The 288,358-nt window shown below is 45.2% G+C and overlaps 2 protein-coding genes and 1 long non-coding RNA gene across 7 annotated transcripts; 1 reads left to right on the top strand and 2 right to left on the bottom strand.

Moving 5' to 3' along the window:
- Nucleotides 1–21,703: 21,703 nt before the first annotated feature.
- On the top strand, nt 21,704–61,979 carry LOC144937653 (glycine receptor subunit alpha-2-like). 5 transcript variants are annotated; one of them, XM_078865035.1, is made up of 10 exons: nt 21,704–22,582; nt 27,210–27,340; nt 45,242–45,309; nt 48,140–48,363; nt 49,579–49,661; nt 50,194–50,331; nt 53,424–53,638; nt 57,385–57,531; nt 59,154–59,282; nt 61,379–61,979. In XM_078865035.1, exons 1-10 carry the CDS (start codon nt 22,512–22,514, stop codon nt 61,649–61,651), a joined length of 1,479 nt encoding a protein of 492 aa, XP_078721161.1. In that variant the 5' UTR covers nt 21,704–22,511; the 3' UTR covers nt 61,652–61,979. The 5 variants fall into 5 exon arrangements, with proteins under 5 accessions (XP_078721161.1, XP_078721162.1, XP_078721163.1 ...); XM_078865036.1 differs by lacking the exon at nt 59,154–59,282; XM_078865037.1 differs by lacking the exons at nt 21,704–22,582; nt 27,210–27,340 and adding an exon at nt 43,363–43,371.
- A 46,816-nt stretch (nt 61,980–108,795) lies between these two features.
- On the bottom strand, nt 108,796–123,467 carry LOC144937503 (uncharacterized). Its single transcript, XR_013637751.1, has 3 exons — nt 123,390–123,467; nt 116,452–116,643; nt 108,796–108,832 (listed from the first exon to the last, which is right to left on the bottom strand). It is a non-coding gene; the product is annotated as an uncharacterized LOC144937503 (long non-coding RNA).
- A 14,267-nt stretch (nt 123,468–137,734) lies between these two features.
- Nucleotides 137,735–262,139, bottom strand: LOC144937652 (FRAS1-related extracellular matrix protein 2-like). The gene is made up of 24 exons (XM_078865034.1): nt 256,718–262,139; nt 244,724–244,813; nt 206,956–207,102; nt 201,629–201,859; nt 199,416–199,541; nt 193,312–193,563; nt 169,520–169,669; nt 162,323–162,532; nt 159,290–159,487; nt 156,933–157,097; nt 155,848–156,030; nt 155,241–155,371; nt 154,504–154,662; nt 153,687–153,990; nt 152,830–152,961; nt 150,542–150,873; nt 149,774–149,966; nt 146,033–146,137; nt 145,050–145,177; nt 144,010–144,144; nt 142,579–142,705; nt 141,568–141,755; nt 139,801–139,947; nt 137,735–138,803 (listed from the first exon to the last, which is right to left on the bottom strand). Exons 1-24 carry the CDS (start codon nt 261,789–261,791, stop codon nt 138,231–138,233), a joined length of 9,480 nt encoding a protein of 3,159 aa, XP_078721160.1. The 5' UTR covers nt 261,792–262,139; the 3' UTR covers nt 137,735–138,230.
- Nucleotides 262,140–288,358: the final 26,219 nt, after the last annotated feature.

The following is a 288,358-nucleotide window of genomic DNA, read 5'->3' as shown; positions in this document are numbered from 1 at the left end:
TTATTACTTCCCGTCTACGTGACTTTACCGAAAGAACCAAGAAGATGAATCCCTGCAGTCACGAAAGCTTTAAATCGAAAAATGGTATCTACCAGTGACGTTGTGCTTTTTTTTAAATGACTGCTGTGAAATAAACGCGTGGTACCTTGAATCGCGCCTTTGACCGTTTAACTTAAAAAAAAAGAATCGAAATGACCACTGCCGCGCATTTCAATTCCCCTCGCTGTATTATCCTTTCAACAAGATAACTTTAAATGTGAATACGCTGTTCAAATATGTCCCAGTTCATATGCTAACGTTGGGTCGTTGGGCCGATGGCTGCCCAACCTCGCACGTTCACGGGGTTCACAATATGCAGCAGAGGATGATGCTGCCGTCAATGGCAATGCACATGAACTAAACCACTTTTATTTTATTTTACCAGGTGAGGCCCACTCAGCTGTATAGCTCTTTCTCAGAAGCGACCGGGCCACGGAATGATCGCTCAAAGAAGTGGCTTGTCACGTGGACATTTACATCGACCAAATATTCTAAATACATTTTTCTAAATTTAGAGGGAAAAAAACCGGAGGACCTGGAGAAAAATCCACGCGACCACCTGGAGAACATGCAAACTACACATATACAGTAGACGTCAGGATCGAGATGAAACCCACGAACTCGTGTATACCCTGGTGAGATCGTTAACATCTCGCCACCGTGGCGCCCACATGCCCCCCCCCCCCTTTATCTCCAGGATTGACAACAACTTTGCTCATTTAACGGCCAAGACTCGAAGTGGCGCTGAAGGACAAGCGACGTGAGCCTCTTCGTCGTGGCTGGCAAAGGGCACGCGGCCTCCCCTCGAGACAAAGAGAGAGAGAGAGCGCGCGCGCGTGTATCGATCTGGCCGCATGCTCCCTTCCGCCCACTGCAGAGGACCATTGCCCTGCCGCCCCCCACCCCCAGCGCCCTCCGCTTGTCTAAACAGACGTTTTGTTGATGAAGACAGAAGAGGATATTAGAGAGTGACGGTGAGCTCGTTTCACGTGCGCGTGCGGGGGCGCGCGCGCGTTCGTGGCGCGGTGAAGTCGGCAGTGGTCGCGTTTCGCGCGCTGAAGCTTCGAAGCCGGAGACCCGAGTTCGATTCACGCTCACGGCCAACACCGGTGACGAATATCTGAGACGGTCCTGGGCCTCTCCTAGGTCGACTCAGCCTCAAATGAGTACATGGTGTGGTGTGTAAGCATCGTCACTCGGGAGACAAAGGCGGCCAGGCGTGGTGCTGGCTACCGACCAGATCGTGTGCCGTGCCGAAATCCATAGGTGCTCGCAAACAGCACTTGCCCCAACAGTCTGTGAAGGCAATAGCGGGGGATCTTGGTCTCGTGTGTTTGTGTGCGGGGAGCGGTGATGCAGTGGTGAGAGCAATGCGCATACGAACCCCGGTGGACTCGAGTTCGATACCCGCTCACGGCCAGCGACGAATATCTGAGCCTAGGGCCTCCTCTGGGTCGACTCAGCCTTAAACGGGAGTATCTGGTGCAATGTGTACACATCAGCGCTGGGGAGACAAAGGCGGCCGGGTTCGTAGCTGCTCGCTCACAGCAAGTTGCCACCAACAGTCTGTAACACACGCGCGGTGCACACTCAGACGCGCGCGCTGGGATCAATTCATCATCAGCAGCTGCCATGGTTGATCCACCGCTGGATGAAGAGCTCCCAGATCCTGCGATGAAATGGCGGACATTAGGAACCGGGCAAAGGATAAAAACATTTTTGGTGGAAAGAAAAGGGAGGACGATCTTTTTGTCACGTCTCTGATTTTGGAACGATATCTGGTCGCTCTCCGAATGTTGACTGCTGTGCGTGTATTGTAGATACAGCAGCACGGCATATAGATATGGGTTCAAAGTGAATATTGTGTAAAGTAGATTTGTTTACTGTCGCTTGGGTGTTGACCCTGTAACGACCCACCGGCCGTCTTATCGTGCCTTTTGATCATCAGATTTTTCGCAATTTTATTTTTCATTATTTATAATCATAACATGTACTTTTCAATATTGACCTTGCTCTTCCTGTAAATAGTTAATAAAAACAAACCATCGGGGAAAGAAAACGTCCTCGTTTTGATTCGCTCGTGTTTGTTTCAAATATAAACATCGAGTGTGTCACATACATAATCGATCTCTCTGCTTAGATCACGACTGGATTCAAATAAACGACGTCAATTTCGCCGATGATGTTGACTACCTCGCCTGGTATGTAGGAGGTCGTGGGCTCGATTCCAACGCTGACGCCTGTGTCAGTAGCGTAACGAGTGTGGGGGGCAAGGGGTGCCTTGCCCCCGCCTGGTGGCCAAAGCTACGAGTTGGGTGCCCCCTTGACAACCACCAGGAGAGAGGTTTTCAACAACAGTGTGAAATATATTTCATTATGATGAAATCCGCATCAGAGCGTCAACAGGCAAAGCCAAAATATGCACCATATATTGAAACCACTGGAGTCTGAGCATCTTCAACGGAAGAGGTGTAGGGAATAGCAAAACGACACGAACTCGTTCTCTCTCTCTCGAGAAAAGCCCTCTCTGGTCGTGGCTAGGAGACATTGGCATTTGGACCAGGAATATAGACCAAAGGGTGCAACTATTGAAGGCAAATGGAGAGAAGCACACGACTGATAAATAAACGCTCACGGGTTCAAAACCAACGTTTTTCAAGAATATATTTTCGAATCTTTTTTTTGTAAGTTACAGAGAGCACACGAGACGAATATTGTAACACAAAAAATCGAGCGGTTACTTTTTTTAATTTCGTAAACACACGAGAAACAGAAACGTTGAAGGATAACCAGAACACCTGCTGCCTACCTCTAACCCTGATAGTGGAGTAAGTAGCGTGGTGAGTAACATAAACCCGGGCTCGAATCCTGACACGTTCCAAACTTTTTTCCCCAAAAATGTTTTTGGTTAATTACGCGATGACGCCACGCGCACGCGTGACGTTGTGACGTCACTCGTGCGCGATGACGTCGCCGAGTACACGTGACACTACCACGCGCAGTGCGATCACTGCTCCGCTTCGTGTGAGGACGCGGTGGTTCGAAGCGTTGGAGCGATAGCCCCGGAAGCCCCGCCAAAGTTTTGCGCGAGGTTCAAATCCCGGCAACTGCAATTAACGAATAAACTAAAATGGGGGGACAAGGCGCGAAAAACACAGAGAAGTGGGAAACGGTGGGTGGCGTTGTCTGTAGATAGGAAATGATAGCCAGACATTCTTTGGCTGGATAAGTTGGCACTTGGCAAAGACATGAATAAAGCTTTGGAGGATCCTGGTTACCCCTGAAATAAAGATGGCAATGTGGTGTGTGTGTGTGACCTCGAAAGGAACGTGAGAACGATGAGATATGGCCCAAATAGAGAGTAGCAGGAAGAAGATGTTTCGTTTTGATAACAAAAAAAATTGACCACTAGAGGCGCTGTTTCACCACTAGGCGGCGCTGCTTGATTCAGGAAACCCGTTGAAGTTTTATTTCGGTGCTTCATCAGATTAGTGGAGAAATCCTGTTTCGTTCCTTAAACGCCTGATGAAGCTCGTTGTAATTACTGTCGAAACGTCGGACTCGGATTGGAAATGTTGTGGCTTGGCTCTCCAACACACCGGTGTACTCTACCAGAAGCGAATTGGCATGTTCTGTTCACGTGACAAACCTTACTAATTGGCTGTGTCGGGTGGTGGTGGGTTAAACGAAACTAATTTACGCGATCTAATCCACATCAAGAACCTATGTTTTAGATGATATTGGTCGCGAAAACCTACTATTAAATTGGCAATATTGTTAAATATCCCATTAGACATTACCTATCCAACCAAATACAATGCATAGCAGTGTGACATCTTCGAAAGCAACACGTAATGCGGCCATACCTTACGCTTAAAAATTCGTTAATTTCCTAAAAAAATACACGTTGCTCTGGAATATGTACATTGTGCTTTCCTGTAATAGTTACAAAGAATAGACATGTAAACATAGTGCACATCGAAACAAAAAAACGTCAATGTTTTCATTTTGATCTTTTAGTGCACATTACAAATATTGAGGCGTTCGATATCTAGCAATGATTTCCTTTCTGTGTCCAATGCTTAGGATGCTTATGGGTGAGGATATCAGGCATTTGATAGCCTCTTCCCCTTCCCCAAACCTAAGCGATTTAACAAATTGTCACGATTCATCGTAAATAATCTGTCGTTCAACTACATTTTTTTACACTCTCATTTTCACAATTTGCTGTCTCGTCTGCAAGATTTATCTTCGCCCCCATAATTCTTAATGTAACAGCATATAGCAACAATTTCAGACCTTTTGTCGCTGTTCGGATGAAAGCTTTCCCACGCCGTGTCTGCCCATCAATGTGTTGTTTGACTATACTTCATCAAGCTGGTCACCTTGGGATACTGAATGGAGAGAGAGACCAATGGAACCGTGACTCACCATTCATGTTCACCACGTCTTGGAATCGAACTCACGTGACCCGGTTCAGAGCGTCGTGTAATTACTGGCACATAGTTTGCATGAATCCTAAATAATTGATTGATGCAAGCACGTACCGTATGCTTTAAAAAAAAGATTTTAGTCGGCAACTCTATGTATGCATCGCTACACGCTTGACAAACATACAATCTGATGAAATTCTGTTGATGTGCACACAAAGACAAAGATCCCCGTATAGCCTTTAACGGTCTTTTGGGGCGAGTGCTGTTAGCGAGCACCTAAGAAGGCCGGCACGGCACACGAGGGGGTGGGTGGCCAACACCACGCCCGGCCGCCTTTGTCTCCCTAGTGGCGATGTGTACACACCGCACCAGGCACTCATTTCACTGGGTGTTGGCCGTGAGCGGGAATCGAACTCGGGTCGCCGGGTTCGTACGGAAGCGCGCTAACCACTGCGCCACCGCTCCCCCCCCACACACCACACACAAGCACACCCCACACACGTGGAGCTGTGCACGTCATCTACACACCGGTATGCGAGCCATACTCTGGCACACCACCACCTCGGCACTGCATGGGAAGACTCGCATTCTCTGCATGCTTTGCCCGGCTACTCATGTGCCCTCTAAGCCAGGCCTCACGCAGACATCACAGAGCATGCGCGCCATCCACTCCGGCTTCTTGTGGTTTCATGGAAAAGCACTGGCAAATACTATCCTTGCGCATGTTGGCACACTTGTATAGTCAGGAGTTAAATGCCAGGCCAATGGTCGAGGTTTGCTCGCCAACACGAGACGACTTGGAAAAGCACCGAAGCATCACTGTGAACCACGATCAGCCACGATCAGCCACGACCGATCTACTCCTGGATGAAAAGAGCATCCGCCAAGCCGTTATCATTTCAACTTGCGGCCCGCGTCGTTCACAGTCCGCCCAGCCCCTGCACAAGCAGCTGATTTCATCGCTTCATCTCCGCGGTTATCGTCCCATTCCTTGTCTGTCTCTTGACCACCGGGCAGCATCCCCTTCGACTAGCGCGCCGTGTCCTGCCAAAGCCCAATGACCTTTCTGTAAAAAAAAAAATTGTGACAAAACACGAGCCCGGTACAAGACACCGATGAACATTGCAGGGGTGTGGGGGTGGGGGGACAAGATCCGTGAGAATTCCAATTCGGCTCGACGGGACCGGACATAGCGGGGCCGGGGGTGGGGGGGGGATAACAATCATACGAAGAGGGAAGAGGAGGCCCACAATTGCCTTTTTTGCGTGGTGACTGAGGCGACGCGCGGTCCTGTTGCATCGCGTTGTGCCCCGCGTTCTCGCGCCGTCAACACGAGCTCAGCCGGTTGTAGAAATCACGGGGGTAGAAAGAAGGATGGGGGCGGGGGGGTTGGTGTGGGGCTCGCTGCCCCAAGGAAGCCACCGGCCGCCTTAAATGACCTTGATGAAAAGTCAATAAGATTTGTGTTAACCAGGGAATGTTCTCTAATCCACCATGATCGCTTTTCTGTCTATCCGGCGTGATTTCCGAGTGTGCGTCACTCTTTGCACACCTTTGAGCTCGCGTTCCGCCGATGTCTCTGTTGCAGATTAATTTGTCGTCACGTGTAACGCGCAGTCGCCTTTGTATAGACCACGAACAGCTATTTGGCTCGGTGGGGATTTGATGCAACCATCACGAACCTTAATCATCAAAAACATCTTTTAAAAATATAAAAACCATTAAGGGAGAAAATCTTCATACAAAATGTATTCACGTGGCACAATTATCAAGCTTGGCAGTCACCATAGTTACGTAACGTTTATCGTTCAGGCTGTTTCCTCATTACTGATCGTGCTGATGATGTGAAGGCTTTTAATCATAACGCTAATAAATTACAGCCCTGTAACGACCATACCTTTGGCGGGGCTAAATGACATGGGCATAGGCGCAGGCATAAATTTGTTTGAAGGCAATAATCATGAAGGGATATTAGCTGTAGTGATCTTAATCCAGTATGGGCCATTTTATGTAATTTTCTGATTTGCATTTCAATTAAGCTTCCATTATATTGTATAATCGTAACTTTCCCATACATTAACCATCCCATTTGCGACTTGCCCAAAGGTACAATCGTATATCATTCAGATTTTAACGTCGCTTTGTGTGATTTTACTGCTCACTCCGCGTACGTCGTGTGACCGAGAAACCCACTCAAAAATGATCACGAATCATTTATGAGATCAGCTCATGAAACTTGAATTACGAATGCTCCCACCGTTTCTTTCCCCCTCATTGCACACTGCCTGCTATTTGAAAGCTGAGAGACTCAGCTTGCTAATAGGTCGCTCTGCAAAATCGGTACGCTCAGGTAAGCGGCATGATATTTTTTTTTTGCGTCGACATTTAAACATTCATGCGAACTAAAGTAGCCTTTGACCATACAACCCTCATCCCGCGCTGCAATCTCCATCAACATATTCATTGCACCTCTTCCAACTTCAATCCTAGTTAATTTCTAGCCTCCTGGCGAGTTCGTCGATGCTACCGTGGTGATACTGGTTAGAAAATTTGGACTTGCAAATGCAGCAACATATACATGATATAACGGGTACACCAAAGTTAATCGAACGGCAGGTCACGTGTTGTGGGGTATTGTGTGGATACTCCCATCCTCTTCCAAGATGATTGGCCTGCGTGGAAGAGTAGGCCAAATGTCCTCTGGCAGAGTGGCTCTCTATAGTGGAGGCCCTTCTGCCAGAAATGAGATGAGCCAGAAACAGGGGCTTCACCTTCACCTTGTTTTACCTGTTGGCTTTGCGCTGTCAGTTTAGGATGGGAGAAATGCACCGTGGGTTTTATAACTTCCTTGAAACAACTGTGATTAAGTGCGGTAATAGGATAAACCTTCAAACGCATTTTTCGTCTAAGATTATCACCGATTTTTTTGTGTGCGTGTGGATTAATTCACGGGCGAATTTATCGCCACATCAATGAATGTCTAAAACCGAATAACTTAAAATACAACCATTCATCCTGATTGCGAGTTGGATGGGTGGGTGTCATTCACCAGTAGCTTGCCAGGTATTACAGGCGTAGTGCTGCGAGGTGGCCACGGGATGGCCATGATGAGATTCACTCCCTCGCATGCGTGGGTTTTCTCTGGGGCTCTCCGGGTTTCCGTCCGCGTGCAACCAAACGCTCACTCATGGGGTTTGGCCAAACATCCCAATACAGGCCTCTCCTAAAAAAAAGGAGCCTTAAGACTAAATGAGGCTTTCCTTGATAATGAATTGCCAATGTTAAATTGTCATGACCGCAAGTTGTTTAGCCTGGATTTCATTGTGGAGCAGTGTCGCTTAAGTGATGAGACTTGGGTTCGAAAGCTTCTAAAAATATCCGAGAGAATGGAACAAAACCCCCAACATGGCATTAGAAGGGGGACACGTGCAGTTAAGCACTGACACGAGTTAAATACATTGAGCTAACTGATGAGAAGTTAGTGGGTTTCGGCAGCAACTCACTGCTCGAAGGGATGATGCTGGTCATCGACATGAACAACAGTGGCAAGCCATGTCAGGGAATGTGCGGAAATGACATTCGCAAAGGAGATGGAGTAATGAGATCAGCTCGCGGGCTGGTGCTAGGTGTAACGCAGGACAGTAGGAGGTTATGACGGGATCGGGGAGGGCTTTCATCCAGCAGCGGATGGACCACGGCTGAGGAGGAGGTCCAATAACGATTGTGTTTTAGTTCTGGCATTACCAGAAAAACTAAAAACCATGCGAGTGTATTGCCACGTAACGACGGCTATTTTAAATGCTGCAATGAAACTTGGTCATGGAAAATTAAGCTTCCATGGACCACTAATACGTGACGATACTTTATTGAACCACAACAAAAATGCAAAAAATGTATTTGTTAAAAGTTCTAATTGCGTACGATTTTAAACAATGTACGATTATATTATTTGTTTGATTGATTTTTAATACACGCGTTTAACTTGTGTTTATGTTGTTGGCCTTTTAAATGAAACCTTCATTCACGCTCATGGCACAGCTGCTCAGACACGCTCAATTGATTTACCTGTCACTTGCTAATTGCCCGTTCTCGTTCAGCTTCCCCGTTTGTCTTGGCCTTGTTAACACGCTGCCGTCAATGCGATTTCGGATTTCTGACCACCACCGTTACCTCTGTTTGCAGCCACCACCATCACCACCACCCCACTCTCCAATAAACATTGCTGGCGGTATAAAACATTGAATGCCTCCAAGGCACGACGCTCGCATATGCCACGTAAGAGCAATCCAGGGAGATCGCCCTTATAATTGGCATGCATCGTGCATCGTTTTCCGATGTCAATTTCTGAGCGAGGGCGACATGGTAATGTGGGGCCCTCTATCTCACCCTTCCCCCCCTCCTGCCACCTCAACCCCCACCCCTCGTCCTCCCCCCTTCTCTCACCAACCCTCTAAGCACCATGGGTATGAGCCGTTGACATTTTCGGGAACGAGCTACCCAAGGAGGGAGTATCCCACGCGCGTGTCGCTTCCTGCTGCCCTTCCCGCCCGTGTCTTTGACCCTGAAAAAGTTAATTGCGTTTAGCCCTTGCTATATTTGCCCCGCTGTAAAGACCATGGGCACACGGTCAGGCAGTCAACGGTTGTTGGAGATGGGCCCCCAAACTGGTGTGGAGCCGTAACTTACTCCGAGCGACGTAATAATCGGTCGTTGCTTTCTGAGCTTGAAGTCTTTTTTCATGTGTTTTTTTGGTGGAATTTTTTTTTGCCTTCCTGGTCCTCTTTCTCCACTCATTCCTGCCTCCACTCACTCTCCACTCATTCCTGTCTCCAATCACTCTCCACTCATTCATGCCTCCACTCACTCTCCACTCATTCCTGTCTCCAATCACTCTCCACTCATTCCTGTCTCCAATCACTCTCCACTCATTCCTGTCTCCACTCACTCTCCACTCATTCCTGTCTCCACTCACTCTCCACTCATTCTCCGCCACCACCCTCTTTCTCCACCCATTTCTTTCTCCACTCATTTCTGCCTCCAATCACTTCCCACTCATTCCTGTCTCCACTCACTCTCCACTCATTCCTGCCTCCAATCACTCTCCACTCATTCCTGCCTCCAATCACTCTCCACTCATTCCTGCCTCCACTCACTCTCCACTCATTCCTGTCTCCACTCACTCTCCACTCATTCCTGCCTCCAATCACTCTCCACTCATTCCTGCCTCCAATCACTCTCCACTCATTCCTGCCTCCACTCACTGTCCACTCATTCCTGTCTCCACTCACTCTCCACTCATTCTCCGCCACCACCCTCTTTCTCCACCCATTTCTTTCTCCACTCATTCCTGCCTCCAATCACTTCCCACTCATTCCTGTCTCCACTCACTCTCCACTCATTCCTGCCTCCAATCACTCTCCACTCATTCCTGCCTCCAATCACTCTCCACTCATTCCTGCCTCCAATCACTCTCCACTCATTCCTGCCTCCAATCACTCTCCACTCATTCCTGTCTCCGCTCACTCTCCACTCATTCCTGTCTCCTCTCACTCTCCACTCATTCCTGCCTCCACTCACTCGCCACTCATTCCCCGCCACCACCCTCTTTCTCCACCCATTTCTTTCTCCACTCATTCCTGTCCTGGGGCCATCTGCACATCCACTCGACAAGGGAAAGGCACGGGACCTGCAACCGCTCGCTCACGACACTCCTGGCAGAACAGCCTCCACCAGAGGGAGCTACAGAGAGTTTCTCTCTCGGGTCTTTGAGCTTCGAGTACCCACGATTTACCCCACAAAGGGGACATTATTAAGAAACGTTCACATCGTTTCCACTGCCATGCCGAAGGTTGAACCCACACTCTCTGGCGTGCGTGTCCAGCGTGCTACCCGTTACACCACAGCCGCTAAAGTAACACAAGTAAAAAAAACCCAATAAAATAATTCTCACGACGTTTCGGCAACAACGCAAGCAGCCGTCCTCGTTGTGGCCGAAACGTCGTGAGAATTATTTTATTATGTTTTATTTTTATTATTGTATTATTTCCCTTCTACGTGACTTGACCGAAAGAACCAATAAGATGAATCCCTGCAGTCACGAAAGCTTTAAATCGAAATAAAAAAAACCCATTCAGACCTACGCCCCATGACAAACCGACCAATCGCAGGGTGTGTGGAGGTCAAAGTTCACGTAACGATAGAGCCTACACACAGAGTGGGAGCGTTTCTAAAACGCCATATACGTTGTTTATGCTTTCACGCCCGAATGTTGTTTACGTAACACCCTCACCCCGGTAGAGGCAAGTGTTGGACGGGAAATAGCGCGTGTCCGTGCAGGGTCGGATCCATTAACATCAACACACGTGACGTGGTTATAAGCAGAGGCCCACGGCTCACTGGATCTCATGAACACTTTTTTGAAATGACGCCCCTTCGCACTTTTTCTTCTGAGCCTGTTGTCTTTGTCCAATGCAGTCGTCGTTGCTTCTTTGCCACGATGTCCTTCTCTCACCGAACATATCGCGGAGTTTTTTTTAAATCATTTTTTGTTGACGCCGTTTCGAGCGAGTAACCTCACACGGATTACAACAACACAACATTCGTGTTTTCTTTCAAGCACACGACTGTTGGCCACGCGTGCACGCGGGTGCGTGCGTTCGGGGTGCGGTAGCCTAAGAGCCGAATGGCTCACAGGGTAAATCCTAATTAATTAAACTGAAACTGTAGCGGTTAGCGCGCAGCACTACGAACCCGGCCACCCGGGTTCAATTCCCGCTCACGTTCAACATCAGTGACGATTATCTGAACCGGTCCTGGGCCTCCCCTAGGTCGACTCAGCCTCAAATTAGTACCTAGTGCGGTGTGTAAGCATCGCCACTCGGGAGACAAAGGCGGTCGGGCCTAGTGCTGGCCACCCACGCCCTCGTGTGCCGTGCCGGCCTTCATGGGTGCTCGCTAACAGTTCTTGCCCCAACAGTCGGTTCAGGCTATACGGGAGATATTTGTCTTTGTATACATATATACACGGTGGCCAAAAAGTCAAGAGCTATTTAATTTATTTTGACAAATGTTTAAACTGACTGCCATTAACGTTCATGCATGATGCATGCATTCTCTTTTCAAATGAGTTTGGGACCTGTATTACGATTATTGGTCTAATTTGTGAACCTCATTAATTATGTTTCATCTCAATTCATTCGTGGGGGTTTCTTGGTTGAGCTTTGTAAGAGAAAAATAAAAATAAGACTAACACAAAGAAGAAGTCCATTAATAATTATAACGGGTACAATGTTAGCTTAAAGAATAAACTCTAAAAATGCTTGAGTGCCAGTATTAACATATATTTTATGACCCTGTGTGTCCTGACCTTTGGCACACCCTGAATAATCGATGAGTGTGGCCCATCCGCATTCGAGCAATTGGCAATAATTTTTTTTGCTGTGTGAACAGAGCTCCAAAATTGAGGTCAGCACCCGGGTATGATTAATTATAAACTACAATTACATAATATAAATAAATATAATGAATAATAAATCTGCATTCATAATAATATTGCAGAGAGTGATGACTTCATTATTAATAGGAAGTTAATATGCACTTTTTATAATTGCATTTTCATAAGCTTCATTAATTCTGAATAGAAGTGGTTTCAATGTTGATGCTTGATTTCTAAACAATTAGAAACAAATAACTGCCCTAATAAATGAACAAAAATTAAGCTGCTCACAGAGAACGACTGTTAGCATTCATGCTTGTAAAATTATTCCTATTGCGGTAGTTATTTAAATTTTTATCGGGCTGCCTATATTGAAGACATATGGCAGAGGGACACATCTGGAAAACACAGCAGAGTATCTGTACCAGGGGCCTCTGTCGATGGCGGACTGGAACCACATTGATTCAACACAGGAGGTGGACGAGAGAAGGTTTGAGCACTTTTGGAAATGTGAACTTCGTCGTGAACATGCCCAAGGAAGAAAGGTTTTAATTATTGCGTGCCGTCCGATTATGTCGGGTTTCAGAAACATGGCCCGCTTACAAATGCAATGTAACGAAAGCCGAAGAGTGCACAAGGAAGCATGGGAATATGCAATTTTTCACAAGAAAGGTTTTTCTTGGGTTAGGACGTTAGGTCGCGTAAATATAAATGTTGTCGTTAACCCACCACCACCCGACACAGCCAATTCGTAAGGGTTGTCACGAAAACAAAACGTGCCATTTTGTTACTACTTCAGCACACCGGTGTGTTGGAGAGTAAACCCACAACATTTACAATTTGAGGGTCAGGTGGTGGTGGTGGTGGGTTGACGACACATTTATATTTACGCGATCTAACCGAAACATCTTTATTATGAATAATATTGGTCGCGAAAGCCTACGTGTTAAACTAGAAAGATGCATGTTTGTAAATACGGAGACGGAAACAGGAAGGCATGGGTTAGAGCAGTGGCTCTCAACCGGGGGGTACGCGGACCCCTGTGGGCACGTGTCAATGCCCCAGGGGGTACGTGATGTGATTTATAAACGTGTGAAATTATATCACACGCGAGAGTCATTGGTGGATAATCATGCATGAATCTGCCGATATAAAATAACGACGATACATTTTAAATCCATATGGTAACCTCGAACAATATAAAAGACCTTTCTAAACTCATTGATCGTAAACAATGCGGTTTCCAAGAGTAATCAGCGAGCGCGAACACATTACGTCATTCGTGCAGAGCGCCCGTTGATTTCTATTTATTCGTTTGCAGTTACTCGCTCGTTATGATCCCTCGCAAAATGGTCAATTGCTTAAAATATTGAAGTTCATTATTCATGCGGTTATTTCTCGGAACCACGTTGGGTCGGCTGCAACAAAATTCAACAAGGCGGGTACAGCAGCCTCAAGAGGTTGAGAACCACTGGGTTGAGAGAGGGGTGCGTACGGTTAAAAACATCCAAACTGTGAATAAGATTAGGGCTTGTCCAGAGGACGTCACTCGAAGGAGGGATGATGGCTGACGGTCAACAAACATCGTGGAGTGACGGCCAAGGGATGGAACACCCACCGAGGAGAGGGAGTCATGGGATGCTCCACTTCAAGGAAATGCGAGATGCGGTGGTCGTTGGTGAGGGCTTCACCTAGCAGTGGTTTGACCAAGGCTGCTTATGTGGCAGCCTAGTTTCTTTCAGCATCGCTGGCTGGCTGAACACACACACACTCAAAACACACGCACACCACTGCCACACATATGTGTGCACAAGCATATTAACATTTAAAGAAGCGAACCATTGCGGGATGTTTATGGAGGATACAATTATTCATGGGCAGCCATGGTCACTCCACTGCTGGATTTAAGGGTTCCCCAAGCAACTGCCATCCGATCCTACGATGCATTCATTAATAATGAATGCGCAAAACACCTTCCCACGAGCTTGGGAGGATAATATTTACAACCAAAATAATTCTGCTTTGCAGCAGCATGATCTGGGCGCGTGACCATGTCAATTATTTGAAGAAATAAAAAAAACCTGCCATATTTGTTTTTAATTGTCTAAAAATATGAGCGAAATGGACATCACTTTCGCCAATACCGTGAACTCCACGCGTCGATTCATCCACGCACGTTGCACACCACGAGACTTACTGTTTCGTCTCATCCACCCTCTGTACAGACACCGTGACCGCAGGGGAATATCCTCTGCTCTCTTCATCTTCCCTTGCAATGCTTTACTTTGGAGCTCTCTCCCAACGTACCTCACCCCATGTTCTTATAACCTTGTTCAGTCAAACAAAGAAAAGCCGTGTCAACTCATTGTCTTTTACACCTTCAATCGTTCCTGCCTGTTGTCTTTGGGCCCGTGCTCAGCGTTACAGGTGTGTAGTAGCAGGTGTGTAGGATTACACTGCGTGAAATTGTCACCCGAATTGTGCTCCCTGATTGACGTTGTCACCCAGAGTGAACAACTCACGTGCAGGAAGGGTCAGCCTCCGCTGCTTGTGTTTGGATCCGTCATTGTGTCGTGTAGCTCCACCTCCACATGGTAGTTCTGGCCAGGGACTCGCCCATCACCTGCAGTGTTGGCCAGTGACTCTAAACGGGCGGCACGTGGTGGTAATGTACACCAGGGCCCACCCATTGCCCTCCAAAGACGGTCACTGCATCGCGCGCGTTCAGATGCGCTTCCGCAGCCGTTTGGAACGCTCTTCCTTCCGAAATTAGGGGGCGACTGGAGCTATGAACTTTTAAATCGAGATTAGAAACTCATTCCTTTAGAACTGCTTTTTTGTGTTTGGTTTGTTGTCCTTTCCCCGCACCTCCGATTAGCACGGTTGGCTACGTACGGTGCGAAAGAAGTTCTATCGGTAAAGTCACGTAAGTTTAAAATAAAATAAATAAAATCACGACGTTTCGATTGCAACACAAGCGTCCGTCATCAGGTGGGAAAACCACGGCAAGAAAATAGTTTTTCCCACCTGATGACGATTGCTTGTGTTTGCAATCGAAACGTCGTGATTTAATTTAATTTTTTTTTATACCTACGTGACTTTACCGAAAGAACCAAAGAGTATGGATCCCTGCAGTCACGAAAACTTCAAATCTAGATTAAAATATCTAATTCGCCAAATTCGGAATATAATAAGTAATAACACGATAGCAATATAACCATGATGTTAAGGGTAAACACAAATGCGTTTATGGACAAACAGGGGAGAGACCATACACGGATAAAAATGTCATGCTGCGGAATGCTTCGATGTTGTCTGGCGGCCGAGTCGCTCTTGAAAAAGAGTTTCTTCTTCAGCTCAAAGGGCTCGACTCGGGGGAGTACAATTCCGTGACTCTGATAACAAGCGACATCAGCGGTGCCGAGTGAGAGCCGGGAGAATCTCCAAATATGGAGGAACTCGCTCGCTCGTTTCACAACGGAGACTCCAAAAATCTTGGAAGCATCCATCCCTACGCAGGGCATCACAACATCCCCCCCGCCATTCGCCACTAAGTGGCAGTGACGTCACCACGACGCTTGTGCCAGGCCATGTGCACCTTGAGGCCACGTGAAGTGTCGAACGCCCGCCGGCAGGTCACGGGGCAGACCCAGGTGCCACGGGTCGACTGACTGAGATGACCGAGATGACTGGCTGATGCACCACCTGTGCCCCCTACTGTGCCAACTTGCTGTCCTTTAGCCACCCGGCGCTCCGCTCGTTGTTGTGAGCGTCGCTCCTCCGCCCTTCGTTGTTGTTGGAGGGCGACTGCCTCCAACTGCCCAGTATCGTCCTTCACGAGCCTCCTCCACCGCACACCCTCCACACACACACCCCCACCGTTTATTGCCAGTAGAGCAGTGGCATCCTTGGCTACATCAGCAACCATGGAAAACAACAATTATAACAATGCAAATCATAACGAGAGATGATACCCTTACTTCGTTAAACACTTGGCAGAGGGAAAGAACCGGTTGCTCTAAAAAGCAAAGATCGATTTGGTGACACGGCTGCGTTAACAGAGGCGTAGACGCACAACAGCGACGACAAAGAACGCACACATTCTAATATCGGCGCTTTAAAGAGACTGTTTGACTTTTAAACAACTTTTATTGCCGCCAGCAGCAACAGCACTGGAGGCGATTCCGATCTGAAATACACAGTCACCAGCAAAACAAATAAAACAAACACGATACATCCACGCGCTGTGGAGCTAGATGCACCGCGCACAACACGAAATAAAAGTCACGTGGTGGTGGTGGTTGTGGTGGTCATCGCCCACGGCACGCCGACGAGCGAGCGCTTCAGAAGGTGAACACGAGGGTGCCGTCCACGCTGGTACAGAGAGGGGCTTGTCCGGCTCCCCAGCGTTCGAAGAAGACGCGCTGCACATCACCGACATGTGTGTGGTACGGTTTGATACAATGGTCTCCTTTCTGTGTAAGTACGTGTGTTGAACTTCTTTCGCACCGTACGTAGCCAACCACGCTAATCGGACAACAAAGCAAACGCAAGAAGCAGTTCTAAAGAAGTGAGTCTTCAATGATCTTCACAGCCCACGAGAGGTCCAGAGAGTTATCGTCAAATACAAGAAAAGGGGGCTGATTCTAGATTTGAAGCTTTCGTGACTGCAAGGATTCATACTCTTAGTTCTTTCGGTAAAGTCACGTAGGAAGCTTGTGTTGCCTCCGAAACGTCGTGATTTTTATTGTTTTATTTTTATTAATTTTAATTTCATTTTTACCTACGTGACTTTACCGAAAGAACTAAGAGTATAAAAAAGGGGGCTGATTGAAGAGTATCTTGCCGCGGGGCTTGTGATGGTTCCAACTCAGATGGATGTGTCGTTGTGTTGTGTGAGAGTCACGCAAACCCAGCTCCTGCACGCCGGGTTCACGGGAAATCCTTTTGCCAGTAGCAAAATATGAAAATAGGTTTTTCCCCTTTTATCTGGCCAAAAAATACTCTGATAATAGATGCATTGTCTTTGAAACTGATTGGTCCACACCAGAGACAGCTTTCTTTTGAGCCTCGTCTCAAACAGTGTTAGACCAGCTGACGCCAAAAGGCGTACTCTTTGGACCAATCAGTTTCAAAGACAATGCGTATATTATCAAAGCGTGCTTTTTTCTTTGCATTTCTACCACAAGTATTGTGGTTCATGCAGACATGATTCCTTGTAAAAGGTTTCAATTTGCTGTTTCAACAACTTAACACAGCTGTTTTGTTGCCGGATAAAAGGGGAAAACAACCTATTTTCGTGCCTTGCATCTAACGGTCGTGTTTTGTGCACAACATCTCTGTGTATACACGCAACAAATTACACCAACGCGAAGCAGTTTTTTGTTGTTATCAAAAGCAATTCCCCTACTACAGGCCTTCATTGTGCGGGGTTTGTGTACGACACGTCGCATGTAATTATTAAAGTGCGTGACTGATCCTAGGATGACCCCAGAATTCACAGGGACAGATCCCCAACGTGATCAAAAATGGCCAGAAGACATCACCTTGGTGATTTGTTTCACTGTGGGCGACAGCAACGTATAATTATCTCTCTGTGTGTGTCTCCATGTCCCTCTGTGTGTATCTCCATGTCCCTCTGTGTGTATCTCCATGTCTCTCTGTGTGTATCTCCGTGTCCCTCTGCGTGTATCTCCGTGTCTCTCTGTGTGTGTCTCCATGTCCCTCTGTGTGTATCTCCATGTCCCTCTGTGTGTATCTCCATGTCTCTCTGTGTGTATCTCCGTGTCTCTCTGTGTCTATATCCATGTCTCTCTGGGTGTATCTCCGTGTCTCTCTGTGTGTGTCTCCATGTCCCTCTGTGTGTATCTCCATGTCTCTGTGTGTGTATCTCCGTGTCTCTCTGTGTGTGTCTCCATGTCCCTCTGTGTGTATCTCCATGTCTCTCTGTGTGTATCTCCGTGTCTCTCTGTGTCTATATCCATGTCTCTCTGCGTGTATCTCCATGTCCCTCTGTGTGTATCTCCGTGTCTCTCTGTGTGTATCTCCATGTCCTTCTGTGTGTATCTGCATGTCTCTCTGTGTGTATCTCCATGTCCCTCTGTGTGTATCTCCATGTCTCTCTGTGTGTATCTCCGTGTCCCTCTGCGTGTATCTCCGTGTCTCTCTGTGTGTGTCTCCATGTCCCTCTGTGTGTATCTCCATGTCCCTCTGTGTGTATCTCCATGTCTCTCTGTGTGTATCTCCGTGTCTCTCTGTGTCTATATCCATGTCTCTCTGGGTGTATCTCCGTGTCTCTCTGTGTGTGTCTCCATGTCCCTCTGTGTGTATCTCCATGTCTCTGTGTGTGTATCTCCGTGTCTCTCTGTGTGTGTCTCCATGTCCCTCTGTGTGTATCTCCATGTCTCTCTGTGTGTATCTCCGTGTCTCTCTGTGTCTATATCCATGTCTCTCTGCGTGTATCTCCATGTCCCTCTGTGTGTATCTCCGTGTCTCTCTGTGTGTATCTCCATGTCCTTCTGTGTGTATCTGCATGTCTCTCTGTGTGTATCTCCGTGTCTCTCTGTGTGTGTCTCCATGTCCCTCTGTGTGTATCTCCATGTCCCTCTGTGTGTATCTCCATGTCTCTCTGTGTGTATCTCCGTGTCTCTCTGTGTCTATATCCATGTCTCTCTGGGTGTATCTCCGTGTCTCTCTGTGTGTGTCTCCATGTCCCTCTGTGTGTATCTCCATGTCTCTCTGTGTGTATCTCCGTGTCTCTCTGTGTCTATATCCATGTCTCTCTGCGTGTATCTCCATGTCCCTCTGTGTGTATCTTCGTGTCTCTCTGTGTGTATCTCCATGTCCTTCTGTGTGTATCTGCATGTCTCTCTGTGTGTATCTCCGTGTCTCTCTGTGTCTATATCCATGTCTCTCTGCGTGTATCTCCATGTCCCTCTGTGTGTATCTCCGTGTCTCTCTGTGTGTATCTCCGTGTCTCTCTGTGTGTATCTCCATGTCCCTCTGTGTGTATCTGCATGTCTCTTTGTGTGTATCTTCGTGTCTCTCTTTGTCTATATCCATGTCTCTCTGTGTGTATCTCCGTGTCTCTCTGTGTGTATTTCCATGTCTCTCTGTGTCTATGTCCATGTCTCTCTGTGTGTCTCTGCATTTTAATCTATCTCCATATATATGCGTGTGTGTCTTTGTGTATATCTCCAAACATGTGTGGGGAGCGATCGTGGAGCGTTTCGCGTGCAGCGACACAAACCCAGAGACCCGAGTTCGATTCCCCGCTCACGGCCAACAACAGTGATGATTATCTGAACCGATCCTGGGCCTCCTTTAGGTCGACTCAGCATCAAATGAGTACCTGGTACAGTGTGTATACATTGCCACTTGGGAGACAAAGGCGTCCGGGCGTGGTGCTGGCCACCAACACCCTCGTGTGCCGTGCCGGCATTCTTAGGTGCTCGCTAACCGCACTTGCCCCAAACAATCGGAAATTATTGCATCTCCATGACGCTCTAGTTTGCATCTCCGTATCTCTATGTGTGTATCCCCATATCCCTCTCCATATATTCCTATGTGTATATCTCTGTGTGCATGTCCATGTCTCTGTGTTTCTCCGTGTGTGAGCGTCTCTCTCTCTCTCTCTCTAGCCCCATGTCCCTCTCTGTGTGTGCTTCTCCACACATTACCGTTCAGTTTTTTTGCACGCAAATTTCCAAAAATAGGGGACAATCCACATGCATGTGAATCCTTGACATGGCGTATTTCTTACAGGACCTGGATATACAATAAAAACATATCTCACTGGACGCTGGGGAAGCTCGCTGGTTTGCAGAACGCAAGGGTCTTTGGATACTGATTTGTCCAAACAATGCATAATACATGGCGTTGCCGAAAAGTGGAAAGTGCTAAAAATCGACGCATGCACCGTCGGCCTCATTAACAAATGACAAATCACCGGGTTTCCTTGCCTGCAGGCTGAAGCAGTTTTTTTTCTCTCTTTTAAAAAAAACCCAAAGGAAATGCAGTCTATGCTGCGTCAGCAACCTGTGCTAGGTTGATAGGAATTGATATACAGTATAGGGAGGAATAGATTTTTATTCAAGGGGTGAAGACAAATGACAACTAGAACGTAGCGTCTGCGTTCTGAGGAGGAGTGCGACGATTGTACAGCGAAGAAAAGGAGCTATCCACCAAGACAGACGCCAGATTCCACGAGACTGCATCCCCTGTTCCGCGGATAAAGATATAATTACTCTTCGAATTGATTTGCACCCAGATATATTTGTGGGTGGTGGTGGTGGGGGGTGAGAAATGACAAGTCACGATAACAATTGCTCATACCGTGTGGCGTTGCGCGACTATTCGCGTGTTGGTTCGAACTGTCTATGCGCCTTCTATTTTCTCAAGCGAGAGCCATATTGACATATTTCTGGATGCAATTGTGGGCCGTGGGAGTTACGTGTGTTTTTTTTTCCACCATACTTCACCAGGCTGATCGGTGCGCACCGGTGAATACAATGCGCGTTTATAAGTCGTCATGTATATGCTGCACTGCCCTCTGCTGCCCACGTCGTAACGCCATCGGCAGCCGATAAGACCTGTTAATTGTATTGATGGGCATCCCTCCAAATAGTGCGCAGGTGAAACTCCGTGCCAGCTCCTGAGATCTGAAAAGAGATCAGGCAACCTGGTCGATGTCGTGAGACGCGAGGTTGATTCGCGCCCCGTAAGGCAGGCTCAGCATGTAATTCCTCATTGCTCTCAGTCTCGTTAAACGCTTTACGTACACGCAGTTGTATTCCCACCGTCGGCGAAGCGAGTAATTCAGTGTAGAGTAATGTTAAAGTCGATTTAAAAAAAAAGCCCAGCACGGAACATATCCCCGTGTAACCATTTCAACCTGGCCAATTGCCGTTAGCGAGCACCTATGAAGGCCGCTACCCCTCACGAGGGAATGGGTGGCCAGCACCACGCCCGGCCGCCTTTGTCTCCCCAGTGACGATGTTTACACACCGCACCAGGTACTCATTTGAGGCTGAGTTGACCGTAGAGGAGGCCCAAGACTGGTTCAGATACTCATCAAAGGTATTGGTCGTGAGCAGGATTCAATCTCGCGTCGCCGGATATGTATTGTGGTGCGCTAACAAAGACAAAGATCCCCCGTGTAGCCTGTAACAGACTGTTGGGGAAAGTGCTGTTAGCGAGCACCTATGAAGAGGGGGTGGGTGGCCAGCACCACGCTGGCCGTCTTTGTCTTCCCCATGCTGATTAACGCACACAAATTCAGTACTGTACTCATTTAAAGCGGAGTCGACCTAGGGGAGGCCCGGGACCGCTTCAAATATTGGCCACTCTTATTGGTCCTGAGCGGGAATCGAACTCTGGCGGCCGAGTTCGTAGTGCGGCGCGCTAACTACAGCGCCACCGCTCCCTCTAACCACTAAACTACCTTTGCGCACACCCATCCAAGCATGGGTATGACAGCTTTACACGCGCGCGCACACACGCGCACTTCACATTTGAAGATGCGATCGCATAGGCAACGCACTTGAAGGCGCTGACCTCAACAACGTAACACAACCACAACAACAACAGTCTGCGTGTGTGTCGCACATGCTCGCACCGGCGGGGGGAACACCACTCGCATCTGTGGCTCGCTGCGAATGGCCCCTTATTCCTCGACTGCACGGCAGAGGCGCTCCACATCAGGCGTCACAATCACGACTCCAATTGTTGCCGCCAGTGCCCCCCCACCCCACCCATCGCCATTCCGCCCCCTCGCCACTCATTCCACCGCGAGAGCAGCGGGCAATGCAGTCGCAGGAGTGCGACCACCGACCGTGTCCCCTTCTCCTCGCCCCTGCAGCGCGGAGCTAGAGGAACAACCCCCTTCTCGTTTCAACCCCGAGCTCCGAGCACGGCTGGCCGTACGCGCATCCTCAACCCACTCGATGCATCTCGGCGGCCGACGAAGTCTTGATCGCGCCACTCTCGCCAGCGACCCGCACCCTTTGCGAGCACGCCAGATGCTCGGCTGCGTTTTCTCTTTGCGCCTCGTCTCGTTTGTCTTCTTCGTCTTCTCAGCATCAGCAGCAGCATCAGCAGCGGCAGCGGCAGCAGCAGCAGCAGCGTCAGCGGCTGTGATCCGAAGCCCAGCGAAGTGCAACGGCGGTGCCGAGGCGAGCGGTCGGATCACGCGCTCGGTCGGCTGGGGTGGACATTGCATCGCTTAAGAAGACTCATCCTCTGTTGTTCATCATCATCATCGCTGCTGCTGCTGTTGAATAGCATCTCTTCCTGCGCGCATATGTGCAGAAGAATCGCTCCGTCCCCCCACGCTGTGTGTGTGTGTACACACACGCGCGCACGTGAACAATACGATATGATATTATAATGTACAGCGCATCATTAAGGGCACAGCAGCGTGTTGCTATTAATTAATTATTATTATTATTCCCTTGCCGGGCGTTCGAGCGGACGGGGGTATAAGGAGGAGAAAGAGAGAAGCGAGAGAAACCCGGAGCAGCAGCAGCAGCTTAGCAGCGGCGTTCTGTGCATACCGGTCGCCCAGCCTCCGCGGTCAGAGTCGTTGGTCGCATTGGCGATACGGGATGAGTACGGCGTCGATCCATGCTCTGCTTACGTTCTGCCTTCTCGTCATCGAAATAATTACATGCGTCAGGTACGTTCGTCATCGTGCATCGTCCGGTCACCTTTTTTGTGTTTTTTTTTCCGCAAATGTCACTTGGCCAAACTTGGGTGCCCATGGACATGCGTTTTTGCGGTATGTGCGTATGTATGTTGAACTTCTTTCGCACCGTACGTGTGTGTGTGTGGAGTGAATAGACACATCGGATCTGTTTTGTTCTGCTCTTGGTCTATCTTTTGATGAGATTGTATCGAATGCGCCGGATTATATCTTCTTCCAAACCAAAAAGTCCCATCATCGCATATGAATTCGGCTTCTCAAATTGCATTTCCCTTTGCGCTTCTGTGATTTCGTCTTCTCTGGCCACTTGCGCGATTACCGTACCTCGATCCACAAAATCCGTCTCGCTCTCTCGCTCCTCCATGCCCATTGAAGTCAACGCGAAATTGTTTCGCATGTGCTTACATTAATGCTTGAACATAGCACAGCACCGAGCAATGAGAGAATTGCGCGCTATGGTGAGCGCAACATTTTTTTTTAAAGGGCCGCGCGTTACAGCTGTCATCCGCTCTTAAGCCGCGACTTGTAGCGTCGGAGAGGTCAGGATGATCTGACTGGTGAGACTTGGCGGTGATTCCTAACTTTCACGCGTCAGCCCTTCGCTGATTGTGGTTATCGGCACGTGCAGGACAGCTGTCGGCGTGATCAATCTCATACAACGCAGACTGACAGCGTGGGGATACGGCGGATGTCATTGCCGTCGAGGAGATAGGAAATGCATGCGTGCCCAGTGTCCTCGTAGTGTAAAATCCAGCACGTGTATAAAGCAGCATTCGAAGTAAGGTTAAAGTGAGCGATATTTTTCTGTTTTTAATCTCCAAAATTAAATTGCATTACAGGGACTGCTACGTAAAAGAATTGGTCGTAATACAACGTAAGTTTCGTACGCTCGAGTTGAATTCCATTAGCGACAGACTACAATGTAACAAGACTACAAGGTATTAGAACAACAACAACAACAAAAACCACACACACACTAAAGTTAGTTTGTGCACACACACACGCCGCGTCAAGTAAACCTCCAGAGTTCAGAAAGCGTGGAGGCGTCGACATTGAGGACGATCCAAAATGTCGTTGCCGTTGTCGTAAATGATCTTACGCGTAAATAGTTCGTTTTTTGGGGGGGAATTCGCAGCGTCAATCATATTGCGAAGTGTATTTGAGTATCGTTATTACGTTGACTCCATTAGCGTGCCACGAAGCCAAGGCGCCATTTTGACATGGGGTTTTTTTTTCTTTCCGTTCGCACTGAGTGAGCTGGTGAGACAAAGACAAAGGTCCCCCCGTGTAGCCTTAACACACTTCTGGGGCAAGTGCTGTGAGCGAGTAGCACCTATGGAAGGCCGGCACGGCGCACGAGGGAGTGGGTGGTCAGCAACACGCCCGGCCGCCTTTGTCTCCCCAGTGGCGATATTTACTCACCGGGTACTCATATGAGGCTGATTCGACCTAGGGGAGGCCCAGGACCGGTTCAGAAAATCGTCACTGGTGTTAGCCATGAGCGGGAATCGAACTCGGCTCGCCTGGTTCGTAGCGCAGCGCGCTAACCAATGCGCCACCAATCTCCACGTTCACACACACACGTTCACACACACACACACGTTCACACACACGTTTACCTACACGTTTAACACACATTTATGAAAATACACCAACACACGTAACAGCAACCGACAACAATCGCCATTGATAACTAAGTGGCGGTGACATCCCACGGGCTTGTGCCAGGCTAGGTGCACGTTGAGGCCACGTGAAGTGTGAAAGGCTGCATGGCCGTAGGTCACGGGATAGACCTCGGTGCCATGGTTTGACTGACTCAGGATGACTGGCCGAGGCAACAGCTGTGCCTCTCACTGCGCAAACTTGTTGCGTTTTAGCCGCCTGTTGCTCCGCTCGTTATTGTGAGCGTAGTTCCTCTGCCCTCGGCTACTTCTGGAGGCGGACTGCCTCAAACTGCTCGGTAGCGTCCTTGACGAGCCTCCTCCACAGAGGCCGATCTTGACACCGCTGGTATACCAATCATCGGCACGTCCACTCAGCTCCATATCCTTCTCGTATCACATCACTCCATCGCTTCTCTAGCCCGTGCCGCGCCCGTTTAGCACCCTTTATCCGGCCAAACAGAAGCTGCTTGGGCATGCGGTTGCTGGGCATGCGCGTTCAATGACCCATCCAACGCAACCACACACACACACTCTCCGACACACTCTCTCCAACTCCTCGATAAGATGTCTGATTAATACGCACATTAATGAGCACATGCACGCGCGCGCATGTGCTCATTATCGGAGAATTGCCATTTCTCCTGCACGTAATTGAGACACGAGTCTGTGCGTGTGCGTGCGTGCGTGCAAGAGCATGCAAGAAATGTGGCCGTATCAATATGCGAGAAAAGAGTCGGGGGATGGACGGCATGCTCTACCGTCAAGCTCCATTAGCCGTTATCGCCGCATGTGGCAGCTATTTTGACAGTCTGCTGTCTTAATAGCTTAGCGGGGGAATCGATTCGGGGGAGAGAAAAAAAATCCACGTGCCATCCAACGCAGCGTGCTGTCTGTGAATATACACACACACACACACGCGGAATATATATATGCGAAAAGCGGAACCGATAGACTGTAATGGAAACTGATGTGGCTGTTTAAATTCTAGCTGAAAGTGAGAGAAAGAGAGAGAGAGAGACTGGAATGGATGGAGGTCGGTGTGGGGGCGTAGTAGGAAATGCGATTGTGCAGCAAGCCAGCCAAACAACATCGCATACGCGACACACCAGGCAAGCCAGCTCGGTGAAGTATCTAAGCAATACGCAAGTTAAACTATCTGGCACAAAACCTTCCTTCCACCCCCCACACCACCCCCACCACGTCCACGATGCGAGCTTAATAACATTGCTTTATCATCACAACATTCGTTGCTCGAGGCTGCAGAAATCTTCCACCCTTATTAACAAACAAAAAAACTCATCTGTGTATCGGACACCAGAGTCTCTGAAGGCGCTCCCGTGTGTGTTGTTGGACGGGAGGTGAGGAATGACGTCCTCTCCATCGCCTTGGCTGTAAACGCGTAAGCCACCAGCGGAGTGGGAGATGTGCTGAGACGTGCTATTCGGACGCTGCTGGTGATCTTTCGCACGGGACGGAGGGTCGCGGCTCACTGGATAGCAGTTTGGTGGCACTTTTTGTTGTTGTTAAATCAACCAAATTCGCTCGTGGCCCTGTGAACGCGGGTTCGTCGTGTACATTGCGCGTGTCCTCGTTCGGGCGCTGTTGTCAATCCACTGCTGGATGAATCCCATCCCCCCCTCTCCCCTTCCACGTCGCGTTGGTCGTGGGGTTATTTGAGCGTAAATGTTAGTTTAACACGTAGTAGGCTTTCGCGACTAATATCATCCACAATACAGGTTTTTTAGGGTTACATCGCGTAAAATTATACATGTGTCGTTAAACCCGCCACCACTTGACACAACCAACAAGTAAGGGTTGTCACGCAAACAGAACGTGGCCAATTCGTCATTAGCACAGCAACACCGGTGTGTTGGAGAGCCAAGCCACAACATTTCACAATCTGAGCACGACGTTTCGCCAGTAATTACAACCAGCTTCATCAGGCGACAGCCAGATTTTTGGAGAAGTCCACCTGTATGTATTTAACCACGTTGGTCGGAGTCGGTGAAGACGGGGAGCATTGCCTTGGGAGCATATAAGTGCAGTACAACAATGCATTTTGCTGCACTGACCGCTGTTGCCAAAGACATAGAGCCTCACGGCACCGATGGCAAACCTGTTTGTCACCCATCCAAGCAACGTCCAGCCTTCCCAGCTTTGGCGAGACCGGCAGCAGTCTGGACGATTCGGTCAGCCTGGTCATTAGCGTGTCACGTAACGTGCATAAGGCCGATCCGTCATGTAATGTGCGCTCGGTTATTAAACTAATTTACAACAACAACAACAAAGACGCCGGATTTACGCGGATGCAAGCGAGTGACACTGTCAATCACGGCTAAGCTGTTTCACTCTGAATCTCAATCACTCCCAAACAATGCATCAACGCTGGAGAAATCTACTTTGGGCGAAATGAAGCAGTCATCAGACGACGATTTACGACCGAACCAGCCTCGGCAGACGCCCGTATCCTCCTAGTCACACATCCCGGCTGGGTTCATGATTGATAAGCTTACTGAATAAGTAATGCGTAACGGAAAGGCATGGACAGCCCTAAATCCAATCGCTGTTCACGGCTACTTAGAGCGCACATCGAGGTTCTGAGCACCACACTGAGATTAAAACGACGTGGGGCCTCCCCTTGTTCTCCTCCTTCATCGGTTTGTGGACCTACACGGATGTTGCATTGCCTCTGGGCGTGCTCCATGGTTCGTCGTCGTTTCCATTTTTAGATTTGTCAAAAAAAAATTGATTGCCCCTTTCTCTGAATTTCTCCCCCCCCTAGTTTTCTCCCCTTTGCGATTCGTATTTCGTGCTTGTCTCGCCATTTCACGTGCTTGGAGATACTGCACTGTATTTAAGAGCCGCATAAGTGCGAATTCTTATCCCTAACCCCTTATTTGTGTGTGTCACCCCCCCCCCCCCCTTTGTAATCATAGCTTGGCGCAGCCCCGCCTCGCTGGCCCTGCAAAAACACCCCAGCCCGTGCAGCTCTCTCCGTCCGATTTCCTGGACAAGCTCATGGGGAAAACATCCGGCTACGATGCTCGCATCAGGCCAAATTTCAAAAGTAAGGACGTCGGTTTGTCTGTGTGTGTGTGTCGTACAAATGCTGATGATGATGCTGCTGCTGTTACTGCTGGGCACCACGATGACCAGCTGTTAACTACCTCGCCTGGTATGCAGGAGATCGTGGGTTCGATCCCGACCCTGACGCCTGCTGCTGTATATTTGGAGTTTGCACGTTCTCCCCTTGGTCACGTGGATTGTTCCCCTCGTCCTCCGGTTTTTCCCTCCACATTTAGAATCAACATGCGTTGAGAGTATTTGGCTGCTATAAATTTCCACGTGATAAGCCACTTCGTCGAGCGATCATTTGTGATAGCCAGGTCGCTGGTGAAAAAGCGCTATACAGCTCAGTGGGCCTTACCTGGTGAAATAAAAAAATATAGTTAACTCGTAACTTGGCCCTGGATAAGGGGGCTTGCCAGCCAATGGTTTATTCTAGATTTGAAGCTTTCGTGACTGCAAGGATTCATACTCTTAGGTTTTTCGGTAAAGTCACGTAGGTAAAAAATTAAGAATAAAAAAATAATTTAAATAATAATATTTATTTTATTTCTATTATTATTTCAATTATATTATTATTATTTTTTTACCTACGTGACTTTACCGAAAAATCTAAGAGTATGAGCCAATGGTTTAGCCTTGCAGCGAGGAGCTGTCCATGGTTCTGAAACAGCTGCGCAGGCAGCGTTAAGGATTAAACATGAAAAGCGTTGTTTAAACGACAGCGGCACACGCCCGTGGGTTGATTTCAGCTTTTGAGAAAGCGAATATGGGTTGTTAGACATGGCCCAAAGTATGTACTTTCACTACCTTCTGTCGAAAGCTAAATGCGTTTTACTTACACGGGAATATTTCGCTGAGACTCGAGACTTTCTTTTTTCAGGACGGTCCTGCTTTTTCAGATGTTTTAGCCGATTCAATACGTGCTTGTGGGAAGGGAAAGCGGAGTATCCAGATGAATCTCACGACACTGCCTGATGTACAAGAGAATGTTATTGTTTAAACAATTGATGGCACAATGGTGTTTTATTATGTATTTCATCAGGAGACCAAAGTTAAACTGTTGTGACATAGGGACAGTTTTCCATAGTTTCAAACATATTTGTAAGTATTTTGTGTTGTGTTGGGATGTAAAATCTTACAGATACACAATGGGACATAGTAATATCACTATGGGTCATATATTTGCATTTCATTATAAAAAGGCACTTTGGTAATTCACCATATACATTATCAGGCAGCTGTAGGGATTAAAAGGCTGACTTTATGGCGACTGGCCCTTTGGCAAGCAAGCTAGTAGCTAAGTTATTTAGTCACTATTATTAAGACAGCCTGGTTTGTGATTGGACGAAAACAAATATTTGGCCATGATATGCCTGCGTTAATAACTAGACAGCCAAACAATGTGCGGCCATGTGAGATGTCACTAGAAAATGCAGAACATTCAAACAATTACCTTTTATAAGGAATCATGTCTGCATTAACCACAATACTTGTGGTCAGAATGCAAAAAAAACATACTCTAATAAGAGATGCATTGTCTTTGAAACTGATTGGTCCACACCAGAGACAGCTTTCTTTTGAGCCTTGTCTCAAACGGTGTTAGACCAGAGGACGCGAAAAGGCGAATAGCACAAAGACAATGCACTATCAGAGTAATGAGAGCTTGGGCAGAGCATCTACATCATGGGACATTAATCATGTATCGGCTTGGCAGTACAATGCTTCCTTGATTGGGTTGAAAATCGTAGCAACATTACATCTAGTATGTTAATAAACGGTGGGTACTGAGTTTATCCACAAATGTGAAGCTAATTTCAAGAAATAAACTGAAAATGTACACTTTCGTTAAAGTTTGGCAGGAGTAAACCAGAATATTTACTCATGAACTTGTATCTAACTATAATAGTCACCCAAACATAAATTATACGCAACTGCAAACTACACTAAAGCAATAACTTTCACTGCCAAATTGGTCTTTACTTTGTTTTATCACAATGTACCATCAAACAAACTTCCCTCATTGCCAAATGTATTCTCATTGCGAATTAATGTCCACAGTTTGTGAAACTGAATTGTCATACCAGCTTTTATAACACCTGTTATCCACCTGTAATTCCAAGATGTTTCCTTCAAAATTATTTAATGCTTTGGCATACGGTTCAGAAACACGGTCATTCACACAAAGATAAATGGAACAGTGAGTGAAATGTTCACAAAAGAGCACGGGGTCACGCACGATTGGAATTACACTGAGAAACAGAAAAATGAATGCATGGATTAGAGGCCATACACAGATTTAATGTTGTCATTAAAACTGTTCGGAGAGGTACAGTAAGTGAGCTTGCGCAGGATGACATCACGAGAAGGGATGACATCCAATGAAGCGCAGCGAGGGAGTGGCCGCCGATAGTTAATCCACCGAGGAAATGGAGCGATTAAATCAACTCATGTACAGGTGCTATGTGAATTATGACATCACGGGGTCGTAAGATGTGATGATGGCGTGGGAAGATCTTCATCCAACAGCGGATCGTGCATGGCTGATGATGATGATAATGAATGGTTTAAATCCAGAGGCGCGTAGGTGACAACCAGTAGCTGCTATTGGGGTTAAACTAAAAACGTTGAAAGGAGAAGTCCTTCATGCCACTCAAATAACTTTAACGAGGACATCGACAATTGGTAATAGTGTTCTTTCAATGACAACCTTCCTACCGTAACATATTTAAAAATCGCTTGAACGGAACCTTTTCATCATTGCAAAGTTATTGCAATTGTACACCACTCGACTGAAATTATTTTAATAGGTTGGGTATGTTTCTGAAATGTCAGAGATGAAATTCACTAAAGTCACATTAGTCAGCCAACCAGAAGGAAACTCAGGCTAACCATGGTAGATCACTGTGCATTTATAAAGTTATTCTTGAGTTCGCAATAAGAAAAGAGTCTATGTAATCTTCTCAGGATGTAGTCCTTAAATATTGGTTCGTAAATGCTGCTTAATATTTATAGTGTGGATATTTTACCGTGCTTTCATGAGACAAGATGATGATTATGGTGATGCTTATGATGATTACAATTACAATGTTTATGATGATGATGATCATGCTACATTGATGATGATGATGATAATAATGATTATTAACAACTGTACCAAATAACCTTTTATTGAACAATAATGATGATGTTCCATATGCAGCTTTGCAAGATAAGTCATAGCCATGTAATAAATAATGCTATTGATATCGAACGCATTTGCAATTCTGAAATAGCATGAAATAAAAAAAAATTCTGCCTTAGGCTTAATTAGATCACATTTTTTTAAAAGCAATAAAATATGCAAACGTTTCTGTGTAATTGACACTTTGCAGTTCTATGCTAGGAGCCCCTTGGCGGAGCCAAATGCGGTGCGGTAATCGAGACAGAGCTGAGACGTTTGATAATAATTTTAGACATCTATCACCAGCATGCACTTAATGCTCAACCTGCCGATCACAGGCACACCTCTCAGATGCCGTTTGGCATCTCATTAATTTAGCGGTGCCATTTGAGTGAAAATGTTCAGAGTACATTAGGACAACCCCATCGTTTCAAACTACCATTAACTGGTCAATTAACAGACTGCACTATGCTTGTAGATGCAACTGGTACATTGCAGGGCCAATTGTGAGTCAGGTCATCATGCGAAATTTGTTTCGCACTGCATTATTCAGTTTAACACGTAGGCTTTCGCGACCAATATAATCCATAATAGAGATTTTGGGTGAGATCGCATAAATATAAATGTGTGTCGTTAAGCCAGCCACCACCCCACAGGGCCAGTTTGTCGCGTAAATCAAACATGCCAATTCGTTACTAGTTCAGCACACCGGTGGGTTGGAGAGTAAACCCACAACATTTACAATTCTCGTGCATTATGCAGTTTACATCTTACGTGTATTTGAGATGTTTAAATATGCAGAGCGATCAATGTGTATTTGCGGGTTGCATTTTATGCCGTAATTATTTAAGTTCACGGTGGCAACACATTTACAATGATTATGCAACGCATTGAGGATTACTTTGTGCAGGTACTGCGGTTGTAAATAATCACCTGACTTAAGTAAACATTAATGACACAATTCTATTCTCTTACATTCTTTCATGAATTGGTTTTGATGTTAATTGAATACATGAAACTGAAACAGAAAACTAAACAGAAATAACACTTCAAAGGCGCAATTGCGACACTGCTGGTGGAAATGTCTCCAGTGGAGCAAGCTCGAGAGAGACCCCCTCCACAACAACGTCAGAGGGTGTTTTGGCCTACTCTTCCACACTTGCCAGATGTCTCAGAAGAGGTGGAAGTGCCTACACTTTACCCCACCGCACGCGACCTGCCCATCGATTAACCGTGGTGCCCACATGTATTATGCTGGGCGGGCACAGAAACAGGGGGTCGCTTGAAGGATTCTCCCAATTGTTTCAACTACCGTGCCGGGAGGTAAAAAGTCCAGCGTGCTCACCATGACACTGTGGCAAAATAAATAAATAAAACATATTGCAATTAGCAACCCTTTACATCATATGCTTGTCAATTATCAAATGTTACACACGTACACACACTCAATTACGGGCAGAGGGCAGTGCAGAAGAAAATAAAAACATTGTTGTACTATACTTCTATGCTCCTCCATGTGGTGCTGCCTGCCTTCCTCTGACCAGCTTGGTGTCATGGGGGTCTCATAACGCCCACGACCCGCACAGCGTTGGGAGGTCATCATCCAGCAGTGTTTGACAAAGAGCTGCACACGTGCAGTGTGATGTCCCGTTTCTTAGGCATCACATTATGCACATCTATCTATATCAGTTCTTCAGCCAGTGTTTTATATGGCAAGACCGATATATGTTTTTTTTTCATTACATATAGCTGCACATTTTATCGAGTTCAGAAGAGTGACGATCTGAGTGGACACTCACGAGGATATGAACTAACATCCCTATCTTCTTGGTTCTTTCGGTAAAGTCACGTAGAATGGAAAAAAAAAACAATAAAATAATCGGTAAAGTCACGTAGAATGGAAATAATAAAGTAATTAAAAATTAAGCATAATATATTAATTAAATAATTCTTTTTTAATGCTTTCTTTTTATTATTTCCATTCTACGTGACTTTACCGAAAGAACCAAGAAGATGAATCCCTGCAGTCACGAAAGCTTTAAATCGAAATTTAACATCCCTATGGTTGGGAGCCTGTGCTCAACCCAACTAATCTGACCCTGCCTTTCGTGCCATTAACATCCATTTCAGCAGATCGCATAGCAGGAGAGCATTACACATTCTTACAGTGTTGACAAAAATACATAAAGTGGTGTTAATTGCTTTCTTTGTTTGACTATGACAAGGCTATGATGAGTAACTAATTCGTAATTACACGCATTTGTTAATAACAACAACATCTGATATCGTCAAGCAAGGAGCATGAACCCATCACGTGAACTCTGGTCAACCTCGCAGCAGCTGTTGGCTAGCCATCGCTTCTGCGGCCGTCTGGAACGCTCTTCCTCCCGATATTCGGAAGCCACTGAAGCAATGCACTTTCAAATCGAAATGTAAACTCATTTCTTTAGAAGTGCTTTTTTGTATTTAGTGTCGTGTCCTTTACTCACTCTTCTGATTAGCATGGTTGGCTATGTACGGTGCAAACGAAGTTCAGCATACATACACGGTAGCAGCTTACTGCAGTGTGCATTGGTAAATCATATGCTGACAAGAAAGCAAAAGTAACACTGGTCAACAAAAGACAATTTTTTTTCTGGCTGGACTTTTGCAGCTGTTTTAGACTAATTTAAGGGTGCTGATTCCAAATCTGATCTCAGATTTGCTCTATCACATCTCATTTTTATGCTATCGGCATACCCCATTTTCATTGATTTTACCTGAAATTAACTCTGTCACTTATGATTGCAAGTTGTTGCGAGTCAGTGACTGCTTTAGTGTTAAAATATGGTGCTGTGTTTTTAGGATAGTGTGTTTATAATATCATTTTATGTAGATATCCACATCTATTTAATATTTTTCTTCTGCAGTTTTTATTGAAAATGCAATATTTGATATCTCAAAAACCTGATGTGATAGACAAAAACTGATGCCAGATTTGGAATCAGCACCCCAAAGTTACCTTATACCCGTTGGAATACCTTATGCCAGAAAAAGTGTGTTGACCAGTGCACTCTAGACTTTGCTGCTACACTGAGTGGTAAATATTATTGATTTATGCCCAGAGATTGCATATACATTATCACCAAGGTGGCAATACTTTTTGCCGAGACACATGGCGACTATTAATACTATAATAAAGATGCAATCAGTTACGTTTTGTCTTGCTTTTTTGCCTTTTTCACAATGTTGTTAAAATTTTGCTATGAAAGTGTGGTTCCAAAATTGTGAACATTACCTTTGGAAATCTCACAAAGCAGAGCCGTCACCTATTTCAGAAATATCCGTGAAAGAGATTTTTCAGAGGCCTTCTCTAAAAAGCTTTCAAAGGGCCTTTTAAAATCCTTTACAAAGTAAGGACAAAGACAAATATCCCCCGTATAGGCTTAACAGACTGTTGGGGCAAGTGCTGTGTGCGAGCACCTGTGAAGGTCGGTACAGCACGAGAGGGGGCAGGTGACCAGCGCCACGCCCGACCGCCTTTGTATTCCCAAGCGGCGATATTTACACACCGCAGCAGGTACTCATTTGAGGCTGAGTCGACCTAGTTAAACGTTCCCACACACTCATTATTACACGTTGTTTTGTTGTTGTTGTTGTTGTGGTGGTGCAATAATTGGTGGCTGGCTGAGACCATCACTTCCCTCGCAATTGAGAAATTGGTTAAATCACAGGTGGTGGCTTGGATTCAAATCGACGATCTTATCAGTGCCGGCTCACTGCTTAGATTTCCAAGCCAGCAGGCTGCATCGCGTTGCTTTCTTGATGCCGTGCCACGTAGAGGAACATTCATATTCATTTGGTATGTTCAGTGAAATGCAATGAGCAGGCACGAGGTACGTCGCCTCTGTAAACTAACGGAAGTGTTCGCGGTAGTTTCACACTGGGCAATGTAGAAACATTTGATCACATTTCGTTTTTTTTCTTTCCCATAGACAAAATCGTTAAGCGCCCGTGCTTTATCTCCGCACCGTCAGGAACAAATCCCAGGCAGATTTTGAAAGATGTCGGCCTTGAGGCATTTTCAGTGTGCACTGAGTAAATCTGCACGCGAATGGAAATGATTGACTCGTGCGCGGAAAGATAGTCTGGAGTTCTCTTCTGGCATCTGGGTGTTAGAAGCACAGCTTTACGCCCTCATGGACATAGGAGACTACTATATATTGCCGGGCTGGGTTGTTGGTGTTGTTGCCGTGTGATTTTTTTTTTATCACCACCACATATTCCCCTACCTCGCATTATCGTGCGACCTCTTGCAATGTGAAAAATCCCATTTGAGCCTCTTTTCGTGTCGTAGAATGGAAGCTGGCAACAGCAGCCTCCTTTATCTTCCAGGCTCCTTCAAGCACCGTCTCACATATCACAATTCAACACAATAACAGCGAATCATGAGCGGCACACCTTTGCACATCCAACACTCGGGAAGGATTAACATTCAGGTGAACGTATCTCCCACCCCCCCGCCCCCCCCCCCCGTCTGTTTAACCACATACATGGGGAAGATTTGTCTCTGTCGCCCCGGATTATCACACACCACCTGCTTTTCATGCCTATTAAAATGCCTGCAACAACAAAAAAAAACCCCACCTCTAATCAGTTGTTTTCTGGCGAGGGCTAATGACTGCTACTCCGACTTAATTATTGCATCCGCAATCAGCGTGTGAACTCCATTTGCCAAACACATCTCAGTTGGGAAGAATGCATATTAGACAATTACCACTTGGACATCTCTCGCGGTGGCAAGGTGCCCCAGTGGTGGGAATAATTTAACTTTGTAAACACATTTTTGTTCAAGCTGGCATCACTGCAATGAGAGTTGAATGCGCGTGCTGTGCCTGCTGATGGCTTGATCAAAATATAAACGAATTCTATGAGAGTGCTATCGAACAAGAATGTGGCTTCGGGCTGTTTCTTTCGCAGAATAATCTTAAATTGTTCAATACGCATAGTTTATGGTGCACTTAAAAGCACAGTACTGGCTGCGTTACGGTCGTTGGCAGAAACTTGTACGCAGTCAAGACAATCAACGGTGATTCGCTGCTCAGATGCATATCAAGCCAGTGTTTATCTGTTGTATGTAGCCCTGGAGCAGTGATGCAATTTCGACATTTCTATGGCAGGGGTGAATCTATCCCCTCCAAGGGACTTCTTCTTTCGTGTGGCTGATGTAGACGCAGAGCAGCAACTGCAATAAAGCATTCAGGTGGTCAAGCCAGACAGCTGGGATCTCTCCTTCGTCTTTGTAGATCAAGGCATTGCGTTGCTATATGTTGTATGGTCTGTCCTCGATGACCACAATCGTACACTGGAGCGTTTTTTATTTTGCATTTGTGCATTAGGTATCCGCGTCTGCAGCCATGGTGTGTGCGGTGAATGCGGCTTAGGGTGGTCCGTGAGCTTTGTGGAAGATCAAACCCAGGGAGATATTCTTGCGTTGGGTCTCTCACAAGGTGGTGTTTGTTTGGGACAACCACTCTTGACTTGCTAACAAATTGGGTCTCATTTTATTGACCCCCAGAGGGTTGATTGGTTGAGTCGACGACCAGTCAGGATTTGAACTCTGCAACCTCTCCATTGCGAGCTGCTCGCTCTCCCGCCAGGCCTCTTCCATTCGCAGCAATCACCCCTGCACGGGAGTGGTACATTCCAAATTAATTCGTTAACTCTTGCACAGTCACACGTGGTGTGGCCGCACAGGTAAAAAGGGCATTTAGTTTGATAGCTTTCAATGGTCTGCGCTGCCAACGTGGGAAATCAAACGTCTGCTGCATGCAGTGAACCGTTACGCACCCCGAGTGTCATGCGACGAAAATATCGTGATAACAACTTGAGAAAGGCCAAGAGCAAAACTTCTGCCCCGTCTGTCGGGGTTAGCAGCCCGGAAAATAGTTCAGCGCCTGGCACCAACCACGTGCAGGATACCTCTCGCTGTCGCCGTGGCGACGACACACGTGGCGACTCCGGTCTGCCAGCAGAATATTCACCAGAGGTCGCAAACGGGTTTTGATTCCTTACCCGTACCCGTACCCGGCCGCACCAGGGTCGCAAACGGGTACCCGTACTCGGCCGTACCCGTACCCTACCCGTACCCGGCTGGGTACGGGTAGGGTACGGGTATCGGGTACCTGATTGCGACCTCTGGGATGAAGCCATGTTGCAGGCGCGGGTGGGTTGATTCTAGGAACTTGAATTGTGAGAAGAGACAAGACGTTGGGAAATGAGTTACAAACGGTTACTCACCAGTGACTCGCGGTCTACCCGTACCAGTTCCCGGCCGCACCAGGGTCGCAAACGGGTACCCGTACCCGGCCGGGTACGGGTAGCCGGGTATCAGGTAGGGTACGGGTATCGGGTACCCGGTTGCGACCTCTGATATTCAGTCACAAATACAGCGTGGGCAGTAGAGGGCGGTGCATGGAAAAAAAGGTCATTGCTGTACAGTACTTCTATTCTCCCATGTCTATGTGGTTCAGCTTCACCAACCCACGCTGATCAGTGTCGCACAGGATGGTCTAGTTAACCCTGACGAAGAGTGCAGCGTAGGGAGGCCCTCATCCAGCAGTTGATTGGCAAAGGGCTGTACATGTATACCCTAAGGAATATATGAGTTCACTAAAGTGAGTGAATGCGCTAATTGCATCGATTTAACAGTATTTAAAGTTAAATCGTCAAACGTTGTCTTCGCTAGAAAATGGGCACTTTGTGAAAACTTGAGCGGTTCAGTGCGAAAAGAAACAAAAAGTGACTTCATTAAATATGGATTTAAATTAATTAGCATCCGTAATAGGTTAAGGAAACATAAATCAATGACAAAAAAGATCATCTACATACATGCATAAATTAATTAACACTCGGGAAATGGGGCGTATCAAATGCACAGCATAGTGACTGTCGTCAAAATACTGTATTTCTTGTACTGCGTTATAATGCTTACAGAAACGATTTGAAACCTAAAAAAACTTCGTTTTACCGACTTGTAAACACATTCATTGAAGCCCTTTTCATTTTTTAAAGAAAAAACTGAGACGAAATTATATATGCGCCGTTTACCTTAACCAGCGCGATCACTCAAAGATTCCGTCTCACCTTTTCCACTGTGAGGGCAAATTTTGACACAAGGTCTGCGCCTCAATATGGGATGGACAGTTCACATGCAAATGCGCATTTTTTTCCCCCACTCCTGGGTGTTTTTGGATGCCCTTTGAACACAAGCAACGTGCTGGGGTAACTAAATCTCTTCACCCAGCCTGCTATAAATTGCCGGTTGCATCACAGAGTCGAGCCAAGTCTGAGGAGGGCTTCTGAATACATTTCTTGAGTTTTATCCCTCCATAGATCGTGGGTTCAAATGCCGCCTGTATAGTTGGAGTTTGCAAGTTCTTCCCGTGGTTACGTGGATTTTTCTCCGGGGTCCGTCGGTTGTTCCCTCCACATTTAGAATCAACATCACGCGTTTAGAGTCGTTGGCTGTCGCTATACATTGACACGTGATAAGCCACTTGGTTAAGCTATCATTTGTGGCCAGGTCGCTTCTGAAAAAGAACCATACAGCTCAAGGGGCCTTGCCTGATCAAATAAAAAAAAATTGTTTGTAGTAGTTCGCTCAAGGCACTGCTGGCGGAATGGCCTCCAAAAAAAGGATATCATGGGAGCCCCTCGAGAAGGTGTTTGGCCTACTCTTCCACACTCATCAGACGTCCCTTTACTCCACCACATGCAACCTTTCATGTGGTGGGTGGACAGATGTGGGTTGGATTCTCGAAATTTGCCCCATTATTTCACCTCCCGCACCGGGAGATTGAATCGAACTAGCACCCACTCGATTGCACGTCCAGTTCATCGCTAACATTTTTACACCATGGCAGTATCCCATTAATACCAAAATGATGTTCATAAAGCCTATGCACCACACTGGATTGTGCCCATGCTCATTGCTGATTTCGATCAGTGATGAAAATTACACTTTTTTTACGGCTTATGTTTGTGTCTCCATAGGAGAACCATTTATCACTACCCACAACATCTCCAGTTAAGTGGGGTCAGCCCGGATGACCATCGGATTGCTTTAGCGGGGGCCGCTGTATATTTTGTTTACAATTGCAATGGATAGAGTGGTGGTGCAGCGGTTAGCACGCTGTGCAATGAACCTGCCCACCCGAGTTCAATTCCCTGCCACAGCCAACATCGATGGCAAGGGTCATCAGAACTTGCAATGCCTCTCCCCCCCCCCCATTCACCAACATGCACTGACCAGTCTTGTGAAGTATACCTACAGTACTATAATCACCCAGGAATGTCCTTAACGCTCGTGACGTCACTCCACGTCGAGCAGCCCCCCTCATTAATATTCATTAGCAGGTGACGTCCTCCAAATGGACACCCCCCCCCCCCACGTTATTATTACCTACTATGAGCCAAGAATGTCTTTGTGCAACGCTCGTGACGTCACTCCACGCCGACCAGCCTCATTAATAATCATGAACGTCGTGAGAATTATTGCATTATGTTTTATTTTTATTATTTTATTATTTCCCTTCTACGTGACTTTACCGAAAGAACCAAGAAGATGAATCCCTGCAGTCACGAAAGCTTTAAATTGAAATCATGAACAGGTTACGTCCTACCACATCGAGCAGCCCCCTTCATTAATATTCATGAGCAGGTGACGTTCTCCAAATGGACACCCCCCCTTCCATTCATAATAATTAGCGGGTGACGTCACTCCACATGGGGGGGCGAGGCGCCTCCTCCCCCCTCCTCGGCGTCAACTCACAACCCTCACTACAAAGACAGAACCCTCACGTCACGCGATCTCCATAACGCTGTTGAGATATCAAAGTAAAAAGGACGTCGTGATGAACAAGGGATTATAACCTTTACATGAAATAGGTCTGTGTCACCGCGCCCTTACAAATTGCACACGCATTGATGCAATGAATATCACGTGGCGGTCTGTTTTTCGCTTGCAAGTTTCAGATCTACTGCAATACACCCGTCCTTGGACGGGCAAAAGGCTAGTGCTAAAATAAATATAGGGTGCTTCAAACACTCTTTGACTTTTTGAAGCTATTAACATTACATTTGTTATCATGTCACTGTGTAGTATTATCATTTTTTTTGTCCATTAAAAACGATAGTCCCATGTGAGTGTTAACATTTTTGGAAGCACCCTGTACATGACCAACACGGCATGGGTAGGCCTTCATCCATTGGTGGATTGAGACTGGTCAGAATATATGTTTTTGATGAGTTTTGCAAGCCGCTCTTTGTCTAATCTGTACAACTGGAGGGTATTTGTTTTTGTTGTCACGTGTTCTCAGTCCACTGCCTGAAATGCACAATTTGTAATAATTGTATTTTTTAACATGTATTTATTCATTTCTTAAACATCTGTGGCGAGCAGGGTAATTATAAGAGTTGTTAAATGCTGTTGTGGTTTTATTTACAGATAATGTGGCGTTACACGTGCACTGTTGTGATCTTGTGTTCGAAGCGTAAACATTAATTTTGCCTTCATCTGTACTTGTTTGTGCAAAGATAATAACAATTTATCATATTAGCAAACAGGGAATTACTATCCATAATAGAGGTTTTTTGGGGTTAGATCGCGTAAATATAAATGTGTCGTTAAACCTGCCACCATCCGAAACAGTCAATCAGTAAGATTTGTCACGTGAACAAAACGTCGCCAATTCGTCACTAGTTCAGCACACCGGTGAGTTGGAGAGTAAACCCACAACATTAACTATTCGAGTTCGATTTAAAGCTTTCGTGACTGCAGGGATTCATCTTCTTGGTTCTTTCGGTAAAGTCACGTAGAATGGAAATAATAAAATAATAAAAATAAAACATAATAAAATAATTCTCACAACGTTTCGGCCACAACGCAAGCAGCCGTCCTCAGGTGGAGAACAGGTCTGTCGAGAAGACAGAGTCTGATTAACAATTCGAGTTCGAGGTTTCGCCAGTAATTACAACCTGCCTCATCAGGCGACAGGCAGAGCTGTGTCGGGTGGTGGTGGGTTTAACGACACATTTATATTCATGCGATCTTACCCAAAACACCTCTGTTTTGGATAATCTTGGTCAGAAAAGCCTACGTGTTAAACTGACTAACATCTATCGGGAAGTATTACTCAATTATTGGTTGTCTGATGCTCTTGCGCCCACAGATGTAAGACAGATCAGTAATTCTAAACGATTCTGCTGGAATAATAAAATAATAAAAATAAAACATAATTAAATAATTCTCACGACGTTTCGGCCACAACGCAAGCAGCCGTCCTCAGGTGGAGAACATGTCTGTTATTTCCATTCTACGTGACTTTACCGAAAGAACCAAGAAGATGAATCCCTGCAGTCACGAAAGCTTTAAATCGAAAGATTCTGCTGAAGTTTAGTAATTGGTTGCATTGCGAGCCAAATAGTGGGGGGCTGAAGGGTTGCTTATTATTTAAATGTAAATTAGTTGCTTTTAATTTTAAACGTGGCAGAGAATGAGTCAACACTGTTAAAATTATGCCTTTGTCAAACTTGTGGTTAACAGGTGTCAGTGTCAGTATAAATAGCCTTCAGTGGATTTGAGGATTTATCTTCAAACACAAAACTACGAGAGGTTCAAGCCGACTGTGACATGCGGCAGACTAATAATGCTGGCCGTGTTTGCTCTGCCTTGCATTGCATTTTAAAACAAAGGCGTTCCTCAAACATCAACAACCAGAGAGAGAGAGAGAGAAAACACAGAAAAGCACATATTCTTAGGTTTTTTCGGTCAAGTCACGTAGGTAAAACATTAAAATTAATAAAAGAAAAATGTTTTACCTACGTGACTTTACCGAAAAAACCTAAGAATATGAATCCTTGCAGTCACGAAAGCTTCACATCTAGAACAGAAAAGCACCCTTACTCTGATCAGGTTGTTGTTACTACCCAGATATATATTGTCTGCTTTTGTTATTTATATTCTCCACTCACATGCTAATGAGCGTATTGAGTTATCCTTTATCATATTAGGGGATGTCGTGGTGGCGATATATTGACTACCTCGTCTGGTATGCCAGAGGTCGTGGGTTCGATCCCGATCCTGACGCATGTATATTTGGAGTTTGCATGTTCTCCCCGTGGTCGCGTGGATTTTTCTCCAGGTTCTCCGGGTTTTTCCTCCGTATTTATAAGCATGCGTTTAGAGCATTTGGTTGCTATACATTTCCACACCATAAGCCACTTCGTTGGGTTATCATTTGTGGCCAGGTCGCTTCTGAAAAAAATAATAGCTACGTAGTTCAGTGTGCCTTACCTGGTAAAATAAAAAAGACGTGTGTTTTTAGTGTAAACAAAAACACGTTTGCTGGACGAATTCCTGCCTGTATTCCTGCCCGACTGGCTGGCGCGCTGTCAGAACGTACGTGCGCGGCGGTGACGTCATCGTGCACATCTGCGTGATGACGTCACGCGAATCCCTGTCCATCGAGCTGGGTTCGTGCGTAGCGCGGCTGGCTGAGAGGGGGGGAGATGGAGGGGGGGAGATGGAGGGAGGGAGAAAGGGGGGGGGGGGGTCTTTTAGCGTCTGTCAGTTTACCGACAATGATTCAAGGCAAGCCCGACTCTGCTGATGTAGACATTCTATGTCGAAACCGGTCCAGAGTTTTGCTCGCACTGAATTGATGTTCCTGAAATTTTTCATTCCCAGCAGGGGGGAGTGTGGCGCTGATGGGTTGCATAAAGAATGCTTGCATTTTTTAGGTGGATAGATATATTGCGGAGATATATTGGCTGCTTATCTATTGTGTTATCAAGATGATGTTCTTAGAAGTCCCAAATGTACACGATCAAAGCAATCTTTATTTGAAGCTTTCGTGACTGCAGGAATCCATACTCTTTGGTTCTTTCGGTAAAGTCACGTGGGTATAAAAATAATAATAGATCACGACGTTTCGATCGCAACACAAGCAACCGTCATCAGGTGTGAAACAAACACAGCAGGAGGACTGCTGACGTTTCACACCTGATCATGGTTGCTTGTGTTGCGATCGAAACGTCGTTATTTTTATACGTATGTGACCTATTTTCAAAGCACTTTAGTACGCATGTTTTTTTTTACCACAAGTGTGTGTGGTTAATAATTATAATAGGTGTCTAATTGGTATTTGAACGTCTGAACACTTGTATTATTCCCGGAAAGGGTAAAGCCTATTCTTTAGTCATCATTTTTTGTCAAGAAAAGTTTAGAACATTTCAGTCAGTTTTAACATTTTCCACAGTTCTCAACGTAAATATGTTTTATGCTTTCCAACCGCAATAATGCATTAGGCTTGTCTGTCTATCTGCCTATCGCTAAAGTGAGGTCATGATAACTATTGTAACGATGATCCAGTGTGATACAAACGTTAGTTTAAAGTTGTGTTCACATTAGGGACCTACCAGTGAGAAAACTGGCTTTAAAAAAATCAAGGATTTGACAAAATCTCGGGGACACAAATCACGTAAAAATTACGATTTGCAAACACACATAATCCATCCATATACATGACTTGTGTTCCTTATTTCCTTAATAGAGAAGGTTGTGGTGGTGGTGTTTTAGACTATTCTGTCTCGTTCAAGTCAACATGGAATACGCGCTTCGGACAGTGGGAATCGGAAGTGTGCCTGCGTACTTTGCCTGCCACTGATTTCACAGGTTCACAATGCCGTTCTGTGCTGTCCCCTTTCTCATTATAGCGCCCATTTCCGTGCCGAGTGTTCCACGTGTCTGCCATCCAGAGTGTCCGCTGCATGTTCATCCATGGCCAGACGCTGACCGCCGTGAAGAACGGTACATTTCATTCCACGCGGTGAGACACAAAGCGTTTAATCGGAGTCTGCTCGTGGACATCCCACCCTGTGTACGCTCCTGACTCAATGTGTTTCCTCGTTTTTGTTACACGGAATGCCTTCCCTTTCTGCTTTGCGCGTCCAATTCTTTAAAATAATTCATACGGTCGTTTGTTCATTTCCCTCCTTGTTTGGATGTATTCAATTGTATACATCATCTCACGCCACTCGATCGATGAGTGCGGAGGAAGCCAAGACCGCATCGGATATCACCTGCCACTGGTGTTAGTCGTGACTGGGAATTGAACTCAGGTGTCCAGGTTCGTAGAGCAGTGTGCCAACCGCTGCGCCACTGATCCTTTCCCGTTCGGCAACCTGCACTGTGTGGTGAAATACGGTCAGAAAATCCGATTTGACCGATACAAGAAGGGATGGCCTTCATCTAGCAGCGGATTGACAAAAGGCTGTAAATTATATGCTACTATTATGTTATTTAATTATTTAGATTACAACTTCAAAGGATTTCCAAAGTTGCTACATTTTAAAATAGGTGTTTTATTAGCGACTGAATTTTTAAAGAAATGGTTCACAGTTGCCTTGTTAATATAATTCAAATTTATATATATATGTTTTTAATTAACCTTCAAATCGGGCACCTTGGTGGCAAGGGATGTTTCTCCGGGTCCTTCGGTTTTCCCCTCCACATTTATAATCAACACGCGTTTAGAGTATTTGACTGCTTATACATTTCCACGTGATAAGCCACTTCGTTGAGTTGATATTATTATTTGTGATCACCAGGTTCGCTTCTGAAAAAGAGCGATACAGCTCAGTGGGCCTTATCTGGTAAAATAACAAAAAACATTGTTTAGCATAGTTAAATTCCTTCAGCAATGAACAACTTGGATATGCTATCTTTACTCCTGAACCCACTGCCCTCTCTCTTCCTCCTGCATAAATGCAAACGGGTATTTATTCAAAACGCTAGAGCTGATAAAGAACGCCCATATTTCATGAAGGGACAGATACAGACAGATTTCTGGAACTTGGTCAGTCCGACAAAGTTCCTTTTTGCCGAAATTTTAAATAAATGTTTGGCTAATTCCAGCAACAGATTGGGGAAACCTACCATTGGGTTGCAAGCCATGTCTGCGGCGCCAATCTATCTGCGATTTATTTGGAAATCATAACAACTCGAAAAATTTCCGTTCTAGATATCTGCCCTCGCCATGCCGACAACAGCACGGCTGTTAAAACTGCGACGGAATTGCACCAAAGTGTTTTTTTTAAAGCAATTGTCTGTGACAATCGCAAGCCTTCAAACAAAATCAGGTGCCGTGTATTTCCCTTTAGTTTTCACGGTGTGATTTTCAATTAATTCCAACCACAGGATATTCAACAGCAACAGACGCAGTTGCATTAAATTTGAATTCATACATGCTGGATTTTTTTTCTTTATTTCTACAATCAAATGGACGAACGCAAGCTCGTGTTCAAGCACGAGTTTTGCAACGGCATTGGCACCTGCCTCATTTTGTCTTCTTATTGCACTTCGCAGGAAACCCTGTAAGTGTCACTTGCGATTTTTTTTTTCATCAACAGTTTTTGGATCCATCACTGAAACTGCCATGGTAAGTTCAGGCTTGTCGCGTGAAAATGGAAAAAGCTTTGACGGAGACCAGTCGGCGAGGCATTTGCGCAAGGAATACAAAGCTCTGCCGTGTCGGCAGACAGGATGCAAAGTATCGTGCAGATGAGCAGAGACGAGTGGATTTGTGAATTTTCCAGGGAGCAGTCTTCGCCGAACCCGAATGCCTTTTCCTGATGGCCTCCGTGTGTCTGAGACGTGCATTAACAATGACAATCCTGTGCCTATTGTTTCAATTGCAGGTTATCCAGTCAATGTTACCTGCAACATATTTATCAACAGTTTTGGCTCAATAGCAGAGACTACAATGGTGAGTGACGCGAACATTGAAACCATCGTTTTACACATTAATTTACCCATCGTCAAAATCTGAAAATCTTTTCGAATGTCGTCCCTATGATTTGTTTTTTTAGCCACGCATGAAAACATTTTTTTTTCAAGAGCCCTGATACTTGTGATAATTTACATAACTGACTCACCATCACGTTTGCCTGCCCTGCTTTTGACCTTCGCATGCAAGGAAATCATCGTAATTATATATACAAATGGTCTTGGAAGGCCTGTGTGGAGTATGGGTTATAGCATATTGCATTCGCAAATTAAATATAACATGTTTTAAGTTTAACTTTAAACTTGCGTGACTGCAGGAATTCATATTCTTTGGTTCTTTCGGTAATGTCACGTAGATAGAAAAATAATAATAACATTTAAGTGAATAATTTATTTTTTTAAACCACTAATGCAGACTGTAGCCTGGTTCTTAATCGGAGTGAGTGTACTGGTAGTCTATAATGTAGACTGTAGCCTGGTTATTAGGTTTGGTGAGTGTACTGACAGTCTATTATGTAGAGTGTAGCAATGGTTAATAAGCTGGGTAAGTTTACTGGCAGTCTATAATGTAGACTGTAGCCTCGTTATTAAGCTGGTGAGCGTATTGGCAGTCAATAATGGAGACTGTAGCCTGGTTATTAAGCTGGTGAGTGTACTGGCAGTCTATAATGGAGACTGTAGCCTGGTTATTAAGCTGGTGAGTGTACTGGCAGTCTATAATGGAGACTGTAGCCTGGTTATTAAGCTGGTGAGTGTACTGGCAGTCTATAATGGAGACTGTAGCCTGGTTTTAAGCTGGTGAGCGTCTACATCATAGACTGCCAGTACACTCACCGAGGTTAAGAATCAGGCTACAGTCGACATTAGTGTTTTTTTTAACTCACATTAATTGTATTATTATTTTTCTATCTACGTGACTTTACCGAAAGAACCAAAGAATATTACATGTTTTGTTATAATCACTTATGACACTGCAAACGCAATTAATTGGCATTTGTTTGACTTATGACATTGATGACATTTTAATTGCAAATCATCAGCAATTACCTGGTTCCAAAATGATTCAATGCCTCACATAAATAAAAAATAAGTTTATTTTAATTATCCAATGGTGGAAGCTCGATGTCATTTGCGGGCAACAAGAAATAATTCTTCCCATCCAGATTCATGAAAATTTAAAGATGTTTCTCAATGGAGAGGGATTGTGCTTTGCTTGCTTGTCATTCTAACGCCATGCGGTGCAGCCATCACACCTCGTGATGTAACAGTGTTCTTCGCTAATTATCAGAGGGGAGCCACTCCCGACAAATAAGACGACATCGGTGTGAGAGAGCCGCCACACATTTGAAACCACACGATGATGATGGGTAGGGGGGTGGGAGGGTGTTTTCACATTCGTGTATTGTTGGGGGCCATACGTCACGGGCCGATCTGAAGGTCATCAGGGGTGGTTACCAGTGCGTCTTATAATCAGGAGGATATCATATATAGCTGCTGACGATAATTCGAGATTTTGTATTAAAACAATTTAAGTACATTGCAAACATTTGCATTGTGAAGTTGAAACTGATCATTATAATTATTTAATAATGAATGATATCTTCATTAAGGATACCCTCTATATAATTTGCTATTCCCCAACCCTTTGCTTTGGCTTTGTGTTTAAATGTATTTCAAGCATTTTCCCATAACCTCCCTGCCACATGACAATCAAAGGCAGTGAACACTTACATCTTTCATTTCATCCGTCTCGACATCATTGGGGCTTTAATATATTTGACCGATTAATGAATCATGGAGAAGGCATCAGATGCTCGTGTATTGGTTTTGGCTAGACGGTCGTGGTAAGGCTCGCAATCATGTCACGGTCTGTTCAATAGCGAGTCTTGAACCGTTTCTGAAATATCTGTCTCGCAAGAAGAATCAAATCGGCGGTGGGTTAAACAGGCAACGTCATGCAAATTACTTGGCACAACACAATGCCATGCTTTCCTTCTGTCAGTCAATATTTGCCACTTAATTAAAATTAGAGGGGGGGGGGGGGGGCGAGGGGGGAGGAGCAACACGTGCTTTATTCTGAGACGTCACAATACCATTGTTTATTTATTGTATTGCAGCGCAGAGTGAATTTTAAATGCAATTTGTATTTGGTAGCAACTGCAGACGTGCACACACAGAGTGTCAACAAGGCAATGAGCCATCAGCCATCTGGGCAGATAATGGCTTTGAATTTGTATTGAAAATGCGGCTGCAGGCCTCGGGCACTTGACAATAGCAACAAGGCCAAGTATTTGCCCAGGCAAGCCTCACACTGAAGTGCCCAGATTTGATTTTGTTTTGTTTAAGAATGTTCGTGCTAAATTGGGATATTTGGCTGATTCCGCTAATCATTGTGTTGGCTTCACGTGGCAGGAATTCAGAGAACCTGAAGAAAATCCGTGCACACCACTCAGCACTGCCATTTATTGGCCACCTTGCAGATCCATGCCTACAACACCTGACATGCCCTGGTGAACACCCATCCGAGTATTCACCAGGCTCATCACAGCTTAGCTTCAGAGATTGGATGGTAATGGGCACATTCAGATTCATTTTACTGCCGGAACTAGACAATTGCAAAGCGTCCCCGTAACACAGAGGTGGCCCTTAATTGTAGACCTCCCACTGCTTCCCCATCACCCTCACCGATATTTAACAGCCCCTAGAATGTGCACGGCGACATTAGCACATATACGCCATGCAGGTGTTGCACGCAGGGCCGTAATGAATTCTCACACTCGGTCTCTCGGTGTTCCCCTTCTGCGCGCAAGGATTACCGGGTCAACATTTTCCTGCGACAGCAGTGGAACGACCCTCGGCTTGCGTACAGCGAGTACCCCGACGACTCCCTGGACCTCGACCCCTCCATGCTCGACTCCATCTGGAAGCCCGATCTGTTTTTTGCCAACGAGAAGGGGGCAAACTTTCACGAGGTCACCACTGACAATAAGCTGTTGCGCATATTTAAGGACGGGAACGTCCTTTACAGCATAAGGCAAGTTTGCCCGTTGTAACGACACGGCCGGTTTAACCCTCCAAGTGTCAAACGCTTACTTATTCACCCACGTAGCTTTTGCTTAATTCTAGTTGCTAGGTACAGACGCGCTACTGCGGCCGTCTTGAAACGCTCTTCCTTCCGATATTAGGAAGCCACTGGAGATATGCACTTTTAAATCATCATCTAGATTAAAAACTCAATTCTTTAGAACTGATTTGTGTGTTTAGTTTGTTGTCCTTCCCCTACGCACCTCTGATTAGCGCGGTTGGCTACGTACGATGCAAGATAAGTTCAACATACATGCATACTGAGTTAACACAGTTGTATATGTATGGTGTGAAAGAAGTTATATATAGATACATGTACATTTGTAGGGTGGAGCCGGTGGCACAGTGGTTAGCACACTGCACTACCAAAGTGGTCACCCGAGTTGATTTCAAGTCACGGCTAACATCAGTGTCGAGTGATATCCGAACTGCTACTGCCAGTTCCCACCCTCCTTCACCAACCCGCACAGAGAAGAATGATGAAACAAAACACGTGACTGACAAGGCATTGATAAGCCTTCGTTCATTGGTGGATTTAGAATATCTGGAATTTATTATTATTCTATCACTGTTGTGTTTGGGCATTTGTTTATTTTTTTTGTGATAGACACCTGTGATGCCATGCCGAGATGAACGGCCTCCATTTTTAATCAATGTAAATAATTCACTTATAACCAGACGAGAAGATCATTGCTCCTCTGAACGTGACACTAATTGGTGGAATAACGACTACGCACGTTTCATTTTTCTGGCATCGCAAAGAAGGCGATTCCACCATTTGTGCATCTTTCTGCAGAGAAGTCTTAGTGGGGAAGTCTGAAAACTCTTGTGTACTACTTCTCGAAATTTAAGTGTGGATAACAATACGCGTGGCTCGGTGACACACCGCACAAGCCGCTCGCCATGGGGACTGCGATAAATTAAAGTAACTAATAGCCCCGTGGCATGCGAGGCGAAGCAGTGACAGCATCGCTGCGAGATTTGTGCGAGCGGAGGTGAAATCGTTTAAACAAATGAAGTAAAAAAAAAGATGATGGCAATGACTGAAGTTGATTCAACGCTCTCGACATGAGCACGAGACGGGTGCGTTTGTGCTGCCGGGCGGTCGTGTCACTCACTAATCGTGGCCGCGTCGATTTTTTTCCACTTCGACCCACCGTTGCAGACTGACGCTAACGCTGTCTTGCCCGATGGACCTGAAGAATTTTCCAATGGACGTCCAAACGTGCGCCATGCAGCTGGAAAGCTGTAAGCATCGCGGTGACAAAGCAAGCGAAACAAACAACAACCAAAACAACAACCATAACAACAACATAACAACAACCATAACAAATCATAACAACAACAACAACCATAACAAACATAACAACGATAACAAACCATAACAACAACAATAACAAACTATAACAACAAACATAACAAAAAACATAACCATAACTACAAACATAACTCTAGAGTTGATGATTTCATTGAGTTGTTTTCATTTTAAATGTATTTTTTACCTACACGACTTTACCGAAAAAACCAAAGAGTCACAACCATAACAACAAACATAACAACAACCATAACAACAACATAACAACAACATAACAACAACTATAACAACAAACATAACAACAAACATAACAACAAACATAACAATAAACACCGCTGCTTCCCTCCCCCCCCCCTGCACAATTTCGGCTGAACAAGCGACGTCTGAGGGTTGGTAATGTTTTCGCTATGCCATGTGTGTCGCATGTAAAAAAAATCTGTATTCTGCCCGTGTTCACCCCCACAGTTGGGTACACAATGAATGACCTCATTTTTGAGTGGAAGCAAGAGGGGGCAGTGCAGGTCGCCGAAGGGTTGACGCTTCCCCAGTTCCAGCTGAAAGACGAAAAAGATCTCGTCTACTGCACAAAGCACTACAACACAGGTATCCGTCCGCCTTTTGCTCTCGCTCTGTAACTGTTTCGTTTGTTTGTCTGCATCGGCGAAGCGTTCGATGGATCGGGTGGGATTGCAGCCTTAACACGGTGGTTATTCTTCTTGGTTCTTTCGGTAAAGTCACGTAGAATGGAAATAATAAAATAATAAAAATAAAACATAATTAAATAATTCTCACGACGTTCCGGCCACAACGCAAGCAGCCGTCCTCAGGTGAAGAACATGTCTGTCGAGAAGACAGAGTCTTGAAATGCCACCGCTATTATGATAATAATGCTTTAGGACTGTAATAAATTATGTTTTTTTATATATCAAAGAGTTTGTGACATCGGGTAATAGAGGAGGACCATCGCTGGGTCTTGACAATGCCTCAAATTTGTACATTTGAAAAACACGGCCAGAAATAAATTGATCGAATACATTAACAAACATTCTCCGTGTGTGCGTGCGTGTCCTGATGTCACGTGCACTCACAACTGCAGCCCTGCACTGCGTTAGGCAGAACTCACTTTCCGAACTGCTGCTCGCAAATTAATAGCCATTGTTGTTATAAGCCTGGGGGCCGTCCATAAATGACGTCACGCGTCATTTTTGCCCCCCCCCCTCATCACACGGCGTCACAAAAAGTCAGACCCTCCCTCAATATGACGTCACAAAGCTCTACCCCCCCCCCCCTAATTTTTTTTTTTTAACATGCCTCAAATCGCTTTAAACTATTGTTATTGTAGTGCGTATTTAATGTGGCGCTTCACTCTGATGTTGTTGGAGAAAACATTCATTAAAACGTCTATTTAATTATTTAATTAGAACGTGTTGTCTATATTTATTTAAAGTTGCGCATTTTGTTGTGACGTCACATTTCTCAAACCCCCCCCCCCTCGTCACACATCGTCACAAATATCTGACCCCCCCTAGGCGCGTGACGTCATTTATGGCCGGCCCCCTATAACCAAATCACCCAGAATGTGCCCGATTGCCGTTAGTGCTTGGATGAGCGACCGCCATGCATAACAGCTGCTATCGACTGCTGCAAGAACAGCAGCGACATCAATTGTTGTACTCTACTTATATACCCCCCCCCCCCCGCACACGTATATACTTCATGACTCGAGTTGGCAAAGGATGGCCCAATAACACCCACAACACGCACTGCGTGGGAAGGCCTACATCCATCGAGCGCATTGACAAGAAGGTCGCAACATGCACGCGTTGCTTGTAAACTCAATGTGAGCAACTGTAGACCCATTGAAGAATGATACTGGTAGGAACCACCTGGTTCCACAAGAGATTATTGTGTTCGTCCGTCGTGCATCCAAAAATGGGAGGGGTGGGGCTTGGTGGAGAGGGGAGGGTGGGGAGGGGCTGGGTGGGGAGGGTGGGGCTGAGTGGGGGGTGGGAGGGGTGGGGCTGGGTGGGGAGGGGCTGGTCACTCCGTGGTGCCCTTATAAAACTCAACGTTTAACCTACTCACGCCGGCTTGTGCCCGCCCTCACAGTCGGGCATATTTGCGGAATACACCACGCCGCCGTTGACCCTGGCCATTGACCGAGCAACCAAACGTTCCTACCAGCTCCCTCCGCAGGAATGTGTTAATCACGATAACAATAGATCTCTCCTGTGCAAGGTATTCCAGGGACAAATAACAAGGATAATGACGGGTGTAAGGGCAAAACAATGTCGTGCGCGTGATCAGATGATGCGAGGCACATGCTTAGATATTTATACGGATGGCCATATCTCGTTCGTCGCTGTGTGCTGTTCCAGGGGGCGGGGGGGGTTTGTAACGTGACCTTTTCCAAAAATGAAGGCGTCCGTTCACAACGCATTAAGATGCGTGCAATAATCTAACAATGTTGATGGTGCCTTTACAAAGGGCACGGAGCCACGGAGGTTATTTTTTTGAATTAATATTTTATTAAATTCATTCTTTTTACGTACCATTCACATTCCGAGGGTGCGTTGCCCAATATGAAAAATGCCAATAGACTTTAGCATGAGCATTGCATTTATAATTGAATAGCTATTGAGCCATTCCATATATATATGTGTGTGGAAACTATGAAGCCGATGAAAAATACATTTATGTCATTAAAGCATTTGACAGTTTTATTATCATCATTTATTTTTCCTACATAAACATAATAAAATATAGATATGCAGTGATATTGTAAGAGTAAATGGAGAATTAATATTGTCTTGTATTTTAATCAGCCTTGAGTAGACCCCTCTTGACTCACCTGTTAAACTGTACAGAATCTAATTAAAACCACTCTCATTAGAACACCATGCATTGTTCAAACACGTAACAGTTGGCATTAACAGTGTAATCTTGAATATTAATCTGATACGAATTAGCGTACGTGTACTTTCCTTCGTCACGGGAGATGTTTATTAAACCCAATTCTGTGAATGTATCATCGTAAAAAAATGTAAGGATTAACCTGAGTTACGTAAGAAAAAAGTCACGATTCTATTTCAACAAAAACATATTTCTTTGCTTTTTCGAGTAGAATTAATTTTTTTAACGATGTATGAGGCTCAAGCGATGTGTTGCTAATTGAATTGAGGTGATGCGTTTGGCTACGTACGGCGCGAAAGAAGTTCAACATACATAACATGCCAAATATCGACTATTTAGGCTCACGATGCGCAAGGGTGAACCTAACATTTAATACGATCTCAGCGCGCAGTCAACTCTCAATACTTCGGGGTAATTGGCAGGTGGGAGGGTTGGGCACCAGAAACAACAACAACAACACCACAGACAATTACAAAACCTAGGAAAATTTGGCAACGAAAAACGATCCATTTCGTCTACCCACACGGAACGGATGGTGACGAGAGAACATCCACGTGCCCGTTGTTTATCGATGTAAAGTTGTGACGTCACGGACCCTCGACAAGTGAGGAGCCGCTTTTAAACGGCACAAAGTTAATCCGCAAATCGGATAACCCGTAACAAATAGAGCTTTAAATTCTAATCTTAATTGCCACCCGCGCTAAGTAGTTAGGCTTATCGCTCGCTACGGTTGAACGAACGGAACCTCCCCTCCCCCCCCGCCCCACTCTGCTCGCCACCAGGCAAGTTCACGTGCATCGAGGTTAAGTTTCACCTGGAGCGACAAATGGGCTACTACCTCATCCAGATGTACATCCCCAGCCTGCTGATCGTCATCCTCTCCTGGGTCTCATTCTGGATCAACATGGACGCGGCGCCGGCGCGCGTGGCGCTGGGCATCACCACCGTGCTCACCATGACGACGCAGAGCTCGGGCTCCCGCGCCTCCCTGCCTAAAGTGAGAACGAGGGCCCGTCGCCCGAAACGTCGCCTATTATATCCATTTACTTGTTGTTCCCTCTAGAGGGAAGTGCTTAAGGCGACGGATGCCGCCGCGTGTTTTGCTCGACACGCTTGCCGCCGCCGTGCGCGCAGCTGCACGAGTTTTGGCTCGGTGACGATGGCACCTCCCTTCGGGGAAACTCGGCCTGAAATAATAACGTGTTCGATTTTAATAACGGAGAGAGGAACTCAAAATTTGCCGGGTGTCTGTGATTGCTGCCAACGTTATTGCTGGTGTGTGCTGTACCAGCTTTACCAACTTGCTGTTCGGTAACAGCACTCGTCTCAGCAGCCTGCACGGAAGAAGAAAGAAAACCCCTGTGATCCTTGTTTTTGTGTTGTTGTATCTCCTCTGTGTGCGTTTGTGATCGTGTCAAGGTGCTTTCGCGATTTGATAATGCACTAGAATCCATCAATCAGTTTTCATTCCGAGTTGTACAATACCGGTGGCGTGCAATGTCCACAGTAAACTTGTTGAGCATGCTGAGAATCATGCTTGGGTTGACAACGAGAGACAAGGCGAAGAGAGTGGATGGATTAGAGATCATATGCAGGTTAGATACATCACGTTGGGTAGGGCATTGCACGAGAAGGGATCTTGGCTGGTGGCCGAAACGAACGACAGTGGCAGCCATAGGAGGAGACAAATCTGAGAGTACCGTCACCGTGGCGATGGAGCGATGAACTCAGCTCCTGTGCAGGTGCTAGACGGATCGATTTTTGCTTTGCAAAACCATGATATGGCAATGGCTTTGGGACGCCTTCATCCATGGCTGATATACTTGTGAAGTATCTCCACTTACGCAAATACTGTAATCAATTAACAACATTGCGGAGAATAAAAATAACATAAATAAGCAATGTCTCCCACACATGTCCAATACCACATTGAAATATTTCTAACATCAGTCGCACAGCCTTCTGGGAGGGCATGGTATCAGCAGCATCGTCCTCAAGACAAGTTAACTCTGAAGCAGTTTCTTCACCAACTAGAATCGTACCGAGAGCAACAGACTTGCCTGAAACAATTCTGGTGAACTGTCGGTCTCATATCCAAGTAGCCTTTTGCTATGATATGGGTGACAGTTCGACACTTCTAGAAGGCCGTCTGGCTGATGGGTTGTTTAAGAAATGTATATTGTTTATGCCAATGGACATGTGAAGAAGAAATTGTGTCCTTATTTTGTTTACGTATAAATACATACACAAACATTAGATATTTTCCTCAACGGTGCTAATGAGTGTTGTGAACTTGGACTCATGTCGTAAAAAAAATGGTCCTTGCTTATAAAATTGGAAGTTCATCAGGGTTTGTTTAAGCAACCCTGGCTGATCAGGCACTGCCAACGTCTGCTTGTCTCAGTAATTATCAGCTACAATTGGATTAACTCGGTCTTAGAACAAGTAGCTGGGTTGGCGAGACAGGCAGCTGGCCCATAATTGCTGTTGGCTATCACCGCCCCGACTACCTATTGTGTGCGGGGATGAATAGTCCATCAGCTAACACCGCGTGCCTCTCTGTGGCCTCGCCAAACCGACGAAGGAATATGTTTATTTTTTATTTATGGCTTAAAATAAAAAAAAATTAACCCGTATAAATCCTTTATATGCGTGGTATCGGTTTTATTTTATTATTCATTTCTGTTTTTCTTGAGTAAGAGTTTCATTTTTATAACATTGGTATTTTAAATTAGATATGAAATTTTTTTTTCCTATAAAGTGGAAAATTTTGGATTTTTTTTTCACGAAAATAAATTGTCACGCACAACGAGTCTGTGTGCAAAATGTCAGCTCGATTGGATCACGGGAAGTGGGTAAAAAAAGGACCGAAAGATATGCACGGTCGTAAGCAAGCAAGCAAGCAAGTGAACTTAATTTAAAGGATTTAAAAAGATGTCCTCCGATGAGATAAACCAATGCAATTGTACTCGTGTAGGTGATAGGTCGCGAGATATCATGATGGCATTCATCCAACAGTGGATCGATCATGGCTGATGATGATTCTTTGACATTTTAAACAATGAGGTGACATTACGTGGTGATGTTGCATTAGCAGTGTTGCATAAGCACAACTAACAAAAAAAACTATGACCAAACACTGTTAATACTCTTAGTTACTAAATTTTTGTGGTAATTGAACGATTTGTCTGATGCTTAAAAGCTACCATTCGGTATCTATTCATATGCCTATTTATATACTGGTCACCATAAAACATCTTTCAAATGTATTTCTCACCAGGCCCACCAAAATATTCTGGTAAATCGCCTGACGATGCTAGATGTATTTACCAGCGAAACGTCGTACAACTCAATTTATAAATGTTGTGGATTTACTCTCTAACACACCGGTGTGCTGAAGGAGTAACTAATTGGCGCGTTGTTTACGTGACAAACCTTACTGGCTGTGCCGGGTGGTGGAGGGTGACGACACATTTATACTTACGCGATCTAGCCCAAAAACCTTAATTATGAATAATATTGGTCGCGAAAGCCGACGTGTTAAACGTATTATCATCCACTCTATTTCTCTGCCCTCTGTTTGTGTGCTATGAGGAAGGGCCGTTGCCTGAAACGTCGCCGATCAAATAGATGTTTTTTCTTGAAATGCGAGTGTTGTTGACGAGTGTGTTTTATTGTTGTCAACTAATTGACGTGTACTTCGAGTAAGGTGACAAGACCGCACTCTATTGAGTACATTAAAATACCGAATTCGATTTTATCAAGCACCGACTTTTCTCGTGTTGAGGTCAATGTGAACGATTAGGAGCTTGTTTTGAACACTGTGTATCTAAGAGTAAGGCAGAGAAGTGTTTTATGCAACGATGTGCGGATTTAGTTGCGCTCCTATGAATATTCCCGTATGAATGTGAGAGTAAATTAGTGGCCCTAAAACCCATAATCAAACGCAAATTGTGCTCCAATCGCAGACGTAGATTCAATCCCACTCAGGCGCTGAAGCTCCTCTGTAAAACTCTGCATCAGATTGCAAATTGTAATGGCGCGGAAGAAAATAAACGACAGGGTTTGGTTAAGGTGCGTGAAGTTCTACAGCAATTTTGCTTTTGATTGCAAGTTACTGTATTCCTCAGATGATATGATGCACCTATTTCCACCGTTTTAAAGCAAAAGTTCGGCACGTGTCTTACAATCCGCGACCAGATGTGCGTAATTGTATTGACACTGGACACACGTGTGTCGTTGGGGTGCGCGTTAAATCCTGCAGCATCTTCTGATCTGCAAACTATGAAAGTTTACGCACCGCGTAAGTCTCAGCCTGTAGCTCCATTGTGCCCTGTGGCACCGATCACAGGCCCCCATATTGGAGGACCTCCAATTACAATTGCATACACACACAGCAACAGCTGCAATTTCACATTCAGGTGGTCAAGCCGGATGACCGTGTGTCAGGAGCAGCGGAGTGTATCGCTGTGATGTCTCCTTCGTATTCGTGGATCGGGCATTGCGTAAGACATGTTGTACGCTCTGTCGTGGATGACCGCAGTTTCACAACGGAGGGAGAGAGTTAAAAAAAATCCCTTTTGTGCATCAGGTATCCGCACCCGCCCCGGTTACGTTCGCACGCGGTTAGGCACATAGCGCTGCACGCCAACAGCCACGTGCCACAGCGACCGGTACCGCCGCGACAAATGACAACGCCCCGCTCGACGATGCCCCCCCCCCCTCGCGCCTCTTCCTCCGCAGGTCTCCTACGTGAAGGCCATTGACATCTGGATGGCCGTGTGCCTCCTGTTCGTGTTCGCCGCTCTGCTCGAGTACGCCGCCGTCAATTTCGTGTCGCGCCAGCACAAGGAGCTGCTTCGCATCCGCCGCCGCCGGCAGAGGAATCAGGTGGGTGGAGAAAATAAAAAGAGAAAATCGACAAACGCCGCGATCCCGATCAGCGTCATCAGGCAGCGTGGTTGCTGCTGTCCATTTGCAGGCGTTTGTGGGGGCGGTGGAGCTAAGAGGGCTCCCCCAGTCGCCCCCCCCCCACACACCCCCGCGTGATACTTTATCCCCTTGGCTGTGACTCTCATCTGCAGTGATTTGTGAGCAGAGGGGAGTGGAGTTGTGTGTCTGACACGGGGGAGCGGAATAACGTGACGGTCGGCGGTGTGTGTGTGGACACTGCTCTCTCTCTATGGATATTTGGAAACACAACACCACATTCGTGTTGTCACTGATGACCTCCTCAGTCATCTTCATGCATATCAGTGCCAGTCATGCTTGACTCACTACTTCTAGATTTGAAGCTTTCGTGACTGCAAGGATTCATATTCTTAGGTTTTTTCGGTAAAGTCACGTAGGTAAAACATTAAAATTAATAAAAGTAAAATAAAATAAAAATCACGACGTTTCGGAGCTGTCGTGGCTGTGACGGTTCCACCTGAAGACGGAAGCTTGTGTTGCCTCCGAAACGTCGTGATTTTTATTTTATTTTACTTTTATTAATTTTAATGTTTTACCTATGCGACTTTACCGAAAAAACCTAAGAATTTGACTCACTACGTTTGATTCGAAGATGCTGTGTTTAAATACGCCACCCCGTTACCTTATCACGTGGGACATTTGTAAATTATTACGATAATTATTACGTTAATTATTTTCTAAGATTGACCTAACCTCATTTAAAATGGTAATTATTTGGATAATTATCGGCTGTTTTTCCTGCTTATTTTAAAACACCCGATAGAACACAGCAGTATTTCGGCGATCAAAATAATTAATTGCCATCACGGAAGAAAATACAATTGTAACATTTGGACGCGTTCACTTGTCATCGGGCTCATTCCTGCTTTACATAAACAAAAAAGAAAATTGTGCTGAGCACGATTCCAAAAAGGTTCGCAAAGAGCCCTAGCCACCCTCCGTCTGCTCCCAGTGTAAGGTGATGCGATTTCGCGAACGACTGTTGTCTGTGCTGTCTCTGTGCGTGCGTCCGTGCGTGCGTCCTGTGCATGTTTGTGTGTGCGTCCTGTGCGTTTTTGTGTGTGTGCGTCCTTTGCGTGTTTGTGTGTGTGTCCTGTGTGTGTCCTGTGTGTGTTTGTGTGTGTGCCTCCTGCGCGGGGAGCGGGTTTGCGCGCCGGTTCAATATCCGCTCACGGTCAACACGAGTGACGAATATTTGAACTGGTCCTGGGCCTCCCCTGGGTCGACTCAGCCTTAGACGAGAGTATATGGTGCAATGTGTACACATCAGGGCTGAGAAGACAAAGGTGGCCGAGCGTGGTGCTGGCCACCCACCCCCTCGTGTGCCGTGCCGGCCTTAATAGGTGCTCGCTAACAGCACTTGCCCCAACAATCTGTTAAGGCTATACGGGGCGGGGATCGTTGTCTTTGTGACGTTTCTGTGCGCGCGCGCGTGTGTGTGTGTGCTTGCCATCTCTTTAACATTCATGCCCTCTCCTCCCCGCCCCGACACGCCACGCACACAACGGACTCCCGCAACGACCGGCCGGGTGGCCAATCAGCCCGAGCAGGGACTGCTTGTTCAGAATGAGGGCTTAGAAGCCGTCCGTCGAGTCAACGGCTTAAGGAGAAGCGATCCCTCTTATGGGACTTCGGTTCAAATCTACCAGTCGGGCACACGGGTGAAAAAGGTGCCTTCCGAGCTTGATTTTTTTTCTCTCTCTCTCTCGCGCGGTTTAATTGGTTATACGTGGACGGATGAATAGTGGCGTTTCAAAAACGCCCCCATGTTTGTTTAAACTGTTGCCCGTTTCATTATTGCAAAGGTCACGCCGGTTCCCTGTGCAAGAATGAAACTATCTTTTCTGTCCCTTATTTTTTTTTTGTGAATGTTTATCCCAACAACACGTCTGCTCTTTTTGTTGAAATTATCCCGCGACGTGTCTGGGCGGTGCGCTGGTGCAGCGGTTAGCACGCGGCTGTATCAACCTCGTGACCCATGAATGTATTTCCTGGCCATGGCTAACATCAGTGGCGAGCGACATCTAAAATACCACTTCATAAATTTCCACTGACCATCACGGTGAAGCATGGTCAAACAACCCCCATGATCGACACAACATGGGGGAGGCTTTCATCCAGCAGTGGATTGACAAAGGGCTGCGATTTGAAATTATATTAATTTGCATCGTATTTACAGATTTACAAATCGCAATGTCCCCATACTCAACATGTTGGGTGGTGCTCATCTCTGTTTAGTCGTCCTGAGCCTTTGGTGGAAAACACACATTTCCCATGGCGGAGAATGGTCTATCCCGTAGAGAATGGTACACGATGTATCCAGCGTCAAAGTATTGACGGGATAAGCCGATCCCCGACAGCGAGTTGAACCTACGTCGGTCTAGTTGTGAGTCGGGCGCTCTGCCACAGAACAGTTTGCTGGAAAGCCATTAACCTGACGCCTGCATGCGATGCCGTGACACAGATGTCCGTGTTTACCCCCTGTTTCCTTACCGCTACCACATCCTCGTTCTCCTCCTCCTGCACAACTGAACCTTGTCAGCGTCCCGTTGACCCAGGCAGTCATTCGCGTTGCGGTGGCCCACGTCACGCCTCTTCGTCGAACGCCTCTTGGCAAACGCCGGACACAGAATGCTCTTCCCTCCGCATTTATCCCCCGTTGGCTCGCGCGGTGTGTGGCGTTCCCCGCACCGCCCCTGAGCCGTGCGAATGCGCCACGCCGACTCGCTGTGTGCATGCGACGTGGGCGGGATATTCTGCAGGGAGTGGGGGGGATGTGCCCTGTGTGTGCATGCGGCGGGTACAAGGGAAGGAGTGTAATTGAGACTGCCTCGAACTTGGGGCTTAATTGTTTACGATTAGTCTCGCGTTCAATGTGAAAATGTTGTTACGTAGAAGGCACGAGTTGTGGCTGATGATGATGATGATTTATATTGTCAATTCGCAAGCCCCTTTTGTTTTCGCACATTGTCTTCTGCCACTCTCTGCCAGGCCTGATACGTACCTCGTACGTGGTTTGGCATCAGTGTTTAAAAGTGGTAACAACGGCTGAGTAATAACACATCCTCGGGTGTTATATCTCTAATGAAATTCATTGTCATGCATTGTTCAAAGAGACTTGCACCATTGTCCATTTCTCTGAGTTGCGATCAGCTGGCAGATGCAAAGAGGGTCTTTGATTTAAGCCATTAACTCAAAACTGCTTGAAAATATTGCAATGATGAATTTATTTAAACAGGTTTTTTTTATTGACATCTGGCATTCTATGGACACATTTCTCTCCCGTAGAGTGTTTCTCCTTAACCTCAAGCTTGAGCCGCCGAATTCGATAAGATCTAAACAAAAAAAGTTGTTTCTAGATCACACTCGCTTTTAATAGTGAAACACGTGGGTCGACTGCTTCGTCCGGGAGAAATGCTTTCATGTTGTAAGAAAGTGAAAGGCAATCAAAGGGCTTTAAGTTAATTTAAAAGTCACACCCGCCGACCAAACGTTAGGATTAGTTTAAGCCCCAAGCAAACAATGTCATATGCGGTGAGTGTCCGTGCATTTAATTTTAATATTCTCCTCTCTGGGAATATTCACGGTCCTCTTGTGCAAACAAAACATGCTCCAAATGTGATGGTAAGGAACGATCGTGCGGGTAAACGCTTTGGCTTTGACGCTACCGCTGGATCAGAACGGCCTCATAATTGAAACAAAAAGCGTTACGGCAGCGTCAATGTTTTCGAGCGACGATAAACCTGCAAAACGTTTTCATTCCCAGGACGAGGATGGCCGCGAGAGGGGCTTCAACATGTACGGCATGGGGCAGTGTCTGCAAGCCAAAGACAGCGTGTCAGTGAAGGGGGTGAACGCAACCAACGCGGCCCCTGCACCGGCGCCCACTCAGGATGCCATCAAGAAGAAGTTTGTGGATCGTGCTAAGCGCATAGACACCATCTCGCGTGCTGCCTTTCCCCTCGCCTTCCTCATCTTCAACATCTTCTACTGGATCATCTACAAGGTCCTCCGTCACGAGGATATCCACAAACGGTAGAGACGGTGAACCCCAGTGTGCAATTGCCAAACGAACAAAAAAACAAAAACGACGACAACAAGTTTTAACTCCCCCCCCCCTCTCTCTCTCCCTCACAAGAACATCCCGCGCAAAGCTTCACACCAGAAACCCAAGATTTGCTCGCTGGCCCTGCAAGCATCCTGCACTCCAGATTGACGTTTGGCAGAAAATGTTCACATGTGTCCTTCAAAGCCCCGACCAACAACAAACGCACCCTAGAAAATACAGAGATGATGCTGATTTTGAGAGAGAGAAAAAAAAAACACCCGGCCAACTGTCATACTTTCTTACAAGAATCAGACGAAAAGACTGTTCTCTAATTAAATTGATAGTTTTAATTGCAACACAAGTGGCTTCCAGTACCAGTGTATACGTGTCTGCTGCTGTTTTTGAGTATCCTATACAGCTTTTTAACCTTGTGAATGTCGAAGCAGTGATTTTTCAGAAATATTTCCAACATTCCAATTCCAGTTATTTGTGAGAAATAACACACATACAATGAACGGTAGCGGTGGGAAAACAATCAACGTCAAAGTACAAAATGCTGAAAACCTTCATTCCAACAACGAGATTACTGCAATAGTAACACTTTTGATTACTGTGCTAAAAGGTAGGGGTTTCGTAATCACATTTATAGTTCTATAGTACGGTCAGATTAACGATGATGACAATGATGAAACAGTATTATTACTGACGTATTACTGTGCAAAAAAAGTTAAGGGTACCGTTACAGATTTGAAGCTTTCGTGACTGCAAAGATTCATACTCTTTGTTTTTTTCGGTAAAGTCGCGTAGGTAAAATATGAAATAAAATCAATGAAAACAACTGAATTAAATCACGACGTTTCGGAGGCAATACAAGCTTCCGTCTTCAGCGAGAACCGTTACAACCAAAACCACTGTATTAAGTGTATGATAGTGATTTTCTGTATTACAGTGATTTTGGTTGTAACGGTTCCACCTGAAGACGGATGCTTGTGTTGCCTCCGAAACGTCGTGATTTAATTGAGTTGTTTTCATTTATTTGATTTTTTACCTACGTGACTTTACCGAAAAAAACAAAGAGTAGGTACCGTTACAGTTCTGGGGGGGGGGGGGTCCCTTCCGCAGACAGCAGAGAAACGGCACTTAAAATCAAAGGGACAACTCGGTCCACGATGGTAGACACGGGCCAGGGATTACGATTGTGGTGGTGGGCCACATTTACAGCTCCCATTCGTTGTCGCACGATGGGTGGCTTGGCTTGAAGCATGCGGCCGGGCCGTGAAGTTACCAACCGTCACGCCAGGATCCCGGCGATGGTAACAGAGGCTGTGACGGCGCGCTGCTGGTAATGCGTCTGATGCTATCTGAACAAAATCCCAGCAGCGTTGGCCTCTCCACCAGTGAATGAAATGAGCCTAGGGCCAGGCAACGGCTATATGGTGATCTGTTACACAAGCCATTTTGAATGCAAAAAAAAATACCCACGCTACAACAAAATCAATTTATATAGCATGGTGTGTTTAAAGGCAACATTTTCAAAGGTTGAAAACTAAACAAAGGTTCTAAATTACACTTTTGTTATTCATATGCGATGTTTTGAACCTCCATTTTTCCCAAGTTCAACCTTTGAAAATGTGGTCTTGAATTCCTTTTTTCCAGCTATTTCAATGGTATAACCTTTTCTCCCTGTGCTGGTGTAAATATATGCCCCGTGTTTTGGGTAGTGTCCATTTTTATACACGCTTCACTTTTCTAGAATCAGCCGTAGCAGTCAGTCAGTCAGTCATCTCCATGTCATTTGAACGCCAAACACGTACAGTACTTCAAACGGTGTTCCGATCCTGTACAGATTCGTGATTCCGCGTGGTGTGATAGATGGAAAACGTACGGTATCCTGCATTACTTTCCCGTCGTCTTTTTTTCCCCAAAGTCCAGCACTGGGTTGTGCACTGCGTTTACAGAACAGGAACACAACGGATGTTCCGGCGACCGGCTCGGCATCGCGATATCCGTTCGGTGGTCACAGCTTCATCAATCTCGAGCCCAGAAACTTCAGCGCACAAACGACAGCCGGGAGTTTGCCGACCCTCTAATATTTAAAGTGCCAACCCCCCCCCCCCAGAGCGATTTCAGCGAAGTCCACCGAGAACACTTTAACATGAGCCACCACAGTGTATAGAGCACATCGATTGTACCATCGTAAAATTTAATTTTGAATGTGAATGACGAAAAGCTTCGGTAGTTGCCTCCCACCCGTACGCCGTGGCCACCGCAAGATAAGCGAGTGGTCATTCGTTCATTTCAAGGTTTCCAATGTGACGAAGAAAACGATACGAAACCTTTTCAAAATTGTAGTTTTCTTTGGCAGAGTCGATCAGCCAATAAAAGAAAACGAATTGGTGACCATTAAGACAACGTTCTCAAAGATGAAGCACAATTCGACGGAGTTTTTGTTTGTGCAACTTAAAGTTAGAATCAACGAAACTGGAACGGTCAGTTGTTTAAGAATAAAGCGTTATTTTAAATTCTGTTTAACTTTCGAGCCCTGCGACTCGATAAAATTAATGATATTAACAATTACAGGTATGTGGTGATGAGGGGAGCGGGGACAATGGATTATTTATTGTACATATGGCTACGTGGAAAATGTCAATGTTGGTAAATATTTTAATATAAGTTCATAACGTGGGCCACGGGTTCCTGACCTGGAGGTCGCGACCTTAAAAATGAGGTCACGGGAGATCACGAGGGGCGGGGGGGGGGGGACTCAAGATTGCGCGCAGAATAAACTGGGAAGGGAATTGAAATGAGTAATTCGATTTCACGTTGATATGGAAAATGTAAGTCGTGGCTGGGTGACTCAGAGGGATAATGCGGCGTACTGGGCCAGCTCCAGTGCGACTTGGGGTCTGGTCCCAAGGGAGGACTCATAACACCATTATTGCTCCCTCTGTCCGATAGATATTTTCTTCCCATTCATTGAATGGTGTCAGTCCAGTCCCTGCTGGCCACATGCAAAACAAATAAAGAAACCCCAAACAATTCTAACATATTACGGGTTTTCTTGTTAAGTTGCAATATTTTTTTTTATAGTAATAGGTTTTTACCCTTTCAACTGGTACAAAAACTGACACCTTTGTACAAGGCATCTTTATTATCATTATCATCATCATTAGCATATCATTATCATCATCAGAGTTATTTCTTTTTGTTTGCATTTTGACTGCTTGTGTTGTGGTTATTGCAAACATGATGCCTTGTATAAAGGTGTCAGTTTTTGTACCAGTTGAAAGGGTAAAAACCTATTACTATATTTTGCCACTGGTAAAGGAGGTCTCATAGTGTATTATTTTTTTACCCAGGTAAGCGCCGATCTTCTACCTTTTGCAATGGAAACATGGGACCTGTTGAGGGGGGGGGGCATTTGAACTCTGACCTTGCAGCATGAAAAGCAAATGCTCATCCGGAGACAGTACAGCATCACACAAATCCTCCTTAGTCTACGTGAGTTTATATGAGCCCAATGCACAAGACAGTGGAGGAAATTGAATGGAGAAATGTGGCTAAAGTATGAAGCACCTTGACCGAGGGTTGCCACCTCTGTGGTACAAATAAACAGGATATAATATAGGAAAACATATCTCATAATGGGCAAATGATAAGTGTTATATTGTTGTTATGCAACTGACGAAACCAGGACTTTTAATGTTCTTGATAGACTTACATATTTCCTATGACTGGCATGTCAACAAGAAGACAATCCTGGAAAACGCTGGGCAGGTGGCAACCCTACCTTGATTGGTAATCGAACTCGGCCACGATGACTTGCGAGTCCAGTGAGCTAAATCATTTACACCACAGTGGCTTCTCGTGCTCTCTAAGCCGAGTGAATAAAAATGGTCTATTGATTCGGCATTAGGCGTCTTGTAATGCCGGTATCGGAGTGAACTGGCAAGCCGCTACTCATTGTAGTGACCTGACCTCCTGTCCCGTGGTGAGTGACACACGCTGTCAACAAATAACAATATGGTCGGGTGAATATACGCATTATTAAGGAAAACATTTGTGGGGGAAATAATTGTCAAGAAATACACTGAGAGCCGGAAGCAACAGTTTTGTTTTACTGGTATCTGTACTCTTTGATGTGGTTTTTAATTTGGTTTGTGCAATTTTTATTTGTTTTTGTTACGTCTTAATCATTCACTTTTTTACATGTACTTTTTTTGTATGTACATTGCTTTGGGATGTCTTGATGTGAAAGACGCTTTAGACTACAGATTACTACCATTATTTTTTCACTTCACTATCGAACAATAGAGCCTTTATTGGGAATTAGGGCCAATCGCGTAAAACATTTTCAAGTATTTATGACACATCTGGCAGCTCACCACCATTGGTTGATGCAAGCTGACTGTTGAGGAGACACTGAATGTCGACACTGGCTCAGAGTTTGCTTGTGTTGAACCAATTCTGCTGAAACGATAGAATGCTGCATTGTTTTTGGTCCAACGGCCAAAATGTCATACAGAGATAGAGACAAAGATCACCCGTATAGCCTTTACAAACCGTTGGGGCAAGTGCTGTAAGAGAGCACCTATGAAGGCCAGCAAGGCACACGAGGGGGTGGGTGGCCAACACCACGGCGATGTTTTTACACACCGCAGCAGGTACTCAATTAAGGCTGAGTCGACCTAGTGGAGGCCCAGGACCGGTTCAGATACTCGTCACTGGTGTTGGCCGTGAGCTGCACTCGGCTTTCCGGGTTCGAAGCGCAGCGTGCTAATCGTTACGCCACTGCTCCCCACTTACATACACACGCAATTACAGACACATGCTGCAAATGAAAAGGTTATTTACAGTTAACATGGCTAATCAACTTTCAAAGAGGACCGTATTAGTCCTGCGTAGGTGTTAACGGTTGTGCTTTACGACTCTCCGTCATGTTGTTGGATTTTGCATACTGCGCTTTGTTCAGCGCGATGTCCGACGTTTTGCTCCACGTGCTGGGAGCATCTGCAGGAACTGAATTTGGTACGGCCAGAAGAAAAAAAAACGCGTTAAAGAGGACTGTACTGTGATACATATAACAACAAAATTGCATTTGCTGTATTCATGAAATTGAATGACATGATTTTTTTGCCGAGACAGAGTGATTGCGAGGGAGAAAAAGGAAAGCAGTTGGTTAAAAATATATATTTATTATAAATGTAGCAGGCGGAAAAAAAAATACTTTTAATGGAAAAAATGGGGGTCGCGCTGGGATCTGCAAAGGCCACACGATAGCATGCATGTAATTTTCATGAATAAACCTGTGTATACTTTTGCAGCCTTTTAATTCATAGTTGCTTGTGGGGAGGCGAAGGAGGAGATACAAAAATCAGGAGTCGAGAGCCAAAACGTAACTTTTTTTTAAAGATGGAAACTCACATGTAGGGTCATTGGCCATAAATGGATACTTTGTCCGAATTTAATTTAACTGTAATGATATGTCATTATGAGTGGAATAATTTAATACATTGGTATATATATCGAAAGATTTTAATGCACTGTAAAATGCATCACTTACTGGAAGTGTATTGTATAGTGGTGATATGTTTTGCCGAAATTACAATAAAAACAAATTGTTGACTAGATTCTATTCCATACCCTAACCCAGTGTGTTTGCATCGCCCCCACCACTGTATTTGTCCATGCGCACCCATCTTGTCAATCCACTGCTGGATGAGGTTCCTCCCAACGCGTAAGCACGTTGTGGGGGCCGTTTGACCATACTTCACCGTGTTGGTCAGCGTGGGTCGGTGTAGGTGAGAAGCACGTCAGTTGGAGCATTGTAATGTTTTTACTTACAGTAGCTCAGCTTATTGGAGAGTATATTTAGTACACTGATGATACTGATGTAGTTTAGACTTTAGTTTTTTTAGGTGGTGGTTTAGTTTCTGCAGCTCCATACTATTAACATTCCTTCCCTTTATTAATGCTAACCCTACTCCCTCCCTTTGATGCTGCTCATCCTGCATAATGCACGGGCATATTATGACTTTGAAACCTCCCGCAAACCTCCTACGCATTCCACAAGTAATGACTAATCCCATATCTGCATTTCCCATAAATATGCTAAATTCCTATTGATATGCAAATTATTTTGTCAAGGCGCTCTTCCCCCTCCAACCCAGCTTAAATATACGCTCCAAGCCTGGTGGTGTTTCTTTCAGACGCTGTCTTTCCGACAGACCTGTTCTTCACCTGAGGACGTCTGCTTGCGTTGTGGCCGAAACGTCGTGATAATTATTTTATTATGTTTAATTTTAATTATTTTATTATTTCCCTTCTACGTGACTTTACCGAAAGAACCAAGAAGATGAATCCCTGCAGTCACGAAAGCTTTAAATCGAAAGTTGGAGCATAGTTGAGCACAACAACGCATTGTGCGCGCTGCAGTATGCTGACAACGTAGCTCTGCAGCGGTTACCAGCACCCGTGTAATTCGTGGATGTGTTAATGCACATCTGGAATTAACGTGCGTTAATCTGACAGATCACCTGCTATTTAAAAACGAAATAGGATGATTTATCTACAAATCTGGCTGTCGGCTGGATGATGCCAGTTGTAATTACTGGCGAATCGTCGTACTCGAATTGTAAATGTTCTGGGTTTACTCTCCAACACACCCATGTCGTTGTACTCGTACCGAATTGGCATGTTTTGTTTATGTGACAAACCTTACTAATTGGCTGTGTCGGGTTTAACGACGCATTCATATTTACGCAATATAATCCCAAAAAACCTCTACTATGGATAATATTGGTCGCGAAAGCTGTAAATGCATGGAGTGGGCAGCAGAGTTGACACATTGTGATTAGTACAAACGTACTGATAGTGCTCTTCCCTCACAGCTACAGCACAGATCGCATATATATATAGCTGCCACACCACTTACACACCTGCCATTATTACCCGGTGCTAATTCGCAAAGGTCTTCAACAGGTTTGCCGAATAAAAAAAAATCCACGTGATTTTCTTCGTTTTGTTCTTACAAGATACCCATTCCTATATATGTAAAATATTATTCAACCATGATTTATTTCACTAAGGAGTCCATACGGGCTCCGGATTAGTATGTAAAAAAGTTATCTCAACGCATCTGTTGTTGGCACACGTAACAATGCGCCAAGTGCAGTCGAAACTCCCCCATGTAACGATTATATGGGCTGATAGTACAATTAGATGGGCTGATAGTACAATTAGATGGGCTGATAATACAATTAATTATAGGGGCTGATAATTAATTAGATGGGCTGATAGTACAATTAATAAGATGGGCTGATAATACAATGAATTAGATGGCTGATAATACAATTTATTATAGGGGCTGATAATACAATTAATTATAGGGGCTGATAATACAATTAATTATAGGGGCTGATAATACAATTAATTATATGGACTGATAATATAATGAATTACATGGGCTGATAATACAATTAATTAGATGGGCTGATAATACAATTAAGGACAGGGGATGGTGTGACGAGGTGTGTTGAGGCAGCATCAGGAATCTGCTGCTCATGCCATTCCCGTGGCAGAGTGGCCGTGTTGGAACGGCTGCAACGAGGTGGAAAAAGTGTAACCTGTCACAAGTGCTGTCGCCCGGCCTACTACTGTATTATTAGAAAATGTCCTCTTTTTTTTGGAATGCAGCTGTCCTGGGAAATCTGCATGTCTTCTCGAGACATTAAAAGTCCTGTTTTTTTTTTTGTCAGTTTCGTAATAATGCACCGCTCAAGACGATGCGTTTGCGCGTAATTCCCGCCGCTTCGCGTGTTTGCGGAGTGTCATTCCGGTGATGTGTTCAAGGTTTTTTTTTCGCGCCTCAGAGGTGGCAACGCTACCGCTCACAAACAGCACATTACACTAATATTAGAACCAACCACAACCAAAATAATACTAATAACAATGATGGTAGCTTATTTACCCGAGAAAGCATGAGCATCGAGATTGTTTTTCAAGAAGGGCCTTTATTGGGTTGTTTGGTTAATACGATGAATGAGTCAGTTTAACATGTAGGCTGTCGCGACGAATATTTTCCATAATAGACGGGGTTTTTGGGGGGGGTTTCATATCTGTTGTGGGTTTACTCTCCAACACACACCGGGTGTGCTGAACTAGTAACGAATTGACTCTACGAATTGGCTGTCGCGTTGTGGCGGGTTTAACGACACATTCATACGTACGTGATCTAACCCCCCTAAAAACCCCTCTATTAACGATGAATATTTTGCCATTTGGGGACGAAAGCGGAGTGTACAGAGAAAATCTATTCTTACGAGGGCGTGACACCCAGTACTGCGAGAGCTTTGTTACCTCGCAGCCCCATTGCCTACAAAACACTTGGCAAGCCAATGCAGTCACCCATCCAAATGACTAAACCTCGATTAACCCTGTTCATTTTTGATTTAAAGCTTTCGTGACTGCAGGGATTCATATTCTTGGTTCTTTCGGTAAAGTCAAATCGCTGTCTGTGGTGCTGACGTTAGGAAAAACCGCCACTTTTTTCAAATGTTCTTGCTGTGGATTTCACACCTGATGATGATTGCTTGTGTTGCAGTCGAAACATCGTAATAATTTGTATTGTTTTATATTAATATTATTATATTATTTCCTTTCTACGTGACTTTACCGAAAGAACCAAGAATATGAAACCCTGTTCATCTTTCCAAGATCTAACAATATCGGGAACATTTACAGTGATTTGGTCATACATCTACGCAATGAATGAGGCTCAGCATTTTTGTTCCAGACACTCAAAACTTGACAGGATCCAGCCTCGCTGGCTTGCCGTCAATCGCTCCCTCCGCGTGAACATCGATTCTTACTTCAAAGCGAGAGCAGGTGCACGGACAGCCGCTCTCAAAGGCGCAAACAACTCGAGTGAGCATGCCGGTTTTCCGCGAGAAACTTGCCCAACCAACAAACAACTCTCTCTCTCTCGAGGGCTTGCTACGGGGTCACGCTGGCGAAGGCACTGATTGCCCGGCCGACTGTTCTGGGAGGCTGTTTCAACTCCACGAGGGGGAGGGGGGGGATTTCTGCCGCTTCTGTCTGGCTGTCGACCCATCTGTCCATTTGCGGCGATGTGCAGGGGGCCGTCGTCGGAGAAGATTGGCATCATTACTGGCTGGAGGTGAGTGAGGGTAGGAATGGGGCAGGTTCGCTGTAAGGTTGATACAGAGGGGAGTCGGTTGGCTTGAGGGCGAGAACGCGGCTCCCAAAGTTGACCCTCCCTACCCCCTGGCCCATTTCCTTCACTGAACGCTGCAAACAAAGACAATGATCTCTCCCCCCCCGTAGCCTTAACAGACTGTTGGGGCAAGTGCTGTTAGCGAGCACCTATGAAGGCCGGTACGGCACTCGAGGGGGTGGGTGGCCAGTACCACGCCCGGCCGCCTTTGCCTCCCCAGTGGCGATATTTACACACCGCACCAGGTAATCATTTGAGGCTGGGTCGACCTAGGGGAGGCCCAGGACCGATTCAGATAATCGTTACCGGTGTTGGCCGTGAGCAGGAATCGAACTCGGGTCGCCGGGTTCGTAGCGCAGCGGCGCTAACCGCTACACCACCGCTCTCCAACGCTGCACACACACACAGACACACACACACGCGGTGCCACTGATGTTCTAAGCATGTAAGAGATCCGAAGCACAGTCTGAGCATTCGGCTGGGGAGAAGCAAAACAGAGCACTCCCCACTCCCCTTGGGGTCGAAATGGAGGGGGGGGCAGTTATTTTGCTTTATCTGCGAGTTTTGTGATGACATATCACACAGCATGTTCAACATTGCCCCCCCCCCCCACTCGCCCGCGCCCCTGTCTCATTGTTCTGTAATGTTTAGTTACGCTGCTTTGAGTTTTGCCTCTTTGAGCCCAAAGGCTAGATCCTGAATTTACAAAAAAGAGCATTTTAGTCTGTTAGGATAACGCGCATTCAAAACCACATGTACCCAAAGCTGACCACTTTGCCATTTGCAGATGGAACTTTTTTTTTTTTCGCCCAGTAGGGCATCACGTTGTGTTGCACGCATCACGTCGTGTTGCTGGCATCACGTCGTGTTGCGTGCAACATGTCACGAGCCGCACGGGCCCAGAGTCTTCGCTAAGTCCCAAGCATTATTGCGGTGATACGAAAGCCCATTGGGATCCTAGGATGGAATGGTCATTATGAATGTGAATTATTATTAAAGACTGATGTTACATCTATGGTGGGACACCCAGTTGCTATCTCACCGCACCCGATGGAATTCTACGGAAAGCAGGGAGGTTGATATTCATTCCAGTCACTCGATCGTCGGCTGCTACCACGGTTACTGTTCCCAGATAGAGGCGAATTGATGAGGCCTTCACCCAGTAATAGATGGACCACAGCTTATGATGATGATGATGATGAATGCATAACAATATTATGGTGCAATCACTTTAACTGTGGATCAGTGATGTTAACATACAGAAAGGGCAACAGACATGCAAGAACACTGGTTAACACGCACACACCAACATACACACAGCCTCACGTGAACTTTGTCCACATTCAAGGCAATCACGAACATGTCTCCTGACGAAATGACACGTTTTCTGATGTGACCTTCAGAAAAAAATGGCTATTATAATTACTTGCATATGTTGTATTGATCTTCCATAATTTATAACGTGCACAGCGATATAGAGCGCCGTGTAAACGTCTTTCGTTTTTATTTATTTTATGAATTATTCCTCCTTACAATAGTAAAGTCACGTAGGTAAAAAAATTAAATTAAAATTAATAAAAAATAAACAATAAAAATCATTGTTTTATTTTTATTAAAATCATTGTTTTATTTTTCTCATTGTTTGATTTTTATTAAAATCATTGTTTTATTTTCATTGATTTTAATTTCATTTTTTTACCTACGTGACTTTACCGAAAAAAACAAAGAGTATGAATCCTTGCAGTCACGAAAGCTTCAAATCTAGGAATTTTCAATATCTCTTGCATGGCGTACAATTACCGTTGCTCAACACTGGAAATGGAGCATCTGGATTTGTCCTCTGTATTTCAGGGACGTGAAAATCGTGGCACTTTACAGCTCACCGGCTTAATGGCTGTCCCTATTGGGCTGAGAAAATGTTAGAGTCTATTGTTAGTTACGCTCAACTGAAAGGCTGATTTAAATTCCCACTATATTGATCGGATGTGAGGGAAGGGCGCTTGAATTTGGCCAGATGTATTAGGAACGCAATCGTCAGTGATTAGACGTGTGGAGAATCCAAGGAGAGGGAGAGTCATGCTGGGATAGCCCGATGGCAGGGAGCACGAGCTCGCATTTTGTCGGCCAGGGAGAACCGACTTCAAATGTGCACTGACTTCCAGGGGAATGAGATACATCGACTCATTCCTCTTCAGAGTTAAAAGGTTTTACAGGAGGAAAGAAAAAAGACACGCTGCCGACTTTGATACAAATAGTTGGCAAGTGACGAAGCAGATCTCTCCACCACTACAGAGGCGGTCGTATAACCGCTTTCATTTCCTTGATACATTGATTTCTATGACCTGTTATTGTTAATAATAATGTCAATTTGTGACGCGTCGCTGCACAGTATTTGCTCATTCTCGAACAGAGCGAACGACTCAAGAGGCACGAGGAACCACAGCCAAGCAGGAAGGCAACAGCCACGCGGTGACCGGCGCTAACAATTGTCCAAGCTCTGCAGTCCTCCATCTATTACGATGTTTTCAGGCAATGAATAGCTTTGCGTGCGGGAGGAAACTGGAGCACCGGAAGTAAACCCCCGCATGCGAGGGGGCAACGCTGTATCCCATACAGATGAGATACGAGATACCAGTTCACATTTTTGCTGAACTGCATTTTTATGGCTGGCCAGAGTAAGGCTCCTCCTCGTCACCCACAGAGGAAGGGAGTTTCACAAAAACGCGTTCCGTAATCCACCAAGCCCTCCCCTCCACAGTGCTGGATTAGAGGCGTGTGCCACCACCTCCAGGTTGACTCGCGTAGGAAACAAAACGCAACAGACAATGTCCCAGAAAGAATTACAGATATCCTCGGACAGCTACCTCACTCACCTCGAGGACGATCCTGGGAAAACCCGAACAGCTAACTCAACTCGAGCAGATGCTGGTTTGCGTGATCTTTCATTTTAAAAGTAGGTGAACAGACATTGCAAGAAAGTATTTTTTCCTATAATTGCGCACCTTGGTATTTGTTATGTGGCTTTGATTTAAAAATGTAAATTGCTTCCTCTGCCCAAAGTGTGTCAATACCCTGTGAATACAGCCATAATAACGATTGCTTGCACGGGATTCGTATTTTATTTATGACATGAATATGAATACTCCAATTACCACATCTAAGTATTCTAGTCCTTAAATCAACAAACTTCAATCTCACGTGTTGACACCCTCTTCAATTTCTTCTCTCGAGGATTTACAAATATTTAATTCCGAGTGGCACCTTACTTTCATATGGCATCATATTGTACGATTTTAAAAATGTATAAAGGCAAAGGTGCAGCCCTGCAATGGCCGGCTCATGTTACTGCTGGCAGAAGGGCCTCCCTGAGAGCGAGTTTTAGAGACACCGCCCCCCCCCTCTGGAGGGTGTTTTGGCCTACTCTTCCACACTGGTCAGACGTCCTGGAACAGATGGCATTACCCACAGTTCACCTCACCACACGCGATCGGCCAATAAACCAACTGCGGTGTGCGAACTTACACTGCTGCGTGAACGGAGGCACTAGAGCAGTGGGATTGGGGGGTTTGATAAAACTTTCCACAAATATTTCAACTGCCCTGCTGGTAGATTCGATCCAGTGACCTCTGCAATGGAATTCCAGTGACCTCTGCAATGGAATTCCCACTTGATACAGTAAATTTAGCTGTGACGGTCCCACCTGATGACGGAGACTTGTGTTGCCTCCGAAACGTCGTGATTTATTTTTTTATTTCTATTATTATTTATATTATGTTTATTATTTATTATTTATTTTTTACCTACTTGACTTAACCGAAAAAACCTAAGAGTATGGAATTCCAGTGATCCAACCATCACACCACGACCGTCATCCCTGAACGGAGAAATACTGGGGGGTGCGGTGGGGTGGTGGGGGTTGTTGTTTTTGAGAAAATATTCTCCGTGGCTGTGTCGCAATTGCCCAGACACCACTGCGCCAGCGAAAAATAACGCCAGCGCCAGCAGTTGCTGCCAGGCGACCTGTGGTCTCAGCCAAAGAGTCCGAGCTCGCCATAGAGAGAGAGAGTGCCTCTGTCTCAACCTAATTACACATTCTGAAGAGAGAGAAAAAAAAATACCGCATAGCCACAATCAAATTGCTGTTGAAGCTCGCTTGCCATTGCCCCCGACTGACCGCGCAAAAGCAATCTTGTCAGGTCGTAAAGAAATACAGAAATGTGTCTTGGCGGTGGCCACCGAGTTCTCTATCTCGAAGCCGCGGCGTTTCAATGCCGTTCGCAAACCACGACACGATTTGAATTGACAACGCGTTCAAAAAGGAAATAACGCAGCCGTGCTCTGTAGCAGAGGAGGGAGGCACGGGTCAGATTAAGGAAAGTGTTTGGGGGGGCGGATGGGGGGGGGGTGAGCGGAACCGTGAACATCAAGGTCACAGGAGGGGGTAATTACATACTGCAGGGCAATTATTTACAGGAATATAGGACGAGTTGTGGTCGCGGTGGGAAGGAGGGCGAAGCGAATCACAATTCAGGAGCGGAGGAGAAAATTAGTCGTTGAGAAGAGACGAGCATTTTTAGTCTTGCACCTGAAAAAAAAGTGAGGGGAGTGATGGAGGGAGTCGGGAGTGTGGGTGGAAAAGCGGAGGAGACATCCCAACGATGCACATCGAGGAGAAGGGTCGTGCGGACAGGATTGTTGTAGGGGAAGAGCGGGCAGCCCTCCGATGTGATTTCGGGTCTGCGCCGTGCGTTCGTTCGGCACGGCGGCCTTGACGCGTCTCTTCAACGTGCTGGCAAACTTGGGTCGGGAACGGAGATCGGTCTCTCTATTCAGCAACGCGTCTTAGCTCGCGAGGAAGCTCCCGCTCGGCACGCCGAGTGAAAACGTCGGACACTGTGCCGAAAGGCGAACGGAGCAAGCTGAAGGGACGCCGGGCAGAGCTGGAGAGCAGCGCAACGGTGGAAAAATTCGCGCAGTGAGGGAAGACTTTGGTTGCTGGAGAGCGAGGTGGAATGAGGTGAAAGAGACACAGAGGATCGTGGAGATGGTAAGAGAGGTCTCAGCGTCGACCGCGTGTGCAGTGCACGTCGTGGGGAAATGAGAACATCCATGGAAGTGTGTGAAACATTTTTTTGCACGAGGTAAACACGCTCCATGAATGTGGGACTCATCACAATTGTACTTGCCCACCATCAAATCAAGATTGTTTGTGTTTTGGGCAGAACCAGAGTGCACCATTACATACACACTACCAATTGTGACAAACCACAATGAAGGTCCCGACTGGTTGAATTAAAATATTTACGTTTAGTAGCGATAAAAAAAATGATTCATGTTAAAACGCACCACGGGTATATCATTGCAATGACAAAGCAGATTTAATGTAAACACCCCAATGTACAATTGGAAGGTCCCTTTTGCGGCTCTAATAGGGAACAAATTGGACACTAATTTAGCAGATTTAGTATTATAGTGCGATAATATGTATGAAGTCTCGAAGCATATTACAGTTGCACACGTCGGGATGTGTTAGATGTAGACAGAATACATTTGACAGGGCACTAGTAGCTACCGTAATTACTTCCTGTGGAAGAAAACAAATGATTATCGGAGTCCACAACTGAACATTTTGCATATGGTTACATTTTTCATGAATCTTGAACATCAGTCGTTTTCTAGAATAACACAGTGTCCCATTTCCTTAAAGAGAACAAATGGATGTTTTTTTTTAGACCGCTGCATGGGCATTCATTAATCTTTGATAAAATAAAAAAAACACATATAACTAAAAAGGTGGATGAAGATACAGAGCTCCCAATTGTTTTGTGCTTGTGTCCGGCCCAGCCTTTCTTTAGAAACTGATTTTAATGGATTTTGGCCTCAGGCTCTTAGGCGCAAGATGCCAGATATTGAGCCTTCTCCTTTTCCCAGTCGCATTCTCAGCCACAATGTGTATTTACACGGGACAGTATATACAGTGAGAGGCAGCTCAAGTCATTATCAAGAGAAGAATGAAACGCCAACCCAAAGATAGATACCGCATTGGATCTTTACCCACAGGACAACTGATACAATGGGAGCTGACGCACGTAAGACAGACGCGAGGAAGACTTCGGAGCAGACGGGAAAGACGTAAGAGCATAGACAGAGACTTGGCACATTGAGATCCAATGACAACAACAGCGGAAGCGGTGAAGGCAGTGGGAGATCACGAGCGGTGGAGGAAAGTGAACGCCGACAGCGCATAATGCTTCCTGATTGGAATGAGATTTTGGAATTTCGGAATGCTACGTCATATTCGGATTTCCTAAAACGTTCACATCACGTGCTATAATGTACAACGTCTTGGTGCCAGCAACAATAGTCGCATCGCCGATGCCACGTGACACCACCTTTTAGCGGGAAAGGCGCAAGTGGCATCTTATTCGTGACATCACTTTGTGTCTTCAAATCAATCAGAAACGGAACAAAATCTTTGGATTATCCCAAAGTTGGTGTCTAGGTTTGAGTTTAGAATGTTTCTGATTATGCCGAAAATCGGCAGCAATACACGCACGTGCATTAAACGGCTTGTTTTTAAATATGAAAATAATGGACATGCTGTGACTAGCATCCATGGTTTATTCATGTAAACATATCGTGATTATTGTCCTTTGTTCAGTCATAAATTAAGTAATATTTTTTATTTCATATATATGTTTAGGTACCAGTGAATCGGCGCTGGTATTTAATCTTTGGCCAAGGCATGCGTTATTTGTAAGAGGCTGTCAGCCAAAAACGTTGTCCTTTCAACTGCCAGCCAAATGGTCATAATACGAGGCCCTTAAACGAGCCGTAGGCTATACTAACAGATGAGAATGCATTGGTCAGATAGCTGCCCTTGTCAGCAGTGAGAAATCAAAATTCCCCACGAGAAAAATTAATGATGCTGTCATCCACATAACAGCTCGAAGGCTGAGGGTAGCGGAGAGCTTCCAGAAAGTGGAGTCATCATTTGCAAGCAGTAATTTTGGAGGAAACGGTTGTGGTTTTTCAAAAAGAAAATATTATTATACAATGTACCACTGCAGGCTAACTGCAGTATGAATATAGTGTAAGGCCCTTTATCAATGCACTGCTTAATGAAGCCATCCCCCATGCCGTGTCTGTCGTGAGCAATGTCTGACCATACTTCACTTTACTGGTCAGTGAGGGTTTGTAAAGAGGGTATGTGGGAAGGCCGGGACTTGGTCAGATATCAGCCAAGTATTTAGCCAGAAAAGCCTCACCGAGTCTCAAAACTCCCATTCAAGTGACTCCTGCAATGGGAAGTTTGACCAATGCCAATAATGAGTATTTGTCTGAAGAAACCAGAGAAACTGGAGAAAACCCCACAGATATGATGGGGTGACACTCAACATTGCCATCTGCTGGCCACACCTTGTAACACCACACCTACAACACCTACAGTGTGTTGAACTTCTTTCGCACCATACGTAGCCAGCCGTGCTAATTGGAGGTGCGGGGGAAGGATAACAAACTAAACACAAAAAGCGGTTCGAAATAAATTAGTTTTCAATCTGGATTGAATAGTGCATTGCTACAGTGACTTCCTAATATCGAATGGAAGAGCATTCCAGACGGCCACAGAAGCGCATCATAAAGTGCACGATGCAGTCATCGTTTTTGTTCGATGGCCAGCCACAAGCCGCTGTGAGGATGATGACCGCAGTTCGCGTGATGGTTTATCTACGATTCTACGGTGTTCCTCCCATCCAAATACTAAGCCAAATGTTTGCCCAAGCATCGCTGTAGAATAGACGCATGCATTTGAATTCACAACACCCAGTTGAAATACACTTTAAGTAGACTGCATAACGGTTTTGACTTGAAACAAATCACCTGGAGCTGAACCACTCGGTAAAATGTCCACGGCTATTTCAAGCGATTTTTCACAGATCTACTTAAAAAGCGAAATTATTACCAGTGCGCATCAATCCCGGGCACGATGCTGATATACATATATATGAAAATGTTATTTTATTGTTCTATGGTCGACAACAGCAATTCGCATCGTAAAATACTGCCTGGTGTGTGTGTGTGTGTTTTTTTTGTTGTTGCTGGGTTTGTTTCTGTTTCCTCTCCGATGTGTTCTCTGCGTTGTGTATCACGTGATGTTCGCCACGACGTCCAAAATGCCGCTTCCACGTATGTCTGCACGAGGGCTGAAATGATTCGTAGGGCGTTTCTTCGTCCTGAAGACGCTCCCAGCACGTCGGATCGAAACGTCGGACATCGTGCCGAACAACACGTGGTACACATTGAAAAACGCATCAGAGAACTGCGCAGCACAACTGTGAAAACCTAACCGAGTAATTATCCTTTCTCCATCCTGCGTTGGGTAAACAACGCGACATGCACACAACAGTTGGGGGGGGGGAACACCTATATAAGAGGTGATGTTTCAAGCAAATCCTTTTTTAACAGCACACAGAGAAGCCAAGGGGTTGTGTTGAGTTGTTTTGTTGTTTGTGAACCATTGCCAAAGCAGATTCACCAAGTGATTGATACAATAGTTAGAGAATTCCGCATAGCCCAGTCCACCAATGCAGGAATGCAGGATAGAGATACACTGAGTGTGCACGGCTTTTGTTTTCGAAAGGCCGGGAAACACGTTCACAGTTCTATTCATTACAGCAGGTTTAATTAAACTGCCACATTTACATTTGGCCAACTATTAGATTCCACTGAATACCTCTTTAACGCACCAGAGAACGAAAGCTCCAGTGAGACAATTCACATAAACTCCTGGGACGCATTCAAAATTTTCAAACGCGGATGCCTCATTGCATCTCACCAACTACCTTCAAGACCTCTCTAACTCAGGAGTCGGCAACCGAAATAACAATGAGAGGCTTTTTTTCTTTCGAATTCGGTATAAAAAAGGATTTAAAAACAAAGTTTTTCACTATAAATCCTTTATATGCGTGGCGGCTAGAGTCCTCTCGTCCTCTGGCTTGAGATGGCTGCCACCTATGGGTCAGATGATTGCCTGCCACCATTAAGCAATTGGTAATTAAATATAAAAAACAAATTTCCTAAAAAGTGTAAAGTTATGGAAAAAAAAATTCACAAAATAAATTGTCACGCACAACGAGTCTGTGTGCAAAATGTCAGCTCGATTGGATCACGGGAAGTGGGTTAAAAAATCGACCGAAAGATTTGCACGGTCGTAAGCGCGCAAGCAAGCAAGCAAGTGAACTTATTATAAAGGATTTAAAAAAAGACTCAATATTTCAAGAGGCGCGGTGCACGTGGTGATCACGAGACCCCCTTTGTCGAGCTGAAGGTGACCCTTGAAGAAGGCCAATTAGCCGAAATATTGAGATTGTACTATATTCTAGATGATGGTAAAAACTATTCTAATACTAATAACTTGTTAACCTGTTGTTTCATACATACTGTATAGATTTATCAGTTTAACACGTAGGCTTTCACGACCAATATCCATTTATGCTGCCGAGTATAAATCTATACGAATTCGTACTAGTAACGAATTGGCATGTTCTGTTCACATGACAAACCTTACTAATTAGCTGTGTCGGGTGGTGGCGGGTTTAACGACACATTTTTTTTTATATTTGCATGATCTAACCCCCCAAAAAAATCTGTATTTTGGATGTATATATTTATACTCGGCAGCATAGATACACCATTGGTGTAAATGCTTACCCCGAGCTCTCATACTCTGATGGTACATTGTCTTTGAGTTGTGCGCCTTTTGGCGTCATCTGGTCCAACCCATGTGAGACTAGGCTCTAAGGAAAGCTGTCTCGGGTGTGGACCAATCAACTTCAAGGACAGTGCACATTATCAGAGTTATGTTTTTTGTTTGCATTATGACTGCAGGAATTGTGGTCTATGTAAACATGACTCCTTGTAAAAAAGGTGTCAGGTTTGTTGCCAGATAAAAGGGTAAAAAACCAATTAGCATAGATACACTTCAGTTCGTCAATGGGTATGTTGCGTGTGGTCGATAAAGTGTGGGTACTCATTCCTCTTCCAAGACTTCTGGTCAGCATGGAAGAGTAGGCCAACATACCCTCTAAAGGGACACTAGAACTCCCTCTAGTGAAGGCCCTTCTGCCAGCAGTGGCAGGAGCAAGACATTGCAGGGCTGCATCCGTAACACTTAACTTTTTTACATTCATTTTAACATATTTTGTGAAACCGCAGTAGTGAAATTCAATATATTCCTCCAAGGAGGCTCTGAGAAAGGCTGTAATGTGATTTTTAAAAGCCATATGGCTAAAGGCATGTCTGGCGCCTTAATTGTATTTCTACTTGCAGCAGTGTTATTCACAAGTGTCAGACAACACACAAAATTGAACAGCAATTTCCTGAAGCAGTGCATTATGGGTCTCTTGTTTTCGGTCACCATCAAAACGAATGTCAACAAATACGACCAACTGACTACCGCAATGATGCAGCGATAGACAAACTGTGGACTGGCTTCACCCGCATTAGCACTCATCAGCACAGCAGTCACCAATGCTCAATGTTTTCCATCCTGCTCTATCATTGTTACGATGGGTTTTTTTGTTTCTCTCCCTCTCTCATCATTTACAGATGTTGATATGAAGCTTTCGAGACTGCAGGAATCCATACTCTTTGGTTCTTTTGGTAAAGTCACGTAGGTAGAAAATAAAATAAATCACGACGTTTCGGGCGCAACACAAGTTCAAGTTCACTTATTAGGTATAGCCCTGTGAGCCATTCGGCTCCTGAATCGGGTGCAACCGCAACAAAAAAAACATGAACAAAAAAATATCTTAAAGTGAATATGGGACTGAGTGCAAACAGAAAATCCAAGAAAAGACAGCAAAATATTGCAGAAAAAACACCGTACACCAACGCTGTGTGCAAAAATCCCAGTGGGATGCAAGTCTAACAACCAACAACAACCACAAGACAACTTAGATTAGGGCCATCAGTCTAACTCTGTACTACAACAAACAAACATGGCTAAACCAATACACTTTTCGAAATCACCAAAATAAAGGGTCCGTCATCAGGTGCTTTCCCACAGATTTGATCGGGGTTAATCTCCAACCACGTGTCCACCAGCCTTTGGTGCCGAGGCACTGTTGCTAATTGAGAGCAAGACTTGGGGGAAATTGTCTGAGCAGGGATTCACCATTCTGGCGAATTGCCCGATGATGCTGGATGCAATTACCAGCGAAACGTCGTACTCAAAAATTGTAAATGTTGTGGTTTCACGCTTCAACACACCGGTGGGCTAAAGCAGTGAACTATTTGTCTTTTGTCAACGTGACACTTTTTTACTGATTGGCCGTGTCGGGTGGTGGAGGGTTACGACACATTTATAAATAACGCGATCTAAACCCAAAAATCGTTGATTATGAGGGATTCACTTGCCACAGCAGTCGGCACGCGTGCGATGCTGCCGCTCTCTGCTTCAGCAGGTGCGCCTCTCACAGGGACCGATACAATTTCCTCTTTACGAATTGCAATGGAATGAATCTAAGTGTTAATAAAAAAAAAGAACTGGTGGTACTGCATTGAGGAAAGAGGTCATAGCGTAGCGTGTCGGTATGAATATCGACTTTTTTTTCCATTTTCCACAGCCGAGAAAATTACATTTTACAAATGTGTAGAGCTCGCAAATGGTTTACTGCACAGAAAGTAATGTGCGTGTATATGCCGTACAGTATGTTCCCGCAAAGTAAACAATTATGCATATGCATGGTTATGTGACATTTTCCTACTTTTTCCTTTTTGCGTTGGTGTTGAGAATATATTATAGCGCAGGATTTTCATCTGCAACCTTTGGGCAACCGTTCGACCAATGTGGCCAGTTTTCAAAATCTCAAGTTCTTAAAAGCATCAATAAAAAATATACAATTCGTCCATATTAGATCTTCTTTATGTGAGTTTTCATGCCCCGAAGTTGAAGAAACACAAGCAGAGCCTGCACATTACAGCTTTCAACCTTGGTTGGAAAGCGTAAAAAAATCACGAGCTATGCAAACCTAATAAAGCAAGCTGAATGAGTACAATTCCAACATGCAGCAGCGATGAGTATGATGCACTCCTTGCAGGGATGTTGCTCAAATAACATGAGGCTCTGCTGAAGGACTCCGGACGAAATCACAGACTCTAAGGTTGGTATATCCTCCTAATTGTATACTCAGACATTCCACACACACAGCTCTCGGCAAAAAGTGAAAGTTTTGAGGTGTTGGCATTCATTTATTATGGGCCTGCAAGAACACCACACAAGGTACACAAAGCGGCGAGCTTAGCTCAATGTAACGAGCAATGGTGGTGAAAGTGCCTCTGAGAGGTTTTGTCAAATAAATGCCCGCTTATGGTAGCTGGGACTGGGAAGGCAGCATTGTATGCAGGAGGGGAAAAAAAATCCCAGAGGGTGTGAGCTGGCATCTCTCGTTCGCTTCCAGAATGTCCCTACGTGCTATCACAGTTTTGGAGAGTCGTTGAATCACATTCTATTGCATTCACACATCTCCACTCATTGCTCTTACCTCATCATCCTTTTCCCAGAAAAACGAACCATTATGGGAGCAATGGACGTCCTCTGAAATGTCCCTTTTCGACCAGTTTTTGTTTTGGCAGAAAAAATGCCGATGATTCCATTGTGAACAATGGGGACAAATTGCCAAGGCGCAGTTTTTTCGGCTGTTTTTTTTCTCTTCCACCAAAATGTTCTCCCTTTGCTCCCTCACACTCCAAACCCCAATCAATGTTCATATTCTATCTCATCCCTCAAACACACCTCGGCTCACCCTGATCACATCCCTTAGAGCTACGCTCCCACTACAACCCCCCCCACCCCCAATCTATCTCCCCAGAGCCTGGCCTATGAGACCAACTCCAGCCGCAGCCCATTCATTATCCCATCTCACACCACGATCCCTCCAAGCGCATCCGTAGCTGTGAGACGATAGTGCCAGTACATTTGCCCACATGCCAACGGCGAAGAAAACGACAATAACATTGGTGAATATTGAGCAATAAACTATTGGAATTCATTGCAAATGTGTAAGTTGCAATTGAAAAGGCAGTATTTAGCAAAATGTGAAAGGAAATTCATCATTTTAGTTTTGTTCAATTGGCAAAACACATATAAGGTGAATAAAGTGTTCGTCTTTAACAATATACGTAATAATGATGCTAACTTTGCCAGTTTTGGAAAAATGTCTTAATTTTATTGTTAATGAAAACTTCGAACATTAAACACAAAATGAAATGGTTCATTCAAGGGTAAATATGTTTTTCCTATCAAATATGACAAATTTGTCATCTAATTTCTGTTAAAAAACTTCATAAAACCAATAGATATGAAAATAAAAAGCATAAAAGTCAATCTTGACTTAAAGCTTTCGTGACTACAGGAATTTTTTTTTACCTATATATGTGACTTTACCGAAAGACCCAAAGAATAGAGCATAAAAGTCGTTTTTTAAATTAAAAAAATAAAATAAATGCTTAGTTTAAATTTTAACAAAAAAATTACACTTTGATAAATTTGTCATGAAAACGTTTTATATATATGAGAATTTTTTGGTGTACCAAAATGTATGAACAACTTTTCTTTTTCCTAAAAAGCTAAATATTTGTCAACTTCATTTTTTGTATAACAATGTAGAAAATAGATAAGCATCATACAACTTCCATCGCTTTCAAGAGAAGTATTTTTTGTTGTTAAATTATCGAGCGAGAAATGAAAAATATGGAGAAAAACATTCTTGATGAAAAAAAATATTCCCATTGTGTGCATCATAACCACATTACATGAAAATAAAATCACAACTTTTTCATTTAGTTTTGGGTGAAGAATAATGTTGGTTCTATGACGATGTTAATGCACCCTGAAAAGTGATATGACATTGAGCAATGACACGAAATGAGAATCTCGATAAATGGTATATTCATGCATTGCAGTAATTGCACGCTACCTTAACCTTTAAATAATTCACATTTTTCCGGCAATAATAGCCATATTTCTTTGCCGGGTGGAAAATAAAGTACTGTACATGTCCTTCCGTGAAGCTTCATACGTAATTTATGAAGACGTTTTAAGGGGTTTGTGGTTCTATGCAAAAACAAAGCACACACACAGTTTATGGATGTTGGCTCGGTGAGTATTGGGCGAAACCCAAGCCCTGCCTCTGGGCTATTGTGTGTTGCATGAAATGGCTAGGAAATTCATCCATACTCTATGCAAAAGCGAGAAACAGAGATTCATTGAATGGGACACAGGGATAATTATTTTGGTTTGTCATTTCCTGCCAGTACAATTGTCTTAGATGTCTGCAAGAGGGTTTTGATTTTATAATAGACCTTTGCTCAGTAATGACTATATCCTGGAAGACAGTTTGCTACAACATAAAAGAGACCACAACCTCACCAAATACCAGAAGGGCCTTTGAATAATGAATAATACTATTTTGAGTAATCATTAATGTTCACACAAAAGCCTTAACTAGGCCTCAAGGATGTTTTGCAGAATGGTTGTGTTTAAGAATTGTCGTGTTTGAGTTGGATTATGTGGGGTGCTGTGTCGTTCCTATTTTTCAATTTGCGAACTTGTGTTTTCATTTGCTTATCCAGAGGTTGCCAGTTGAAACAATGCACGCGTTTCCTAAATCCCATCATCTCTGTCCATCCAGCAATAAGAATGGGTAATCGATGGGCATGTTGTGTGTGTGGTGGGGTAAAATATGGATGCACCCACTTTGTCCAAGATTTCTAGGCCGGTATATAGAAGAGTAGGTCAAAATACTGTTTAGATCTTCATTGAGTAGAGGTCCTTCCAGCAGCAGTTACGTGAGAAAATAATTGCAGGGCTGCACCTTTACCATTATACGCGAGTTCCCTCTTTTATTAAAATGTGATTCAGTGGACCCTTTATGATTCTATCATTGCCTTCCACAACGCATTGAGATGCAGATGCTGTGGCATTTAGACAATTTCTAAATAAAATGTATCATATCAAGAGGACCCTAAAATATAAGGATGTAGCTGATTAAAACTTACAATCGCTTGCTGCTCTACATGGGCATGGGTACAGGACGACAGGGAACAAAGAGAGAACTAAGCTGAGAAAAGAACAGGAAGGAGAAGTGCTAGATTGGATAGCTGTGGGCAACGGGAATTAGGAAAATTATAAAGATCCTTAAATGTGGTTTTGTGAGATTTTGAAAGAGCAAGACTCCATGAACAAAAATCAATTTCTTCAATTTATTGTGTACCTCTCATCATCATCATCATCCAACTATCAACTGCTGGGTGGAGGTGTCCCCATGCTGTCACCATCGCTTATGGTATCGCGATGGAACTCACCATCAATCTCGAGCACATGAGCTGATTTCATTGCTCCACCTCTGCAATGAAATCAGACCCATTATTATCCTCTTATCACACGTATATAAACTGTTCACGGAGATCATTAGGGACAGAATAACAGGAAATGTAGAGGCCACCCAAGCACATCGACAAGACGGGTTGAGAAAAAGATGTATTCAACATCAATTGCAGACATACTATCAATCATATTCTGTATAAGACTATTGAATATCACATGCCATTATACGCAGCCGTTGTGGACTATAAAAATACATTTCACTCGGTATAAATTGATGCTTTCATCCAAGCTCTCTTGAATCCAAAGCCTAAGTAAAAACTATGTTTTAAAGCGATGAGATGTTTTTTTGTTTGTATAAGTTGTTGTTGCAAAATTAGAATGGCCATATTTTGATCGCATGATGAAAGTGACCAAATACAAAAGAGGAGACGAAAATTTTCCAAAGTTAATCACAGCGACGTGAAAATATTTTGTGCAAAATCTAAATTGAGAAGTAAAGGTACGAACCATAAAATTTAGAAAAAAGTAACGATGTCGGATTTGGAAATGACTTAGTAAGTTGTACTCTTTTGCATCTCAACGATGGGGCTATTGTGATAATGCAAGCCAATAAGTATAAACAATAATCAACGTTTATTTTTGTTCCGTTGCTTGAAGGACCCTACATTTGTAGTAGAGCGTTTTTAAAAGTTAGCATACCAGAATTTAATAACTTTCATTGAGCGATGCCATGACAAAAAGTACAAATGATTCCCCCAAAAAACAGGAAATAGATTTTTTCAAAATCTATATAGTAAAGAGACAGTTTTAATAAGCTTCCATGAAATAAAAAGTAAAAGTGCATTTCAAGCCGCTTTTGGAATGCATAAATAAAATACCCACTTTTGTAAAAAAAAATGTGGGCAAAAGAAGAAAGCTATTACTATTCTTGGTTCTTTCGGTAAGGTCACGTATAAGGGAAACAATAAAATAATAAAAATATAAAACAATACAATTCTCACGGCGTTTCGACTGCAACACAAGCAATCATCATCAGGTGTGAAAAACACAGCAGGAAAATGTTGCAGTCGAAACGTCGTGAGAATTTTCTTGTTTTAAATTTTTATTATTTTATTGTTTCCCTTCTACGTGACTTTACCGAAAGAACCAAGAATATGAATCCCTGCAGTCACGAAAGCTTTAAATCAAAATTCAAAGCTATTACTGTGAAATAATTTTATTGCGATATTCACGCTCTTAAAATTGTACGTGTAAACAGGCATCGGTCTCTGATTCAAACGCTACATCCAACATTTACCGCGGGGAAAAATGCAGATTGCGTGCAAAAAAAAACTCGCGCAATACAAATCCCCGAGTCTTGTTCACACCCACGAAGTGTGCGAGAGAGATTTACGAGTCAATTTTTTTTAGCGCGAGCTCACTCAGCCGGTTTCTGGGTTTGTCGTGTACGCAGCTTGATTAAAGTGATATTTTTTACTCATCTGAAGGTGTCACACCGCAAGACTCCAGCACAATCGCGTTTACAAATAAATTCTTGCGATGCACATTGCAATCTGTACGAAAGGGATGCCCTTCTCTTTCGCGTTGCCCTTTTTTGTTTTGTAGTTATTGTTTTCTACCCAAATTCAGTTTTCGGGACGCGCGTTTCTCTCATGGCTGAATGGCCGCTTTGATTGCAATTCAAACAGATATTGGGGAATACAATGCCATTAGTTTGAATCAATGCACAGTGGTATTATATGCCTCGCTGCATGTAAAATGACATCCTCTCTGCGCACGCAACAATAGCTAAATAATAAGCCCTCTGGCATTACGCCAAACATTATCACAATTATCATACTGGTCGCGAAAGCCTACGTGTTAAATTATCACAATGCTGTTTATATATTTTTGTCTACATAAAGGAAATCCATTTTCAGAGGTCATTAGGAACCCTGGCAACTGACCTGTACGCTCATTAGTCGTTTGAAAGAGTTTCCGCAAAAAAAAATGTCCATAAAATATCTGCCGGATAAAAGCTGCTATATTATACTGCAAGGAGAAAAGAAATGAAAAAAACCCGTTGTTCAACTTGTCCCTTTAATGCCGTGAATGTTGCGCTCTCAGGCTGTCGAAGACCTCCTCATACTGCTCTTCCTTAATTGTGACATTCGCTACAAAACCAAATGCCTGCTCTACGACGGCCAAAACAACAACACCCCCCCCCCCAAGACTTTTGCACAACTCCGACCAAAACTCACCATTCGCAAGGCAACAAAACAAAAAGAGACCGCCTTTCATTTAAACAGGAAATATACGTAAAATAGCTCTTCCATAGCATTCACATTGGATGTGGCACATTTGTATTATGCCCTTGGCTAAAATATGGTTGAAGCATCTGCCATAGATAATTACAGAATGCGAATAATGTTGGAGGAAGACTGATAGCAAAAAAAACGTACCCTGGTGCTTTTCAGACAGCCTCACACACTGACATTTTCAAGGCAAATTACTGCATTGAAGTACCAATGATAATTGTGACACCCATTTTGTTGAGCTGTTTTTATATTTGTAATTAATGAATACATTTGTACTGCTAACACCAACACACGGAGCTTCTGTGCTATTGGAAATAAGTGGGTGGCTTCGAATAAGCATAATTGATCACTTTAACCAATGCAAGTGGAACTATAAACTTAACATCAGATCACAAACAGAAAAGAACCACACATTGAAGAAAACATCAGTAATCATAAAGTCGAAGAAAACTAAACATTCCATTCCTGACAATAAATAAAAATCCTGAACATTCATCGCTAACACTGCCCAAACCTGGAAAATTATATAACACGCGACGTTTCAGGCAATCTTGACTTAAAGCTTTCGTGACTGCAGGAATTAATATTCTTTGGGTCTTTCTGTAAAGTCCGCTTATGTTGCGATCGAAACGTCGTAGTTTTTTGTTATTTTGTAATTTTCTTTGAACCTATCTACGTGACTTTACCGAAATACCCAAAGAATATGTTTTCGGCAATATCCCTCCTTTATACCAGAGAATAAAGATCATTCCCAGAAACGTGGCTTGTTATCTATATTTTTAGGGCAGTTTTTAACGAATGTGAGTAATTGTAATTTGTGCTTGTACACGACTGCAAGTGCAGTATTAAGTTTTATTTGGTGTCAATTTTGAAATTCGTTAGTGATACGTTCACGGATTATAAAAACACAACAAAAAGTCGCCATATCATTGCACAAAATCGCAGAATTAGGCTGAGACTCGACACTTGGGCGAGCAATTTAGAATGTAATGACCGAGTGATGGCCCTCTGGATGCAATTGCATGCAGCCTTCGACTAGACAGAGTGCAGTGCCCTTCATTGAGAAACACAGAGAGACCACATCAATCAGGCACGTAGCTTGCAAATCGCCAGCTGCCTCTTAATCATCATCTCCTGCTCAGCTGTCCACCATGCTGCCCCCTTACCCCCCCCCCCCACAGCCAATATCCTCCCACTACCAGCAAGCGATCCAGAGACTCATCGCTCAGCCGTCAAGAATCCACGGGCTTCGTTTATTGCCGCGTGCCCGGAGATTGAACAACCAGCCGGGTTAATAGATTGTGTTTGTTTTAAGATTTCAATCCGAACCTTTTCACTCATAACTTGTCTTCGCCATAATGTGGTTGTGTGCAAGCAACAGCAGACTCGCCACCCACTAAGATCAGGTGACATAAGGCTCGGTGCAAGAACTGCTCCTTACGCAGTGAATTCCGTATGGGGTGGTAATTCGGCACTGCTAGATTAAGTCTAATCAGCATTTGTTTTGCCAATTTATTCTTTCGCAAATCGAATTTTTTCCCCTTTTTTAATTTCCGCAACTACATTTTCCTGAAGGGCTAATGACGCGAGTGGGAATCTAAAATTGCCATAAAGTTATCGTGTGCCACTGAAACAAAAACACTCGTCCAGATAATTGCTTTCTTGGAAATTGTGCAGATTGTCAGCCTGAAGTGCCGCCATCAGTAACTACGGTAGTGCATTTTAAATAAGTTAGCGGACAATTCGCTTCAACATTGGACAGAGGGCCACGCAATAAGCTGCACTTAAATCGCGAGAGAGAAAAAAACGCTCCCACATTTTGTCCGTTCGTTCGTTTCTCAGTCCGCTTTGTCCTGGTGACAAGCGTGTTGAGTAGTGGAAGTCCAGACCTTCGTGTTCCTGGCGACAGACTCTAGCTCTGCACTAATATACACTACTATACATTACTATACACGACACTACTATACACTACACTATACACTCCTATACACTACTACTATCGGCTATAGACTACAACACTATACACTACACTATACACTACTATACACTTCTTCTATAGGCTATAGATTACAACACTATACACTACTATACACTACTACTATAGGCGAGAGACTACAACACTATACACTACACTATACACTACTATACACTACTAAAATGAATACAAGACGGGTGAAAAAGGTGAAAATATTCGAACCGTTGTAACATCGGTCAATACAATTGAGAGGATGCAACACTTTGTTTAAGACCCATAATAGAGGTTTTTGAATTACATCACATACATTTAAATGTGTCGTCAAACCCGCCACCACCCGGCAGCTAATTAGTAAGGCCTGTTACATAAACAGAACGTGGCAATTCGTTATTAAATTTGCACACCGGTGTGTTGGAGAGTAAACCCAATACATTTACAATTCGAGTAAGACGTTTCACCAGCAATTGCAACGAGCATCATCAGGCGACAGCCAAAGTTGTGGAGAACTCCTATTACGGTCTTAAAATAGAGGGATACATTTGATATCGTCACCTGTGAGCCAATCAGGGTTAATGTAAGCCTAGTGCTAAACTGACTTTGTTTACAATTGCCGCTGTGTGAATACTGCATACCACAGATTAGTGCATTCTGAAAGGATGCATCTGGGTTTTCATTCATTACAATATTGGTATTGAAAACAATTTATACCCTTTATCTACCTACTGCTGGTTTAAGGCTTCATCATTCCTCGGGGTTAAATATCGTAATCACAATGCAAGTCAGCGCAAGTTCATGAACGGGGGAGCACAGAACAAATTCAAATATCACTTGCCGCCGATGTTAGCCACGGCCCGGAAGGAAACTTAGGTCGCCGGGTTTGCAGCGCAGGACGCTAACTGCAGCGTGAGCACTGGATAGCACAGACGGGTACACTCTGAAATAATTCATCCGGGTTTTCATTAGGGAGCTCATTTAAAGCAACAAGCTGTAATCCTGCTGGGAAAGAAATGTGGACTCATCACTTCAGGGATGGGCGGCTCACCTAATGAATGCTGACCTGGCAGGGAAGGTGCACACGTCACGTGCTTCCGTGACATAGCGGAACACAGCCAATATTTGTTTGCATTATATCCAATGTGGGAAACATTCGACCTAAATGCGTATCATGAGAGTGCAACACAATGTAGGCTTCACAACCCACGTGGCTTATTTTCGGGGTATTTGTTTTTGCACTTGAAATGATTTTCTGGTAATGGCTTAAGACGCCCTTGCTCTGGGCTGACATTGGCCGACTGTAATAAAACAACGGGATCATTCTAGATTTGAAGTTTTCGTGACTGCAGGGATCCATGCTCTTTGGTTCTTTCGGTAAAGTCACGTAGGTATAAAATAAAATAAATTAAATCACGACGTTTCGTCATCAGGTGGGACAACCACAGCAAGAAACAATTGCTGAAGTGTCCCACCTGATGACGGACGCTTGTGTTGCGCCCGAAACGTCGTGATTTAATTTATTTCATTTTATACCTACGTGACTTTACCGATAGAACCAAAGAGAACGGGATCACTGATTGCATTCGGATTTTTCCTCAATTCGAATCGAGGTGTTTAGATTGAGATTCATCACGTGGTGAACACTGATTCAATTTCCTTCGTTGTTCTTGGGAACTTTCCTCGTGTTTTGTTGAAAATAGGAGCAACCGAGGGTCACGGTGGTTAGCACACTGCACGATGAACCCCCGGGTTACCCGAGTTCAATTTCCAGTGGCCTTTGCCTGCTAAAATAAAACAAGTTCACGTGTATTCTATTCGTGATTTTCTCACCGTCCCTATACTTTTCATTCTTGTGGTGTTTTTGTACTGTTTTATTGTTGTTGTAACTTTCCGACACCGTGTCCCCTCCTGGACATCTGTGAAAAAATAGCTTAATAGGTCATCGGATTCCTCCTGCAGTCAAAATAAAGATTATGAATCTGAGTGATATTTGAAACGGTTCAAGGGCTCCTCCTTCACCAACCGAAACCGACCAGCGTCGTGAAGTATCATCAAGTAACCCTCATGACTGATACGCCGTTGGTAAGGCCTTCATCCTGCAGTGAATTGACGTGGGGCAGACATTCAAACATTGTTCTTTATTTCGAAATATTTTGTGAAACATTTAGCACTGGAAAAAAACTAGTTAGTTGATGAGATAGCCAAGCAAGCGCACATTGTCAAACGTGAACACGCCAAATCACGAGAACGGAGGGAACGCGCGCATAGATCAAACAAACTGCAACAAGAAAAGAAAAAAACAGGCTAATCTATCTGTAGTGCTGTACTTTACGCTGACAACTTATTTTTCCGTCGTCACTTTATTTTCATCAAACACTTAGAACAGTCCACAACCAAGACTCCAGCGCGTTCTCTGCTCGCTCGCCGCACTCCGCTGGCCTCGCTCGCTCCGTTCCCTCCCTCTCTCTCTCCGTCTCTTTCTCCCCTGACTCTCCTCTCTGCTTCGCCCGTCTCGGCTTCGACCGTCTCGCTCTCCCTCTCATCTCCTCCGTTTCACTCCGACTGTCTGTCCCTCTCGTCTATGTCTCACTCCGACTGTCTCTCTCTCTGTTCCCGTTCCACTGCTAGCCTATCCTTTCTCACATCTCTTCTTCTTCTCCTGCTCCACTGCTACCCTATTCTATCTCTCATATCTCCTCATTAATTTCCAATTAATTAACCGGCGTCCCCCCCGAGGACCCGAGCCCGCCGGCCCCGCCGCCACCTGCTCCCATCCCCAGACTTACTGGCGCCACCTTGTCCCTGAAAACAACAACCGGCCAATCACTGCCCTGCATCCCATAATTACCTAACAAGCCGTCTCTCTCCGGCCGCTTGTCCTGATACGACCCCACTGTCCATAACCCACACGTGTTTACAATTTCCCACCTGGCGCGCGTTAATCCACTACATATCCACAATAGACGAGTCACTCCACATTTTACAATTTCAAAGGAAAACATGATTTGCTCCAATACACACACTATACATTCAGGAGCTAATGTGAATTTTAGTTAAAAGAAAATACTCTCAACAGCCAATGCTAATGTGCAGATGTGCCACTTAAATGATGCATGTGCATAAGTAAGCATGCGTCGGTCATATGCGCACGCACCAGAAAGGCAGAAGCATTGTTATTATTACTGGCAAGCTCATCAAACGGCATTGGGTCTCTAACGTGTAAAAACTATTCCTTGCCAGTCTACATTTAATGGGAAATTGGGCATTATGAATGACATTGACATCTCTGAAAGAGCTTTAAAGCCCATGAGATTCCTCCAGTATAAATATTGTGACTGTGAAATAGCACCATCGCTCCCCTCCCTCGACACACAACACACGTACTTATGTGTATGCAATGCCTTGTGTACCAGCCCTTGAAAGTGTACACACACCCTCGTGAGCTTGGGCTTACTTGTAACCTCGCCGAAATGCCACCCAGAGCGGACTTTTGTGTGGCTTTGGTTCACTTACCCTGGCAGGCTGTCATTCAGTGAACGGAGGTAGGGATAGCAATGCCACTAAAATGATTCACTTCTCAGCAAGTTGACGGACTCATCATTTCACATTCGTCTAAAAGCTGCCGCCTTCCATTTAGACATGTCCAAATAAAAGCGTTGCACATCTGCGCCCTTTGTAACTCAGCTGGGAGTTTTTTTTCTTTCCTTCTCTTTATCCAAAAGTCACAGGCCAATAATTCCTCGTGCCTGAACGCGTGGCAGCGCCTTCCCATCATGCACCAGTGGGTCCTGAGCCAATAATGAGAATTGCACATTCACGTGGCGGGAACCGATCCCTTCAATTTCAAAAACCCCAAAAATTCAACACATTCATCAACAGCGCTGCCCTTAAAATGAAATTATATAATGGACGACATTTTGGACAATGGCTCTTCTTCATAGCAAAGACATAGTGGCGAGATATGAGTGAATAATAGTTTAAGACTGTGCGATACACCACGGGACCTTCATTGAAATATAATTTAATGAATGATTCCAGATGAATAGTGTTAAATTGGCATTATAACAGTTACTGATGAGTGGTTCATTATTAACAAACCCTTCAAAGAGTCAAACAGTGTAACCTCATTTGTAAACAATGTAACCTCATTTGTAATGAATTACAACTACAATTTTCTTCATGCCAAGTGCAGCTCAGTTCTGAGCAGGTGGTGTGTCTATGTATGTATTTGTAAATGTTTTTACTGTAGCGATATAACAACCAAAGTGGCACTCTGGGAGTAACACAGCAGCTGTGGATTTTGAAAACTCAAAGAATGTGAAGCAAATTAACAAAGAAGCAGTGGATTTCGCCTTAGCCGTTCCCTTTGAGGTGGTTCTCATTTGCGATCAATGCGAACTCCAAGGTGCCCAAGCGTAAGCGTGATGAAGCTATACTAAGAACTAAAATAGTATTTTTTTTTCACCACGCAAGGCTCACTGAGCTATGCAGCTCCTTTTCACAAGCGTCCTGGCTACAAATGACAGCTCAATGAAGCGGCTTCTCGTGTGGAAACGCACAGCAGCCAAACACTCTGAACGCGTGACGTCGATTCTAAGTTCATTTATTAGGTATAGCCCTGGGAGCCATTCGGCTCTTGAATCGGGTGCAACCGTAATAAACAAAAAACAAAAACATGAACAAATGCGGAGGGTGAGAAAAACTGGCGGACCCGGAGAAAAATCCACGCGACTACGGGGAAAGAGACACGCAAACTCCAAATATACAGCAGCAGGCGTCAGGGTTGGGATCGAACCCACGACCTCCTGCATACCAGGCGAGGTAGTTGACATCTCCTAGCCACCGTGGCGACACGGAATCAACCTTTCACGGCACGACGGTGTTGTGATGCAGCACCAGGAGGCCTGCCCGTAGACTTCCTTAAGCGAGCTTGAGGAAAATCACCATTCTCTGCTGGGGAGGGTTTAATGATACTGACGACACTACTGTGGAAATCCGTTTCCAGGTTGACTTCATTAAGGGGGAGAGGGGGATTTGGGGCGTACGGCTAGAGAAGTCAGCTAATGCAAATGCGCATGAAGGATGATGTTTTGAGCCTGTACCGCGCAGCATTGCTGAGCCATGCTGCCGAAGCCTTCATATTGCGGTTAATTGGCACAGACAAGCATGTAGGAAAATACCTGAAGTGCACGATATCGTAAGATTAATAATAAAGCCTGCTTTAAATGTACAATAATGGGCCTATTAGGTGGAAGTAATCGACTGTAGCCTGATTTTGCACACGCACAAAAAACACACCAGCAGGATTTCAAAACCATGGCTTAAGGTTCTATGCCACGGCTCAAATTCGCCAAAAAGAAAATAAATTACCCACAAATTGTTCAACGTAAACTAAGCACATTCCACGGAGGTGCTGACAAATGATTTCAAATGAGATGCAACGTCTCGGTAGGCCAATTAAGCCTAATTATGACTGTAATGCAGGAATATGAGAACACACGAAGGCGGGGCAAATTCACGTGGGATCACATATTTAGCTTGCTGTTTAAACGCAACAGTTCAGCCTAAGATTCATCGTTGCTTGCGGACCCACAGGGTAAAATTCCCTGGCTGTGCATTCAGATAATGTGGGGGTCTCAAATAAGCAGCCGCTACTCTCCATCCATCTCCCAGGTCCGGTCTCTAATGACAAAGTTGTTGGGCCACCGTGCTGCCACCTGAGGTTCTGATCTCCCTGCACGTTGCCTGCTCCTGAGCATCATGGATCAGCGAGCTGTGTGGTTGTTGAAGTCTCCAGGGCAATACCTCCTATCCACAGCCCTATCACTCGTGACTACTCATATCTACGGCAGCTGTAGTAGGGTCCATGACAACTCCTAATATCTGCCACCCTATTTTTTTCCCAAGCGTTCAAATTTGCATTTGTGTTCACGTTAACGTACCGCTTATGGTACTGTCCATGCCGAGTTAATTATAAAGCACTTTTACATGCTATTGAGCTTACATCGAGACGATTGTTTACGTGTTCAATCAGTGAATATATCATCGTATATGACATGGATTATAAATATGGGTACTGACAAAAGACATTTTACACCATTGGAACCTCATTTGGCAGTAAAAAATATGATAATTGTTTTTTTACCCTTCTATCTGGCAACAAAACTGACACCTTTTTTTAGAAGGAGTCATGTTTGCTTAGACCACAATACCTGCAGTCATAATGCAAACAATGGTGCATTGTCTTTGAGTTGTGAGCCTTTTGGCGTCATCTGGTCCAACACCATGTGAGACTAGGCTCTAAGGAAAGCTGTCTCGGGTGTGGAACAATCAACTTCAAGGACAGTGCACATACATTATCAGAGTTGTGTTTTTTGTTTGCATTACGACTGCAGGTATTGTGGTCTATGCAAACATGACTCCTTGTAAAAAAGGTGTCAGTTTTGTTGCCAGATAGAAGGGTAAAAAAACCAACTATCAAAAGACATTTTGTTTTAAAAACCGGAAGGTGTTGCAAAAGAAGCGTGGAGAGAGATGGATGTTCGGAATTCGAGAGCGGCAGGGAGAGGACCGCATGCATTCGAGAACGTATGCAAGTGAGAGAAGTTGTATTGGCTGTTACGAAAGATGACGAGGGCTTGGGCAGGACACACACGACGGGAAGGGAGGGACGGTGGCTAGTGGTCGTGACTCATGGCGTGGGCCATCGAAAGAGAGGAATACGCTCGCGAGGACATCCGTTGTGCGGATGGGTCATCGAAAGCAGCTCGCGTGCAGGAGAACTCGACAGATTCTGTATCACAAGACCGTTAGACATTGGCGACAGGCTTCATCATTCAGCAGTGGATAAATCGTGGCCGATAATTACGTGAGCAAAAAATTTGTTTTTAATGCCCGATCTATTTCAGTATTTCATTCACACGAGGTATACCAGTATGAAGAGCGGTTGTTTTAAAAAATCTCACATTGACTGAAAAGTTTAAATTAAGAGTTTGTGCTACTGTATGCCCTGGCAATAAGCCAAGGAAGGTCCAACAAGGTTAAAGGCATAATCGCTTTGAGGATGGCTAAGACGGTCCCTGTTGTTTTTTTAGCTGCTGGCAATTTGCACCAAAGCCGTGAAGTTCAACCCCACCCACCCTCCCCGTGTCACAGCAGCACACCGCAGCGCAGCGCAGATGTGACCCGCTCGCCAGCACGCGGGGAATCAAACAGTTGCTGGAATAGAAAGGGGCCTTTGGAAGGCTTACCGAGTGAAAATTATGCTGCTGTGCAACGGCGCAAAACACAACAAAAAAACACACTCGCGCACGCACGCGCGCGCATACAATAACAAAACGGCAATTTGAACCAATCCAATGAAGAGGAGAAAAAAAAGTCCACTTTGTCAAATGCATTTCTTGTGGATGCCATTCAGCTGACACGATATCTAATGCAGCAGTTCTGCGACGCCAGCTCATGTGTAACACAGCCGTTCGCGTCTAACAATCGGCACACATATATATATGCAATGTGCACTGCCTAATGGAAAGGCCCGATAATGTATGGCAACTGGGAACAAACCTATGGCATGGATTGGGAGGTTCCTCTCGCAAAATGAGACCCTCTTGCGCGTCTTGAGTTGAATCCTCGTTGAACGAAATAATGAATTTGAAAATGTTTTCTCCCATTTTAGTGCAAGTGATGTTTATAATTTTTCCGGTATGAAAAAGAAACATCGTCTGAAACACTATGAGACCTCCTTTACCAGTGGCAAAATATAGTGATAGATGGACCAATCAACTTCAAGGACAGTGCATATCATTATCATTATCAGAGTTGTTAATTTTTGTTTGCAATTTGACTGCTTGTGTTGTGGTTATTGCAAACATGATGCCTTGTATAAAGGTGTCAGTTTTTGTACCAGTTGAAAGGATAAAAACCTATCACTATGATGACGGCTGCTTGCGTTGTGGCCGAAACGTCGTGAGAATTATTTTGTTTTATTTTTATTATTTTATTACTTCCCTTCTACGTGACTTTACCGAAAAAACCAAGAGGACCTATCACTATCGTCTGAAACATCACCTGTGCTCATACTCTTAGGTTTCGTCGGTAAAGTCACGTAGGTAAAAAATATAATTTAAATTAATAAAAGTAATAATATAAATAAAATAAAACAAATTTTACCTACGTGACTTTACCGAAGAAACCTAAGAGTATAAATCCTTGCAGTCACGAAAGCTTCAAATCTAGAATCACCTGTGCTGTACATTTTCCTCCTCGGAGCAGTCTCATTGACGAACGCGAGTTTTTCTAATTTGTGCTCGCCACACCGGTGTACGTTGAACTTCTTTCGCACCGTACCTAGCAAACCGTGCTAATCGGAGGTGCGGGATTGGGGCGGAACAACAAACTAAACACAAACAACAGCCTCAATTGTTTTGTTTTAATTCAACTAACAGCTGTGGTCATTTCGGTGGCTTCTTTAAATCTTGCAGGTGAGCTGTTTGACAATTAGAAGCGTCTAAATTCATACGCTCCTCCTGGCCTTCATCAAAGCACCCGGTGATACTGCATTGACACTGGTGTAACACAAACTCAACACATTCATCAATAAAACCGCTTTTAAAGGAACAAGTTCAAGTTCATGTATTAGGTATAGCCCTGTGAGCCATTCGGCTCTTGAATCGGGTGCAACCGCAACAAACAAAAAAACAAAAACATGAACAAGAAAACATCTTAAAGTGACTATGTGCAAACAGAAAATCCAAGAAAAGACGGCAAAATATTGCAGAAAAAGCACCGTACACCAACACTGTGTGCAAATATCCCAGTGGGATGCAACAACAACCACAAGACAACTTAGATTAAGGCCATCAGTCTAACTCCGTACTACAACAAACAAACATGGCCAAACCAAAAAACTTTTCGAAAATCATCAAAATAAAGCCATAAAAGCAATGAAACAGTGATCATAGGAACTGTGACCGAATTTTCACAATAAACGACGTTAACAACATGTACTACCAAACCCTGCAGCCATAGCTGGCTGCATGAGTCACTCCACAACAGCAGGAGCATCAGTCGGAGTGTCAACATTTTCCAATGCACATTTAAGATCGGCACACTAAATCAAAACACAGGTCATACTTTGCAGAGATCATCCGGAGCGAAACATTTTATTTTAGGCCACTAAATTGCAGTGGCAGCTCTGGGTGTACAACTCCTCTAGAGCAGTTTTGAGTGAAGATCTCATAGGTAGTGATTCAAAAATATACAAATGACGTTTCGGGCAATGGCTCTTCGTGTGCTATGAAGGGCATTTAACCGAAATGTTCGTGTGTTTCCTTGCTAAATGCAGTGCTACTGAGAAACGTGTTGGGTGTTTGTTATTTACAGATTAGATTGTTGCAACGTCAAGATTTTTTAAAAGTTACTTTCGGGTGTTTGTTATTTACAGATTAAATTGTTACAACGTCAAGATTTTTTTTTTCCAGAGGGGCAGGAAGATTTACATGGGGAGGGAAAGGGGTGGTGATGTGAAAAGTGAACCAGCATACAGCAGAGTCTCGTTCCCCTATGACGCGGAAGCCGTGCTTGCGAAGAATACCGCGTTACGGGAAAATCGCGTTCAAGTAAATATCGGGGTACGCACACAGCCCGCGATAACACGTGGGATGCGTAACACAGGCGGAACAAAGACCGAGGCGCGTGGGTAGCATCTAGAAGCATCCAGCAGCATCCCGATGCCTTGTGCGACGCTACGTGGAGGCAGCCGCACGACCGCTTATTCCTACTCTTAGATTTTTTCGGTAAAGTCACGTAGGTAAAAAATAATAATAATAATAATAAAATAAAATAATAATAAATGAAAATAACTAAATTAAATCACGACGTTTCGGAGGCAACACAAGTCTCCGTCTTCAGGTGGGACCATCACAGCCCAGACGGAGACTTGTGTTGCCTCCGAAACGTCGTGATTTTAATTTTTTATTATTTTATTATATACTTTTTACCTACGTGACTATACCGAAAAAACCTAAGAGTATGAATCCTTGCAGTCACGAAATCTTCAAATCTAGACCGCTTATTCCTACTCGCGCGACGAAGTTCCGTCCACTCGATCGCGCGATATCCAATTCGCATCCGCAACATAAACATGTGTTCCCTAACACATCAAATCGCGTTATATCTAATTCGCGTTATAAAAAACGCGCTTTATTGCAGAACAGACTGTACTGAGGGAAGACCAGAGGCCGTGGGACATCGTCAAGTTGGACAATGTCAATGAGAAAATAATCCTACAGGAAAACAACTTACACGCAGTGTGCAATGAAATCGTGCCTTGCAGAGTTGCATTACTGAAACAGAACAACACGAGCAGGAAGGAACGCTGCAAAAAAAAACATCTCAAGGTCAAATCACCTTCCAGTAGTGAAAACCACATTCCTCGTTCAAAAAAAATCGACAGAAAGAAACTAGTCGCATTTGAACGATTGGTTCGAATGGGTGTATTGCGAGTCTGTTTACATCAGAAAATCAATCGATGCTGTGTGAACATAAAAAAAAGTCTATAAATGCATTCAACTCCAAATTATTGTCGCATTTTAACAATGCAGCACCGGGCATACTGGGAATTTGTTCGGTGAACTTTAAACGGGTTAGACACACCGGTTGCGGGGGAGATGGGGGGGGGTTAAAGAAACTTGCACCGCTCTCATTCACATGCCGCACCGGGAGAACGAACCGGGCGTCGAGAAAAGTGGGCGCTGGAAAAGGGAGAAAAGGCAAAAGATAAGTGCACAAAGTTTGAATGCTTCCTGTTGCTAAGCGCTTGCCCAGCGGAGTTGTCACCACCACCGCGTACACATCAAGGGTGTGTGCTTTTCGCTCGGTGGCAGGCGTCTCCCGGATCCCCGCGGTGCACAGCAATCGGTCGATTGCAAAAATCTTCGTTCCAATTTTTGGAGCAACAGATGGAAACAAAAAACATATTCTGAGCGATTGGCAATGCGTCATAGAAAATGTTTCCACGGGTGAGATGAAGTGCCCGTTTTTTTAGGAGACGGTTATCCAAATTACACCAGCTAAGACACGTGCAGTTTGAGAAAATGTCCACGTCTAATGATGGGAATAATGGTAAAGTGCGGGCTTATTGAAGCCAGCTCTTGATAATCGGCACGTTTCTCAGCGCATGAATCGTGTGTGTCTGCAGCAGTAGCAGCCTGTAGTGTAGAGCTGCACAGGGCACGGGCATGAACCGCGAAATGCACCATGTACCCCCGCATAGAAGTTTGCCCGGTTAAATCCGCTCCCCTCTCGTGATCCACCTTTGAACACTGACACCATTCGCTAAAGCAGAAAAAAAATCGTCTGGGGAATAATATGTTAAGGTAAAGCCGTAATGCAAAATGAATGACCAATGGAAAGCAGCTTATTTAAAAAAAAAACAAAGTCGTCATGCGTGACCCCTCAACCAACAGATCCTCGACATCGCAAAAGTATATAGATGTAAATGTTACAGAGTATACAAGGACAATGACTGAGTGTGCACATAATTTATGATCCAATTTTCAAATGCTCTCCGGTAAATAATTACCTTGATAAGTAATAGTGATGCCTTACGTACGTAAACAAAACCACTTCCAAGTTACAGAGGGACTACAGTTCCACATCTCCGTGAGGCTGGAAATTGACAAATGTGAAGTCTGGCCTGTTTTCTATATTAAGCGCCACCGTTCAATACATTTCAGAGATTAATTTGTGCTGCTTGGGTGCTCCCGATGCATCACGGCACCCTGTCCCTCAAGGGAACACGGCAGCAGACGCCAGCAGCCGCTAGTGTAGGTGAGTGTGATGCCTTCCACCAAGCCCCATCACAAAATTAACAGTGCTTGCCCCGAAAAAAAAATTAATCTTCAAACAGGCAGCAACGTAATCCAGTGGCTTTTCACATCGAATTAATTTGTTTTCATTTTATTATGATTTAAATATATGCGATACAGGGGGTCAACTTCAATTAGAACAATTCTTCTACGGTCATATGGTTTTCATTGGTGCATTTTATGGCATTTTTAAATATCATGTCTCATGGCAAAGAGGGCCTCCTTTGCACACAATAATCTCACATTTAATGCATGAACCCCCATCATCAAGCATTCAAAACAGCCTCTAGTGCATTTGCAGTAAAAAAAATATACGTCCCAGAAATAAAAACTGGTGCATTAATTGCGATGGCCTTTAGAACAAAAACAAAAAACATTGCAATTATTTCAGTGCAATTCCAATGACCACGGTGACAAAAAACACCTGCAGTCCCGTAATCTCGCATTCCACAGCCATTCATCCCAGCCAGAAGACATCTCTGGTTTACGCATTAATGGCAGTAATGCCGGCCAAGGAACACCAGTAAATCTTCGGTAATGTGGCATGTGTGCTGGTGTAGAGCTGCAGCTATCCTAGCCACTGCTGGCGAGAGAGGAGGGGGGGGGGGAATTAAGGAGGCACACGGAATGTGTCTGCCCTGCATACAAAGTGCTCCGTTTTTTTGTGTTGCTCTCCTTCCCTCAGTGTCAGAGACAGGCAGCGGCGGCGACATATATGAATCACACCTACAACATTCACGCTTTAAAAAATATACATATATTCTGAACGTTTTCACATCATGCTACTACCTCACATTGTTATAATAATTGAGTGTGGCGTGTAGATTACTGTTTGTGGATATTTTTTTTCCCCTGCACTATTTAACTGCTTATTTTTATGAAGACAAGTGTGGGGGGTGAGTGGCACAGTGGTCAGTTAGCACATGGGGGCACGGACGAGGCAATCTGACTTCAACTCCTGACCATGGCTATCAGTGGGGAGTCACATCAGAAACAGTCATGGGTCGGCACATTCCCCCCACCCCCCACCACCTTCAACAAACCGTACAGACCACCATGGTGAAGTATGGTCAAACGGCAACCCCCCATGGCCGAGACAGCATGAGGGAAGGGGTTTCATCCATAACATTATTAATAAGATTGACAAAAGCCTGTATAATGATTACGATTAGAAAAATTTATTTGAGATTATTTTTCTACCTACGTGACTTTACCGAAAGAACCAAAGAGTATGGATTCCTGCAGTCACGATAGCTTCAAATCTAGATTGATTACGATTAATGGTGATATAATTATTGGTCATCGTAGGAGAGCTATTGCATTGAAAACCAATGCCCAAACTACTTTCTAATGTATCTGACCAAGTACTTTACCAACATACTTAAAAGAATTGCTGTATGGGAAGCCGCCCTCACACAATCCGCATGTTTAAATGGGAAGGAATTCATAAAACATTAGTGAGCGCAGCTATGCGAAGGGGGAACACCCCTCCCCCCCCCGCAATATAACTGGTGATCTATCTAATTATTCTGGTCACAGCTGAATGGGATATGAGCAATAAGTAAGTCAACGATGTAAACAAAACCTGTAAATTAATTTACTTATACGTAAGCTTCAATGGGGTGTACTACTAACAAGCAAAGTCTATTTTGGAGCCTGGAAACGCATGCCAATGACGCACGATTTTTTGTATACATTTTAAAAACATAGCCAATAGTCAATAGCCAATAGAACAGCCAAAAAGGTGAGCTGGCATATGACGTCGCAAATCTGACCGGCACACGTCGGCCCAGACCAATGCTTGGTGTAATGTCATTCTGTGCAGATGTTCACATATTCGCCTATACCTCAGCGTCCAGCTCGTCAAGATATTCAACGACGTACAGCCTCGTCTCGCTTAGCGAGCGCTCTTTCGACCGTAATTCGCGTTAATTCAGACCCACATTTTTTTTTCTCTCTCTCCCCAAAACGAGCAAAAATGATCGCTTGGCGAGCCGAGACCCGATCGACGTCGGGGGGGTGGAGGGAGACACTGGGAGTGGGGAGTCCGCAATTTTCGGGGTAACTGGTAGATGCGCGTGGATGTCGGATAGGGCGCGACCTGGGGAGCGTTGCCCTCCCCAACAACCTTTCGGGATTCTAGATGTGAAGCTTTCGTGACTGCAAGGATTCATATTCTTAGGTTTTTTCGGTAAAGTCACGTAGGTAAAAAAATTAAAATTAATAAAAGTAAAATAAAAATAAAATAAAAATCACGACGTTTCGGAGGCAACACAAGCTTCCGTCTTCAGGTGGAACAGTCACAGCACGATAGCTGTATATTAATTTTAATTTTTTACCTACGTGACTTTACCGAATAAACCTAAGAATATGAACCTTTCGGGAGACCACTCGCCATCACTCGGCATTTCCGTCCCAGGGCGTCCACGTTTTGTCGTGCGCCTCTTCCGAGCTCCAACAGGCTCGCATCGTAGGTCTTCGTCGCATTGTTCCGCTTTTCGAGCGTTAGTCCGGATGGAATTGCTACCTCTTTCCTCCCCGCAAACCTCCTTTCAACCTTTCCGTCGAGGAGCCAGTGCCCGATTATCGTCGTAGCAAAAGTAGCAGCTACATATGCTAAGGGCTCCGCGCTAAATGCTTTCAAGCTATCTATTCCGGTTCAGTGATTCTGCACTTGCTCTATTGCTATAGTACTATACCGCCTTCAACTTTTATGGACTGGGTGTTTAAGGTTAGCGATTTGTCGTATTATCTGGCTGTATAGCAAATGAAAAAAAATATTATTTTACTATTCAAATTAAACATGTGTTTTAATGTTTTTTTTATTTAGGGCCCCTTTATAACATCATGCTACAGGCCCCGCACTAGCTTCATCCGGCACTGCGAGGAGCCCACGTGTTCTTCCCACTCGGGTAGCCGGTCTCGACTTGATCGTAGTGGCCGGCGGAGATGAAGCCTTTGGCTTTATACCCAGGGGCACCTCTAACGCCCGGAGATACGGAGGGGACAATTCTCCTTGGCCTAGCCACGAGGTCATGCTCGAGTCGCCGCCCCTGGGCCTGAGGGGTTTTTGCAAATCGCCTCTGGGGGTTCCGGATGGAAGAAAATGAAACGGGTGGTGAGGCTCACCCTTCGAGCCTCCAAGGTTGGGGAAAAAAATAAAGCTTTTTAAAAAAATGCTGAGTGGTGCACTTGTTTTTTGAGGGTTGTGTTTATATCCAAGTAGCTGTACGGAGCGGTCCGCCCAGAGCTGCCCACTCAGACAGAAGTCCGTGGCTAGTGATATTTGAACCAGCGGACCTTGCTTGGCCTCTGCTGCTCCCTCAACCCACTAACGTCTTAACCCTTCAAATCATATAAATACAGGGCCCCTGAAAACACTGTGGTTCTTCATGTGTGGTGTTGAATTTTGATGTGTTGTTGTTTTATAACATGTGTATTTCTCACGTTTACAAAAAAAGTTGTTCAGGAGTGGAAGATTTTGGGGCTGAAAATAACATCAGCTTTTACCACCAGTCAATGTAGAAACGATGATCGCTTAACTGCTTACCGAACAAAGTTCGCAGAACGTATGCATGTGTATTAAGCGTGACAAACCTGTACTGTATTTCTGTAAACGTTTAAAGCCAACATTACGCATGATACTCTGCTCACAAAATGTTTACGAGTACTTCACATATACATTTTCAAACGAATGTAAAAAAAAGCAATATATTGATTTATACAGTTCGAGGACCCTTATGTCTAGCATGATATAATTAGCATGCGCCATAACTTCATCAAGATTTGATGTTAAAACGTCCCAACTGTAAGGAAATTACTGTGTGTGTTTATGGTCAATTAAGTCGTGAAAAGTCTGAAGCCACAAATTCACTTTATTGGTCAGAATTTGATGAATACATTAGCATGCAGACATGTGTTTGTAAATCTGACAATCTTGTCAGTTTGTGGAGGGTTATTGCCAATAATTTTGGCATAAAACTACCACGTGGTCGAACCCCAAAAATAATGTATTATTTAGTGGCTACAAAAGCCTACGATAACAATCTGAGAGGTGGGGATTACACCTATAAAATTACAAACATTCTACAGAGAAACCAAGATGGATATCTAACAGTTAAACTGGACCAAATCTGATACATCTTGAGAAAAAAATATTTGGTTGAAGTATTTTCTCCCCTTAGGCTTCCCAAACACAAACGTTTTAATATTATGGCATCACACTGATAGCGCAATTGAAATACAATTAAGGAAAAATATACTTTGTTATTCACTCAATCTGATAAATGTTTTGTGTTTCATGAGCTCATCCGAGAAACTAAATGGTAAAGGAACCATTTAAAATCAACAAATAATTTTGACATCACAATCTGGCTAACAATTCTGGCTAATGCCACCTCCAAAAAATGTTAATAGTACCTTGACATTTGAGATGAAAAAACATCCGACTTACAGCTTTTAGCGCACGGTTGTTTTGTCTATTCTATACTTCAGGAGTTAAATGCCAACGGTATTTCAAAGAAATATCTGTCTCTGTATCTCCGTGTAAGCAAGAGACGGATAGACACATACACGGTTGGCTACGTACGGTGCGAAAGAAGTTCAACAAACATACGTAGACACACAACGCAATAACTAGCTATCATTCGCCACTAAGTGGCGATGACATCAACACGATGCATGTTGCAGGGTAGGTGCACTTTGAGGCCATTTGAAGTGTCGAAGACTTGCTGACAGGTCACGGGACAGACTCCGGTGTTCAGGGTTGACCGACTGGGAAGAATGGCAGATGTATCACCTGTGCTGCCCACTGTGCCAACTTGTACTTTAGCCGCTCGATCCACAAATGTCTATCTGTATCACTGCTGCCTGTCACACGGTCACATTTGCTCAAATCTATTTTGATGGTGATTGAAGACAAGAGGGCCGCCAATGTGCTTCTTCAGAAACTGCCGAGAGCTGTTGGTATATTCATAGAGGCTGTGTTCATTCAGACGCTGTCTCCCCGACAGATCTGGTCTTCACCTGAGGACGGCTGCTTGTGCGTTGTGGCCGAAATGTCGTGAGAATGATTTTATTATGTTTTATTTTTATTATTTTATTACTTCCCTTCTACGTGACTTTACCGAAAGAACCAAGAAGACATTTCATAACATTGACCGTATGGGCATTTAAATAGTGCAATTATTGTGTTCCGGACTTACGAACCGTTCGAATATGAACTCGTTGGACTTACGAACGGGTCTCAGGAACGAATTAGGTTTGTAACCCGAGGATTGCCTGTACTGTATTTAAATGCCCAGTCTGTGTTGTGAAATGTGTTCAACAAAAAAGGGAAGCATTGTTCAACACATAATAATATTGTACATTTGCATGAAAAAACATAAGTGTAAATAAAAAAATAAATGAAGTCACATGAATAAAAAAAACATCACAAGGTTCAGGACCGGTTCAGATAATCGTCACTGGTGTTGGCCGTGAGCAGGAATCAAACCCCGGTCGCCGGGTTTGTGGCGCAGCGTGTTACCTGCTACACTACCGCTCCCCACTTTCACATACAAGATCCCCCGTAAAACCTTAATAACAACAACCGCCATTCGCGACTAAGTGGCGGTGACGTTACCACGACGCTTGTGCCAGGCCATGTGCACCTTGAGGCCACGTGAAGTGTCGAACGCCTGCTGGCAGGAGGTCACGGGGCAGACCCAGCAGGTGCCACGGGTCGACTGACTGAGATGAGTGGCTGATGCACCACCTGTGCCCCCTACTGTGCCCCCTACTGTGCCAACTTGCTGTGCTTTAGCCACCCGGCGCTCCGCTCGTTGTTGTGAGCATCACATACATTCACTTTCACACACACGTGCGTGCGGTGTGCACAAACATGCACACACATCCACACTCCCAGCGCGAGGCTGACTCATTACCATTGTGGAGGATCGCTCCACTGAATAAAAGTTCCGCGGTTCAGTTTGCAAGTTCGAGTTTTAAAAAAAAATGTTTTATGGACACTGGTCCATAAGCGGGGGTGTTCGTAAGTCGAGGACTGCGTGCATTCTTTCCCATAGACATATATACGAAGATAATGTATTTTGTTTTTTATATTCTCCACAACAAGGTTCATGGTTATTTTGAGCTGTAACTATTGGTTGCAAGATGGCAGTCCTATGCTATTGTCTAAGTGATGCATATGCGTTTACAGTGTCAGGATAAATTATCCAGTACCCTGGCCGATAAACATTTATCTTCACTCCTTCCTTATGACGACTCGTACAGGGCGGACTGCACAGCGCAGCTCGCTTACAAAGTTGCAGACTGCTCAGTCCAACCAATTCCTGTGCTTATCACTTCCCATTCTTGGCCCAGTTTTCATCAGGCAGATGGGACAGCAAATACTGGGGCAGCTCCAGGCTGTCACGCTAAAGGAGGCGGGGGGGGGGGGGCAAAGCAAACAGACAGACTCATTAACACGCAGGTCCATCAATTAAATCCAAATCGCACGGTGCTCTGATTATTATTAGTGGCAGGGCCTCCCGTGTTGAATGAGGGAATGGAACAAGTCATATTTTGACTTCAGCAAAATTGGGTGCTGCAAGCAAGAGGAAATTAGATGCCTACCGGCAGTGACAATTTAACACGAATACAATCACAACATAGAATCGTCATTATGAACACATTGGAATTCATTAGACCATCCTACAATATAAAAGGGGCCGTACGTGTATTTTGATCCATGAAGTTCGATTCTCAGCCATGGCAACATAAGTGACGAGAGATATCTAAACGTGTACCACTCTCCACCACCACCACCACCACACCCGTACTGGTCAGCGTGGTGAAGTATGGTCAAACAAAACCCATGACTGACATGGCACGGGGGAGGAATTCAGGTAGTAGTGGATTAACCCGAAAAATATATTGTGAAATATTTGACAGTGTGGATTTTCTAGAAGAATGCTGGTTACAATTAAATATCAGTTATAAAATGGTAGCACGTACTTAATTTGGAGCTTTCGTGACTGCAGGAATTACTCTTTGGTTCTTTCGGTAAAGTCACGTATAAAGAGAAAATAATAAAATAAATACTAGCATACGACGTTTCGATTGCAACACAAGCAATCATCATCAGGTATAAATGAAATAGAAACACAAATCTAGTATACTTCGATTTGTGTTGCAATCGAAACGTCGTATGCTAGTATTTAATTTATTATTTTCTCTTTATACGTGACTTTACTGGTAGCACGTAATTTGTCTTTAACACCAGTACAACATGGCCTAGTCCTGAAATGATGCTACAGGATCACTGATTAAATGAATGTTTGGTCTCAACTCAAATATCAATAACTACTTCCCCAAAATGCACTTCATATAAGCACATTTCCTCTGGACGCAATAAAATGTCCTTCAATCATTTAATTTATCCCATGATTTAGCTGTCTTGTTCAAATACCAATCAATCAATCGCAGTCAATCTCCCCGATGTAAAAAAAAATCCTCTTAAAGTTGCCGCCACCACCCATAATGCATGGCTTTGGACTCCCCACCTTTCATTCTGTCAACACCCCTGAGGACACATTCTTTCATTTGGACATACGATGAAATCCACAGCACAGGAGGTAGCGTTTATGTTACATGTGAAGGTCCCACAGTACAAGGTTGCCAGGCAGCTCATGTCTGATGCATTGAGCCAGCATCCGCTGATCTCCTATGTTTAAATCCACGATTAAACCAGGGTTCATGTCTGCCACATGGTGAAAGCAACGTGTCAGGAGGAGATGGCACAAAGTGTGGCGGGGAGGGGCTAGAGGTGAGCTTTGAATAGTGAAGTGCTGAAACCCTTCAGTCACATTAACTAGTTGGATTCCAAATTAAGATGCTGAAATTAAGCTATTTCAAAATAATATTACAATGCCATTCATTAATCCAGGAAGGCGTAAAGTCTCAATAATATTTTTTCAAGAGGGTCCTGCATTTGTAAATGTTGTCAATTCCACTTTAAGGAATGTTTTGCATGCAGGGGGAGAAACCAATACAATTGGATACATTTTTGTTTTATTTTGCCAGGAGTATACCATTCAAGGGTCCAGACGTAATTACAAACCCGCATCCACAGGCCACTTCACAACCCAGTGGGTTTGAAAGTCTCACACCTGTCAGTGATTCACCAACCCACGTCTCCCAAATCATTGGATTCCATTTGGCGATGCGGAGATCTCCCCGGCAATAACCGTGCACCTAGCGTAGGAGGCATGACGGCACTTGACCACCGTGGCAATAACCATTCACTCGGTCACGGGACAAACCGGAAATAAAGACGCACACAGAGCAACATTGCCTCATGCCTCTATCGTGCTTTGGGCTACGAATAACGACCATCGTGTAGGTGTGTATTTCTACATGATAAACTAGCCCTCATTGTGATGTGCTTCTTTAAAAAAAAACATGTCGACGTTACGTATGCAGGACATGCATCGTACGATACAAAAAAATAGCAATTGTCTAAATTCGCAATAGCTTAGAAGCCTTACACTTTTTTATTTTTATAAAGAGGCAGGAGGGTAATAGAAGTGGAAAGGAGAATGTGGAGGGGAGGTTTTATAACTCAATACACGCAACAAATCAAAGTGCTCGTGCAATATGACAGTCGAGAATGTAACTCGCAAGCAGGGGTTGTTTGTAAACACCAATGCAGATGCTTATGAACATCACATTCTACTCAGAAAATGTCAAACTCTGCAATGCATACATAAGGCATAGCATTACCTAATGATGACCAAAAAGCAAAGGACGAGAGTGATTCTTTGTCCAGAAATTAGGCCGAATGAGACGCTTTAGAGCAAATGCCACTCAAACGATGTCCGCAAAGCATGTGTGCGGGCGCCACGGGCCCCAGTTGCAGGCTGCTTGCGCAACACCCATTCCCAGCAGGGTTTAGCGGTACATTCCGAGGCGCTATTACCATCTGCACAATCTTATGGCCGTGTTGTAATTAGAAAATGTGTCACTGGTCTGCCACTTAAATCTCAAGCCATGCCGTTAATGCGTATGGCTGGAAGGCCTGGAGGGAAGTGGGGTAGCCTTTAATCACACGGCAGCCACACGTCGCCCAAAACATTCTACATGTGGCCCATGAAAATGATTAAGTGCCAACTGATGGTCAAAATATGGGTAAGCTGTAACAATACAATTAAGAAAATGTTCATATCCTAAAGTCGCCTTAACCAACTCTCATTGACCAGCGTAGTGAAGTATGGTCAAATAATGCCCAGGACTGACACGGCGTGGCGAGGACTTCATCCAGCAGTGAATTGACAAAGGCCTGTAAATTATCTTTAAAAGCACTGTGTTGCAAAATATGTCTAAATATAGCACAGTTATGCTTTTTATGATTAAATAATTTCTGTCCCATTTGCCATAGTTTGTATTATTGATATTGCTCCTGAGTGCACAGCAATTACTAAATGCAGAAGCACTACAATGGCCATGTTTAGTCACGAGTTGTCCACAATAGCCTTGCAAAAGACAGCTCGATTATGGAACACGTGTGCATTTTCTGGTACATGGGAGTGGTGTTAGCTCTTGCGGCACCATTTATCAATTTCTTTCATTTTCAATGGATGCTGCTGTGGTGTAATTGTTACCACGCTGTACTTTGCATTCCAGAGGTTGCTGGTTTGATCTCCTGGGGCATGGCAGTTCAAACAATGGGACATGCTTCTTAAATACCCCCCTCTCCACTTCTCTATCTACCCAGCTGTAGAAACGGGGTACACACCAGTCAGTTGCTCAGCAGGTCGCGCATGCTGGTGGGGTTAAAGTGTGGGTATTCCCACAATGCTGCTCAGCGAGGGCTGGTCAACGCAAACTCGATGACGCAATTGTCTCTTGGTTTTATTATGGCAGCTATACGATGACACATTCCTGCGGAGGGAGCTGGTAGGAACGTTGGGTTGCTCGGTCAATGGGCAGGGTCAACGGCGGCGTGGTGTATTCCGCAAATATGCCCGCCTGTGAGGGCGGGCACAAGCCGGCGTGAGGAGGTTAAACGTTGAGTTTTATAAGGGCACCACGGGGTGACCAGCCCCTCCCCACCCAGCCCCACCCCTCCACCCAGCCCCTCCCCTCCCAGCCCCTCCCTCCCCACCCAGCCCCTCCCTGCACGACGGACGGACGGACACAATAATCCCCTGTGGGCTGGTGTAACCAGGAGGTTCCTACCAGTATAACTCTACAGAGGGTACATTTGTAAGAGTAGGTAAATGTAGACTGCAGAGGGGCTCTTTAGAGCTCCCTCATAATCAAGGCCCTTTAACAGACCAGTGGCATAAGCAAGCAAGTACAGGGCTGCACCTTTACCTTTTATTTTCAATAATCCTCACGCAAAACTGCTCTGGATAGCCTTATACCAGTCTATAATTGTAAGGCTTACATCTCATCCATACAGATGTGAGCATTATAACGAGGGTAAAAGGGCACCTTATTGGTTACATAAAATGTTTAACACGAATAGCAGCTATTCCATTATGCATGGCTTCATGTAAAGTTAACTTAAGGCAATCTGATGTGCGTGTGTGTGTGTGTGCGCGTGGGAGTAATTGAAGCGAGGCTTTTTAAGTGCACCTACGTGCGTGCGTGTCCGCATGCATGCGCACGCAACAGTGTGTGGGCCAGCATACGAGCAATCTCTGCACCTTTGCACCACGCGCAGAGCATGCAGGCATGCGAGCGAGCCACCACATATTTGTACGCGCACAATGCAATCCAGCTGACCAGCTGTTTTTAACCAGGAGGAACTATTTGTATCGGTAATGTATTTCCCATCGTATGACTAAAAGATTGCCACTTTTGCGTAGAATGGCCAAATATCAATTATGTAATATTAACATACCAAATTATTACAACTTGTTTACATGCTAATTTCCACTAGATTTACAGTTTCAGACAATCTTTTCACAATGTCTACCTATCATTTTTATTTATTCACGCAATTACTTTAACTGTTCATGAAACAACCTCGTCGTATGATTCTGCACTTGGCCACAACCTAAAGCCGAGTAACATCTTCACTGAGGTTTCCTCCGCGAACCGTATGGTTTCACAATTTAGTGCCGGCTCTTTTTGGTCGCCTTTCACACGTGGGATTCCCCTAAACTTAGCGATCCATCCCCACAAACATAACAGCACATCGTCTTATTCTCACGCGCGCACATTGTCCATGATACGGGAAAACAAAAACACACACACACTAAAACTACACAACTGTACTACACTGGTGAAAATAAAAAACATAAAAACATATTTTATTTTATACCTACGTGACTTTACCGAAAGAACCAAAGAGTATGGATCCTTGCAGTCACGGAAACTTCAAATCGAGAATTATACGACACCGACTAATGAGGTGGAGTGGTGGCACAGTGGTTTTCACACTGCACTATTATGAACTCATCAATCTTGAATTTAATTGCCCTACATAGCACCCTCCTCCTCTTCATAATTACATCTTAGCTACTTTCTGGCCACCTTAGATTCCAAACTTCCAAGTTACTTGTCCTATCCCTCCATGAAATTCCTACCACCATCCATAAACCAATAAACATCTTTAACTTATAATGCACATTTCTGCCCCTATGCCCCTACTGGACATCTGTGACAAAGAGCTTCATAGCTCATCGGATTCCTCCACTCAAAATAGCGATTCTCAATCCGATTATGAAATGGCTCAAAGTGCTGTAAATGACAAAAACTACACTCCCAAACATGGACAAAATCCAATAGAAATAAAGTACAGGCTGATAATAATATTGACTACACTCACAATACAGATGAAATGAGAAACTATGATGAAATTACAAATGGATTAATTCAAAGGCTAGACAATTATTTTCTAGTTGTTTAACAAAAGTCCGAACCTCTCTGACCAATAGAGTAACACGGACATTAATCCTGCCTCAAACACCCATCGCTTACGTAACTGCTAAAGTTGACCTCTCTCTAACCTTTCAAAGTGGTTTATGCAATACATCAACGAGGAGCCACAAATGAATACATCTCTTGATCTCCCTGTCATGAATCCATGTGTTATGCACAAAGTATGCAAAGCATGATCTGTGTTTTGATTTACTGCGCTGATCTTAAAGGTGCATTGAAAAATGTTGATACTCCGACTGATGCTCCTACTGTTGTGGAGTGACTCATGCAGCCAGCTATGGCTGCAGAGTTTGGTAGTACATGTTGTTTACGTCGTTTATTGTGAAAATTCGGTCACAGTTCCTATGATCACTGTTTCATTGCTTTTATGGCTTTATTTTGGTGATTTTCGAAAAGTGTTTTGGTTTGGCCATGTTTGTTTGTTGTAGTACAGAGTTAGACTGATGGCCTTAATCTAAGTTGTCTTGTGGTTGTTGTTGTTTGACTTGCATCCCACTGGGATATATGCACAGGGTTGGTGTACGGTGATTTTTTCTGCAATATTTTGCTGTCTTTTCTTGGATTTTCTGTTTGCACATAGTCACTTTAAGATGTTTTCTTGTTCATGTTTTTTGTTTGTTGCGGTTGCACCCGATTCAAAAGCCGAATGGCTCACAGGGCTATACCTAATAAATGAACTTTGAAAAATAATAAATGAACTACTAGCAAAATACAGAAAGGCCTCAAAATTATAACTGCCTGCTAATACTGTAGCTGTAAAGTGCACAAAACCCATCCCTAACCACGGTCATTAATGTGATCTTTGGAACGTACATGGAACAAACTCTCGACTCAAACGTAATTAAAACGCGCGTGCTGATATCTAGATCAATGTCAACCATGATCAATCCACTGCTGGATGAAGGCTTCCCAAAATCATCGCAATCTGTCATGCTCCCATCGTACAATCCACTGGACACTTGCACACGACCCAATTCCATCGCTCCATCTCCACATCGGATATCCCCTTGGCTTGGGTGCATTTCCCTCCCCTTGGGCTGCCACCGCATCATTATTCTCCACCACCGGTCAGCCATTGTCTCTTCTAACGACGTGCCCTACCCCAAGCCCACTTGTCCTAGCAGTCCAAAATTACGCATTTAATTTAATTTAGCTAAATACAGAGGGAAGCGCATGTGATTTGCATCAGACAGCACGTGGAGCGATCACAGTAAAGACGAGGTGATGAGGGAATGGTGGATGTGGCGCAGGGAGAGTGTGGGAAATTTACATAAATATGTCAACATTTTTAATTGACCATGTACCCGCAAAGAACACTCACATTACCCACTCCGCATTTGTGGTTCAAGCACGGATATCTGGCAACTATTTCATGCAGACACGGGCGACACACGTCACGGGCCTTCTAATCACAACCCTTCATCCTACCTGTATTTAAAAAGGCCTCTAAGACATACACTTACTTCAAGATAATTAGCACAGCATCCAAGCGCCAACTTTCACCGAATTCGATTTACGACGATTCGTTATTACGTCGGTCATAATTTAAGATTTTTTTCACGGTTTATATCTCGTTTTATTCGTTATTACGTTCGATGACCTGCAGGGAGAGGAATAAGCTCCCTTATACCCTTTCCCCCCTAACCCTCCCAGTGACCTCTCCACCGCCTTCGGCGCAGCATCATCTCGCACGACGTGCAGCAGTTCCTGGTGAGTGAATAACAACGTACAGTATTTGTTTTTTAATTATCCGTCCAGTTATTCTCAATATTTACGCATGAACATATCTTAGTTGTGTTGCAAAGTGTAAGTTTAGTAAGTTTTAGGTCAAAAAATATATTTTTTTAGGTATGCATCTTAGGCTATAATGAGACCTTATGGGAAAATGTTTTGGTGTACAGTAAACCCGGGCATTATCACCACGGTTTTCCGTATTTGAAAAAAAATAGTGCAGTGTTATTCGAAATTCGCGGTTGTCGTTTAAATATGCGTGGCCGTACCATGCTACTAACCCAACAGGGAGTTGTGGTGCACGCCCATACACAAAACGAGGCAACGACAACCGACGACGATTGACAAAGATGCAAAACTTGCATGCAAGTACCTTCACTTGGCACAGCACGTGGTCCGGCTGGGCGCGGTAAGTGTCGAGGCTGTGACCGACATGGATTGTAAAGGGCACCATCAGCTTGTCGAGCAACACCGTGCGGAGCGCCAGCAGTTCAGGCATGTGTCGAGCAGCCAGATGGAGGAGTGCCGAGTGGCTGGGGCGCATCGTCCACACCGTCGCGCTGGCCTGGGTCACGAGCAAAAAACAAAAGACCCCGAGAAAAATTGTACCCAAGGAGGCGTAGCGCCGACGAACCAGTGTTGCCCATCTAATCACCGCCACACAATATTTCATCACGTTGCACCTATGAATATCGGAATACATTTCTATGATTACATCTCATGCCCTGAAGACCTGTTCACAACATCGCAAGAAGATTTTTATTAATCTACAGATACAACTCCGGACTCTCGACTTTTCTTCCAAGATTCCTGCGTAGCGAGGAGGAGTAGGCAATAATATTTTTTTCTTGGGTTAGATCGCATAAATATGAATGCGTCTTTATAGCCGCCGCCACCACGCGAACACAGCCAATTAGAAAGGGTTTGTCACGAAACCAGAACACGCCGATTCGTTACGAGTACAGCACAACGGTGTGTTGGAGAGCAAATCCACAACATTTACAATCCGAGTAGGCCACAAACCTGCTCGAGGGGCTCTCTAGAACTGCCTCTGGTAGAGGCCATATCTGTGCGTAGGGCATGAGTAAGGAATTGCAGGGCTGCACCTTTACGTTATTTTTAACACCTACAGCCCTTGCCAATTAACTGCTGGATGAGGGGGCATTGCCACACTGTGTGGGCCAGAGAGGTTATTTGACCATACTTCATTGACTATTATGGTCAGTGAAGGTTTGAGAAGTCATAGATGTGCCATCGTAAACGTGCATTACATCAACAGACTTCGCAGCACTGCCCTTAATTATGAAGTGTAACATTAGTGGAAGGTGGGGCATAGCAAGTGATCACTCCACTTTTTAAGTATTTGGCATCAAAACAGTTGCTGTTCTACTTGAATATTGATGGCGATCTGCCCACACCACCAGCAGTGCTCATAAGTGTGGGACATGCTTTCACGTGCACGTACAGGCTTTAACGCGCACGTACAGCTTATCACACAGTACCCCCTTCCACATGCCAGTAGCGCACAATAACAAAGCACTGGCCAGTGTTGTATCTATTGCCCAGAGGGGCACAGTGAGTCTGTGTAGAATGCAAGCAAGAGCCACAGAGAGCATCGTTTGTTTATTGTTTTCATTTAAATGACAGCCAAAATGCATTTAAGAGCGCACCCAGTGAAACAATAACGGATGATTGCAGAGCCCGAATAACAAAGATTCTGCGAAAAATGAATAGGCTTTATCCACTTGCCGGAGACGATAAACCATATTCTTTTTTTCGTCTTGATATTGGAAAAAAGGGTCCCATAAATTAACAAAAATGCACGCAGGCAATGGGCAAAAAAAACCACGCACGCAGGCATCGTCAAATTGTTTTGCATGGCCTGCGCTCACTGTAATATATTAAGTATTTTGTACAACGCAATATGCTATATTAGATTAAAGTCCCCAAGGATGCAGCTATAAATTGCCAGCGGATAGTTTACTCATGGCGGTTAATATTTGTGTCCATCTGTTTAATTAGGGGTTTGGGATGTTATCCTCCTCAGTGTCGCAAACAACCATCGTGATTGTGTTTCATGATCTATGTTCTTATTACTGACGCGATTTCATGTGCAGTGGTTAGCACACTGAACACGTGATCCATTCCAGGCCACAGGTGACACCAGCGTCAAGCGATATCTGAACCATTTCTAAGCACCGTCTACACTAACATATCCTGACCAGCATTGTGAAGTATGGTCAAATCCCCATGACTGAAAAGCATTGGGAGGCCTTCATTCAGCAGTGTATAGATAAAGGTCTGTACAATGTACCATCATGGAATCATGTTTTAGTCAAGTCAATGACTGAAACAAAATTTAACCTATTCGTATATTATCTGTCCTTTCGTGCATAGCGCCATGAGACAAATTTGAAAGGCACCTAAATGAGTGAAAATTATTTTACGGGTAAATTCATGTCAGTTTTAAACTCTCTCTGGAGGGAATTTGTTTACATTGAGTCACAATGTGTTATCACTTTACTTGACCATATATTTTACGAGACCAATATTCGGTAAGTAACTTTTCCAGGTGCAGTACTGAATTTCATTCTCTGTATATATTTTTTATTGCTGCTCACGTATACGTGCATTCGTACTCTTCACAAATGAAGTACCGTCAACTCAACATAGAACAATAAACCAGTCACAATAATTACGAGCCAGGCACTACCACTATAATGAACAGGTAGACAGTTGTCAACATACTACCACGGGGCAATGTGATTCCAGCAGCCTTGGTAATGGTTTATGTGCTTTGTTGTCCCATAAAGATGCATTTCAATGACCTATTCCTCCCTCTGCCGCTCAACCACTTTCTGCATGTGAAAATACGCACATTGTTTATTTGTGGAAATGTGCACCATATAAATGGGAAAAAGTACACTTACATCATTTAAACAAGAAATCAAACGCAGGCCTATTCCGCACAAGAGATATCAATGACGCCATATACAAAAAAAGCATGATATGTAATGGTTTGGCTGGTTCTATATAATAGGTAAGCAAAGTCTTCATTCATCAGACAAGGGCAGGTTCCCTCACACAGTCATTCATTCAATGTGAAATGATCGGCATCACCTTGATCAGCCAAATGAGTGGGTAGGGGTGCTCATAGGGTGCACGTATCAAGTGTGGCCATTAGAACTGATGCGAGTTGCGTGAAAAATTACCAGTAATTCTATTAATGCCTTGGACCAACATTTGGCATGCGAACTGTCAAAATAGACACCGACTGATGGCGAATCAAGGTGGAGTTCAGTGCATCCTTTATAAAGAGCGAGGAGGTTTATCAACATCAACTGCATAACTATTTACGAGGGCACACAAAGTCTATTTCTAGGTTAACTTTGAATGGAATGTTTTTTTATAAACAACGTAAAGCTTGCAAATGACTGTCATGACCAGGTCCTTTATGGGCATAGAGGCTTAAGTGCATAGTTACGATGGGTCCACAGATAGCTTACCGTGTTATGCCTGCATGTAAGAAACCATACGTGCATTTAAATTAGGGTTTCCATCGCTAAAAAAGCAAGAGACGAAATCATTGTGAGGCTATGTATCTTTAAAATGCCTTATTCAAACATTTCTGACGACTCATCATATTTGCTTTTGAACTATCCAACCAAGGACATTTACTTTGACGAGTCATCATGAAAATGTAATGCAACTGTTTAACGTAATTACATTTTTTAAATGTCACAAAGGGGACGGCTACTGAATAACTTAGATTATTTTTTGCAAACCGCTCTTGTGTACGCTTCAATAACATTCCTGCATCAAAGAGATATCCCTAATCAAAGCGCTGCAGAGGATGCCAGATATTGTTTCCTCTTCCGATCAGTAGGAATTCTAAAAACACGTATTAACTCGACGGCCCTTTTCGCCATCGTTAATTTTGTGGGGGAAGCTCTTCTTCCCCCGCTAGCACACTAATGCATGCCGGGTGAATCTCGGAGTGGCATCATGGATCTATAATAATAAAGGAAATAAATTAAACTTCGGTTCTGCCACTGCGGCAATGGGCTGACGGGGGCCCGAGCAGTCAAATTCACCCCCCCTCCCCGCCGCCGCCCCCCCCTGGGCTGCTCTGCTTGAGATTGGCTGCCTCTAAAGGTCCACCAGCTGAAAAGCAAAGGCTACAAAAGCCTCAGCGAGTGCCCAGCAATATAGCAGAAAAGCATGCAATGTTTACACGGCGCAGCTGCCATTTAGCATCTTGGGGGCAAATATACAAATGCACCAAAAACACACTTTTGTTGCAGAGCGCCATGCGCTCTATGCATGCCATATAGGGGATGCATTATTTAGCGTGTCCATTACACCGCGCACGGACTGGTTTTCGGCGAGTGTGTTTGTGTGTATTCATTTCTCTTTTAACTAAAGGTACAAATAACTACAAATCCACGTGTACTCATCAAAAGATAATGGAACAAAAATGAAAATCCTATGAAACGTAGACGCTCAATATTACACGTTTAAAAACGAGACTTTAAAATAAACATTGCGCAAGACGCGCTCCAGTATTGTTTATGGGTCCCTGGATGTGTCAATTGCAGTAGTCGGAGCGTTCCTGCGCTTCGTGCAAGTCAAACGGCAGCGGAGGAATGAGTCACTACAGAGCTTTGCTGTCCGAAACATGCAGCCTCGCACGAAGCTTTGCGCAAATCTGTTGCTGTACACGTTGGACTCAAAATGTGAACGAGAAATGAACGACACATGATACACACGTCTTAGGAAGCCTATTGGAAGACGGTGCGCCAGCGGTGTAGCACTCGTTGCCAAGAGAGCGGAATTGTCACAAAAGGGACAAATATACAGTGAGACAGAAGAAAACGAAAGTTAAAAGGTGCCAATTATTATTAGGATTCTGTGTATTAATGAGGCATGGCCGTGTGTGTGTATACTGAAAGGCACTAGAATTGATGTGCACATCCCTTTTCACCCTTAAACATCAAGGTCAGTCATTCTGTATGCCTTTCATTCAAAGTATTTTTCCTCTTTACGATGAATAATATATTAACACAGCCCGTTGTCGACCCATTACGGGACGAAGGCCTCTCCAATCCGTGTTAATCAAGGGGGATGTTTGACCACACATCTATCTGCACGCTGATCCATGCAGATTGGTAAAGTGAAGGGGGGGCCTGTACCGGTTTAGATATTGCTCGCCAGTGATGATAGCTGTGGCAGGAAATCCAACTCCGGTAGTCGGGTTCAAATGGCACCGTTTTAACCACTTTGCCACAGATCCCGATTTCTCGTTTTCTTTACTCGTTCAGGAAAATCATTAAACATATTTAAATTGTGCTTCTTCAAGTCATTAGCTATTTCTGTTGCCCCATTCACTCATGTATTATTCTCTTCAACACGTATGAATGGTAATTTGAAATACACTATATAAATATTTAAATGACAGTTTTGACACGGGATATTATATAAAAACGCATCATGAAAACAAATTCCGCTTTGAAAAACCACAGACCTAGATTAAATTTACACTTTGTTGAACGAGGTTAAAACTTATATTCTTGGTTCTTTCGGTAAAGTCACGTAGAAGGGAAATAATACATGATACACACATCTTAGAAGGTTAAAACTTAATCTTCGGATATAAAATTACATCATCCTTATGACAAAACAAAACACAAGCATTTACATTAACAGCACTGTTGCAACCTCTGCAATGTGTGTTCACCGTGCGCAACACGAAGCAATATTCGGCATAAAAATAAGCCACTTCCCAATGGAGGGAGACTGCAGGTATGGATAAGTCTTGTGACTTCCAATATTGTCAAAGGATGAGTGCATTCAGGAGCCAAACAAGGCTGAGAAAGGGCTGGTTTCTTTCTTCAAATGTCAACGTGTAAAAAAAAACAAGATGCCTCAATGTACCACTATTGTTGCCAATGTATTGTCAAAAACACTTAAGAGATCACGGGCATAACTGACTAGAAACATTTTTTTGGTCGAATATTTCCATATTTGAATGGCGGATTTCATTGTTAGACATCTGCAAGCCTGTCTGAACATTTCACGGTATAAATTAAACCATGTGCATTAACATTTAGACACAGATACCACGCACACAAACAGCAGAACAACACTGCCATCTATGGGATAAGCCACACAACTTAACCACGTGGGACAAGGCTGTAAAAATATTCACCTGTCCAGTACAGTATGAAATTGTCATGTTTACGATTTTAACCTGAAATGATCCTATCAGATATATTACCGTATCGATGGAGGCTGTCTCACACCATTGCCATGCCTCGCAGTCTTGCAATAACATAATCCATTTCGGTAATGGGTCATTCCATGTCAACTCAACCACAAGTTCCCACTTAAAGATTTAGACGTGGCTTACAATTTGTGGGGTGGAAGATACAGATAAGGTATGAAACAAGGTCAATTATTTAAGCTCAGTGATCCAATATTTACTGCGCTACATCTCCTTTAGTAGAGGGGTGGTAGGAGCACAAACTTGGAAGTGTCTCAATTTGGAGTGATGCTAAGGATATTAAATGGTATTTAGAATGACAGTAGGCCGATAAATACTTATGAAACAGATAGGCTGTTTGGGCTTCTGTACAAGTCTTGCAAAAATAAGCATCAGAGCTTTGGTATCAATGTGATACTGTGGACCTTAAAATATGCCAAATTTCCAAAAACATTAAGCAATTCGAGTGATTGTTCCTTCTAAAGGAGTAGACATGGCTAGAGCTTGTTCATAATGTAGTTGCCTTCTTCTATGCAGCTCTACAACCCTCTACCTCCTCGTCCGATGTGTTGACCCCACAAAATGGCTTCAGGATGAATATCAAACATGGCCATAAAATTAGAGGGGCTAAAACCTCCTTGTGGGACATGAGCTACCAAACCAAGCTTTAGTGGGGTTATAGATGATGTTTTGAAGGACTGTGCAAACCAAAAGTTACTTCGGACTCTGTCCCCTTCATAATTTATCCTCCATAGATTATTGCATCAACAGCTTGGCGAGGATCTCCCCACACCGCGTGGGGTCTTGTGGATTATTTGACCATATTTCACCATGCCGATCAGTGCAGGTTAATGAAGGCAGAGAGCATGGATGGGTGGGGGGTTGCCCATCCAAATACTATCCAGGTTCAAGACCTACGTCGCTTCCGAGATAAGACAAGATTTAAAATGATTTGTTCAAAGGTTTAACCGAGCCACCGCCATTATATTTACAGCATGCATTTCACTTTTGTCCCAATAGAAATGCGTTCGTGGTGTTCTTGCCCTTACCACGCTGTATGTCTGAAAGGCAGCAGCAGGAAGTCCGAGATGGTGAGACAAACACTCGGGCAGAAGCCTCAATTTGTCAGGCCACTTGCCACCGGCTTCCTGCTTGCGCACGATGACATCTGCAATCTACTCACAAAGACAGCAAAGGCACAGTCCGTTTCAACAGACAAGCAGAACACAACCAACATGATCTGCATATTCAAGTAGGTGGAAGGAGACCTATTTTGGGGTAATTTTAATTAATCGAAGCAATATCACCCGTACAGTATTTCATCACAGCATGCAATATTGATTTGTAAAACGCAGCATATGATTTTTGCTTGCATGCAGATGCTTTGCAATGAACCCACTGACACAAAATCTATGTTACGTGGCCTCATTCAGAAAATATGCAACACGTGTAACAGCAATGTTTACCAATAGGTGTAATGTCAGTAATGTTTTTCCAGTAAAACAAGATACAAATCTTAAAATGTATTTTTCCATTTGCATTTATTAATTATCAAGACAAAATGAAAATCATTATACCCAATGTACTTTGTTCTAAATTTTTACCAACTTGTTGAAAAGATTAGCATTATCGATTACATATGTAAAATGACTCACCTGTGTGTCAAAGACATTGGCCAGTGATGTTTTGTATTGGTGGTAAAGACAGTCAGACAAAAATCTGCAGTCATGAACCACCTGAAAATACAAATGTTGCCATTACTTTATACAAACCATAAAAGCAAATCATGTTGTAGTGTAAGTCTATGGTTTTAACTTGTATACCATATACCCACATTATATTACACATTTGCATACTCTGACATGTTTGTTTAAATTCATATCGATCCCAGGGATTAACCTCAAGTCAGACTTGATGAGCTAACAGATTTAATGTGAAACCAGAGTGATCGATCATTGAAATGCCGTTCATGGCTGGCTTTGAGACAATAGAGCCAGAAAATACAGACCAAAAATATAACCTCGTGTTAGCATGACTGAAGAGCAGGTAATGGAGAAGGGAGAGCAAAATAATTGCCAGCATAAGAGGGACATCTCTTAGATCAAAGTAGGTCATGCTGAAATGGCTGGATATAAACATGCTTACAGCACACCACATGGCAGTTATAAAAAAAAAAATGATGCATGGCAAATCTTAGCTACGGTAATTACTTTACCATATGTCAACGGATATTAAGAGGAATAGCTTTTCAGATATCGTAATATGACATGCCATATCAAATCATGATGTCCTCTTAAATGGATAATTATGTTTTTATCAGCAGTATCATGGAGAAAAGATACCCAGTCATTTCATAATCCCGTGACTCTTTCAATAGAATTTAATGAACGCAGTTAACATAGAAAATATCATGAACCAACTCGAATCCAAAAAAAGTCTGAGCTATATGTTAAGAATGAGAATTAGTTAGAAGAAAAGTATCCGCAGTGAAATTCAGAGACGTACCATATTCTCTAGATTACAAGACATTCAGAAAGATAAGGTGCACACCAAACTTGTGCATGGCATCAATAAAGTTACAATAAACCCCTAATATTCGTGGGGAATACGCTCCTGGAGAACACAGCCAGCACTTAAATCCTCAAATATTAATAATGAAGGCTTGAGCACAATATGGTTAGGGGACATACACATACATTGTGTTTAAAAATCCAACCTATGTAAATATTAAGGAATACATATATTGTATAGTACATAGTGTTATTTAAGTTACAATAAATAATGATGAATATACACATTTTAAAGTGCAAATGTCAATAAACAGCTATTCTATAGAACGTAAATCCCCAAAAATGTGAAGGAAAGCAATCGTGTGCAAAGTGTGGCAGACAAAGGCAGACTGAGGGAGAGTGTCACATGGGCAACTTTTGCAGTCTAATAATGTATCCCACTCCCATGTCACTACTTCTTGTCGGGTAGTAGCCTGCTACGGCCGCGAAAATATGAAAATACAACCCCCGCAAAAGTAAAATGGCAAGTCAATAGAATTCATCGCGAATAAGCTAAACCGCGATTATAAAATCCGTTAATATTAAGGGTTTACTGTATATAAATCTGGTCACATATACACACCTACTACCTGATTATGAGATGCATCCTAAATTTCACATTAAAATACAGGGGGTAAAAAAGTGTCCAAAAAACCAAGTAATATTTCGTTAATTATGTGTTCGTACTTGGAAATATGTTCCTGCTCAGAACACAAACCATTGATATAGTCTGAAATTTGATTCAGTTTTGAGGTTAGGTATTTTGTGACTCTTGAACTTTAAAATTATTCCATTATCTGCAGATAAGTACGTGCTCCAATGGGGTGAGCAGGCCAGGGAGTGTATATGAAATGGAATATACATGATAATTGGTTCTTTACCCTTCTATCTGGCAACAAAACTGACCCCTTTTTTACAAGGAGTCATGTTTGCATAGACCGCAATACCTGCAGTCATAATACAAACAAAAGAACATAACTCTGATAATGTGCACTGTCCTTGAAGTTGATTGATCCACACCCGAGACAGCTTTCCTTAGAGCCTAGTCTCATATGGGTTGGACCAGATGACGCCAAAAGGCACACAACTCAAAGACAATGCACCATCAGAGTATGAGAGCTCGGGGCAAGCATCTACACTATGGGAACCTCATTTGCCAGTAAAAAAAAAAGGTAAAGAACCAATTATCATATTTTTTTTTACTGGCAAATGAGGTTCCCATAGTGGAATATACATATTTTAACTATGGCGACGAACGCAAAGATTGTGATATTTTGCATGTATGACATAAGCAATGAAGATTAAGTGTTGCAACGCTGAAGATTTAGTTTAATATTTATGCTCAGATTTCTCACAACTTAAATGTTTCACGGACAAACACTCTTGAAGCGTACCTTTAAAATTGCCTCATTTTCCAAAATTCTTCGCAGGCCAAAATCGAATGCTTCGTAACCGAGAGTCAAGATATCAAAGAGGTAAACGGTCTCCTTTGTGGACACCTGTGTACAGAAGTGATTCGCCAACGTTAACAACTTTGTAATTTTGGGACTCGTTCAAAGCAGAACATCATGCAAATAAAGCTCAGGCAGAAACATTACCAACCTGAAGCCAGCACAGCTTTCCAAATCTGGAAATGTTATTTCCATTTAGCTCAAGGCTAATCACAGATGACTCACTCAGGTTCTGGATCTGAAATGAATAAATGCGAAAGCCAAAGCACGTCACATGTTAAAGGGTGGTGCATAAACACTTGACAGCTACTGGCATTGCAGAAACAGGAAGGGTCTCATTTGTATCTTTGCTAATCAGGAGGTGCAGGAATAATAGGTGGCAGATGATACATTAACATATTGATGTGTTACGAGTGACGAGCACAAAATGGGGACATTGGGTGCAATTTCATCGAACCAAACACCAACCACAATGTACATGGGTCTACCCCTTACTGCGTCCACAGGCATGTTCTCCAAATATAATGAAAGTGCACAAATTTAAATCAATAAAATGCAATTAGTGTGTTTATACCCCAAATGAAAATACCTATTGTTTCGGATCTGTCTGCATGTGCATTAATAATTAGTCATGAAAACCTGCTAATTAATGTATAAGAGCTGCATAAACCCATGTCAGAAATCCGATTTACGAGGTTATCAGCTGCAAGAGTAAGATGATACTGATATGTGCAAGGAGTAACTGTGTTAGATTTCAAATACAAATCATACTTTGCATTAAAGTTTGAGTAACTCCCCAGAATTTTTTTTTCAAAACAAACATCACACCAATGGAATTGCTATTTTTATAAAGATGTACTCTATGTATTTTAAGAAAGTTTGTACAACTATCTATTAATGAAACATCACTTGCAGTAAAACCAAAGCAGCTCATGTGACTTACAGCTGATCCAAACTTCTCTTGAAATTTGTCAATTAAGATGTAGTTCACAATTTTCCCTGACATACATTGGAGGAGAAAAAATGGTGGTTAAAACAAATACACCTTAAAAAACAATACACAATCTCAGCACACCAATGGTTTACAATAAACGATAACAGAGCAATTGCTATTACATTCAAGACCGTTTTTACAATGCTCATTTTAACTGAAGATTACTGCAATTTAGTTGGTATATTTTCTCAAGGGAGTTGTGGAAGGCATATAAAATTATCCAGCAGAAATCAAAAATTAAACAAAAAGGCAAAATAATGCGATTCATTGAATGCACACTAGGCCCATACTAAATATATTAGCAGAGGGGGCATCATCATACTGGGCCCTTCACAAGGTGTGGCCAACTGAATTGCAAACCGGTTGTGACGAGAAGTAGGATGAGTCATGAATTAACATTGTTAACTGATGAAAGATTGTCATACACGACCCTACTTTTTTTTTGGGGGGGGGGGTCGATTAATCGAGCACACCCCATTCTGCCTTTTGAAGGCAGGAAACCCCCTACACGCCACACCCATTAATTCTAGATTTGAAGCTTTCGTGACCGCAAGGATTCATATTCTTAGGTTTTTTCGGTAAAGTCACGTAGGTAAAAAATTAAAATTAATAAAAGTTAAATAAAAATAAAATCACGACGTTTCGGAGGCAACACAAGCCTCTGTCTTCAGGTGGAACCTGTGACAGTTCCACCTGAAGACGGAAGCTTGTGTTGCCTCCGAAACGTCGTGATTTTTATTTTACTAATTTTTATTTTTTACCTACGTGACTTTACCGAAAAAACCTAAGAATACGCCACACCCAGCGTGACATGGATGATAAGAATGGTACAAAGTTTTACCTAATTCGTCCCTTCCGGTGGCAAACATGTACATGTTATTGCCAAATAATTTTGTTATTCCATTAGTCAAGTAATTGTACCGATAATCGGTAATGTATTAATTTAAAAAATCAGATGCAAAGCTCTAATAATAACCGACCATCTTTAAACCCAAGTCTACTGTACACAACGTGGACTACGTAGTCAAAATTACAACAAAAATCATGACACTCATTCTTGTTAGATGCGATCACTAAATGTCTGACTCAATGCAAAACGAATCTCTCACCTGGAATTCTATTACAATATCTGTCAGGCTTGACATTTCCACTTGAAACACCAGCATCAGCTTTCTCAACTCCTTGCCTACTCATCGAACACACATGGGCAATTAAATAAATGTACGCAAACAATTATTACTAAGACAAGGGTGTACTGGAGTTCAATGTTTGTTTTCCCTTTGATCAAATGGTCACAAAACGGTGGAATTAACACGGCGTTCCTTACCGTCTGCAGGCTTTCGCCGGATTTTCATCCAGAAAAGTAACTGAAAATAAGATCAACACAAATGGCATGTTTATTGCTGTTTATTCATACATTAAAGGCCTGTCCTGTACAAACTCGTGTGCGTCATCGTCTCGAGTCTGCATTACACCGCCGTTAATTGTATTGCAGTACATGTGTTGAGAGTTAATGTTCTATAACCTGGACTGTTTGTGAAAAAACACCGGTTGCAGAAGTGGTTAACTTTACAGTGGGCAAAAATACTGTACTGTACCAACAAGCCATCAAGCTTCCCCACCACGATACAACACATCTGTCAACCCATACGGTTTACCCCGTATTCTTGTACACGAAAATTGAGTTTTCAGGTCCATACGGCGCACGGCCGTTTCAAAGAGGGCAACAACAAACAAATTGTGTCCGTTTGTGTTTCTCCCTTGTGATGGGACTTTGTAGGAGGAACGTTGAGATTTATAAGGAGCACAGGGTGACCAATAAGGTCTGAATTGGTCTAAGGTAGGGCACTGACAAGGGGTTGACAGGTATGCTACATCGTCTTGGTTCTTTCGGTAAAGTCACGTAGAAGGGAAATAATAAAGTAATAAAAATAAAACATAATAAAATAATATATTATATAATAAATATTAATAAATAATAAAATACTGCATATTTTACATTATAAAATAAAAGATAATATTTTTATTATTTCCCTTCTACGTGACTTTACCGAAAGAACCAAGAAGATGAATCTCTGCAGTCACGAAAGCTTTAAATCGAAAGGTATACTACAGTACAGCAAAACGTATCAAACCTGACACGCTCAACCAGTTTGATGGGAGAAGCAGGTTAGCCCATTCTCCTCCGGACGGTATGGCAAAATAGTGACAATAATTGGAGACATTGGCCTTCTCCCATGGCAAGCCTGCCTGCCTGTCATCAAGGGCACCCACTGCCACGTGTCAGCAGAAGCCTCTGTGGCACGAGGAGTGATACCGACGATTTGCCTGCCTGGGTTTTGATATCTGCGGCGCCGTGAAAGGGCTCTGCTCAACAGGTCTTGAATTGGCCCAAAGGTCTCCGTCCCTCTGTGTGTGCATTGCAGCAAGACCCTGCCAACAGGGTTGGGCCCTTTCGCTGGGGTGGTGCGTGGCATACAGACGATGCCACTTGGCGGCAGCGGTTTTTAAGGACACTTGCATTCTGCAAATGATGGAGCTACTTTGCTCGCTCAGCTTCAAATACACACGCTAAATAAATAAATCAAGGATATTGGAAGCGGTCGTCACGAGTGACAAATTCCTATGAGCTATGAAATGAGAGCAGAATTGCGGTACAAATCCAGAAGTTTTTGGCAAATGCGTTGATATGACCCAAGCAATTGTAATTTATTGTAATTTATCCGATAATGAAATCATGGCTAACATTAAGCCAGAAAAAATTCATCCTATTTACCCACACTGACAAATATGGTGAATAATGGTCAAACATCATCGCAAGGCATGCTCAGTGAGGCCGTTTCTTCAGAAGCGGATTGGCAAAAGGCTAAACATTATTCAGGATTACTATTTGGAGTTCTGTATATCTAACAAAACGAGTTATTAGATTAAATAGTAACACTTTACATTCCCATTTAGTTTACCCAATAACCGAGTCATTAAATTCGTGACCATATTTCAATTCCCCAATAATTCGTTTGGGACTGTGTGAGATTTTAAACATCCGTTTCAGTCATCTTGGTAGCACTGTGGTAGCTTAGAAAGGTTCAGAAAGTCCTGGGCAGACTTACTTGAAGATATCCCTTGTCCATCCAGCATTTTCAGCCCAGGTAATGCCATTTGAGCATCGCCGATGATCACTGCCAAATATTACACACATCCAAAGAAACTATTTTTTAAAAAATCATCAAAGTTTTAGTGGTGGCGGGCGGGCGGAGAGACTTTGATGTTGTTACATTATGCACCAGGAAGGAATGTGATTAAGTAGTGGTAAGATTTCATCACCAGCCATCATTAAAAAAAAATGCGATTTTGTGAACGCGTTTAAAAAAAAAACCCACTCGAAGCGCAAACAAAACCACCACTATTAAACGACGGCATAACGTCGCCAGATGAAAGTAAACATCCAACACGTCCATCCCACACGTAGCAATCAATCGGTCTTGTCGTTACTTTAAATAAAAAGACAACAATAACAACGAGTAGCGACCACGTGCGCGACCTTTTTGTTTTACTTTCTGTCAACCGTCCGCTCATCGGGGCCGACTTTACACAACCGCTTACGTTTTAATAATAATAATATACGGCCGAGTTAATCGATGCAATTGCGTTTAATGTGATTGAGATGCGGCGGTGGTAACACAAACTTTACCTTCGACTTTGTCGAGAGTCAGCGTCTTGTTCGTCGGATCGATGGACTTAATGGTGCCTCGAAAGCGAACGTCAAACTCCACCACGTGGACTCGCCGCTCGAGGCAAGCTCCAGCCAAGGCCTCCATCGTGGCGAGAATCACGGCGGCGAAGATAATCGGGCAGCGACAACAACAACGACGACGGAATGTGTCCGTCGACAAAAGGTGGTCGAGAGGTACGATGAGCAAAACGCCTGCCTAGCGACGCTCGCTTACAAAAAAACCGCGGTCACAATCACTCGCTCACTCCGTCTGTTACACCCACCCACCCACGGCGTGGTCTACACACCAACAACAATAATGTCCACACGAGCCACCTTCAGCCACGTGTCCAGGGCACCGCGGCGATTCGACGACGACGTCACCGCCACGTGCGTGGCGCGTGACCGTAATTGTGTCCGTCCATACTTCACCACTCTGGGCACTGCCTGGGTCGCGCGCCTGTGTGTGTGTGTGTGGTGGGGTAAGCGTAGGAAGTTGGCTGTGTAGTGGACGGTGGTCCGGATGTCTTGTGACACCCCCCCCCCCCCCCATTCTCCCATTTAAGTCTTAAAATGTATTTGCTGGACTCATACTTTTTAAGCTTTCGTGATTGCAGGGATTCATCTTCATGGTTCTTTCGGTAAAGACAATGTGGATGTCGGAAAGACAGACATGTTCTTCACCTGAGGACGGCTGCTTGCGTTGTGGCCGAAACGTCGTGAGAATTGTATTTTATAAAGTTTTATTATTTTATTATTTCCCTTCTACGTGACTTTACCGAAAGAACCAAGAAGATGGACTCATACTCTTCGGGTTTTTTCGGTAAAGTCACGTAGGTAAAAATAAATAATACAAATAATAGAAATAATAATATTAAAATTATGATATTATTTTTTCTTTTTACCTACGTGACTTTACCGAAAAAACCCGAAGAGTATGAATCCTTGCAGTCACGAAAGCTTCAAATCTAAAATTATTTGCTGGACGTCTGTGAAAAAGAGCTTCATGGCTTGTCGGATTCCTCCAGTGTAAATACAGATTCTGATTGAAAACATAAATGTATATGGAAAATTAAACAATTAGGGGTCATCTAGACCACCCTGTATACAGTGGCTTTTGCTGCACAGCCCACTAGCATAATGCTAATTTGGTTTTACAAATTAACTCATGCTAATAATGTTATTGTCCTGTGTGACCTGAGATCGATTATGAGCCACGGCTGACATCAGTGGCGAGTGATATCTGAATCGATCCTGGCGCAGGGCAAGCGCGGTGGGCCCTCATCCAGCAGTGGAGTGACAAGGTTATCAATTTTGATTTAAAGCTTTCGTGACTGCAGGGATTCATATTCTTGGTTCTTTCGGTAAAGCCACGTAGAAGGGAAACAACAAAATAACACAAATATAAAAGAATACAAATTCTCACGACGTTTCGACTGCAACACAAGCAACCATCATCAGGTGTGAAATCCACAGCAAGAAAACTTTTTTCAATTTTTTTTTAAACTTTTTTCAAATTTTCTTGCCATGGATTTCACTCACCTGATGATGGTTGCTTGTGTTGCAGTCGAGACGTCGTGCGAATTTTTATTGTTTTATATTTGTGTTATTTTGTTATTTCCCTTCTACGTGGCTTTACCGAAAGAACCAAGAATATAAGGTTCTCAATGTTAAGAGTGGGGTTTTATTTCTCTCGAAGATGGAAATGTAAAAAAAAAATTGGGGGGTAGAATCGTATCTACACTGTGGATTACAAACATTACGCAATCTTGTCTCCTAAGTCCCAATATCCCCCATTTTAGTACCGACAGATCTCAGTCTCTTGAATTACTTTCACAAAGTCTATGGTTTTACCAAAACACGTTTATTTCACTACAACACCAAAAGTTTTCAAAGTTATCAGCCCCGAGAATGGTGAAAGTTGTAGTGTAGCGGCTAGCGTACTCCGCTACGATTCCTGCTCATGGCCAACACCGGTGATGATGATCTGAACCGGTCCTGGGCCTCCCCTAGGTCGACTCAGCCTCAAATGAGTACCTGGTACGGTGTGTAAATATCACCGCTTGGGAGACAGGCGTGGTGTTGGCTACACACCTCCTCGTGGGCCGTGCCAGCCTTCCCAGGTGCTCGCGAACAGCACTTGCCCCAACAGTCTGTTAAGGCTATACCGGGGATCTTTGTCTTTCGAGGTATGGTATGGGAGGTGAGGAACATCAACCTCCCTCTGGGCCCTTTACTGCCACTCAGTGCACTCAGCACTCCTAATGTCTGGCACCTGACGAGGCTTTAGGTAATATATATCTCCTAAACGTTTTAAACTCCTGAACCCCAGCGCTTGGCACCGGTTAACACGGGGTTTTTTTTTCGTGTTGTGTCAGAATGTAGGCTGCAGCAATTCTGGGGGTGAGCCAAAGCCATTGCTCTTGATGTCAAGGGAGGATTTAAAAGTCATCGTGGGCAACCAGCCTCTGTCTTCCTTGGGACTGTGTTTCCAGTTACTGCAGGGATTAGTGCTGTTAATACATCTTAACTCCTGTCAAAAGTATCTTGAGCATCAACCAGGTGGGCTTCCATTTTGGCCATGGCATCTGTATTCAGTTTCTTGCGCTGATATGTGGAAAATAGGTTCCAATGTCCCATCAAGATAGGTGCATTTTTCCTTGACCTCGCAGTGGCATATGACACAGTCTGGCATGCAGGCCTAAGTTGTTCCAAGTCTTGCCACACTCGAAAATAAACATTGGGCTTCTCCTTCAGACACTGCATGCCCTTGCAGATTGTGAGACCCCTCTGATTGTCCTGGCAATTGTCAACATCCTCATCAATGATTTGCCTGCTGTAAGTCCCATCCATGTGCACTCATGTGACGTGTCTCGCAACCCAAGCCCTCTGCATTTCCAGCCTAGAGGCCACCCGTACCAATAACTGGACTACTGTTGATGAGTATTGCTGTAAGTGGATACTTCAGCCAAGCAAATCTCTCTGTCTTGTGTGTTTCACCTACACAATACCAGAGCTGTGCAAGAACTTGGGGTATATGACTGAGCAATGATGGCATTGCAGCAATCGGTGAAATGCTTAATCCTTGATATGCAAAGTGAAGTAAAAGCAAAGGTGTAGCCCTCTAACTCCTTGCTCACACCACTTGGCAGGAGGGCATCCACAAGGAGTTCTAGAGTGTGATTTGGCCTACTTTTCCATGCTGGTCAGGCATTAGAAGAGGTGAGAGTATCCACACGTGACTCCACCACACGATCCACTAACTGGTGTACCCATTCTACTGATGATGCCCATTAAATGACTTGAATTATTTGTGAGTGCTCTTTGCAGACCAGAGCAGATTTATATCACCGTAAACATCTACTCAACCTATAAAAGCACTATCTCTCACATCTCTGCATCGGCAATATCCAGTGCGTACTCTATTGCATCTCGGGGCAAATGTCACACTTGGAATTTTAATGGAAGCGAACACTCCAATATCCAAAACCGTGCAAAAAAGATACCGAGGATCATTTGGCCATCATATTACCTCTACGTTGTATATTGACTTGGCAAGTCTGCATATAATCATTGGTACATACCTGACCTTGACACTGCAAAACTTGTTTAGGATGAAGCGGGGTTGATGAAGAATAACGTATTTCAAGCTCAGGCTGTAATGCAAACTGACTGACAGAAAAAAACACCAGCACTGACAATATACTGGGATGTGCCTCTTTTATTGAAAAGTGGTTGTCCACAGCACTGCACATCAGTGTTTACATATGAAAACATTAACAAATACTGTACTGGCAAATGTGTACCAGTAAGGGCAGCGAAATAAAAAGAAAGTTCTTATTTTCATGATAAATTTTCAGTTACTTAACCGTATACAGACCGACCCCAAGCCAATGTTATTTAAAAGGAATAACCAAGGGATACCTTTATCTGTTTAAGTACAAAACAAAAGTATGTTTTCTTTTCATTTTAATAATTACTGTATTAGCCAGATACCACATTAGAATATAATAATATACAATAGCAAAAAAGAATTGACACGAAAGTCCAATATAAAATGGACATGTTTAAAAATACAGTATTTTTAGGAGACAAATTTTAACAATGTGGTTGATGTGAAATTATCAGGAATTCACAACAATGCAATTCGGCGGCTAAACGGCACTTAGACAATGTTAAAAATAGCACCATTAGAATCGCAACAATTGTATAGTTTTCGTTTTATAAAAAACTTACAACAGTGAGGTAAAAAAAAGAGAGCTAAGGTCAGTTGTTATTGTAACGCTTTCTACTATGTTCAAGCTTTTTTGTTGGAAGAAAAAATTGTCAGATTAAATCTAGGTGACAAATAATATATGTTGTCATGTTAAGCAAGTGCATTAAATACAGTACAAAGTCGCATATCCGACCATCACATCCACCGTGACCAATCAACCGCCCAGACCCAGTGCACCATTTAAGTGTGCCTGATGTAGCTGTCACTTCATATCGACGTTCACAACGCAGACCTTTCCACATACGATGATTACATTCTTCTTAATCTCGTGTACATTTATGAAGCAAGGAATCCTCCCACGTTTAAAGCAGTCTGCGCTTTATTTTCGGTCTAGTAACCTATTAGCACACGACGCAACTGACAATTCCTACAGATGTTCACCTATCCGACTTCTTTACATATCCGACCTCTAACTCAGTCCCCAGCGAATTGGATATGTGACGTTGTACTGCAGGTGATTTTAGTACTTAAGTGAACACACCTTCAAAGGCCAGCACCAAGCATGACTAAATAATAATAGCGTTGCACCCTTTGTGCCTCATTTGTGATATTTGGAGTTCGGGTGCAGCCTTAGTATATTTGAGACCATAGCAAAAGGCCATGAATGGGGTCTCAGATGCTGCACATACAAACTACATGATACGTGTATAGCACACTGCACGTTATATTGGCATGCCTATTCACAATTTGTGAGTGCTTTAGAAGCTGTCATACGTTTAAAGTTAGAAAGTCTATTTTTTGTCTATCCATGCCTCCACGAAGCACGAGAGAGAGCCCCTCTTAAAGGTATTTGGCCTACTTTGCCAAACTGGCCAGGTGTCTTGGAAGCGATGGGAGTCCCCACACTTTCGCTCACAACAAACGACCTGCCGATCGACTAACTGTGCTGTACCCATTTAAACTGCTGGGCGAACAAATGTGGAGGATGTTTGACAAAGTTGCCAATCATTTCACCATTTGGATTGATTATAAATCCAAATTGTAATTGCATGCAACTTGGGGCCTTCATCAACGGTGGAACTTCCCTTTGAATGCCTGGTCCGATTCACATGTTGAAAAAAAAATGCTTTTTTTGTCAGATGTTTGGCAAAAAAAACGTGCCAATCATTGTCTCTACTGCCAAAAATACAATAAAAACAACTTGCCATAGCGATGTGTTTCAATGCTTTCGTCAAGATGCGAATGTGGGCCGAGGCTTTATTCTAGGTGAGATTGGTGGTGGTGTACACCACGACATATTCGAAACTTTCCATGTAAATGTCAGGGGATAGACAGATGAGCATGCGACCATCGCTTGCCGATGAACCCTTGTCATGCTATTCTACCCACGGCTATTAGGCCACCAGGAAGAAATGGACTGAACGTTTGTAAGAGCCCTTTCAAAGTAGAAATGCGTGTTTAGTTTCATGGAGAACTTAAACAGTACAAGCTTGCTGACCGTGGGATGGTTGGTTTGATATGGCATTCGTAAATTTCCCTTGGGTAGATTAAAGGTTTTTTTGTTAATTATTCACATAAACCTTATAGTATAGTTTTTTTTGTGGATGGCTTAGACGTGTATTAATATTGCACTATAAATGACAATGCTTTACGCCTCTCGACATTAATTATTTAAAAACCCAAAAATTGTATTTCTCATTAATCAAGCAAACTAATTAGCCGATGGTGCATGTCATCAGTCTATCCCTTGTTCAAAATGCTTCAACAGTAAGCCATTTGTTAACGTGTTAATAGCACAGGGTATTAAGTATAAAGCAGCATGCTTTGCTCTGTAATTAATACAGTATTATCACAAATCCCTCAGATTAAGAGACGGCCACAGTGAAACTAAATAATATGCAGTGCTTATGTTCACTTGGGTCAGAATCATAAACATACTTTTTTCTTATTAATTAGCTACGCACAAGGCTGCCTAATTGCCAGCTATTTATCGAAAACAAAAGGTTCTAATTCGTCATGAATTAGTCCAAGCATGTCATTATTACAAAGAATATGTGAAAATGAGCCAAAAGCATTTAGCCTCATTAATTCTTAATTCTCTGTCGAAATGGATTATCACATTTTTGCAATAAAGCCTTTGGACTGCATAACAAGAACTATTAGCTGTCACCTTTCAGATGAAGAAAAGAAAACCAAAGGAAAGTGAATGTTTTGGAAGGTTTAGAAAGAGCCCCTACAGGTCACGTGAAAGATTGCCTCTAAATTCCAAAGTTTAAAAGACGTCGTAAGATCTCATGACTGCAAATACGCATCATGTGAAGTTCAAGTTAGCGGCAATGCATTTTCTGCAGTTAATAGCCATGTGTATAAACATTTTGTTGACTTGTGGTTATAGAAATTCAATCTTTTTTTAATGAATCGTATTTTAAAAAAATGTAAGTTTTCAGTAATGACTCTGATATCGTTGTTTCTATGTGGTACATAAAAATGTACTGGTCTCAGACACGTACAGTTTTAAAAAATAGAATAATTTGCGCAGTACTTAAGCTTAATTTTCAATGCTTGCTTTTAAAAAGATTTATTCAACTCCACTTCTTATTTCACTTTGTGATGGCTACTTCAGTTTTACCATAGTCTGGCTTGCAAGATCACTTACATTTTTTTTCATTTACACATTTAATCGTGATTCCAGCAACTGAGTTGTATTTGTCATTTATTTAGGACACGATTCAAAGAAACGGTAGTTATTCCTGAAAATTGCATATTGCAATGGTTTTGTAACATCTTTTTAACAGAATAAAAATACTGTCAATATATATTACAAACGAAAAAAAAAGGAGGGGAAAAAAAAAAAAATCAGACCCAGCCATCACCTGTGGACAAAGTCTTATAAGTATAGCGTAGCGACCCAAACAAAAGTGCAGCGGGGAATGGGGGGGGCCACAGTCGGCGGACGTGCTGATGACACTCAAACTTCCGAGCTGTCAGCCGCCCCACAGGCCTGCTTGGGCACCATGGGCTCGCTGCTGCCATTGCCATTGGCCACCGCCTCCTTCTTCATCTCCTTCTTCCCCTGCCGCCGGCGCCGCATCAGCAGCACGACCGTGAGCAGCACGCACACGGCCAGCACCAGCACGGCCAGCACGGTCACCACCGGGGTCACGTTGCCCGGCGGCTCGCGCTCCGACGGCGCCAGCTCGAAGGTGCCGTCGGCGGGCGCGCCCCCTCGCTCCGTGTTGACCCGCCGGCCCGAGCGGTCGAGGACGATGTGCTGCATGTTGGTGCCGCGGTTGTTGGACGCGCCGATGTCGAGGACCAGCGGCGGGGCGTCGTGGCCGCCGGCCGCGTCCCGGCGCTGCCTCCGCTGCTGGGACGCGGCCGCGAGCATCTCGCCGGAGCCTTGAGCGGCGTAGGCGGCACCGGCGGCCACGAGCGAGTGCTGCGCGTACTCGACGCTCCTCTTGCCAATGCCGCGGTTGGACGAAGCGTGGGAGCGCACCGTGTAGATGGTGTGGATGTACCACTCGCGACCCGCTGTCACCTGAGCAGGGCACGTGGAAACACAAGAGCGCCCGGCAAATACACTTTTCGTCATTAAATTATTGCTTTGGCCAACGAGTGATGGTAAGGAAATGTAATTGTCACACATGCTGGATATGGTGGCTCAATGAAAGCAGCATCATTCTGCCATGTGATCGGCTGCAAGGTTAAGGGAAGAAAAGGGGCAGAGGGAAGTGTGACTATAAAGGAAAGGGAGTGAATGCTGATAATGGTAAGAAGTACTCGTGGATAGTTTAGGTATTGACACCACACAAGAAATTCATTTAAGCCTGTGTCGACGTAGGGAGACGTTTTGATATCAGTCATGAATGTTAGCTGTGGCCGGGAATCGAACTCAGCGCACTGCGTTCATTGCACACTGCGATACCCCTTCCAAGGGCTGGATTATGACGTGCTGGGGCCCTGTATATGTTAGTCATATTGGAATAAAAATAACCGTTTTAGAGAGTTTTTGTCCCCTATCTTCTTTATTTTTCAACCGATTGCGTACAACTTAAATCTTCGCATATTTTTTTGCACTGCGAAGTGCCCCTCATAATGTGAGGCCCTCCTAAGCTGTAGCTTACTTAGCGTATGCCCACATCCAGCCCCAACCCTTCACCAACTACTCGAAGCATGCAACAACAACCGTCATTCGCCACTAAGTGCCAGGCTACATGCATACAAAGATAAAGATCTCCCGTACAGCCTTAACAGACTGTAGGGGCAAGTGCTGTTAGCGAGCACCTATAAAGGCCGGTACGGCACACGAGGGGGTGGGTGGCCAGCACCACGCCCGACCGCCTTTGTCTCCCCAGTGGCGATGTTTACTACACACCGCGCCAGGTACTCATTTAAGGCTGAGTCGACCTAGGGGAGGCCCAGGACCCGGTTCAGATAATCGTCAATGGTGTTAGCCGTGTGCGGGAATCGAACCCGGGTCGCCAGGTTTATAGCGCAGCGCGCTAACCGCTACACGTGCATGAACTCGCACTGACCTGGAAGAGAGGGGAAGAGTCGACTCGGAATCCGTCGGATCCGGGCTGTCTCACCAAGGGCAGGGCCTCGGGGTCGTCTGCAGCCAAGCGAGCGTTGAACGGCACATTGCCGAACGAGTGCGCCTGTGTCTCGGGCTGCGCTTTATCCTGAGAGAAAAAAAGATAGAAAAAATTAACTCGTAAAAACAAAGTTTTTCACTATAAATCCTTTATATGCGTGGCGGCTAGAGTCCTCTCGTCCTCTGGCTTGAGATGGCTGCCACCTATGGGTCAGATGATTGCATGCAACCATTAAGCAATTGGTAATTAAATATAATATTTTTGTCCTAAAAAGTGTAAAATTTTGGAAAAAATTTTCACGAAAAGTAATTGTCACGCACAACGAGTCTGTGTGGAAAATATCAGCTCGATTGGATCACGGGAAGTGGGTTAAAAAACGACCGAAAGATTTGCACGGTCGTAAGCAAACAAGCAAGCGCGCAAGTGAACTTAATATAAAGGATTTAAAAAAAACACCACCACCATCTATACTATTTTTTATTTTACCAGGTAAGGCCCACTGAGCTATACAGCTCTTTTTCAGAAGCGACGTGGCTTTCACAAATGATAGCTGAACGAAGTGGCTTATCACGTGGAAATGTATAACGGCCAAGTGCTCTAAACGGGTGTTTCTAAATGTGGAGGGAAACACCGGAGGACCTGGAGAAAGATCCACGCGACCACGGGGAGAACATGCAAGCCTGCGATTGCTTGCTCAAGTCACTGCTACCGAGCCTCGGCTAGAAATACATCTCGAGATGGTGTTTTTGACGATTGTTCCACGCAGGTCAGGCGCCTTGGAAGAGGTGGGAGTAGCCACACTTTACCCCACCACACACGACCTGCTGATTAACTACCTACTGTGCACCCATTTGTACCGTTGGGTGGACAGAGGTGCGAGATTCAAGAAGCGTTCATTGTTTAAACTGCCGTGCCAGGAGATCGAATCGGCAGCCTCTGGATTTGTAAGCAGTGTATTCAGTGTCTCTGGGACCTTTTTATGCCAGTATCAAAATAATGAAAGAATTAAAAGAGGCTTTACCTTTTCTGGCAATAAAACAGGTGCTAAGATGTTCAAACATCAAATAGATATATTTTTTGCAATGCACCAGGTCTGCATTAACCACACGTACTTGTGGTCAAATATTTTTTGTAGCAAAATGTTTCGTGGCAAAACATGTTTGTGGCATAACATCCAATCATTTTACTTTCGTTTAAAAATATTAAAATCTGAGCCATTACTGATGATTTTAATGACACTTCCAATATCAATTCTACCTTTCATTTAAATGAGTTAAGAATTGTCCCACGTGTAATCCACACACATCTGGTGAAAGCACTTCCCTTTTGTATGCAAATCTTCGTTTGCACCGTACGTAGCCAACTGTGCTAATCGTAGGCGTGGGGGAAGGACAACAAACTAAACAACAAGCTGTTCTAAAGAGATGAGCTTCCAATCTAGATTTGAAAGTGCACAGATCCAGTGGTGTCCTTATATCGGAAGAGCATTCCAGACGGCCACACTACCCCACTTTGGAATTCCCTCCTATGATCTCCTTCACTAAATTTCTTATAACCTTGCTCAAATAAAAAAAAGGGATTAACTCTTATCTCTTACACCTTCAACGGTGTTGTTTGTTGTTGACCCCTTAGCATTTTGGGCCTTTGGTCACTGTGTTCAGAAACCGTGATAATAAAAATAGATATCATTGCCCCCACATTCCATACCAGGATCTTGAAGCGGTAGAGAAGTGAAGGGGAATCAGCCAGGCAGCCATATTCCCGGTTTTCGGGGAAGTACTTGGGCACGTATCCATCGGCACCAGTGCACAGAAACACCTTCTCGATGTTGCAGATGAAGGAGTCCCCCAGGTTTTGCACAGGATCCACCATGACACGGCCGTAAACTATGGCACCTGTGGGGGTGAAGCGACAGCGCTGGGTGGGTCAAGCGAAGGAGCTTCCACCTGAAAAATTAAATGCCTGTCGTGATTATTCCATTCGTCATTTCCAACTATCACCGCCGGCCTTCATCAAAGCAATGCTTGGGCGAAAGCCTTTCCGCAAGCCATCGCAATCTCTCAGTGCCGCAATGTAAACAATCTACCCGGCACCTGCACACGAGCCGATTTCATTGCTCCGTCTCTGTGGTGGCCATACTCGAAGGCACGTGCTCGCCCCTTTGGCTGCCACTCTGTCATCAGTCTCAACCACTTGGGCGTCACTTTCCTCTCTTATGCTCACGTGTCGATGCTTCCGCCTTCACCAACCCATGCACAATCAGCGCGGTGAAATACGGTCAAATAAACCCCCACGACCTGCATGGTGCGAGGCCCTCATTCAGCAGCGGATACACAAAAAGGGTGTACGTGCACATGAGGGACATCACAAATATGTGCTCTGTTTAACACCTAGGTTTTCGCGACCAATATTTTTTTCTGGGTAGATCGCATAAATCGCTTGATGAAGCTGGTTGTAATCAGCAGCGAAGCGTCGTACTCAAATTGTGCATGTTGTGGGTTTATTCTTCGACACACTGGTGTGCTGAAATAGTAACTAATTGGCACGTTTCGTTTACGTGACAAATCTTTCTAATTGGCTGTGTCGGATGGTGGTGGTGGTGGGTTTACGACACCTTTATATTTACCTACGCGATCTAACCCAGAACACCTTGATCATGAATACATGGTCTGTTGTGGTCACTGCTAATACTTAAATCCTCGTGACCCCGCTAAGTACCTTCAGTGAAGGCCACATCGCTGCCCTCTCCAAAGCCCATGGAGCCATCAGATATCCAGAGGGCCTTCTTAGACAAGAGGAACATGAGCGTGTTGAGGCTGAACTCTGCTGCCACGGGGTCGCTGACCTGCAAAACGCACGTCAATTAAACAACCTCGTTAAACAGCCACACGTGTACTCGAACAAAAGTAAAGTGTGAATATTTTCCCGAAGACATTCTGCGCAATATTTAGACCAATAGGCCTTCAGGAATGGCATTAGAAGGTCCAAAGTAGGACATGGATGCATTTTGCCTTCATGAGAACTCATCTTTAAGCCATACGAGGAGAGTTACAGGACAGAAAACACAACTCAGCTGCACAGTTTCAACAAATAAAATGATGATTTAAATATTAACACAGCCAGAAATAACTCTTGCAATATCTCAACTTACATTTTTAAAGTGCAGTCAAAGCAGCCTCTGCTGTAATAACAACTCAGCCTCCACTGTTATGGTAAGACATTTTGTTAAGACTGTAGCTCCAAGCACGCCAGGGCAGAGTTAGATTTTTTTAGGCGCTTCTTTGGGATTTGCGCGTCAAATGTGACCATTTCTCTGGATTATAAGACGCTCCGGAAAGTAAGGCATCTCGAAACTTTAAAAAAAAAAATGCGACTTCCCTGAAAATCAGGAAACAGTCGCGTAAAATATAACCAAAATAAATATAGAGGGAATGCCAGGGAATATAAAGTGCATCTTACAATCTGTTCAAGACATGTGCGTCTGATGGCAATAGAGTTGTCGACTAGCCAGTGCCAATATTTTATCTGGTCACACGTGTACCGGTGAAAGTGGCTACGAATGACAATGAAGGCCACATACAACCCCCCCCCCCCCCCGAACGTTTTCTTTAAAACACGGGAAACGCTTGCGTCACAAAGCGGTGAATAGGGTAAACGCATTTCTGACTAAGGGGCCGTCCATAAATGACGTCACGCGATTTTGGACGATTTCTGACCCCCCCCCCCCTTCGTCACGCGACGTCACAAAAAGTCAGACCCCCCCCCTCAAATATGAAGTCACAAAGCTTTGCCCCCCCCCCCCCCCAAAAATATAACATGCTTCAAATCGCTTTAAACTATTGTCATTGTAGTGCGTATTTACTGCGTCGCTGCACTCTGATGTTGTAGGAGAAAACATTTATTTAAAAAAGTCTAGTTAATTAAGTAGAACGTGTTTTATATATTATTTAAAGTTGCTAATTTTGATTTGACGTCACATTTCTCAAAACCCCCCCCCCCCTCGTCACACATCGTCACAATTGTCTGACCCCCCCCCCCCCGCCAGGTGCGTGACGTCATTTAAGGATGTCCCCTAAGGCAACGAGGTGATGGTGGTTAGAGGAAAGTTCGCGCGCGTCATCCGTTGCGGTCACGTGACTGGCCTCGCACCTGCTGGAAGCGGATGTCCAGATCGAAGGTGAGCGGCTCGCGCGGGTTGCAGATGATGGGGATGCTGTACTCCTGGCTGGGCGCCGAGGTGCACGGCACCAGCTTGACGGTGTACGTGCCGGAGTAGTCTCGCACCTGCGCCGATAAAGACGAAGAGACGCCGACCCATCAATTGGACGAGAGCCCTCCGTTATGGCCGTGAGCTTGATGGGAGCCCGTGGAGGCTCGAAACGCCACCTTCGCAAAAAGGTAATCCCGAGAAAATCCTCGGGGAAAATTGACAGCGGAGGCAACCGAGCGCCGGCTGGAAAAAAAAACTGACGCCAAAGTGTCGACACGGAGAAAGTGTTTTTTCGCTTCTGTAAAGGGTAATAAGTAAATAATGGAGACGCGATGAGAGGCGACTTGATGTATTCTCGGCATGCAGTCTAAGAATACATTGTGCTACGAGCTCAATATGACAAATCTATACTTTGAAATCACGTGTGTATTCAACAATGATAACTCAATGGTAGCATGGCAACGGGCAGCGCTTTTAAGCTGCTCGTAGATGTGTTCATACGCGTTCCATCTTCGAAAATCTTTGTGGGCATTGAACGCCAACGGCCTAGACATATTTTTTTGTAAGGGCAGTTTCCTGTTGAGCCGTTATGATATTGCACGTGGTTTATTGATAATTTACAGCTCTGGTTTGAGATGATACAATTAGTATCCATTTTAAATCCATGGAACCCTGAACTAAGGAGATCACTCACCAATTCACGATGCAAATAAAAAACACACATGTTTGTGCATAATGAACAAAACATCCCACACACACACAAAATACAGTTGAAGCCGCGTTTCAATATTTTTCAGATTTGCAATGTCCCTGCTTTTACTCCGGTAAACTAAAGACGAAAAACAGCCTGCAGGACACACGCTCTACTACGGCAACGACGACCCGCAGGGTCCTGCTGCAATGCCGTGCCAAGTGCGACGATCCGCGCGTGACTGCAGTGTGACAGATTATCCCACGTGTACGTCCGCGCCGCCCTCACCGCGAAGTCGGAGATGAAGCTCCACTGCTGCTCGGGCTGGTGGTAGGAGGGCTCGCTCCGCACCAGCGACAGTGTGAACGTGAGGCCCGGGTGGTCCGCCGACATCACCATGGAAGTCAGAGGTGTACCTGGGTGGAATTTGTTGGAAATAAATGAATAAATGATGCTTCAAATGTAAAGGAGACACATTTTTACAACGTGTATATATATATCATCATGGGACATCCTTTGCCAGTACCGAAATATGAGAATAGGTTTTCCCCTTTTTTCTGGCAACAGTTGTTAAGATGTTAAAACACAAATTTCTATCGTGTATATATATATATTTTGTTATCGGCCGAGCAACACTGATTTAGGTTGTCGTAATCAACAGCTTAATAAATTAACTTGAACTTGAGCTTGTGTGTGTTGACATCACAGTTGCGGGTTTCTCAGACTATCGTCGGCTCGGGGGGCAATAAATCGAGTAGTCAATTAACAGTGGGTTCATCATCGTTAAAACTGGCTCCTGCCATGGGAATGTGGAATTGCCAGCGCTTGTTTGGTTTAACCTCGACAATTATCTCTCATCTTGCACCGTATGCTATATAGCACTTGCATGCACGACAGTCTTTCGACAGTCAGTGACTTGTAACACAATCACATTAACATACAAAGTAGGGTTGCCACCTCTAAGGTGTATACGACGGTATAAAAAAAAACAGGGCATATCATGGGAATAAGAATATCTAACAACACGGGAATAAAGGAGAACTGAATGTGCTAGCATTGCCCTGCATGATGTATTCATACGCTACTGACAAAACCCAGAAGAGATGTAATGCCCCGGGGATAGCTCGCACAAAAAGAGGACGATCCCAACAGGACCAGCAGAAGGCAGTCACCCTGACACAAAGTAAATGTAGACATGGCGCAGCCTTTGCGAAAGCTGCAAGTGCGGCAGACGTCGTCCTACTTTGCTTTGACTCTGTGAAGGAGTTTACCTGGATGGGCCATCACGTACTGGCCTCGGAATCGTGCCTCGGTGCGGAAGTTCACCACCAGTCGCCCCTCTCCATTGATGCGCATGCTGGTAGGGTACAATGCGCCTGAACAGCACACGGACACGCGTGTTCACATGTGAAATACAAAACGATTTTTTTTTCCCCAGCGCGGAAGTTGAAACAATGTTGCAAGATTCTTAAATTCCCCCCCCCCCCACCTCTGGCCACCCAGCATGTCGTGGACAAAAAGTGTGGGTCACTCGCATTTCTCCCAAACTGTCTGGCTACTATAGAAGAGGAGGCCAAGACACTCAACTACATTTTTTTTCAGAAGAAACCTGGCCACAAATGATAGCTCAACGAAAGTGGCTTATCGTAACGTGGAAATTCATAGCAGACAAATGCTTCTAAATGTGGAGGGAAAAACCAGAAGACCCACGGAAAAATCTAAGCAACCACAAGGTGAACATGCAAACTGCAAGTATACAGGGGTCGGGATCGTACCCATGACCTCCTGCATACCAGACGAGGTAGTTAACATCTCGTCACCGAGTCTAAAGACTCTTCCCCAGGAGGATCCTGCACTAGGATGTTTGGTCAATTGCACTGACACATGTCTGCCTCACGTTTGAGTTATCTTCAAGCTACAACATGAATATTTAATGTGGTTCATTAATGCATGTAATACAAATATGTTAATTAACAAACCTTAATGGAATGGATTTGATAGCTGGAAAATGTGCCATTTTTCACAAGTTATAAACGATAAATGTTGATATAATGGACAGGTACAGGGATAGAAAAAATAAAACGTCCCTAGTAATTGTAATTTGCTGACAATGGCTTGTGCAGTGGTGGATGAAAACAACCCACTCTCTGGAGGTACTATGAATGCACAACAGGATGCAGCTCGTTGCTTCTCCCAACATTAATTACAGACAGCAGGGCATCATAACTACTGCGTGAATGCAATTAGAATATCAGGTCAGGTAAGGTTGTGAATTGCGTAGACACGAATAATTAAGTGCATTGCTCTAAATGATAAACAAGCCATCGATGTGCAGCTGTTGTTGATTTATTAGTGGCATTTATAATATCTAATGGATAGAAATGCCTGTGACTGACTGAGTCTCCGATGTAAATTGTAATTATTTTCTAGAAAAGCTATGAAGTTGAACATTGCAAATACAGTAAAATCTGTACAAAAACAATTTCTAATTTTAGACCATAAGATGGGTTGTTTTACAGTTCTAATTCTTTTTTTAAGTTTCGTGTTAAACATTTAACAATTAAATATCCCCATCCTCAGTTAACACAATGTACCTCCCATGGAGTGTGACACTAAAGTTGCTATAGAGTGGGCAACGTTGGCTACCCATTACGATTCATAGTGAATACAATTTAGCATTGGACATTACAGTACAATGTAGAGATGAAATGTGTTGTATGTATGATCTTGTTTGGTTATCGGTTGGGACGACCATCTTGGTTGCACTGCAACCGTCATCATAACCTAGACAATGTCGATGCATGTCCCAGGAGAGAGTGCTGAAACCCCTTAATTTGGATAAATTCCAGCTCTGATAGTTCAAATATCGGCTTCACTGTCATGCTACGAACAATACTTTCACATGCAGAGCGGGTGTAAAACAGCTGCCCCGTGTTGTGTGGGTCAGGGGTCAGTTGAAGGGATCTCAGTGGTAGCTCTGTGATATTAACTTGTGTGGTCAGTTCTTTAACGTGAAGGGTTGCATTGCTCTTTCAGCACTGCTCTATGTGGAATGCAAATTCATTCTTCATCTCCCGACATGATGCTCAAAGGGCAATCGGGATAAAATTGTGAGAAAATAACGAAAAAAAGAGGAATTCCAAAAAAACAGTGCAACCACCATCGTTGATGTGCGACAATAATGCAGCATATTCTTAGGTTTTTTCGGTAAAGTCACGTAGGTAAAAATTTAAAATAAAAATAAATAAAAGTTATTTTTATTTTGTTTTTATTTTACTTTTATTCATTTTTCTTTTAAATTTTTACCTACGTGACTTTACCGAAAAAACCTAAGAATATGAATCCTTGCAGTCACGAAAGCTTCAAATCTAGAAATAATGCAGCAACCGACGCGGCATCTTAACGCAATGCAGCGCTTACAGTGGCGAAATGGAGCCATGCTGTGGCTTCATTTAGAGAATGCAGTGTGATCAGCCCATGTGTGGCCCAAAGGGCTATTGTCAAAATAAGCTGCTTTGGAGATTCAATTTCAAAAATGCATTGAACGACCCACCGCCAGTGGAGGAGTCTGGGTTGAGTCAAGGGGCTGAAAGAGACTTGAGGTTTCCGTGAGCCCCGGGCAAGAAACCACTTAAGGGGCCCCCAGCAAGCGCATAACATGTATAATGAAGCCGTGGGTACCCAGCGAAGTTTCTCCAAGTCTGCAACACTATGTTTATGATTGGAGTGGGAGGAATCCAGGAATTGAAAACTGACTGGGTGGGGCCACGCTTCGGGTGATTAACACAGAGTCGGGCGGAGATGACCGGGTGTGCCGAGAAGTCAGAGTGTTGGGGTCCTGGGCACAAATCCGCGCGGCCAATGACTTCACAAAAAAATCACAACACTGAATCTGATGTGGATAAATTCAAGCTCTCTGAATGCAAAACATTTGGTTTGACTGTCATGTGGTAATTTATTGGCAGGGTGTAAGCCCCCGACTGTGAAAGGAATAAAGTTCTATGCAAGATCGGTTCTGCACGTGACATTCTCCAACATGATGGGCAAATGGGGAGCGCTGCTCTGCGAGATTTCCGCATGGATTCTTTGTCTCATGATGGTGCCAATAGTACATTTGGAATAAATTAGAAAATATAATCAAATATATAAAAAAACATGAATCGCAGTAAATTCAGCCCATCATCCTCCCAGGGTCGGCAAAACAAGTGCCACTCTGTGGGAAGATAACAGTGATTGTGCTGCAGACACACGAGGTCTCGTCATGAAAATGTGCAATGAACAGTGGAATGAGTGACTCCGGGCCACGAACAGCAATGAGTGTTTCTCCAACGCTTGATAGAACATGGAGTCGCGTTAGATTTTAATCACTGCGTTTAACCTATGACTGCAAGTAAATGAATCAAAGCTCTCCCGCCATCTATGTGACTGCAGGGGTGAGTCAGACTCCCTGTGTCGAAGTAGCCATTTAGGGAGCCATCAGTGTAGTGCTTAGCACGCTTCGCTCCAAAACCCTTCGACCTGAGTTCAATTCCCGCTCACGGCCAACATCAGTGATGAATATCTAAATAATTCCCGTAGGTTTACTCAACCTTGCATGTGTACCTCATGCACCATTCTAGCCTTCATAAGTGCTCGCTAACAGCACTTGTCCCAACAGTGTGTATGTGTGCATCTATGTTGAACTCATTTCGCACCGTCCACAGCCAACCACGCAAATCGGAGGTGCTATACGGAGGTGGCTTTACGGGGATGTGCATGTGTAGGGGTGTCAGGGGAAGGATTCCCACCAATAGGAGGGTTAGTGAGAGGGGTGATCGAGGAGATATAAGGGGAGAACGGGCGGGAAGAGGGGGGCCTTTGGCAGGAACGAGATTGGGACGGCTGGGGACAGGTGTGGATGTGAGAAAAGGATTAAAAGACGAAACCCCTGCAATCTTGTGTCGGCTCTCCTCTACACATGTGTGCGGAGCGATCGCTCCCTCTGTCGATGCTTTCCGAGGACACTCGTGTACCTTGCAGCTCGGCCTCAGGCGGACTGCCGATGCCGTCCTTCCACAGGATGGCCGTGTCGTAAACGAACGTGAGCCTCATGTCGGACTGCAGGTCGAAGTGCTGCCAACCTCCGACGCCGACGGGCGAGTGGAAGACGTAGGAGACGTAGAGCGGCACGCGCAGCGTCACGTACGACTGCACCAGGTTCAGGACCTGGACAGGGAGGGACCGTTGGTGCAATGGTTATGTAGCACACCGGACATAAATCACGTGTCATCGGCTCAATCTCCTGGCGTGGCAATAGAAACGAGAGGACCGTAACCTCCACTCCACCCAGCGGTTTAAATGGGTACCCTGCAGTTAATCTAAACTACACTTTAGACTTTACCAGGTATGGCCCACTGAGCTATGTAGCTCTTTTTCAGAAGCGGCCTGGCCACAAATGATAGCTCAACGAAGTGGCTTATCGCGTGGAAATGTATAGCAGCCAAATACTTTAAATGTATGTTGTTTCTAAATGTGGAGGGGAAAACCCAGACAACCCGGAGAAAAATCCACACGACCACGGGGAGAGAAACATGCAAACTTCAAACGTACAGCAGGCGTCAGGATCAGGATCGAACCCATGACCTACTGCATACCAGGGGACGTAGTGAATCAGACCACGGGTATTGTTCTGCGCATTGCGCACGCGCAGTAATTACGAGGGCGGCCGGTGGATTCGAACCGCGAACCTCGGCAACAAGCGTCGAACACGCCAGCGCAGGGCCCGAGGTCGCCGCCCGTACCTGGCCGTCGGTGCCGATGCTGCCCCCGCACTCGGTGAGAAGCTCCGACATGTCGTAGAAGGAGACGAACTCCCAGAGGCACGCCTCCAGGTTGAGGTTGCGGTAGAAGCGCAGCGTCGCGGCGGAGCGAAGGCCCGCGCTGTACTGGTACGGCGACGTCTCACCGATCACCTCGGGGTTCTTGGTGGCGTCCGTCAGGAAGCCGTGACGCGTCTGTAGCTCGTCGTAGTCCACCAGGTTCGAGCACTTGTGGTTGCCGACGCGCGTCCCGTCGGGGCTCAGCGTCAGCTCGAAGTTGGAGAGGGCCCTCGTGGAGATGACCGGCAGCATCCCTGCCGAGGTGAGCGAGGCGTTACAGGTGCGTGGCTGCAGCCGTAGGAGCCGTCGTGTGATTTCTAGAGCGACGTGAAACCCGTCGACCTGAGTTCGATTCCGGGCCGTGGCTAACACCAGTGGTGAGTGATGTCTGAACCAGCGTGGCCACTCCTGGGAATGGTGTCGTGATGCCGGTAGATCCAGCACATGACGTGCAGCTCAACTGCTTTTTGTGGTTGTGTTGTCCTTCCCCCGCCCCTCCGATTAGCAGGGTTGGCTACGTATGGTGCAAAAGAAGTTCAACAAACATACGTACACAGGCCCTGCCTTAATGTAAATGTGGTAAAGAAATAATTTGGGGACCCCATGAAAATTATTCTCAAGTAATAATTCTCTAGGTATTACTTGAGAATGCCATTCTCAAGTAATTTTTACGATTGTCCTGCATGCGCTCTTCGTTGTATTGCCGCGTTCGTATCGCGCGTTGCATGGGTTGATGTCCGACGTTTCGCACGACATGCTGTGCTGGGAGCTTCTTCAGGAACTGATTTTAGCTGTTCGCATTCTCCCTCGATCGGTCTCAAGGGTTGGTGGCACCAGCAGCAGCCGGCAGCGATGTAACATCGAGAGAAAACGAGCTGCTCAATTCATATTCTTAGGTTTTTTTTTTCGGTAAAGTCACGTAGGTAAAACATTTAAATTAATAAAAGTAAATTAAAATAAAAATCACGACGTTTCGGAGGCAACACAAGTCTCCGTCATCAGGTGGGACCGTCACCTACGTGACTTTACCGAAAAAAACCTAAGAATATGAATCCTTGCAGTCACGAAAGCTTCAAATCTAGAATTCTGCTCAATTCAGTTCCCGAAGAAGCTCGCAGCACGTGAAGCGAAAACGTCAAGACATTGTGCCAGTCACGTGACTCGTGTGTTATCCATTGCACCTTTGTTTTTTGACATTTCTGGCAACTTCCCTCAGAGCTTCGTGACCTGGGCCACCAATGTGATTGCCCGCCCATAAAGCCAGGCCTGGGTCGACATCGGCAGGGATTTCTTAACTGTGGGCCATGATTCTCCAGGGCGTCAACAAGGTGCCTCGGCAGGGGTCATGAGGTGAACTTAAATTGAGCAGTGGATAAAAAAATCGCATCATAGGGGCGGTTTATGTGTGTAAAATATCTCGCAGTGACACAAAGCTTAGGAAACAATGGTATTACGCATTTTGGTTGTATACAAAAAAAACGGCAATCAAAGTTAATAGCTTGAAAAATATTCACACATTAAAGCAACACTTTAATTAGAAGTAAAAAAAGATATATTGTAATTTCCTTTTCATGAAATCTAAAAAGCGGTATTAATAAAAACGTGAAGAGAGCAGCTCCGCTCCGTGGCACTCATTCTAGCTCAGCTTGTCGTTTACGGCGTTACAGAGGGCCTTCATAAAAAAGCATTCATATAATCTTTTTTTAAGGACAAACCTGCAAAATGAATTAAATTCATGCAAAATAATGAGGTGGTATGGCTTGGAGCATATGCCACTGTCAATTCAAACCGCAAAGCACTCCGTAGGGCAACCGAACTGATGGCACCGTGCTATTGAATTTTCGAAAAAATTAACCCGTAAAAACAAAGTTTTTCACTATAAATCCTTTATATGCGTGGCATCGGTTTTATTTTATTATTCATTTCTGTTTTTCTTCAGTAAGAGTTTCATTTTTATCACATTGGAATTTAAAATTAAATATGACATTTTTTTCCCCTAAAAAGTGGAAAATTTTGGAAAAAAATTTTCACGAAAATAAATTGTCACGCACAACGAGTCTGTGTGCAAAATGTCAGCTCGATTGGATCACGGGAAGTGGGTTAAAAAACGACCGAAAGATTTGTACGGTCGTAAGCGCGCAAGCAAACAAGTGAACTTAATATAAAGGATTTAAAAAAAAATGTGTTGTTGTTGTTTAACGGTTGCATACCGTCAATGTGTGGCATCGTGACGGTGAGCTTAATGAGGTTGGGGTAGTCGGGGTCCTCCGGTCCTGTGTAGCGCAGTTTGGCCGTGAATGGCTCTGCCCCCACTGCTCCCAGAATGCGAGGCTGACAGAGGCCTGGGGGCAGAATGCAGTGGGAGGGAGTGAGAGGCATCGGTTAGTATTCTCTCCGCGCAGCAAACGATGTAATCAGACCGCGACTAGCATGAAGCCTGCCTGCTTAAGACTTCACCAGTGCCCTCCCTGCAACTCCTCTGTCAGACTGTGCTCAATGGGAGGTCGTTCATTCTTTGCTTGTGCCTCCACTGTCTGACCTCATTGCCTTGGGCAAAACGGCTTTTGCATTTTCGCTGGGTGGTTTTCATCGCCGGGGTTTGGGTTACCCTTCGATATACTTGTCTGGTTTTCAATAGGGATAGGTCCCTAACGGCAACACAGCTTTTATTTAAAAAAAAAAGTTTCACTTTCGTTGGATCGTCTTTACTAGCGTTATGATGACACCCACCCCCCCACCCCACTCCAGACAGAGCAACACACTGACAGAGGGCTATCAACACTCTCAACCGTATCCGTGCATTACAAAACACACCTTCCTTCCATAGCAACACAACTTGACAATAAAGCTTCAATTAAATCGGGCCATCTGTTACACAAGAGTTATCGTGACCCCCCCTTAGCCCTCACCCACACTGCCCAGCTACGCACGGACAGACGAACCAACGGGACCCGTGCGAACGCATTCGCGGATCTTTGACCGCCGCCGCCGCCGTCGGAGAGATGTCAGAATAAAAAAAAACCTCGCGATCGGCCACGGGACGCGAACCCCCCCCCTCCCCGCGCACCCTCGTCGCCGCTGACGGTGACGACGGTGCTCGTGAGCTCGAGGCCCTCTTCGCCGTCTCCGTTGACGGCGCGCGCGGAGCACTGCACGCGCGAGCCGGGCGCGAAGTAGACCGAGTCGAGCGTCACGATCTTGGTGGACGTGAAGAAGGTGTTGGCGTCGACCTCGCGCATGGGGCTCGCCACGCCGTCCGCGCCACTCGGCGCGCTCACCGACCAGCGGTAGCGCGTCAGCGTGTCGTTGATGTTCTCGCTCGCGCACAGCGAGCCCGTCTTGTCGTAGTCCGAGTACTTGGGGTTACAGGCCTGCGGGGCGGGCGGGCGGGTGGGCGAGAGAACGCGGGGCGAATCGTGACACGTGCGGCGGTGCTGCTGCCGACAGCAGCAAGGACAACCTTCCTCGACTCACGGGACATATGCGTACACTCGCAGGCCATTTCACGAGCAATCAAGAATTGCATGCTGCATTTAGGTATTGCATAGTCATTTTATCGACCCCCCAAATTGTCAAAATCGCATACTAAAAATCTAAACCATCCGCGGTATGTTGGACAAGTCAGAATCAGAATATTTATCCTGGAGAAATCCGATGAGCTATAAAGCTCTTTCGCACAGATATCCAGTAGGGGCGAGTCAGAAGAGTACAAGAAATGATAGCAGCGTCTTTAGTTTGTTGTCCTTCCCCCGCACCTCCGATTAGCACGGTTGAATACGTACGGTGCGAAAGAAGTTCAACGAACATCACAGGTCAACATAGATCGTCGTCGTCGTGATTGTTTAAAGCCCGCCCGCCCGCTGCGGCACGAGCGTCCGGCTCACCGTGACACAAACGATGGGATACCCGGCGGGCGGGTGAGGGCTCTCCCTGGTCCTGGCCGTGTCGTCGTAGAGCAGCAGCGACACGACGTGCGGCACGGACGGGAACGTGACGTCAGCCATGCTGTTCATCTCCTCGATGTACACGATGGCCTTGTTCATCTAAAGCGGAGTGCAGGAATAGGGGGCAGGGGTGTGGGCGGTGGGGGACATCCCAAACGTGACCGCTATTCAACAGCGCCGCTGCGGTGTGATATTGTTCATCTCGGAGAAGTGATCTTGTGCACGGGTGCGCGCGTCTGCCTGTGTTCGTGCGCGGGGAGCGGCACGCGCGATATTGTTCATCTCGTAGAAACATTCTTGTGCGCGCATGCGTGTGCGCGTGTGTGCATGTGTTTTTTCGTGTGTGCGTGCGGAGCGGTAGTGTATTAGGTTAGCGCGCTGCGCTACGAACCAGGCGGCTTGAGTTAGATTTTCTGCTCACGGCCAACACCAGTGACGATTATCTGAACCGGTCCTGAGCCTCACCTAGGTCGACTCAGCCTCAAATGATTAACCTGGTGTGGTGTGTAAAATCATCGCCATTGGGGAGACAACGGTGGTCGGGTGTGGCGCTGGCCACCCACCCCTTTCGCGTGCAGTCCTTCTCAAACAGCACTTTCCCAACAGTCTGTTAAGGCTATACGGGGGATCTTTGTCTTTGTTCGTGCGCGCGCGCGTTTGTCTCTGCGCATCGGCACCTGAGTCTCGGCCACCATGTTCTCATCGGGCTTCAGGTGGACGGTGAAGGCTTCACGCATTTCCCGCACCCCATCGTACAGCACCTCCACCTCCACAAAGTGCTCTCTGTCGCCCTCCTTGAACTCGATTTCTGAGAAACGTTTCAACAGCGACGCCGCTCACATCAAACACATTGATCCCATTCCAGTGGCTCCACTGAAAGGCATTGGCCTCGTTATCTCCTTCACCTGAAATATCATAGATGCCGTACATATATATATAAAAAAATTATAGCCTATAAAATAGAAAAACCGGATATCACCATCCTCAAACAAAAAATATTACAACATCAAGGAGTGAACTTTAATTGTTTTTTACTATATCAATGATTGAGCTTACTTTTTTTCATATATAACATGCTATTATTTAACGTACACCCTTCTGAGTAAGCAATCGCAGTGTATGCCACTGCGCAATGCCTCACCCCACCAGCAATTCAACGCATTTTCTCACGATGACACGGTCGTAGTTCCATTCGAGAGTCGATCCCCGCTCCCTTTTTCAACAGCGGGGGGGGTGGGGGAGTGTGGGGCTTGGGGGGGGGACGAAGCAGGGGGGGGGGCGCACCCTCGGAGATGGGGTGGTAGTCCTCGCCGGAGGTGGCCGAGCCGTCCTTAGTGTGCACGCGCACCACCGACAGCTTGGAGACGTCGCCGGTGCGCACGACGGCGATGCGCACCATCGCCACCTGCCCAGCCTCCTTCGGCTCGTTCACGCTGAACTTGGTTTCCGCGAACTTGATGATCGGCTCTGAGGAAGGGAGCGCCGCGCGTGGTCGTGAACATGCGCGCGCGTCTGCTGTTCGCACAGGCGCGTGCTGGGGGTAGGGGTTTGTGAGCGTTCACACAGATTTCAGCTTTCTTGTTTTCTTCCAGTTGAGTGTGCGCAGTCATGGAAGCGTACCGTGTTAGCGGAGCGAGGCATCCTCTACGGCTCCCTCTCGACGAGGCCCTTCCACCAGCGGTGACGTGAGCGAGCAGTTGCAGCGCTGTGCCTTTTGCCAACGCCTTTTATTTACGCTGTGATATGGGAATGACCACCTCGGTGCGTGTCGGTGAGTGTCACGCTGTTTTTTGTGAATGGGAAGGATGGGCACTTGAAAATACTCGTTCCCATTGTCGAAGTTATTCATGAATACCGCGCTAAGACCGATGGCAGTGGTGAAGCATATTCGCAGCTGTGCGTCTGCCACAGTGTCAACGCATTTTCCGATACGTTTAATTAAATGTAAAAGAGGATGTCCCTCACCCGCACATCAAATTAGCACGGTTAGCTATCGAACGGTGCGAAATAATCTTGACTTTAAGCTTTCGTGACTGCAATAATTCATATTCTTTGGGTCTTTCGGTAAAGTCACGTAGATAGGTTCAAAGTAAATAACAAAAAACTACGACGTTTCGATCGCATCACAAGCGTCGGAATTTTTTGTTATTTTCTTTGAACCTATCTCCGTGACTTTACCGAAAGACATACACACATACATGCGAATGCGCTAGAATTTTGTGCACGTGCGCGTGAGTGCGTTCGTATGGCAGCGCGCAAATGTGCGCGCGTGCATGCGCGTGCGCGCCGAAGCACGTGTGGCTGCGGGCACCGTTGCGTGCAAATGCGTGAGGGGGAGCCAAACAATCTGTGAGGGTCTGTGGCCTCACTGTCAGCGTCGTCCTTGATCTTGACCAGGGTCTCGTTCTGCTCTCCGATGGAGGCCCCAAAGGGAGACTCGCTGCGCGGAGAGCCCAGCACCAGGCGGAATTCCTCCTCCTCCTCGTACTCCGTGTCGTCCGCCAGTATCACCGTGCAGGGCTTCTCTATCTCGCCTGCAAGACAATGAGGATGACACACGCTATTTCTCCGGTCACGTTGTTACGAGCATTTAGAAGGGATCCCTGTAACTCGCGTTGGAAATTTCGGGGGTCTTTTTTTTTTGTTCGTTCAAATACGACGTATATGATGACGGCAAGTGAATGACTCAAGGGATCAGCGGAATTTCAATTGCGACATTTTACGCACCGTACATCAAGCACGCGAATATAGGGGGAGGCAAAAATTATCTCTCGTTATTTTTTATGGCACATTCAATCAAGCAATTTCAGCGGTGCAAAAAATAATAAACATGGTACATCATTTTCGAACCCAATTTCCTCTTGCTGTCACATAAATGTTGAAATATGCAGTGTACTTTCTAGCTGCAAAAAAAAAACCCCAACACTTTAGCAATTTCCACAGCTCTATTTTTACGAGGGATTTCTGTTGTTGTTTCATATCTAGAGTCAACGTTAATAAAAAAAATGTGTCTTCTCCTTCATTACTTTTATATTCAAGAGAACAACATCTATAGATATATGGCGGTATGATTTAAAGATGGGCCGGTGGTGCGGTGGTTCGCGCGTTGTGCATTGAAACCTCACAACCCGAGTTTGATTCCTGGCGCGCAGCTACCATCAGACAGCACTGACGGTTGCGATATGTGAACTCTCGCCAATTGGCACTGATCGGCGTGGTCAAGTATGGTCAAACAACCCCTAAATTGGACATGGCATTGGGGAGACCTTCACTCAGCAACGGATTGACAAAGGGCTTAAAATTATTACAGAATAGAAATGTTAGAAAAGGTACAGGCGCAGCCCTGCAGTGTATTGTTCACGTCACTGCTGGTGGAAGGGCCTCCACTAGTGGGAGCTTCTGAGAGCCCCTTTGAGAGGGTATGTTGGCCTACTCTTCCACGCGGGCCAGATGTCATGGGATGGGTGGAAGCACCCACATTTTGTGCCGCCACATTTGACCAGCCGATCGGCCGACTGTGATCTACGTCACGTGATTTAATTTATTTTATCTACCTACGTGACTTTACCGAAATAACCAAAGAGTATGGATCCCTGCAGTCACGAAAACTGCAGATCTAGATTGTGATGTACGAATTTGCAGCGCCGAGTGGGACAGAGGTAGCCGGCGGGGGAGAAGGGGGATGAAACGGGATCTGCGTATTGCAAGTCCGGTGCCCTAACCATTATACCTTGGCAGCATCTTATATAATGTAATACAGCAATATAAATATATAACAAGACACACCTTTGGAAAGAAAAGAGGAATAGTTGAGTAGTAGAGGGGGGGGGGGAGAGGAGGTTGAAATCAACAAACAAAACAAAACCGAAGTACGCTGGTACAGGTTTGGAAGATCAGGCTGTGGTATGCGAAGGGTTTGTTTCTAAATCACGAAACCGTTCCGAGGGAAAGGAGGCCGCATCATCAGTCAGTCGTCACCGCTCATCCATCGGCCCCTTAGCTCTGCATGGGAGACTCCCAGGCAGGAATGTAATCTCGAAACGTGCAAACTCTTTAGCACACACGCAAAGTCAAAGTGCACGGACGGAGCGGTGTCGCTTGCACGCAAAGTTCCTCCGCCGTGGGTGTCAAAGGCCAACGTTGGTGGCCGATGGGGGGGACGGTGGGGGGCGGGGGAATAAATCAATGATAATTATTCGCCCGTCTGTGTCGCGGGAATCGATCGCGAGGCAAAGACCGCACCACCGCAACGGGTCGAGAGTGCCCTGTGAGACAAAATGGGTTTTAATGGGGGTGGCTGGGGGGGTGGGGTGGTCGGGCGAATGCACATTGATGGGCTATTTTAAAATGTCGGGCCGCGGGACATTAGCTTGCTCACGGCTCGAGGTGCTTTCTCAGCAGTGCGATTCATCATTTCGGCTGACAAGACCCGCGACCCAAGCTAGTGCGAACATCCCCGTCTGCGCGGCATGAAGACGGAATATCGCCTTGCATGCATATAGATGTTGATTCTAAATGTATAGGGGAAAACCAGAGACCACGGGGAGAACGTGCAAATTCCAAATATACAAGCGTCAGGGTCGGGATCGAACCCGCGACCTCCTGTATACGAGGCGAGGTAGTTAACATCTCGCCACCGCGGTATTGTCGGGGGCCGCACGTCAGGGTCACCACGGGCCTGGCAAAGAAGGACGCTCACTGCCCTACGAACGAGCGCGTCGTGTACCGGGCAGGAAGGTGACGACGGAGTCGTCCGTGTTGGGCCTCTCCTCGAAGTCCATCATGACCTCCGCCGTGCCCTGCCGCGTGAAGCAGCGCACCGTCGACTTGTAGCCGACGTCGCCGCTGCGGTACACCACGGCCGACACCTGCCCATCGTTCTCGTTGCTGGTGTACAACGGGTCCTTGAACTGCACTTTGGGCACTGCGCGGCAAGGGGAGGCAGGGGGGTGGTGGAGGATTGGGTGCGTGGGGAAGAAATGTCGGTGAGCGTGGTTAACTGTGGGATGGAAGCACGGGGCTGCCAGGCAAGAGTAGGCGAAGAAGCGTGGAGAGATGCAAGCTTGGAATTACGTTCATAAACAGAGAGAGGGAAACCCATGGGTTTTGAGAACATTTACACAAGTAAATGACATAAATTCCATCTGTTCACACAAAAAAGAAGTGGGCTAGAGCAGGACATCTCGTGGGAAGGGATGATGCGTACGTACAGTATGTTGAACTTCTTTCGCACTGTGTGTAGCCAACCGTGCTAAATCTGAGATACACACGTACATGATGGCCGGTGGTCAAGGCTCACGACAGACTGGCAGCCAAAGGAGGGAACACACCCGATAGGCGACCCACCGAAAAGATCGGCCAAATGAAATCGGCTGGTGTAGAGGTACTAGTTGGCGACAAGGCCGTAGCCATAGAGTCAACATTGGGGGGGACAAAATGTTCCAGGGGGTCTTGGGATCTCCCCCCAGAAACAAAAATCTAAATTTGAATACGAATTTCCTGCCTAAAATATACAAAAATTCACTAACACATAGGATAGATTTTTTATTTATTTTTTACAATGATGTCGAATAGTGTGGGCTGGGTGGGGAGGGGAGGGTGGGGAAGGGCTGGGTGGGGAGGGTGGGGCTGGGTGGGGAGGGGCTGCTCACCCCGTGGTGCCCTTATAAAACTCAACGTTTAACCTACTCACGCCGGCTTGTGCCCGCCCTCACAGTCGGCCATATTTGCGGAATACACCACGCCGCCGTTGACCCTGGTCATTGACCGAGCAACCCAACGTTCCTACCAGCTCCCTCCGCAGGAGGAATGTGTTTTAATTTGAGCGTACGAGACCCTCTTCAGTTTTTCACAACACCTATCTGTGTAGAATAAAGCTGTAAAAGTGGGTCACTTCAAGATTGGGATACATAATCAACAAAAACACGACTTGACTAATATATGATTTTTTGTTACGTTTTAAGGCAGCACTAATGAGTATTAACATGCAAGGCATGCACGTTTTAAGACAAATGGTAATTGCTCAAGACAGCTTCCCCTACGGAGCAGTTTAACGTTGTTAACGCCCAAAGAGGGAGCTTATCTTGCAGAGCCCATCAAAACGCGAGTTTGTTTCATTATTTAATGTCAGCTACGTAACCTGATCAACTTTAATTTGCACGCGCACGAAATGCAGCTGCGCGTCCTTAATATCGCAGCCGCAATTAACTTCGCGCGCGCGCTCTCACTCCGATTCGGGGGAAACTCTTTGCAGGCCAGAGGTCGCAAACGGGTTTTATTCCTTACCCGTACCCGTACCCGGCCGCACCAGGGTCGCAAATGGGTACCCGGCCGTACCCTACCCGATACCCGTACCCGGCCGGGTATCGGGTAGGGTACGGGTACCTGATTGCGACCTCTGGGATGAAGCCATGTTGCAGGCACGGGTGGGTTGATTCTAGGAACTTGAATTGTGAGAAGAGACAAGACGTTGGGAAACGAGTGACAAACGGTTACTCAACAGTGACTCACGGCCTACCCGTACCCGGCCGCACCAGGGTCGCAAACGGGTACCCGTACCCGGCTGGGTACGGGTAGCCGGGTATCGGGTAGGGTACGGGTATCGGGTACCCGGTTGCGACCTCTGTTGCAGGCACAAAGAAACCCTTCGGCGATGGCGCTGCGGCATTGGGGGATGCCGCATTCGCGCTCGTCTCCTCGTATCTCCGTGTCCCCCTTGCCTCTGTCCTCGTCCCTGGTTTACTCACTCGCAACATCTCTCCCGAACTCGCCATTGTGCCGTTTGCCTCCCTGCGGTTGCGTTTGATTCGCGCGCATCGAGTGCGGGCGTAGACGACATGCCTGAGCTTGATTGTTTTTGTTTGTTTGTTGTGCTTATTCCACTGAGGTCGAAAGCGTTGAGGCATTAGCTCCGTCGCTTGGTCCACAACGGCGAGGCACTGCAATTCTTGTAAGCGCCGTGCGGTGAGAATGAACCCGCAGTGCTACGTACGCATTGCCGCTGGGGACTTCTTGAAAAACTGCCCGAATTGACGACAGAGTTTCACAAAATGTGAAGACAACAACAACAACAAGGACAACACCATCGTAAAGGGCATTATTTGGAAATGTGCCAACACGCTTTGACCTCCGCACGGGTTGCCAAATTGACATCTGTACTGCGAATTAAATTCTTCCGAAGACGAACACACGTTGAAAAGCGTTAAGAAATCCATGCGTGTGCAATATTCTTTGGTTATTATTATTATGTTAAAATTGTATGCGTGGCAGTGTGGAGTGAGTATGCCCTGTGGTCATATACTGCACACCACTAATAGGGCTCTGTATGAAAAAAAAATTTCCTCTAAAATTACCGAGTCAACGAGTGAATAAATCAATGAGTGAATGGATGGACAAATGCAACACGATACAACGTGGACTCATAATGCATCTAAATGCGAATGCATTTAAAGATGCTGCAAAAACAGGGGGAGCATACATGCATTATATATATATGTGTTGAACTTATTTCACACCCAATGTAGCCAACCGTGCTAATGGGAGGTGGGAAGCCCACATCGTGTGCTTCATGTGAGCTTTTTTAAAAATAAGAACAGGATAGAATTCTAGTCTAGGGAGGCAATTTCGATCACCTGACACTTCACAGAGAGAGAGAGAGGAATAGTCAGCCAAATGCAAATTGGGGGCAGGGGTGGTTGGAGGTGGGAGGAGGGTGGGAGGAGGAGGGTGATGATGATGATGATGATGCGATGCTGCTCACAGTCGGACACCGAGTCGTTGATGAGGACCGTGGTCTTGCTGGGCTCCCCGAGCACGGCGTTCATCGGCATGCGCAGCACCAGCTCGAAGTGTTCCACGCCTTCCAGCACCGGCTGGCCCAGGTCGTCGAGAATCGTGACGCGCAGGGTCTGCATCGTGACGCCCGGAGCGAAGTCCAGGTTCCGGCTGATGCCGACGTAGTCGACACCGGCTGCACCAAGAGAGACGCAGCGTTAAAAGACAAAGCGTGAGATTTCATCTCCTCCCCGACGTGGCGTTCTCACTCGGTTCGGGCAGCGGTGGGGGGGGGGGGGCTTTCCCCATATTTTACCACCTCCCACCACCTCCTTCACACGACCCAGTTGCGTCGTGAACGTCTTCCGTGAATTGCGATCGCCGGTCACGCAAGCCGCGCGGCGTACTGCATCGGGATCACGTTTTGTTGCAATAAAAACAAGTATAACCCGTAAAAACAAAGTTTTTCACTATAAATCCTTTATATGCGTGGCGGCTAGAGTCCTCTCGTCCTCTGGCTTGAGATGGCTGCCACCTATGGGTCAGATGATTGCATTGCACCATTAAGCAATTGGTAATTAAATATAATATTTTTGTCCTAAAAAGTGTAAAATTTTGGAAAAAATTTTTCACGAACATTAATTGTCACGCACAACGAGTCTGTGTGGAAAATGTCAGCTCGATTGGATCACGGGAAGTGGGTTAAAAAACGACCAAAAGATTTGCACGGTCGTAAGCAAGCAAGCGAACTTAATATAAAGGATTTAAAACACACAAAGCGTGAGATATATCTACGGTGGAGGTGTGTGCGGTTGTGCTGTACAGCCACCCACGGTGTGTTTGTGGATCGTATCGCATGTGCTGTGAAGGCACGAGGTTTCGACCCACGCGCTGGAGAAGATTCTTCAACATGCGGTGCGACCCGCAGACACGTTGGAGAGCAACGCAAACCAAAACACTTCTCGTCATTGGTTTGATGGCTTTTCTTTTTTGATCGTGCAATAAATAAGTGGAATCTCTCTCATGTTTGTAAATCTCAAAACTCATTTCAGTTGGATCTGCTTAGTGCCTGCAAGAGAGGTTATCTGTTAGTGCCAAGTGTTGGAGATTATAAGTCAGCACATTATTGATTTCTCGCTGGGCTGAGATGTCTCTGCGCAACTTAGCTATTAAACCTCTCGAACAAATTGCCACTGGGAAATATTTTTCACGGCAATATTCTGGTGCCATGGGGCATCTGCAAAAATATGTTTTTTTTGTCATGTAATATTCATGATTTAATTTGAAACGTGACACCAGAGTTATCTACGAGGCAAGGTGAATAAAATAAGAAATGCAATGCATGTCTGTGTCTATGAATCTATGGTACAAGACAAGATGACCACACCAATGAACTCTGACCCAAAAGAACGTCCAATCATTTTCATGCCAGTATAGTAATGTTACAATATTTGCCTTTAATGCCTATTTAGCAAAGAAAAACGTAGTGTTTATACTCTCACGCTTTAAACGATAGCATGTAAATTGTGAGTAATCAAATTAATTTATTTCACTTGGAGCTAAATACGCATCAAAGGTCCATTACAAAAAATCTAAGTCTGATTAATTTTGGGACCTCATTGACTCATTTATGCGCTGACATTTCTCCCCTCTTCATATTGGTTAGACATTAATACCGCTGTAGTCTCCATCCAAGTAAGCGCAATGGACTTGCAATCCAGAGGTCACCGGTTCGATTTCATCTCCCAGTGTGCCAGTCGCATAAATCGAGACGCCACAGTTAGTAGGCCTCATGTGGTGGAATAAAGTGTGGGAACTTCCACCTCTTCCAAGACATTTGGCCACCATAAAAGAGTAGGCCAAAAATACCCTATATAGGACCTCTCTGGAGCTTTCTCCTTCTGAGCCCCTTTCTGCCAGCAATAAATTGTGGGGCGTCACCTTTGAACTTTTTTTGCTATAAGGTGAACGTAGTTGTAGATAGAACCGGCTTCACCTCAAACGCCATCCCGTCACATTAACCTCTCTAATCCCTCACTTTAACCCCTGCACGCAGAGACAAGAGGGCGCTGCACACTGTGGACGGGATTGTGCAACATAACACGGAAAATTGTGGCCATGTTTGCATGCCTATTCTCACGGGCCCATAAAGAGGTATTAGTGCAGTGCACATTGAAGCGTGAAAATCTGTCAAACAGCTGTTATTTGCTTAAACAGCCAGATCATGCCCACGTTTTGCAATTTTTTCGCCACTGCTCCAGGAAAAGGGATAAAATATTTAGTTAGAGTCACGTTCGTGTTCAATGGGTAGATGGGTCAAGGTGCAGCCCTGCAATTGCTTGCTCACGCCACTGCTGGCAGAAGGGCTTCCACTAGAGTGAGCTGAAGAGGGACCTCTTGAGGATACTTGGCCTACTCTTCCACACTACTCTTGGAAGAGGTGGGAGTACATACACTTTACTCCAGTAGCCGATGCTATATCTACTGTATATATGAAAGGAATTGGTGGTTATGCCGATAAGCGACGTGTAATGTTGTCCTCACTGAAAACCTACGACAAATAATATGAATAACAGCTATTTGGCGAGGAACAACCTCACTGAGTCTGAGGACTCGTTTTTGTTTTGAGTTGAGTCCTGCATTGGGATGTTTGGCCACTTCCATGAGATGGAATATGTGCGATCTTTTGAATGCCCCCAAGAAAACCCACACGATGGGATGAAGCTCCAAAGTTCCAATACAGATAGATTCGATCTACCGAGAGAAAAAAAAAACACATGCGATCTATGTGGACTGAGACCACTGATGTACTCTCACTGCCTATGACACATGGCATGCTAAACTAAACTATAAACTATTTTTTATTTTACCAGGTAAGGCCCACTGAGCTATATAGTTATTTTTCAGAAGCGACCTGGATACACGAATGATAGCTCAACGAAGTGGCTTATCGCGTGGACGTTTCTCGCAGCCAAATACTCTAAAGGCATTTTGCTTCTAAACGTGGAGGGAAAAAACGGAGGACCCGGAGAAAAATCCACCCGACCACGGGGAGCGAGACGTGCAAACTCCAATTATACAGGGTTCAGGTTGGGATTGAAAACCCACAACCTCCTGCATACCAGGCAAGGTAGTCAACGTCTACCCTGCTCGAGTTGTCCCCATCCAAGTACTCGCCAGGTTCAATCCTTCACAGGATTCTCAGATCCCCGAGTCATTGTATGCAGACAACTCGGACGACTGCATGTGTGGTGGAACTAAATCTACGAGGTATGACAAGTAATGCGTTCATAAAAGCAACAGAGAGTCTCTGTTTATTCCGGAGGAAGTTTTTGTTGTTACTGTTCCTAATTTATTTGGCCGAGATATAATAATTGTTTGTTCTATAACGATGATAGAGTACAAATGTGTTTATTCAAACTGATATGTTGCCACAATATATTACGATATTGAAAACAGTTAAGGAAATGTTTTTAATTTATAACCAAGCACATTTGTTCCAGCGTAGCTTCTGGCAAAAATTGTTCAGTAGATTACGGTTATATTTCTCTGTTCCATTTCACGTGTCAATGTCTTTTCACCAAATCTGAGAAAGTGGCACTACACTGTCATCGCTGACCTGAACAGGTATTTCAACACGTTTCCATAACATGTAACATAGTGCGATAAAAAAAGAGGGCCAGATCCTTTCCCAAACAAACCATTTCAAATTATTATATGTACTTTGGGTTTATCAGGAGATTACCTGTGAAAACCAATGCCTTTGAATAAAGAGGCTGGCCACTTTACAGAGCCGTGTTCTGCGCACATGTGAAACTGGTGACGTCATTGCTGCATTACTGAAGGTGGAGAGCAGTTGAAAAGATACATCTCAGTCCACATGCAAACTGGAACCCCAAGAATGAAAAAAATGCTCTCTTTGTGAACGATTCAGCAAACAAACTATTATTTTGAGACGTAATATTGAAGCCATCACTTCTCCGGCGCAGTCGTGTTTTAGCATACTGCATTCAAAACGCACTGCGGTTAATTTATGTTTTAATGAACACGAGATTGATGAGGTAATGTATTTTAGATATATTCGGTGCTGACGAACTTTACAGAAGTAAACTTTACAAATAAAAAGTAAACCTTCGAAGCTGCAATGTATTCATTGATGCTCATACAGTACTTGATACAATAAGCCAAATCTTTACACGTAACTGTTGTTTTACCTGTATATGCAAACGTCACCTGTATTAACAATGACGCATGGTACGATGAAACTGTAATGACGAAACAATGTAACCGGGCGTTGTCATCACAAGAGCAGTTGTTTTTTGTATGTATGAGAATACAGGTTCTGTAAAAACAAAGTTAAATTTCCAAGTGTGCACGTAGCATGCCCTTGAGCCAATCACACTTATAAAGGGCAATGTTTCGTGAAGTTAAGTACAAGCGAGTCATTGTACCCATTTGTTAAATGGTTCCAGCTGGTTTTAGCTAATTCACATTTGTTTACCAACTTAGCTGGGTAAGTAGGCTGTAATGCAAGGCTTTCCTTCCGTTATTCTTTTTTTCCACAACACTTTGCTGCGTTCGGTTCGTTTTGAAGCCTCGCTGCTGCCAATGTTGAATTCCCTGCCAAGGAAAGCACACCCATTGAACCTAACCAGCTGCAACGGCTACCTCACGATCACGTGGGGGCACATAGGACTAACCGTTCTTTTGCGCGGATGTCAACGCTTGCGACGGCTCTATCGTGTATGCCCGAGGAGGACAATTCTCTCCTGGCATTGTGATGCACCGCAAGAAACAAACCGTAGCCTGAAAGGTCACCACAGATCAAAGAGGGCTTTTTTAACCGGCTTCGTTGGGAAGTTGGGATTGTGGTCTGGGATGTTGAGAACACTACTGGACTCTAAATTTTGATTTCATTCTTCACCTGAGGACGGCTGCTTGCGTTGTGGCCGAAACGTCGTGAAAATTATTGTATTATGTTTTATTTTTATTATTTTATTACTTCCCTTCTACGTGACTTTACCGAAAGAACCAAGAAGCTACTGGACTCATTTATTTGTTGTGATAACTTTTTGCTGTTGTTTGTGTTTTTTTGTTTTTTGTGCCATTTATTAACTTGCTTATTCATTTTTTTTTGCTCGGTGTTTTGGTTTTCAATTGCTTTGTCAGTGGCTGTATATGGGATTTGGCCCTTATATATAATTAATGTACAGCATTATGGGATGCTATTAGCATGAATGACGCTATATAAAATGAAATAATTAACATTACTATTACCCTGGAAACGTATTTATCCTACAATAAATACATGACCAAAGTGCCTGCACATTTTCACATACACTTTTCCTAAGTTCGGCTACACCGTATTTTCACAATATAGTTCAACATTTCAATCGAACAACTTATTTATTGAGCAAAAATATAACACTTGTATTTCATCACGTGGCTATATGAATTTCCTTCATTCACAATTCGACCACAACGCCCTGCAAAATGTTCCACACCACTCCCGGATGCCTAGCACAATGGATTGTCTCATCCCGACACTTGTGATTAACCACCGCACTGCAGGCCAAGACATTTCTCTTTCTGCTTCTTCTGTCGAAAGGATCGACTCCGAAATCCCCGCCCATCGTCTCTTTTGACAAGTTATCACAACCTGGCTCGATTCAGGAAACGTATTCACTCTTATCTTTGAGCATCTATGTCACCTTGTTTGTTGATCCATATTTGTTTTTTGGTGAGGCCATGTATTGGTTTAATGCCAAAATTCTTGCAATTAACCCTCCAACACCTGACTAGTTTGTCAGCTTTACAAACATCATTTATACGTGCCGATTTATTGATTTAATGCTGACCAATACAGCTCTTCAACGGTGGCTGAAAACATTTCATTGACGAAATTTCACACCAATATACCATGACGTTTCGCTCAAACTGCTTTCAGCAGTGATGGGCAACCCACACGAGTCAGAGGGCCACATTAGTGGCCCTCCTTGACATTGTGCTTGTGCACTAATCGTGACCCCAGGGAAAAGCCTAAACACACTTAGACCAGGCCGCCACGAGCGGCTCCACGGGATGGATGCGACTCGCGGGGCCACAAATTGCCCACCACCGGCATTGAGCTTCTTCATTTACTGCACCCGGCAATGGCATGAAATGGCATAAAACAACGTGGTCTAACCCACAAATATGGATCGTAATTATTGACTCAGAAATACATATTTTATAAATACCTTCTGTATTGCTGGCCGCTTGGTGCTTCGGGCCTTTGGGCCTTTGCTCAGCAAAATAGAAACAAAATCATCTCTTCGTACTCTCTCGATGTACGTGTCCCCTATTGTTACACCATCTTGAGATTGCGTGCGGATTTTGGACGCTCTATGAATGGTGTCGTCACGATGGAATCCGTGAAGTGGGCGCGTGCGACGGATGGATGCGAAGTGCGCTTACTCACCAAGGCACGGCTTGCCTGGCAAAACAATCTGGAGGCAGCTGGAGAAATTTGAGACACGTGTGGTGGCAGATGCAAAGCGGGCATATTGGGCACTGGAGGCTACTCCTCCAGACACTGAGCAGATTCACGAGCGCCTTGCACCTGCGCATGCCCCCGTGGCAGCCTCTACAGGCCGACACAGGTGTGTGGCGCTCATTATGAAGCCCCCGACATTTTTCTCGTTGGAATAACTCTCACATATTTTCTATAACCGAATCGCAAGATGCTAATGTGCAAACAACTGAGAAGCCAAACGTTAGTACGAGGATTTTTTTTTACTTTGGCAGTACATTTTGCCATCTGAATATTTCAATATATATGAAATTGGTTCGTGTAAAGTAGGATTGACATTTAGAACATTGGCTTTCTTAGTAAGATATCCGTACTTGTATCAGAACAGTGCTTCAAAGGATTCCAAGTTACTTAGAGCAGATGCGATCAATGTTTTCAATGTGCAGTTTATGATCGTATCTTAATTGGCCTCACCTGGTAAAGAATTTTTCTTTTTTTTAAATCAAGCGCCGTATTTTTGTTGCTTTAGGAAAAAGTGGGAATAAATAAATAAAAAATCGACGGCGTGTTTCACCGCTCGCAAATCGATTGCGCGCCTTCGCGAGACCCTCCTTTATTTCACCGTCCAATTTCCCATCGTGGTCGTGCGTGACGGGGTGCGTCTCGTGTTACCCTCGGCCGACACGGGCTCCGTTTTCCGCGAGCGGACGGTGACGGTGGCCGTCTTGGAGAGGTCGGTCCCCGTGCGCCACACGCGCACCTCCACGAAGCCGGCGCTCTCGTCCACGTGATACTCGACCTCGCCGAAGTAAAATGACGGCTCTGCGATGGTCAACACACACGACACACAACACGAAGATCCCCCCCCCCCCGTTAGAGCCTTAGTAGATGGTGGGGTGCACGTGCTGCTCGCGAGGGCAGCAGCTATGAAGGGTCAGCACGGTACGCGACGCTTATGGGGTAGTGGCCAGCACCTCGCCCGGCCCGCCTTAGTCTCCCGAGTGGCGATGCCTACACATCGCAGCCAGGCACTCGTTGTTGAGGCTGAGACGCCCTAAGGGAGGCTCCAGGACTGGTTCGGATAATTGCCAGCGGCGTTGGCCGTGAGTGCAAATTGAACTTGGGCCGCAGAGTTTGTAGCGCGGCGTGCTCACCGCTGCACTACAGCTCCACCAAACACGGACCACAAGACCAACCTTGTAACAACTCCTTGTTTAAGGGCCGGGGGTATACAACAACTCAAGGGGGTAATGACGGTCAATGGTTAAACACTCATTAAACAAACTTGGGCATGAAACGCAAAACGGAATAAGAATCGGTGTTATCTTTTTTTGTGATACACACACACACCGCATCGCCTATCGTGCGTTCTGCTGCAGCTCTCGTGCCCACCTTGACCTCTTCGAGGGGACGGCGGCTGCGGTCCCCGTCACCGAACTGCCACCGCTGCTAAACATTGCGTTCCACTTTTAGGCTGGGCCAACATGATGTAGACTAAAAAAAATTAAATGAGACAGGGGGCTCATAAGGACACGCTCACAACCCTTACGTAGCCGGGCGTTTCCCGCGCAGTGAGCCAGTTTGCAGCGGGCTGATGCTTCGATTAGCGTCGCGAAGCGTTATTGCAGCATGCGACCAAAACCGCCCAGAATGCGCCCAATGTCGTGAGATCTCCTTGTGAGCTTGCGCGCGGCTGAGGCTGCTGGATGGCTCTTGGGATGGATATGGCCACCAGTGCAAGCCGCGCTGTCAAAGGCGTCTGCAGGGATGATGCTACCTGGTGGTCAGCAGCAAAGGGCCTTGCGGCAAAATCCACCGTTGTACTGCACTTCCTAGCTCCCCACGTCTATTCATTCCTCACATGACCTAAATGAGGCTTAAGCAGACACTCATCCAGCAGTGGATTGACCATGGCTGCTGTTCTATTCATTCATTAGTTCATTACGATGACGACTAATTAACAGGCTTAATATTAAACATTACGCCTATTTAACACATAGTATTTCGCGACCAATATTATTCATAATATAGGTTTTTGGGTCAGATCGCGTTATTTATAAATGTGTCGTCACCCTCCACCACCCGACACGGCCAAACAGTAAAAAATGTGTCACGTTTATTTTGTCCTTTGAAAACGTGACACATTTTTTTTACTGTTTGGCCGTGTCGGGTGGTGGAGGGTTACGACACATTTATAAATAACGCGATCTGACCCAAAAACCTATATTATGAATAAAGCCTATTGCAAAATATGAAACATGCATTTGTAATGTAGGGTGAAGTAAATACACCAATGTATTTGCAGAGTGAAACTGAAGCCCGATTAAGATAAAAATGCATGGCAGGCCCAAAGGAAGAAGGAAAAACATAATAATATTAATAATAAAACATGCTCCTTCTCGCATTGCGTTTTACCTTAATAAGCCATTCGTGGTTCATGACACACGCAAAACTTACACTAACAAATCTCGATCCAGTGACTTTTTTTTTTAAACTAAACAAGCAACTGTGGAGTCGCTCCTCATAAGGTAACAAGATCGGGGACAAGGAGGCGTCTGCCCGTAAACACGCGGGGCTAAAGCCCAGGCCGCCTCGCCACACTCAGATCACGGGACGCGCTCGCTGGTTACCGCTTAAGGTTGTGGCGCACGGAGGAACACGTCAGCTGCTGTTGAAACATCAGCTGACGAAGATGTGCAAATGGGGCTTTGTTTTTTTACGATAAGCAGGCACTCGAGGCTTTCACTCTCCCGCACGGGACACCGTATTCTCCGGATCATGACGCACTTTTTCCTCCGATATTTTAAAACAAAAGTTGAGGGTGCGCGTCTCCATGACCCAGTAGGTCTGTGCACGTAAGAGTGACTGGATTTGTAGAGTATAGCTTCATTGACACTGGGCACAAGTTTGGGGTGAGGCTTACTTTCAATGCATCTTGTAATCTGGAGGATACGGTCACAGAAGCAGCGATGAATAAAGTCTCATGCCAAATTGTTTGGAGTGTTTAGAATTGTTTTCATTCAAGGCGCAACGTTGTCTCAATTTTGGAAAAACGGCAGCAGAAAATTGGTTCAGAGACGCCGAGTTATGGGGGAACGTGGTTAGAACGAACCGCGACGTCTCGCTGTATCGGTACAACGGTGGACAGATAATTGTTTTTTTACCCTTTTATCTGGCAACAAAACTGAGACCTTTTTAACGAGAAGTCATGTTTGCATAGACCACAATGCCTGCAGTTAGAATGCGTCATCTGGTCCAACCCATGTGAGACTAGGCTCTAAGGAAAGCTGTCTCGGGTGTGGACCAATCAACTTCAAGGACAGTGCATGCATTATCAGAGTTATGTTTTTTGTTTGCATTATGACTGCAGGTATTGTGGTCTATGCAAATATGACTCCTCGTAATAAAGGTGTCAGTTTTGTTGCCAGATAAAAGGGTCAAAAACAATTATCATATTTTTTACTGGCAAATGGTGGACAGCTTCATGTTTTCGTGCTGCCGGTTTATTTCAGAACGGCATGAAATTGTGGATGCGAGTGGCTGGAGTTAAGCACCACTTCAGGCTGCCGCTGCCATCGAGGTTGTTAAAGAGCCAAATGGAAACGTTTGAAAACGGATCTGTTGTCGCATCCTCTGAAGTAAAAAAAAAATGCAATTGGTGATTGTGTACAGTTGTAATGGGCCAGCTAGTGGAAATTTGATGCTGAGGATAGCCAACACCTTTGGCTTAAGGTGCAGGTGAGTTTTGTGACCTCTAAGTATGAAGGAATTTACTCGTAAACGTCAAGGAAGCTCCAGACCACGACATACACTAAATATATGGGTCGCATAAAAAGGAATTCAACCGCGCTTTGAAAACCCTTTAAAATGCATTGCTTTATGGTCCGCTCTGTAGAATTCTCACGGCTTCATTGTGGAATTTGAGCTCGCCTCTGATGTAACGAAACACGAAGGCGAAACAACCAAAGAAAATAAACTGGAAGAGACAGCGTATAACTAGGGCATTTATTAAATGAGGATCGAGATCATAATGATTAAATTATTATTAGAGAGGCGAATGAGAGCACTTTTGGCACACTGAATTGGAATATAAAGAGCTATATTACAAATGTGCCTGAATAAGAAATATTTAAATCGTTTAATTAAACCCACGAAGAAATATGGTTCATAAACAGGGACACTGTAAAAGAGAATGAAAGAAAATCCAAAAAGTGCGCAAAGAAGCATGGAGAGTTAAGCGCAGTTGGAAGAGGAACACGTGGATCAGGGAATAAACCGAATTTATTGACATCATATTTACCATTTTAATTTGGGAGCTTTCGTGACTGCAGGAATTATTCTTTGGTTCTTTTCGGTTAAGTCACGTCTAAAAATAAAATAATAAATCAAAATAAAACAACACATTACTGTAATGTGTTGTTTTATTTTGATTTATTATTTTATTTTTAGACGTGACTTAACCGAAAAGAACCAAAGAATCATATTTACCGTTCAGGAAAGTCAGTGGGTTGGGCAGGACAAACTGCTCGTGGAGATAATAGCCAATGGCAGCCACCGCTAAGATGGAGAGGATGACCATCGCAAAGAAGGAGCGGGAATTGGATGGATTGTGGCTTTGCAGGACCACGAGGGATGGTGACAGCGAGGTGAGGCCTTCACTTCAGTCGTGGATGGATCATTAACAACGACGTTGACGATGATGATGATGATGGTGGTGGTCAAGGGACCGTCCTGCTGTAGAATATTACCCAAACAACACCTCCCGCAAAAAAATTCGAGCGAAACGACGGCACAAGAACTTGGGCTCGACTAAAAAATTCTGCAATTTAAAAGCTGAGCAACGCGATGCCTGGCAGGTTCGTGTCTGCGCGATTGTCAGCAAAGGTGTTACCCGCGCTCCAGCTATCCGATGGTATTCTAACAACAACAACAACAATATTTTTCAAACAGAATATTTAACCGTTACATTTATGGTGTCCTGCTTTGGAGAAGGAGGCAGGCAAGGAGCCTCAGCTCGAGTGCGAGGGTGGCGATTAACGATAAGCATGTCGCCCCCAGCTGTGAAGTCAGGCCACCGCTGTGCGGAAATTCAGGCATTGCTCATGAGCGGCGGAAAGACCTCGGAGGGCCGGATGCGATTCCAGTATTCAAATTGTGTTTCGATTGCCGAAATCAGTCGTGTTATGACACATCGTGGAATTTGGTGCAGCCGTGCATTGCAGTACTAGTCCACTACTGTAGGAGGCAATGCAATGTAGAAGAAACAGCCAAGCGCCCAGAGCATTTGTATTAATAAGGACTAGATTCTCCAGATTAAAATACACTAATTTGTCCCCCCCCCCAACTCTCCCCCCGTATTTTTTAAAGTAAAAGTTAGGGGTACGTTTTATAATCGGCATAAGACATTGCCTTCTGGAATAATTGTTTTTAATATAGTTGTGCACAATCATTGCTCGTTCTCAATTGCATTGCTGAATATTACCACTGAGAGGTTGGTAATGTATTGAATTCATCTTCTGGCAGATGGCTCTTGATAGTACGATATTCTCCTGATTATGTATCACACTATTTTTCTCAGCAAAATTACCACGAAGTTTGGGATACATCTTACTTTCGCGAGTGTCTTATAATCTAGAGATAATGGTAAAAAAAACTTCTACAGAACAGGATGAAGTACCTAATTTTCTGGGACAAAAATATTTCTAATAGCTATGTTCGCTGAGCGAATTGTTCTCAAAATTATATTGAAAAAAATACTTCGCCTTATTGAATGCCACAAGCCTCAATTATACAAATTCAGCATTCTCTTCTCAGATGGCTGGAAACAGACTCAGTGCATGGGTACACAATCCTCATTCAAAGCCATGTCACAGACGAAAAAACATAGTTGATGGCATTAATTCCAGTTTCCGACAAAATACAGCGTTGTTCTTTGTAGTTATTTTATAGTCCATAAGTGATACACTAACCTATTTGTCTGAATACTCACATTTTATAATGTGTGCATGCGCTAAACCACCATGCAACAGACAACAGCAATAAATAATACATTTCAACACGAACCAGAGCTCTGTTTGTAAAGCGTTGTCAGGATAAATGTTTTCCGTTGGCTTCCATCTCGACTTTTACACGAGTAACATTGTGCAGAGCTGATAATTATTATTCCCGAATCCCGGATCTCTCACTTTTCTTCCCATGGGTAATTTCAGTATTAAATCGTGTGGGCGTTGTCATATCGGTGAAATCCACTGCTCAAGCGCAATGCTCCGTATCTGTACGTTTTTTTGTTTGTTGCAGTATTTCTGCAAATGTAGGTAATTTCTTGAAATCATGTGCAGGCAAACGCTGCGTGGCCATGGCTAACATCCCTGGTGAGTGATGTCTCAGCCGCTACTGATCCTGAATCAGCCTGCACTGACCAGTGTGGTGACGTATGGTCCAGCACCCCACATGCCTGGAGAGGCACCTCTTCCAGCAGTGGATTGACAATGGTCTATAAATTATCACTTAATTACAATAATAACTCATTCCATTTGTTGTAAATCCATAGCAAAAAAGTGAATAAATATAGGAGTACAATTCTAATACTTCGACCATGCAGAACACTATGGGATGAATAGAATGCAAACAAAAATATTACAAATAAGGGATACAATCACACCAAGCTGTATATTAGCTCATTTAGTAGAGCGGTGTATACATTTCATTACGTAGACGGGACTGATAGGATGCAACCATGGTGTGATGGTTAGCAAGGAGGAGCACTTGTAATTCAGAGGTCACCAGTTTCGATTCGATCCCCCAGCGCAGCAGCTGAAACAATGGCGATGTTTCTTACATTTCAACCTCCCCAGGTCTCTGTCCACGCAGCAGTATAAATGGGTTCACCAGTCGATCGGCAGGTCACGTGTTCTGGGGTAGATATGGCAACACACCTATCTCTTCCATGACACGCATAGATGCATGTTGAACTTCTTTTGCACCGCACATAGCCAACCGTAATCATCAGAGGTGCGGGGGAAGGACAACAAACTCAACACAAAAAGCAGTTCCAAACTGACATCTGCTCAATTTGAAAAAGTTGACCAAATACCCTCCACAGGGGCTCTTTAAAGGCCCTGTATTGGAGGCTGTTCCACTACCAGTGGGGGTAAGCAAGAACTTGCAGGGCGGCACCTTTACCATTGCCCTACGTGGGGATTCTCAATCTAAATACCGTCAGTGAGATTTAAAGTCCCACATTATCTGCATTCACACCTGCACGCCTCACACTGGGACTGTCAGGCGAGGCACGTGTGTGTAATTAACGAAGGAATTCTGCTTTGGCTTTTATCATCCATGCACCCCTTGTGAATCCATTCCTGATTTTTTTTCTTTCCAAATTTTTTTTTCAATGCGAGTTAGACAGATGGATATTTTAGTGCAAAGGCATCACGAAAATGTTCACGTTTCCAAAAAATATATATATAAAAAAAATATCCAAAGCACAACGGAAAATAATTTAAGCCTGCAACTATTTCATGGGGTATTTTGTGTGCGGTCGTGCTGTATAGGTCTCCGATGTGTTTTTGGCGTCGTTCGGGAACGTCTGCTGCTTCGCGATGAAGTTAATTTCGGAATTGAATTCAGCACACTGAAGAAGCTCCCAGCATGCCGAGCGAAACATCGGACGTCATGCCAAAGAACAACTGCCACATGCTTTTGCGAAATCGCTCGCAACGTCGTAAAAATGTAAACGGTGAGTCTTCTATAAATACTGGATTATCATCATCATCATCATCACCGTAGAAATTTAATAAAAATTTTCACATGTGGTCGTGCACGCTAACGGGATATTCCTTTCCTGACCGGGGGCTGGAATCTTGCGCGTGCTCCTGCGGTGCTCTCACGGGAGCGAAATAGAAGTCCGCCGACGCTAAAGTGGTCCGCGGCTGTGACGGATTTAAACAGTTCCAATATTTGCACAAAGAAGTAACTGCTGGGATTGCTTTCGGCTTTCACCGGCGTTGACCGTGATACCCGTGCGCACAGCCCTCACTGCCATAGCAACCCGCCTCTATTTGCCCCAAATAACGCGAAACGGACGTGATTCTGGCTCACGGGAGGGCAGGCAGGCCAGCCAGCCAGCCAGCCCACTGTATGCCCGAACATATATACGGTGAGATCCCGTGCCATCTTTCTGTCTGCGTAGTCTCGAGGAAGAAGAATGTGAATGTAATGCCAAGACACGAGCCAGTTGCTGTTTGGTCGTCAAAATAAATAAGGGCTGTTATGATTCTCAGTTTGTGGTCGCTATCCTCCGCTTCTTTATCCTTGCATCTCCAAATTGCTATGGATTATACATTTACACTTACGTATCTGTGCATTTATGTCTCTCCTATTGTGCGAGATCAACACTCCACGGTTCATTATACACATTTTGCTGTCTATTACCGCATGTCATCATTTCGCATTTTATTTATTGTACGTATTTATATTACATTGCCATAGTTACACAAGGAGACACACAAAGGCAGCCAAGCACGACGATTGTGACATGGCGTGCTTAAGAATATTGACGCTTTGCAAGTGATGTTTGGTGTTCGATAATTATTATAATAATTATTAGTCCTGTAACTCTCCATCCCCATCGTGATATTCTAGGAACGATAAAAATTCGAGGTCACGATTCAAGAATCAATTCTTATTTTCCCTCCATTATGGGGAATGAAGCAGCCTTTAATGGCAGTAGGGGATACGTGAACCAATTACAGTCCAGTACATACAACGCATCAACAACATCATCATCATTATCAGCCACGGTCCATCCACTGCTGGAAGAAGGCCTCCCCAAACTGCTGCCATCCCATGATATAGACCAGATATATGAATAAAATAGAATACATTCTTACAGAAAAAAATCGATATTGTTCTGTGTTACGAGCAATAAACATGCTTAACCGATTAAACCACATCACCCCTAACGATAATATGAATTGGGAAGCGACACTTACAAAACGTCAAACGCACCTGCCAACTTACTTTTACGTCATTTTTAATGCACGTGGACAATGCGATGCATTTTTAGTATTTCCTTGAGCAAATATGCGCATTCCTTCGTATTGACATATCTATAAAATACCAACACAGAGACCCGGGAAACGCCATCTCCTCCGCCGGCTTATGAGATCTCGTGAGCGTCAATCGCAGCACAAGCAAATGCCAACATTTGCTAATCGAATCTCGCAAACTCGCCAAGGCGATGATATTGGGAACTATTTCTTCCTGCGATAAGCGAATGTAAATATTTACGGGTGATGTGCGGGTTACCAGGGTGAGTAAAAGGGGTCCGAAAAAATGAACTTCGGGCAAATTCATCATCATCATCAGTCCCCTAACCCGCATGGGCCGTGGGGACTCGTTAGCTTTCTCCACCTCTTGCCGCGGCGGTCTTTTTGCGATCCGCACGGCACCCGCTTGCTCATCTCCCCATCCGAATGAAATCGTCAGCATTTTGCAAAGATGGTTTTACAACGAATGCATGTTTCGGTCTCCGTTGTCGTAGACAAAGAGAGGGCTCGCAATTGGGACGGCTGATGGCAGTCCGACCGCGACCTTGCTTCAATGACCGCTTATCATCGAGTTTTTGCCCCAGGGTTAAAATTCTGCAGGAGAATGAGTAAAAGATGCCTGGGATTTTTTTATTTTAATCACGTGATTTGATCTTCTTGGTTCTTTCGGTAAAGTCACGTAGAAGGGAAATAATAAAATAATAAAAATAAAACATCATCAAATAATTCTCACGACGTTTCGGCCACAACGCAAGCAGCCGTCCTCAGGTGAAGAACAGGTCTGTCGGAAAAACAGCGTCTGAATATATAACCGCCACGTAATTTGAGTTTCTGCCCTGCATGTTAACTTGGAAGACATAACAGTGTGGTTCAACTTCATCATCAGCTATGTTACCTAACACATGTTTTTTTATTCTTATAGTGCCATGCAAGAGTTTCAGGATGAAAGTCACAGAGATGACTGTCAGGTGTATTCTTTTCCCACTCTAATTGTTTCCGCCCATGTGAACTATCTACGTGAACAAGTAAACGTAGCTTTGAAGAGGTAATAGTTAAATATCAAATGCCCTTATGAAGATGACTGCCCAAAGTGAAAAGGGAAAATGCGATACAATTGTAAGCTGTCCTTGTGGCATGCTGCAACATGCCTCGGACTTCCTGGAATGTGACTTTGTTCAAATTCGCGTGCAAAGTCCCTGACACGAAAAAAAATATATGTGTGCCAGCGTTATGCTCTGAAAACTACAGGCTTAGTGAAGCAAAAGCCACCCACTTGTGGCTTTGTCCAATGAACGTGATGTGCCAGCATCTACATCTCTTTGAATGCAGGGCCTCTTTCACTCGTTGCAATTATCCACCGTGGATTCGACCAGCCTTGCGGTGTCATTTGTTAAAGGGCAGAACTAGAAAATACTAATAATAATTAACTACAATACACAGCTCTTTATCAATACACTTCTCAATGAAGATAAGCCGATAGCGTGTTTTGTCATGGGGGTTGTTTGCCGAAAGGTCACCACGTTGATCCGCGTGGGTTCAAGCGGATGCCTAAGCGGGGGGGGGGGGGGCCCGTTCAGATACCACTCGCTACTGGCGGGAGCCATGGCCGTGATTTGCACTCAGACACCGGGTTCGCAGCGCGATGCGCTGGCCAACGCATGACCACTCCGGCCAACCATTACCTAACTATGCAGAACATCCTAGCCAAGACCATTAGCAGAGCTCTTGACACAGAGAGCCCGATACCTATAGATGTAGCGTGCCAACGTTATGTTGTCGATTCTATTTTTACACGAGACGTAGTCCCAAGCAGGGGCGTGAAGAATGCGTGCTCATTACGAAAGCGTAATTAAATGTTACGGTAGACATTTGAAAGCGTCGCGCGGGTCTTTCCAAAGTTCATCCTCGTCGGCATGTCTGTCACTGGGGTTTTAAAAAGGGAGGAGAACGGTCGGCAAAAAATATAGTCGCCACTTTTGCCAAGGGGCTAACGAACAGATGCGGGTATGAGAGGGCTGTGGAGGGGAGGTGGTTGTACGTGGGATACGCGCGTGCCCTCCGCTCCTCATCATTGCTTACCGTTCCGAAAATAGGGGGCCCATTTGCATCGTACCAACGATTGAACGTGTTGCCATTGGTGGCACAGACCAACAACGATGATAATCGTTGACACTGCATTTTTTAAAGAACAAAAAAATATATATACACGTTCAATCACCTGCTCTTTCTGGTAACGACGCTCTGTCTGAGCAGGGCCAGGAGGCACAACAGCTCGTTAAAAACGTTAAAGTTGGAGATGAAACTTTAGAATGTACGGCCTTAGAAACACCGCCCCCCCCCCACCGCCTCTCCGTCTTTATTGTCTCAGAGCCTCAAATAGTAAAGTACGACATTCAACTGCAAGTGATTCCATCTATCTTCTATAGCAAATGGCCATTGCGTGAAACATCAGCCTACCATATAGTTCTCGGTTGTAATGCAACTGTATGAGGCGGAGGAGGAGGAATCCTGTCCTCCCGTACGTGAGTCAACGTCATGCCGCAAAGTTGACCTCGAGAGCATTCAAAGCCAGCTTTTTTGCTGTTTGAGGGCTTTGATCAATCCACTGCATCCTCCAACGCGCCACGATACGGTGAGGCCGATGGCGAGGGTCAGACCTTCCGTGTGCACCCATGTCACCAGCCGTACGCCGCTGCCGATGGCGCTGTACATTTTCGTGGTCTGAAGCAAGAGCTGGAGAGGATAAACCCTTTTCGACAGTCGTCGCATCTTGAGAAAGATAAACACACGCTATCAAGACATATGGAGACCCACTAATGGCTTCGGTCAGCATGCACAGAGAGAGACGGGGGCACGTTCGCTGAGGCTTTCTGTTTGCGTGTGACAGTCGATGTACCCCACTTGATGCTCTAACATTTAAAAACAGTGAAATAACAAACGCTAAAAGGTCGATCATTTCACAGCACACCCGAAAGCATAGCGTTCACGAAGAAAAGCACGCAAATAAGCAATTCTGATTTAAACATATTTACCTTCCTATAGCGGTATGCAGAAGGAGTAAACATTGTTTACAAAGTGAAACGTGCCCAACGTCTAAGGGAGTACAGCGCCGTATGTATTTTACTTTTCAGTGTTTGGTCTTGGGATTTATTGTACCCATAACGGCCTCGCGTTTGCTTCTCCTGCGAGTTCCTATTCTGAGCAAGGCTGGTGAAGTATGGCTCAGACCAATTCAGGCTGCTGCCTTCAAAGTCATTTCCTTCTGCTATACGTCCGACCCTTGTCTGATAAACTCGCGTCAAAGGAAGGGGGGGTGCTTTCGAGTCATTTGCGTGTGCTGTGGTCATGTGCCGTTTTTTTTTGCACGCCCCATTGTCACCAAGTGTAAAACCCACCCCCCCCCCCTTGTCAAGTGACATTTTGCTGTCACGCGATTTTTTTTTCTCAATGTAGCCGGCATTATGACCTCCCTCCGCCTTTATTTCGTGCAAAGAAGCGGAAGAGCCAAAAACGGTCACGCAGATATAACTTTCCTTTCTAACAACCTCCTGCCAAGTTAAAAAGTGAGTTGCGGCATCGGCAACTGCCGTCCGAAATAGTCGATGTTTTTTCTTCCAAACCATCTATTGGGCAACAAGATTTATTGGTGGTTGATGGGGAGTAGACTGGGCTTCTCGCAACGTTTCTGCTGCACGAAAGGAAACTGAAATGAAACTATTGCCACCCACCAAACGGTGAACCTTCCCAAAAAAAAAACATCAACAGAGGTTTTTTTTGGAGTAAAAAAGAAAAGTCTTACGCGAAACTATACGATATGCGTGATTGGAATCTTGATTGCAGTGCTTACACTGGAAGTTGCTAACAATGCGTGGCTCGTGAAATGTGTTTGCTGGCTTAGGTTACTAAAGTAAACATCTTTATATTTGGCTATCTCCACCACGCATGACCACCGCCAGCACTTTCTGCATTTGCCAATGCCCGTGTCCTGCCTCTGTCCAAGAAAATCACACTTGAGACATTTAACATTTGCACAGGTTGGCTAATGTGAGACACTTGAACCCAACGGTGAACTGGGCCAAAGCTTTTTTTTTTGCACTTTTTTTTGTCGTGAAGCAGAAACATTTTAATATCGTTAAAACCATTTAAAATGCCATTAGATTGGCACAATACAACTTAGAACATTTTACGAATAATCCAATTTTTTTTTATAAATCTAAATACACCGTGGTGGAGAGGTTGATTAATGATCACACTGCGCAATGAACCTGCTGTCTTGAGTTTGATTCGCAGCCATGGCTAACATCAGTGGTGAGCAAAATTCAAATGGGTCCTGGATGTACCCTTCACCAAATCCAACCCCTGTAAATAATCAGTCATTATTATTAGTATTAAATTATTGCAGTTCATTATTAAATGCCATCATATTCATAATGATACGGTATATGTGGCCATTACTGGGTTTAAGGGGAATTTTTTGTTACTTTCTTCAGAGTATGATGCTTGTTGGCCATGTTTAATTAAAACTATTCTACACTCATTTTTCATTTACCACGCAAGGCCCACTGAGCTGTATAGCTCCTTTTCAGAAGTGGCCTGGCCACAATTAATGATAGCTGGACGAAGTGGCTTGTCGTGTAGAAATTTATAGCAGCTAAATGCTCAAAACACAGGTTTCTAAATTTGAAGGGAAAAACTGGAGGACCCAGAGAAAAATTCACGCCACCACTGGGAGAACATGCAAACTGAAAATATACAGGTGTCAGCGTGGGGGTCGAACGCATGCCCTCCCGCATACCAGGCGAGGTAGTTAACATCTCGCACTCACGGTGAGTCATAAACTCAACGTAGGTCACCCTGAGTTTCAGCATCAGTGGCCATGGCAGAGGACAACGTCCCATCATCGTCCCGATGCTGAATCGCGGAGGAAATGAAACCCCACGTGCATATCAATGCATTGCTGGAAGACCTCCCCCATGCCATATTGTTTGTGAGGGTTCAATGGCCATACTTCACCACGCTGACGAGTACAGCTTGCAGAAGGCGACCAGAAAGTGCTTAATTTTCTGCAATATCTGCGCAGGTTGGGGATTCACGAAGTAAATGATTATACTTTCCCTATGAGACATCTCCTTTACCAGTGACAAAATATAGTAATAGGTTTTTACCCTTTCAACTGGTACAAAAACTGACACCTTTATACAAGGCATCATGTTTGCAATAACCACACCACAAGCAGTCAAAATGCAACAAAAAGAAACAACTCTGATGATGATAATGATATGCACTGTCCTTGAAGTTGATTGGTCCACACCCGAGACAGCTTTTTTTAAAGCCTAGTCTCCATTGGTGTTGGACCAGATGACGCCAAAAGGCATACATGATGCCTTATATAAAGGTGTAAGTTTTTGTACCAGTTGAAAGGGTAAAAACCTATTACTATACTTTTCCTGTTTATTTGAAGATAGACATCACACAGAGGTGTTCGTAAGGCAGTATGACATGCATCCTATTATATTATCCGTGGTAAATTCGTGTTGTGTGCGGTAAATCTATTGTGGATAATATATTCATATTCATCCGCAATTCGTTTCGTGGACAGGACTCACGCATAGTTGGGAGATAATGGTAGATCTACCTATTGTGGGATTCTACTGTAAAAACGACATGCTGTATTAGCACAACACTGACGCCATTGCCTTGCGGTTCTGAATGTCTACGCACACGTAATGCCACTAAAACGCCGCCGAGAAAATAGGAAGGCATTGTCGTCTGTTTATCTTAGATAGCTGTCGCATTATGAATGTTTTGGGTATGACTCAAAAGTGTGCAAATATCTCCCAAGTTAAATACACCCTGGGTTTTAAATTCCAACCGCAAGGAAACTTGTATACGACTCGTCTGCCAGGGGCAGACTCTGGTGAGCGGTGTTTAGATCGGAGAGTTTACAAGCAACGGGGTGGGGGGGGGGCAGGGAAACACAACATGGTTGCATAGTTGTGCTTTCAAAAAACCTCCGAGAAGTAAAATTGGTAGGTGAGCATGCCGCACGCGAGCTTTTCTCCTTCAGTTTCAAAACCGAAGGAGGTTGTCAAACCTGCACACGGCCTGCGCTTCAGCGAGCCAAAGAGGAGTGGGTGGGGAGCCCCACAGGAGTGAGATCATCGTAGCAAAAAGTGGAGGATTTTTCCTCGTGAATTCCTGTGTGCCATTGCCATCAAAACAGTGAACCGGTTGACATTTGGCCAAGTGTAATTACAAGGGGAAGAAGCTCACCGTGGATTGTTTCAAATAAAAGTTTTTAACATCTAGGTTTTATTTTTTAAAATAAAGGATGAATAAAAAGATGTGCGCGTCGTACGAGAATGTTCGAAGTGAAGTTGCAAAACAGGAGATTAAACTGCAGCAGATATCAGCTGTATTACAATTTCTTCAACGACACGTAATGAGAACCTGCATTCCCACTTGTAAGTCGTGAGCATACATTGCATCACAAACGACTGGAGTGATTCCAGACCTGCGGGTACTCCCCTATTTGAGAGAATTAAACCAGTTTTTTTTCTTTCACAAGCTCAACATTTGTTTACGTTACATTTCCACCGAGCAAGCGAGTTCAAAGTTCACCAGTAAAGCACAGGGCTGGTCAGTGGGAGTTCAGACAGCGCCGCCGTCGACTTTAATTCCTGGGCTTGGTCATTGAATTAATCAAAATGCGAATCCACTTTCTTTGACCATCCAAGCGTTGCACTTTGTTTTGCCACACAGGGGCAGCGATACGGAAGCCCCCAAAGCGCCACCCGCCCCAGCCCCGTCATGGCTTCCAAGACAAACACCGAAGAAAGAACACGCACAGATACACGGCCGCTTTCCTGCAGCAGCCCGCCTCGACATTCAATTTATTGCAGTGGCATAGAGAAATGTTCAGCAGTGCGGTGGTGCACGAAGGTTAAAAAACAGGAACCTTTTTGAATATTTTTCTGAGCGATATGAGAATCTCATTGCCCGTGTTTTTTTTTGTTCACACTGGCATACAATGGGCCCCGTCGTGTAAACAGTCTAAAATCAATCCGCCTTTTTCATTCGTCACTTGCCAAAATTTAGTTAATCGGGGGCGTGGGTGGGGTGAGTGGAAGTGCGATTTTAATCAGCGAAACGACGATACTCGGCGGTGCGCGTTATCAGTGGGCCACCCAGCAACTCACAAGAACAGCAGGGGTGGCATTCGTGCGGGGAAGATCAATGATTGTTTTATTACCCCGAAATGTTTTGACGTGCACGGAAGGGCATCGTTTGACATGCAATAAGCTTCATGCCAACCGTTGCCGGTTTCCACGTCTGTCAGTAAATTTGGTTCATGCAAAAAGGTGTTTTTCTTCCTTTCCCTATTGTTCGTATACATACATTGAAATCTAGCTTCGCTTTACAATAGAAATGACTGCTCGGCTAGACACATTGGGCTGCGCAAGGTCACAAAGCCTCGAGACTGAGAACCATCCCCTATTATTATTTTGCAAAGAGTCTTACGTTGCTTTGTCGAATGCACGCCACTGTATCATGCCCGACCTCTGTGGGTGGTTGTGTTTGCTGATTGCAGCCTATTAACCTCGGTGCACTATACATCATACGTGTTAGGTCACATTTGTATTTCGTTTGCTTCAAGTTTATTGAAAGAGTCACCCCTTTAAGGCAATAATGTGGAGTCAATACAGGAAGAGTGAGTTTCAAATTAAGCCTATAATGACTTCATTGTATTTGTCTCAGAGGATTTGAATGCCCTTCTAATAAACAAAAAGTTGTTAATCCACTGCTGGTAGAAGACCTCCCTATGCCATGCAAGTCACGGGGAAGGCCACCCCACAGAGACGACCACCTCTCTCTGTTACCTGTGTTGCTCTCTCTATGTATCTTGGTGATATCTGTCTGCTAATATGTCTGTCTATAGTTTTCTGGTTAGATTTTATGTCGCTATTTCATTATACCTGATGATGATTGCTTGTGTTGCAATCGAAACGTCGTATTCTATTATTTAATTTTATTTATTATTTTATCTTTAGACGTGACTTAACCGAAAGAAACAAATAATAATTCCTGCAGTCACGAAAGTTCTAAAAATTAAGATAGATTGACCATACTTCACCACGCTGGTCAACGCGGGTTGGCAAGTCAGGGGAGGACAGGAATGGTGCCGATATCACTCGCTACTGATGTGAGCCGTGGCCAGGGATCGATCTCACGTTGTGAGGTTCACAGCGAGGCGCATTCAACATTGATTCACCCCTCCCTCAAATAACAATTGAGTATAAATAAGCAAAGCTGCATTTTTAACACTATTTCACATTTTTGCTTATTAATTTAGTGGCACCAGAAACTACGCAAGTAATTTATTTTCAAATGGTGTAATTACTCTCTTCTTGGTTCTTTCGGTAAAGTCACGTAGAAGGGAAGTAATAAAATAATAAAAATAAAACATAATAAAATTATTCTCACGACGTTTCGGCCACAACGCAAGCAGCCGTCCTCAGGTGAAAACCAGGTCCGTCGAGGCGACGGACGGCTGCTTGCGTTGTGGCCGAAACGTCGTGAGAATAATTTTATTATGTTTTATTTGTATTATTTTATTACTTCCCTTCTACGTGACTTTACCGAAAGAACCAAGAAGATGAATCCCTGCAGTCACGAAAGCTTTAAATTAAATCAAAGGTGTAATTACTTTGACGTTTTACATCCGGTAGCCTGTGAGAGGTGCTCGGCTCCAATGGTAGAATGTGGTTTCTATTTTAATTCCCTTGCCCCAGGTCATTGTAACCTTGCGAGCATGCCAGGGCTGAGTGGAAAGTCTGCAGCCACTTGGTACTACAAGATAAAGCCCAGAGGCGATTACATACATCTTTTTCTACCTGACGTTCAAATTTAGTTTCTTTCATTCATTTATTGTAAGTGACTGCATTCGTTGATTTAAAAAAAAAATTGGTTATAACTTCAGCGTCTCACTATCCTATTTCCTTAAGAGACGTTGTCACTTATGAGCCTTGTGTTCGTATTATACTCAAGAATTAAATCAAATCAACCAGCTGCCTTGGGTATGTCTCTTCCATTAAGCCTTATCATACCTTTTCCAAGAGCTTATACTCAAGTGGGCCCATTCCTCATTATCTGTAGCCCGACATAGCTTCAGCATTAGCCAGGAAGCAGCTGTGAATAGATCTCTTTTGTGAGCGATAAAAAACATTTTCTCCAACTCTGCGGACCAAATGTCATCATGATCATCATCAGCGCCCCATCAAGTTTGGATAAACTATCTACCAGTGATCGAAACTCCATAAATAACAACGTCACAATTAGAAAACGCTTTTAAACTATTGTAAAATGTGCTTAAAGTATACATTTTGCTTGCGGAGTAAAACCATATTGGATTTGTTATATTTCGATTTAAAGCTTTCGTGACTGCAGGGATTCATCTTCTTGGTTCTTTCGGTAAAGTCACGTAGAATGGAAATAATAAAATAATAAAATAAAACATAGACCTGTTCTTCACCTGAGGACGGCTGCTTGCGTTGTGGCCGAAACGTCGTGAGAATTATTTTATTATGTTTTATTTTATTATTTTATTATTTCCATTCTACGTGACTTTACCGAAAGAACCAAGAAGATGGATTTGTTATGTTTGTGTATAACGCTTTAGAGAGCCACTCAGGATGGTGCTTGACCTCCTCATGCACACTACTTACACGCGACCCACCGATCATCTACCAGCGGTGTAACAAATTTACACCGCTGAGTGGAAAGAGGTGGGGAGAATTAAGGAACTGGGCCGTCGTTTCCTCTGTCGTGCCGGACGATGTGATGAAATCGGCGACTTGTGTTCTGCAAGCCCTGGTGTGCTAACCGTTGCACCAGAGTATAATCCCATGTAAATATATTCAAACATTAAGAATGATTCGTGTGACACGTACTCTTTAGATGCTATCACCATTGATATGCTAATGTTGCCATAAAGCAGGTCAAGAGGCAAAGATTTAACAATTTCTGCATTGCTGTCTTATCAACATAGTGCCATTTCACATTACAGCATGGCCCTGCGAGATGACACCGTCGAGCTAGCTGGTCTTGGAGTCTCTTTAATCAGCCTCTTGTACCACAACTGCAAGAATCGGAACTTTCATCACGCCTAGACAGCGGCTTGTTGTGACTACGACTGGCACTCGAGCTCTCAAATCTGGGCTGGCCTTCATTAAAAGAGAATGCATCATACGATGGGTTTCTCATGGTGGCACTGGCAACACATTGGAAGTTTAAATATACATTGGAAGCTTAAATATACACTCCAAGCGTGGTGGTGTTTCATTCAGACGCTGTCTCCCCGACAGACCTGGTCTTCACCTGAAGACGGCTGCTTGCGTTGTGGCCGAAACGTCGTGAGAATTCTCTTATTATGTTTTATTTTTATTATTTTATTACTTCCCTTCTACGTGACTTTACCGAAAGAACCAAGAAGAAAAAGTGAGGACCTAGTTTCATCATTGTGTGGATTAGAGATTCATCTCGTCCATCCACTGCCAAGAGATGGTCTCCCCATTCTCCACCGGTCATGTGGGTTGTTGGAATGAAGTCCGTCCGTGTGGGTCGAGAGGCCGGTGGAAGTGACATCAGAACATGTTCTGTCACGCCATCTTCTGAGATCATTTTCTAACACCTGATAGTGTACTGCCCGCTGAGAGAACTCAGAGTTTACACTTTCTTCATCTCTCAACATGCCACCGATCTCACAATTATATTCTTAGGCTTTATCGGTAAAGTCACGTAGGTAAAACATCAAAATTAATGAAAATAAAATAAAATAAAAATAAAAATCACGACGTTTCGGAGGCAACACAAGTCTCCGTCATCAGGTGGGACCGTCACAGCCGGCTGTGACGGTCCCATCACAGCCGGCTGTGACGGTCCCATCACAGCCGGCTGTGACGGTCCCACCTGATGACGGAGACTTGTGTTGCCTCCGAAACGTCGTGATTTTTGTTTTTATTTTATTTTCATTAATTTTGATGTTTTACCTACGTGACTTTACCGGAAAAACCTAAGAATATGATTCCTTGCAGTCACGGAAGCTTCAAATCTAGGATCTCACAATTGCAATATAATTCGAGGGAAAAAAAATAACAACAAAAAAACCCGTACTTTCATTTCTCCAGCATCACAAAACCGCAACCACTCACAAACGTGAGCAATGCACTGTCTAAATTTTTATTTAAAGCTTTCGTGACTGCAGGGATTCATATTCTTGGATCCTTCGGTAAGGTCAAGTAGAAGGGGAAAAATAAAATAATAAAAATAAAACATAATACAATTCTCACGACGTTTCGGCCACAACACAAGCAGCCGTCCTCAGTTGCTTGTGTTGTGGCCGAAACGTCGTGAGAATTTTATTATGTTTTATTTGTATTATTTTATTTTTTCCTTTCTACGTGACATCACCGATAGATCCAAGAACATGAGGCAATGCTCACATCTGACCACAGAAATCACTGCCAGCTGCCATCACTGCTCGACTTTACTTCTTTATTGAATCTAAGCGATTTGTTTTAATAATGGTACACAACATGAAAACTATATGTTAGAGCCCCGCATTTTAAGTGAATGTAAATATGCCGTGCAAAATGAAACACCGAAAACGACGTGAAACGGACTTTGATGGCCTGCATTGATATCCCAATTTTGAATGACGAGTGGATGAATATTTTGTTATAAAATTTAAGTACTTAAATTCCAAAGATTTTAAATGACCCATCACTGAACTAAAAAAAACGGCGCCTTAGTTTTTAGGGAATTAATGAATCGCTCTTCTCTCCTTCCCCAGCGTGATTAATGTTACAATTCAGTGTCACGGTTCAACCCAGGAACCCATTAGTTTTTGCCCCGTTTTAAACTGTCTCGTTTTCACTGCATGCCTTGAACGTTCCACCCAGCTTGTTCCATCTTATTCGTTCGACTAGCTTGAAGACACCTGAGCATAAAGATTTGCTTAAATTGTACAAAAACAATACTTGGATAGCCAATTGAATGCATATATTGTGACTGCCAATTTTTTTAAAATAAATTGCTATGTGAGCATTTCACTAGAGACTTCTCATATCTCTTGTGAATTGTATCTTACCGGACTCTGAAATGGTTAAGGAAAGGAGATTGCACATTACACACATAGGATGATATATATATAAAACTATATGACAATACAATTTTGTCTCCGAATAGGTAATCAATAGGCATTATTTATTTTCAAGCCGTGAACTCCCAATAGTGTTCACTGAAGGTCAGCATTGCATCAGTGGCATTGCACCGTGTGGTATTTAATAAATAATGAGATAATTTAGCTACGATACATTGAGTTCATTCCCCTGCGTTTGGTTTCATTTTTAAGAATGACAGTATTTATATTGTTTTGTACCATCATTATTGGGTGCCGTGGTCAAAATGCATTCAGTGTTGTACGATGCGTGCACTGAATGCAAGCACAGTGTTTCCTAAAAATCTTCAATGGTGACCTCAAATAGCCTCCGAAAACTTTAATTTCCGATCCTTCTTCCTTTATTTTCTTTGTTCCTTTGGCATGGGATGAAGAAAAAAATATGCCCTGCTGTCTTTCAATGAGGCAAGCTAAACGCTCACCCACTGCAAGAGACTGCAACAAAATGCCCCATTATCCCGCTGACAACAGAAACCACTTGTAACCGGGAAACACAACGTGCATATTCATTCTGCGTATGACCGCACAACACCGCTAACTCACAGCCGATGTTGCACCCAGGCTTACGACATACCGGTACATCTGACACAGCGTGACCCCCTTACAAAACAAACGCACTGCTTGTGAAAGAAATACGAGCTGTCGTGTTTTGCGAGTACTTGTCCGGAAATATTAATTTTGTATCACTCAAATAACCAAACTGTGGCTCGGTCAAACAGATAATCGATGACTTTACGTGTCTAATTTTTCAACGCACCAGCATGAGCATCCCCGATTTACCGCAGTACACATTGGGCCATGTGTGAAATAATCCAACGGTTGTAATGAGGGCGACTATATAAATAGATTTTCTTGAACTAATATATGAAACGTCAGGTTGCTCTTACAGAGGTTGAGCATGACATACGGTAATAGCGCGTTTCTGGGTAGAGTGGTGCAAAAGTTCGTGCCCTAAGACATGAACCTGGTGACTCCTCAAATCAATTTGTGCCTCGGTTAACATCAGTGGCGAGTGATATCTGAACTGGTTTGGAATTCCCCCCCACCACCACCCCTCCCCCCTATTCTCCAAATCGTAATGACCAGCATGGTGAAATATGGTCAAACGTCTTCCCCTGACTGACACGGAATGAGGAGGCCTTGATCCATATTATACTTAAGAATGTTTCGACTGTCGTTTTCACATTTTAATCGTAATGCAATAATCAGCATTGACATTACCAAAAAAAAAGAAACCTCAACAACGTCGCTTTAAATACGTCTCTGATAATAACACGTCAATTTTCCTTCACGATGAGGGCGTGCATGCTAGTCATTGATCTGCACCGTTTTGTAATCCACTGCACTCATTTTTCAACACTGCACAGGCACGAATGTTGCCCAAATATTTACGCGCGAGATAAAAGGCCTTGGCTAATGTGGGGCGTGCGAGCGCTGTTGGATTTATTTATATATTTAGCTATATTTGTATTATTATATTTCTATATTTTTTGCTGTACGGAGGAACAAAGGCCCCTCTGCAGAGCGTTGGGCGACAATGAGCGTTTTTTGTTTAAGTAAGCAAATTTTAAGTAAGCAAATTTGAAGTAAGCAAATTTGTTCGAATGTGTCTTTTTTCTCTCTCTCAAAACTACGGATCCAGCCGCACTCACCACGTGTAACCATCACTCGCAAACATTCTTCACGCCGCCTATATCAATAATAATTATCTGCAGCATTGGCAAGCAAAGATGTTCTTCTCTGAATTCGTTACATAACGCGAGGTTGAGAGAGAGTGCACACATTTCAGAGATTAAAAAAAACACACGGCCTTGCAAACGTGTGGCCGTGGGGGTGTGCGTTCGCTGAATCGACAGAGGTTTGACTTACTCGCCAAAGGCACTTCCCTCCCGTTCTCTGCTTATCACGCAGAACAGATCCTCTATCTCACGTGAACAAAGCACTCGTCCGATTTTATTCACTGAAGTTCGTCAATCGTGTATTAACCCTCGGTAGGGTGATCATAAAAAAAAAAGTTTTTCAAAAGCCTAGCTACCACCTTTATCAAACGGGGCCTGGAAGGTACATCATCAATACTGGGAGCCCTGGGTCCGTGGTAGAAATTCCAAGTCTTTCCATAGGAAAGGCACTTTTGAATTCAAACAATTGCTACTCACCTGGCAGTACTCATTTTATCCACCCCGACGCGATGGTGAGTTGAGTCAACATTGCTTGTGACAAAGTTGGTGGTTGAAATGCTAAGTCTCTTCATAGGAAAGCCACTTTTGATTGCAAACCAATTGATACTCACTGAGCGGTATCTATTTTATCTACCCTGAAGTGATGATGAGTTTAGTCAAAATTGTTTGGGATACTAAACTCAAAACTAAACTATGTTTTATATTACCAGGTAAGGCCCACTGAGCTATAGAGCGACCACAAATGATAGCCCAATGAAGTGGCTAATGTGAAAATGTATACCTGATAAAATAAAAATGGAGTTAGTAATTTTAGTAAACGGACATGGCTTGGAGAAAATGCACAGAGTTAGAGACGTGGCATGGAGAGCAAGTGGGTTTACTTAGGGCACATCGCTGAAGGGCCAATGGCCCGATGGATAACTCGTGAAGGAAGGAATGGCAGCTAGAGGAGATACATTTATCTCAGAGAGGATGACCACTGTGGAGATGGGGTTGATGAGATGAGTTTGTGTTGAGGCGTGAGATAAATTGTGGCATCATAGAAATGTGAGGAATGGTAGTAAAAACGATGAAACTATATAACTTTGTTTTAATTTTACCAGGTAAGGCCCACTTGAGCTCTATAGCTCTTTTTCAGAGGCGACCTGGCCACAAATGACAGCTCAACAAAGTTGCTTATCATCGTGTGGAAATGTATAGCAGCCAAATACTCAAAACGTATGTTCATTCTAAATGTAGAGGGAAAAACCGAAGGACGTGGAGAAAAATCCACGGGGAAAGGAACACGCAAACTCCAAATATGCAGGCGTCAGGGTCGGGATCGAACCCACGACCCCTGTATACCAGGCGGTGGTAGTTTAAATCTCGCCCCTGTAGTGGATGGACAACAGTCAACGATGAGTTTAGTTTTTAGAATTCAGTTTTACCACTCAGTGAGGGGGGGGGGGGGTGGGGGGGGGGGATTGCCGGCCGACCGGCCGCAGCATCACAAATTACCGTCGTCAGCATCGGGCTGGATGAGGATGCGGGCGGATGGGAAGGCGTCCCCGACGCGGCCGCCCATGGGCATACTGAGCGAGACGTTGAAGGACTCCTCGTCCTCGTAGAGCGAGTCGTCGATGACGACGACGCGGCAGCCCTTCTCCGTCTCGCCGCGGTCGAAGCGCAGCACGCTCATGTGCTCCTCGGGGCGGCTGATGTAGTCGGAGTAGGAGAGCACGCTGGTCGGGATGGTGCCCGTGGCGGTGCCTGCGAAAAGCAACAGCTGTGTCGGAGGTCGTCGTACGCGGCGGCGGTGGTGGCGGAGCGTGCGTCAGCACCGTCGTCGTGATCATCACTGCCGATGAACAAAAGCCCGATTGGAATGGTGCAGGAAGACCTCCATCCAGCGGTGGATTGACCAAGGGTTGTAAGTTATAATGATAATGGCCATTTTAATCCGTTGCCAGGTAATATCAATTCCAAAATGCAATCTCGTAGAAAAAACTCATTACGTGCTTGTTGTGCAGCATTGTGGGTAATACATCAATCACACCTCTGTCCTTCCATAGGTGCACACGTTTCAAATTCAGTTTCCCTGCTCAGACCAGCAAAAAAGGGTCGCACTCACCCCCACCAGATGCCCGATGCCAGCGCGTGGCAAGTCCACATTCTCATGCCGGCAGCTAGTTTATCTCTACAGGACGGCCGCCACTGCGGCGTGCTGTCGCTCACCTTGCGGTGACTTATCAGGTCAGCAAGGGCGGAAAAAAAAAAGTCAAAGGGTCTGTCTCAGGTGGGAACGTGAGTGGGAGGACAGTCCAATCCTCGCACGTACATTGTGAGCCCGCAGATGCCACGAGTGGATTACCTTTTCACAATACCCACGCAGGAATCCGCACGTATTGTATTAATTAACCATTTTAGGGGCCCTTGTCAATCCGCGAGTGGAAGGAGACTTCGCCCTGCCGTGTCAGTCATGGGGGCTGTTTGACCGTACTTCACCGTGCTGGTCAGTGCGGGTCGATGAAAGGGGGAATCCAGGATTGGTTTCAGATATCGCTCGCCGCCGACTCGAGCCGTTACTGGGAATTAAATTCAGGTCGCAGGGTTTCATAGCAAAGCGCGCACCACCGCTCCAACCACCCCAAATATATACAGACACGCGATGTTTTTTTTTTACATTCCTCAAGTTTACTGACTGACAAAACCAGTGCTGCTATTATTACTCGATGTCAAAGAAGTGCCCATTGAATTGGTGGGCCCTTAGAACGGGTATGTGGTTTGTTGCATGTCTTCAGGGCATAAAGCAAAGCCACACTGATGATTAGCAGCATAAAGGTCATTTGTGGCAAAACCATTCCGAGGCAGCATAGATGTCTGGCTTGCTAAAGCGTGTTTTATGAGAGCTGCCACTCACACGCGAGTGTAAAATCAAATTTAAAATGTTTCGCAGGCCTCTGTCGAGTCAATACCGGTTGAAGGCTTCCCCACATCACGTTGGGTATGGCGGTTGTTTAACCTCACTTTTCCATGCTAAATTTCGATTTAAAGCTTTCGTGACTGCAGGGATTCATCTTCTTGGTTCTTTCGGTAAAGTCACGTAGAAGGGAAGTAATAAATAATAAAAATAAAACATAATAAAATAAAATAATATTATGTTTTATTTTTATTATTTTACTACTTCCCTTCTACGTGACTTTACCGAAAGAACCAAGAAGATTCTCCATGCTAGTAATTGCAAGTTGGTGAAGACGAGCCCCATGATTGTTTCAGATATCACTTGCCACTGGGATGTTAGCCGTAGCCAGGATTCGAACTCACGGTGCATTGCGCTCACCATTTCACCACCGCTCCACCGCCTGTAGTTGTGCAGCTGAGTTAACACACTGATGAGCTCATGTGGTTATTAAACTACTTAAAAAATATAGATATTTTACCAGGTTAGGCCCACTGAGCTATGTAGCTGTTTTTCAGAAGTGACCCGCCCACAAATGATAGCTCAACGAAGCGGTTTATCGCGTGGAAATGTATAGCAGCCAAATGCTCTAAGCGCGTGATGTTGATTCTAAATGTGGAGGGAAAAACCGGAGGGCCCAGAGAAAAAACCCACACGGGTGTCAGGGTCGAGACCGAACTCGTGACCTCCTGCACACCAGGCGAGGTAGTTAACACCTCGCCACCGTGAATACGTAGTACATGGTCTACATTGTGCGTGCGGGACAACCCTCTCGCCTACTCCCCGGGCGAACATACTTTTGCCGAAGAACAAAAGCGGAGAGAGGGGTGAGTTGAAGAATACAACATCGAGATATCAGCACGAGTGCGACAGTGAGAGCGACGGCCGAGAGACAGCGAATGAAACGGAAGAAAAAAAACAGAACGTGGAAGATAATGAAAATTGTGAGAGAAATAGACAAAAGAGAGGGACAGGGAGGGAGGGAGGGAGAGACAGACACCCAAACAAACGCGTGTCACCCGTGCCGCAAACTGCCTGGGGAGCAGATTAGGGCGAGCGGGGAAATTCAGACGCGTGAAACTCTCACTGTAAAGAGCAGATTCCAACGCCGCACTGCACTGCACATGCCGCACTGCGCTGCACGCACTGTACAGGCCACTGCGCTGCACACTCTGCAGCACTGTGCTGCACTTCGCTGCACACGCTGCTGCACTGCGCTGCACTGCGCTGCACACGCTGCACTGCGCTGCACACGCTGCACTGCGCTGCACACGCTGCACTGCGCTGCACACGCTGCACACGCCGCACTGCGCTGCACACGCCGCACTGCGCTGCACACGCCGCACTGCGCTGCACACGCTGCTGCACTCGCTGCTGCACTCGCTGCTGCACTGCGCTGCACACGCCGCACTGCGCTGCACACGCCGCACTGCGCTGCACACGCTGCTGCACTGCGGGCCCTGTTGCGTGAGCGAGCCCCGTGTTTTTCTTCCACGCGGGTTTCGCAAAAAGGCTTCAGAGTGAAAACTTGACGCGGCATCAAGTTTAACCCGCTCGTCATCCCCCCCACCCCCCCTCGTGGCCTCGTCGCAAGCACAGCCTGTTCAACCGCACACGTCTCATTCCTCACGGTGATAATAAAAATTTTTTTTTACCAAGTAAGGCCCATTCAGCTATATAGCGTTTCTTCATAAGTGACCTGGCCACAAATGATAGATCCAACAAATGGCTTATTGCGTGGAATTTTATAACAGGAAAATACTCGAAACGCATGTTTCTAAATGAATGTGGAGGGAAAAAACGAAGGACACGGAGAAAAATCCACGCGACCACCGGAAAGGGCATGCAAACTTCAAATTTGCAGCAGACGTCAGGGTTGGGATCGACCCTTGGGCCTCCTGTATACCAAGCGGCGAGGCAGTGAATGTCTCACCACCGTGGCGGCCCAGTTAAGGTGAGGGCCACACGCGAGGTGTGGCCGTTAATGCTGCTAAATTTAATAAGATTGAAAAATAATGGTCAACGTCTATGTGAAAAGAGAAACCGATAAGTGTAACGAAAAAGCGCCGATGGCAATTTAATATAAGCTGCGTGAGCAGTACACTTTATATACACGATATTAAATTACACTCCTTTGTCAATGAACTGCTGAACGAAGGCCTCCCCAGGCTGCGTCGGTCATTTGGCCATACTTCACCACGCTGGTCAATGGGGATTAGTGAAGGGGCAGCCTGCGAACGTTTCAGATATCGCTCACCACTGATGTTAGACACGACCGCGAATTAAACACTGGTGACTCGATTCGTAGTGACGAAGTACTTTCATCAGTGAAAATATTCCTCTTTGAAAAATACATCGGAGGCCAAATACTGACTCAGGACATTGCGCGTCAGTGTTCTAGAAAGAAAAAAAACCCACTAAATTTACTTAAACTATCAAGTTCAGCTAATTTTACTCATTCATCTTAATTCATCAAAGCGATAGATCATAGCCACACGATGAATGGCCGTTATTTTTTTTTACGAAAAAAAAACCGTGAAGGGTTAGAGAAATGTATTAAGTTAATTATTTTTTATGAAACACACACTCCTGACTTGCTGCTTTACTGTATGTTCAGGGGCTTGTTTTTATCAATTTGTCTGAAATATTATATTTATACTATACATTTGCTCGGGTAGCATTTGCCTACCATGGATTGCCCCTGGAAATGTGTCAAAGATGTGAGCCCTTTCTGAAAAGGGCTTTCTTTTACACGAAGCAGATATGGCCAGCGAAACTAGAGAGAAATCGTATTTATCCAATCATGGCCCTAGACAGCCCTTCATCGTCAAATGAGATCGGTCAGTTGCTGTCAATGCTCGTCTCTGTAAAGCTAAACGGCAACCGCTGAAGAATGTGGTCTCAGGCAATGCGAGGTCACTGGAGCTCTCCGACGAAAGTTTAATCAATGCTGCAGCACAACGCACGCAACATTCACCCAATTGTCTACTCGTTCCAAAATGTCATTCATTAATTAAAGTCAACGGAACGTTTGGGAATACACACGAACGGTAGGGAGGTTTTACTTTAAAATATGATTCTGTGCATACACACCCTCATGCTGTGAAATAACGTAAAATAATGATGATGATGATGATAATATTATTTTAAAGCAACTGTGTCAATCCACTGCTGGATGAAGGCATCCCAATGCTGTGTCATATTCTCAGGTTTTTTCGGTAAAGTCACGTAGGTAAAACATTAAAAGTAATGAAAGTAAAATAAAACAAAACAAAATAATATAATAATTTTCATTACTTTTAATGTTTTACCTACGTGACTTTACCGAAAAAACCTGAGAATATGAATCATTGCAGTCACGAAAGCTTCAAATCTAGAATTAATGCTGTGTCAGTTGTGAGATTGTTTGGTCATACTTCACCACGGCGGTGAGCGCAGATTGATTAAGGGGGAGCCCTGAAATGATTCAAGATATCGCTCACATAGCTGGCTCAAGTAACTTTGAGCATGACCTTTAACCCCGCTCAGTAGTTTACATATTCAAATATATACATGTTTTATGCATGCAATGATTCACCCCACAGAAAGCTGATGAATTGCCATGATTAGTGGTCATGATTCAATTCAAGAATATTTGCTACGTCTCATTTGTACCATCTTGTTTGCTTTGTTTCCCACGGTTTTGCATGAATTGTAAATAATTGAGTCTTAAACATGATTCAATTTTATTTTATTTTATACCTACGTGACTTTACCGAAAGAACCAAAGAGTATGGATTCCTGCAGTCACGAAAGCTTCAAATCAAGCATGATTCCATGAATGCATTGTGAACATAAAAAAATAAATTTGAAATCGATTAATCAATGGTTTAATACTTGCCTTCAAATTTGTATATTTTATAACGCGAATAATAAAATGTGTTGCCTATTCACGAGAAGTATTCCGCAGTGTATTCCACGACTGTAGATTGCAGGGCTCTAAGTAAGCTGCCTTTCAGTCACTCATTTCCATAACAAGGACATACGACCCATGTTCACCCAACGAAGACACCTCGATGCCTTCTCTGTCATTGTCTTTCTGCCAGTTGCCTTCATGATCAACTGGACACTTCACCTGAAACGTTTGCCTGAGATCGGGCTGTTGGTCATCGTCTGTACCTCATTCGATTGTTACTTTTCACGTTCTCCTTCACGGCAATGTGCCGTTAGCATGTGCGGAGATTGTATCACTGCCAACGACACTCACCTGACGTGGTGGACGCCACTTGACACGGTTATAATCGTGAAGTAAAAACAAGCCCACTGATCGGTGCCTAACTGGGTCTGAAAGGGGATTGGTTAGAGGCGGGGGAATTTAAGGAGACTGGAGGAGAAATACAAAGTGGAAAGAGCGGGGAACTGAGGATGATTGACAGGGTGGACGGTTGGAATCCGTTCGGAAAAGTGGAAGGTGATTGGCTGGAGGAAAAGTGCTTAGCTTCTGAGATCCCCTGAGATGGGGTGCAACCATGGATTTTATCGGCCTGGGCAGGCCTGATTTGTCATCAAATATATTCCAGAGCCGCCCCCAAGCCTCAACTTCTAGAGAGCCCTGGCTGCAATGACGCCGCGGTTTTTAGGCAACACCGTAAGATAATTGAGACATGCGTGTCCGGCGTGTCACCTTGGTGGGTGTAGCAGATGACCATGAGCTCCTGAGAAACGTCCCCGGAGCGTCGGATGGGAATGAGCAGCTCTCCAATGTCCTCCTCAATTTTATACTCCGCCTGCGGTATGTACACCGTGGACTCTGCGGTCAAAAGAGAGGAACAGCGTACGCGTCGATTAATTGTGGAACAACAATTGTCAAGCGTCGCGAGTCGAGAGTGTCGACCCGGTCACCAGTGACTGCACCAAAAATAAATATACAAGATTCGGTTCTGCTCTTCATTTCGCGAAGTTCCGATGACAGAAATTGAAATATCTGTTTGAGTGTCGTGCAACGAACATTAACTCTCATATGCAGAGGAGGTGGGAAAAAGTGCCGCCCTCTACTTTGTAGGCCAGAGGTCACTTGAAGGTGGTCTCAGCGGTAGCTCTGTAATATCCGCTTCCATGGGTTTGTTCGCTAACACAAAGAATTGCAACTGCTCTGCGAGAGATGAGAACGTTTTCTCGAGTCTCATGGCGTGACGCCGAAAGGACAATTTGGATAAAATGGGGTGGCGGAGGTGAAAATAAATCTAAAAAAAACAATTGAAGTCAGAAGGGGAATATTTTTTTTATAGAAGATTCTGTGGTGTCCATGTGATGAGAGTTAACGTTGAGAATGCCACTTCAGCAAAGCGGACACTTTCTCAAACCAAGCGTTTAATGAGGCTTAGGAAATGTTTTGTTTGGAAAGTAGGAGTTGGGAAGCCTTAGCTTAAATCTCCAAGCCACAAATGTCCAGGGTGTACCAACTGTTATGTGTTTTGCATCACTCTTTATGCAGTGAAATCTGCATGTGCACCAAATGTGTGCTGAAACAGCTATGACAGTGTATTCCGCGAAATGGTAAAACCTCATTATTAATGTAATATCCAGCGTAACTGTAAACCCTTGTTAATAATGTACATTATTTATTTTTAGCGAAATTACATTTCTGTCTGTTCTGTAATTGAAATAAGCGGGCATCAAAAACATTTCAATGTAATGTTATGAGAGTCCACTTTTGGCAAACGTCTAGCTTGAAACGGCCTTTGATTCTTGAACCATATTTGTTGGAGATGTATTAACCGATAGACATTCTATAATTATACTCTTTGGTTCTTTCGGTAAAGTCACGTAGGTAGAAAAAAAACAGATCACGACGTTTCGATCGCAACGCAAGCAATCGTCATCAAGATTATATAATTAATAAAAAATTCGCCTTCGACTGTCTGACACCTGGGCATTGTATCTCAGGTGTGATCTATCATAATCATTACTATTATAAACCTGTGCATGGCATAACAATGCCTAACTCTCGCCTTGGCAGGGGTGTGACATGGATGCCTTCGTGACCAATGTTATTCAACACATTCCTGCGGAGGGAGCTGGTAGGAACGTTGGGTTGCTCGGTCAATGGCCAGGGTCAACGGCGGCGTGGTGTATTCCGCAAATATGGCCGACTGTGAGAGCGGGCACAAGCCGGCGTGAGTAGGTTAAACGGTGAGTTTTATAAGGGCACCACGGGTGACCAGCCCCTCCCCACCCAGCCCTAGCCCTCCCACCCCCCACCCAGCCCCACCCAGCCCCACCCTCCCCACCCAGCCCCTCCCCACCCAGCCCCTCCCCACCCTCCCCACCCAGCCCCTCCCCACCCAGCCCCTCCCTCCCCACCCAGCCCCTCCCTGCACGACGGACGGACGGGCACAATAATCCCCTGTGGGCTGGTGTAACCAGGAGGTTCCTACCAGTATAATAAAGGTTTTTGGGTTAGGTCGCCGCATTTGTGGGTGCTGGAAGCCCACTGCCGCTAAAGGAAGAGCCATCCCTTCTAAATTCTTAAACTCAACCGAGGGATGGGGGCATTGCACAGGAGGCGTAACAGCCGACTGTGCATTTTGCTTAAAGCGAAACCCTCCGCAGAATCAGTAATAAATGGTATCATTCGCTTTTGTCTACCGTGCATTCTGCTTGAGCATTCATTTAACGTATCTTTAGCAATGACCGTGCCGTGCACCCCCCCCTCCACCTCCTTCAGTTTTTTGTACGAATCCCGCCACGTATGTGCGTACGATGAACTTCTTTCACACCGTACGTAGCCAACCGTGCTCATCGGAGGCGCGATTAGCTGTCGACGAGCACAAACGAAGGTGCGCGAAAGCTATGACGACGGCAATGCAATGAGAAACAACCGAAACGGATCCTCACCGTCGCCCGGGTCCACTATATCCACGGTGGCGATGTCCGGGTACTCCAGGGCGGCCATCACGGGCTCCGAGAGCACGATCTGGAATGTCTCGGACGTCTCAAACTCGGCGTCGGCGAAGATGCGCACGCGCCACGTTCCGCTCGTCTGTCCCGGGTTGAACTGCACCTGCTTCTGAGCCTTCCCCTTGAAGTCCTTCTCCTTCTCCGCCGTGCCGTCACGCGTCCCGATGCCTGCGTGCGTGGCACCGCCGAGTCAATCGCGAATTTGTACGCACGCACGTGGAACTTCTGTCGCACCCTGCGTAGCCAACCGCGCTAATCAGAGGTGCGGCGGAAGGTCAACAAACTAACCACGAAAAGCATTTCTGAAGAAATGAGTTTACATTTTTTCTAGATTTGAAGCTTTAGTGACTGCAAGGATTCATATTCTTAGGTTTTTTCGGTAAAGTCACGTAGGTAAAAAATTAAAAAAAATTAAAAAATCCGATACGTCGTGATTTTTATTTTATTTTAATTTTACTTTTATTAATTTTAATTTTTTTGCACCTAAAAAAATGAGTTTACACACGAGATTTAAAAGTGCATAGCTCCAATGGCTTCCTGATATCGGACAGAAGAGCATTCCAGACGGCCGCAAAAGCGCACGATGCAGTGACCGTCGCCACATCCGCGCTCATTCCTCTCGTGCGCGGAAAGGCACAGATAACAGGATGGGTTTATAGCGTCGCTTCCCGGGACTCTTTATCCATGATAGCTGCGATTCATCGGAAGGACCTGCTGCCACTTCAAGGTCACTCCCCTTATCTGTGAACGAGTACGGATAATGGGAAGAATTGGATCCGCGGATAATAGGGTTTTTGCACGGACTGAATTGGGGGCAGTTTCCACTGTGGCTCATGCAATAGAAGATAAATGACATCAAACTGCCATGTTGCTGATTGCTGCCTGAATCGTCGCCCTGGACAAATCATTGTGCTTCCTGATATAAAACATTCAAAAGTAAATTGCTCATTGGTGTTACAAGTGGTTTGGTTAAATTAATTGTGAGCTGTATACATTCTCAATGATTTTATTTCCAGTATCTTGTTTCATAGGCAGGAAACCAATCTGAGGTGGTCTTTACAAACGGAGATGCTGTGGATCAACATAAATGCGGGATTGTGATACATGCAGTGCGTAAACAAAATAAAACCTCACCACATTTGTCATTAGCATTGCCCGACAACAGAGTGTGCATAGTAAGCTTACGTGTCAGCCAATTACCTTCCTTTGCTTCGAGAAATCACCCTTGTTCAAAATTAATAGTGTGTTTTAAAATTTGCACTCATGCCGTAAAGTAACGTGCTAAATTATGCATACAATTAATTATAAATCTGAAGACTATTTCAAAGGCAATGTGGCACATCCATCGGTTCACAATGTATTCTCATTTAGAGGTCGGTTTATAAAAGTTACATGCACCGTGCCATGCTGGGGTGGCTATGCATTTTATTCTCATTAATAAAGAAAAATTGCCCCACATACTTTGAAATGCTGCGCTGCACTATATTTATTACACATTTGTATTACAAACTGATAAACATGAACATTACCATTTAAAGAATATATCCCAACGTACGAATATATAAGACAAAGAAAATCGAGGGGCATTAATCACAGTTTTTCTTGATAACATAATTGTTGTTCTCTCCCACAGCCCATCAGGAGTGGGGGGGGGAGAATTAATCTCAACATTCCAGCTGGGAGGCTAAAGAGACTGCATTTTCTCAAGTCGCTGCAGCTAGGAAAGAGATAGATTAAAAAAAATAGGAAGACCATAATTTAAGTTTTAACAAAAACCAGCGATAATGTGAAGTACGCGCAGCCATCATAATTTACAGGCCTTTGTCAATCCACTGCTGGATGAAGGCCTCCGCGTGCCGTGTCAGTCGTGACCCTTCGTGTGAGTGACTGGAGGGGGAAGGTTCAGGAACGGTTCGGGTATCGATCGCCACTGGTGTGAGCCGTGAACTGGGAATCGAACTCACGTGACTGACTTCATAACCTGCACCACCGCTCCATACGCTCAGTGTGTAAGAAGCTAAAACAAAAGTAACTTGCATGATATTCACTGTCTCGTGTCTTTTTATTATTATTATTGAGCATTTAAAACAAAAATATTCTAAAAGGGACGTTAAAATAAAAGGAAAAGCTTTATCTGTAAATATTACTTTTGCGTGTTCGTTAAATCGTCGATTTCAATTATGAAAAAGAAACGGTACCAAGGAGAAGTCGATCCTAGTTCAGAAACAGAATATTTTTTTACCCTGGAGAAATCATATGAGCTACGAAGCTCTTTGTAACACAGGGCCAGTAGGGGTGGACCAGAAAGTTACAACAACAAACAATACAACAACTAGAGGAATGCAAGGTACAGGAAAGGTAAGCAAGTAACTACAAATACTTCATTTGAAACTAAACTTTTAATTTTATTTTACCAGGCAAAGCCCACTGAGCAGCGCAGTTCATTTTCAGAAGCGACCTGGCCACAAACGATAACTCAACGAAGTGGCTGATCGTGTGGGAATCTATAGCAGCCAAATCATCTAAATAATCTAGGTAACAAGAGTTTGTAGTGCAAAGCAGGAACCACTGCACCGTGCAAAGGACAGATAAACCATTTGTGGGGGAGGCAAAATCCACAAGGAGGCATGTAAAAATGGAAGAGTTAATGTGCTCTTGCTATGAAATAACAGCAAGAAGAGGTGATTCACTATGTTTGGGTCTAATATTATGAATTTGAGAAGAGTTACGACCTGGACATGCTATGATAGTTTAGGGTTAAAAGTCATGAGTGTTTTGGAATTGTTAGTGTTTAGGATTTATTGAGGATTTGTTATTGGACTGTACATGCAGTGAAGTTATGAAAAGACTGCAAATGTTACCCAGTTCAGTGTATTTTTCTAGGGATACGATATAAAATATCTGTTCTATGTTGGCCGTATCCTTCAATCTCACTGTATGCATACGGATTGAGAAACTATTTTTGAAACCATATAAGTAAGCAAGCGCGGAAGAGTAGGCCAAATTATAGTCTAGAGCACCTTCTCATCGAAGTCCTTCCACCAATCACTGGCAGGACTACACCATGACCTTTTAACCTTTCAAACGTATTACTCCTCAGATTAGCACGCTTGGCTGCATACGGCCCGAAAGAAGTTCCAACATACGTACGCTACTCAGAATGTTTTCCACTGAAATGTCCTACCATTTCAAAACAACGTCTCTCGGACACTGCTCGAGTTTGAGACAGGGCGGGCAGCTTAAGCCACCGTAATCATTATTGTAACGAAGTGGCAACTGCCATCCTAGGTCGTGGGATTCGAGGCCTCTAAATGTCGGCTAAGCCGTCACGCCGGCGCGAGACTACCGCGGATCCGGGCGCAGGGAGGGCACCGGGCATTGCTCAGCGAAGCCCGTCTCGCCCGCACTCATCCGCTTACGGGGCCCACGGCCCAAGATCTCCGCCTCCACCCCCGCCCCCCCCCTAACTCCATCCCTGCCCGCTCGCTGCTCCTTGGGCGGCACGGGCTGCCACTGGATTAGCCCGGCGATTAGGCAAAAGCTGCTTAGGAACTGGATCCACGAACTAAATTAACGCAGGTGCAAAACAAGAAGCCAGCCCGGTTCGCGCTGCTGTGCCCGTGCAAGGGGGTCAAAGCGGCCGCAGGTCGGCAAGGGGCGCGCAGCCAGGCATGCAGCCAGCCTCGATGGATCTTCCTTGATGGAAAGCGTCCCCAAAATCGGGCGCATTTGCCATGGCCGGGGCTACGACCTCCGAGGTAATCAAAATAGAAAATGGGACACATCGTGGAAAGGAGAACGTCTCGCAATGCCCAGCAGAGAGGGAACATTACGTGTAAATGCAGCGTCTTGAGCATTGTACTTTTCCACACATTACGTGTAAATGCAGTGTCTTGAGCATTGTACTTTTCCACACATTACGTGTAAATGCAGTGTCTTGAGCATTGTACTTTTCCACACATTACGTGTAAATGCAGTGTCTTGAGCATTGTACTTTTCCACACATTACGTGTAAATGCAGCGTCTTGAGCATTGTACTTTTCCACACATTACGTGTAAATGCAGCGTCTTGAGCATTGTACTTTTCCACACATTACGTGTAAATGCAGCGTCTTGAGCATTGTACTTTTCCACAACTGACCAAAACTGGGACAGATTTTTTTTGTATTCCCTCAGAAGACTTACAGATTTCCCAGGAGAGTTTACCTCAAAAAGATATTTGACCCTGGTAAAACGAGGACAGCTGGCAACCAAAGTGTAAGTCGGCAAGGGAGCGCACGCAAGCGCTTAGCCCCGATTGCCGCTTGACAAACACATCTCTCAGCTGGGCGTACGCTGCACAGCGCACAGTGCAGTTGGGAGTGTTATTGTGCCCCAAAACTTGCTAAGCTGTGAATGGCCTCTCATAATTTGCCAGGCTTGAGTTTAGGTCATTCTTGGCCCTAAGCCAGGACAATATTTTGAATTCCCAAATTCCCACTAATGCTTATGAGTTTTGGTGGATCGTGCCCACTGCCGAAATTCTTCCAGCGCCCAAGGCAAAAACCTGCTCTGACTGAAGAGGAATTATATGCTGACAAGCGAGGCTCAGTAAGATTATATTCCAGTCCTGTGGGTAATCGTAGCCAAAGTGCAGCAGTCAGGAGCATCATACTGAAAAGTACACTCCCTGACCGTCCAGCCAAATAAATATCTGAGCATGTTTACTAAGCATGCTATTTATGGAGATGTCATGGAACACATCATCATTCACATTTTAGTGCAGAATTTTCTTCCTGGTATTATTGATACACAATTAACGTATTAATGCAACGACATCCACCCTATTCACCTACTCTCAACAAAACAGCACTCTCTGGCCAAATTATTTTTTGTATGACATTGCTCGTTTACCTGGAAAATGATTCTGTGTAATGGCTCGGGTTGCCACCTCTGAGGTACAAAACACTGGAACATGTCACGGGAAAAGGAATACCTCACGATAGCAGAAAAGGTGAGAATAACGTTCCAGTATATTTAAATGCGTTGTCTGGAGTGCTGTAGTATTATGCAAAATCCAATAACTGGCACTTTCAATACGATTTAGAGATACCCCACGACAAAGCTACCTCGAGAAGTGAATTCAAATCAATTAACTTTTTGCCTAAACACGTGGCACACTTCTGGCACAAATCGGCCACCCAGATTTAAAAAATAAAAAAATCCTTGCATAACCAAAACGGGTGGCATCCGTGGTTGTGTCCGTTCTGCTGGTTGGCACTCACTGATGAAGGAGGTCTCGCCGAGATATCCCCGTCGCTTGAGCACCACCTCCAAGTACTTGGCGTCCTCGTCCACCAGGTAGTACTCACGCTCCAGGGAAATCCACGCCCAGTTGAGCCGGAAAGGCTGCTTCTTCAGCTTGTTCCCACCTGAACACAAAGCAAGACTTAGTGACGGCCTCGTAGCTGACTGCGCTTTCTGAGCTCCGTGTCTTGGGCTCGGGTTATAAATAATTAACGAAACAATCTCGATTTGAAGCTTTCGTGACTGCAGGAATCTATACTCTTTGGTTCTTTCGGTAAAGTCACGGAGGCATAAAATACAATATTTTTTATTTTATACCTACGTGACTTTATTGGTAAAGTCACGTGGCTTTACCGAAAGAACCAAAAAGTCATAAACGAAACAGTGTTTCTTTTTTTACCATGTAAGGCCCACTGAGCTATTTCGCTCTTTTTTCAGATGCGACCTGGCAACAGATGAAAGCTCAACGAAGTGGTTTATCACATGGAAATCTATAGCAGCCAAATACCCTAAACGCATGTTTCTAAATGTGGAGGGAGAAAACCGGAGGGCCCGGAAAAAAATCCACGCAACCATCGGAAGAACAAGCAAACTCCAAATATACAACAGGCGTCAGGGTCGGGATCGAACCCACGACCTTCTGCATACCAGGCGAGCCTCAAGAACATTTTTAAGTTCAAGATTTAATGACATCAATGACCTCATCATCATCATTATCATCATCATTCCTCGTTACTACATCACACTGGGCATGTACTGCAAGGAGTTTCCAGCATTATGGAGTACAGATGCCCAGCATCCTCCATTTTGAAATAGTTTTTGATTAATCGAACGGTGGTCTTTACATATAATAAACAAAAATATCTATTTATTAATGTCTTTATAATCGACTAACTTTTTCAGCACGACGCTTGTTAGTGACATGGCACAGCATCAAAGTACAAACTCGCGTGTTTGTACAAAGGGTGGTAGAGTGGGCAGCACATATTTTGCCGAACTTAATTAAGGAAAACTTAATGAAGATGGGCCGGGTGCCAGCCTGGCTGGTATGCAGAAGCACATCAGTTTTTCGCAGTGCGATCCCACTCACCGTTGTCACCGTTCGATATTAAATGTATGTCTTGGCCAGTAAATGCTTTGGCATGGCCGCCATTTTTCCAATAATTTCACGAACAAATTGGAATGCTTTCAGCCGAATTTGTGCATTGTTAGTCGAGCGAATGGCGCACTCGGTTAATTGTGAGTATCCTAATGGCTCGAGAAATATTGAGCGAAGCGCCGCTGCGATAAATATATAAATAAAACGCTACATTCTGAGAATTTAAGTTCAGACAATGAAAAGCCCAAAAAAAATGCAACTATCAGATGAGATTGGCATCGGCTCTTGAAAAAAGGGACGACTCGTGTTTCCTAAACGTTTCAAGAGCAGCTAAGGCCGGTGTACATCCATAGACACAACATCAACATGCCAGTCTATACTTTGTTTTGTCTGCTGTCATTACTGATTGCAGTCTATGAAGACACCCTGCAGTAATAACTCCGCATGTGTCACGCGCTCACACACACAACCTGTAATATGCGCATTTCCCCATGAAGACAGCCCATAATTAGGATTTTTTTTTAGTGCACATGCGCAAAAACAAACGCGTCACCGAGACAACACGTACACACTCACGTTCATTCGCGGTAAAAATAGAACAAGCGAGGACGGAAATGAAATGGACTGATATGAACAAGGCCACTGCGATCATTCACCCCGAAATCCTCGGCAGTGGCATAGCAGATTGCGCCGTCGTAACGAGCAAACGGTCGCTGCTGCGTGCCGTTTGTTGCAGGCTGCGCCGTGCAAGCTCGCTTCCCTGCCAGACGCGTTTGAAGCGTCCAAAAAAGCAACGGGCTCGCGAAGCGGTCACTCAGGACGACGACGACGGGTCTGCTGCACGCCTCGAGACACAGCAGCAGCAGCAGCGGCGGCGGCGCGGGCGGAGTGGTGGCATCCGACACCGCGTGACAAAGCGCGCAGCGCGGCAAAACCCACAAGCGAAACAGCGGCAGACATTTCACTGCGCACTCTATCATCCGTTCAGCGACGAGGAGCCGCTGGCTGTCGGTTTATAATAACAGGTAACTGGTGCTGAGGTTGCCTGCCACTCCCCCCCCCTCCCTCCAACCTCCCCTAACCCGCCGTCCTCGACACCATCCATAACATCCAGCGCCTCGCTGCATCAGAGAAATTTAACAGGTTGATGCGTGCAACGTAATAGCCCATTTGTTGTCAGTCACCGGTGGGAAGGAGGTTTATCTGGAAACTTGACCTGATCGCCCTTCGTGGTGACATCCTATTTCTGTTGCTTCAAAATTCAAGTGGGGGGGTTTGGGGGGGTGGGACACACAGTGCTGCCCCGGCTTTGTAAGTGGAGTGTGTGAGGAGCACGGGGCGGAATGCATCGTCGTGCCGCATTGACAGTTTTCAACGTGATGGCACCGTGACTGATTTATGACCTCGGCGTGCCCGGTCGGGGATTGCTGCTTTCGTCATATTACCGCGTTCTCACAGCCGCCAACAACGACAACAACGCAAAAAAAGCCGCTCAATTCGGCCCAACATTTTTTTCTTTTTCTACAAATCGCGACCCAAAGACAAATAAGCAAGTGCTGGAGAAGGGGAACTTCAAATTTCGCTTCAATGTACTCATTTATTGAAGTATGTCTAAGGTACACAAAAAACCATTCACTTTATAAACATAATTTATCACCGAAGGGCAGTGGGAGGGACTCGGCGCCGCTAGCAGACCGTGCCTCTGGTGGCGTTAGGATCCTTTTAAAGTTCTTGATGAGTGCAATGCAAAACATCGGCTGAGAATACTAACTCGAGGTTTCGCAAAAATAAATTCCGGGTCCCCGTAGAATGTGCTTCAGCACAGTAAATCTCTTTGGTCTACAGAAGGTTAGGGAACATGTACGCAAAGGTCACTGGCAACAGACCGGCAGTATTCTTGCCTTTATTTAATGTCCTTCTGTTCACATAAACACTGACACTTTGCTCCGCAATGAATTAGACAATTCTGTAATTTTCTTAAACATGTGCACCTTTTCTGGCAAAATCTGCACGTGTTTTCTATTTTCAAAAGCGATGCTTTTTCGCAAATTGGAAGCGTTCTCGTGCACCGAATGTGAAGATATATATAACTTAAACGAGGCGTGGAAAAAAACCGTGCAAAAATTCACGACAATAAATATAACGGAGAATAGCGCCGCTCCGTGCGCTTTTGTTTTACACAAAACTCTACATTAATTCTAGATTTGAAGCTTTCGTGACTGCAAGGATTCATATTCTTAGGGGGTTCTTTTTCGGTAAAGTCACGTAGGTAAAACATTAAAATTAATTAATTTTAATGTTTTACCTACGTGACTTTACCGAAAAAAAACATTAAAATTAATTAATTTTAATGTTTTACCTACGTGACTTTACCGAAAAAAAACCTATAAAAAAACTCTACATCTGCTCTTAACATTTACTTTTTTGGTGGGGCAATTAACACAGCAATGGCTGCACAGAGAACGTGTTACGCCGTTTTTGTCAGGAGCCTTTTCCAAGTCATCGACGATCTCGACGGCCGCGGAAACCCGTCGGCCATCAAACGGCGCCTCGCCCCGTCACCACAACGCCACCGGTCGTGAAAATACTTGAAGCGTTACTCATCTGATGGGACCCCTTTCCCTTCACACCTCTGCGCTATAATTGTACCACTCCGGTGGGTGGCTTTGGAGACTAGACAATGCGGCCTTTGTGTCCAGAAGCCCTCACTGCCTTTGGCATTGCAAAAGGGCAGCGGTTTGTGGCTTCCTGCGCCAAAATTTCCCTGGGCAAGTTAAGCAAAGCGTAGCAGCCAGCAGCGGCATGTCGTGAGTTGCCTGCGTTAATAGCGTCTCTTCCCCCACGCCCCTCCTCCTCCTGCCACCCCCACACCCCCCACCCTGCCACCCCCCTGAACCCCAGCTCCGGGTCTGCCCCTGGTTCCCTCCCTCGCCCACCCTCGATCAACCGCCACTGCGACCGCAAGTCTAGACCGCGTCGTGGCGCGACCTGCGGGACAAGACGGGACAAGACCGGCCATAGCCAACGAGCCGGTGGGGCCGCGACCGATGGTTCGCCGATGAGCTGCCCCGCCACGTTACGATTCGCACGGCTGAAGGCTGGCGACGATCAAGAAGCGTGCCCGCTTACAGGGTAGAGACACACGGCCGCCGATTCGTACCGCAAATTACGAGTCATTAAAACGGTAAATTCATAGCCAGGTCACACCGTAATTAATGGCATGTATTAGGTACATGCGATGCACGGCCCGCGTTTGATCTGCAGATAAAAAGGGATTGGGGTAATTGTATAATTCATCCAAATTGAGTTATAGCAACCAATTGAGCTAATGTCAGCCTAACCTAACGAGAGGTCAATATGTTCAATTATTGAAGGAGTCTACCATTCCCAAGAATGCCAATTATGTCGCTGATAATAGGGATTATGCTGCAATTAATTTCCAGTGAACTCTATTTCTGCACATAGGAAACTATCTGCAGGACAATGAAAATACGATGTTAATTTTAGCCCCATGTGATTGTGTAAGTAATCCCTCCTCTTTCAAGACGACTGGCCAGCAAGAAAGAATTGGTCAATCACCCTCCAGAGGGCCTCTCTAGAGCTCCGTATATAGCGGTGGCTCTTCTGCCAGCAGTGGCATGAGCAAGCAATTGCAGGGCTACACCTTTATCTCCGCATGAATAGACTGCTAATAAAATCATTTATATTTCGTGACACAGTTAAACGTTCCTTTTACTTAAGGCCTTAATATGCAGGTATATGAAACCAGTGTAAGATCCAGATTTAATAAAATAAATATTTGCACTCTTTGTGGAATCATTTATCAAGCTCATTTGCCATATGTGAATGCGGATTTGCTATTTGGTACTAAAATCAATCCACGTTTGGAAAAGCTACAGGCATTTCCCAAGTCAGCACCAGGGGACTTAAATGCAACTATCACGAGGAAGCGAGGATGGCTGAAATTCAAAAGTCGTCCTGGCCCTGACCCCAGACTCATAGAGCTCGGAAAACTAACGATGCATGGGCAAGCATCAGCTTACATTGGCACACTTGCTTCGCAATAAAAATAAATACATCTAAATTTGTATTCCTTTCCGGTGTAGTTTCATTTTAAAACAAACCGGGACGTAATCAACAGCTACGTTTGTGTCAGCACGGCAAGAAAGAGGGCCTTTGTAAGGGCAACATTTGCTTAATATCCTCTCATTATTGATACGATCTTCCACTGAATTTTGTTTGCATTTGCATTCTCCTCTTACACATGAAGGGTAAAGCCAACAAACGCAGATTAAGAAAAAACAATAAAGCGCTCCGCTGCGATCTTGATTCCAGTTGCGACTTTTGAATGTCACCGATGCACGAGTGAAACGTAACCCGTGGAGATCCGCGAAGCTAGCCGGACATATGTCGCGTTCGCCGAAGACAAACGGAGCCAATCCGGGACCTCTCTTCAAACGGCGACGGCGTGCGACAAAGCGTGCCCCCCCCCCAAAAAAAACCCACACGCACGCCATAAAATCGCAACCCCTCCGCAAACAACCAATCCACCAACTCTCGCAGCTATTACACTTTGTAGGGGCGACACGGCCGTCCAACACCCGGCGTCGAAGCCGTCAAGACCAATCCGTCTTCTTTACTGCCCCCACGCAGATTTATTAGCGGCCATCGGGTCCACGCCCTCCGCAGATATACGCGCAGCGCACAAAGGACGCTTTTTTGTTTTCTCGATGCACATCGCAAGCACGGTGGTGTAGGGCGGTGTGGGGGTGGTGTTGGAGGGAGGTTTGGGAGGAGGAGGAGGAGGTGGGGAGGGAAACAATGCGGTGCTGAGACATCTCGCACGCACCCACCCCACGCCGCCCTTGTTTGGTCTGGGTTTGCACTTAGGCATTTCAGCGACCCCCCCCCGCTACCCACATCGGGCCACGTTCGAGGTGGAGCCGTTCGCGTGCAAGCGGCGGGCCGGAGTGGGATCAGCGCGGGACCTCTTTATTATCTCAGTCGTCTCGGCGTAATGTAGGAAGCGCGGGCTCGGGTGACATGCGTGCGATTTCTGTTATTCGGCCGCGTGCCAAAATAATAAGAGGAACACGGTTAGAGAAGCGGTCGTTATTAAAAACATCTCATCGGTTAATTTCAACATGGGGTTTGTAATTTTTTTTTTGTACACAAGTGTGGCTGTACTGCAGAGTAGTCATGAAACGTAATCGCCCTTTATCGATCGACTACTGGATGAAGATATCCCAGCACTGTTGGTCATCGTGGGCTGTTAGGCCGCACTTCGCCACAACCGGCCAGTGCTATTTTAGGGGCGCAGGGCCGTTCTAGAGAGCACGCGCCGATGATGAGCGCCGCTGCTGGGAATCAAAACGCGAATCACCGGAGTCACTCAGCACTGCAATGTCGCTCTCCATTACCACCGAATGCTAGGCTCGCAAAAAAATGCTCCTTCGCAGACTTGTATATCCACGTGAAACTTCGGGGCTCACAATTGATTACTAAAAAAACAATGATGATGATGATTTGTCGTTGATATAGCGCCCTATAAGCCGATGCATCTCAGAGCACTTATCTCAAATATTTGAAAGGGCCCCCTTATATCACCTGTCTCTGTACGGGAGTGGGATGGTGGGTGGGTGTTCGATTGTACATATGTGTAACCCTAATTGATAAATGAGATTTTTTTCCCACTGGGGGATGGAAAAAAACAACTAATTCATGGTCTACCCTAGAAACAAATTTGGATCACACCATTGGCAACAACAACAATACGATGTTGAAGGCGAACGCGTTCTTGTCGACACAGTAAATCCAACTTGGCACAGTTGTAGTCGATAAAGTTTCGTCTCTTGTGAAAGTTTTTTTATGAAGATGTGGTTAAATGCATCGAGCCGAATAGGCTCACTATTCTATTTTGAGGTAACGTTTTTTTTTAAATGAATCAAATGTCACGCTTTGTTTCCCTCTGAGGTGAGCATCATTTTGAGCATTTCGCTGAACACAGTGCCGCGTTTCACTTTTTCGCCAGAAAACAGTGGCACACAATGCGCGTCGCACGAGCCAGCGAGAGATATCAATCTCCAACAGTCCTGGACATCGCGTTTGGCTAGGGAAGCGCTTCTGGCACGACGCGTAGTGCAACAAACCCCAACTTTTTCCACAATGCAGGCCCACGAGGCATCCACAGATGCAGCAGGCGCGTTACTTTAACGCTCAGTTTGCACTGCGTAAACCACGAGCAGGCTGCATAAAGCAACAAAACGACATTCTAACAATACAAGCCACTTTTGGCAGTAAAGTTTAATGCATTTACGGACAAGCCAACTAAATGTGTTTAAAAAAAACGCTCAAGCTAGATGTATATTTTTTACAATTCTTAATAAATGAAACGTGGAGTGAAAGTCTCGCACACGTGTATAAATGTATACAACTTCGGCACAAAGAAGCAATATACTGCAGGCTGTTTTCTTTGCTCAACTCGTGTTTAGTAGATTTACAACGAAGACATGATCGACTTGACTCTAGAAGCTATGCTGCAGGAAAGCCAAAATCAGCAGCACTTCACACATCACAGTTAGCTGCACCTGGACTAAAGCAGCAAATCAAATCTCGCTGTGTAGTGAGGCATTGAGAATGTACGTATAAATGATATCCCTTCTGACAAAACTAGAATGAAAATTGTAATTATGTATTTAAAGCGTTCATACATGGGGGTAAAGCAGTGCCACTGGTTATCGCACTCCGCTAGAAACCCGGCGATATGAGTTCAATTCCCAGGACTAACTTGAGTGGTGAATGACATCTGAACCCATCCAGGGCTCCTCCGCCCTCACCAATCGGCATTGACCAGCGTGGAAAATCGCCCCAACAACTCACAGCGTCTGGAGTCCTAAATCCAGCGGTGCATTGGCAATTGATTGTGTGTTGACAACGGACCACAGATTATATTGTTATTGTGTAAGACGCTGACTGTTTCCTTCCATTGCAAACTTTTGGAGAAAAAGACCTCACCGAAAAATATGAATGTAATTGTATTGATAAGGATTTCTGATGATGATGATAATGATGTGTTAATTTTAATGATAATAATGACAGGCCTTTTTGAGTCACTTCTGGGTGAAGGTCTCTCCGATGCATGGATGTCGTGGAGGTTGTTTTGTCATTCTTCACCACACTGGTCAGAGCAGGCCGGTGAAGTGTGAAAAGCAGGGTTGGTTCGGATATCACTCACCACTTGTGTTAGCCACGGTCGGAAATGAAAACTGTGACACCGGTTTCACACCCCGCTGCTCAAAAATGATATACTGATAGATAAATAAATAGCGCTATCTAATGCTAACCTATTCAGACTCGACAAATTAGATTCTAACAGTATACAAAAATAATGACTCTATAGCACGAGCAAAAGAAAGTGCGGGGTTCATGAGATTTTATTTCAGCAGAACGTGAAGTTTCAACAGAGTTTCAGGGTCTCGCTCTACCCAAGTGTGTCGAATATGTGTGGCCAATTTTTGTAAACATTCAAAAGAAAAAAATAAGATTTTCCGAAAACACTGCCACATCTTCCACCAGGGCTTCCACGTGCACAACGCCTTGCGTACACACACAAACACACTGTTACGTGAAGCTATTCCGATTCAAATGGCAGCTGTTTATGCGTGCTGGCTTGATCATGACACGTCTTATTCATTATTCAACCGTACATATTTCAAACGTGTAATACGTTCGATGTTTAGGCAACGTGTTCCGTTGTAGAACTTTGATTTCGCGCCAAAATAATGTTGGCACGTGTTTAAGTGTACAAGCCGTGTCCATCTCTGACAACTTTCGCAGCACTGAAAGTGTGTTTTCACAATCAGCAGAAGCCATCTGAGCAGCCCCGCGGAGTCTCCGTTTCTGAATACGGAGCCATGGCCAATTTTACACGTGCAATATCTTTGTGTGGCCTGTCATCGCCGTCTGTCCTACGTGAGAGTCTGCATGATGTGCGTCGTACATTAGGCTCGCGACACGCAGCGCTCAGCCTTGATATCTTAAAGAATTACACGGAGTCAAAGCGGGTTAATGCGATTCATTTGAGGCTCACCAACGGGCACGGCCGAGCGTGCGGCGGTATCTTGACGCGTTTAGCGCAGGCGGCAGTGAACTGTTTTTTGTTGATCTGTATTCCACTTCATCAGTGCGTTCATCGTGGTGAAAAAGTTGGCATCCGTGATCTGGCACGAATGAAAATAAAACAACCTTACCCCCGTCTGACACCACCGACACGTGGCGTGCAATACACAAGGAGGATTCTCCCCGGCTTGTGAACAGTGGTAGAAAAATACCATCGTGCCGCTCTCAAAATGAGGCCACCTCGACTGACACCTCTACTGAAACTTAATATATATATGAGTCTCAAAACAGGCTACCTTTCTGCCATTCTGTTTTCTCTTTGACGTCGGATTGCAAGATTTACTCAAGGCTTAAATCAACTATGTATCGGTAATCTTTACCGGGTGGCTATTGTGCCGGACTTCTGATATTCTTCACAGCAGCTTGGCTAAAGGCTTTGACAAACCCAGGGTCCAGCTGTCCATTACTACAAAATCCCGTGAACAGCCACCGCGGTTGGAATGTAGGATAATCGCTGAGTTTCTATCCTCACGCAAACCTGTGCGGTGGTCTTGTTTTAACGTTTCGTATCATTGGATAAGTGCCAAAGCTCCGGGGGAAGCGGTCGGGGGTACACGGCACGCGAGGTCTGTCGTGGCTCAAACTTTGGATGTGCGTCGCTGCCGCTAACTGAGGTGAGTACCCCCCCCCTGCTCCCCCCCCCCCACCTCACATCGCAAGCCCCATGCGGCACCCCCTAAGCTCCACAACGCCCGAAGCCACCACCCCACATCTCATCCACCCACCCGCAGGAGGGAAAAAAAAAATCAATCTCTCATCTGGGCCACCTACCCATCCACCCACCCACACACCTCCCACCTCTCATCCGAGTGCAGTGTCTGTGCGGTCGGCCAAACGCCAGCTGCTTCGCGCGAGCGTGAGTTAGAACGCCGGCCCACGTGGCGGGTCCCGAGATTTGCAAGCAGCCGCATCAAAACACGACGTGCTTTTGCGCCGTTTTTATTCCCCACTCGCACACGCGTGGCATTAAGGCCGCATAGAGTGGTCTATCGATCACGCCACGGCCTGTGAATGCTGTGAGTGGGGGGCGCAATCACACTTTCAAGATGCACTTCGTCACGAGGCTCAGAGTGGGCATCCAACGACGGATCGGTTTGTCGATTAAAATGCATAAATGCAATGAATGGTGCGTGTTTAAGGAAGGATTCCTCGAGGTTTGTACACGCAGGTAAAGGGTGGAGGAGGTATGCGTTGGAAAATTAGAGAAGGCGGACCAGATTCGGAGAGCAAATTGGAGTTCTTTTGGAATACCAACCAAATGAAACGCAAGAAGGCACAAATTATACGCGCTGCATCCACAAGAGATGTGCGACCCGGCGTGGCATTATTGCCGGCGGGATCGGACATTAGCGCCGGTCAGGTGACCAGGCCGAAAAAAACCGTCGCACTCTTAATCGGGGATCTTTCACGCTGCCGGATTTACAGCCGCGCGATCATCCCCGCTTTCATTATTTATAACCCAAACGCCCATCTCGTCGTGCGGACACGTTTGTGATGTGCAACGCCGTGCTCCACGTCGGGGGGGGGGGGTGCTTTCGGGGGCATTTCTTGCGTGCCGTTGCCAAGGCCAGAGGCTGCGTTAATGTTCAGCGGGGGGGGGGGGGGTTGGGCAACGCTTCTGTGCCCTCAATCCTGCCTTCCATCGTTTGGAGCAAATTGAAATGTGCAAGGGACGAGCCGTTAACACCAAATCTCAGCCACAGGACAATAGAGAAGCACGCGACGCATGATGACATTTAAGCGGTCTACTTGGTTGACACGCAATTATTGTGTTTATCACATTGTCCGTTATACGCTCTTTTGTGTGTGCGTGTGTGTAATATGGCGTTGGCAGTGGTGCACACACGCACATAACAAAAGCTCTACACATACATAAATAACACTGCCTTGAACGGATAAATATTTACAGAACAGTCGAGATATTGAGCAATGGTCCTTCTTCGCAGACGAAGTTCCATTGCCGAATACGTTCTTGATGGTATGTTGTCCACTGGCATTGAAATTAAAGATGTAAAATGTTATAAGGACTCTAAGTTCATTCTGATTTATCTGTAGCAGTAATGTTGGGTGCTTCTGTATCCAGGCTGTATCGTAGAACAATTAGGAAATCATATTTTTTTTGGGCGAAATTTTATTTCCTCCTCCACAGAGCCAAACGGCATTTGCCATCGGACAGGAATGTGGTTTTTTTTATTAGCGGACAGAATTGGAAAAGAATAGTGCCTAAGTACTGGCAGTATTCACGACACGACACACGTGAACTAGATTAACACTCTGCTCCTCTCCAAATTCCACAGTAAACTGTTCAGGGAAGTTCATTTTAAAGGCGCACAATGTGAGAGCGGAGCCAAAGATAGCACATCAAAATAATGTACTTGGCAACGTTGCAACTATTTAGCGATGGGACGCGTGGGCTTTTAAAATTATTTTGCAGCTCAGCCTGTTAACAAATATGTCAGAGCCACCCCTGCAAATGCATTTTGCTTTGGTCTAAAAATACGAGACGAGCTTCAAAGGGTCGCATACGAATATTCCTTTTTTAAGCCTGCCACTTGACCACCCGTGTCTACGCGAAACAAAGAGCGGCAACTGCTCCCGCCAATATCGTCTGTCGAACGTGACGGACCACAGCACCGCTCGCTCGCTCGCTCGCCGCCTGCGAATCTCTCCGCAGCGCCAGATTTGGGTGCCTCGTAATCCCAGCGTTGGCACGCTTCGCGTGTTAAGGGGCCGCCCGTGCACGCACATCCGCGGCTCCCCCCCGCCCCCGCCGCACGTGCGTTATTCAAATGGGAGCGCACGTGGGAGCGGTCGCACGCAAAGAGAGAGAGAGACGCGAACAGGAGTCACACTGTGAAGTGACCAGAGGTCGCAACCGGGTGCCCGATACCCGTATCCTACCCGATACTCGGCTACCCGTACCTGGCCGGGTACGGGTAGCCGTTTGCGACCCTGGTGCGGCCGGGTACGGGTAGGCCGTGAGTCACTGGTGAGTAACCGTTTGTCACTCATTTCGGGTAGGGTACGGGTAGGGAACGGGTACCCGTACCCAGCCGGGTACGGGTACAGGTACCCATTTGCGACCCTGGTGCGGCCGGGTACAGGTACGGGTAAGGAATCAAAACCCGTTTGCGACCTCTGGAAGTGACACAGCAGAGGATCAAGCCGCTCATTTCATTGTTTAATTCGTATCCTTTGATTGACGAGCAAGTGAGGGCCCCCAGTGACACTACGAGTTTTACAATGGCAGAGAAGGATAATTAAAATAAAAAACGCACTCGGTAAAGTTTTTGCCATGAAATCAACAGATTTCACTTTCCTGCCATTTGGAGAACCTTGTTTTGAACATTGTAAAAAAAAACGTGTAAATTATCTCAGGCAGCTGAGTCAATACGATAAAATGCACTTTTTATGGATAGCTCTTGTCGTTAATTCAGTGGATTTGTTTTTATTAAAGCCGAATTTACATTGTTGTGCAGAGCTACAACCAGGAAACGATCCCAAGAAATGCCATCTCCAAAATTCGAGTGGAAATAATTTACCGATATTTCAGAAGTAGTTTTGGACGTAATGTCACTTTTAATCTCTGTTCTTTTTAAATGAGCAACTTAAACAAACGTTATACAAAATTAGCTTCACAATTCTTTACCTCTAATTAATTATAATACATTTGGAAAACATTTGCGGCTACCAAATGCCAACGCTGCGTAAAACAAGGTCACGATTAGTGGAAAATGTATAAAATAACTACATTGGTGTTGAAACAAGCTATCGTGGGAATTTAATTAGCCTTTGCACAAACCACTACGTATTTATATTCCACGACACATTTTAAACACTGCCAAAAACTCATGAATGGAATTGACCCAATGTCACAATGTCGGACTCGCCTGTAAAAATATTGTAATTCAGTGAGTACTTCTTGAATACATTTAATAAATAGGGGACATTGTCGTTAATGTAATTGAATAACATCGTTATTATTATAATCATGGAATGTGGCAAATTGTAGGAAGCGTTGGCGGGTCGTGGTGGAATTCGCAACTTTGGCCACGGTGACCTCTCCAATCTGCAATAATGATTACAGCGCTTTGTGTCCGCTAACTTTCCATAACTAATGACTCCGAAATAAAATGGGGATGCGTCGACGGGCAGCGGCAGCGGGCTATAAATAGGGCTCACGTGCAAAACCAAAATCTGTTTAAGGTCGTATGCGTGTGAGCCAAAACCCTCGACGGCAACTCGTCGCGAGGCCACGTCACCCCGCAGCGGATCACGAGCACCGCCGCTGCTGCCGCTGCTACAAAGGTTTCGTGACCCCCGGAACGCAAATAAACCTGCGCCAACATCACATGCACGGGCGGGCGGTCGAGTGGCCGTGAAACCCCCTTACGGACGCAATCCCTAAATATGAACGCGGTGGAGTATCGACGAGAAATGTCTCCGCTCGTGAGTTTGATTTAATTAAAAAAAAATAACCAAATAAATGAGGACCTCGTCTGAAAGCGTCGCGAGGTTACATCAGCTCGCTCGTGGCATCACCACTCAGGGCGATATTGGAATTGGGTCACGGGTCGTTCGAAATAAAACGGACGGACGGCATTAAACATGGCTCACTTCTGACCTTCACTGGATATATATATGTCTGTCGAAGTAAAGGTGCAGCCCTGCAGTTGCTTTCTCACTCCACTGCTGGCAGAAGGGTCTCCACTCGAGGGAGCTAAATAGAGTCCCTCTACTGGGTATTTTAGCCTACTCGCCGATTAAACTATTAACAAAAAACCCGATCATACCAGATAAAGCCCATTGAGCTGCATCATCCCTTTGTCAGAAGCAACCCGGCCACAAATGAAAGCTGAACTCAGTGGCTTATCATGTGGAAATGTATTGCAGTCAAATATTTCTAAACGGATGATTCTAAATGTGGAAGGGAAAAGCAAAAGACCCAGAGAAAAATTTACGTGACCACGGGGAGAACATGTAAATTACAAATAAGCATGTGTCAGGGTCGAGATCGAACCCAGGGCCTCTTGCATACCAGGAGAGGGAGTTAAAATCTTGCCATCGTGGCGCCAATGGTGGCGAGGCCAGGCAAAGTCATGAAAGCGGTAAGAGTTCCCACATTTTATCCCACCTCACGCGATCTGCCAATCTGCGATGTACCCATTTGTACTGCAAAGTGGATAGGGGGGTGGGGGGAGAGAGAGATTTTAGAAACCTGCTCATTGTTTCAGCTGTTTGGAGATAAAATCGAACCGCGCCAAACAATGACCCAACTCGCTACACGAGGCGCAGTTATTTATCAACAAAATGCAGGTGGCAGTACAGAGCAGTAACTTGCGGTGAGGTCAATGGCTGGGGAGGCACTGGCTAGTGTCAGAGCCAGATTCACACACTTAGAGGGCGTGGCCTCACGGAGGGGGGCGTGTCCTCACTGAGGGGGGCGTGTTAGACACGTCCCCCTCAGTGAGGCAGATGTGATAGCTGCCTCCCCTGGTGCTTTTTCATTGCAGTTTCATGACGAGACCAGCGAGCCTAAATATGTTTATACAAATACGTGAAATAAGTTACCTGGAGTATGGAAGGCGAGGACATGAAATGAAGGGGTCTACAAACATTACATTGGTGACATACTGAGATAGTAACAGGCACGCGCTTATTGCCCACACTCCATCCAGTTACTGAGGGGTTGCGCAATCAGAGGGGAGGCCGAGCTCGTCGCTGCCTCACCTCTCGTCTCTTCCTGTATTTGCAGCGGAGCTCTGCAAATTTGGCAGGTTTGACTATAAAAATGATTGGAATCGTACAGAAATGACATTTATAACACAGATCAGTGGAAAAATCTTAATATTTATTTTATTTGATTATTCTTTTTTTTTACTTTTCGTAACAGCTATTTTGATTGTAGTATGCCAGGTGAGGCTCTGCCTCCCCTGACCGCACGTCCCTGGTACAAAGGAGCCTAAATCCATAGACGGAAGTGGATGTGTCCATTGAAAATGGTTAAACATGACCACTTGTGTTATTGGGCGTAGATGCGTGAACAAGGGGTTAAAAACGGACCCGTCCATGTGGCCACACCGTTGCACCTGCTGTGGCAAGTGCCTCACACGGCAACGAGGGGAAGCCACGTGGCCTTTCAACTTAACAAGTGCACCCAGCCGAGATACAAATTTGAAATGACCTTGACGCTGTGACCCCCAACCCCTCAACCAGCCTTCTGACTTTCAGCTCGCCCGTGGATATGGGCCAACGCGGCAACAACTCTGCCAAGCCCCGAGTCTTTTTGCAGCATTAAAGGAGAAAATAAAGTACGCGGAAAACGTTTTCTTTTTAAAGGGGAAGGGGGCGAGCGAGCGAGCGGGCGGGGAGAATGAAAATAAACAATTTTAATTGAATTCACAACCTACGCTTGGACCCACACCGCCGCCGACTCCCAGCGAAATGTGTCTCACAGCTGAGTCGCCTGGAGTGGCTTGGTCACCGTGGCGGTGGTGGAGGCAGGGGCTGGGGAGAGGGAGGGGTGGCCGGGGGAGACCCCAACTCTAACCCTCCACTGTAGAAGAAAAATAAAACCCTCACAAGTCCCTTTGAGCACAGCCGACTGTAGGTTGTCGGGGGCAGTGTATAACGCATGCACCCCCCCCCCCCCGCTCTAGCCCCCCCCCCCACTCCCGATTGCTGAATCACAGCGGCGTAGCCCTTAAAATTAGATTTGACCCAACAGCTGCCACCTGCTCTGAATAGCAATCTCTGGTTACACCGCAGTGAAATTGGTCAATGAACACAAACCACCAAACCCCGTGCCAGTGTTCGACCAAACCCCGAACACCACAGACTGTGACCCCCCCCCACTTCCATGGGTCAGCAACACGGGTGGGCAAAGACGTCGGCACCGGCAGAGAGAGAGAGAGGGTCGATAAATTGCGATGATATTTAAGACGAAAGAGGAGGGTTTCGCCACAAATCTGGCTGTCGCCTGAGGATGCTGGTTGCAATTTCCGGTGAAACGTCGTACTCAAATTGTGGGTTTACTCTCCAACACAACCGGTGTGCTGTACTAGTGACGAATTGCCGTGTTCTTTTTGACGTGACAAACCTTACTAATTGGCTGTGCCGGGTGGTGGCGGGTTTAACGACACATTTACATGTACGCGATCTGACCCAAAAAACCCCTACCATGGATATTATTGATCGTGAAAGCCTGCGGGTTAAACTGACATGGGGGTTCCATTTAAGAATCGATCATCTTTTTGTTTCACATTGTCGTTGTTGTTGACTCGTTGCTTGTCTTGCGTTACTTTCACGTGAATATTTTGCGGTTTCGTTTTCTCCTTCAGCCTAATTGTAATTGGAGTTAAATAGCTGTTGTTCAGGTATACGATGTATGCGTGCACCGTGAGTTGAAGAACTGATTTTAGTAACTGAATTGATGCACTGTCACACGCCTCCTATATCGCTACTCAATCGACACACCCTATCCGTACGACTCGCTGAGAACTCATTGACATCATTCTCGCTTTGAGCACGCAAGACCAGCCTCACTTTTAAACCTCTGACAACTCCATGAGGTTTGAACAGTGTGTGTGCAACACTGAATAACTGGGATACATCTCGGCTTATGAGTAGACGGTGGCACGATGGATCGCACACCACCACCTCAGTTCAACTCGCGGCTACCATAGCGAGTGAGATCTAGACAACTCCAGGGAGTCTTCCTTAAACGCCTCCTCCCCTCCCCCAGCATCGACCCGCCGTGACCAGCACGGTGAAGTACGGTTAAACAAGTGTGGCGTTGGGGAGATAATCCGAAAGTGGATTGATAAAAAAAAACACACACGGGTCATGCGTTAATTTCTCGCGGCTTCCTCGAGCGTCTCGGAGGGGCAACTTAAAAAAGTTAGGACGGCAATGCCTCGCAGTGTTACGCAAACGTGGCTGCGAATGTGGATTTCCCTGCAGAGGGCTCCGCGGAGCTGGGGAGCCGAGCCGAGCACGCGCCCTAATAATTAGCTGCGGGACTTCGTAATGCACAATGGCGTGCCGGCATTAGGTGGAATTTCATTTTTGGCACGCGTTTTTGCTTGATTAATCGCAGGCCGCTGCAGTCAGTGGGCCAGCGAACCGCACGAACACGGCTTTTTACGGGCCAGGCAGAGGGGAATTGCGTGTTGTATTTTGACTATGAGAAATGAACGCGAAAAGAACTCTGCCACCGTTGCGGAGTGCACTTGGATCGGAGGTCTTCATTTGCGTGAGTATATCGATAGAAGCCGAACCGTGGCAATTTGACCTTTTCGGCACGCAATCCGTTGGGCGGCGAGCTGCCCGGCTGGCCCAGCGTGACGTCCAGAGTTGCACAGAAAACGAAGCCACCTTCCAGATATGAAACGACGCCAAACAGGTTGCAACGATTATGGATAAGAAAAAGCAGCCAGCAACTCAAGAAAAGAATGAAGGGCAAAGGGAAAGAAAAAAAAAGTGGATATTTTCCTGCCGAGTGCAAGAAAACCAAAATCCTCCGCTGACATTTAATATGGAATTTAGCACGTGCATAACTACACAATTGGAATGGATGGTTGGAGCAGTAGCACATTGGTTCGCGTACCGCACTGTGAACTCAGCGATCTGAGTTCGATTCCTACCCATGGCTGACTAGCAGGGAGTGATGTCTGAATCAGTCCTGAAAGCCCCCTTCACCAGCCCACACTGCCCAGTCCGGTGAAGTAAGATCAAATAAGCCCCCTTAACCGACTCCGATATGGGAAAGCCTTCATTCGGTATGGGATGAACAAAGGATTGAACATTACCTTTAATAATTTATATTAAATTTTCATCATTGAAATTGAAAATCGGCACCCACTGTACATTATACAACAGCCAGACTGAAATGATTTCAATATATAAGAGACTTTGCACAAAAACACGTACATTAAATCCCATTAGTATCGCTTTCATGCCTCAACACGAATTCGCTCCCCACAGTGACAAGGGTCAGTGGGGGGGGGGGGACATCTGTAAATAATGAAACCAAATTGAACGCGACCCAGAAGCTTGCTAGCGAAGTAAACTAGCACGGAGTGATAATTATTTAACGATGTGAAAACAGCCACATCAGATCATGGAAGTCTTTGCCTTGATTGCACCCAAATGCTCCTGAATTACGTGGCCTTATCGCCTTTGTGTGTTGTGCTGTTCTCTTTACCAGATAACACAAAAAACCAACAGCGTTCTTAACGGCTTGTTTCATGAGCCACTTCGTTTGTAGCAATTGTCTGCTTTAATATTTGTCTTGTTGATAACATGTTAAGCATGTTGTTGTTGGTAGTATACTGTTTTGCCTGGTGGACTTTGTAAAGAGATACGGTTGCTCAGGTGGTCTTATCTTCTGTTTTTAAATTAATGTAATCAATTGCATTATGTTTAAAATGTATCCAAGCAACGCGTCTCTTCGCAGGGTCATAAGGTCACTTATAAACGTGTTTGCGGAGAGTGCACACAGATCGTTAGTAGATTCCTGTTTAGTTTCCATGTTCACTTTGTGCTGTTGTGCTTTTTTTATTGACAAACCCTGAATGTAATTATCTTTCTTTTCAGTGCAGTTTTAATATCGTAAATAAAATGCACTTACTGTGTAATTTCTATAAATGCAGTCATAATTGTGTTTTTTTTACAGGAGTACTTTGTGAAATGACGAAAAATAACATTTTATTTTAATTCTGTATCATCATGCGGAGTGTCATTTCATAAGCCTAGCTCAGACCACACCTATTTGATAAATCCAGCCAGCGGACAATATCCTTCAGGACACAATGCTCTTCACACATGGAATGCTAACGTATATTTTATTACGAAGAAAAGCTTGTTCGTTCTAAGCATGAGCAACCGGACAAAATTTTTGGTCGATACGTCTCTGACCATTACATGCTACGTCATTGTATTTGTATTACGATATAATTTTTAAAAAATCTGTTCCAACCTGGTTAATTGCTTAATCCTAGGAACAAGTCTACGATTTTTTTGGCATTGCAAACTTATTCTCTGCTTAGTATGATTCATTATAACTAATGGTGTTGTTTTGGCCTATTTTCATCCCGTTTACGATTATTTCCTATATTATTCCAAGTGTTTTTTGGACCACACCGTTTCGTCTAATTGCATTTGTTTTTTTGATCAGCCAGGTCTCCCTTTTAAAAAGAAAAACGAGACCCTTCGTAAAAAAAAAACGTGCTCTCATCTGGTTATGAACAAAGATGTGTTCTTCCTCGCTCGCTCGCTCGCCCGCACGATCATTCCCCATGTGCATCGCGTTATGTGCCACATTGTGGGCTGCCATTTAGGCACTGCGCACGTTCACTGTGCGCCTTCGTCGTCCGACAGAACGATCAGACGGGCCGCGTCCGACAGAACGATCAGACGGGCCGGCGTTTGTGTGTTTTTTGCTACGGATCCTCCGCTCTGCTGTCACCGCTAATACCAGCGAGCAGCCACGGGGCACTTGGCGGTGGCCAAGAGATTCCATTTCACCGTTGCAACGGCAGCCCCCACCCCACCCACCCACCCCTCGCCCTTGTCCAATAACAACACGGGAACAGATGCGCACGGACTGCCAAAGACCTACATAGTTTGTGACTCCTGCCGAGCAGACATCGGTGCTCATTGTGCAGAGGGTGGACGCAGCAGCGGAGTTGTCAGTCGGGGGCCGTAAGGGGGGCGAGTCCCCCCCCCCTCTCCCAACCGCCTCCCCATGACCCCCCCCCCCGAACTGTATTGAACCAACCATCTATATTCCAATAATCAAGTCAAAAAGTGTTGGTGCTGCCATTCACAGGGCATGAGAGCAGAATGCATTCTAGAACGAAGCAGATCTTATCCCAAACTCATCCTGTTTAGCGTTGAACATTTGTTAAAAATTATCTTAACATTGGTAGTGGTATGCACACCCCTCTCCCCCCGCAATACGTTTTAATATAACCCCCCTAAACAAGATCCTACTAAAGGGTTTGCAAGGTTCTCTCCTGGCACATTGAAGAGAGGAAGAGAGAGAGAGAGAGAACGACGCCCCGGTCGTTGTTACAATCAGTGTGGCACCGCTCCCCGCACCTGTCTTCAAAAGGAGGACCACTCGGGCATCATTTTGATCTTGTGGAAGCAATCCCCTTGGACCAGGCAGTCGTAACGACGGAAGTGGGGCCGTGTGTATTTGTACGTTGTGTGAACGTTGAACTTCTTTCGCACGTAGCCGACCGTGCTAATCGGAGGTGCGGGGGGGATGGACAACAAACTCAGGTTATTGTACTTCCGAGTTGCCGGCCTATCATATTTAGGTTTTGCGTAGAGTAATTTAAATTTTCTAGCAACCCAGGCTCAGGCTTTATTTCAGCTGGTAAGGCCCCATCGAGCGAAACCTCTCCAAAAAGCATCTCTAAATAAATGAGTTTTACATCTATACATCTAATTTGTGGGAGTTGCCCTCGGATTTTGCTGCACAGTGAAGGTGAAGGGGGGGCTTGCCGGGTGCGATGTCCAAGCGTCCCCCCTTGCCACGAGCCCCTCCGACCCTCTTCCTGCCCCTACTCAAAACACTCGGTGGCTACCCTGCCGGAGGAGAAACAACCGCGTGCCCGCACTGCTCAGCTCGACGGCACCAAAGCACATTTCCTCCAAGCATGGGCTCATTAAAAGACATCCCCGTTGGCACCGTCAACCTGTGTGAAGAAAAAGAAAGCCAACTATTTGTGTTTACGCTGTGCTCGTTGACTTGCCAAGTCGTTGTTGGTGTTGTCGAAGAATGGGAAGAGAAAATACATTCGATTTATGAAATGCTCTGTATGCTTTAAGGCTGTGTCCTACATTTTACTCAACATGATTTACGTCAGGCTATTGTGCTTCCGAGTTGCCAGCCTATCATATTTAGGTTTTGCGTAGAGTAATTGAAATTTTCTAGCAACTCAGGCTTTATTTCAGCTGGTAAGGCCCCATCGAGCGAAACCTCTCCATTGCCAGGACGACCCTGCACACCCCAAGACCATCGGCAGTAGTGGCGGTTACAGGACATCGCAGGGTCGAGGGAATGTGCAAACTAACGAGCAAAAAAATAGAAATTTACACGAAACCCACACCAGAATTCATTGCAAGCAGGATAAACAATCGTACTTAAATACAAATGATATATATACAGTGCCCATACGGATGTAAATAAGCCACGTTCTTCACTTCGGAATGGGCAACGGGCAATCAGAGGTCAATCGAAAAGATTTATTGGATATTTAAATGGATGGAAAATGTCAGTTAAATCCTGAGGTGAATCGCAATGAAGAACTTTGTGGATAAAGATCGCCCAGTGTGGATATTTCTACGTTACTCCAGCGAGGTGAGATTAGCGTTAGGGTAAAGCTGTAGGTGAACAGCACTATGAACCCAGAGACCTAAGTTGGATTCACGGCCATGGCCATGGCTAACAAAAACCTACACTGACCGGTGTGGTGAAGTATGGACAACCAACCCCTATTTATTGACAAATCAGGGGAGTCTGCTCGTGGTTTCACAAAGAGCTGAACATCTTTCGTTAGGATTTTATTATTAAAGTTATTTAACATTACTGACCAGGAGCAGTAGACGATTGAATACAGAGATTGTCTAAGGAAATGCATGGAGCATTGTTGCATGTCTCTACACTTAAAACAACTATTAATGCTGAAGTCAATTGTTAATGAACAGTTGCTTAAGTTGCTTGGACATGTAGAATGTAAAATGCTTTTAAATCATGCCTCATACCGAATTTTATATTTTTCTTGCTCTAAACTTTAAGTAACGTTCCCTCATGGCCTTGCCCAGTTACAAACTCTGACCAACTTTTTCGCATTAATTTAACGGCGTATTTTATTTTCTGCGAACGTGACGTTGTGGGTTTTACCATTTCACTGCATTCCCTCGGCAGCTCGGGGTTCTTCTTTATAACGCCGACATTCAGTGTCAACGGGGCCCTCGACTGGCATCGGTGTGGTTTGACACTCGCACTTTGTCCGTCAAAATTAAAGATTTGAACGACCGGAGGAGAGGGCTTTATTTAAAGACCGCAACCATCGCGAACTTCCCATAGCCACCGAGGAGACTGACCCACAACCATTGGTTCCGTTTAGTTGGCTCGGGGGAAAAGAGACAGAACGATATATATATGCGCCACGCAGAATGCTGATGCGAAGATTGATAGCTTGCAGATATTGCTTAGAGGTAGGAGATTTTACACGAAAGCGTGGAAATTCGAGGTGGCTGCGTGCTCTCTATCCTTATCGTGATCAGCATTCCTTGCCGTCACATCAGCGCGAGTGCTTTGCTCGTATTTGACCATGCTTCACCATGATGGTCAGTGTGGGTTGGTGAAAGTGGGCAACGCAAATCTGGGAGCACAGAATGACAGGTCAATCATGGATTTTACTCAACTGCCCTCTGCTTCCCACCATGTAGCCCCAAAGCAGCCTATAGCAACCTGGCACGCACGCAGATCGCCCACAGAAGCACTTGTCCAGGTTCAAACCCGCTCAGCTTCCGAGACGCGATGAGATCAGGGCTGTTAACATGGCGATTCGGTCGTAGGCGAAAGAAATATAACTGTAAATGCCGCAACAAATGTACGACATTCTGTACGACGTGTAAAAAGGTCATCAACAAAGGCTGAATTTCAAATGTTTAATTTATTCGCCTCCAAAGCTGCCCGCGCGCCACAACTGCGTTGACCTGCCGGGAACGAATGTGCCCTCCGACAGGGCTTACGCTCGTGCTCGGCTCGTGCAGGCGACGCGCCGATCACATTAATCAGCGGGACGGGAAGCTAGAAATTAGGCAGGGCTTTTTCAAACCGGGTCGGGGTGAAAGCGTTCGCCTCGGAGAGACGGACCTCAATTCATTTGCAACCCGACGCCGGAATCCGTGCAATGTGGCGCCCAGGGCGATGCAAAGTGCATCGCCGCGCTGCCGTTTGGCCAGGCCGGAGACGCGGCTGGCCCCGCTCTCCTGAGTTAGACTGATGGCCTTAATCTAAGTAAAATTTCGATTTAAAGCTTTCGTGACTGCAGGGATTCATCTTCTTGGTTCTTTCGGAAAAGTCACGTAGAGTGGAAATAATGAAATAATTAAAATAAAACATAATAAAATTATTCTCACGACGTTTTGGCCACAACGCAAGCAGCCGTCCTCAGGTTAAGAACAGAGCTGTCGAGAAGACAGACTCTGAATGTGCATTACCCTCAAGCTCCCACGTCTATGCTCCGTGCCGACACCAAACCAGCAATGGCCAACCACGTGACATCTGGCCAAATAACACCCACCCCTCCCCCCCCCACGGTCCCGCGTGTGTAAAAGGAGCGCCTTTGATGGAACGTGCATGCACGACGCTCGACATTTGTAAATTAGGATGAGATACTTGAGGAAATAATGTTTACCCTGATCAATGCCTTCAGCCTCGTCGCATCGAGGGAACTGACGGGGAGTAACCCCTCCCCCCCCCCGCTAATGAAGGCTGAGCACCCTACATTTCTAATAGGTAAGGGAAAACACGTTGGTACAATATTTAACACCATTGGCTGTTTTTTACTTCAGCCTTTCATCATATACACAGGGGGCGAGAGAGAGAGCGAGAGCGAGTGCAGAATGCACAGCAGACAAAAGCAGATCGCTATCCCGATCAATTCCGTTCATCGCTTCACAATCGCTTCACATTTGATCAACAGCGGCACATGTGGCGCGCCCCCCTCAGTTAATTTCCCTGCCCCTGCACCCCCCCCCGCACCAACACCACCATCATCACCCTGCCACCCATCCGCTAAACAAGTGCGCACTATCGTCTTGGTTCTTTCGGTGTAGTCACGTAGAAGGGAAGTAATAAAATAATAAAAATAAAACATAATAAAATAATCCTCACGACGTTTCGGCAACAACGCAAGCAGCCGTCTTCAGGTGAAGAAATGCGCACTACTGGGCTGAATGCCTTCAACCGAGCACGAAATCGAATCGCAGTGCTTTTCACTCCGGCAGTCCGGCGGCGTGCACCCCCCTTACCGGAACAGCTCGTCGTCACCTGCCGCCGTTCGTGCTCTTCGCAGAGTCGAGTGCAAGCGCTGATTGCCCGCGCCCCCCCCCCCCCCCCCATTTTTGGCGCATTCATGGGAGACGAAGCCGAGCCTCGTGAAAGCTGCCCACGTGAAACGGTGACCTGGCGCGGTAAATGTGGTTATTTAGTTTCGCAATGCCTACGCCGCGAAAACACAGAGGAGCTCAGCGCTTTAGGCCGCAATGCAGTGCGCTGACCCTCTGCAAGCCCCTTGCCACCTCATGAGCCGATGATAAACACATGCAGTGGGAATCTTGAAATGAGAGACAGTTAAGCCATTTTTTTTTCGATTTAAAGCTTTCGTGACTGCAGAGATTCATCTTCTTGGTTCTTTCGGTAAAGTCACGTAGAAGGGAAATAATAAAATAATAAAAATAAACATGATAAAATAATTCTGAGAATTATTTTTATATAATAAAATAATACAAATAAAACATAATAAAATAATTGTGAGAATTATTTTTATTACGTTTTATTTTAATTATTTTATTATTTCCCTTCTACGTAACTTTCCCGAAAGAGCCAAGAAGACCATTTTTTTTTGTTTACATAGGTGAACTCTATTTTTTTTTGAGAAAAAAAAGTTACTTTTTACCAAATCAAATGTGAACTTTGAGAGTGAGCAGTGTAACACCCTGTGTTCGAGAATGGCTCCGGCAGATCTTATCACGAAACTACTTCTCTAAATCTTCTTGGTTCTTTCGGTAAAGTCACGTGACTTTACCGAAAGAACCAAGAAGATGAATCCCTGCAGTCACGAAAGCTTTACATCGATACTTCTCTAAAGTATCATGAGTATCCACACGAGGGGCACGCCTTGTATATTCCCTGCAAAACTATATTCATGACGTGCCATTTAATCGGTTTTTAATTTATTTTCTGATCTTCAAATGATTTGGAAACCAAATTGTGTATGGTGGCTGTTTGTGGAATCATTGGTGCTGGGTTGAGGCTTTCAACTCGCTCCACTGCATAACCCAATCTAATTATGAGTGTTGAACTTCTTTCGCACCGTACGTAGCCAACCGCGCTAATCGGAGGTGCGGGTATTCGGAGGTTACGTTAGCTGCCTGGATTTGACCCTAGGATCTCATCAGTATCAGCTTGATGCTCTGACACCTAAGCCACAGAGCTACCACTGTTAAACATATTTAGTTCATGTAATAACCAGCATTTGATGATTTTTTTTATAGCACCCTCTGATGGAGGTGCATCCATCAGCAGTGCTGGGAGCAAACAATTGAAGGGCTGCACCTTTACCTAATAAGCAAAGGTCCAGATGTTTACTCTGTGCTTCCTCTACCACAGGTGGAGGTTTTCACTTGCGAAAGGGAAATCTGGTTCACTGTTATGCAGGCCCTGGACTGGCCCTAGGGCAGCAATCCGTAAGGCAAATGCCTCGGTGGGCCGGTCCACTCCAGTGGGGGATGGGGGGGGTGTCTGTGTGGAGAAATTGCAAATGTGATCAGAGTTTAAAAAAAAATATTAATAATAGCTGAAATATGTTATTACCTCTAACTTGTACGCTTCCTTGCTTATTTACCACTCTCAGTTGGCATTAAGTGCCATTATCCGGCAGCCCACGTAGAATTTTCTCAGCCACTTTGTTTTTTTTTTGGAGCCAGCTCCAAACGGGTAGAATGACGTTCACACGTCACGCCGCGAATCCAGCTTCTCGTACCATGCAATGTGTCTACTGTTCTGCAGACGAGATATCTCGTAAAGGTGGAGGCACCCACAAACTACCCCACCACAAGTGGCACGACTATTCCCCTAAGTACATAGCAGAAACTTCCTCTCTCAAGTAAGATTTGTACATCAGTGCAAAAGTATGAAAGCTGTATATGCAATGCATTCAGTGGCATTATTTTACTGCATTTACGCTTTGCTTGAATCGCTTTGTTACAACGCTATTAAAGGGCCCGTGTGTTCAGCATTATCGTCTGTTTTTGAATCCCTCTGAATGGTGAAACCTTTCCAGAGCTCCGAGCTTATTAAGCAGACTGGCACAGGTCAACACGCGCCAAGGTTATATACAAAAAAACTAGAAACTAGAAACTATATATGCATAGTTTCTGCTTTTGATTGTGCAAATACCTCCCCCGAGGTGATTCCAAACCACATCAGAGCAACGGCCGTGCAAGCAGACACCACCTCGGGCTCAAGTTTTAAAAAAAAGATCTTACAGCCTCACCTGGTCCCATAAAATTCGGGAAAATTACCCATTTTATGGTGTTTTTGGAATTTAATACAGTACAACGTGTGGAGATGTTTTTTCTCAGCATTTATTAAATACATGAGCCCTACTGCAAAGCTACAAAGGCGTTGATATTAATGGCAGATACATTACTGTATTTACGTAATTCAAAACAGTAACTTTTCATCAAAGGTGAATACGCTGCCTGTGATTTATTTCATTAAATGATAAACGTGTCTCTTGCAGTTTGCGATAAATCTCAAACAAGCATGGACAAGTCGGCGGTGGGGACTTAGAATTTGGCAGCGTCGTGACGGGCGATGCGACAGCAGATAAAGATCAATTACTCTTGCTCGCCTTTGCAAATAGACAAGAGACCATACTTCACCACGCTGGTCAGTGTGGGTGGGTAAAAGGTGGGGGGGCGGGGTGAAGGAGCTCAAGATCAGTTCAGATAGCACTCTTCACTGATGTTAGTCGTGGCCAGGAATCGACCTAGGTTGCCAGGTTCACAGCTCAGTGCGCTAACCACTGTGCCACCACTCCACCCCCCCCCCCCCCCGCCACCCACTGTGCTGTATTTTTCCCAACTCAAAGAGAAACACACTTAATTATTTTGTCAACAGCGGATTATAACAGATGTGTGGTATTTTTCACGATTAAAACGTCCCAACTGACCCTTGAAATGAAAACTGACAAACGAATGCATAGGCAGGGAGATGTGAGAGGGCTTTCTATTCGCAGTGGCAGAGTCACGGCAAGCACTCAGCCCAGGAGCTTACAATAATAACTGGCACACACGTGGCCCACATTCCTCCCCAAAGGGTTAATGTGACCGGACATCCTATCGTCGTTTTGACTGCCCGTTCAAAACCCAGCACCTGTCCATTTCAATGGACACCATCTGGCAATCTGCAAAATTATAATTTATGCACGTTGTTCTTTTAATGACAGTTACCCATTTATATGGTGCACAGACTAACACAACAAAATGGGCTTTCTGAATTTGACCTTCAAAATAAGGATGCATTGTAACACGTCCTAAAGCCAGCTCCACGTATTAAATTATCCCAGAATGACACTACAGGGACTTAAAGACTCATTGCACAAATCTTACAGCTTCCCTGAACAATCAATAAAGTCGTTTGTTTTTCACTCTAGTCGAATAAATAGAAATTCCAGGGATTATGTTGCCCCTTCAAACAATTCCCCAGGTGGATTTTTCTAATGTCTCTACAATGTGTGAGGCATGAAGAATGGTGAGTTTCACAAAGCTGCCGGGCGTGTGTGTGTGCGCGTGTGGGTAGCGGAGGTGCAGCGATTATAGCACGCTGCTGCGGTACGAACCCGGCGACCTGAATCCGATTCACGGCCAACACCAGTGACGATTATTCAAGCTGGTCGTGGGCCTCCTCTAGGTCGACTCAGCTTCAATTGAGTACCTGGTACGGTGTGTAAACATCACCACCAAACCCATCGTATTCCGTGCTGGCTTTTATAGGTGCTCGCTATCAGCACCTGCAACAAAAGTCTATGAAGGCTATACGAGGAATCTTTGTCTTTTGCATGTGTTTAGTGATAGGGTCGTGATTACCGCACGGCACTACGAACCTGGTAACCCAAGATCGATTCCCGCTCATGGTCACAATCAGTGGAGAATATCTGAATCAGTCATGGGCCTCCCCTCGGTCGAGTCAGTCTTTAACAAAACATTAATAACTGGTGCGTGTTTAACATCAGCACTGGGGAGATAAAAGTGGCTGGGTGTGGTGTTGGCACTTGCCTCAACAGTCTGTTAAGGGCTATGTTGGGGATTTTTTTCTTGCAGAGGAAGGCAAAGAGGAGTAACCCTCAGAAAAGCTAGCAGAGGCAGCTAAAACAGAGCAATTTGGCACAATGCAGATTACACAGGTGGTGCATCTGCCAGTCATCTAAGTCAACTGACACAACATCAGAATCTTTATTTAGACTGGAAGAATCCCATGAGCGATGAAGCAATTTTTCCACGGATGTCCAGTAGAGGCTGGTCAGCAAGTCACGAAAAAGAAATGAAGCAAATCTATATATAAAGTACAAATTGCATAAGTACGTAACTTCCTGCCGATTTTTCAACAATAAATGGTACAAGCTTGGGCAAGGCAGCAAAATCAACAACAAAAGAAACAGTCCCAGACGACACCAGGACAACAAACTCGCAGCCCCTGGGTCTGACCCCCTGCCAGTGAGCCGTTAACATTTCGAATGGCCTCAAATTGCACCTAGCCTGGCACAAGTGTCGGTGACGTCGACATCGCTTGGTGGCGACTGTTCGGCTGCGGTTGTTGTGGACGTGCTGGATGTAGCTGGATGTAGCTGCTCACATCTGAAGTGGAAATTTGAGAATTCCCGTCGTGAAACGCATTCGTCCTTCTGCCGGAATAGGAGTAGGAGGCATTCTGAATAGTGGCGGTATACATGTTAGGTAAAACTTAAACTGAAAAACCTATTTTTTTTTTACCAGGTAAAGGCCACTGAGCTATATCGCACGTTTTCAGAAGCGACATGGCTATCACAAACGATAGCTCAACGAAGTGGCTTTGTCATCGTCTGGGGACATTTACAGCAGCCAAACGGTGGCACACCACACTCTGGCCGCCGTGGGTGCATAGGCGCCTTGAGAGATGAGTGGAAGGCGCCTTACAAGTGAAATGTAAATCATTAACCTATCGTGGATCTCGCGACAAATCCGCCGCAGCAGATACCCCCCACCGTCCACGTGGCCACCGTCCACATGGCCACCCCACGCATTGAGGGCCCACGTTGTTGTGCGATTTTCCGTGGTTGCACCTGCCACTCGCCATCCATCTCTGTCAGCCGGAATTCACGACTCGTACGTGGCCAAGTGCGCGGTGCGTCCGCTCGCTACGGCCTTCTCTACTTTCATTTGAGGGGCGGGAGGGGGGAGACCCGGGCCCTTCCCACAACAATAGCCCTACGTGTGATGAACCGCAGGCAATGTTGCAGCGGAACGCGTGAAACTGTAGTCGGGCAGCAAAGCGTTCAACCTTGTCACGTTAAACAAAGCACACGCTGGTGGCATTCGCGTGTTTTTTATTTGGGACGCGGGGGTTCTTTTGTTGTTGATGCCGTCACACGAACAAAGAATCATAATCCAACGTGGGTTCGAATTCCGTGAGAATTGGACGTGGCTGGAAGCAGGGCCTTGCTTGCTTCTCTGCGTCTGCTTTGGTACAGTATTAACGAGGAGCGTCTGAATTGTTTAGGACGTCGATGACACACGAAGGTGAATATTTGCGGTGTTCGCTTGAAACATCCGATTTGTGCGATACGGCACGATCGAGTTTTGAAATTAAAACCGTGCAACCAAGAGCCGTTTATTGTAATGCACTTTTCATGACAGAGTATAATAACGCATGCATATCCCCCCCCCCCCAAATGTAATTCGGACACGAAGCCAATATTTTCTAACGCAATTCAAAAACGAATCATTGCGTGTCACACGAGCCATTATTTAAACCTCATCACATTGGCCGCGCCGAATGCAGCCGAGGTTGATTTCACTGACATGGCATCGAACGACGCACGCGTGCGATTGAACCCGACACCGTTAGCGCTGCAGAAACTACAACGTGCTTTTAGCAGTGAACACGCTCGCTGACTTTTGGACACGAAACCGCCCCCCACCCACCTCCCCGACCGAGACTCGAATAAGCTGCACGGCGTCCGTACGCGATCACCGTGCTGCGGACATTTCGAAATATCTCACCGATGCACACTGACCTTCCTTGAGGCATCACAAGCCTCTTCAATCGCTTTGCCAAGCAGGGACTTCAAAGCCTCAAGTGCAAGCTGTTTTTTCAGTGTAGAGGGACCGGGAGAGAGAGAGAGCTCAAACGCTCTTTGCCACAGCCGGAACTATGCCTGGAATGTTTGGCCTCTGAGAGCTTTTGCAGCGGTATTAAAGCAACACTGGGACAGGTGAGAAACCCCTTCGTGGAGGTGGTCGAAAGAGAAACGTCTCCAATCCCTCGTCCCCACGGCCGTCTATTGCCTGTTAATTGGCAATGTTAGAACGTTTCGGAAGCTACGCGTCGTGTGTTGCGAGCCATGAGGGTACCGTGCTTTATACTCATTGTACAGGGTGGTCCAGGTGTCTTGTGACCCTCCCCCCCCCCCCAATTATTTGACCCCCTAAAGTGTGGGGAGGGTCACAGGACATCTGGACCACGCTGTACATGTCCAGCAGAGCCCTTAATCACGTCAATTTAACACGTAGGCTTTCGCGACCAATATTATTCATAATATAGGTTTTTGGGTCAGATCGCGTTATTTACAAATGTGTCGTAACCCTCCACCACCCGACACGGCCAAACAGTAAAACATGTGTCACGTTTTCAAAGGACAAAATAATTCACTTCTTTAGCCCACCAGTGTGCTGAAGAGAGGATCAACAGCATTTTAAATTTGAGTAGCACGACGTTTCGCTGATAATTATGAAGCTGATTGTAATTATCAGCGAAACGTCGTACTCAAATTTAAAATGCTGTTGATCCTCTCCTTAATCACGTGCTGGATAAGGACCTCCCTGACGCTGTGCGAGTGCGACTCGTGGGGGTTGATATTCGACGAGCTAGCGAATCGCACTGGTTAGTCTCTGTGTGTTGGTGACGATGGGCACCAAACACACGTGGTGGCATACAAGTACGGTAGAACCAACTGATGTTGCTGCGCTGCCCTCTAAAGGCACCACGGTACTGTATGATCATCATACGTGGTCAGGATCGTATGCGAGATTTAAAGTAAAGCATAATACGGAGGGTCTTACGTGATAAATAACTGATTGGATAAAATCCACGAAAATGTTTAATCCATATTGATATCATTGTCCACTTCCCCAAGCACAACATATATCAATTGAAAATGCAATCAACATTTACTCCATAAGTATAAAGACCAAGATGCATATCATCATCATGGTCCGTGGGCAGATAGGCCGTCATTGCCCACTGAATTGTCATTTGTTTCCACTTTTCTCTGTCTTGTGCCAATATGCCGAAGTAGTGCCACATCTTTCAGGCACCAATCTCTTACGTTTTGGAGTGCATCGAGATGCATGCACTGTGTAGCCTTTATAGAATGTTGGGGCAAGTACTTTTAGCAATTGCATATCAAGTCATGTATGGTGCACGAGGGGACAGAGTGGGCCACCTTTTCTCCCCGGTGCGAATTTGTACAAACTGTACCGTGTTCTCATAAAAAGACTGAGTCAAACTCTGGGGAAAACCCAGAACTGGATCAGATAAAAGCCAGTTATTTGAGTCAGTAGCCAGAAATCAAAGTCAAACTTGGGCGGGCAGGTTGTTTAACTTGCGCCACCGCTCCCCATTATAAATGAATGTATATACACACTCACAGTTCTAACCATACCGCCGTACTTGTCGCTTGTCAGACGCTGCACTGAACGGTTTCGTCTGTGGGTCAGCCAGAAGCAGTGTCAGAGCTGGACAGTTGCTTGACTGATTTTTAAATACTTCATCGAGCAGCATGGCTGGGAGGCAAATAAATACCGCTGCCCTGGCAAAATCTAACCAGACCTGTTTCCCTCTTTGCTGTTTGGTTTCAGGCAGCTGGGCAAAAGGCGTATTAACAGCAGATTCCCTAGATTTGGAAGAGTAACTCCACACAGATGGAACACTGATTGTGATTAACTGTGTACTTTTGCAGTTTTCTTACATGAAACAGATTCCATGACAGATAACGCTGCTTGTGAATAACTCCGATGTTGTACGGATAAATCCGCCGAGAAGTGGCTTTAAACGAAATACTTAAAGCACGTGCTTTATTGAGCGGCGAGAACACTGGTGCAGCAGATATATTTTGAAAAAGTTGCTTACATATTCTACGTGCATGTTGTTCTGCGTGTCGCCTGCTGGTACATGTTGCGTCCACGTGGAGGGCACCATGTACACCCACTGATAAGGAAGCTGTTGAGGTGTTGTTTTAAATCAGGCTAAAGATATATTGTATAATCTAGATTTGAAGCTTTCGTGACTGCAAGAATTCATACTCTTAGTTCTTTCGGTAAAGTCACGTAGGTAAAAAATGAAATTAAAATTTATAAAAATAAAATAATTTTAATTTAAGTTTTTACCTACGTGACTTTACCGAAAGAACTCAGAGTATTGTATAATCTCTTTTATATATTTTGAACCGTGTATACCGTTTTGCTATTTTGTGTATCTCAAATGTTACTGATGTACTGTTAAGTGTACGTTTTAAGCGTCGTGTGACAATTTTATTGTGAAGGGAGCTATATTAAGTAAAGATTAATTGATTCTCTACTTGAACTCAAATTGAAAAGAGTGAGTTATTATAAGAATATAACTTTCCGAAGAATGCCAGTTTACCGAAATGCCTGCATATTCCATTCCTCTCAGTAACGATTAAGTAAGCAGTTTTCCTTGTTAAAGTAACATTTAATTTTATTTATTGCAACTACTGCAACTTGATATGTAACTCTCACACATGTGCAGTCAAGTTTCAAATTATAATTTATTTTAGAACATAATCCTTGCATTTATATTTAATTTATTCAAATAACCACAATTATTTGAACAAACCATTCTGTATGATTATTTTTAAACACATGAATGCAGGTACAATCATTGTCCTCATTAAACCGCAGCACTGTTGTAGTTAAAGCAAGTGATGGTGTGTATGTAGCAACACAGAAAGGTCCGCATTGTGCATGACTCGGGTCAAAAATGTCACAGCGTTAAATTTGTTCTACCTTTCCCTTCCTGACGTCAATGAGAAAACAAAACACGACTCCAATAAAAGCAGCCGACATCAAAAACGGGACATTTTCTTTGCTTGCGAAAAAAAAGCCTCATTGACTCTCCAATAAACGGGCCCTGTGAAAACCACCTCTTGAAAGCTGTTGCTTCTTGGCAGACATAACTTTCATGCTTGAGTGAAGACAGCACATTTCTGAGAAATCACAGGGTTCAATTTGTGGAAGAGCAACATTGGAGCACGGTACAGTTGAAGGAAGTAAAAACAGCATTTTTATTTTAATGCTCGTTTCTGCCTCGCCATTCTTCTTTTGTTATAATGACGCCAATGATGGTAGCGTCATCAGCATCAATATCCACCTATGGACAGATGGCCGATTGGTGTCCACTGCCTGTAGGTGTCCAATGAACATAAGCGTAAAAGGTCAAATCATAAGCGAAGTCATAGTTTTTTCCGTCGCTGTGTCATCCTCCGTGACCGCCGGAGAGAAGGGTAGTTGCGATGCCAAAAATAGGCGGTACAAAAGAAGCCCAGGCCGATCAGGATGTGTCAACAAAGCTGTACAAACTCGGTGAAACTTGGCTCTTAGATAAGGGTCTTGTCTGAAGTGCATTCCTGTAAGGGTCGACTATTCCCTCAATTCCAATTAAATGGCACTCGTCGAAGGACTGGACGGGACGCACAAGGGTCGGCAAACCCAGGAGAGGCCCCAATCCACGGTGGGAAGGTGTTGGCCAAGCAAAAAAAGGACTTTCCCCGTTCCGGATCAAAGGCAGCACAAATATTGACGTATTTCCTTTCAATAGGTCACCGCTCGGTCTGAGTTGAAAGCCAACGGTTCATTTGGATGGCTTCCGGTTACCTGCCCATTTGTAAAAACGCGGTGTTTTACTGTGCTGTAGTTGATAATGTGGCGGGAAAATAATACATCTTCCTAAAACGAATTGATAAAACGTTGGCAAGCCATCAATCAAAGGCGCCGTGACCACCTTCGCTCTTCCCACTCCGTCTTGACTGGGATGATACTTTATAGGATGACACACTCTTGCCTATTGGATTACAAGTGTATTGCAGCTGATGCGTGCGGTGTCGAGTTTTATATTTTTTCCCTGCTGCCTTTCACGCCACCTGGCTGAGAGACACATCTCGTTTTTTTTCTCCCCGCGGAAAAGGTGTTGGTGGCGCAGCCACCGCAGGAAACGGTGCCGCCACTTTCGTGCGAGGAATGGCAGGTGGTTTTCTCATCTTTTTTTTTTGGGGGGGGGGCAGGGGAGGTGGGGAAAGCCACCCAGGTTAACTAAGCCACGACGTATTGAATGTCCACAAAAGGAAAGATCCAATTAATGTTTTAGACCACCCTGGAAAAAAGAAGCGATGCTGCTGGTGGTGGTGGTGGTGAAAAAGATTATGCCATGTGTCCTCACCGCCAACTTCCAATTGCGACTGGCAACGGTGCAGAGTTTATCCTGGCAGCTGTAAGACGCTATATTATTCGGTCATCTCTTTGTTTTTAACCACGTAAAAGGGGTCACACGGAGCTCATAATCAGTCCCAGAGGTCCCTGATTCCTTCCAGTCAGAATGAGCCCTCGCTTGACTCTGTACTATGAAAATGACTCACCTAACGTGGCAGACAAACCCACGGAAGGGCAATCACATTTCTCATTACATAGACAGGCCGGGACCACTTTGACTTGCGGAGCAGGTGAATATTTAGCTCACTTACAATCCTTAATTTAAACTTCTAATCTTGACCTCCCGCCGGCATCAGCTGTGGAATATTGGAAAACAGTGTACTATACACTGAAGTAGCATTATGCTCCGGGCAGAGTTCACAGCTCTCTCTCTCTCTGCTAGCAATCAAACGCAGTTTGGGAAAACGAGATGGAGACACGTCCGTTTGTTATCTCACGAGCCACGCCAGTGACAGCTTACCCTGGCAGCTATCAGACACTATTATTACCCGTCGTGAGAAAGCAGATGTTTGCGTGCTTGCTACAAATTAAAATTAGCAGGCATGAGCCAGGTGTTAGAGCAGCACTGGTTTATTTAGTAGTTACCGCCCCAGGATATGTAGTGGTGACTGCTGCCGCATTGCGAAATCATCATCACTCATTGCGAAATCATCACCACTCACCCATTTCCAGTTTAACTCGTAGGGCTGCCCAAAAAATCATTTGTCTCGCTGTCACCTTCGAAAGTAAATCTCGCATGCCGCTTCATTCACACGTGCGGTTTTTAAAAGTATTTTTTTCATAATTCCATTTTTAAAAAGTACATGATGTGTACAATGCAATACCTAATGAATACAATGTATTGTGTAATACATTTTCGTTGTTTTTTATGCCATCGGTGTGGACTAATCAATATGACAATATCAATATTTACACCACATAGCTACAGCAGCCTCATATTTTAGATGGATTTTGTTTTTCATTTTTCAATGAAAATTATTTGCACAGATTTTTCTGCCAGACCGTTCAATTTCCTTAAAAGGTTTTGAGGTTATAAATTAAAGCCAGAGGCCCAGGCGCTGCATACGTGCATACAAGGTGACCTCAGTCATTTTAATCGATGGGCTTGCGTCAAAATGTTATTTAACTAAAGGCTTGCCTGTTAAAGTCCTGCCTGTTAAATCGGATTCAGAGCTGATGAGCCTGGCTCTATGACAATGAAAGTGCAATGATAATTCACATTTATTGCATCAACTACAATGACGCTTACATGCATTATAGCATGGGCACACTAGGAGTTGACACTTTTTCCGCAGAGTACACTAAGACTTATCAATCAGCCTAAAGGTTATCAAAACAATACTGATACCAGATCTTGGTACGAATCAATTCATGCCAGCAGCACACAGATACCAAATCCCGGACTGTCTGGGTAAAATCTCGACAGGTGCCAACCCAAGGCACACAAGATAGTCAAATCTCAATTGTTAGTGTTGAAAGTAAAGATTGGAAATATCCATCCCTTTACAATGCAATCAATTATGACGACTCAGGGTTGCGATTCGATTCACAAATAGATGATATTCGCTTGCTTAACAATGTGGTGATTATATCGTTCTAAGGTGGCTGGAGGGGATCACGTAAACCCATTACATACACCAAATTAAACTAGTCAGCTTTTGCCAATCACAAAAAGAAGACAATCTTGGGAAAACCAAGACAGATAGAAACCTTGTAACTGATCCACCAGACACACTCAACATCCTATCCCCTTGGCTCTTTCTGGTGGGATCATCCAGATAGTTGTTGTTCATGCCTTGTCAAATAAAAGTTGCCTACTCTGGATTCAACGGCAGAGTTGCTGCTACAGCTGCTGGGGGCCTTGCGTTGGTTTGCTCTGCCTACCCACGGCGCTGCTGCATGTACAGCAAGTGGCGAATTCACCTGCGAATGTAACCACTCTTACTAAACAAGTAATTTCACCACCCCTTACACGTGGCCAATTTAAACTCACGGTTATTAGGCGAGCATTGATTCTAGTCTGTGCTGTGTAATTTGCCACTGCCTATAGTCTTTGTTTAATCCACATCGTGTCGGGTCAGTACTGTCCTTATCGTTTGAGCCATCTCATTTGCAGCGTCTGTACTATGTACAGTCAATCTAAATGATTATGTCGTGTTCGCGATGCCTCTCTTTTATTCTGACCACGAGGCATTCATTCTTTTTTTAAATGCATGCATCACTGGAGTATCCATCAAAAATAATGCATTCATACTTGCAGCATTCACTGTCTGAATTTGGAAGAACAATGAATTGTTCCGCGCCAAACAATGATATTGCAAGCAAACTGCAGGACTGTTGTTCTTAAGGTGGGATCGAGTTCTACGTTTCGTTCATGGCAATGTAGCTCTCTTAATTCCGAAAAACGTGGACAGAGATATCAGGCCCATGAAAACCGCGTTGGGATTAAACACTCCCTTCCACAATTTTGCGTGGGCACGACGACATCTCCGAAAGACGGCCAGTTGGCAGAAACATTCAGATGTATCCCGTGAGTTTGAGTTCATTTGACGATCCCCTTTAGCTAGTTGGCTACTTTACAAGGGGGTTGTCTCTCGTGCGTGAGTGCGGCACCAATGGAAACCAAAGACAGAGCCCATCAACACGTGCATTGCACATAACGAGCACAGCACGGTGCTAAGCGACTACTGCACAACGAACATCTTGACCGTCAGTGACAGTGACATTTTTTTCTTTCATTAAGGCTTCCGAAGTTCAAATGAACAGGCGAGTTTATATCTGGGGCTGTGACAGCTGTCGGTTGAATTGTTTGCGAAAGAGGTGCAATCTTGTGGGGCGTTTACCGTAAAAAAAAAGTTTATGGGGTAATTATTATCCCCGCCCCCCACGCTTACCATTGTCTTCCACGGAGAAGTAGAAAATGTCACTCGTCGCGTTGTCACCTTCCCGCAGGACATAGCAGATGTTCATGTCATCGACATCACCTGTAAATGCGTGCACATCACATGCAATTGTTACTGCCAAGCCAATATTGCACTCCAAACGTCACGCGTCCGAATAACCTGCCAGAAGCAAGGCGAGTCGAGGCAAATAAACACAGGGAGCCCGTTATCTTTTGCGTATTGGGTGTAGAGGTATGAAACCGAACGGTAACATTTGTTAAAGGTGTCTAAGTGACAATGGTAGACCATGCCCTGTTGAGTTTTGAGCCATTGCTGCTGACTTTGGCCAGCCAATAGTCAGTCAATGTGTTTGTGTTTCAAAAGTGGATTACGTATTCAACAAAAGGGGCATTTAAAAACAAGTGAATATATAAGATAAATAATGTCTCGCTGGGCCAAATAAAATACAAACATCACAACAATGGGAGCGGGGGGGGGACCAAACGACTTAAGGACTCTCCGATCCCCCCCTACCCCCCCCCTCCCATCAGGACCACTTCTACTCTTTACAGAAACCTCAAATAAACACCCAAAAGGCACAGTGATAACACAGTCGCACCCCAAAAGGAGCATAGCCAAGATGAGATAAGGGTCTATTGCTCGAGGGAGGAGGAGGGCGTGTGAGAGAGGCATTGCTGGAATAAGACCCGTCTTTTCATGTCTGTGGACACAGAGGCTTTCTCTCACTTTATTGTTCTTTCTACTTTTTTTCTTGCAACTTCCTGCCTCCCCCCCCCCTTATCTCGATCTCCCTCTTGGTCTGTAACCCAGGAGGTGTGTGCCGCAGTCAACCAAGAACATTTCTGAAGTTCTAAAGGGTAAAGGTGCGGCCCTGCAACTGATTTGCTCACGCCACTACCGACAATAGGGGCTCGAGCGAGCTCTAGAGAGCCCCTCCAGAGGGAGTTTGGCCTACTCTTCTACATTGGACATACATCTATGACAGGGTTGGGCAACCCGAATAACAAGCAGAGCCATTATTTTAGCAAATTCGGTAACAAAAATTTAACTCGATATTTCAAGAGACGCAATGCATTGTGGTGAATACGAGAAGCTGCAAGTTTTACGACCCCTGCTCTAGGAAGGGGTTGGAGTACCCACACTTCATCCTGCCACGCGCAACCTGTCCGTCAACTGGTGTACCCGTTCATTCTGCTCGGTGGACAGCAACGGGAGGATCTAAGAGACTTACTCAATGATTGATTCAACTGCCGTCCCACGTGATTGAGTCGGTGACCTCTGGATCGCAAGTCCAGCGTATTAGCCATGACCTCCCATGAAGTTGCAATTCGCTGTTTACTGGTTGCAAAAGTTACATCAAATTTCAGCGTACCAATGAAGGCAAATGATTATGCAGATCTTCATAATCCTCAACTATACATACATTCCCTAATCTTTGTAACAGAGTACCATCCTTTCAGTAATGTACGTAGGTTGTTTTTTTTTTTAGGCGCGACAAAAATAACTGTTTCTCGGCTATTTCCTTTACAAATCTGCACGGTGTTTTTCGGTGTGACAAACTTCGCGTAATAGGTTGTTAACAAACAAAAAAAAACCCGCATTGAAACTGCACAACCGCCGTCAGCGTGAATAGAAGGGCAGCGTGCCCGCCTCTCCGTACCTTGTTCACGTGCACGGCCAGGTTTTGTCAATCAACTGCTGGATGACACCTTCCCACCCCGCCTGCCTGCCTCGCCCCTTCCACAAACTTTGCAGGCCCACGAAGAGGATAATCGACATCTACTTTGCTGCGCTGGTCAGTGCATATCGATGAAGGTGAGGCGATGAAGGTGTGGTCACGTGGAGGGCACCGCGCGAATCGACAACGGATGTGCAAAACGAGAGTGTACTCGAATCGTAAATATTCTGGGGTTTTACTCTCCAACACACCGGCGTGCTGAACTAGTGACGAGTTGCGACGTTTTGTTTACGTGACAAACCTTCCTAATTGACTGTGTCGGGTGGTGAGGGGGGTAACGACACGTTTATGTTAATGCGATATAACCCCAAAACACCTCTATTATGGATAACATTGGTCGCAAAAGCCGACGTGTTAAACTAACAATGGATTTTGCTGCACTGCGCATGACTTACACACAAAGCCGATTGTGGTGGTCACCAGACAAAATGTACGTATGTATATTGAACTTCTTTCTCACCGTACGTAGCCGAGCGTGCTAATCGTAGGTGCAGACTAATATATACAGGCTCAAAGCTGCTTTAGCCTCTGAGATCTAATGGTGTCAGGTGACGTCCGCGTTATTTGGTCAAAGGCCCTGTTCACAAAGACGGCTCGTGTGAAATATTCTAAGCAACATGCACAGGCACAAATTTAATCTTCCGATTATATATTTTTTTTCTCTCCGAAATAATGAGGTTTAAGCTTCAGTCTTAATTCGTCAAGATTTAAGCCTGAATCTTATCTAATTTCCCGCAAATTACTGCCTCAAAATGTCTTATAATTTCTGTCCCTTAAGCAAATTCTTTCCTGCAACTATTGGCAGTGTTCCCTGGTTTGTTAGAGCAAGTCTCAGCCAATAGGTGGCACGAGTTATTAAAATTCCCAGCTAATGACGTCCAGGTCACGCATACTGCACAGTCAGTCGCGCAACTCCAATACATGCTCAATTTATGTGCAATTATTTAAACATTCAGTAGTTCATCATCGATTGATTAGTTGTCACCGATTGATTAACTGTTAATTTTATTGTAAATTAACTTCATACTGCATTACAGCACCATTTGACACAGTTGTGCATTTAGCCTCATCAATCTGGTGAAATCCATTGGCCACGATTACCTCTTGACCTGTTTTGTTTTAACTGCACTCAAAAGAGCACAACATCAGGTGTACCTAAGACATACAAAAAGATATTCCCTATGTAGCCCACACACACTATTACTGGGGCAAGTGCCATTAGTGAACGCCTATTCAGTCCGACATGGTGGGCAAGGGAGTTGTTTGGCCCGAAACACACCTGGTCACCTTTATCTCTCTGGTGCTGTTCACACACTTCACCAGATACGCATTCAAGGCCGAGTAGACATAGGGGAGGCCCAGGACCGGTGAGCATATCCATCACCGACTTCAGCAGCGAATAGGAATCGAACTTAGGTCGCCAGCTTCGGAACGCAATGCGCCAACCACTCCACCACCTCTCCACCCATAACAAGGACAAAGATGCCCCGTATAACCTTAACAGATTGTTGGGGCAAGTGCTGTTAGCGAGCACTTATGAAGGCCGCCACGGGGGTGGGTGGCCAACACCACGTCCGGCCGCCTTTGTCTCCCCAGTGGCGAATTTTACACACCACACCAGGTATTCATTGAGGGCTGAGTCGACTCAAGGGAGGCCCAGGACCGGTTCACACAATCGTCACTGGTGGTTGGCCGTGAGCGGCAATCAAACTCGGTTGGTAGCGCAGCGGGCTCACCGCGACCCGACACAGGCGTCAAGATGTAAGTGATATCCATCGGCATGCGGAGCACACGCATGAAAAATGAAGCACATTGCTTATGTCAGTCAGAGATTTCCATCTAAGTAATTGCTTCATATTTACACCAAAAACAAAGAACTACCTGCGCAGTGTTATTAGCCGGGTGTCACGCCGGTGAAGCTACGGGGTCTGGCCGCATGCATCACTTACGATTGGCCCTTCCAAGCACTAACAAGTGAAGGGTCCTCGTTGCGCTAATCGAATGGTCCCAAGACATCCCACTTGCGGCGGGCTCTCAGCATACCACACGCAGCCACCGAGGGCCATCCCCAGAGCACTCTCAACCCCTATCTGCCATCCATCCTCCTGGCTAGCATCTCAATAAATCTATTATGTCAATCATACATGTGCAAAGAATGCACTTTTTTTTTATTCAAATCTATGCTATGCAAGATTACACGCATTTATGAATGCACGTCTGTATTGCTTGCGTGCAAGGCTTATAGTGCATATGATCACATCAATAAAAAATGGTTTTCCCATCGGCACATTATAACTAATTTGAAATAGCCCAATAAATATTCGGTATCGATGCGAATGCTCTCACTTTGCCGACTGAAATAGCCAGGAATTATAATTATACCCCATGGCGAAGTTTACGAGTGCCATTTCGTGGATTGCGTTCGCAGATTTTATGGTTATAAAGTGCTGTTATATAATCGACTCTTGGACCTATGTGAGTGTGTGTGTGTATCTGTGGCTTAGAGACTTTCCACTCAATGCCGCACCCCGTAGAGAGCTCACTCCACTGGCTTTCCACATTGCCCCGCAGGTAAATACCAGCAGCCTTACGTGTCGCGTCACCAAAACACAACTGCCCCTTACGACCTACATCAGTTAGCAAGAGCTCCTATGACGAGACGGGCTAGAGGTGCACAATCACGGCCCTCCCGCACTCAATTTTGGGCCTCCCGGTGGCGAGATGTTATCGCCTTTGCCTGGTATGCAGGAGTTTGTGGGTTCGATCCCAAACCTGACTGACGGCTGCATATTTGAAAAATGTTCTTGCTGTGGTTTTCCCACCTGATGATGACTGCTTGTGTTGCAATCGAAACGTCGTGATTTAATTTATTTAATTTTATACCTACGTGACTTTACCGAAAGAACCAAAGAGTATGGATCCCTGCTGTCACGAAAACTTCAAATCTAGATTGTATATTTGAAGTTCGCGTTTTCTTCCCGTAGTCGCGTGGATTTTTCTCCGGGTCCTCCGGTTTTTTCCCCTTCACATTCAGAAACATGCGTTCGAAGTGTTTGGCTGCTATACATTTCCAAGCGATAAGCCACTTCGTTTGGCTATCATTTGTGGCCAGGTCGCTTCTGAAAAAGAGCTAAAAAAACTAGTTTTCAGATTTTACCCGTAATCCGACGACTCAAGCGGGAATTCTGTGCAGGGGATCTTAAAAGGATATCCGCTTAGATGATCAGGGCGTGAGAGAGGGGGGGGGGGCTGGGGGAAGTTGTGAGGGCCATAGCAGTGGAGGGAGGCCGCTTTAGGAGCCATCCATTTAGTACGTACGCATGGAGGGGGGAGAGGGGGTTAACCCAAATGCGTACGCTTGCGTATGGGGGGTCTACTGACAATGTACGTACGCATTGAAAACGGGGGGGGGGGCGTAAAGCCTCGATAATAATTTGTCGACATTGGCCTTCATATGAGCCACAGACAACAAGTACTACCGGGAGAAGTGGGACTGTGGGAGAGGTGTCACTTGTATGTCACCGTGCCCCTGACTGCAGCTATCACGCAGCTCAGCAAAATAAGTGGCCAAGGTACACCAACTTAATTCTTTAATGTAGCCGGTGGTGGGCTATCTGTTTGCGTTAATATTGTTAATCCTTGATCGTTTCTGCGTGGATTAAATATCGGCCGTTCTATAGGATTCGGGGGGGGGGGGGGTGCGTCAGGTGTACGTACGCAGGTTGGGGGGGGGTGTAAAAAGTCCGCGTGCATACAGGGAGGGGGACAGGAGGGTTTTGACAGAATTTTGAGTACGTACTCAATGGATGGCTCCTTAGCAGTGTCCGCTGTTTTTTTATTTGTCCTTCTCTCCTTTCAATACGGGCTTCGGAAATTCCTGGGACATGCCAATGCTTTCTTCTATCAATAGGGAGGTCCCTGACCTTGGATGTCACCCCACCCCCTAAACAAGGACAGGCGCGCATGCACGCGTACACAAGTGTGTGTGTGTGTTTGTACAGTAAATATAATCACACTTTACTACGGCATATAGTATAATGACTCTTTGTTTACCCAGGAAAAGTTCAGCAAGACTCGAGACTTTTAGTTTCGTGTGAAAGGACCTACGATGTGTGTTTGAACAGTTCCATTAAATATTAAAAAAATTAAAAAATATCTATATATACCCTTCTGTAACATTTGTGGGATTATGAGCAGTAATGAAATTAATTTAAACAGTTCACGTTAATATTTTCTTTTTTTCAGAAAGTGGTAATACACTGCTCAATTGATTTCCATAAGTGGATGTTTTACATTACAATATTTAGTACTTAATTTATCATTGTAAATGTTGTGGGTTTGCTCTCCAACACACCGGTGTGCTGAACTAGTAACTAAACAGCATGTTTTGTTTAATCTTCGATTTAAAGCTTTCGTGACTGCAGGGATTCATCTTCTTGGTTCTTTCGGTAAAGTCACGTAAGAAAGGAAATAATAAAATAATAAAAATAAAACATAATTTTTTATTAACATTATGTTTTATTTAATAAAAATAAAACATAATGTTTTATTAACATAATGTTTTATATTTATTATTTTATTATTTCCCTTCTACGTGACTTTACCGAAAGAACCAAGAAGATGTTTTGTTTACGTGACAAGCCTTACTAATTGCATGTGTCCGGGTGGTGGCGGGTTTAACGACACTTTAATATTTATGCGATCTAACCCAGAAACCTTAATTGTAGACTTAATACATCAATTGCGGTTAGAGTACTAACCAGTATTTCAACCCGACTTAACTCGTTTTCTTTTCATCCGCGCATATAAACACAACAGCGGTAAATAATTTTGCGAGGCATTTATCCGTGTTTCCAAAACACGCCGAATATTAATCTGAGACCAGTCAACCAAAAATATAATACTCCTTTGACCGGGGTACGCAAAAGGGTGAAAAAGGTGTACATTCTAACATCGAGATTACAGGAAAAAAAAAACCCCTCCGCTCACCACAGATTATAAACAAGGGATTTTTTTTTCTACTGCTCTCCAAGCATCCCAGGTATGTAAGGGAGGAAAAAACACACACACGCAACTTCGTATAGCCAAGCAGAAAGTGCCGCAAGTACAGACATGTGCACTGCAAATTCTATTGCCTCTCTCTGGGAGTGGGGTTTATTTTTTCTAGATTTGAAGCTTTCGTGACTGCAAGGATTCATATTCTTAGGTTTTTCGGTAAAGTCAAGTAGGTAAAAAAAATCAAAATTAATAAAAGTAAAATAAAATAAAAATCACGACGTTTCGGAGGCAACACAAGCTTCCGTCTTCAGGTATTTGTTATCCCCCCCCACGACACAGCCGACAAGAGGCAAATGGAACCAAAAGGAGGATTCACAGCAGCAACAATAACAACAGGCCCAGCCTGCATTCGCAAACTCCGTGTTCATCATCATCAGCATCAGCGAAAGGCGGTGTGTTAATCAGCCCCCCATGGTTTTGTTTGAGGGACCAGCTGTGGTTCGCCTGTAGCGGAGTCACTCTGCTCTGCTGTCCACGTGTCCCGCGGTGCCGATTTGACCCAACGACGACTAATACTTCACCCGGAATGCGACCAATCTCCTCGGATCTCAGAAGCAATGGTGCCTTGCATGCGGCGGTACAGTGGTTTCTGGAATGTAGTGGCCCCCGCAAGGCGCAACAAGGTGTTATAGGCTGCAGGGAAACGTGGTGGGCAGCAGAGGGCAGCGCAGCGAACATCCATTGTTGGACTGTACGATTATGTCCTCCCCCCCCCCCCCTCCGACAAACCCTCCACCACGTAAATGCTCTTCCTCGCTTTCACACAACCCACACTGATCGGCGTGGTGAAGTATGATCAAATAATCCCCACCACGTGCATGGCATTAAGCAAGCCCTCATCCAGCAGTGGAGTGACTGTGCAACGTGGTGACATTGAGCAACGCGCATTTTGACTGGCTCTTGCTGAACGTGTGGCCCTTCATATAGTCTACGGCCAACTTTCTCCAAATCGACCCGAACTCGTCAGATTTCAGGAGCTTCGCAAGGTGTGTGACCTGGCCAGGTGTCGAGATGCGTGCCCGCCAGCTCTCTCGCCAGGTGTTGTAGGGCGTGCGGGCGTGAAGCGGCCAGGAGATGGCAGCGCTGAGTCTCGTGTGCATGGGAGGATCGGTCCGGTTACCCGAGGTCTCCTACCGATGTCTATTTATACATCGTGGACTTCTTTCGCACCGTACATAGCTCACCGTGCTACCACGGTGAAGCCAAACACTCATTCATGAATTTGACCAAAAGCTCTCAATGCAGGACTCTCCTTCAAACCAGTCGTGAGACTCAGTGAGGCATTCCCGTGTGTATTAATTGGAACGACAATCGTTTTCAGACTTGGCATGACTGCCACACACTCATACATACTACATGGGAGAAAGCGAGGAATGTAAGTAAAGCGTCTTACAATTACAATTCCTTTTCGAGGAAACACATACTAATTAACTCATTACTAATCTATTATATAATTACAATACTGCCTCTGATCTCTGCACCTGATGAATTCAGTGACGTGACCTCGTGCTGCTGCTCTATTGAAGACCGGAAGCAGGTGGATGGCTTCACTATTCTGGCAAATCGCCCGATGATGCTGATTGATGTAATAACCAGCGAAACGTCGTACTACTCAAATGGTAAATATTGTGGCATTACTCTCCAACACACCGGTGGGCTGAAGTAGTTACTAATTGGCGTTTTGTTTACGTGACAAATCCCTTTCTAATTTGCTGTATCGGGTGGTGGAGGGTTACAACATGTTTATACTTACGCAATCTAAACTCAAAAAACTTTATCATGAGTGTACGTGGAACTTCATTGGCACCGTACATAGCCAATCGGAGGTGCGGACAGGAGACGACAAGCTAAACACAGAAAAGCCGTTAAAGACACATTTAAAGCCATCAGCTCTAACAATCTAACCTATAAGCATCGCTCAACGTTGCTTATTAAACACTGCATTAATCCCTACTTTATTGCCTGACGTGCTACACGGTCCTTAAATAAGGCCCTCGCCCATCACCACCACCACCGCGTTTGCCCACGACACTGAGCTCGATGCGGCTCCTCTGACACCGTCATTAACGTCCGCGAAATATGAAGTGCGTTACAACTTGCCTTCCAGCAACTGTTCTTACACTTTTGCGACCTCCATTGAGCTGCAGCATGATGAGGCGGCTTGACAGGAGGGACACCAATACGATGAGTCGTCAATTAAATGTCGAAGTTACGTCCAACCGAAATACCAAAAAATGTGTCCAGATCTCTAAAAGCTAAGCAAGCTTGAGCCTGGATGGTGGTGCAAAGAACACGGTTTGTCAGCTGCTACAGGACAATTTTATCAGCAGGGGACAAGCACAGCGAACTCAATTATTATACTGTACTGTGCCCCAAAGTATTTGCTAGCCCACCTTTACCAGCCCTCACTCACCAATGTGGTGAAGTAGGGTCAAAATTTCCCCGCACGGCGTCGGGAGGCCCTCATCCAGCAGTGGATTGACATAGGGCCCTCTGACAAATGCAGGTGCGCATTCAAAGTGTGTAAGTAGTGGGTTCGCGTGAAAGCTGCAGCCACTTGAGACGTCGTCATTCGCTGCAGTGTTGAAAAAAAAATTCCTGCAGAAGGAGCTGGTAGGAACGTTGGGTTGCTCGGTCAATGGCCAGGGTCAACGGCGGCGTGGTGTATTCCGCAAATATGGCCGACTGTGAGGGTTGGCACAAGCCTGCGTGAGTAGATTAAACGTTGAGTTTTATAAGGGCACTACGGGGTGACCAGCCCCTCCCCACCCAGCCCCACCCCTCCCACCCCCCACCCAGCCCCACCCTCCCCACCCAGCCCCTCCCAACCCTCCCCACCCAGCGCCTCCCCACCCTCCCCACCCAGCCCCTCCCCACCCTCCCCTCTCCACCCAGCGCCACCCCTCCCATTTTTGGATGCACGACGGACAGACGGACACAATAATCCCCTGTGGGCTGGTGTAACCAGGAGGTTCCTACCAGTATAATAATCTATTCTTGAGTGGAATCGCGGATGCTGAATCGCAACAATGCGATTGATTGCCTCGGGAGTCTGGGGGGAGGGGAGGTTAATAGTTTCACCCCCTCCTGGGTTTGTGAGCAACGTAAATAGCACGTCTGTGTGAACTCCAAAACAAATGGAAAGCCATGAGACCTTATACTAATAATTTTCTAAAGCCAACTTCCACACAGATGACCCGATAAAAAAAGACTTGTCATACCATATTTGGACGAAAAGCTCAAATATTTGTTTTACACACGAATTGGCCACGTCACAAAAAATGTAAATAAAACGTCTGGAATGGTACACCGTGCAGAATAAGCCACTTTTACTCCCCCCCAAAAAAACAGTGTCTGTCATTTCTTGCTGGGCAGTAGTTTGCCTGTCAGCACCTCAATGAACGAAACCACCACAAATAATTACATAAAACAGAACGCACAGCCCTGTGTCAATCCACTGCTCGATGAAGGTATCCCCATGCTGCGTCGGTCATGGCGATTATTTGACCATACTTCACCACGCTGGTCAGTGTGAGTTGGTGAAGGGGGACACGCTTAAGGCCGGTTCAGATATCACTCACCGCCGATGACACCTATGGTCGCGAAATCTTAACTCAGGTCGGACGCATCACACACCTGTACAGTTTTTCCCCCACTTCGCTAGTCGGAGGGCGTGATTCCTTGTGCAAGCAGGTGTATTATTGTGCTTTCAAACTCTTGGTTCTCACAGGGTAAGGTGGTTTAACATTCTAAGCGTGCCTGAAATGTCTGGATTTGAAAGACGTTCACACATATATATATTTTTTGGTTGTTTTGAACAAGAGCTCATGCGAGCCCTGCAGCTGTGCTGTGCTGTGCTCCGTCCAGAATTTGGTGCCTCCACCGCCGCTTGGCAGAAACGAAAATTGGTGGATTCAGTCGATGAGCAAATGGTTCCAGTGGTGGGAATTAGTGCCAGTGTAATAGGAGTGCCACCTTACATTAAAACGCACGCGTTTATGAATACCCCAAACCCCCCCAAAAAAAAAAAGTCTCACGTTTCTCGATGTGCACGAGCCAGTGGCTTCTGATATTAAAAAAATATATATATATTTAAGGGAAGTGCCATCACCCCCCTCCCCGTGCACCCCCGCCGCCGTGTCACCTCCGCGTGACCTTTCCTTCATAAAAGGGTTGTCGCCGTGCCCAGATATGCAGCTCGCAAAGAGAAATACTGCGACGCAGAGGCAAATGAGCTCAATTGCCGTGATAGGGAAGGCTTCGATTGGTTGGTATTTTGGCGCGACGTTCAATTGGCCAAATAAATTGACCCGTCTTTGTGTCACGTGAATTTTCCTCGGCTTCGTGTTCGTATGAGTAATACTTTTGAACATGTGCCTCGACTTTCCCACTTTCCTTTCTCTGCTATATCTCCCCCCAACACTCATACTTTCTCCTCAGCCACTCTACAGCCCCTGCTCTCATTATCTCCACCCCCACCTACTCTCACTATCCAATTTGCCTCTCCCTTTGGCCCCTCTACCCACTTCCCCTCATCTCCCAATCCTCCTCTCACTAGCCACTCCACACACAGCCTCTTTCTCATCACCTCCTAACGAAAGCCTCACCTCATTTCCCCCCCCCCCCACCACCCCCATGGATTGCCTATTCTGGGACAAAATATAGAGGTAGATTCCTTGAATCTCTCATTATCACAACGATGTGCACTCCTGGGTCTCCCCATCCTGCCCACCTAAAAAGCCCCCAGCCCTAAGTAGCCATCACAGTTCACCACCCGCCCACTCACCCTCACGGACCACCTGGTGCTACTTGGCCACGCCAGGCGCACGCGGTTTGTCCCGCTGCTGCTCAATATGCCCAACTCTTGGGTTCGTTTCATGACATTCATTTGTGTTTTATGGTGGGGTTTTTTAGGTCGTTGTGTTCATGCTCATGTATTTAGACGCAGTATAAAGTTCGTGTTATTTTTTTGTCATCATCATTGTGGTTACTCCCAACTCTTCCAAGACATCTGGCCAGTGTGGAAGAGTAGGCCAGATACCCTCGATAAGGGTGTGCTAGATCTCACACTACTGGGAGCCCTTCTGCAGGCAATTGGAGGGCCACACCGCGACCTTTGAATAAAAAAAATCATAATTATTCAGACATTGTCTGAACGATTCTAACGCGGAGGAGCATGTAGCACGCACCTTGTGTGAACTTGGACACGCTGTCATTTCCCAGGCCCAGGTTGATGATGAAGCCGTGCTCCGGCAGCTCCTCCACCACGTACTTGAGCACCCGCGGAGAGCTGTCCCGGTCCTCCGCCTTCAGGGCCTTGTTGGTCAGCATGAAGCCCAGGTGGCCGCTGGGCAGCGGGCGCAAGCTGGACGCCCCCCTGTTCACCACGATCTGCGGCACCCCATTGTCGACGGACAGGATGCGGATGTGCATCATCTGTGGCTTGCGCGTCTCAAAGACGGTGTCGGGGAAGACGTAGAAGTCGGTGTGCGTGCCGTCGGTGACCGTGAACGAGAAGCTGTCCTCGCTCGTCTCGGTGCCGTCGTGCTTGTAGCTGACGAGGTTCTCGTTCAGGTCCTGCTTGGTGAAGGACGTCACCGGGCGGCTGCCGTTGTACAGCAGCTGGCCGTGCACGGGCACCTGCGTGACGGTGAAGCGCAGACGGTGGTCCGGCGTGTCGCGGTCCTCCACCGTGAGCTCGAAGGGGGTGATGAGCTTCGGCTCGCCCTCGTTCAGGTGCAGGTCGTGGACGGTGAGCACTGGCTTCTTGTTGTCCACGTCGCTGATGGAGATGCGGAACGTGCGGAAGACCGGGTTGTAGCCGTCCGTCACCTCGAACTCGAAGCTGTCCATCTTGATCTCGTCGTCCGACGTGTGTATGTAGTAGATCTTATTGCCGGCCAGCTGCAGCTGGGTGAAGGAGGTGATCGGGACCCCTGGGTTGTCTGTGCACTCCATGTGGCCGCGAATGGGAGCGCGCGTGATGCTGAAGCGCAGGTTCTCATCGGGGCTGTTGATGTCGGTCGTGCTCAGCAGGTTGGTGGTAAGGGTCACCTTACCGCCTTCCTTCAGGGACACGCCTTTGTTGATGATGTCCGGGAAAATCATATCGATGCTTCCGATGGACACGTAGAAGTACCGGTCGATCAGTGGATTGATGCCATCGGTTACGTCGAACTTAATGAGGTCGCGGATCCCTTCCTGGCCAGTGTGCTCGTACTGGATCAGTCCTCTGTCGATTTCATCCTGGGTGAAATTCATTCCCAGGGTTATGTTTTCAGAAACTCCCCCTTCAAGGCTCAGCCTCTGCAGCAGTCCCTGACCGGGCCCAAAGCGGATAATGTAAGTAAGGGTCTTGTCTTCCGAATCTAAATCAGTAGCTTTCAGCATCTTGTTGGTGATCACTTTCGTTTCGCCAATTTCGATTTCCAGTCCATCGTTGATGGCCATGCGTGGAGTCTCATCGTCCACTTGGATGACCATGATCAGCACGGTCTTTTCTACACTGTGCTTCCCATCTGACAGCCTCACAGTGAAGTTGTCGTGCTTCGTTTCCGAGTCGTCGTGCTCGTACACGATGCTTGAAGTGCCCGAGATCTCCTCCAGGGTGAAATTCCGTACTGGCGCAGTGCCTGTGGCTCTCTGCTGGACTATCTGTCCGTGCTTTGGTAGCTTGGAGATGTAAAAGTGCAGCTCGTCTTGCGGAATATCTGAATCCGCAGCATTGAGGATCGGAGTGTCCACAATCAGGCTCATCCCCTCCATGACAATGAACTCCCGCATGAAGAGTTCTGGCTTTTCATCGTTTGCGGGAATAATCGTTATTGGGAAAAAATGGCGTGGAGAGAAATTGATGCCATCTGAGCAGCGGAAAGTAAATCGATCTTCCAGTGGCTCAACCCCCTTGTGAATGCTCTGGACATAATTGATGTGCTTGAGGCGGACATCCTTCATGGTGAACGCGCTTATGGGGGTACCAGCACGGGATTTCTCTGATCCAGGTGCAGGTGAGATGTTCTCAATGTAACCGGACGTAGGCTGCACTATGATTGTGCAGAGGATGTCATCGGTCGGCGTGTCGACGTCTTCCACCTTGATGTTCTTGAGTGTTATGAAGTTTTTCTCCGCCTCAATAACGCTGTAGGGTTGCCCAATGGTCACGGATGGGGCAACACTATCCACTGGCAAAATTGTAACGCGTACCCTAACTCCTTGAATCTTGTTGCCTCCGATGACCCACTCGTCCGACATGTCGGAAATGGTGAGGTTGAATGCGTCGTGTTGTTTCTGAGTTCCGATTTCGCCACTCGTGTGAGCGTAGACAACCACGCCATTGATCATGTCCTGCTGGGTAAACCTCTCCGAAGGCGCGCCGTTGACCAGAATCGAACCGAGCTTTGGAAGTTCCTCAACGATAAAGGTTAACATGAGGTCGTCTGTGTCCCGATCCGTGCCCTTGATTAGGTTTGTCGTTATTTCCGTGGCTCCGTTTTCCAGGACGTCCAGTGACGAGCGCAGGGTGTCTTCTTGGATGACGATCGTGGGGGCTTCGTCATCGATCGGCTTCACGGTGACCTTGATGATGATTGTGACCACGTGCACACCATCAGCTACGTCCAGTTTGAAGGTGTCGCTGGTTGACTCGTCGCCATTGTGAATGTACGCAACGCGTCCATTTGAGATATCATCCAGAATGAAGGATTCGTCAACTGCCATCGCAATGCCAAAGTACTGCAGTTCGCCATACTTAGGCTCCTGTGTGAGGGTGAACGTTATCTCGTGGATTTGTGTATCGGTGTCCGTCGCGTCAAGTTCTGCATTGGTAATAACAAACGTGCCGCGCTCGAACACCGTGAACCCTGTGTTGGTGATCTTGGGGGGCTTATTATCCACGGGTTGCAAGAAGATCGTGAAGGTCCCTCTGACAGAGTTTCCGGCAGTGTCCTCAACCGTGTACGTGAACTGCACAACGTGCGGCGTGATGCCGAGCTCCTGGTCCGGTGGCTTGTAAGCGATTTTGTGGTGGTTCACTTGCGCCTGCGTAAACTCTGACACAACGACGTCAGGATTTTCCGTCAGAACGATGGAGCCGATGTTGATTGGGTTGTTCTCGTCTGTGTCCACAGGCGGCTTCGTAATGGTGTACTTCAGATCGCGGTCATCCGAGTCTAAGTCCGTGTAACGCAAAAACTTTCGCTTGAAGTGCGTAATTTCAAATTCCTGCACAGTCATCTGCAATGTGGTTCCGGGGTAAAGCGAAGGAGGTATGTCGTCGATCGGCTGGACTTTTATTAAAAAAGTGTGCTCGCCCGACTGGTTGGGAGGATCGTTGTCATCCTGGACTCTGAAGACAAACTGGTCCATCACTACCGAGGTGCTGTGAGGACCCACGTGGCGATAAAACAGCTTTCCTTCCAGAATGTCCTCCTGCAGCCACTCGGTCACCACCTTCTCATATAAGTTGTCGCTCTCTATGAATTTCCACGATGACGACTCTTCAGGCTTCTCCGATTGCCGAAGCAGTACCTGACCGATAGAGGAGAACGGCGCCTCTACGGTGAACCTGATGGTCGAGTCCTCTGAGTCAATGTCAATGGCGCTGAGGACGAAGGGAGGGATTTGCATGATTTCATTTTTGGAAATGACCAGCCCGGTGTTGGCATTGACGACGGGCGGTTCGTCGTCGGTCGGCGCGACGGTGATGGGGAAGAGAAACTCCACCTCGTGCTTGCCGTCCGTCATGCGGAAGATGATATTGTCGCTGTACGTGTCGCTGCCGTCGTGTTGATAAACCACCACGCCGGCGTCGAGGTCGGCCGGTGTGAAGAATTTACGGCGGGCGCCCAGCACCGTCAGCTCCCCGTGCCGGAGCCCGTCGATGACGGTGACGCGCACATTCTCCAAATTGTCCTCGTCGCTGATTTCTAGGTTCTGTGCGCTGGAGAGGGGCCTCGATTGGCCTTCGAAGAGCATCTGCCCGGTGTTCCGAGTAACCACCGGGGCAAGCGTGTTCATGGGTTTCACCACGATCATGAATGCAAACGGGTCCGACGCAACGCCCTCGCTGTCGATCACTTCAAACTCTATCTGGAAAATGCGCTCCACGTTTGAGTCAACAGCTGGGGGCTTGTAAGCAATTTTCAAATCTTTAATGTCGCGCTGATAAAATGACGTTATGGGAAGGTTTCTGTCGTCTGTACTCACGATGTAACCTTGCTGGTAGCCCAGAGGAGAGGTGATGTTGAAGATGAGGTCATCGGGGTCAGTCTCCACGTCCTCGGCAGCCAACATCTCGGGCGTGATGGCGGTCATGACGAACTGGTCCACCTCCATCATCATCAGCGCGATGAAGCTCGGCTTGGGCGGCGTGTTCTCCAGACCTTCGCGGATGCGCACCATGATCTGAAAGTACTCTTGCTTCAGTAGGTTCCCGTCCTTGTCGGAGAGCTCCACCACCATGGGGATGTAGTCGCGGTTGGGCGATGCCGTCGCGGCCGTGTGCTGGTAGCGAATGTTGGCTGTGATGAAGTCCTGGCAGGTGAGCATCTGCCCGTTGGCGATGTGGTCCGCGTTGGTGAGCCTCCCGTACCGGGGCATCCCCCCGGCTCCAGCCAGGCTCGTCAGCTTGCACACCTCGTTGGCGCGGTCGTACGTGAACTCGAGGATCTTCTTGTCGATGGGGCCGCTCGTGCCCATGAGCTTCTCCACGCTGAGGGGCATGTTGCGCGTGATGACCTCGAGCTGGGTGAACACCACCTCGACCTCGATCATGAAGGGGATGACGATGGTGTCCGTCTGAGTGTCGTACCTCAGCTGCAGGCGCACGCGGTCCTTGGCCGGGCTGCGCGAGCCGAAGTGGGAGTACTTGACGTCGCTGGGGCCGAAATCGCAGCTGAACTTCTTGGGGCTGAGCACGCCGGGCCGTTGAGAGAGGGGGTCGTTGTCCAAGACAGTGATCGAGCAGCGGTCTCCCGGCTGCACCTGTACCACCAGGTCATTGATGGGATCCAGGTGGACGGCCCGTCCGAAGGGAACGCGGACGCCGTTGTTGGCCACGATGATGCTGTCATGGCTAGGGCCGAGGCGCAATCCGAAGTAAGAAGCGGGGTCGTGTAAGTTCTGCTCCTGCTGCTGATGATGCTGATGGTGCTGTTGCTGATGGTGGTGGTGTTGCTGCTGCGCGAGTCCAACGCCGCTCAGAGTCCACAGGGTGAGCAGACATGGCACCAGCAGCAGCAGCAGGTGCTGCCTCTGCGCTGGCATATCCCAACTCGAGTCGGTCAGGGTTCTTTGCGACGCCGACTCCTTGTGGGACTCTGCCGTTCAGCCGCGACGCAGCAGCACGCAGTAGCCGGCTCGCCACACGCTGCGTGCCACGAACGGTGCCGGCAGGGCGAGCGTGGCAAGGGGGGTGGGCTGCCCTCTCTCTCTCTGTGTCTGTCTCCGCGTCTCTTCGCCCAAGCCGTTTGAGCGACGTGCCAGTGTTTGGAGTTTGAAAGCAATAGAACGTTGACAAAAAAAATTGGTAACGAGAATGAAAGTTGCGTTGTGAGCGGTTAGGCACACAACACCAACGCCACCACCACCACTACCACAGAGAGAGAGAGAGAGACACACGCACACACCGGCACACGCTTTGGCTTTAATGTAACTGAACTGCCGAGGAGGGGGAGAGACGGGAGAGCAAAGAGTAGGGTGGGGAAAACATACGGGTCAGGTGAGAGACAGAGCAAGGGGTGGGTAGGGGGGTGTGCTTGCTAAACTGTGACTTCTAGCGAGGGTGTTTGTGCATATGCATGAGTGGTGGTGGTGTGGGGTGAGGAGAGTGCTGGTGGAGAGGGGATGGGAGAGAGAGGGGATGGGAGGGTGGCTGGTGGGGGGGTTTGAAGGGGGGGGGAGTTTGCTGGGGCTGGGCTGAGTAAGGGGGAGCAAAACTTTTTTTTTCCATTGGCCAAAGTTGCGCGCACGAATGAATGGGCTCGGCCCATTCGTGTCGGGTAAAGTGGTTGTTTTTATTCGTGGTGGTGATCATGGAAGTGTCTCGAGTTGTCGGGGGGGGGGGGCTCAATCGCCGGTATGAGAGTGAGCAATGAGAAAGGAGGGCCATGGGTAGAGATTGACAAAGTATATATATACATTTTTTTTTTCAATTTTGCGTCTGAGAAAGAACTACCACCGTGGAGATGGAACGATGAAATGCGGTTCGTGTAGAGTAGCAGTTGTGGTGGTTGATGCTACGTGGGTGACTGAAATAAGTTTGGTAGTGTGAGGGTTCTCACGCGGAGTTTTACAGCGCATGAGATGTGCCGGCCGCTGTGGCGGCATGGGGGGGGGGGAGGAGGAGGAGGCCTTTATCCAGCAGTGGATCGAACATGTCTGGTGATACGCTGAGATAACGATTTCATTTCGGATAATAGCTTTGCGCGTGAACGAGTGTTACCCAAACAAAGTCAGTTCGGCGTGTGTGTGTGGCTGCGTGTACGCGCCATTGTTTGGCAGCTCACTCTGCGCTGTTATAAATGGTTCTGAATGTGGTGAAGGGGATGGCGATGGATTTGCAAGAGCGTTGCGCAAGAGCCCAGAATCCTGAGTTCAATTCCCGGCCACGGCTCAGGTCAGTGTCGAGTTATATGGCACTGGTTCTGTAGCTCCCACCCGCTTCGCCACCCAGCGTTACTAACCCGCACTGACCAGCGTGGTGAAGTGTGATCAAACAACCACCCACGGCCGACACGCCGTTGGGAAGTCATCATCCAGCAGTGGATTAAGACTTGTTCGGCTGTACTTTATCAGCGCCAATGCAATACAATTGTCATGCTTAATGCGGGGCATATTTTTTCCAGTACAACGTACACTTTCGGCTTGATACGACATACCCATCTGAATAAAACAATTGAAGTCGTGCGTGAATTGTAACAAAACCGATAACAATACACTGGCATCATCATAATCATCGTTATAGAGCGCAACTCATGCAGTACGGGTCAAGGTGCGCCAAAACGAATGGTTCTTTGAGACAATAACAATATACACAGCGAGTGAGAATGAAAAGCAATTGAAAAGCTAACAAAAAACTGAGCTTGATCGAAAGTAGAGTCACTTGCAAAAAAATCCCATTCGGAACAGGAGTCAATTTAATCTGTGCTCAAATCTGCAATGACCTGCGCAACGCTGGTTATAAGTTCGCTGATGCCAAAATATGTGCTTGCTTCGCGTTCCTAGGTAATAAAGCACACTTTCCTTCGCGTCCTTTATTAATGTGGCAATCAGAGGCCAACAACTACAATGGGAAATCATTAATATTCGTCAAGCTTCTTGGCCGATTGTGAAAGAAACGTATGAGTAAAAAAATGCACTTATGTAAGCAAAGTAGTATGAAATCCGAAACTCAATGCACATTATTGTAGATCTAGATGTAAATATAAAAACGATAAAGATGCAGGCCTGACAAGTATTGCCACTGCTGGCAGAAGGACTTCCAACAGAAGGAATTGGAGAGAGCCCCTACAGAGGGTTTTTGGCCTCCTCTTCCATGCTGGTCAGAAAAGACGGTCTTGCAAATTATGGAGATTAGAAACCCCAAAAAATCACAATAGTTATTTACTTATCAGGTTTGAAAATCCCTCTTTGCCATTAGCCTTGCACCGACGTGCAGCGGCCGTGGCATCTCCCCAAGTCTCGTTTCGCAATCGACTCGGAGCACAACAAACACACGCAACCACGCAAGCCGCACGGAACCGGAGGCGACCCAAGCGTTCACGGGCGATCCAGGCGGAACGTCGCCACGTCCTGCTGCGATGACTGCGTTTGGTCCCGTGGGCGCATTGCCAGGGGAGAGCCACTCACCACTGCCCACCCCCACCTCAAGTGACCTGTGCGTGTGACGCCTCTGTTCAGGCCTTCGCCATGCTAATGTACCGAGGAAAGACGGCGGCCAAGTGTAAACAGCAAAGTCCGTGACCGCACGCACGAACGTTGTCGTTGGCGCGATATGGAAGAACGAGCAGCGAATCCGGGTGATGTGCGGGTGAGCGACTTCTTGGGTGAGGGACGATGCAGACGGGTCACTTGCCGTGTGCTCGCTGCCTGCACGCGAGCGGGGTCCCCTCTAAGAAGCCAGGGCACATGGCGTTTAAAAAAAAAAATAACTCGGCAAGCCTCCTGCAGGACATTGCACTCACGCAACGGAAGAGCAATAACAATGCGGTGGCTTCGTGTTACAAAGTAAATCTGGAGTCGCCCCATTATCCCAACCCCCACCGCCACCTCCACCTGTCTCACGTCCAAGTCATCGCCGTGCTGGGTTGAGGCCGCGCCGTGTACGCCAACAGAGGTAGAAATCTTTGTCGAGATGGGTTTAAGCTTACACTCGTACTTGCACATTAATGTGCTGAAACGTAAACGTATACCTACACACACTTAAGGACGCATCTCCATCAACGTGACGAGCTATGGTCTATCCACTGCCGAGTGAAGGCTTCCCCCATGCCATCACCATCTCTCACGGTCCCGTGATGCCACAATCCATCTCACTCCTGCACGTGACCTGACAGTGTTTCATTCCTGTGGCGATCGTCCCCTCAGACAAAGTTCTCTCCTTTGCCTGCACTTTCATCGCCAGCCTTGTCCTTTGACCATCATCTCTTCACAAGGGATGAGAGCCGATGGGTAGGGCTGGTTACCTGAACGGGCAATGTTCTAGTCTCATTCGCATTTCTTCCCTGATCCACGTGCTCCACTTTCGGTTCACTCGGTGAACATTTATTCGGGATTTTTTTTTTTATTTAAGCTATGATTGAGCCAAACGAGACACGCTTTAGTGGCGTGCTAAACTTGGTGGCAAGTTGCCGGGCTGTGACAGCCTGTGCAGAGAACGCGACACAGCGCGACTTTGCTCGCAGAGGAACTCATTGTGAAGACGCCGCTCAGATCACGCATTCTCTTCTGGCTTCCCCGAGCCATCCGTAGTGACGACTCCATGACTCCGATCAAGGGTAGCCTCCACAGCAAGACCCTCCTTCTTGCCGACGAACGGCCTGCCTCTTTGTTGTCAAATAAATACGCCCACTAATTCTAGATTTGAAGCTTTTGTGACTGCAAGGATTCATACTCTTAGTTCTTTCGGTAAAGTCACGTAGGTAAAAAATGAAATTAAAATTAATAAAAAATAAAATAATAAATCACGACGTTTCGGAGGCAACACAAGTCTCCGTCATCAGGTGGCACCGTCACAGCCAGATTTGCTGCATCAAATGAGGCAGGGATTCAAGTTAAGGGGGGAGGAGAGGGGGGGGAGCTTATCAGAATGTGGTAGCCAATATATATGTTTCTGCAGAGCATTTTTGGAGATGCGGTCACGCTAAGATACTACGTGAATGCAAACTGTATTAAAGCGACCGTGATGTTGCGTTTGAGAGACTCTTTAGTAGGAAAACTTCCACGATGGTTTCGAGAAGGCTTTGTGGTTGGCTTGGCATGATGTATTAATGCTGAAGGAGACCCCTTTAGAGGGGACCCACATTCGACATTCGTAGCTCAACTGTTGTGGATCTAAACATTCACGTTGGAAACTAACACTTCGCGTGCATACATATGCTACGCTGTGAATCCCATCAATAGCAAAGCACACATCACATTTTCCCAGATGCATAGTACTAATTCAGGACACGCGGCGGTTGGTGGTAAGACTGGATGAGATTAATTGAGTGTCCTTAAAATATCACCTACTATTAAACAATCATAACTTGACAGCAGCTTGAAGTAGGTTGATCAAAACTACACACGAAAGAACCAAGAAGATGAATCCCTGCAGTCACGAAAGCTTTAAATCGAAATTTACACACACACAGATGAAGATTCTATCGTATGACTCTTATTCCTTTAAACCTTCGCGTTTCCTGCCTGGTGTAAGGTGTCGCTCATCATATCGAGATTTCAGAGTCCCAGATGTTTGCTGTTATCTCAGCTGCGATTTATTTGTAAGCTTCTACGATGTACTGTTGAAGATCACTCAAGCTTCGCGTTTCTCTGGCAAACACTGCGAAAGTGCAATGAATCAGTTGCCAACATTGTAATCCTGCAGTTCAAGCTGCAATTCAATCATGAGCCTTTAATAATGGTTGATATATTCGTGGGCAAGGGATGGTGGGACAATAATGAGCGCGCTGAGCTCTGAATCTGGCCACCTGAGTTATAGTCCTGGGCACGGCAAACATCAGTGGCAAGTGACATCTGAACCAGTCTTGGGTAACCCCCCCCTCCCACCTCTTCCTCTTAACCAGCCCACATTCACCAGCTTGGTGAAGTATGGTCATGCATTTTTGGACCATCTTATCTGACAGGCACTATTTTACTTTACCGAGTGTTAACATCCCCAGCGTTAAACAGTACTCTTCTTTTTCGTATTTGATTGTCAGCCAACAGTGGTAAAAAACAACATGAGCATTTTCATTCTCTTCTATCATGTGCACTAACAGGTGCTTGTGCACAAACAGGTCCACGTACACGTACTCCTCGTGCTCTCTTTAAGCCCCGCCCCCCCTCCCAATACGTTCCATTCATTGGCTACCACATTCTCATAAGCCCCCCCCCTCCCCCCTTAACTTGTATTTAAGAACTTGCATCTTGGAATCCCTGCCTCACTTTATACATCAAATCTGGCTGTGACGGTCCCACCTGATGACGGAGACTTGTGTTGCCTCCGAAACGTCGTGATTTTTTAGTATTTTGTTTTTATTAATGTTAATTTCATTTTTTTACCACGTGACTTTACTGAGTATGGTCAAGCAGCCCCAATGAGTGGATAGACTAAGGATGTACATTTTTCACCCATTGGAGTACGGCCACCTGCTCTATAATAAAGTGGCCCACACTGTGTTAGACTGCACGCGTGTTTTTGATATGTGTTACTAATTGTCTGCTACTCTACGGCATTCTGGGATTGATGATTATTTTAACAATTTCATGGCTCGAAAGATGGTAACGCAAGTACCATAGTAAATAGTAAACAGAAGGCTGAGTTTAACAAATTCAGGTGTACACTTTTGAAGTATGTTACCTTTTGTTTTACATGTAAACTCTGAAATATCCACACGTATGCATGAGTAAGATGTTTGTGAGAGCGAGAGAAAAAATATATATTGTTTCACACACCGCTCCCATATATTAGGCCTTTAAAAAATATATAATCCACGCTTCTGCCCTGAATTTTAATGGAGTTTTCCCCCTACATCCGCACGGCATTTCGGACAAAACGAAAAATCAATGTTCGTCCCTTCCCTCGTGATCAAGGTGTGTTGCGGCGGGGTGGCTGGGCCGTTGCTGCGACGGCGCGATCACACAGGAGACCTCAACAACACGAGGGGACCCTGCGAGAGATCACACGCAGCAGCAGCGGCAGCAGCGGAAAATGTAACTTGAGCACACAGCTACGACCGCACGTGGCTTTAACGCTGTCCAGCTTTGTGCGCACGCTGTTGCGACACTGTTCAAGAGTCCCGTTACACCGCTTAAAGACCTTCTGCTCCCTGCCAACACCTCACGCAGTGCATGCCAGTCCACGTCCACTATAGCCACCACCGGGGGTTGAAAGGCCTGCGTACGAGCCATGACTTTGGGAAAATATATACTATTGTGATGTACCGATTCCACTGTGACTCGGTGGAGGTGTTCCAGTTTGCATGCAATGGGGGGGGGGGGCGAGATTGTTCGCGATTGTGAAATTGTAAAGAAACAAATACTAAATTCGCGATGTATAATTACGTTTAAATGCATTCATTGTGATTTTATGAAAACTTTACTTTGACGCAACACAGGTGTTGTTCCCCCCCCCCACCCCCGAAACGAGCGACATTGTGTAATTCGTCACCTCGGAAACATTTCGCTGGGTCCACGACGGCCAGTGAAAGGTGCACGGATCAGCACGCCGCCGCGTACGCGTGAGGAGGGAGCTGTGTGTACTATCGTGTTATATTTCATCCGCGAACATCCCACACGGCAATTATTTATTCAAAATTTGCTTTGGACAGAGTTGATTTAAAGGGGGGAAAAAAACCTACTTTCTCGAGGGACTGGCAGAACTTAAAAAAAAAGTCAATGGCTTCCTTGCACTGCCCTCTGTTGGTGTAACGAAGGCATTGACTACACTGTGTAATAAAAAAAAAAGATTGTTCCTGGGTAGTAAGTGTTATTTTGTAATTGCTTCTGTCTCAAAAGTACAGAAAATGGCTATTATTCCCCACAAACTTTGCTTTTGTGACCAGGACAGTGACATTTTGAAATTTACCTATTTTCCAGAACATTCCAGATAGATTCAGTGCTGAGTAAACTTCGAGTAACTTCTAGAACATTCTAGAACTTTCCAGTAATATAAATCGTCGTCTAAATACACGGACCTTAAGCCCACGAGTTCAGTTTAGTTCCAGCTGCCCAAGTGGACACATGTCTGCATTTCTTCGAGATGGCATCAAGAGGCTGCAAGCATCCGGCAGACGCAATTTGCTACGTCTGCGACCAATTTATCAAGAAAAGAGCGAAAAAGGACTCTGTGGAAGCATCTGCTAAGATGTGAGGCCTACAAGGCATATTTCGGCATGTCTGTCGGGGATCAAGACTAACCCTGGGCACCTCATTACACCTGCGAGCAATGCAAAAAAAAACTCTGGAAGGTAAGATGGACAATTGTTGCTCTGAATTTTATGTTATAAATTTAGTTAACATTTTTAAAATTGTAAAAGTGTTCAATTTTAGAATGTTTTACAATTTTCTAAGTTATTGAAAACATTGATCATATATGAAAAATGTTGCGAGAATCTCTTACACATTAGTCATGGGTGAAATAAATGTATTTTTGTAGGATGGTACAGAGGGGAAAAGAGAGCCCTGAAGTTCGCTATCCCAATAATTTGGCGGGAACCCACTGACCACTCAAGCAACTGCTACTTTTGCATGGTGGACCCTTTCAAACGTCGTACTTGCAAGAATGCACCTGCTATCACGTATCCGCAACTTCGTTCACCCATCGCCCCGGTGCAACATTGCCATGAGCTCCCGTACTCACTCCTCCGGAGAGAGAGCAGCCGTCTTTAGAAGAGAGCAGCAAGTCAGAGAGCGAGGAAGACGTTGTAGATCCAGATGACAATTTCAGAGGTGGAGCTGAGGAGAGAAACCCATACTACCCCAATCAAAAATACCTCAACGACTTGATCAAAGATCTTGGACTCACCAAGTCCAATGCCAAGCTTTTGATGTCTAGGCTCAAGAAGTGGAACTTGTTGGATAAAAGTGTGCAAGTCGCAGATCAGAGGAAGCGTCACCAACCTTTTTGCAGCTTCTTCACCCGTCAAGATGGGCTCTGCTTCTGTCACAATGTGACCAGTCTGTTCGAGGCAATCGGAATCGCCTGTAACCAGAATGAGTGGCGCCTCTTCATTGACAGCTCATCCAGGAGCCTCAAAGCCGTGCTGCTCCATAATGGTAAAAAGTACCCGTCTCTTCCCCTGGCTCACTCGGTGCACCTCAAAGAGAAATACAACAGCATCAAAACCTTGCCGGATGCCTTGAAGTATGATGAGTACGGCTGGGAGGTCATCAGAGACTTCAAAATTGTGCCATTCCTGATGGGTCTCCAAGGCGGTTTTACCAAGTTTCCCTGCTATCTTTGCCTTTGGGACAGCAGGGACACCAAAGCGCACTACCATAAGCAGGACTGGCCACAGTGGACCGGGTTCTCTGTGGGGAGGAACAACGTCAAGTGAGAGCCACTGGTGGACCCCCGGAAGGTGCTGATGCCACCACTGCACATCAAATTGGGCCTTGTGAAACAATTTGTCAGAGCTGTAGATAAGGAGTCGGCAGCCTTCAAGTACCTTCAAGACTTCTTCCCTAAGCTGTCTGAGGCAAAGGTCTTTGTCGGACCACAGATAAAGAAGATGCTGGAGTGCAATGAATTCCCCAAGAAGCTCACTAGTAAGGAGAAAGCGGCTTGGAACAGCTTTGTCGCAGTGGTACGTAGCTTCCTGGGCAATCACAAGGTCAAAAACTACGTGGAGCTGGTTGAGACTCTGGTGAAGAACTACGGCACAATGGGCTGTAGGATGTTCCTCAAAGTCCACATCCTTGATGCTCATCTTGATACATTCAAGGAGAACATGGGAGCGTACTCGGAGGAGCAAGGCGAGCGCTTCCACCAGGATATACTGGACTTTGAACACCGCTACCAAGGACAGTATAATGAGAACATGATGGGAGACTACATTTGGTGACTGATTCGTGAAAGTGATTTACAGTATAATCGTAAATATCGAAACACTAATCACTACTAAATCTTTTGTAGTCATTTTGGATTCCTTTCGTATAAATACATGTTAATTATAATTCATATATTGTTTTTTTCTGACTTTACGTGAATGAAAAGACACAAATTTGCCCGTTTTCTCATTGAAATTAGGAACATTAAAAAAATATCACTGTCCTGGTCTAAAAAGCAGGTTTGTGGGGAATAATAGCCATTTTTTTATACTTTCTAGGCATAAGCAATTACAAGATAACACTTAACTACCCAGGAACAAAAATTGTGTTACATAGTGCTATTGCACCATGGCTCGACTAGTTCTCAAATATTAGAAACATCATGCGCCCCTCCGCCCATTTACAATTAACTTCCAACAGGTAAAAACGTAACATTTTGCCTAATAAGATCTCAATTGCCTTCCCCAAAAGATAAGTTAGCAGCATTCATTCGTATGAAGTGGAGCGGTGGCACTGTAGGTGGACAACAGCGATATGAACCGCCATCATTCTGGGCCACGGCTAACATCATTGACTTTTGATATCAGAAAGAGTTCGGCCTCATCCTAAACCCCCCCCCACCCACCCCTCCACCTTCACCTTCACCAACCCAGACGCACCTCCGATGAGCACGATTGGCTCTGCACGGTTCGATAGAGCTTCAACACACCATACGTTACACCGTGCTCAAGCAAACTGCCACGATACGATCCGCACGGTGTATCGAGGCCCTCGTCCACCAGCGAGTGGATTTGCGCATGCGCACAGAGGTGTGATGAGGGCATCAGTGCACCAACGCAGCCCAGGACCTACGAGGTCAAGTCCATGCAGACAAAGCCACCAGAGTTCAACTTCTAAGTAACCCCCAGGGGCCAAGAAAGGGAAGCCGGGCACCAAACGAACACCAGGCAGAGCCGGGGCAGCCTGGGCAGCACTGAGAAGTTTGAGGGCAGCCGCCGTAGAACTAGCAAAGTACGGTTGTTCGTGTGCATTGTAAATGTCGTATATAGAAAGTGGTTACACAACAAAAGTTAACATTTTCTGAGCTACTCCAGATAGTGTCACTTTCCTCTGTAAAATAAGTATATATATTTTTCGATTTAAAGCTTTCGTGACTGCAGGGATTCATCTTATTGGTTCTTTTGGTGAAGTCACGTAGAATGAAAATAATAAAATAATAAAAATAAAACATAATAAAATAAAATAATATTATAATATTATGCTATAATATAATAAAATAATATAATATTATAATATAATAAAATAATATAATAAGTATTTATACATGCATTGTATGTGTGCTGTATGAAAATAAACTGTGGAGTCGCTGCGAATCACTTGAAATGCCCCCTATATATAGATGACATTCTACCAAATGATAGCTTGACCTAGCAAGGGTACGAGTGTGTTAGTCCAATTACGAGTGCAGTGGCGAGTGCCATAGGGAACGCGTATGTGTCAAGTGCAGCCAACATTAGTTTAACCTGGGGAAATCCTGGGAAAATAGCCACGAGGTTTTTAGAAGTGACGGATTTGAAACTCACACTGAGGCCGGGTCTGGTGGCCAGCGTGAGTGCTAACCGAGTTACCCTGGTCCGTGTGTAATTGCGAGTGCGATGGCATTAGCGAGCCATCTGAGCTTTTAAGCGTCCTTTATTAAGGGAAAGGCAACTCTAGAACAAGCTCCTTAAGTTCAGCTGAAATCAATTTAAAGAAAATTTTCCACGCAGCTAAATCGTGTTATATAAAGTTCACACGCAAAAAAAAATGCATCGCGTTGTTGTCTTGTTGTTGTTAGAAAAGTGAGAGCACCATTGGAACCTCATTTGCCAGAAAAAAAATATGATGATTGGTGTTTTACCCTTTTAACTGGCAACAAAAGGACAGTGCATACATTATCAGAGTTATGTTTTTTGTTTGCATTATGACTGCAGGTATTGTGGTCTATGCAAACGTGACTCCTTATAAAAAAAAAAGGTGTCAGTTTTGTTTCCAGATAAAAGGGTAAAAAACCAATTATCAAAGTGATAGCACTTGAGAACTAACATAATATTTTTTTTACAAAGTTAGAGTTGAAATCTGAACTAATTCATGGATAGCCAACAGGGGTAGAACAGAATAAACAAAACGTCATTCCAGCCTGGCATCTCTGCACGAGAGTGAGCGTGCTCGCAATGGGAAGGTTATGAGTTCACATCGTGTTTGGGGATTGACTCCACCCATCATCCCTTAATGGTCGATTAAAATGATACCACCTTGTGGGGAAGTCAACAGTGGTTTTCATGCGGAAATACTTGCACGTGGAATTTCCACCGCTTGCCTGGGGCTGTAAACGGGAGATGAGCATTGCTTCATTGCTCATTTTCGCAATAAATCACTGACATCTTATTTCACCTTTGATCGCGATTCTGCGTTGTGTAATCCTACCCATTATAATGTGTCCTTTAGCGAAAATTTAACAAGTGGAAGTCAGTGTATATGTTCACTGCTTCTTTGCTACAAATGTAACGCAGGTGTGAAGGAACGTCATTTAATCCGTACATCGGGTAATGTCCTGGAAAAAAAAAACACATTATGAGTCCTCTCTCTAAATATAAACATCGTCTACTAACAGTGCACAGTATTGTATTCCTATACCGCTTGGCATTTCAGGCACTGCGTATACACAACAACACTGCTGCCCGAAGATAGGCGCATTGGATGAAAGCAAGGACAGCATTCCCTCCAGAACTACAAAGCACTGGAGCATTGAGTTCCGAGATGGAAGATTTTAGTTTCTGAATCAAGAAACATGTTGCTCCGTCGCTCTTGCTTGTTGTGTTGTAGCTCATACACAGCGTGCTCCGTGCAATGATGCGTTGCCAAAGGGGACCGCCTATGGATTATCATTTCCATATGTATATATTTTTGTAATAGTTTGTGAAACGTGTTGTGGTGATAATGGTGAGGCAGAGGCAGAGGCAGCAGGCGAGATGTTAACAACCTCGCCCGATATACAGTAGGTCGTGATTTTCGATCTCGACCCCAACACCTGTATATTTGGAGTTTGCATGTGTCTCTCCCCGTGGTCGCGTGGATTTTTCTCCGGGTCCTCCTGTATTTCCCTCCACATTTTTTTGGCCGCGACTATAGATTTACACACGACGATAAGCCACTTCGTTGAGCTATCATTTGTGGCCGGGTCGCTCCTGAAAAAGAGCTACACAACTCAGTGGGCCTTACCTGGTAAAAAAAAAAAATTTTTGATTACCGAAAGAACCAAGAATAAAAATAGTTCAGTTTAGTGTCTCTTTTAATGTGCCCCTGACGTCGTTGGTACGGCCTGACACTCGCTGTGCCTGCACGTCCATAATGGCACACTTTTCGTCTGGCTCTGCTTTGCTTTTGCGTGACCTCAAAACTGTGACCCCCAGTGCCCCAATAATGTAAACTAGAGGTGTCGGTGAAATAAATGTAGAATTGTATTTTCATAGAAAGTGTAAACGTTGTGGTGATGGTGGTGGTGGTGGTGGTGTAGTGGTCCTTACCTTGTGCTGTGAACCTGGTGAGTCTGAGTTCCATTGCCGGCCACGGCTAACAGTGGTGATTGATATCTGACTGAGCTGGTCAAAGCCTCCCCCACTTCACCAGCCCACACGAATCAACGTGATGATGCGAATCGCTCTCCAACACACCGGTGGGCTGAAGTAGTAACTAATTGGCGCGTTGTTTACTTGACAAACCTTACTCGCTGTGTTGGGTGGTGGAGGGTTACGACACATTTAAACTTACGCGATCTAACCCGAATAACCTTCATCACGAACTTTTTTTTAAGTCTGAAATTCGCTAACGTGGACATGAGCCACTCCACGTTTCAATGTGAAACAACGGGAGTTATGACGGAAGGGAACGAGGGTGTAGAATCCTGAGGGAAGTTGGCCATTACATCCGCAAGATTGAAAATCTAGTTCAGTTGTCACTTGTTGACCCAGGTCAGCCTCACAAACGAGTCGTGTGTCGTCAAAGGATCCTCAACGAGGTTAAATAAAGATGAACTGAATTGAATTCGCATGAAGTGAACGTCACGCTTCAAATATTAAATGTCAGAGTGTTTGACTTCCTCCAACGTGCGGTGTGCCTCGCGATGTGCGTTTTCCCGTTGTGTTCGCCACTCTTCCATCGGACGCCCCCAGGTTTCTCAAAAAAACGCGTGGTAATAACTTAAGCAAACTTTTTCAAGTGTAGCCTTGAAAATGGCAAAAAAGAAAAATCGTCTCTGATGGCAGAACTGTCAAAGGCATATTCATCTTGTCGAAAAATCGTGCGCCCGTGCCCAGGATCGCGTGCGCAAAAAAGATAAACACGAGCGCACGCTTGTTCACGTCTGAACTTAACCCAACAAATAAATGCGCACAAAGGAGAGATGCGCCTGGCTGTCACCCGCCTGTCACCTGTCCAGAATTATTAACGACCGGCGCTGAAGGTGGATGCTGCTGTGGTGATGCAATGGTTGGCACGCTGGACTTGCAATCCGAAAGTCGCCGGTTCGAGCTCTCGATGCAGCAGTGTACACGGAGAAAGTTTCTTAATTCTCCCAGCAGTATAAATAAACAAGCCGCAGATAGCCGTTCGGTGGGTTGCATGCGGTGGGGCAAATTTTGGGTATTCCCACCTTTTCCAAGATCTCTGATCGGGGTGGAAGAGTAGGCCAAAATTCCCTCTAGAGGGGGCTCTCGAAAGGTTCATCAAGTGGAGGCCCTTCCACTAGCAGTGGCGTGAGCAAGCAATTGCATGGTTGCACCTTTACCTTTTAGTATGAAGCTACCTGGTGGCTATATCAATCCACACTTTTTACTCATACGATGGCTCCTGTTGAAGTGTACTAACTTTTATTCTTCAGCGTTTTTTTTGTATATGGGTAATGTGGCCATACTTTTGGTGAAGAGGGGAGCCCAAGACCAGTTCAGATGTTGCTCGCCACTGATGTTACCCATGGCTGGCAATCGAACTCAGACCACCGGATTCATAGCGCAGTGCACAAACCACTGTGCTACTACTCCCCCTAGCAGAACTTGTACTGTGTTTATTTTAACAAGAGACTAACTTATTTGAACCGATATTGCAAGAGTTTTTTTTTGTCCTTCAAAAGAAAATATAGTCATAATAAAGTAATAACGTTTTAATATTGGCATCTAACTGAAGAACAGACATTTTGTTACGGTAATAAACTGTTGTGAACATGAAAGGAAGACGCATCATTATCTCCTTAGCTGAACAACATCCTTAATCTATTAGTAGCGATACTTGTGATGTTTTATATTTCCCCGTTGAGATTTTGGCTGAACTGCAATGACTTTGTGCTGGCTATTTAATGCCAAAAAACCAGAGGAGGAGAGGGGGGTGTGTATGTAGATGTGACAGCCAAGTTATCAACTCCTTGGCACGAATTCAAAAGCTGGCAGCAAAAACACACATTTCTTCCATAAACAATGTCATTATCAAAACATTGTGTCCATTTACAAGGTAGAGGGAAAGGTGAGGCTAATTAAAAAAAAAATTGTCATGGAAAAAAATGTCAGGATAACTGCTGTGATGTAATGGCCTGCACACCGGACTTGCACTTCAGAGGTCAACAGTTCAACTCAATCTCGAGGCGCGGCAGTTCAAACGATGGTGAAAAGTTTATTAAATCCCTGCGCTTCTGTCCACCCAGCACACAACACCACATTCAATCGATTGTGAGGTCGCAAATGGCGAATCTGAAATACTCCCATCTCTTCTAATGCTGAAATAAACTCTAAACTATAAACTATTTTTTATTTTACCCGGTAAGGCCCACTGAGCCGTGTAGCTCTTTTTCAGAATCGACCTGGCCACAAATGATAGCCCAACGAAGTGGATTACCGCGTGGAAATTTATCGCAGCCAAATACTCTAAACGCACGTTTCTAAAAGTGGAGGGAAAACCCAGAGGACAAGGAGAAAAATCCACACGACTACGGGAAGAACACGCAAACTCCAAATATCCAGGCGTAAGGTCAGATTTGAAGCCACGACCTCCTGTATACCAGGCGAGATATTTAACATCTTGCCATCCTGGCGCCCAAATAACCTATAGACGGGCTCTACAGAGCTATCTCTGGTTGTGACCATCCCTTCTAGATTTGAAGCTTTCGTGACTGCAAGGATTCATATTCTTAGGTTTTTTCGGTAAAGTCACGTAGGTAAAAAATTCAAATTAAAATTAATAAAAGTAAAATAAAATAAAAATCACGACGTTTCGGAGGCAACGCAAGCTTCCGTCTTCAGGTGGAACCATCACAGCACGATTGCTGTGAGGTTTTTTTTTTACTTGATACAGCAAGCGTGCTGTGATGGTTCCACCTGAAGACGGAAGCTTGTGTTGCCTCCGAAACGTCGTGATTTTTATTTTAATTTTATTTTACTTTTATTAATTTTTATTTAAATGTTTTACCTACGTGACTTTACCGAAAAAACCTAAGAACATGTGACCATCCCGCCAGCCGCGGCATGAGTAACCATTTGTCTATTCTACCACGACAAAAAGGGAAACATCTCCCCCGATATATAATTGCTTTTCTCAAGAGGCCTCAGTGAGTCTCAAGACTCTTGATCTCAAAAACCCAGGCTAGATTTTTAGTTGACTCCATCCTGGCCATTTGTCTGTGTTCATGGAAACTGGAGTGAATACTCATGAACATGACATAGTTTGCAATACAATTTAAATTCCTCGGAATGCATTATTGAAATTCGTCGAAATGCAACAACACTTTAAGACACTGTGAAAGGATGCCAGGAAAACCTCAAAGATATGTGCTTGCCAAAAGAGGAGCACTCCCCATCACCAAAAAGAGCCACTCGCAACGACAACAAAAAACCTAGTTTGAATGGGCACCTCCTAAACTCTGACGTGTCACTGGGCGAGAGTGTGTGAAACATGAAACATCACCACTGATCTCGAGCTCTCATTCACTTCCATCGTACCTCAACTCTGCAAGGCTTCATTCACACTTTCATCCGCTCAACGACCCCACCATCCGCAAATTTCATTACCCCGGCTGCCGCTGTGAGCCTCATCCGTGTCTTCATCGCAGACCGACTCGACTACTGCCGCTTTCTCATCTACGGCCTCCCAGAATGCATCACCTCCAAACTCGAGAACATTCTAAATGCTGCTGCCAGACTCATCGCCCACACCTGTAAATTGTGACCACAAAATTTCGATTTAAAGCTTTCGTGACTGCAGGGATTCATCTTCTTGGTTCTTTCGGTAAAGTCACGTAGAATGGACAAAATAAAATAATAAAAATAAAACATAAAAAAATAATTATCACGACGTTTCGGCCACAACGCAAGCAGCCGTCCTCAGGTGAAGAACAGATCTGTCGAGAAGACAGAGTCTGAATGACACACCCCAGGCTTGGAGCGTCTATTTAAGCTGGGATGGAGGGGGAAGAGCGCCTTCCATTCTACGTGACTTTACCGAAAGAACCAAGAAGTTGTGACCACTACACAGCGATGGTTGTGTTCGTTCCACCGACTCCCAGTCCGCTCCCGGATTAATTTCAAGATCACACCATTCCCAACATCCTGCGGGGACCTGTGCAAGTAGAGTGATACGAGAGGATAAGACGGTGAGGTGGAAATAAATGATAATTTTAAGTAACCCAAGGCATGTCCAATGTGTCAATGCCAAATGACAGTGTCACGACAACTTGTAAACTCATGCACGTCAGTTTAGCGTGCCTAAGAGCAAACAAGTTTACGTTTCACACACCGTAAAGCTGCTTGAGAGGATGTCCAGGGTGTACATCGTATTACATAGAATGGCTTTCAGGTCAAAAGGAAAGGTCAATGCAACATAACTCCAAAATGCTGTCATTCCTGTCCACCCGTCTTTCTGTACATCCAAGCGTCTCCGAGACTCACACACAATGCACAGGCAATCCCGAACAGCGAAAGTTGGTTGATAGCTGTTCAGGTCAAAAGTTCAAGAACAACAATTGTACCACACACTCGCGCGAACACTTACTTCGGCTAATACGTGTCTGAGTATTATTATTATTAACGCATTATGGTAAGGCAGGGATTCCTGTAAGTTTTATATTCGGTGTATAGAGGTTAATTTATATTGAAAAGTAATGAAAGTTGGATTTACTTACCATACTTATATGTACAATTAGCCAGTGCATTTTGAGTTTTACTTTTTTCACTTCACTGAAACCCTATGAATTAAACATGTAAAATAACGTACGTCTATTTGTGAATCCCCTGTTAAATGAAGCCCTCCTCACACCGCGTCGGCCATGCGAGTTGCAGTCGCTATGCTTCGCCAAGCTGGTCAGTACGTACTCTTAGTTCTTTCGGTAAAGTCACCATGTAGGTAAAAAATGAAATTAAAATAAAACAATAAAATCACGACGTTTCGGAGGCAACACAAGAACCCGTCATCAGGTGGGACCGTCACAGCCAGATTTGCTGCATCAAGGGGGAATCCCTCCCTCACTTGATGCAGCAAATCTGGCTGTGACGGTCCCACCTGATGACGGGTTCTTGTGTTGCCTCCGAAACGTCGTGATTTTATTGTTTTATTTTAATTTCATTTTTTTACCTACGTGACTTTACCGAAAGAACTAAGAGGATGAATCATTGCAGTCACGAAAGCTTCAAATCTAGAACTGGTCAGTACGAGCTGGTGATGTGCCAGGGTGGTACAACGAGTGGCGTGGCATCGAACTCGGCACGTGCAGCATTGAGCCACGGTGCCACACGACCGCTCCACCCCTGGAAGCGATTTTCAGTCCGAAACGTCCGTGCCGAGAAACACTTCCGTCGCGAGAGGAGAGTTCCTCTCCAACTTCTCTAGCTCCCTTTTGCATGAAGGTTGCCTCGAGGCGCGTGGCCGCATGTGCACGAGTGACCATGACACTGTCACGTGTCGTCAGTGGGCAGATGGCAACGCTGTTGAACACATACCTCAACAAATGCTCGCAAAAGAGGCTCGGATTTGGGCTTGGAATTGGGAACGATTCTCCCTCAAAACTCGAAAGCAGCCGCTGGCCCAATTGGCAGACTCAGCGCCATCTGCTCAGTGCTCCGATGAGCACAGTTGGCTATGTACGGTGCGAAGGAAGTTCAACAAAACATCGTGCTCACAAAGGCCGAAATGCCTTGTTCTACACTGAGCCATCGACATTGACCACTTCTGTTGCTCACGTCCATGTTGAGGTCTCTGTGTGCCATTGTTATTCTCAATAATAAATGAGCACCTTTTGACTGTTCACTCACAGGGTGCCAATGTGTGCGGTGCCAGATGGTGTTCGTTGTCCTTCTTGCGAGAGAGAAAGGGAGAAAAGAAAAGACCGGTGCTTGCGTAAACTGTTCCCCCCAATGTTTAAAGCCCGAAGTCTAAGGTCAAGTATTTTGGACGAGAACCAGAATATTTCGGCACAGGTCAGAACTGGACCTCCCAATTGCAGACTTCGCTTCTGCACCATGGGCACATGCCATTTGTTTCTCGGACGAATTACAACAGTGTTACCACATTTTAATGTTCGCTTGCTTGGCACGAAGCAATAACGGACCAATGTTTACACACCACACCAGGGACACATTTAAGGCTGAGTCAACCTAGGGGAGACCCAGCGCCGGTTCAGATAATCGTCACTGATGTTGGCCCGTGAGTGGGAATCGAACCCGGGTCGCCAGGTTCGTATCGCAGCGCGCTAACCGCTACACCGCTCCCCCCATACACACGTGTGCCCATACACACGTGTGCCCATACACACGTGTGCCCATACACACGTGTGCCCATACACACATGTGCCCATACACACATGTGCCCATACACACATGTGCCCATACACACATGTGCCCATACACACATGTGCCCATACACACATGTGCCCATACACACATGGCATAACAGCTACAGAGCACAAACTCCTCATTTCTGTTGAGCAAGTGATCAGCGTTAGCAGGGGTCCATTACCCATGGCTATGCCTAATAGATGATCGAAATGAGGGTTGCGTTGATTGGTTTTGCAGTGCTCCAGTAGTCGTAATGAACTGGAGAATCAAGCGCTCGTGACGCAGGAGTGTATATATATATTTTAATCCAGATGTAGCTGCGCTCTGAACCTGATCTTTTTTCATCTCGGCTGACTTGAGGTGAGAATTTCTTGGAAACTCGAGATATTTGCCGAAGAGGCAAAGCCAATCATATTTCTGCGCAATTTTGGCACTCGCATTTCAAACGTCGTGGACTGCCCTCCATAGTTATCGCACTATGACATACCTGCATGAGCTCATGTGAAGTTGTGAGCCATCACGTAATCAGGCAACGCTGCACAGTTACAAAGTTCACATGTTGCGGTGCGGAATGATTGATTGATAAATGATTACTACTTAGAACATTTTCAGGATGAGATCAACGGTCATGAAGATTATTGTTTTGTTTTTTCTCCCCTTAAAAAACGACTCGCACAAATAAAAATCCCTCCACTGATGAAACAAAGGAATTCCAAAGGCCATATTGGAAGAGCCGTGTGTTTTGATAAATGATCCACCTTTCATTCGGGGCTGACGTGATGAGGACATAAAGATTAGTTTTGCTGGCTCCACGTATTTCATGTTCTTCTCTTGCCAGCTTGGACAGGCCCTTGACCCTAGCTGACCCAGTGGGGGAGAGGTGGGTTTCGGTACTAAATTAAAAATAAAGATTTAGTTCAAGAATGCAATGTACGTGCTGTGGAGGCATCGATGCAACAGTAAGTCACGGTGATTATGTGCGGGAAATGGCAAGCCGCATTCAATAAAGACGCATAAATGTGTTCAGAAATATACAAGGGGTGGTAAAAGAAGACCCGAGAGCGCAAGGTCCTCGTAAATTCCATGTAATTACTCGACAAATATTCCGAATGTTGCCAATATTCTGTAGGTTTAAATCAAATAAACCTAATATTTGCTTGTATCTTTGTGAATATGATCTTAGTCGGGTTTCAGAATGTTGGAATCCAAAGTAAAACAACAACAGCGGCAATTACTGTGAGCAAAAAATTTAAACGCTAAACTTTTTGTCAGTCATTTAAATCATCATTGTAATTACTATAAATTAAAAGTTACTTTCAGTTGGTCATAACCGCGGTGTTGAATCTTGGAAACAACACCTCGGATTGAGTGCAAAGAACGTTTTCTTAATATTTTCACTTTCTGGCCAGGTCTGGCCAATCCGGCTTCGTAAAAAACAAAGCGACGTGTATATGCCTGAGCATAGCGAAACGTAGCACATCATGCGTGGGGTGACACACCACAACAACAACAAAAGCCCGGCACTGGAACATGATACCGGAGGAAGTCATGCCCGCTGAGGTGTGCGTGTTTTCCTTTGTGCCGTGCGTTTTCGTGAGTTCCCTCCGTGTGTTTCTCATTCCGCCCTCATGCTCCGTGTGCCGGACCCCCGCATGATCGCCGACATGTTCGGCGTGGTTCATGGGCCCCCCCCTCCCCCCCCCGACAATAACACGGCATCCCCGCGGCCGGGCGAGAGAGGGTGGAAGTCGTCGAGGCAAACGGAGCGTCCCAATTATGACACCTTTTTCCCCCGGCAAGTCGCATGTCAAGCCAACCGTGCCTCCTTGGCCCGCACATCCTGCAAGCAGTTCGTCTGGGTCCTTCGATACAAATCAACAAGTTCGCGCACAATGCAGGCACCGGGGGAATGTGCGCCGGCCTAACACCGTCCCGTGCACTCATTTGTTTGTGCTGTGGTGCAGACACCGCGCGTAAACAATTCGCAGGCGGCTTTCACGTACACACGTTTCTGCTTCGAGAGTTGCCCTGTTGTTGTGGGCATGTTAAAACGTTGTCTAGCAAGGTGTGTATATCTTCTTGGTTCTTTCGGTAAAGTCACGTAGAAGGGAAATAATAAAATAATAAAAATAAAACATAATAAAATAATTCTCACGACGTTTCGGCCACAACGCAAGCAGCCGTCCTCAGGTGAAGAACATGTCTGTCGGAAAGACAGCGTCTGAATGAACACAGGTGTGTATATATGTATAAAACTATAAACACAGATGATTGTATAAAGTCACTTCATGGATGGGCTGTATGGGCAAGGATAATCTTGATGTCCAATCCACTGCTGGATGAGGGCCTCCCCTTACATTGTCAGTCACGGGGGTAGTTTTTTGGATGTCACTCGCTGCCAATGTCAGCCACGGCTGGGAATCAAACTCAGGAAAAAGGATTCATAGCACAGCGCAGTACGTTTATTATTATTACGAAGTGAAATTGAAGCAAACAAATTTCCTACATATAATTTATGAACAAAATGTCAATAAAAGGGCGTGACATTCTTTGCGAACCCTTTAAGCTGCGTCTTGTAAGCGCACTGTTTGATAACTTGTCAATATTAGCTTTGCAAAGAATGTGTTTTCAAAAGCAATGGTGTGTTTTTGAAAAGTAATTAAACAAAGCCGACAAAAATAACCCTGAGGCGTTATTCCTTGCGGATCAAAGCTTCGATAGGCAACACGATCAGCCCCTTGAGCTTGTACACATTGGGGTATTTATTTCAGTTTTCATTCCAATTAAATGTACAGGCTGATCCATTAATGGATACCCGACTGATTTATAATTGCTATCTTTCTTCTCAACGGTGATTGAAATACTGTAGGTTTGTTATTACAAAAAAGTATAACGTCAAAACATATAATTATCAGCTATAGTTGAGTACGCTATGTCAAGAAATATAAAGTATAAACTCTGACAACCAATGGCTTCGCGTCTGACAAAAGAGAGAGAGAGTTAATATATATATCTAAGTACATTAATATTGGCGGGAGATATGCAGAGGCTTTGAATTAAAATGTTTTTATTCCTATAAATTAGTTGAGTGGGGTATCTATAAACGGATCATCCTATATTTTAAAAGCCTCTGCTATTTTATTATTGTTTTTATTCATTGTTTTGTTTTCCAGTCTATTTAAATATAAAAACATGATAATCACTTTTGTACACTATTAAACAGTTTTTTGGCAACACATGTAAAGCATAAACTAATGAAAGTCAACACTTGACTTGAAGCTTTCGTGACTGCAATAATTCATATTCTTTGGGTCTTTCGGTAAAGTCACGTAGATAGGTTCAAAGAAAATAGCAAAAAACTACGACGTTTCGACCGCAACACAAGCGTCGTCATCAGGAAAAGGGGGTTAGCCTCTAAAGGCAAACTGTTTATAAAGGTTTAAAAATGGGCGTCGTCCAAGTGTCAGCAGCATAGGCGGGGCAGCTGATGTTCATGTAAGTAAACTATGATACGTCGTAGTTTTTTGGTTAACAAACAGTAGTTTTTGTTTTTTGTTATTTTATTTGAACCTATCTATGTGACTTCACCGAAAAACCCAAAAAATAACGTAAGCCACATTGCCTTTACAGAAGAGGCATTCGTTGTTGAATTTTTATCTTCTCTCGCTACCGACATTTAAATTATTATACCTGACGCAATCCTTCCATTCTACACTGACGCGGAGGAATGAAATGCGGTTCATGATTCAGGTGTCTGTGCAGTGTAACGTCAGGTGGTCCTGTCCGCGTTTCCATTAACCCCACTCGCCTGACTTGCAGAGTTCGACCCCCGAAAGCAGCGGGAACTGACTTTGACGAGAACCCACGTGGAGAGATGCAGACCCGCAAGCCCACGCTTGAAAATACAAAAGAAAAAAGGCAAAATTGGAATAGGCGACTAACCTTGACTTTCACAGCTTCTAAGAGCAGGTGTGTATGTATGGAGCTGTGATGTTGTTGTTGTTGTTGTTGTTAATGAGTCAGTGCATCGATTTACATATGAATACACGCGATTTCGAAACGGTTCTTTCCTGCTCGACAGAGCGCTCGGGAGGTTGCTCGGCTCCTGTTTGCGGCTTTGAGCCAACGGGTGGAAATTCCACAACCCTATGGCAGGGGCAAGTCTCTCCATAGAAAAAACCGCTGGTGACTTCGTAACCATGTGGTCTATAGTTTTATGGAACCCGGAGGGATGGATGGGCTGAGTCAACCCGCGCCAACCCAACCAGGATTTCAACTCACACCCTTCTGATCGCGAGCTTCTCAGTCTGTCTGTCACCAAGTCACAAAAATACTGTTCGTATTCTTGATTGTATTTTACATTTAATTAATACTAACGAATTAGCCACGTAACTTATGTAATATATACCAATATTTTATCGACATAGTGCGACATCAATTCCAGTATCCAGGAACGGCAATCCAATGTTAGTCTTGGTTATGTTCTTAGAGCAGCCCATTGTTTCGTATCCATGAGCTGGATGAAGGATAAGGTGTTGATCACGGGGTTTGTTTGATCAAATTCACGACACAGATTGTTCAAGGTAGTTACGGGCCCCATACAAGCTAAGATATTACTCACCACCGATTCTAGCCATGGCCGGGAATCAAACTCAGGTTGCTAGGGTTCAGAGCGCAGCGCATTACTAACTGCTCAGCATCGTACAACACACGCGTTATCTAAGTTGTGTTTGATTCTATATGTTTACAACATTTATAAACACGATTAATCAGATTTTTTAATATACATACGACGAAGCAAAACCTCAATCGCCTACTTTATTAGTTAGTAAAATTCCCAACACAATGGATTAACTCCTCGATTATATTGCTATAAAATACATTTCAGTTTATATGATTGTGGTTATGGTTGTACTTTATTAATCCCTAATCTCTGCCATTACATACAATGAAACAAGAAAAGGTAAAAAAGAAAAAAACAGAGCAATGTAATACAATACACTATTAGACATTATTGTAAAACATAAATAAAAAGTCCATCCCGTGTGTTGGTGAATTTTTTAATATTTTAGGCAGGAAATTCGTTTTCAAATTTAGACGTTTTTATGGGGTGGAGGGACCCCCTGGAAGATTTGCCCCCCCCCCCCCACCAATGTTGACTCCACGGCTACGGCCTTGGTGTCCAACAGGCATACAGGCTGCTGTGGCTCTCCACTGTCACCAGAACTGGCAGTGCAGCCCAATCCCCTGCTGTACTGCACTCTCCTCCAACGTCTATGGCCCCATGCCTTCGCCAACAACAAGCGCTGACCAAACCGGTCTTGGAAAAGTGCGGTCAAATAATCCCTCCCTCCACCCCCCATGACCCACACGGCGTGGGAAGGCCCTCGTGGGGTAGAAGCTGACAAAAGGGCTGCGCGGATGTACACACGTTCAACAACAACAACACGCGCGCGCAAAGTTGTTGTTGTTGTTGTTGTTTAAACCAATTAAGAAAGAAAGAAGGGCACGTGTCTGTGCACAGTGAGGGTCAGATTTTGGGATGCGCGGGCTGTCAGTGGGGGGGATCATAAACTCCACCGTGTACACTGTCACTCAAACATCCCGGGAATGCGCGGGGCAGAACGAGATTGCCGCATCAAAAAAAATGTAAGCAGAGCTCAATCTAAGTATTCCACACCCCCATCATACAGCTGGACAAACGTGGCTGTAGCTGGGGTTTTTTTTTATTCTTCTTCTTCGGTTCACCTTACTGAAATGTATCTTCACTTCGCCTCGAGTGGGCTTTTTTCTGCGATTCCATGCAATTAAATTAAAACAAAACAAAATTAACCAAAACAACCGCAGAGCCAATTGGGATCGGACTTGGCTCTGTGGTTGTGTAATTTTTGTGCAGCACGCCACCGTGAGTCACCTGGGAATTTGGGTCGTTCTTCCAGCTTCTGGAATAGCGTGATCGTGGGCCTCATCAAGGATTAAAATGCCACGTGGGTGCGGCTGTGTGACACGCCAAATAGATCCTCTGCTGTGGCAGACAGAATCCAGGGAAAGCAGGGGCCTCAACGCGGAGTCGGATAAAATCTGATTTGTGGAAGTGTCCTCCAGTTTTTCCTTCTGGGCTTTAAAGTTCATCATCACGGGACGATTTGGATTTTGCGGGAGCAGTGGTGGCACGAAGCATAAGCAATCAAGAGCCCCAAACAGCTCAAGGGGCCCTGGATTCATGAAAAAAATTAGGGTGAACCAATATATCAGCTCAAATTTAAATAATGATAAAGTTATAAATGACGCAACAAGGCTAATTTATATCTATCATCTCTATCATCTCTTCCCTCAACCAACTCCATATTTGTCTCTTGTCTACATCTCTTATTTCACTACATCTCTGCCTAATCTATACCTCTTTTCTCTAATCTCTTCATTTCTCAATCTTGTCCATCTCTCCTGTTACATCACTTGGAGTTTCTGCTTAGAGCCCCCAATTAGCCAGCACCACCGCTGTGTCGCAGAAACCCAGCGGCTGATGGGTGCGCTGTGGAACGTATCCATATACGGCAAGTCCTCGCTTAACGTGTGGCGTTCACACAATGCGTTTTCGCTATAACGCGTTTTTTTTCCATTAGCGAAACACTTTTCGTACAACGCAGAATGCGCCCGTTATAACGCGGAACGCCCCCCACCCCCTCCGTTATAATGCTAAACTCGCCCGTTATAACGTGGAACACGCGCTGATATAACTCAGTTTCTGTAGTGGTCAACGGCGAATTACTCTCTTGAGCTGCGTGGCCGAGAGGTACAATACAGTTCATGGAATGATATAAGTAATGCAGCGGCATACCCTGAGTCGTTTGTGTCGCTATCTCACCGTGTGTGCGTCGTAGTACATCGTATCTCGCCAAACTTTATCGTGACGTTCTTTATGGGGAGATTGTTTTCGCTGAAAGCATTTTTCGCTCGATGTTGCACTTTTCAGGAATGCATCTACCACGTTAAACGAGGAATTACTGTACATTTATTCAGTTATGCGCACTTCACATACTTACAACCACCTACAATTTTTTTTTTCAAAAATATGAATGCACAAAATATCTTCATCCCAATACACCGTATGAAAGACATTGTGTGTGTTTCATCACAATAATATTATTCACTACTCTCTACGTCTCATTTCTTTTTTAACTACACCTTATACATTCCTAATCTGAACTACAACCGTTAACATTGTTATCAGTGCCCAATGCCGAAAAGCTATGACAACTATCCGCCATCATACCCGCCATGCATTCATCAGAGCACGTTTTCTTATCGCCATGGTCAATCCACTGCTGGGTGAAGATATCCCCAAGTCGCCGCCACCACCTTCCGTGCTCCGGCGTTGTTACAATCCACCCAGCACGTGCACCCTAGTTACATTTCACTGCTCCATCTCCTCAATGGGCAGGCGCTCGGATGTGTTAAATTCCTTGGCTAGCACTCTATCACGTATGTAGGTCTTTAGGTAGACACTGGCACCGAGGAATCTACTCAGAACTCTGAGCTCTGACGTTGCCACTCAGTTTGCGTAATTTAAGCGTGGCATTTCTTGGAATCAAAGCAGAGGTCATAAAGCTCAGAGACTCCCGAAGTCATCAGAGTGTTTGCTGTTGCTAAATCTCGCATGTGGGAATTTTATGTGAATTTTAAAAAGTTACAAGTTAAGCGAAGAGGCAAGATGTTGTGTTAGCTGCTGCCTAC

This window comes from Lampetra fluviatilis, chromosome 19 (genome assembly GCF_964198595.1).
Source record: "Lampetra fluviatilis chromosome 19, kcLamFluv1.1, whole genome shotgun sequence".
In the NCBI taxonomy this organism is placed as follows: Eukaryota; Metazoa; Chordata; class Hyperoartia; order Petromyzontiformes; family Petromyzontidae; genus Lampetra; species Lampetra fluviatilis.
This window is presented reverse-complemented; position numbering and strand designations above follow the sequence as displayed.

Coding starts and splice junctions, on each gene's coding strand:
- LOC144937652 (XM_078865034.1), bottom strand. CDS start 261,791: ATGCCAGCGCAGAGGCAGCACCTGCTGCTGCTGCTGGTGCCATGTCTG. Junction 154,663..155,240: donor ACATGGTGGCCGAGACTCAG/GTGCCGATGCGC, acceptor ACTCCGCTTTAG/ATGAACAAGGCCATCGTGTA. Junction 153,991..154,503: donor ATCCCATCGTTTGTGTCACG/GTGAGCCGGACG, acceptor CCCGCCCCGCAG/GCCTGTAACCCCAAGTACTC.
- LOC144937653 (XM_078865035.1), top strand. CDS start 22,512: ATGAGTACGGCGTCGATCCATGCTCTGCTTACGTTCTGCCTTCTCGTC. Junction 49,662..50,193: donor CGCCATGCAGCTGGAAAGCT/GTAAGCATCGCG, acceptor TCACCCCCACAG/TTGGGTACACAATGAATGAC. Junction 53,639..57,384: donor CCCGCGCCTCCCTGCCTAAA/GTGAGAACGAGG, acceptor CTTCCTCCGCAG/GTCTCCTACGTGAAGGCCAT.